Source organism: Falco rusticolus, chromosome 10, assembly GCF_015220075.1.
Source record: "Falco rusticolus isolate bFalRus1 chromosome 10, bFalRus1.pri, whole genome shotgun sequence".
Classification (NCBI taxonomy): domain Eukaryota; kingdom Metazoa; phylum Chordata; class Aves; order Falconiformes; family Falconidae; genus Falco; species Falco rusticolus.
In genome coordinates this window covers 10,080,455-10,330,979 of record NC_051196.1, presented here as the reverse complement: position 1 = coordinate 10,330,979, position 250,525 = coordinate 10,080,455, and the positions used below count along the sequence as shown (strand labels likewise).

General features: G+C 43.0%; 2 protein-coding genes across 18 annotated transcripts; both read right to left on the bottom strand.

Annotated features, from left to right (window-relative positions):
* Window positions 1–33,271: 33,271 nt before the first annotated feature.
* On the bottom strand, window positions 33,272–34,857 carry RASSF10 (Ras association domain family member 10). The gene has a single exon (XM_037403306.1). It carries the CDS (start codon window positions 34,729–34,731, stop codon window positions 33,382–33,384), a length of 1,350 nt encoding a protein of 449 aa, XP_037259203.1. The 5' UTR covers window positions 34,732–34,857; the 3' UTR covers window positions 33,272–33,381.
* A 42,681-nt stretch (window positions 34,858–77,538) lies between these two features.
* Window positions 77,539–238,491, bottom strand: TEAD1 (TEA domain transcription factor 1). Of its 17 annotated transcripts, XM_037401908.1 has the most exons (14): window positions 238,146–238,251; window positions 183,857–184,110; window positions 124,940–125,004; window positions 122,092–122,154; window positions 121,941–122,003; window positions 112,828–112,839; window positions 111,496–111,630; window positions 111,258–111,304; window positions 110,440–110,501; window positions 108,375–108,499; window positions 96,205–96,378; window positions 86,026–86,166; window positions 84,404–84,556; window positions 82,704–83,393 (listed from the first exon to the last, which is right to left on the bottom strand). In XM_037401908.1, the coding sequence occupies exons 2-14, from the start codon at window positions 184,002–184,004 to the stop codon at window positions 83,280–83,282; spliced, it is 1,302 nt and encodes a 433-aa protein (XP_037257805.1). In that variant the 5' UTR covers window positions 184,005–184,110; window positions 238,146–238,251; the 3' UTR covers window positions 82,704–83,279. The 17 variants fall into 17 exon arrangements, with proteins under 17 accessions (XP_037257792.1, XP_037257800.1, XP_037257802.1 ...); XM_037401895.1 differs by lacking the exon at window positions 183,857–184,110 and having other exon boundaries at window positions 77,539–83,393; window positions 238,146–238,444; XM_037401910.1 differs by lacking the exon at window positions 121,941–122,003.
* Window positions 238,492–250,525: the final 12,034 nt, after the last annotated feature.

The window sequence follows — 250,525 nt, the reverse complement described above, 5'->3', positions numbered from 1 at the left end:
GTGATATTTTCACATGACATCTCTAGGGTCAACCAAGGAATTCAAACAAAGATCCTTGTAGAGAATACAAGGAAGGCCAAAATGTGAAAAACTGGTTGGATGATAGCTGAACCGTGTCTCTAGAGCTCTGGTTTGTGCCAGTGAAAGGCAACTGCTGAGAAACTGTTTAATAAGAAGCCAAGAATTCTCTAGTTGTGTGTCAGGTTTTTAGGTGGAGTACATGAACCAGTTTGGGTCTCTACTGTATTCTCCCAACCTCCTCTATAATCCCGGCTATGAATTATAGATTATTTTATTGCCATTGTTTCCAAAGAACTGCTTATCCCCTGAAAATTACCTGCAAGCATGCTGATACATGTCGAGTTCCAACCAAAAAAAAAAAAAAAAAGTGCATAGATATGACCTGAAGAAAGCAGACCTTTGGACTGCTTTCATTCAGGTTACATAAGGTAATACTTTATTGCATTCTGTCAGTTGTTAGGAAGCTTAGGATGACACCATTTCCTAGGATTTAAATGATTAATTAGAAGCTTGGGTTGAGATATAAAATTAAATACTTGTACCAGTATGGTCAGCTTGAATTTTACTAACTGAAACTGTAACGGACTGCTGTGTAAGGCCAGACATTCCCACCTCGAGCAAAAGTAGAAATGCAATTGATATGCAGCTCTTCAGCAAAAGATAAAACAAAACCTAATTGCTTAAATCATGCTTCAGTTCTATTTGCAAAATATTTCTAAACCACTGGACTGTTTCCCTTTTATTTTCATTACATGACTTGAAGATTTTTGAATTTGGTAGTGTGTTGGATCAGTGTTCTGATGGTGCTCGCTTGTTACAGCCTGTAATGGTTCCTGTGATCTCTGGCACATATAAATGGTGATGGTAGGAGGAACAATCATAGCTGTCACCTTCTTCTGCTGCCTGTCTGCAGTCTGTGATCTCATAATAGAAAGGGATGCTTGTGTGGGGCCAGAAATCTAGGCCTGAGAGTGTTCTTGCTTCTGATTGAATTTAGTATGTTCTCCCACGAGATGACAGGGCGCTGTGTGGGGCTGTGGGATCCTGTGGTTATACTTGGCACAGTGCAGTGGTAGCCTCAGGTTCCAGTACAGAAAGCCAAAGAAAAGCCAAGCAGGGGAAAATCAGTGAAGAAACCTTTCATAGTTTATTGAGGCCTATTAAGGAGTGCAAAACACAAGAGCCTTATGTCACTTCCTATGTGGTTAATTTCTAATGGGGAAGAAAACCACTGAAAGTTGACAGATGTGGTATTTATTTGAGCTACTTTTATCTCTTTCTCATTTGGCCGGGAAAAACTTCTAGATCAAGGAATGTAACTTTCAAAGCAAATACTTGTGGATATTTTTTTTATTTATTTTTTTTAAATATTCAAAATGAGATGGTTCTGGTCACGGGTTTTGGACATGACCTATCCAAGCAAAACTTTGGTTGAGTGAATAGGCACATTTTATGATATTTACATAGAGAGCAGCAGTGAGGAGCTGGATAGAAGAAACATTTTTGAGATTAAGCAAGTCTGAGCCACAAGTGTTATAGCTATGCTGGTGAAGTAATAGTTTAACCCCCTGAGTATATTACCTTATACTGAGAGTGTGCTGCTAATGACTGCTGTAAGAGGAACATAAATTATGAGAGGTGGGGCTTGGAAGAGCTCTGAAGCAAATCTCTGATGTTGGGACCTCTGTTATACCATTTGTTCTGCATTTCTGGTGGGTTTCTTTTACCCTGATTAGACCCTGACACTGATAGTGCAATTTGGATGTTGTATGTCCCATTTCTGTGCTTTTGATGTTTGGGCATGAGAACAACATGTTCTGCCCTACAAAAGTGGGCACTGGTGGTGATGTAGAATATTCCAAAATAGTTTTCTATGACACAAAAGTCTCTCTCCTTGCCTAGTATTTTAAGTAAAACACAACAGTAGATGGGTGTAGGCTGGTATTCTTGTCGTACTGAGAAAGGACAGCATGTCAGCTTGAAAAGCACCACCATTCAGTCTCTCCCCTCTCCCCAGCAATGAAGGCACCTAGCCAACGTTGGGGTTTTTTTACAATTGTTAGGTTTTTTTCAGTTGTGAAAGACAACTTGAGATTCCAGGCAAAGGTAATTCAAATACAGTATTAAACCACGCTACAATGTGTGTTTAGAGTGGACTGCTGCATGTTTTAAGTAACCACTTGAGGTAACATACCAGAAAGTCTGCACTGCAGAAATACTGGTGACTTTCCAACTAGTAGTTAATTTGGCTGAATAGTTTTTACCAAACTGCCCCAGAGAAATTATCATTAACAATTAAAATAACAATACCATATGCTAGTAAAGACATTTTCAAATATCAAGAAGCTGCTTAACTATCAATTATGCTTCATTATGTGATTCCTGATGAATTCATCAGCTAAATTAAGCTTCATTAAGTGATTCTTGCAGTATCGTTCAGAAATGTTTTAATTATATCTCTTTTAAATACAGGGAAACTGAGGTAGGCAATTCAGGTGGTTTGCTAATGGCCATGTACAGCATTTACTGGATAACCAAAATTGAAGGCTAGGTTTTAAAACCTCTAGCGCTGATTTGAAACCTGTTTTAAAAAACAAAACAAATCAACACACACACACACCCCTGCCCCCCAAAAGCACAACCACTACAACAGACAAAAAAAATAAAAAACCAAAAACCCTACCCCCATTAAAAAAAAAAAAAAGCCCAAAACAACCACGAAGACAAAACAGCCAAAACCAGAAAAACTTCCATCTTGTTTTACAGAATCTTCCATTTGACTGTACTAGTACCCAGACAATGTCTGATAATGATTACATTTTAGAAAGGGTTTTGATATGGGATAGAAATTAAAACAAACTTTTGTTTTCAGACCAAGTTTTATTAGTCATGGTTTTGCCATTTGTAGGCTCTATGGTGTATGTTTTACAACTGTTTCTCTAGGCCAGAAATGCAACATCTTTTCTGTTGGGAACATTCTCATAAAGTGTGCGTTTTGACCTTTACAATTCATAACAGTAATGCATCCAAGTCATATAAAGATCTTTAAAATCCCACTGTCTAGATAAAAAGCATCCACTACAGAACTCGCCGCCACTTCAGCTGAATGACCTGCAGAACTGGTAGTATAAAATAGCTGAAAAATAGCACCCTAAATTTGATTTTCCCCTACCACCCTCTTTCAGATTTTCAACTCGCTGTAAAAAGTGGCAGGACTGAACTTGTTGCAAACAGGCTGATTGTCTTTGAGTGTGGCTGAGAAGCACAGGGAAAAGGATGAATAAATGTTTCTCTAGCTCTTGCATAACTGCATCAGACACGTTATGTGCTTCCCCCAGTCCCTGAGCAAACCGGGGCAGAGGAGCAAAGCTGTGACTCTCTTACAGCTCAGCCAGTGGTGTTCGTGTTGCCTTCTGTGCATGACTTTCTCTGCCTTCAAGCACAAAGAAATGTACCCCTTGGTGAGGCCATATTATAAAAGTGTAATTTAACCCATAAATGAAGGCTTGATTCTGTCCTAGGGACTAATGTTTCTCTGGAGAGAGGGGAAGAAAGCAGCCTTTCAAAGCAGAGTCATTTTGTCTCAAATTTTATTAAAGTGATTAGGAATCAGATTCTTACTGTCATCTAGTTAGTGTGTCTTAGAGGACACCACAATTGCAAGCAAGTGATGCTAGCTCATGAGATGCTGGTGGGTTTCTTTGCTGCTCTTCAGCTGGACTCCGTGACAGGCTGCTGTGAGTGCAGCCTCAGTATATGTAACACATTGTTATACAATTATTATTTTATTTATAAGACAAATATGAATACTGTTCAGAAAATAATAAACTATAAGATTGTATTGTGGTGCAGAGCAAGCAGATGTCAGAGCTTCCTTACTTTTGACTAAGCAAAGACTAGTGGTGTCCTTGTGTAGACAACACGTAACTGCTAGTCATGACTGTTTTGAAGAGCAGAAAAACAATAGCTGATCATTTACTTAGAGCAAACTTTCAGAAACTATCTATTGCACATCCAGTAATGAACATGTTGGACTAATTCTGCCCTTCTAAATACATAGGTAGGCTAAACACTGCAACTACCTATAGGCTGTGTTCCTTCCTTTCCTGAGATAATCCAGTTCTCTTTGATGGAGTAATGCGTGTCACAAGTTAGTTATAGTTCTCCTTACAAAGAGTCCATCTTTGAGTATTCTTGCTGTGTGTTCCACTGCTGGCGGCGATAGCTTGTGTGCCAGATGCCTCTGAACTGGGGATTCTGAGTAGCCCTTGCAAGGGCCAGCACGTACAGCCCTCTCTGCCCGAAGGGTGGCAGGGCTCCACCCTGACCTTTCTTCTCATGACCAGTGCTGCCAGTTGAAATCTTCCCCATGTTGCCTGAAGCTGAAGTTGTTCTTGCTCCGCTGTTTACATATAAATAACTTACACCAACTCCATTAATGAACAAGTAATATAGTGGGTGTGGGAATGGATATGACAAAACTCGTTTTCTTCCAAGTGGGGAAGGAATTTTATTTTTTCATCGAGCCCTAGGTGTTTTATTTGATACTCTACGGTATTGACACCTCTGAATTTCCAATATTGCCCTGCTTGCATCTGGAAAAGTGTATCACTTCGGAAAAAAGCTCTCTGAGAGAAGATGAAACATTTGCAGGCTTTGAAGGCAGATCGCTGGCTGTGGAAGGTCTTGATTGCTGAGGCCTCCACTGGAAAACATGTGCCCAGGTTTGAAAAATGGGATTTTTATTTGGAGAATCTCATGTGTGTTTACTCTGAGAAGAGGTGTGAATCCCCTTTCTGATGGGGTGCTTAGACTGCTGGGTACTGTAGCCCCTAGGTGACCTTTGAATGAAAGTTGGTAGTTCCTAAGTCTGCTGGCTGGGGGGTGGACAGGAAATCCAAGAAATCAACTTACGCGCTCTCACATGCTGGATCAAAGCTATAGCTTCACACAGCCCCTCAGCTGTCAGCAAACACTAAGTCCTTCAGGTACAGCTGTCAATGGTGGGGTGATCAGTGTTCCAGCAGGACAATGACTGTGGCCACCCCTACAGCCATGCCTCCTCCCGTGTTTGGATCCCAGCGAGCACATATATTCTGTTGTGTGGCTGAGACTTTTATCATCATTATTCATTTCTGTGCTCAAGCAGAATCAGTATGGCTGTAAGTTGAGGACTCGGATCCTAGGTCTAAAGGATGACCTTGGATCCTAGTATGTACCTGCTATGGTCCTAGTGGAGATGCTTCTCCCTCTCACATCTTTGTCAGCACTCGTTTTCAATGAAGGAAGGACAAGCTGAAAGTACGCAGAAATACACAGAAGTTACTGGTAATCTATGTGAAGATGTTCCATATGTAACACCTGATACTTGTATAGGCCCCTTTAAAACCTTGTGAAAAGGCATTTAGCAGGCCTCAGGTCCTCTGACTTGTATAGCTGAGAATGAAAACAGAGAATACTATAGATCTAGGGGTTTCCTTGCATCTGATGTCAAACATCTTAATTACAACTGCAGCAACTAAAAAGCCACGATGGATGCAACCTTCCTATTTGGAAATACAAAAGTGGCAAGGCTTTATACTTCCTTAAGGATTCTGGGATAGTGCTTTATGCTTTAAAAGGCATATTGTCCTCCTAAACAGGCAATGTAAACTTCAGCAACAGAGCCATCAGGACCAAGCCAGAAATACTGAAATCTAGAAGGGATGTCAGAGTTTGGGGGGGTGGGGAGGAGCAAAATGCACTTGTTCAGTCACACTGTTATATTAGTTGCCTGATATTTTGCAGTAGCTTGAAGAACTGCAGATTATTAATTGTCTGTATTTCTTTGTTCACTGTGCTTCCGCAGTGACTGACCCTTGATCTTCAAAGGCTGTTGGATGTCAAGTGCTCTGATGTTAGGTGAAATCGTACTGCTTTCATCTCTTCTATTTCCACCATATGCAGGGATTCCTCTTTCAAGATGGTATGGTTTAAATGACTTGAACACACTTCATCTAGAAGCTGTGGAAGACGTTTCATAAGCTTCAAGAAAGCTGTGCTTTGCCTCCAAGAGACAAAATGGGTTTGGTTTGCTGACCTTTCCTTGTTAACAGAAACTGAACACCTGAATGTTAAAATCAAGTTTCAGTTGGTTTCTCTAGCATCCTTTCCTTGAGTCAGCAGTGTATCAAATCGATGATGTTGAGCTATATCGCTGTGAATGATTAAGCTGCTACAGGACTGTGGAGAAAACTTGGCAGAGGTCCTGGTTTCTGTCCATTCTCTTTCTATTTTAGAAGGAATTAAGCTGGTGTTTTCCATCCAGCTAAACGTAGGCTTTTACACATACATTTACAGCATAATTTTACCTTTTTGAAAAGGGAATAAATTATTGTTGGCGTGGATCTGGTTTTTGCTGTTAAAGCCAGGCTTGCAGGACCAAACGGAATGAAAACAACTTTTCTTTAAAACTTGGAGATGTTGCAAGGGCTGATTCAGATGCCCTTTACATCTGACGGGTTGAGTCTTCTCTGTTGGAGGCCTTGAAGAGCTGTCAGTCCTTTAAGTCTGACTGGATTGACTTGGAAGGCTGTGAAGATCGCCCTTAAAAGAGAAATAAGCAAAAATATATTGTGGTTGAACTCTAAGGATGAATCGCTTCAACAGATGTAGTTGCAAATGTAGGTTCCTTCTTCCTCCATTACTTTTGAAGAGTAGGTCTGATCAAAGCCTGTATTTTTCTCCTGAATGGCTGTGGGCATTTTTATGGCTCACGTATTATAGCTGAGCTGTATTTCTTTCTTGATGATTGGCAAATAAGGTTGGAGGATGATACTTGCACAGAACTGTAACTTACCTAGCCGTCATTGCATGTTTATGGATAGCAATTCCTTTAATGCCTTAATTCCTATGGAGCCGCAAGTAGTAAAGACAAGGTAGTAAATTCTACTTGCTCAAAGTTTACTTGTAGGTGAATGTATATTGAAAGAAGTAAACTGAAGAGGGATGATCGAGTGCTGACTGTTGTGGTCTGAAAACACACTAAAAGCAGAAGTGTGTGACACTTGAAAACCCTGATTCAGGACAGGAAGGCTTTGCAGCTGGTTACACAGTGGGGTGTTGCTCTGTGCCCTCATTTAAGCATTAGGTGGCCACTTAAAAAATAACATCACTAGGCTTTTGCCCTTGTGAGTGTGCAGGCTTTGTTATCTTATAACAGACTTTTAAGGAAACAAAAAGGCAAAAGAAGGTGTGAAAGCATCCAGTGCATCTGGAATGATCTTCTGTAGCTTCACAGCTTCTCAGTGACAGGCAGACAAAGGCGTCCCCCTCCTGCCATTGTGCATGTGCTCATCAGGAAGCGCTGGCTGGCCTGCCACCCTCTGAGAGAGACCTGGAAGCCCCAGCAGTCGAGGGGAATGGAGAGGTAAAACGGGCAGAAAACATCAGTCCAGAAAAACACTCTGCACATAGGTGGACACACGTATGTGTGTGTTGGGATGCTACCTGTTGTAAATTGGCTTTGGAATCACTGAATCTATTTGAATTAACTAAAGGAATCAGACAAAAAAAATTACCTACATGTCTTAAAAGCATATTCTACACCTTAGAATTAAAGGTATTTTGCATATTTTAGGGGTGCTAATTATTTCCCTCCCCCACCCTCACCCTCCAACCTTAACGTTGTAGTAATTTTTCATAAGTTTGTGATGAAGGTAGGAAAAGATTTGGTGTCTGGAAAATATCTCACAGAAGCTAGCACTTTGTAGCTTTGATCTAGATGCAAGCAGGAAAAATGAAATGCTTGTCTCTTGTCCTTCATTCTGTTTAGACAGTAAGTAAGCAATGAGAGTATGGAAAATGGATGAGTCTTTAAGTATTTTCAGTTTGATAAAACCATGTTAATGAGAAAGAAAATATTGAAAATGCTATATACGCTGATGGTTCTGATTGGGGACACTATTCAGAATAACATGGTCTGAGTGAGAAGACGCAAAACATAATTTGCATCGCCTTGTTTGCTTCTGTGTCGTGGAAAATAAGTGCCATTAATTTCAGGAAAGAATTACCAACTTCAATTTGTTCATCCTCACACATAAAAATAAATGTAAGGTTTGTTTTGTGGACTTGTGGAAAATATGTCTCTGGCTAGATTGTGCATTTCCAGTCAAGGTTTCAGAGTCAGTTTTATCTGTGTAAGGACTGTAGAATTTGATCAGTGTTTAAAGCATGGCTATACAAAAAAAAAAAAAAAAAAAAAAAAGATCATGCATCTCTACTTGCAGGCAAGCTTATGGTACTGATTTGTTGTCTTTTCTCCAATTATTCAGCTGTTTTAAATATCTTTCCAGAAACCGAGGTCTTTAGTATATTACTAATTATACTTCTCCAACTGCAAATATTATTTATAGAACTCTTTCATGCAAAAGATAGAAAATACTGCATAGATAGGTAGTCATTGCTTTGATTAAGTGCTTTGAGTCTTCTAGTGAAGTACTATAATCATTTTGGGGTGGTTTGTTAGGCTAAGAATGGAGAAGACAGACCACTGGCCTTAGCTCTAAAGAGGAAGATGTGTATTTCTAACTGCATCTTTGACGTGTATGCATACATGAACAGTAATTTTGGAGTTTATGAAAACTCTGTCTCTTTAATACCTGAGTAGATAAGTCCTCTCCATCCAAAGCATTCCCATTTTTCATGTCTTTGAATTAAGAACAGGAATCCTTTATGCTGTGAGATTTATTTGATTGAGGCCTGATGTGGTGACTTCTGTCACCACGTGGACTTTTTTTTTTAATTACAGTAAAGCAAAACACGGTATGACCTGAAAAGCTTTGTAAATTAGCAAGCCTCTGTTTTCAATCAGATGAAATAAATTAATATATCCTTCACATTCTAAGAGGTATGAGTCATTTTAAACCAGTTCACTTTTTTAAACTTTGGCTGTTACTGTAATTTCAAATCTGGCTTTTTAAAAACTAGGATCAATATCCACTGTAAAGCTTGGCTTGGGACTGCTGCTTATTGCCTGACTGTGTAAGTGCCGTGGTAGCATCAAGACATAAAAAAACATCATCTCAGAAATTGCAACAGTTATAGCACAGCCAGGCAGGACCGAGCAAACAAACATGCCTCCGTTTCTTGTTTTCTCCTTTGTAGAAGGTGCAGTGTGTGTTCACTGGGTGGTGTTCTGGGTGGCGTACCAGGAGCGTCAGATAGAGCCTATGCATATCTTAAAAGCAATCTCTTCAAGCAGGCTGTTAGTCATCACCACCATGTTATTCATGTACTGTTAGAATGATAAAAGCTAACCCATCCTCACTCCTACATACTTGCCTTCAGAGTCTTTTGTCTTGCAGCTTCTTAGAAGTTATTGTAAGTACTTGCAGCTGAGGGGGAGGGGGTCACCAAAGGAAACTCATTTTTGGTCTCCTCCAATTCTTCAGCTTGCTGGTTTCAGTGGTCAGTCTCCTCAGGAGGTAAAGGGATCTGTTCCCTCTGGAGCATCTGCAGTCAGTGCAGCCTGAGATGCTGGGCTAAGGAGCTCAACAAACAATGCTAGGTACTCTCTTCCCGCTGCTTTCATTGACAAAAAAGGGAGGAAGTATCTGACAATGGCAAAATCTGTCTATGTTGTGCTGAGAGGAACTGAGAAGAATCATTAGTCATTATTTTAATTACTTTGGCAGGAATGCATTTGATGTTCATCTGTGAACAGCACCCAAGATGTACTGAGGAGTGTCTTGGAGTAGTATATCCCACGTGACATTATGGGTACTAAGTACCATAATATATTCAGAAATTGAACAATACTGCTGTGAGGTAACTATTATCCTCTCTGTACATGAGCACACAGAGGAGTAAATCGGAAATTACCCCCTTTCATCCAGCTGGCTGTGTGGTGGTGTCAGCTTTGTCCTTCACAAGGTAGGGGAGCAGATGATGCTGTTCTCCCTCCACAAGCAAGCATAGGCAGTGGCAGGGGGTGGCCTTCGGCAGGTTAGCAATGTTGGGCAGAGCAGGCTACAAGTAGATGCACTATGGAGAAATACAGACCTACTACGTTTTCCATTAAAATTCTGCTCCTCTGAAGTGCATTTCCCTAGCTCTTCCTTCAGCGGTAGGACTGCAGGGCCCTTACCTACTGTAAGCCGTAGGTAGTGCGTCGTGTAGCTGCTCTCTGCAGTGTTACCAAGAAAAATTGCTAAAATATAAAGGCTTAAAAGATTTGCATGAAATTGTATCTGGTTATCTTCATTCTGATGTGTCATTTAAAATGACTAGCTTTAACACTGGTATATTAAGCTCCAAGCATTCTCTTCCATAGACTAATAAGGAAAAGAATAATAACACCTATTGGTTTCCATTACTATTATTTCATGGTTTTTCTGTCTGACTTTGAAAAGTTTGTGGCAGAGATTTTTTTCTCTTTTCTGATCCCTGCTGATAAGTTATGAAGGATACTGCCAGTAATCCTTTGTTATAATTGACAGAATCTCTGTGCCAATTCATTATTGATCTGCATGCAAAGATGTGCAACAACTTCCCATCAGGGCTTGATTCCACAGATTATACAACGTGAAACTTGCCACCTAGTAACACACAGAGGTGAAAAGAAGGTATTATTTGCTACAGAAATACTGAATAGTCTGAAGTATGGTGTGGGTTTTTTTAAACTAATGTTTGCTTGCAGATGATCAATTGTGACACATTGTGCCCTTCCTTAGGTAGTCAACATCGCTTCATACTACTGTTTATTAAATCCTCATTGGTCTACAACAAACATGCTATTCACTCTCTTCAGTTAGTCATGGCTAGCCTGACAGAGGAAGGCTTTCACTCCCATTTCTATGACCATCCCTTGTACACAACTGCTAAACAATGGTGCACCAACTGCAGTAAACGATGTGATCAATTTATAGTTTGAGCCACAAAAAAATATATAAATTTTAGCAAATATTAAACTTAAAATGCCATTCATGGTGCTACTGAAATCTTAACCTGTTAGTGAAGTTGATGCAAACACCAGGTTTATCTCTTAGTTTCTCTTACATACATTAAAGAAGGTTCTTTAATGTGTAAAAATGATGCATAAATTATGTAGTTAATATTGTTACTGCCTAAAATTCAGTTTCCTGTTTCATGCTGAGCTTCTGATACGTCTTTGTATTCATGTATGCCACTTAATGCTCTGTTGAGCAATATTAAAATACGAAAATCATCCAATAATACAAAACATTCACAGTAGCATCGAGAGCCCATTCACTGAAACCAGGCATTTCCTGCCTTTTTTGTTTGTTTACCAGTTGTATGTGATGCTTCTGACTTCTGGATTACATCTCTTGCCTTCTGCGTTCAAGTGATACCTAAGAGAACACCAAGTTTAGCAAGAAAAATTTCAAACAATAGTAATGAAAAGTGTCATTCTACCTCGTTTTCAGGTCTTGGGGTGCTTGCACATGTTCCTTGGAGTTCTTGCTTATTGCCTTTTTCCATGCTCCTCTGGATTCATAGGGTTTATCTCACACAGAACCAATAAGATTAAAATATCAAAATCAGCCACTATTTCTGGTTTTATTACTATTTCTCAGGAGTCAATCCATAAACAAATTGAAGCTTTATCAACCTTCTTTATAGCTGCTGAAATTCAAAGAATATGACTATCTGTAGAAAATACTCATTCATTGAGTATTTAAGCAAAATGCTCAGGACAAGTCTTGAAAATATTTCAGCAATTAAAATTAATCATGACCTAATTAAATGACTTCCTACTTCATTTCACACAGTCATGACCCTCATGACATCTCCAACTGTGACATCTCTGTCACTATTTCCATTTAACCTCAGCCAAGAATTTGGGACGTTTGCCATAACGGAATAGCTAAAGCAGACTTTATCTATGTGATTCTTAGCACCATCAAGTCCACTAGTGTCACGTTTGTGGTATGCCTAGAGGCACTCGGTATAAAGTGGATCTTTTATAATAATTAGGGCAGCAGAAGAACAATATACATACTGTGGTCTTACAGTCCAATGAAAGAGGCCTTTGTAATATTGTACATTTAATTATGTCCAAAGGGTTAAAAGTAGCTGTTTTCTACCACGATAATAAATAACAATTTCTTTTTTAACAAGAAACTTCTTATAGAACCCGTTCAGTGTAGAAGTTCTTTAAGGAAAAAAAAAAAAAAACCCAACAAAATCCAACCACCCAACCAACCATACACACACCCCAAAATAAACCCCAAACACTTTGTCAAGCTGTTTTCTTGTGTTACTTTTCAAATAGAATATTTTTATCAGACTTGGCAAAATTAGCAGGATGAATGTTTCAGAATTTGCATTCATGCTTTGCGTATAACAGGCTTTTTGTTTCTTTTGCATGTAACTTGGCATTCTCTCTCTATTTCATTCCTTTTGTTTTTTCCAGTTTCTTTCATTACAGTTGCAGCCATTGGCCACCTGTTTATTTCCAGAATCTGCAGATATTCTAGGCCAAAACGTTATATATCACTTTTTTTCCTAACGACATGTACAAGCATTTATTCCTATGTCCATTTTTCTTACACTCAAGGTGAAAACAAGGTTTTCTGCTTTCTGCTGGATGCTGTAGTGTTAAAATGCTGCAGCTGAAGGGAGTTTTTAGGAGTCTTGTGCTGAAACTTGGGGATGCTCTTGGGGAATGTTTCCCTGGGATCTAGTCAGCTTCCTTTTAATTTTTTTCTTTCTGGTGGCTGACAAGTAGCATTCCTTCCTTAAGAGCAGCAGGCTGGGAGTTTTTTGTCTGAGAGTGTACCATGTGTCTTAATGTTTTTCCTTAAATTAGGAACCTTTCTCTTCACTCTCCCCACATTAAAGTGTTGGGGACTTGTTTGAGTCTTTCCCTCCAATCACACAGTTTGAACACTGTGCTATTGTACCAGACTATCAGCTCACTTGCAGTGTTTTTCTAGAAGAAAATCTAAATCATTCTAGTGGAGCTCATTTTCAGTTTGTAATGATTATTTTTTTTCTTAATATAGAATGCTTTATTGGGAGAACATTGATTTCACATACCTTCTAGTGATGCAGATGTAAACACCTAGAAGAAAGCGCTTTTTTTTTTTTTTTTTTTTTTTTTGAACTGGCCTGGAAATGATTTTGTGGGAAGATATTCAATTCCTGGGTGTGAAAGGGTTCATTCATTACGCAGAAGAAATATCTGTTGTTGTTTTCCTATAACCATAGCAAGACTGCATAATGAGGAAAAAACCTATGGATCCAGTAAGGAATCTGGGACACTGTCTACTGGTCTTAAATTATCTCAGCAGACACTCATCTCTGTTCTTCATTCAGTTCTCCCTATTGGCAGCTCCCTGCTCATTCAAGAAGCTAAATTATGATTGGATTCCATTAACTTCTTGCATCCTCTACTTTGCTTTTTACAAGGTTTGTCTTTTCCCTGCAAGAATCTTAAATAGATGAAAAATACAATAAAATAAGTAGGACATATTGTTTGAAAGTGATCTGATGTGAATGGACTTAAAATACTGCAACATCCGTGTGTTTGTGTCGATGACTTCTGAAGCGTTACAAATGAGCGATTTTGTGACAAAGATGTAAGTGCAAATAAATACATCCTTCAGGTTCAGAGGAGAACTTATATGTAGATGCTTTCATCTTGCCCCTTCAGGATATCCTACACCTTTTCCCCTGACATTCTGGTTACACGTAACACAGCGTTTATATGGCAAGGCTGGCAAAAAGGGGTTGTACAGCGGGGAGCATGGATGTCTGTATGCACACAGGCTGCTGTGCATCTGGATGTGGATGTGAATTCTTGCCCCATTCTGAAAGGGAGCCTAGTGCTTAAGAGTGTTTTGAAAGATTTGCTTTATATTTTGGAAACTCTCCCATACAATTTGCTGTGTTTTGGAAAAGTAGGTACATTAAATCTGGATGTGTAACATCGAAAATGCTTTGTAATTTAATGCTCAATGATATAATTAATCAAAGCAGTTTTAAAGCAAGATAAAATCAAGCACACTATGACAAAACATTGGTTTCTAGATGAGAGTTATTTCATGCTCCTGGTTTCGTAAGCTTTTAAAATGGAGCTGGGGGGGCGGGGAATAAATTGTCAATGCTTCATATCTCTTCTAGAAGCAATTTTTTCAAGCAGGTCTAAACTATTCTGCTTTTGAATGCTAGCTACTGGAAGCTGATCTTTATTATGCTGCTCCTTTATTATACAGACTGTTCTAGGAATTGAATACCAGCTTAGTGTCCTGTGCAAGACATTTTCTGTGTCTCTGTACCTGTTTTATTGTAGCAGTTGAAAGGATGGTTGTCTGTTTAAAATCCTTTCCACTCCTCCTCTATTCAGAATCATCTTGTCCTTCTGCCGTGTCAGATGGTAAGATTACAGTTCCTGGCCATTACCAAATGAAAGGTATTCAGACAAGTTGCGGACAGTCACCACACAGGAACAATGAAATATCTGTTCCCTGGGTGGGAGCTAAGGGATTCATCCTCTTTCTTTTGTCAGTTGGTGGAACGTACTAAGCTCTTGCAGTTCAGTTTTTCTGTTTTCTCCTCTGTTACTAATCTTTTAAGTATAGCAAGAAAGAAGCTTGCTAGAGAGTTCATCTACCGACTGTGTCACTCTAAGACTGACTAATAAATCCTTTGAGCCTGTTAACATATTTGTTTATGGGTATTTTTAAAGTGCTAAAAAGTATAAAAAACCAAACCCCTTCTAAACTTCCAGAATACAAATCCTTGTAAGGAAAAGCACTGAAGCTACTGCAAGAAATTAGGTTATATCGAGAATGAGATTTATCTTATTCAAAATGTGATTATTTTTTTTAATTCTTTTTTTTTGGGGGTGATGGTGTATCTTTTTATATTCTTACGGGCCTGAACCTGTACCCAGTAAAAACAATGAAGTTTTTGCCATTGACTTCAGTGGGAACAGATTAGTACCAGTCAATATTAGAGCAGTTACGCAGATTTCATGGTGTTGCTAAACTAAAAGAAGTTCAGTGAGTGAAATGTATTTCTGAAGTTATCAAAAGCTTAAAAAATTACTATCTCAAAATATGTATATTTTATTATGGCTGTTAAGCAGAGCTAAAGGATGAACACTAAATCCATTAGTGGTACTTAATCCTTCACCAGAATATTTCAAAACAAATTAAAGAAATGCGGTGTATCCAAATGAAAGCTTTTTTGTTTTAAGCAGAACACTTTCTTGTTCTGAGCAGTTTGTGGGCTTCCTTGTTGCAGTCGTATTGCTTAAACAGATGATGGCTAATGTAACACTGAACTTATACTAATTAGCTGTCTTAATTTTACATTCAGCAAAGCTTATTGGCACAGAGAATAATCAGCCTGTGCAATTCAGTGCCCTCAGAGGTGCTCACAGCAGCCTCTAAGTAACCTGAGAGATGCTTTTCTCCCTACAGGACCTATGTAAGACTTAATGCAATTAACTCCATGGGCTCTGGGCCCTCTAAGGATGGGAGTTCAAGGCTTCTCTAGCATGTGGGCAAATCTCTTCTGGGACCTCTGCTCAGAGCCAGCATGGTGTAGAGGTGGCATATGAGGCACTGGAGATGCTTGTGTGTTTCAGTCCATCGGTCTTACAAATATTATTTGTCTTAATGCTCAGAGTGCTTAGTTTTTAAGGTATGTTATCTTCAGAAAACATTGAGTCAGTGAAGCGCGATTTACTTTGATTTTACTAGAGAGGAACTGAGGCACAAAGAAAGGGCTGATGAGGTGAGTTGCAGAATCCTGAGGGCAGCTCCTCGTGGGCAGCGGAGTGTGTGAGGGGACCCGGAGCTTGGTATAAGAAGCCATCCTGCTGATCAGTCAGTGTGCGCAGCACTGGAGAAAGCCATTAGGAAGCACTGCGCCAGGGGTGTGTGTAAAACCACACCTCAGGGCGTGTGAGTGGGAGAGGAGGAGTAGTCCCAGCTTTGAAGTCTCATCCAGAAAGCAGGTTACCCAGGTTTAGGCCCCTCCTTTGCCTAAGGGGATCCAAACCCACTGCTCCCACCTCCTTCTGGAGCTCCTTCATCTTTGTGCTAGGGGCCGCTCTTGGGTGGCAGTTATCTCCGCCCTCTCTGCTGAAGCTGTGCCCACACGAGGTCCTTGCAAAAGCATCCTGACCTTCCCCTTCTTCCATACCTTCAGTGAGCACCAGAAGCTGCCTTGTGCACCCGTTCCTTGTTGTAGGCTGACCATTCCCTGCTGTAATGGACGTGGTTAAAGCTGGCCTGAGCAAGCGGGGTACCAGCCTGGGAGGAGATGTAGCGTGGCAGCTGGGCACATACACACGGGGGAAAAAATACCCAACTTTCTACTAGCAGCACAACATTGGAGGGGGTCCTTCAAGCATATTTTTTGCATTGAGAAGGATGTGAAAAAAAATGGAACTTCTCCACCCCCAAGTTTCAAAAGAATAAACATTTGTTGGGAAGCATCCATGCAAAGCCTTTTGGCATATTTATACTCATATGGATGTGACTTTGATTACTCTGCATTCCTTATTTTTCAAGTGGAACCATACAATCTAAGGCTAATTAATGCCAGTATGAGAAAGAAAAGGCATCTAGGACTTTGCCGTTCTGATCACAAAGTTAACGTAGGACTTCAGTATTGAATGTTTTGGACAGGACACTGAATGAAAAGTTATGCCAGTACAATTTGCTAAGCCATGACATTTAACTCGGCATTTATGCATCATGTTACAGCTGTTCTGGCTGATATTACATACTTAATAAGCTTTTCATCTGGAGATCTAAGAATGTTATACAAACAGTAATTTATTTGAACTTTCCTATGTCCTGAGAAACTTCCAGTTGCAGCTTTATAAGAAATAAAAGCAATAAAGTAGATTTTCTCTAGCAAGTAGCTTTGAACATCCAACTTTAATGATACCCTAGCAAAGTTCTGGTTTTGTTTATATTGAAAGAATTAAATGTACAAAAGACAGACACTTAGGGAAAGGCTTTTCTTCCTTCACAACCATCTTTTTAAAAATCAGGTGTTAGCAGTTAATTGTGGAATACTCTTGTTTGATTTGTATTGGCAAAAGCCACATATTTTTCATACAAGTTGCATCTAATTCTCTACTAAATCTATGAACATGTATCCCAGCCTTTTCCCCAAGGTTGTGGGAGTGCAGAGTAACACAATAAACTGCTTAATAAAACGAGTTGTTTTGACTTCTTGAGCTCTTCTTGCTGTTGCTTCTCTCTGCTCCTAGAAACTACTGTATAAAAAGCTGTGACGCTTTGCATAGTCTTGTAAGCACAGCCTGTTTTCATGACTAGAGCTCATATGTGTATAGCATGGATGCAAATGTTCAAAATGTAAATAGGTTTTGATCCTAAGATCAAAGTGTGTCTGGAGTAGAGCAACTGAAGTAGCTGATATGCAAACTTACTGTCACATACATCTCACCTAGTGGTCAGGGGCTGATTCCCTGCATATGGCCAGAGAAGAGAAAGGCAAGGCTTGTTTCTATAGGAAACCGTGTAGGGGAGGAAGAAGCTGTTGCATCTTCCATAGAGCTGAGTTTATTGATACTCTTAAGCATGAAAAAGGGATAAAAAGATTTCTTGAAGTGAATTGCTAAAAGTGTATCAGGCTGGACTACTGTGAAAATGTTGTAACCAGCGCAACTGACTTGCATGTCTACCTGGCGCTTTTTCAACTCTGCTTTTCATGGGTCACATAGTGTGCCCCAAAGACAGCAATTCAATACCCAGCCACTTGCCGCTTTAAACCTACATAAATATTTAATTTTAAGCTACTCTGAAATCAAACCAACTTAAAATTATAGACTGGTTTTATGCACCATAAATTCTATCTCAGATACATCCTAGAGATTGAGAGTAACAGCACTTTGCTATGGAGTTCTTTTTTTAGGAGAATCTTCATGATTGTTTTAAGAGCTGCCACCTTTGTATCATGTGTTATAGTAAGCCACCATTGTTTATCATATGCAACAAAGGTTCGTAATTCTACAGGGGGAAAAATTTTTTGGTGTTTTGGTTTGGTTTGGTTTCTTTTGCTAATACACTAATTGGAACATCTGGAATCATTAGAATATTCAATAATACTCCAAAGCTTTGCTTTTCCCGAGGAGGTGTATTTGAGAAATGCTCACCGAGGCATAATATATCATCCTTGTAGTTTCCTGTGGTTTCTCTCTCAGCCCTCGTAGGAATGAAGTCATGAGACTAAGTTGCAGGCTACTCCAGGTCTGTAGCTCAGTGAAGTGCCTGGTAAGTTGCTCAGTTACATGGTTCTGTTCCTGGTTTAACAGCAACAAAGTGGAGCTAAAAAGCGTCTGAGTGAATAATTAACATTTTCCCATAAATGTGAGATCTCCTAGAGGGAGAGTCTCTGTTCAGAAGTATTATGGGGCTTGCACTGTGCTGCTCCAAGACCTCGAATTCCTGAGGAAACGTGGTGTTTTGGCCAGAGGAGTCGCCCCTCCTACTGCTTGCCTTCTCCCAGGAGCTGGTTGCCTCCTTTCCCCTGCTCCCAGTCCCCTGAGGTCACTGGCGCCCCGTGGAGCCTGAGCAAGAGGCACACCGAGGGGACTGGTGCCTTGTATTAAGGCCCAAGAAAGCAGGGGGCAAAGGGAGAAGGAGGATTTACGTAGCAGGGAGAGAGGAAGATGCAGCCATGTGAAGACAGCAGATGTTATCGCTGCTGGCGTGGATACTGGATGAGCGGATTGAGTTGTTAAGTATAGATTATATCTTGTAGCAATTCTCACGACTCCTAAAACAAGTCAAAATTGCCTGCAACACAGCAGATGATTTGTATAAAAGATTAATATAGTTTGTTTGCCTAATAAGGCCCCTTTCCAAGACACTGCAGCTCCTCTATGTCTTGCTTTGGCTTCCCTACTGAACCAAGGCGAGAAGGAGGGTGACTGTCACTACGATACTCACGAGGAAATGTTTGGCCTGTTCAGCTGCTCTGTGTGGGGGGGGGGAGGAGGCAAAGTCCTTGGGCAAGCTGTGTTGGATGCAAGTTAGCTGCAGCTCTCCTTAGAAAAGCCAGGACTTTTTTCAAGCACTGGAACAATTAGCTGATGAGGTGTCTAGCAAGGAAGAATTTTTTGAAACATGTTAAAACTGCTGCAAACCCCACTCTGTAATGCTCCTTCCCCACATTTCTTTCCTCGCATGCTGTCATGCAGTTGCATGGGAAGAAGGCAGTGTCACAGTCAGCTCTTGGCTACTTCTTGCTTTGCTGCTACGGAAACCCATTTCTCCTCTCATGGCTTTTCTTCAGAGAAATGGGGCTTCTGCTTGCTTCCCTCAAAAAAAGTTATTCCTACGCTCAGCCTCCATTCTCCTCTCAGCCAGGGGGAATGAAACACAGTCTGGATTCAGGCATGTCTGCAGTATAGTTTCACCTTGAGGTAATTGTTTGCTCTTTAGAAAGGCTAGTCTGGACACTCCCTGAATGTTTGTTTTCAGGCTATAAATGTTTGCTGCTCATGGTGAAGATGAAGATGTATGAATTTTCTGTATATATAAAATTAAATAGATTTTTTTATATGTATGTGTGGTGATACGGCCTTGCATCTTCTAACTTGCTGACATTAACTTTTGGCAGATTTTTTTCTTCCATGAAATATTTACTGGGCTAAGAGGATTTTTTTAATGCTTCTAGCAATGAGTTTTGGCTAGAAGTCCACCCAACAGTAATGATTGGTTCTTTTCTTCCCTTTGCCAAATGATAGGGAGGAAAAAAGGGGGGATTTATATCAATGCCTTACATTTGTGTGTAAGTGGATTTCTTCCCTCTAGATTGCTTTACTAGCACAAGATTAACATTAAAGCTTTCCATAAACATCTGTTTTCATGCAATTTTGCTCCATAAACATCTCAAAACTATCAGCGCAGCACATCTTGGGGACCTGCATGTACCTCTCCTCTTCCTGCTTCTGTGCTGTGTAGTAAAGTCAGGAACAGAATGATGACAGAGGAAAAAATGGCACATTTCATGGCATGATTCTCCGAAGTCAGATTACTGTTCATGTTCACTCTTTGTGTGGACGCATCTTTCCTCACGGGCAGGAATATTAAACCTCCTGAAGTGGATGGAGTTACTGGTTCTAGGCCTTTCACTGGGTAGGCTTATAGGACAAAATAATAAATACATAATAATTATTCACTCCCTTGGCCAGTAGTTGAAGTATGAACCTCAGATATGAGTTTGGTTTAGCCTGTGTTACACGTACTGATGGATTGGTTTTATTCAGTGAAAGCACACTTGGTTAGTTTACACCACTAGGAAGAGACTGGGCCGGACAGCAGAACAGCAACCCATGTTAGCCTGTTGAATGGGAATTCTGGGGTCCCCTGGCAGTGGATCTCTGAGTTAGAGTCAGGAGAATATGAACTTGGGTGGTAGCCCAGCTTGCATGCTCTGCCCCTCCACCTGTCAGCAAAGTGGGGCTCTTGTGGGCACCTCACTTGTTTGAGGTGGATGGATCTGTCGATGCTGCCAAAGCACTTCTGTTATCAGCACTGGCGTCTGTAATATTAATTACAGTAGGTCAAACCTCTGCCAATCCTGAATGCAAGATTGCAGTGCTGAGGTTTTTTCCTTGATCAAAGGTATGGATAGGTTTCCAAAGCCAGGCAACTAGGGATCAAGCATTTGCATACAGCGTTGTTTCTGCCAGCTACCTTTGGATGTCTTGTATTCTTAGTATCCTGGTGGAATAGTAGAGCTAATCTTATGCCTTTAGTAGTGGTAGTTTTTGACTTGGATTTCATTCTGTGAAAGCAAATTGGATGCAGGAGCAATTCTTAGAAAGAATCAGGAGTTGTGACAAATGGGTTTGGTTTTTTTCCTTTTTGCAAATTCAACATCAGCCGAGCATCAGCTAAGTCAGGCAGTTGGATTTGTGGAAATCTAGGCATTCAAAATAAACCTTTGTGATTATGTTGCTCAGTTGCTCTGTGGACCTGCTCAGATGTGGCACTGAGATGTGTGTGCTCAACATCATACTATGGTGTATGAATGTGAGCTTTTAAAAACTAGTTCAGTGGGGCAATGCTGATTTAATTCACTTCCAACCCATATATTACTATGACCTAGAAAAGGTGTGCTTAGGAACGATCCTAAATATTTGCATGTCTGTTGTCAGTCTGTATTTCAATAAGAACAGGACACAATTCTTTGGAATGGCAAAAAGGTCACCAGTAGTAACTGTAGACAGGTTTTAATGTATGAAATTGCAAAAATTCTCACTACAGAAGTTTTCTTCTTGTCTAAACCAGTATGTTTCCCTTCTTATTAATTTACAGCTTTAACTATCAAAGGCATAATGTTTGAATTATGTAGCAGGGCTACAATTTTCAAGAAAAGTAAGTGATTTTGGACTGTTTTCACATGTGATTTTCAAAAGCAACAACCTTTTGGAGGACAGGTCTCACTGGGAGTCAAAGACACTTAAACCTGTACCTCTTCTGAAAGCGGGACTTGGGTTCCAAAGTAGAGAGGTGACTTTTGGTGTCTTATCCACATGCTCTCTCCCTTCAGCAAAGGAAGCCCCTGTGGGCATACTCTGGGGTGGAGATGGTGTTTGATTTGAAGTCAATGACTGTCAGTCCTGCCAGACCGGTTGGCTTGTGCTAATCCTTTTTCAGAAACAGGGCCAAGCTTTGGCATGATGCTCCAAATGGCGTGATGTTTTCTTAGCATCAAGAAAGATGGTTGAATGCAGTTGCTTGGGGACTACTGTTCTAGTATTTTTTGAAATAGTAATTGCTGGGGGCGGGGCGGGGGGGCGCGGAATAGAGGATAATGCTATTTGCTGAAAAGAAAATTACACATGGGTGTGCCCAAGTGACAAGTGAGCAGCAGACTTTTCAAACAGCATGATTTGATGAATGTCTTGTTGTAGGCTTGTATTTGTTTATGGATAGACTGCACTCATGTGAATGTATGACACTCATGAATGCCATGGAAATTTTAACATTTGTACTTTGGGCTGGAATTTGACCCTTATTACTCCTAGCAAAACATGCAGTGGATTGTTCAGCTGCATTTCATACCCTTAAGGATTTAAAAAAACCCAACCAAACCAAAACCACACACCAAACAACAACAACAAAAAAAAAACACCAAAAAAAAAATCAGAGACAAAACTACATTTTTGGCCAATCTTAATATACTAGAAGTTCTTTATATTTGAATACTGAATGTAGCTGAATCTTTTAGCTTTTGCACTTTTAGCTTTTGCACTTGTACATGTTTAGGCTCGATTTGCCAGTGAACATAATAATAGATTATTTAATTAAGAGTCATTTAAACTGAAGACTGATTACACACTGCTTACAAACATTCCATGCTGAAATTAACTTAATTTTTCTCCTTAGTAATTTGAATTTGTACTTGTCCTTCATTGACATACTTTTTATCTAGTGATGTCAAAATGATATTCATACTTTATATAGGGGATCAGGAGGAAAAATTAAATCAACCTTAGTCATCTTGTGTTTAACCAACATGAGTTCTGAATTTTTGTAAACTTTATGCTATTGGAAGAATTCCTTGGGGATTGTGAGGTACTTTTGAAGCCTCTCTCTTCTATTTGAAGTGTATGTTAACATGCACAGAATTTCTTTACTTCTAAAGAAATCTTGACTACCTGTCAACTTTAAAGCAAAGAACAGGAATAAGATCTTTATTAAGTCCTCTCATCGCTCATAATTGAGCAGGATTTTAGTTATTTTGTTCAATAATTGACTATATTATCGTTAATATAACTGTATATAGTAATCATGACGTTCACTTAATCCACATTCAAATGCATTTCTTCTATTTGCAGTTCATTTTTAAGACATATTTTGCAATACTCTAATCTGGTTTGGTTAGTGTCTCTGACTGCCATAAGAGGAGATACAATCCAATCAGAAAACAATAGGAAAAGAGCATATGCATGTCATACACTAAATCAATGTAAAGCCATATGGAATGTTGAAAGCAACTTCCAATTGCATTGTTTTGCCATTACTTCCATTTCTTGCATTTTTTCCATCTAGTAAGTAACTATTCATGGACTGCTGTTATTAAAGCTCATAATTCAATATCTAAAATGCTTGCAGACTTAGACAGTAGGTTTGGTACTTTCCATTCTTGTGTTTGATATTTTGTTCATTAGCAGTTTGAATAAAAATGTAAATTTCTCAGGTTAATTATAAACTATGTATCATGGCTGCCTTCCCACATACAAGCTTTTGGTGAGGAACCAGCCTGTTTGGAACTTGTAGAGCGCTAATCACAGTGGGCTCCTAGACAACAAAGCCAGCCATAATGTTCACTTGTATTATATAATAACGAAGGCTTTCATCTAGACAGATCAAAAGATATATGATAAAATGTTTGGAGTTGTTCCTTTTGAGCCCTAGTGAAAGATGCAATCTTTCTTAGTATTGAATATTTGTGTAATAAAGCCTTTTGTGGCAATACAGATCTCCATAGCAGTGCCTTTCAGTAACTTTAAAATATTCCATTTGTATGTTGAGGGTTTTTTAAGTAAAGATGAGAACCTTGGGACTGAGCTCAGTTCAAATGGCTGCACTGGCCATAGTCCGTCTAAAGGAAATAATCTTGCCTTAGGTGCCGTAGCTACCGATTCTGTTATCCTCTTCACCTGAAATTGCCAGGTATGGGTGATGGAAAAGGAGAAACTTTCATGTTGGAGCCCATCTGAGAGGAGCCCAGGCAGGCTTCGTAGGGATGCCTGGCACTAGGTGAACCACCTTTGTCAGACTCTGCACAAAGGATTTTGCTTTTGCTAGATTGGCATATCACAATACAAAAGCCTTGTCTGAACTTTCCCAACCAACACTGTTCTCCACTGTACATCATGTGAAAACTAATTGGCTTTTCACTAAGGCATGTTTTAGTGCACTGATACTTGGCTGTTTTGATGAACAATGTGAGTGTCCCGATTTCTGGTATCCTGTGATAACTATCGCAAACTTTAGGCCAAACTTCTGTTTTTGTTTCCATGGAGCTACTCAAAATCTTTTGGTGTCATTTGAACTGTTGACAAAGTTTGGACTTTCGTGATCAAGAAATCTGAGAGAACTCTCCAGACTCATGATTTTGAGTAGCGTATAACATAAATATGTAACAGTAGTACCTAGAGAAAAAGATCAATGATAGAGCTGGGTCCCGAAGTGAAACATAAGCAAAACTTATTTTTTATTGAGTCCCAAAGCTATAGGTTTGCTAAGTATATACTGCTAACAATACTGAAAAAATTTAGTTGGAAATTGATACTCCGGGACAGATCTTTACAGTATGTGTGGTTTTTCTTGTTACAGATACAGATATCCGGGAGAAGGAGAATGAAATGTGTTTATAGAAATAGCAGCTATTTATGCCACTAACATGTAAATGAATCAAAAATCTTCCTCAAACCATAAATTCTCAGAGTATAAAAGTATAGGCTTGAGACTATTAAGAGACTGGGTTATGAAATGCAATAGTCTAGTACAATGCTTTCCTCATACTCTTTGACCTCCTGTATTTCTTCAATAGCCTGAATAAGCCTGCACATGTTACCTGGTATACGGCTCCCGTGGCAGTAAGGGGTGGAGATGGATTTATACCTTGCCTGTACCACATCACAGCCTGGAAGCGTGGGTCTAGCAGAGGGGGAAATGGATTGGGAGTTGGGAGAGTTGGCTTCTGATCCCATCCTTGTTACTGACCTGCCGTGCACGCAGTTCAAGTCACTGCAGCTCCTGTGCCTGTCATCTCAATTGTCTGGCTTGTCTGGCTGTACAGTGGTCTCATCGGAGCAAGGGCTGCCTTGTCCTGTGTCTGTTAAAAATACATGGTGTAACAACTTTCTATCCTGTGCAGTCCTATTCCTGTACAAATGCTAATAAGAATGGTATTATTTAGTTGTAGCTGAAAATGTACGAATTAATCATTGGGTTAACTGGATACATCCGTCTTTCAGGGCTTCTAACTTGTCTTCTTCTACAAGCAGATTCCGATATCCTGGGCAAAGCAGTGGACCTTGTGCTCTTTTGCGTAAGCTGGATGTCTGGTTACCCGTCTTTGAACTAGGAAAATGTCTGTTCTTCAGTTTTATAAGTAAAAGAAACCCTAGAATACCGGTGTGAAAGCAACCTGGCTGGAATGCTTGTGACTTAGCAGTTGTAAGCCTTGAGTGGAAAGTGTGTGGCAGATGACTTCTGAGCAGGCAGGTATCTCACACCCCTGTTATTTGCAAAGATGAAGCCCAATTGCTAATGACTGGAGGAAAAGAAAAAGGGTTGGAAATTCTGTGGGGAAAAATATTGGAGGGGAGGGGCAATGAGAGAGAAGTTAATAACTACATATATGTTCTATAAAGGTAAACTATTCCTTTAGGCATACTAAACCCATAGGAGTTGATAATTATGGAGGTGGTTATGAAGGTGAAATGCAGAAAGGAGCATAAGTACAGGTCCAATTAATATTGTCAAAACATGGTAATTGTAGATCACTTAATCTAGTTAATGAACACATGTGAATCACTTCAGTGACACATGACGACAGACTTTAAACAACTGAAATTTAAATCTGGCTCAGTTGGCTTGTTTTACACAAACTAGTTTCCAAAACATACTTAGAAATGCCATTGCTCATGCTTTGCAAGCTGGCTTGTGTAAACTGGAGTAATAGGTCTGGATTTGCTTTTACCTTAAGCTTGCCTATTAAATTAAGCGAAGTACCCCGTTTACTTTGTAGGGTAATGTAGGTAAACACTTAGAGCAACATGACAACATCCCAGATCATAAAACATCAGCTAAGGCTTAATGATCTAGGAGAGGAGTGTGTTGCAGAGAAACTCTGATGATATAAACTGTGTATCATCTAGGGAAATATTTATTCCTCTATATTTACCAAGTATAAGTTAAAAGTGAAGGAAAAAAACAACTTGAGTGTGACACTTCATTTTCAAATTTTCAGCACGCTAGCCTATTGCAAATTCTGCAGTCACTGGCCTGTGTAGGAAAATCACAAGACTGTCGTTGATGGGGTTTTCCTAGAGTTTACCTGGCTGCAGTGTTGATGCATTGTGAAGATGCTGCCACATGGACTCGGGTCCCTCCCAGGCTGCTCTTTGTTAGGTGGTTGTAGTGAAACAGTTGGAAGCACAAGATGCACTGCGGTTGTCACAGGCTCAGAGTTTTGTCCTGTGTTAGAATGCGGGAGTATCTGCCTGCTACTCTCCTACAGTCCAGGCTTCTTGCTGGTTTTTGTCCTTTCTTGTTTGTTGGTCGCCTTCAGCTACCTCCTCTCCAGTTTGGGTTTCCTGGGCTCGGTGCCACACTGTTCTGACACTGTTTCATTCTCCACACTCTTGTCCCTGTCTGTCCCTACTTAGGCAGTGCAGAGGCAGGAAAGTTTTCCTTCCTCACCAGAACAGAAAGCAGCAAGGTCCGTGCTTGTTACTACCCTGCCTCGTTTATAAATCCCTCTGAGCCATTTTCTTACCTAACTGTACACCTGACAGGTAGGGAGCAGGGGATACTCCTTTTAAAAACCCACACCCTGAAATCAGTAAACGTGTGAAAACTAATTCAAAAGAATCAGATTCTTCTGTTTCACATTGGAATCACCTACTGAAGGTCATTAGTCAGCTCTGAGAGGGTTAGGAATAATTTACAATATACTGGCTTCAGACCTGCCTCTTCCTGTATTAGCCTAGGAAAGACTTCTAATCAGCTCCCTTGTGGATGGTGGACAGCTGTATGTACTGTTCTGTGTGTTACAGATGCAGGACACCTGGAGCTGTGCACACTGTATCTTTGAAGGATAGCAAAATTAGAATGCCTGACCCTCTCTTATCTGGTCAGAGTAATTTTTTTTTCTAAGGCCAAGCAGAGAATAGAAACACAGAAAATGTGCAGGGACAGGATTATAAAAGAAGATGACAAGCCTGGCTTTAAGCTTTTAACCTGCTGGTGATTCATGAGTCATCCGGTCACTCTGAAAAGGAAACCTGTAGTAGATTTACAGAGAGACCTTACTGTGAGAAAGTGAGGAGCAACAGTGGAAAAAAAGGGAAATATAAAAAAAGCTAGAAGTTTGCAGCTGAAGGCAAATTGTTTGCTTCTGTGCTAGTGGTAGGAAGAACAAGCACCAATGTTTTCAAAAGGTGATCTGTGTCTCAATTTTCAAAGTCATTTCCCGTCTGTTCTTAAGATATGTCTATCAAGTGGAGATTCAGTGGAAGGCAGGAAAAAAAATTATTAGGTTACACTGATAATTAAATGCATAAACTAATAGCCTGATTACATGTTAAGAAAAATACACTCTAAGAGATTAAAACAAGGGGATTACATTACATTGAAACAGGGATTAAATATTTTTCCTAAAGGCTTTTAACACATTTTCCAAAGACCTGCTTATGAGCACAATTTGACTGCTGAAAAGTATTTCTTTTAGAGATAATAGACGAAATAATCACATAATTAAGCCATGTGCAGTGCTAGTAAGCTGATGATAGTATGTTTCAGATATGTAAGAGCTCTTTTTATGAGTCACAGATATTTTGTGTGTGTGTGTTTTTGGTTGGTTTTGGTTTGTTATTTTTCCCAATAAGCTATAAAATCCCAAGACTGACTTAGCAGGATTGTGTTCTGAGATCACTCTGCAGTGGTTTCACTGGGCTCTTAAATGGGAATGATTTGAAACCATTCAGATAAAGGGAAGCACGTACACTTCAACGTTAGGGGAACTGAGGCACAGAACAGTGAAATTGTTTCTCGTTATAACAGTACCTAGAAGGCCTTGAGTAGATCAGGCCTCCTTCTGCCAGACAGCGTACAATCACACAGTATCTTTATCAAAAGCTTTTGCTTCAAGGGAAATAAGTACCACTCATTTACTCAAGTTATTCTTCGAACCAGGAATAGAAACTGTATCTCTCTACCCCAGTGCTCCACAGTAACATTCCCCCCAAAATACCATCGGAGGAGATGTGCTTCTTCCTGGTGTAAGAAGTACTTGCCTCAAATTAGGAGAAGGGAAAAATTCAGAAAGTTACTTGAAAATATGTTTAAAGAAAAAAAAAAAAAGAAAAAAAGAAAAAAGAAAAAAACAAAGTGGTGGGAGCAGGCAGAGGAGTTGAGCAACAGTGGCATACAACAGCTGGCGAGAGTATGTCCTTAATCCCTCTGACATGTTATTACATAAAGAACTACAAAAATACTGCTGAGATTGCTACGTACTACACAAATAATGAGTTTTTGCCAAGACATAGAAAGAAACTTACTTCAGGTTTCTTACCAAGTAGGATCCTAATACTGAATCCGCGGAGTCCCACCAATTTGAATGAGACTATGTATGGCATTCAGAGCAGATGCTGATGAGTAGAGGAGGAGCAGGTAGGCAGGAAGGAGCAAAAAAAAGTCATTGGGAAGGGAACTGTTTTTCAATGGGTTTCTGGAACACTTTCAAAACTGAGAGAAGGGGATTTAACAAAAATGGCCAAATAAAACCTAACGTGTAAACAAGCTGGTATGTAGGTAGTGTCTAAAGCCTGAAGAAGTTATATTTTAAGGTTATATTCTAATGCCCTGGTAGTTTTAGTACTGTACACTCCTAGAAACTGGTGGTCAACTCAGTAATGTTTTTCAGCACGTGAAAGGGTGTGACAATCCACTCTGCATGGAAGGTTCTGCTCTGATGCATTTACACAAATAATGTATTAAATTATGCAGGCAGTGTTTTTTAAATACTATTTGATAATTCTGCTTGAAGATATTTGGCTAATTGGCATATAGAGCCCATTTTCCCTTTGAGATTATTAATTTTTTCCTTTCTGTTAAGCTTCCAAGTTCATTTAGCAATGTGAGTTTGTATAAAAGAGCTAACATCTGTGTAGACTCCCTGCGCTTTGCAATGCTCATTTCTTTAAACTCTGTATGCTAGCTTAGGAGCAATAATATCAAGTGACTTCAAAGGACAACTGCTTCCAACAATCCGTAATGGCTTGTATTTCAACCCAGTAACCAGCATAGCTCACCAGACCTGTTATTTTATTTCAAGGCCTGTGCTGCTCTTTTCATGTATTGAGCTACAGTCCCAGCTCAATGCAAATGAAAGGGGGGCCAAAAAAATGCCCAAAGTAACATAGAATTGGGATGTGTATGGGGGGTGTGTGTGTGTGTCTGTGTACTTGCCTCATGTCAGAAAAGGATCTGTCACTGTAAATCAACCAGACTGTGATTTGGCTGGCTACATGCTGCTTTAGAATAAGTGGCAATAATTAATAGGTCATTCATTTTGCATGTCAGTGGTGTTCATTACAGTAAATGTATTTGCCTCCCCGCTTCCCTCCCTGTTTAAGGCATCAAATGATATCCCTACAAAGTGCTTATTCAAACTGGCTCTTACATGTGTTAAGGGCTAGAAATATATCAAATTTGACACACAGTTTTCATTCTGATAATATTGCTTAATAGTGGATTTCTGAAACAAGGTCAAGGCTGAAAGCTGGACTTATTTGGGGTTTACTATAGGTGACTAACTGATGTCAACGAAACTTCAGATCCAGCCATAGCCTTCTACCAGAAACCTCTTTAGACTGTGAGGGGTGAGGGGGGTGGGGATATTTAGTCTGAACTGAGCTTTTGCCAACATGCGAGTCAGCATAAGTCAGTGCCCATTGCTGAAAGAATCTGTCCTACCTTTCCAAGTGCCTTCAATTTCTCATTTTTACCACTGTACTTTGTCATCAGCAGAAACGTTTGTGTGACTGTATATTGAGCTACATCAGGCACTCATCTAAATTAAAGCTCATCCATTTTTTTTCTGATCTGGTTCACTATCTGGTCCCACAAACTCTTCTATAGGCACAAAAGAAAACGCCATGTAGGGTCAGAAAAAATGTGGCCAAGGGCAGCAAACAGACAGGACTTGTGTAGTAGTGCTTGATAATGCTTGTTTAAAGGGTGCCTGAAACGAAGGCCTGTTTCTACTCTGATTATGTCTCCCAGGCAAAACTCCCTTTGATTTCTTGTAGGTATTGTGTCTGAGAAAGGCCTGGCAGCCTCAGTCTTTGGCAGTTCCTTTGAGAAGCAGATAGGGTGTGAATAAATAGGGCAATGTGGTACTATACACAGATTTATCTGAAATGGATCATGAGGCTGTTAGGTTTTATACTTAATTCATGGCTATCTGTATCTGCTTGTCTGGTCTTAGGATGAGAAGGATACTACACTGGACTTGACTCTGGAAGATAGGAGAATGGTATTAAAAAACCCAACCAAACACAAAAACCAACCAACAAAAATCCCCTAAACAATAAAAAAACCCAAACAGGTGTTGATTGGAGCTTTTACCTCTCTCTTGGAGGTGTTGGACAGTAGACTTCTGTCATGATGTTGGTTGGGATTCTTTTCTGCTGCTATCTGTGCCTACCATCCTCTCAGAATGGGAAAAGGAGGTAAAAATCCTGCTGTTCTACCTGTGATTCTGAATCAGCTCTCCTAACCCTTGGCTATGTGCCCAGCCAAACCCCAGAGCCAAGTTCCCTGTCAAAGCCAAGCATCCTGTGGCTTGTCTCTATTATGTAAGTGAGGATATACAAGTCCAGGAGAAGATGGGAAAGGAAAAGTACCTGGTCCAATGCAAACAATGATTTCCTCTTGTATACTAATGTTTTAATAATGGTTTGGGAGAGAGAGGGATTTGTGAAGATGTTTGAATTCAGTCTGTGTGCAGGAACTGAAACTGAGCCCATTGCAATTGCATTTGTAACTGTTTCAATATCAAGTAAATATACCCAGTTTCACCTGCACAATATAGGAACACGTTCAAATACATGCTGGTAGGAAGTCACTGCAGCTCACAGAAAAACCTTGGGACTACAGTGCCACCTGCAGTGTTCTCACCCCTGTCCTTGTGGGACAGAGGTCAGCAGCTCAGCAGGGTCATGATCTACCGCATCACATCTGGGGTGCTGAGAGGCCAAGAGCAAGCACTGCACGGTGCCCTGCACATGCTGTCCCTTGGAGACCTAGAGCAAAAGTGTTTGGGGTTTTTCCTAGCTAAGGATGGGTAGGCAGACTCTGCTTTGCAACTTTGCATTTCCTGGCATCCTTCACCTCACACATCACAAAATACCTGACGCCTATATCAATAGTGTAATGATGTACGGCCTGTTGCAGCTTATTTCTACAACATGCTTGCTTTTTATTTGCTTGGTGTGGCTAATGGGAGAACTTACGTAAAGCAATTTCAGGTTTATTGCTTACATCACTCACCAGAGAAGCTATCAACAGATACTTGCATCACCCACCCATTACATCCACATTGGTTAGTATGATGCAGGGCAATGACATCACTCCCCTACCCCCTAACTTACCCTTCAGGTCTACTTCCATGCAAGTATTTTTAATTGCAGAGTGGGGTGAAATTCCTCATTCTGGACATGTGCCAGCACTTCTAAATGCCAATACACTGCCCCTGCAGTGACTAGGTCTGAGGAGTGTGCACTCTTACTTGTACCGGAGGGAATGCCTCGTGCCATCAGGTGAGGGGATAAGCTGTCATGAGACAGACTGCAGAAGTCTGACTTGGTGGATCTTTCCACTCACTCTGCAAGAGCGTAAATGACACCACAAAATAACACAACAAAATCCCAGACCTGGTATATATGTATTTTGGTTTTAATCGCACTCAATTGGGAACACTTATTTAGTCTTATTAAGAGTTTTATTGGCTCTAAAAATAGGTTCTTAAATATTTCCCAACGTTGACTAAAATATGAAAAACAATTATATAATCAGTGTTTAAAATAAACCACAGTTTGTTATAACTGAGACCCATTCAGTGGAATAACATTTATCAAGAACGATAGCATATAGGGAATTGCACAGCCTCAATAAATCCACAGACAGTATTTCTCTGATTGCTTTCAAACTGACCAGCTGCAGAGCGTAGCCTTCTGTTCTCCAACAGAATTCCTACCAGCAAGAACACTGTGAAAGAGTGGAACCTGGTCTTTAGGTGAGGAAGCTGCAAGGGTTTTAGTTGAAAATAAAGAACTGGTCTACTGCTGTACCCCTTCTTTATACTTTCTTATTGTTAAATGAAAACTTTCATAAATAGCCTTACATAAATAATAATCTCAGAAGTTTTAAAAAGTTCACACCATCAGTCGGACCTGACTCAACATTCTCTGGTCTCTCACTGCTTAAGCTGTTTCTGCAATTATTCTGGAATACAAGAATCCTTAACATCTCTTATTGTAAGAGCAGGTTTTTCAGTAAGTTAAGCTGCAGAGGAAGGTTTGGCAGTTAAGTGAAATGCATGTTACAGCTGATGCCATATTTTTTTATTGGAATAACTGAAAAGATCAAGCTGTAGTGCAGGTAGGGCTTGAGTCATGCTTTTATCGTTGCATCTCTTGGCCTGATATGAACTGTGCTATTAAAAACGGTAGCTCAAGCCGATTCTGTACTTTGTTTATCTACAACCAAGCTCAGCCAAATATCAGCTAGCCTAGTGAAAAAGCTGTAGGTGAAGGCTGTGTACATAGAGACACTAATTACTTTCAGTGCCTGTCAAACAAACATGGACACTAATAGATTTCTTAGTATGCCTTTAAACAAAGCACTCTTATCTATGCATAAGAAAAAGCACTACGCAGAGCAAATACATGTTAATCTGTAGTTTTAGTTTGTTCTTTTTTTTTTTCTTTTAAAAAAGTGATTTATCACCCCTTTTCGTTGCCAAAAGGAACTGCAGTACCTGCTGAAAGTTTGCGCCCTGGGCGAGCCCAGTGTCGTTTCAGGGGTACTGTGACCCCTCTTTTCTTCCGTAGCGTTTAAAAGATCAGCAGCTTTAGTCTCAGTAACTTTTTGCCCGTGAAGGCGCCGGGTGTATCTGTAAGTGACAGGCAGTATGACCCGCCACCTGACTTCGCTGAGAAGCTGTGAGGGCGATAACTGCTGGCCCCTGTGCCGGCCGCCCGCTCGCCCGGCGCTGGCCGGGGGGCAGCCTGCGCTGCGGCGGGCAGGTGCTGGGCAGCCCCAAGGATGAACAGGCCCGGCAGGAGAACCGGCGGGCAGCAGGCGGCGGGGTTTGAGGAGCGAGCGGTGCCAGACGTGAATGAAACACAAACATGCTGCGGGTTTCTCTTCCTTAGATAAAAGCACCGGCGAGCCAGCCTAAGCGCTGCCCGCGGAGGGCGAGTCAGAACAAGTTTCAGCTCCCGAGCTGCAAGGCAGACGGCTCCTCCGTGTGCTTGCCTCCCGCGGCGGCCGGGCCGCCCGCCCGCAGCCCCGCACCGGCTCCCGGGGCGCCCGCCCGCCCGCAGCCCGGGCGCTAGACGAGGGACTCGCAGACGGGCAGCGAGTCCGAGTCCTGGCTGTGCATGGAGCTCAGCCCCGTGTCCGAGTCCTCGTCGTTGTCGGCGCGGTCCTTGCGCAGCGCCCGCGCCTGCTCCACCCAGCCGGCCGCGCTGCCCCCCGCCGCCGGCCGTCCCCCGCCCGCCGCCCCCCGCGGCTCCGCCGGCGCCTCGGCCGCCACGTCCAGGGTGCCCAGCGTCTCCAGCAGGCGCTGCAGCTCCCGCTCCTTGTCCTCCCACGCCCGCTGCGTGTAGTCCAGGTCGGTTTTGACGGCCTCCAGGTCCGTGCTCAGCTTGAGGCCGATGTAGAGGCTGGTGCTCAGCTGGGTCTTCACCCGCTCGTGCTCCAAGTGCAGCTCGCCCTCGCCGCCGCCGCTCAGCTCCGTGGTGTCGCAGTCCGTCTCGGCCAGGCCGGGCCCCGCCGCCAGCTCCAGCTCCTCCCGCCGCCGCTTCATCCAGCGCTCGTTGAGCTCCTCCTGGATCTCGGCGGCCAGGTGCTCCAGCAGCTCCTCCTGCTGCGCCCGCTGCTCCTGCAGCTGCAGCACCTCCTCGCACTTCCTGGCGTAGTCCTCCTCGGGGCGGCCGGCGGCGGGCTGTGTCTCCCGGACCGGCTCCGGCTCCCCGCCGCCGGCCGCCCCCACCAGGTAGGTGTCCTGTACGTAGTTGACGCCGTGCCGCTTCATGCGGTCCAGGTGGATCTTGGCCTCGTACCTGTCGATTTCGCGGTCCAGCTCGCGGAGCCGCTGGATCTGCTGCCGGATGGTGTGGTCCTGCGAGAGCACCAGGTGCACCAGCGTCTCCATCCTCTCCGCCGACGAGGCCTCCCGGGCCAGCGGCTGCTGCCGCTTCTTGTTGATCTTGGCCAGCTTGCGGAAGGCTTTCCTCACCACCCGCCGCTGCCGCTCCTGCGTGAGCGCCAGGCTGGCGCGGGCCGCCCCCAGGCCGTGGCCGGGGCGCTCCTTGCTGAGCACCACCCGCGCCTCGGCGCTGCGCGGCCCCGCGTTGGGCAGCGAGGCCTCGCTGCGCACCAGCACGAAGCGCACGTTGTCCTGCTCGTCCCCCCACGCCACCCAGAGCCGCAGGATCTTCGTCTTGTTGGGCAGGATCCGCTCGAAGCCGCGCCACTTCTCCACGATGCAGTAGGAGTGCGGCGGCCCCGACAGCATCCCGCCGCCGGGCTCGGGCAGCGCCGGCCGCTGCCGCCGGTGGTGGCTGTCCTCCAGCAGCACCCGCACCACGTCCGAGCAGGTGGTCCGCCGGGAGAGCCCGGAGATCAGCTTCTCCTCCTGGCAGATCCACACCGAGATCTTCCGCTCCTCGGGCTCCATCGGGGGCGGCTGCGGGCGGCCGGCCGGGGCCGCCGGCTCAGGGCTGGCGGGGCAGCTGCTCCATGGGGAGCGCTCAACGGAGGCGCGGCGCCGCCTGCCCGCCCGGCTTCAGCATGGCCGGGACGCCCGCCCGCGGCACCCCGCCCGTGCGCTCCGCCGGCCGCCCCACCCCTTCCTGCCCGGTGCGCCGGTCCGCCGGGAGGGGCCCGGCCCGCTGCGGCGCCCCGCTCCCCGCCGCCCGCGCTCTGCCGGGCCCCGCCGCCGCCGCCGCCGGGTTTTCCTCTCCCACCACGTGGGCGCCCCCCGCGGCTCACGCCCCGGCGGCCGCCGCCGGCCCCCGGGCAGCTCCGCGCCGCACTCCGCCGGCGCGGAAACTTCAAGGCAGGTCGCCGTCGCCGCGGTGTCCTTCTCCCCGCCCTGCCTCCGCCGTGAAGGAGCGGCGTCGAGGGATCTTCCAAAGTGCCGAGGGACAGGAGCAAATCCTGGAGCTTCAAAGCAAAAGCCAGGACTAGTGAGGAATTTCCAGTTTTAGTCCATCGCCTGCCTGTAATTAGGAAGTTCATGTTTGTAAAGCACTTCGCAGATGAAATATGCAAAGGACGGGAACGTCTAAGTGTTATTAAAATACTAGCTGAGCCAGATTTTAATGGGAGCTTGCCGTGCGCTTTGATGGGAACAGGATTGGTCTCCGAGTGCGGATTAAAACGAGGAGGAGGTGTAAAAAAAAAGGGTAATAAAACGCAGGGTTGCGGCACTGATTTTCACAGGACGATTGCATTGCGGGGTTCACAGACCTCTGCTTTGCTGCGTGGCTAGGAGGTACTACAGTGGGTAAAGGGGGTGCACCCTCTAAAACCTGAGGGCTGAGCTGCACCTTCCAGGGGATTTTTGGAGCCAACAAAACTGGCACACCGTGCAGAGAGGACTTTTGCGTGAATAAGGTTTGTGTTCCAGCCAGTGGAACAGAACGGAGTTGCAGTGTTGTAGCCTGACCGCTGTAATACTGCTGTTCAAAACAACGAAGCTGGGGCATGCACAGTAGCGGGTTGACAATTACGCAGCCCAACACCCCCTTTTCCCCTAAAGTACACGGGCTCGGTGTGGGCAGCTGCTGCGCTAGCTTCTCCCGTATTTACGTGGAAGGACTAGTTCTGGGGAGGGCAGCCTGCCTTCTGCTCTGGCTGCGTAAGGCAGCTAATTGCGACAGTGGTTTCTGCCGTGCGGCCTCCCGGCTGGTGAGGAAGTGGGCTGAGGGACCACCGAACGCCAGCATTCCTGGAGCCGGAGATCACGCGGATCATGTGCCTGCTGTTAATGCCCCTTTCCTGTATTACTGCAGGTTAAATGATTCCAAACTGAGGTGGCCACTGCGTGTTGCAATAAGGGCACACAAGGCAGGGGTGTTGGTAACAGACTGAATTTGGCTTCCTCACCCCAGCTGCCTTCCATTGAAGTTGCCTATTCCTATCCAATGGTAAAGTCTGTCGCTGCCCATTTCAGGGGCAAGCCGTTTTGCTCTCACAATGTATCAGAAGTGCTAGATCGCTCTGCTTTTTTTGGTATAGAGTGAAGCGTTTCCTGATACAAGGTTATTCCCAAGATGCAGTCTTTTTGTTCAGTGCATGGATTATACCTAAAAGCATCGTTCACCCCAGGGCAGAGGCCGGTGGGTCCAGTTGTCGACAGCAGTCCTGTCAGAGAACAAAATGGCCTTAGCAAAGGGCATCGTAAGGACGCTGGGACAAACCCAACAGCTCGCACTGCCCTGGCAGCGTGGTAAGGTGTTGGACAGGAATGGCATGTGAAATGGGACTGTACAGTTCAGCTTTGCCTCTGAAAGGTTCAAGATGAAAAATACCCCGAACACTCCACAAGAGCAGGCAAAGAAAAGTTTCATTGCTCTCATCAGGCTGGCAGAAACTTGGCAAGAAAGACCATTCCTTGTTGTCTTCTGCAGAATCAGGTGCAGCAAAGGGGTTAATGAGGCAGTGAGAAATTGTCTGATTCCTTTACGGTGGTTCCTTGCCTTTCCCATTTAGTTTTGATCTCATTTTACATGTATTTCCTATGGGAATGTCTGTACCTACTTTGTTCTGGCAAAAACAATACAGAAAGAGCAGGGTGTGATGTGAAGAGACATCTTATGCTCCCCACAGGTCAGGCTGCTCCAACTTGTCTGACTGCCTGTATCTATCCAGCATCCCAGCCTGGCTTTGTGCGATGAAATTGGCAGGTGATGGTTCTGTCTTTCCTTGACCACATCTCTGTGTATGGAAAAGTGGCTCTGCCTCCCCAGTGGAGCCCCCAAGGCAGTGTTGCCGGAGAGAGGACAAAGATGTTGGCAATTTGGAGGCAGTAAGATTAAGGAGGCAACCAGGTACCTGACTTTGGTAGGATAAGCCTATCGGATGAGTGTGTATATATAATCCATGGTTAAAAAGCTGGCGTTAGAAATTTACATTGTTAGATCCCAAGTTTAACTCTCAGGAATTTTGTTTCAGGCTGTCTGCAGACTCAGGAAACTGCCACCAAAGCATCAAAAGTTCACAAGCTTAAGCACGTAAACACCTATCTGAAGCAAAGTTTGGGCCCTGCAAGGCTGAATCCCAAAAGGTGACTGAATGTGGGCAATTCTTTGCCTTTCCTCCAAGGATCTTAAAGCATCCTACAGAGGAAGGTGATGTTATTATCTCATTTTTACAGATGAGAATGCTATGACATTAAGGAGTCAAGTGCCTCACCTAAGGTTATATAGCAAGGCCATAGCAGTGTCATGAAGCAAATCAGGTTCCTTCACTCTGGTGCCATTAGTCACTGAACTTGACTGCCTAGTGCTCTGCCTCCTTCCTCTCCTTCTCTCCTTCTTTTAATTATTCCATGAGAAAGGGAGATGAGGAATGCTTTAGTTCAACGACTCCAGGCAGTGATGAAATGAAAGTGCAATCTCAACAGTCAATATATTCTGTATCTCGGGTGAGGCAACAGAAGACGGTGGCATATAGGCTACTTCAGACATCTCCTGCCTGGTGAAGTCAAGTCTCCTACTTCAGTTGACTGTGCCTGCAAACCTGCAAGCCTCAGCAGTGACGTGCAGAAAGGCTGTGTCATTAAAATATCAAATTGGAGGGAAAGACAGCTCTCTTCATTCCCTTCCCCGCAGAACAGTGATATATGAGGTCTGCTGTAATTTCTGAGTCAAGCATGTTGCACGATTTAAAGCTTAAAAATGTAATAAACATGATCTGCTGTAATCCAGAGGCTGTTCCTATACTGCTCTATCAATGCAGAGCTGTCAACAGGCTCTGTTTCTGAAACACGGTACTCCTTGACAGAATGCTGTCTAGAACATCACTTCATGGCATATATTTCTTTGATTTCTTTTATGAGTTGCAAAAATTCAAAGCTGAATATACTCTTTAACAGCCACCTAACTGCCTAAAGGAGATTTATGAGCTTAACATTTCAGGCTGTGTTGAAAAGTCCAAGCCCAGGTATAGAACAGTTTATTTTTACCATTGCAGTAGAATTACAAATGATGGGAAATCAGCTGTGTTCTGGTATTTCCCATGAAGTTCTTTCTCTTCCTTCCTTTTTGTTGAGATGTGCAAGTAAATTACCATATCTTTCATGATAAGAACAGCATTTCCCATTACAGGGTTGGATAGTGTTGCACCTGTTTCTTTTTTTAGTCTGTTTTTATTTTGAGCTGAGCTAACAGGATGAAATTGCAGCCCTGATATTTTTAATAAATAAAATGGTGTAAGACTTTATCTTGAATACTTTGAATCTAAAACAAATAAATAAAAATGTATTTCCTGCTTCCACAATTCCTATAGCAGGAAAGTGGAGGAAATCTTAGAAAACTGTATTTGAGAGACAGAATTAATTTCTTTCAAAGGCATTTAAGTGGAAAAAAGTGTAGGATTCAGATTCAGGATATTTTTCTTTTTTTCCACAGTGAAGTTGCTTTTACTTTTTAGATCATGCTCAGGACAATTTACTTATTTTTCCTGAGGTTACATTTCAAAAGAACACAGTCTAAGTGAGATGAGTGAAGGCAGGCTGCAACTGGTAATCTATTGAGCCATCCCTGTCTGGAGAAGTTATTCTTTGTTGTGATGCAGAACAGCAATGCTGCTTTCCCGGCTTCTCTTCCTGTGTTTCTGTTAACCTTATTTTTGTGAGGTTTGGCTGTTGGTCCCGTAAACTTGTTGCTTTCTAACGTTTTGCCTCGACATTGATGAAATCCTAGAACGTAATTGGACTGGTAATGTTAACAGACTTCTGCAGCGCTAGCCTGCCTTTACAGATATATGAACAGTGGAAGGGGCTACTTGAGCTTACAGGTCTCTCATGGGTTCTTTTGTCTTTTGTACCTAGTTTTTCCTGAAAGTATAAAGCTGAATAAACAAATCATGTTGTGAATAACCAAATCATCCCTAGTTAGCATGCACAGAATGAAGCACTTGAAAAACTACCTCTCTATTAGCAGGAGTATCCAGGCTTTAGTCAAAACAGTTGGTAGGCTTGAGACTTTCATTTGAAAGAAGGTTGTTCAGTTTGTATCTGAACAGCTTTAGACATGAGAGAAAGCTTACTTTCTGGTTTTCTGTTGAAGCCGCTGAAGGAACCAGCACTTTTGATAAAGATGACTTCTAAGAGAAGGGTAATGAACTCTTGATCTACTTGTGTGAGCTATAAGGTCTGCAAACTCTTGATCCGCTTCCTTCAGTATTCTTGCATCTGACATGTACTGTCTTGCTTCTGAATGTCACCTGTGCAACCAGTACAAAATTTGGAGTAATTATTTGCTTCGCATCACTGGTGACACTTACGTGCTAGTGTGATCCATTTGGGAAGACTGTGGTGTGGTCTGCTTGGATAATAGCTGCCAACGCTGTGTTATACTGCTTTGATTACTTTATCCAACTACTTCTTTTTAACGTGCACACACCCAAACTACAAACAGGTATGTCAGGAAGAAACTCTTCCCGTGAAGTCAGTGGGGGCTACATGGGTAAAAACTTCTGCAGTGCTTTGAAAATGCAGGTACACCTATAGACTACCATTAAAGAAAATTATAATGATGTATATTTGTATTACAGTACAGCCTGGAAGTCTTGATGTGCTAGATGTGATGCAAATGCATGGGAAGAGACTGTCCCTGCCTTGAAGGCTTAACCAATGCCATGCAGCAAGTTAGGGGCACAGCAAAGATCAGTACTAAGAATACAGATTTCCAGCTTCTCATCTTTGACCCAAGTCTTTAACAAATTGGTTTTGTTTGTTATGTGCCTACGATTCTTAGGATGGAAAAGAATGCCTCTGCCTCTACACCTTACACCTCAGATTTTCTTTTCTTACTGAATGATGTTTAGTATAAATGAAGGAGAACAAAAATAATTGAGCAGAGTAGAAAACAACTTTTTTCCTTATAATGTGCATAAAAGAGATACAAAGCTTTGATTCTAAGTCAGTCAGTGGAGATGCACTAGCATGCTTTGGGGGAAAATATGAGAAAGATTAGATTCAAATGATGGCTATAACCCTCCTTCTCCAAAAAAAGTTAAATGTATTTTGAAAATGGTTTTGAACTATTCCTAATAGCTTAGTCTTAGCTTGAATACTTAGTCTTCATTGATCAAAAATTATCAAAAAGGGATACAGAGAAGTTGTCCAAGCAGCCAGGGATCAGGTTAGGAAAGCTAAAGCCCTGATAGAATTAAATCTGTCCAGGGACATCAAGGGCAAAAATAAAAGCTTCTATAGGTACATTGGTGATAAAAGGAAGACTAGGGGAAATGTGGGCCCTCTCCAGAAGGAAACAGGAGACCCAGTCACCCAGGAGATGGAGAAGGCTGAGGTATTCAGTGACTTGTTTTGCCTCAGTCTTCACTGAGTGCTCCAGCCACGCCACTCAAGTCACAGAAGGCAAAGGCAGGGACTCAGAGAATGAAGAACCGCCTGCTGTAGGAGAGGATCAGGTTTGAGATCATCTAAGGAACCTGAAGGTGCACAAGTCCATGGGACCTGACAAGGTACATCCACAGGTCCTGAGGGACTGGCGGATGAAGTTGCTAAGCCACTATCCATCATATTTGAGAAGTTGTGGCAGTTCAATGAAGTTCCTACAGACTGGAAAAGGGGAAACATAGATCCCGTTTTTAAAAAGGGAAATAAAGAAGACCTGGAGAACTACAGGGTGGTCAGCCTTAACTCTGCCTCTGTGCCCAGCAAGATCATGGAACAGATCCTCCTGGAAACTATGCTAAAGCACATGGAAAATGAGGAGGTGATTGGTGACAGCCAGCATGGCTTCACTAAGGGCAAATCGTGCCTGACAAATTTGGTGGCCTTCTACAACAGCGTTACAGTGTTGGTGGATGAGGGAGGAGCAGCTGACGTCATCTACCTGGACTTGAGCAAAGCATTTGACCCTGCCTCACATGACATCCTTACCTCTAGACTGGAGACACATGGATTAGACAGGTGGACCACTCAGTGGATAAGGAATTGACTGGATGGTTGCACTCAAAGAGTTGTGGTTAGCTCCTCGATGTACGAGTAGAGAGTGTTGATGAGTGGTGTTCCTCAGGGGTCCATACTGGGGCTGAGGCTGTCTAACATCTCTGTTGCTGACGTGGACACTGGGGTTGAGTGCACCCTCGACAAGTTTGCCAATGACACCAAGCTGTGTGGCACAGTTGATGTGCCAGAGGGAAGGGATGCCATCCACAGGGACATTGACAGGCTGGAGAGGTGGGCCCATACAAACCTCATTGAGTTCAGCAGGGCCAAGTGCAAGGTCCTGTATGTGGGTCAGGGCAATCCCAAGCACAAACACAGGCTGGGCAGAGAATGGATTGAGAGCAGCCCTGAGGAGAAGGACTTGAGGCTGTTGGTGGTTGAGAATCTCAACATGTCCCAGCAATGTGTGATGGCAGCCCCAAAAGCCAGCCCTGTCCTGGGCTGCATCAAAAGAAGTGTGACCAGCAGGTCAAAGGAGATGACTCTCCCCCTCTGCTCTTGTGAGACCCACCCTGGAGTACTGCATTCAGCTCTGGGCTCCCAGCATAAGAATGACATAGACCTGTTGGAGTGAGTCCAGAGGAGGGCCATGAAGATGACCAGAGGGCTGGAGCACCTCTCCTGTGAAGATGGGCTGGGGGAGCTGGCACTGTTCAGCCTGGAGAAGAGAAGGCTCCTTGTAACCCTTATAGCAGCCTTCCAGCACCTAAAGGGCCTTCCAAGAAAGCTGGAGAGGGACTTTTTATGAGGTCATGTAGTAATAGGACAAAGGGGAATGGCTTTGTGCTGAAAGAGGGTAGATTTAGGTATTTGGAAGAAATTCTTCTCTATGGGGGTGGTGAGGCACTAGAGCAGGTTGCCCTGGCAGTGTTCAAGGCCAGGTTGGATGGAGCTTCGAGCAGCCTGGCCTAGTGGAAGGTGTCCCTGCCCATGGCAGCAGCATTTGGAACTAGGTGATCTTTAAGGCCCCTTCAAACCCAAACCATTCTATGATGCTCAATGCAAATATGACACTTAAATATTTAGCACTTGTAGCTTCTTTGCTTTCACATTAAACAGTTATTTTACCCTTGAGAAAATGTTTGAGGCTCTCACAGTAATTATTTCTTCAGTTTTGACCATTAAGCTCAAAGCAGATGTACTGGGTCATTCATTATCTTGTTGAGATTTATCAGGAAGGCTTTTAACTACTTCAGGGCCAAAATATTCCTGCTGGTTTTCCTCCCCTCCTACCAATTTGTGAATATCCATTAGAATATACCTTCCTTCTGAGTAAGTAAGCAGCGTGGTGATATGGTTTCCCATATAGGCACTCAGATGTCCTTTTTCAGATCAGTTTTATAGGTACGGAAGGGACTTGAGCTTTCTGGCCTTAATGGGGGTGATGGTTAGTGAAATGTTCTCCTGCTGTTTGTTCTGTACAGGCCAGGTAGAGGAGCTGCTCTGTCTGCCGGGATTGATGAAAAAACTCCTGACAGGTTTCACTGGGAGCTGGCTCTAGAGTGCCGATAGCTGGAAACATTAGTTAGGCATGAAGCAAACATCTGTTTTCATGCTGGCAATGTGAGTAACATGGTTCCTTAACGTAACTGCCGTGAAGAAAGAGACCAACCCTGGCGTTACGTTTTGGAAAACATGTCTGGCTCACATGTGCTCACAGGTATACTTATGCACTCCACTTCTGTAGGGCAATTCTTGCAGGTACAAAGAGAGGGGTTGAATTTAATGATATATTATTTGAGCTGGAGAACAGTTAGTGACGTACATTCCTGTCTGTGAGTACGAAGTGTCTCATTCTACTGCCTTACAAACACATTCACTCCGAAATTTCTAAGAATCAAAAGATTTGTGTGCAAACATCATTGTCTGTATATTGTGTATGAAACTTTTCTGTGTTTAGATATAGTGACATCCTTTTCTCCAGGGAAATGCATTGCAGGGAGCTTTCTAAAAGTGTCAGAAACCACCCTGAAGTGAAAGATGATAAAATCAGGATGTATTATTGCAGGAAGATGTTTTGGCAGATTAGAATGAGGACAAAGGAATTCTCAGCCTTGGAATCAACAGAACTTTCAGCATTTCCAGTATTACCATGAAATTGTTTGATTTTGAAGTCTGTCCTATAAACGTGCTGAACAGGCAATCCATTTTACCTGTCCTGTTTGTAGGATCAGTAGTTAGTTTCAGCTTTTACAACACAGACGTATTCAGATAAGGGTTTAAATATGTGGCTATGAATCTATATATAAGAAGTGTAATTAACTCTTCAAGTATAATGAAATCCTTACTGAACTGAAGCTGTGAAATTATTATGTTCTCCAGCTTCTTCTGTCCAGTGGAGATCTAACTCTCTGCAGAAAACATTCCCAAAGCTTTACTTCTGAACTTTTGTATTATTACCTTAAGACATTTATTTGTATCTTTAACCCATTTCTAAACATTTTTCTTTTGTATTCTTGGTAGTTCATCATAATATTAGCCTAACTTGAACCAAGCCTTTCTGAGTACCTCAAGTGAGTAAATAAAACTCACAGATGGGTAAATATGGATGCTTTAGAAATGATTTCGACAAAGGATAGTGCAAAAGGACTTAAAGAGAATATGAAGTTGGATATAGACTCTCTATATTCCTGTGGCCCCAAATCCCATTCTGACATCAACAGTGGCAACTGGATTAGGTCCAGAGGCCAGAAGTTTCTTTAGAAAGCAAGATGATTTCAATGATGCTGTTCTTTCCCTAGAGCGGATTATGTCTTGGATGGGTTCCACAGACAGAAAATAAAATGAGATGTAGCTTAAGCTGGTGGAAAAAGTTGAGTGGTGATACGCAATATGAGAAAGGAACCTAGGTTAAAGTAATGTGGAAAAAGCCTTGGAGCTGGGTGTATGCAGCAGGGAAATAAGGTGTGTTATTTGTTGAAGCGTGGCTTTCCTGAGAGTCCCAGGAACATGGTGTGATGTAAGGCAATGGTCAGTTTTCCTCAGGATGGCCCAGCACAGGCCTGACGAGTAATATTGTAGAAAACCTGAATTGTTTAACGCTTGTTATATTGCTATAATAAAAATGGTTTTGCTTTATCCTTTTCCTCAGCTTAATAAGACAGCATGTTCCCTAGCTAAGCTGTAAGTATGATATCATAATGAAAACAATGGAGAGACAACAGCAAGTGCAGTGCAAGGAAAATGAGAAAAGAAAAATTCAGGGGATGTCAAGACAATCAGTTGAATCTGGCAGTTTCTAGAGTTTTGTTCTAAAGGAAGTGACAGCAACATTGATAAAAACAAGAATTGACACAGCACTGTAAAATATAGTGAATGATCCTGGCAGAAATGGGGACCATATCTAGAGGCTGCATCTGTGTAGTGGCAACCAAGTTTTTAGAAGGCCTAAATCCTTGCAAAACAATGCAGGTATTACATGCAACAAGTGGAAAGACTGATTATTAATGTGCCTGCTCTTCTTTATAATGCTGTGACTTTCACACAAGATTTTTCAGGTTAGCTTACAAATTGACAACTGTATTAGAAGTGAGATTGTATCTGCCTCATTTACTTGTTGCTCAGGAAAGAATGGTACTCCATCCATCATCAGTTCCTTGTGCTGCAGTGGGCCACTGCATTGTAATTCTCATTGTAATTGTAAAGAGCATCCAGTCTTACCCTTTACTTCATGAACAATTCTCAGGGAGTCTCACGGGGCTACTGAGGTGGGTGTAGATTCTGCTGGCTGCTGCTGGCAGGATGCCTTGCATGCATTTCTACTGAGCACTTGTAAAGTCAGTTGTCAAAAGCAGACTATTCAGTGAGAAAAACAACACCAGCAGGCCTCATTTAGTGTTTCCTGTTGACTGGCCGTTAATGACTGAAGAGTCATAATTTTTTAATGGTTTAATATTTACCGACTGAAAAGGCTGCTGTTGTAATGGAGCATATGTATTTTGCATCTAGTGAGGGCTTGAGACTTATGTATCACTAATTAGCACATATAATAATAAATAAAGTTAATTTGGGTGGGTTTTATATGCAGAAAACAAGTCTATTACTTCTACTAGGAATATTCAACATAAATCAGATTTTTAGTAGCTTAAAGTAAATTAACTTCTTAAAGCTATGATGACTTATGTCAGCTTAAGGTTTGGTCCAGACTCTTTTTTGAAGCTGTATTTCCTACAGTTTCTTGTTGATGTAATTCGTGGCAACCGTTGAATCCTGTTTACTTTGTTCTAGCAAGGAAACTTACTTAACTTGATTTCATTTACCATGATAAGACGCACTTTTAACTCTAAAACTTTGCCAACTACTTGTTCTTAAGAAGGCGGTGCTGTTTTTAAGAAGTGTAAACTGATACTATTTGAACTGAAAAATATCTTAACTGCAGATTTGAAATCTCACATTGCAAGTCCTCTATTCTTCTCCATTTCGTTTCTATCCTACTTGTACCAGCATCAGTCATTGGTTTTGGCAGTGTTTCTTAACACAGATATGAGGAAGGAAATACAACCTTTGAGCAGGAGAAGTTCAGTGCCTTTTCTCCATCCTGGAGTTTTAGCACTCTTGACAGCTTGAGGTCTGTTTTTCCTAAGGAACTTGTCAATGACAAGGAACTCATAGACATATCCTCAGACTTGTCACGTTGCTTACTGCTTATTGCTCTGTGCTTTGGGTATGCAGCGTTCTAACATGCTTCTTGGCTGCTGCTGTATGTGATCTAGCTCCACTGAACCACTCCGACTCTGGGCTATGAAAGCTGCTATATAAAAACAGCAAAGCAAACCAACCAATTATAAAAAAAACCCACAAGCCCAAACAAAAAAACTCACAACTGAACCCATCACTGTGGTGGTGGTTTTTTTCAAGAAAAAAAAGGAGAAAAAGAGGACGAAAAGGGAAGTTTGACATATTTTGGCAGAAATCCTAACATTAGTAGCGTAGAAGCAGTGTCAGGAGTGAAAAATAGACCTTATTGAAAATCCCAGGAGAATTGCTTTCTGAATGAGTGAAGGCTTGATCCAGAGAGATCTTGGGTTGCTGCCACAGGCTTCAAGGAAAGCTGGAGATGCCCAGAGCTATATGGCACAATCCTCCAATCTTCATAGCCTAGGAGAAGTTCAGGTCTCATCTTTCCCTTATTAGAATACATGCTTACTCATACTGCAGCCCAAATTACGATATGCAGCCTTTTGGCTGAAAGTTGAAAGGAAGCCGAAATCCTGTATCGGGGTGTTTGACAGTGAGGTTCTTAAAATACATCAGACAAAATCCTGAGAACTGGAGCCTACCTGCAGCTTGGTGCCCTGGTATAACACAATGATCGATGTGATAGAAATGCCTAGATAGTCACAAAGCCAGTCACCATCTTGAATGAGAGTGGACTGGTATGAAAACTTTTAGTCCAAGGATTGAAATGAAACCTGAGTGAAGAATTCGTTGAGCAATTTCCCCGAACTTTCTGTTATATACAGTTTTCTGTATTCGTAGGGCTAATTGTGGTTACCAAATGGTGGGTGGAGGCCTTTGGGTAAATAGAGTTCTACAAAGGTCACAGCCAGGGCCAGGGTGCTGTCAGGCTGGTTACTGTATAGGCACATAGGTAAAGGTGTATACTCTCAGGAGTGGGACTAGCTAAAGGTATGCTGGGGGATGAGAGCAGCTAGACTTCTGTTTTAGAGAGAACGAGGATGCAGAAACAGACCAGGCAAGTTTGAAAATGTACTGGCTCTGGATTTCTGAGTCTTACTTTGAAAGCCACCTTGTAAGCGGTGGACTTGCCTGAGTTGGGGGGAGTTGATCTGGCAGCCCCAGCCTAGGGCACAGAGGGTCAGCTTGGTGCCCTGAGGCCAGAGGTGCCATCCTCTGCTCTACTGCTGCCCCCAGTACCGGCCACAGCAAGCTGGTGCAGGCCAGCTCAAGAGGCAGTAGCTCCCACAGCTATTCCTTTGGGGTCTGTTGTCCTTCAGTGGCCTATTCCCACAGCAGTGCAGCATCTCCTATAGCTGATGCGCCGCAGTTGTCCAGCCCGCAGCCAGGTGTGGCTGGCTCTGTTTGAAACCCGAGTTGGTTTGAGGATGAATATGGATGTGTAATGGAATTGACTTTAAATCTCTCTAGTGTTCTTTGGCTCCTGCCTTTCTTTTCAATCAGTACAGTAGAAAATTCTTTTGAAGGGAGATAATTTTACAAAGTGCTGAGTTCAGTGTTCCAGAGCCTCTGGCATTCAGCAGGAGACTTACATTCTTTTAATCTATCTCCTGTGTTCCTATATTAAAGGAAATGTTTTCAAAGTGATTTGAGCAAGTTACTTGTGTGAAACCTGTTAACAAATAATAGGCTATACGCATGTAACTGTTATTTCACTTTCAAAGTTTGCCCTTAGGAGCAGAAAAGATTTCTCATTGCTAGAAATACTTTTTTCCTTTAAAAAAAAAAAAAAAAAAAAAAGGCTCTTGTATGTGATTTTTCATTCCTGTCTCTCTTCTGCTGGCTTTATTCATGCAAACCTCCCACCAAGGTCAAGGGGAGTTCTGGCTGATTTACAGACTACAGGAACTGGGAAGTTGATGCAGATTTAGTGACTCTCCCCATAGGACTGAGGGACATAGTAAAGGCAAGAAGCAGGTCTCAAACACAGGAACCTCTTCAGTCATTTCCCCTTCACCAGTATTTCACTCTCGGAGAGAGAACCCCCCCCATTGTTTGAAGGGAGAATTCTTGAAGAGATCCTGCCTGCATGATTGCAGCATTTTCCTATCGAAGATCTGATCTTGTATCATGTGTTTGGGCTGGTTAACACTCCTGTTTCCCAGTGGGTTGGAGAATGCTGAAAGTGATGAAGTCCCACAGACAGTTTTGGTAGGCTGTAGTCAAGGTGAAAAGTGTGTCATAACTATGCATATATGATGTTGCTTCTTACAATTTCAGTTTTGGTAAGAAATGAGATTTCTTCAACGTTTTATATAAACTAAAAATAGGCAAAATTACAGCTATGACAAACTGTAGGACCAGCTGTGCAGTAGTATCTATCCACATGGTGTGTTGTGGCAAACCCCAGGTTATCCCTCTTCCACAGAAAGGTTAGCCACCTCCTGTTACTGAGGAGCAGCTAACATGCACTGATTTGTTCCTGTGTGAAGCAGCAGTTCACAGCTTCCATGGTCTACAGTGTCCAAGACAATGGTAGGACCTGCATTTCCAGGTGGGAATGCAGGGCATGAGTGCACCAGAGTTATTTGGGAACGAGTGAAATGGGCTGGGAGTAATGTGGGCAGTACAAACTTTTGTATTGGTTTCAAATATTAGGTGAGAAGCACAAGGATCTTGGTGTGTAGCATGAGGTAAGAAGTAAGAATGTGGGAAGGTAGTGCGCAGGGAGCAGCAGTTGTGTAACTGGTAGATAGCAGAGGATATGTGATGGGACAGTCATGGAGCAGCAGCTTTATTTGTATCCATCAAAAGCATGGCCCACCAGCAGACCACTGGAATAAAACATGTCATTATTTGTTTTCATTTATCGTTACTTCCTATCAGGAGTAATTGAGAAAAAAGACTTTTTTTGTGGTGACTCTGCTGTTGTGCTTTCCAGTCTCGAGAGTCTGCGTCTTGAGCTGACATCTGTTGTAGACCAAATAATTGCAGTCTGGTATTTGAAACCCTGGTCTTCTGGCTCATTTGGTGCATTTTTGGGGATCAAGTGCCTGAGAACATTTTAGGCAGTCCCAGCTTTTAGCTAAGACTTTACTGATATTTGGTACTTAGGAAGATCTTATTGGCTCTGTGTAGTATAAATCTGCAGGACTATGGCCAATCTTAAAGCACTGTCATTTTGAGTCCTCCAGAATTTCCTTAAACTGGTGGAAACCTCTCTAGATTACCATAGCAGGGAGCAACAGTGATCAAATGGGGCACAGAACATGTTTGCTATTCTGCCTTAATTTTCTGTTCTGAGAAACTCCCTCTGCTTCCCTTACCTGTCTGTACTTGGCAGCGTGCTCCGCTCTGGGCTTGCTTGGTGCTGCAGCGGGAGAGGCTGAGGTCACAGAGCTGGCTGTATCAAGAGCAATATGACAGAGCTTGGAGGAGTCCTGTGTGTGAAAGAGATGGCTGTGCCGGGAATGAACAATTTGCTGTCTGCTCAGCACAACGTGGTGCTGTTTCTGCGGTTTTGGTATAAGCATAAAAGTGAGTGGTCCACAAAGAAAAAGAAAAGAAAAACAAAAGCCTGGAAAAGAAAGGGATATCACTACTAACACTGCTCCTTGGGCATTCAGACCATGATCTTTTGCTGAGTGGGGTGTGTGCACTGTTGTTTAACTAGTTTTGCATCGTTTATTTGATCTTTCCAGTTGGATTTGCCCAAATACATCTCCAGCGATAAAATGTGGCAATGTAACTTACCAGTCCTCCCTCCTGGAAAGAAAAGCCCACTGCTCATTTGTCTTATTTCACATTCCATCAGTACCTCCACTACCACCCTCTTCTGTGTAGAAGTAATTTTTCTGCGAGTCTTTTTCATCGTTACGAGCTGGTTCTGAAAAACTATGTACATTGTTGGGCTGAGATGTAGGCCCACAGTGAAGTAGTAGGATTTCTTCCCAACAAATACTGGAAACCCTTCCTCCCTGCCACTGGCACCTGGCACCTTCATCCCACCTCACTCTGTTCTGCCAACGCACCTGCTGTTGTCTTACTGATTTTTTTAAATTTTTTTTTTCTTTTTTGCCCCTCATTGCCTTAGCATGGGTTAAAAATAGGCAGCAATCTGCTCCATTTCATGTGTCAAAACAACTTCAGGCAGTGTCTGAGGGAATGATGCCGCTCCATGACTTCTAGGTGGTGTCAGCCTCGCGGGGGGTCCCCCTCCCTGCCGGGATCCCCCTCCCTGCCGGGGGGTGCGGCAGCACCTGGGGGCGCAGGGCCCCGCACAGCTTTAGCTCTGTCACCGCTGGACGCGCCGCCGCCTCCCGGACCCCGGGCTCTGTCCCCAGGGCCCGCAGGGACCCCCCGCAGCGGCCACCAAGGGGACCGCCAGACCTCCCGGCGGCCGCCACAGCGTGGAAGCTGTAATGCGCTGGCTAAGTGGCGGCGTGCGCGCCCGCTGTCCGGCGTCCTGGGTCAGTGTGTGCTCTCCCCCCCGTCAGGGACCCGCCCGTTTCCACGCGGCGCGACAGGGCCCTGTCGCGACCTGCCCCTTCGCTGCCCCGCGCGAGCGCTGCGCGGCATAAAGCGCATTTCTGCCACCGGCTGGGCTGCTGCGGTCGGTCTGTGGCGCCCCCTGGCGGCCTGCGGGGGAGCCGGCGGGCTGGGAGGGAGCGGGCTCGGTGCCGCCTCAGGCTCGGTGGCGGGCGGGCGGGCAGAAGCGTTCTCCGGGCTTTCCCAGCTCTTTCCTGAGGGAAATGTGGCCCTGCCGAAGCGCCCTCCGGGCTTCCCGTGCGCTTTCCTGAGCGAAACACGGCCTTGCTGAAGCAGCCGGCGGGAGCGGTTCTGCGTTGATGGGGTTCGGGCTCCAGCGGGGATGCCCTCGCCGGCCCGAAAGCGCCTTGGCCTTCAGCAGTGCTTCTGCGTGGCTCCCCCCTTCACTCGGACGGAAAGCGGCCGGCCTTCTTCTCAGAAGCAGGCTGCCCGCAGGAGAGCCCCCTGCACAGCTGAAACCCTGCCCGGGCCGCAGTTGTTACCTCAGGGTGGTTTGCGTTAGCTGCGGCCCTGGCAGCCTGGACCTCTGCAACTCCATGTTGTGCAAAAGAAATCAACAAGAAAAGCAGTTTCCTGATGTGATATTTTCCCCTCAGAATAGGGTTTTTTAACAGATCCCCCAAACCTTCTCAGGACGCTGGGTCCTTGGCTTTGTTTTCAGGGGCTGGGAAGGGCAGAGGATCAGCTGATAGCCGAGGAAGGCCTGGCCGGGCAAGAAGGGCTCCTGCTTGTGCTGTGAGGCTGCAGAAGAATTCCAGAGCCATTCCCACCGCCGGGCACCAGCAGGAGTCATGCCTGCTTGGGAAGCTCTTTGTTACTGTACAGTCTTTCTCTGTAACCCAGCCTGGAGAAAGCTAGAGTAGCCAAAAGCTATGCTGGTTTTTTTTCTTCGGTATATCTTCAGATTACTGACAAGAAACCTTTAGCACAAACCACATCATCTTCTGGCGTTGGATAATAGTTTGGTAATCTAGCACGAGCGTTAACTAAAACAGCATAGTCTGCACATTTTGATCTGAATTCTTACCTCTTTATCAAAAAAGTTTATTTTGAGACTTTGTAAAGATGAGTAACTGACTATGAGGCTGCATGTAACAAGGAAAGGTCAAGACAGCCATTACAGCACCGGAGTCCAGCTCTGCCAGGTCTCGGCACCAAGTTCCACCCCCCCACAGCAAATCTGCTGCAGGTTCCCACACCTCCACGATACACGTCACACGCTGGCGGTGGGTAGGTTTGCGTAAATTTTACTGGTAATGAAATGAAATGAAATGGAATGTAAAAAGAGGAAAACTAATTAAGTGTGGTAAATAAGACTGCCAGAGAGATTTCATTCATGAAAGTAGAGAAATGAGGCAAATTCATTTCTCGTTTACAGTAATTTACCTTGCATTTTGCTATGAGGATACTAAGTTCAGTTGCAGACTGTTTTGATGGTAAACTCTCATTTAGCAAGGTGTCACCTTTAAATCAAAGTAGTTTCTTGAAATTAGTGATTTACATATTTAAAATTAAGGATGTGATCAAATATTTTGACAGGAATGTTCAGTATCAGTGGGCATTTTCTGTATGTTGAAACTGAACTCTATGCATCTTGTAGCTTATGATGGTTAAAGGAAGCAATTTTACTCTCCTAATAACATCTCTTAATTCTGAAGGTGGCATGATCATTTTCCTGCATTAGCGATCAAAATAGTTTGTGCCAGGAGCTAGATGATAAGAGTCCTCTTGCAGTCAACACTCATGTTTTGGAAAGGAGTGCCTAAAGAGGTATTCATATGGCGTGGACAAAGGGTTGAGAAAGTGGCTTTCACAGTAGTATTTGCACTTAGTGGGTTTTGTACAAGCAGCCTCCCACTCTTTGGTTTTCTCCCCTCCATCTGCAGCCACACCTTGAATACTGTGTTCAGTTTTGGGCCCCTCACTACAAGAAAGACATTGAGGTGCTGGAGCATGTCCAAAGAAGGGCAATGAATCTGGTGAAGGGTTTGAAGAACAAGTCTTACAAGGAGCTGGGATCGTTTAGTCTTGGACAAAAGGAGGCTGGTGGAGGGGGGGTGGGGGCGGCGTCCACCATTCCTTCCTCCTTCAAATCAAATGCAACTTTCAAAATACCCCTATTTAATGTCTTAACTCGGAAAACTACATATATTGAGACCTGCAAAAATTTATCAAATTACTTATGGTTTGCAATCAAAGACTTGTACTTCGGTACCCCTCCCAAATACTGGCATTTTTCTCTCACATACTTTATCTATAGTGTAGATTATTTCCTTCAGGCACATAGACTTTTCTCTCTCTCTAAATCCATGTAATTTTGTGGCAGTATTTAACACTTAACCAGTGGACTCACAGACAATTAAAATTGACTTCACATATTTCATATGTTGTGAAGAAACACAGAAATGAGCAAATTTTGTGGTAAGTATTTAGGTGTAGTACTCCACGTGCTCAGGGAGCGCACGTTTCTTTAACTGGCCCTCTTACTGCTTTGTACTTCTATTAATTTCATTTAGATTTTCTAAATGAGACAGGCACTAGCAGTCCCTGCCTGCTCCATGAGGCTTTTTCACCTCCCCTAACACTTTGCTGCTGATCGTTATTTGTTTATAGAGCTTCTGCCAATTTTCCATCCTGTGACTGCTTATGTCTGAGACAGCTTGAACCGAGTGTGACAGGGACCTGCTGTAACAAATGCCTTAATAAAATCCTCACAGCAAAAGCCTGTCGTACTCTTTGCATCCGCTAATTTTTCAATCCAATAGCAGTGCAGTTTGTGCAACAAGATTTCTTTGCAAATGCACATTGTTCATTGCTCAGAGCTGCAGTTTTTGCTGGACAATTTGTAAATTTGGGCTCCAGAGACTGTTGATATTTTACAGGTGTCCAAAGTAATTGCAAGCACTACTGGTGCTGTACTTGCTTTATTCCTCTGTGGCACATACTGCAGTGCCGGGAATTTTTAGTGAATATTCCAATGAGATTCACAGTGATGTACTTCAGGGCTGGTAGAGCTTTTAAGGACTGACATTAATGTGAGGTCAGCATTTCATTTCCTGTGGTGCATGAGTGTTTATTTCTGTGTATTTTACAGTGTATTTGACCTGAAAGAGCTTTGTATTTGAGGCAGAACTCCCACGCTGTTGTGCCTAGGGTCTCATCAGCAGTTCTGATTCACTGGTTTTGTTGGTTACTCTGTTGGGTGTTTTTTCATTCTTATGTCACAAATGGTCAGATACAAGCTTAGCAGACACACAGACAACAAGAACACCTGCTGTTATACCATGTTCCCCACCCCCACCCCACCTTGGAGAGTTTCAATTATTTAATAGTATTTAGGCTCCTGTACTGCTTTTCATCTCAAAGCACTTTATAAACATTAACTAATTAATTCCTATTACTTGTAAGCAATCTAATGTTTTTCCTATTCCCAACCCTTCTTCTCTCCACCCACCAAGGAGAGAGATCAGTCTCTAGACCCTTCACTAGAATTAGAGCTGGAGTGACTAAGCAGTCAAAATATTTGCATCACAGATTTACCAATCTGCTCTGCCAAAAAAGCCACCCACCCTTTTTTTGGTATTCAAGGCACAAAGGTTACAAGACTAAGTGTAAGTTACATTGGCTGTCTTTGGAGAGAAGTCTAATAAGCACAGCCCTTGAGGGCAGGTTGTCGCTCTTCAGCCACAAGCAAAAAAATTCAGTGTGAGTTTTGGAAGTTGCAGCTGCCATTTGCGTGTACATATTTTAAAATGGTGAAAAATATATCAGTCAAGAGCGTACACAAGAGGCATCTTGTAAAGGTCTGTTTGTCTTCTGTTAGATTGATTGATTTTATTGATTAGGGTGTTTGTTTTGGGAAGACTTTGATATTCTGAATATATTCTGTCCCCATGTCGATCAAATACACCTGTACAAAATACACATGCATCATGTCTTCAGTTCCCTGTGGCAGGTTATACAAAGGCAGATCTTCCCCTTTCAAAGAAGTCACATCTTTGGTTTCAATTCAGATAATCAGGGGCGGCATTATGACCAGCAGGAGGAGGATCACGAGCTGAGGCTGCAGTTCTGGGTACGCACTGGGCATCCTCCGTCTCAGCGTAGTGCTTGTTTACAGGCTCCCATTAAATACAGGCATTGCACTAGGTAAGAATACCAGCATATAGAACATAGCAGGATACTAGGAACTAAATAGTGCTCTGCAGCGTGTGTGTGTGTATTTTTTACTATGCAACAACATATGATCATACCGAGTAAATCATACTATAGAAAACAGAATTAGATTAAGCTTTATTTTGCATTAAAAAAAAACCAACTAAATGCAATGAAATGTTAACTTGAGAACCAAATTCTGCTTTTGTGCGGGCAATCATAATTCCATGCAGGTGAATGGCTCAGGTTGTGTCTTAAGGCAGATGCAGTTTCATTGTGGCTGAATTCCAACTGCTGCACAACAGTGTAGAATTATTCCCTTTTCTTTTAAAGTAGAAATTCGGCATTGCTAAGTTAAACTTTCATAGCAACAGCTTTTTCTTTCTTCAAACAACCTGTCGGTGTTTGTCACAAAACAAGCTAACTGTCCTAAAGGAAAAATCTTTCCTATGTTTGTTCTGACATTGTATCTTATCAGAGCTGGAATTGGATTCCTGTTTCCTGCTCTCTCTGCTCTCTGTGAGATAACACCAACAACAGTATGTCATAGCTAGGGATGCCTGCAATGCAACTGCTTCTGTGCATTGTGAGCGGGCACCTGGGTGGTGCAGGTTAAGGAAAAGAGTGGGAGCTCCATTGCTGTGAGATGCAATGGAAATGTTTTCTAACTGGAATATTTCAGAATTCTTTTTCTTTTTTCCTCGCCAAGGTCAAACAAACTAACTTTTTCACAGTGCAAACGTTTGCCTTAAAATAGAGCATTCTTAATCAGCTCTGCCTAAACCCCCTTTGAAAATCACAATTTCAAGCCCAATAATGTAGTGATATTTTTGTATGAGGCTCCCTGTATGTGAGGAATCATTTGGATGTCTAAAATGTGAGCAGCTGGCTGCTGTATTATGGTCATCACCTGTACTGTGTGAGACAGAGGCAACTCAGTGTCAAGACTGAAATAGATAAGACAGCCTCCCCCCTCACCTGCCATGCAGTGCCAATATGTTAAGTAAATGTTTGACAGCAGGGTGATTTTGTGTCATTTAAACCTTCTGGACAGCAGTGCACAGTGTTCAACTGGTCTTTGTGCAAGTCTTGTTGCAAAACCCAGCAGTGGCAGGCGTGTGGCTTTTCCCACTAGCAAGGAGTCAAATAGAGCAATGGCAATTGTGCTTTAGCTGTGTCCTGAGGGGCAGCACTCAGCATCTCCATAAGATCCAGAGCAGGGCTAAGGCTGAGAGCCTGCTAGAAGGGAAGAAGGAATTTCAGTTGTTCTTTCAGCTGTTTCCCATATGTACATGTGAAAAGCCATGAAGGACATGATCCTTTCATCCCTTCATTCAAAACCATCCAGCCAGCAAAGTGTTCTGAAGAGGCTGTCCAGGTTTCAGCATCATCTGGCCCCTTCAGAAGTGATTTAGGTAAGCAAGAGCAGCAGAAGTGGGCAGTTACTAAACCAGCTCTGGAGTTCAGAGCTCTGTCTTGCAGCTGCCTTCAAGGTATGGGGTGGGGGCTCCAGAGTGAGGAGGCATCTTTGCCCTTTGCATGAGCAGCCTCTGCTCCACCACCAGCCACCCTACAACCATTCAGCTTCTTACCAGATCTTTCTTTCGCGCCTGCCAGCATTTGCTGCTTAGCTGATAGGACATTGAATTTATCTGGGCAAATCACGTTTTTTCCCTTTCTCTTGAGATACAGACAACCTGATAGATACCCGATCTCCCTGTGGTACAGTCTTCTATCCTGAGGAATCAAACCAGTGGGATCGAACCAGTTGGACAGTCCTGAGTAAATTAGGGAAGAGATTAGCTAGCTGCTAATTATTGAATGAGGCTGACAAGGGGATTAAAGCATATCCTCTCCAGAAGTGAGTACTGTTATTTTTTTGGCAGAGATACCAGTAGTAATCTCTGTGCTATTTTGAAATTTACTTTTCTTCCTTAGGAGGTGAATATTGGCAGAAATTAATGGTTTGTGGGCTTTGTGTTTTGGGGTGGGTTTTTTGGGGGGTGATGGGTTTTTTAAGCAAAATCTCAATGGTTTCAGCTGCAAATCTGGAGATTTGCCTTGTTCACCTCTGGAAAACACAGTAGAATTAGGAACAGAGGGTTCAAAACCAACCCAGTTTACGCAAAAGGCTGTGTTCATTGATCAAACCAGAAAAGACAATTCTAACCATAGATTTCAGTTTTCCATTTCAGCAGATCATCAGAGTTCAGTATCTTAGTTTCTTTGAACTAAAGCACTTATTTTAGAAAATGCAATCAATTTTGAATATAAAATCTGTAATGAAGCAAAATCCATCATTAATCTTTGTATGGTTTTCCAAGGTTTTATACTTCCTTTTGAAAAATGTACTATATTTCTAGTGTGAATATTGTAGGGTTTTGGTTTTCATCATTGCACCTCTTAATATTTTTTGTTATCTTCATATGAGAAACTAAAACATTTTTTCTCAGCCCTTTTAGTCATTCTCACGGCTCTTCACTGTCTTTGCTTCAGTGTATCAGGTGATCTTTCTTCACTTCTTAGCACTGGAACTAGGTACCATACAGTTGCTGTAGTAATACCAAATGTGTTGGTATTAAAAAAACCTAGGCAGGGTTCCACCATTTCAGCATCCAAGCATTGCATTCACTCTTTTGCCCCACTGTAACAGCTTGTATTTAACTAAATGCCCATCACACATCAAGTCATTTTCAATGTCACTGCTTTTCAGAATGAAATCTTCTGTCTGTAACACTTGGACTCAACCAGTAAAAGTCTTGGGTGGTACAGCCATCTTCCAACGCCTAAGGTTAAGGTAGATTTAACTCTGAGTCAAATTTTAGTGTGTAATACCTTGGGCATGCTGACTGTAAAGTTTTTGGAAGCTCTAGGTGCATCGCCTCTACAGTCCCAGGCAAGCAAATCGCTCATGAACAGGTCACCTGTGCAGAGCTGTTCAGATAAGCCAAAAAGCCAAGACAGACATCATCTGACCAGTCCATCTGTGAACTTTTTCCCTGCATAAGTGTGTTTGCAGTGGCCGCTTTGCCAGGTGCCCAGCAAGCCAGGAAACTGAATATTCAGAAAAGCAGGCAGTTGCTATGAATACGAAAGAATGTGTCCTGTTTGACATTTCAGGTCAGATTTAGGATTTCACATTAGAATAAGAAAATGCAATATCATATGAGATGTCTGGCAAACCATAAAGTGGACCGTACAGTCATTTTAAACAGAGGGCCCAGTGTGAGGAGCGTGCATGTTGTGCTCGCTGCTTCTGCTGTTGACTGTCATCGTTACTACCTCAGAAAAAAATAGCACTGCGTCAGTCATTAAGCAAGAACTCCTTCTGACATGTTTTTTTATTATTAATTCCAGGAACAGAGCATGACTAGGTAATACTTTCTTTCAGCGCACCCACTCAACAAGCAGGAATCATTTCCATTTTAGAAACAGAGACACTGAGGTAGATAAACAGGCTGCAGCGTGTCAAAGGATGTCACCCACTGAAAACCTGCAGCATCTCAGGGTTAGAAACCAGGAATGTCCTTTGAACCTTTCTCTTTATGTGCTCCCCCAGACAATTTGCAGAGGGGACAGAGTAATTTACCATGCGGTCCAAATCTGAGGATTTAATTGCACCTGAGCAGACTACAAAATGAATATGCTGACGTGTGTTGCTGGGAGAGGTCTGAGTGAGCAGGAGCAGACTGAGTCACACAGGAATGAACATAGTGTTACGCAGATCTTTGATGGTATTTTAGCGGACTTTCTGTTCCCAACTTGGTTGATTCCTGTGTGCATAAACAGTGGGAGGACAGACGGACCTCAGGCATTTGGCAAGTTTAGTAAAGTAAATTCTTAACTTTTTTGGTTTTGTTATTTTGAACAGTAGGCGTATCTGTATGTGGGTGTTGGGAGCTTTTCATGACAACTTAACTCTGTTGAAGTTTACTGTGTTAGTATGTTTTGGTCAGCAGAGAAAAAGGTGGAAAACTTTTCTCTGAAAAAACATTAAAACACCATCTTGGTCTGGTGCCTTCATCAAGTCCCAAAGTAACCACAGGGTTCATTTGAGTTCCCCTCACTGTCCTCCCCTGTATGGTTCAACGCTTTTCATGGACTCTACTGTATCAGAAATGTTGCTGGAGGGGGGGGGGAGAACTTTCAGTTCCATCGCTTTGACTGAAGAGCCTCCAAAGAGTTTTCAGAGGATGACAGCTAATAAGCCAAACTTTGAACCCAAATGCAGACATTTACCACATGGCTCCTGCTGAGTACAGACTCTGGAATTTGGCGTTGCTGCCTTGGGCTTTCCAGGATTTCAACAGATGTAGTGCATTGATTTAATGTTTAAAAGGGAACCCTGCTGTGGCTTCCACAGCTTGTTTCATCGCTTTAGAAATCAAGCAGTAACATACAAACAATACAAGCAATTTTGTATTATAAACAACATCTAATGTTTAGGGAATCAGGATTAAAATAAAACGTCTTCAAGACTTTTGGCATTCCCCTGTCCTCCATCTGGAGATCATTTTCTTTTTCCAGACTCTTCCCATTTTTGTCTATTTCTGAATTATCAGCGTTTTCCTTCTAACTTGGAAATATCTTCAATTTGCACCTTTTTTTTAACCACACACTTATCTTGACAAAGCTTGTTGTTTGCCCCGAATAATTCAGAGCTAATATGAAGGCTAACTTCACACAGTACAGTGTTTGTGCAATGATCATTCCACAGTGCTTACTGCATTGTACAATACTTATATGCAATAAGACACAGAGCCCACAATAAGATCATTCCTATGTTAACATCCATGCTTTTGCTTATACATTCTTGGGACCCGATTCTTATACTAAGCTCTCTCAGTTAGTATGCAGTATGGGGATGAGGTCATCACGCTTCTGAAAACACTTCTAGAAACATAAAAGCACAGAGATTTACTACATCTTTTGCCATTTGCTTTCAAGGAGTTGCTTTCAGAAGCATTCAAAGGAATTTTCAGTAATAAATCCAGGTTCCTTTACCTTTACTACTGTGTAGTTTTATGATTATACCTCCAAAGAAAAATATTAGAGCTAGAAAAGATAAAGGCAGATTAGAGTAGTAAAAGATATGGACCACCTTCTATGTTGAGCATGATGTGAGGTTTTGTTAAGCATCACATGAGGTTTTTAGCTTAGCAAAAGGCAGCTGAGGGGTAAGGTAGAAAAGTATAAAAATCACGCAGGGAGTAGAGAATGTAACAGCAAAGCATCACTTACCATTTCTCATTGTTCAAGAAGTAGGTGGCAAATCTGAAAGAGATACTTCTTCAAACACAATGTAGGTACACTGTGAGCCTTACTGCCAGAGGTTGTTGTCCATGCCAGGTTTACCTGTATTCAGACTACACCCATTTGCAGAAGTACGCTTCAACAAAAGCTATTAAACACAAATGTTACCATCTCCGGTTCCGGAAACTATTACCCTGTGTATCTCTGAAAGCTAAAAGTGTTTGTCGGGGGAAAAGTGCTATACACTTCCACCATTCTCTTTCTCTTCCACCTGCCATTCAGCACTGTTGAGACAGAATACTGGGCTGTACCCTGCTGTGAAGTCCAGCAGTTCTTATGTTTCTAGTCTAAAGCTTCATTTCCTTCAACTTAGCTTCTTTTCTCTTTGTTTCCTGCCATTTCTATTGCTCTTCAGTTTTTCCATCTATCAAGCCATGTTTTTTCTGCCTTTACTACCTCTGCTATTTTCTGCTTTCTGTAGGTCACCTTCAGAGATTAACTTGTTTGACCTCCAGCAGATCTTTTACCTTGAGATGTAGAAAAGACTTTAGCTGGATGACATCCATCTACATTTTCTAGTTACCAATGATTTGGGGGTCTAAGAATGAAGTATCTCAAAGAGAAGTTGGAGTATTCACTGCCTGAAAAAGTAGGTTTGTTTAAGGAGTCTCTATCCAATTACCAAAGAATTGTAATATGCAAGAATTTTGTTGTTACTACCATTTTACTTGTGCAAGTGCTTGTTAAATTTTTATGCCTTTAGCTGAGGGGTGATTTTTAAAAATTGAGTTTGTGTGACTGTAATATTGGGCACAGTGGGGATCATGGAAAATACCAGATGGAACAAAATTATTCTGATTTTTGATCCACAAAGAGCCTAACTGTCAGTCATGCTGAGCATCCAGCAGCTCCCATTGAAATCAGTGGCCCCAGGCCAATCCTGCTAGAACTGCTTAGTTTAGTTCACTGGATTGACATTACTGCTGAACCTGCCTCACACCACAGCTGAGCTTTAAGAATACAGAAAGAGATGATAGTGTCAATAAAATAAGGAGATGCAAAGAAGCCCTAGGGAAAGGCAAGAGATTGATGCCCTACTTTTCCTTCCTTTTTCTTTTGAAGCTCTTTTGCATTTTCCATTCAAGTGCTGAGTGTCCTTTCCATTTACCACTGCTCTACTCTGTCAGGTCTATTTTGATTTAGTAGGACCTGGCAGGAAACATAACTGATTTGGAAATACAAATTTGCATTCAGGTAGCAGCCTGAAGTCATACTTGCTGAATCCTTTGCCTGTTTTGTAGTACATTCTTTGGAATATGGAGGGAAAAATCCTTGTGATCATGCTTGATCGTGGTACGCTGCTAGGCATGGCTGCAAGCAGCGGAGCAGTTCCTAAAAATACATTTAGGATTGACTTGTGAAGTTTATTCAGGGGATTGCCTAATCTTCTGTTTTGTTTTAGAGCATTTTTCAGCCAGCAGTTCAGTTTTATTCTGAAGCACAACAAAGCTCTAAATCAAACCACACCTGAAATAGAAATATCAAACTTCAGACCCAAAATGTAAGATTATTTGGATGTTTGTATCCATGTCTGCATTTAGCCAGTTTTTGAGGACAATGGAGCTGTGATGCAGATTCAAAGCCCAAACCTAATGGTTTTATTTGAATCTGTCTCTGTTAAAATAGCAAAATAATTACCGATGTGTTTAGAAGAATAAGCATACATACTCTGTGATCTGTTCCTCTGTCTGCATGAAGATAAACTCTTTGCAGAACAGAAGGATCCCCTCAAAAGGTTCACAAGCAATAGAAGATAACATGAACATCAAAGAATGAGGCAGGGATGACAAAGAAGAGGTAGGAAACAAGGAGAATAACAAGGGACCTGAAAACTGGTCACTGCATCTTCTGGATATAATTCTTTTTCTGTTTCACAGATGCACACCAAAGTATTAACAGGTTCAGATCCATGTTAACAGAAGCGTAATCATATGCTGACCTGTAAACAAGGAGGGACCTAAGTCTACAATTCACTTGAAACACATCATGAACAGGATGCTTTCTTTGAAAACCAATCTTTTACCGTAAGCTGGTCTGAATTCTGCCATCTACATGGTAAGACCCTTTCCTGAGATGATACCATAATGTCATGGAAATCTTGCAAAAGCATTAAAGTGGTAGATAGTTGTTGCTTACAAATTTGCTGTTCAATCTTCTAGCAACACCTTTCAGTCTAGACCCCAATACACTTAGGCTTGTGATTTATTAGTCTCCTATTTTGTGTTGCATAGAATGATGATAGCTGGGAGAAAAGAAAAATGATAGAAGTAGGAATGGGAAGCTGGAAGTGAGTGCTAAGAGCATTGCAGGTGTTTTCCCATGTGAAGTTTATCAGTCTGCAGGAGAGGCCACGGCTGTTAATACTGACAGTGGATAGTTGTTATTGTCAAAGACGCACAATTAAGCTGCTTGGACCGCCCAACATCTCAGCCCTGTTACATACACAGTATTGGAGGTCCAAGAAGTTTAATTGCTGCTTCGCACCATATCCACACATGTCAGTTACGTGCCTCCTGCCGTATGGCAGAGCTGCATGGTAGCACACTGCCTGAGGATTCACAAATGTGCTGCCAGCCCAGGTGCGTGTTTTCTCTGTGCTAGAGATGAGGCAGTTGTGGCAGGAGAAGGCTGGCCACTAAAGCCAGCAGATGGGCTTGTCCTTGAAGCAAATCAAGCAATGAAGCCAGGTGGCTGAGAATTCCCAGCTAGCCACCTGTAGCTGGAGATGGCCCATCTGGAGGATCCAAACTTGAAGCTTTATCCCTAAGTTTATGGAGGCTTATATGCAGCTCCACAAGAGACCAAAGGGAAAAGAAATGGGAATTAGCATGATAGCAGGCTAATATTTTGCCAGGCTGCTTGCTTTGATTTTCGATGTCACAGAACATCATGAACAATTTCTCCAGATGGTCAGACCTCCTTCCAGCTGTCATTTGAGGGTGGACTGTAGGAGAATGGGGTCTCCTGGCAAGTAGTTGCAACATAAGAAGCCTATACCAGAAACTCTTAACTGTCATTTGTGGGTTTTAAGTGCCAAACTTGGACAGGCTACTTTTAGTTTGCTTGTACCAATCTGCAGCTTGGTGGCCAAGTTCAGCTTGGTGTGTAGCCAGTGGTTACCCCAGGATAACTGCCTTACCTGGTTGTCAACCTTCTTCCATGCCTGGAAAAGGTAGTCTGTGCAAACTGGTGTTGTCAGAGTGTTGTTAATGAGCTTTTACTCCGTTGCGAGGCACTGAAAGGTGTGTTTTCACCTAGCTTTGGTAAGTGCATCTACAAGATGAAACAGATGAGATCTGTGTGAGAGAATGAGGTGTGGTTGCTTGACCAATTTACAATATTGATAGCTGGCAGCAGATAAAGAGATGTCATGTTCAGGAGGAGTCTTTGTATTATACGAGTTTGAATTTTATTTTTCTACAGCAGACAAGAAATTTATGCTACCAGATAGTTTTTCTTTTTGTGGGAGACATGATGCAGCCTTTTCACTAGGTGTTTTGAACATTCAGAGCAATTACTCAGGCTTTTTTCTGACTCTTAGCTAGCTAAAGGTTTCTATATATAATATCAATCCACCCCTCCAGCCGTGGCTGTTGAAATAGCCAGGCACAAACCCTGAAGAGAGTAAACAAGGAAAAGTAAGCTTTCTATATTGTATGCATATGTGAGTCCTAAACTCTGCACACAGCCGAGTAGATGTACTATCTCCTTTTAAATGCTCTAGCTGTATTGATTGCATTGACATACTATACTGTGACTACTGCTCTGGGCTGATGCTTGCTCTGGCTCTCAGCACTGAGTCTGGAGCTTGGGAGAGGCACTCACCAACAAACTGGCTGCTGTCCAGCAAAGAAAGGGGGTTATTTGTGTCTGCCTGCATGGGGTTATTTGTCTCTGTAAATGCGGGCTCTATTCAGTGCTGACAATTCCCACAGTTTTATGATATATCTCAGTATTTAGTGCTGGCGTAAGAGCCAGACCTGGGGAACTGGGTGAGATGTGTAGAGGTAGGTCTTAGGAATATAAATGTGAAAAGAGATGTTTTCATCGCAAGGTGGATTGGAAACACTAAGAGGTAAAAGCAAAATTTTCCTTGAAATTGGTCTTTTTTAAAATTCTGTCACACAATTTTGGGGTGCATGACATGGTTTCTGGCTGGCTGAAGTCGACAGCGCCACATTCATCTGTTTTCAGTGAAACCGTGGTAAAGTCGGAGCCTGCCTTGGCAGTGCCTGTAGCTCTGCGCTCCATTGTGCTGATGCATCACAGGTTTAGCAGCACAATGTTACTTCATGGTGTTTTCTGCTCGCCAGCTCAGCAAACGGCTTGTGCTAACCTGATCGCTTATCGGCTGTGGCTTATGCTCAACACAGACAATGCTGCTGGCTGCGGCGGCTTGTGGGGCAGAAGAGCACTGACACAGGGAGATCCCTCCTGCCTGTTGACCTGGCTGATGAAGCACAACCAAGCTCCTGGGGAGTTTGTTAACTGCTTCTCAAGCAGTGTAATTTGTACCAGGTGCCAGGCAGATGGGAGCTCGGAAAGGTGGCCAGCGGGTATGGTGTCTTGTGTAATAAAGCTAGCGAGCACTTAAAAACAGGTCTTCCAGCCACGCAGGGAGCTTTTGACTCTCGTGAGGGGAGAGAGAAGCTATTAACCTGCCAGCAGATTCGCAGGTTTAAAGCCTGTAGGACCCGCAGCGATAATCTAATCTGATTTCCTGTATAATACAAATCGTGGAATCTCCCTGGCCTAATTCCTGCTCCGTGCTCACCCTGTGTGTCAATGAGAACATGTACATCGGAGAGGGGTCCGGCTGCGGTTCAAGCACTTCCCGCGGAGGCAGCTCCCGTGCGGGCCCTGCCGGAGGGTGCCACGGCGGGCCGGGGCCGGGCGGGGTGCGCGGCCCCCTTCGTCCCGAGCCCCTGCGGGACGCCCCCGGCAGCCGCAGGGTGTCGCTGCGGGGCCGCGGAGGTGCGGGAGCGGCGCGCTGCGCTGCGGCGGGGCGGGCAGGCTGCCGGGGCCCCGGGGACGCGATCTGCCCCGAGGGCACGCAGGTGGAGCGCCGCAGGGAGTTCGTCTGGCCAGTTTGTTGGGCCAGAGCCTGCTCTCCGTCATCCCAGGAAATCCAGAAATTACCTCTTTGTTTATCGCCTTATCAGAAGCTTTTGATGTGACACTTCATCCAGTGACAGAACTTTGAGTTGAAGGTCCGACTGCTTTTCGGTCTGGGCCACTGGGGTAGTTATCCGCCATCCCTGTGATGCTGGAAAGCCTGAAACAATGATGAGGACGGGGAGTAACAGATTTCCCAGGCTGACTCCATTCATTCCCAGAAGATTTTTCCCGCTGTGAGTAGCAGTTTGTCTAAAAAGATGTGCAGTGTTCCGGGTGCTGAAAATCAGGCTGCAGAGGGAGCTAGTCTCAAGGTAAAACTCTTTCTCCGCGTGCCCTTTCCCTGTCAGTTGATGTTATCCCTTCAGGTTGTTCTCAATGCTGCAGAGGTAGGAGTACTGAAAATCCAGTTTTCCCCGAATGCATCTTGTGGTGTTCCCCAATATGACTGTTTTCCAGGCCAAGTTCGAGGATTGAAACTGTTTGCTTGGGATTTTGTTACAACAGAATGGGTTAAAGGGTAGTTTTGAGTGATGAGCCAGTCAGCCAGAGGTATTGGCCAAGCCCTGCAAATGTGTGCACCAGCACCACAGTACGGGTCAGAGGGTCTGATGCAGCCTTTGATGTGTTGGAAGGTTGCTGCACAGGTGGTCGGTGCTTGCAGAGGTAAACACAATGTAGACAGAACCTAGTCAGATTTACCACACATGCTTGTATTTCTGTACAGAAATACAGTGACTCAGGGATCCATTGAGGACCCCATGACAAATTAGTTTAAGGACTAGAGCCAGCATAGCTCAACCCTCTGGCAGCCTGGGTACGGCTGAGATTTGCAAAGTGCTCTCAACACTCATGGTTGTTACTTTGCCTCCTGTTCTTGCAACACAGTAGTACGTCCCTTGACTTACAACATGGCTACCCCACAGCCCCAGTTTGAAGTGACATGTTTCCTTCTCTAGCTCTTAAAAAAACAAAAGGAGCATAAAGTGAAGAAAAGTGCTTTCAGATGCGCAGCTCTCAAGCTGCTCTATTATGGGAGGTGATGGTGGTTGCCAACTCCATGTCCTAGTCTGGTTCTGCATCTCGTGGTCTAGTCAAGCAGAAATCTGGGGAGGACAGAGTCTGTATCAACTCCTGTACCATGGCAGGAGTTAACACTTAGTTTTTATCTGGCTTTGGTTGCTTGGCCCCTGACTGTGTGTCTGTATACAAAGTGTTTTAAATCTGTGTGGATTTGGATTCCTCTTCACCATGGAAACACAAAAAATGACAAGTGAGCAAAGACAGATCGTGCCAGCAATAGGGAGTAAGATGCAAAGATTTTGAACCCCGTGGATGCTGTTACTGTTTGATGAGTTTTCTGTGGCCCATGTGAAATGATTCAGTGTTGCAGGGTCAGCTCCCACTTTGTCTTCTGCTCTGTAGCCAGCAGGCAATCACAAGGCATGTCTTTATTTCTGAGGCACATTGAGCTGAGGTGATATACCAGTTGTCACAGAGGTGATCAGTGGCAGAGATGGAAGTAGATCTCTGTATCTTAGCCCTGGTCTGGTGCTGTAGTTACCAGACTCTGATTGTCTCATGGATCTGCACATATGAGCACAGCTACAACTCATGCTGGGATTTCAAAATCTTCCTCCATATTATTCCTGTATGAGCAAGCTCATAGAACCTCTTTTTCATTTTGTTTCAGTCCCATGGCCAGGAAAACGTAATTTCACTTTGTCCCTTTTAACCTCCATTTAAACTTTCGCTTAACAGAGTTAGAAGAATAATTTGTCATTATTTATCATAATTAATCATCTGTTTATATCATTAATAGAGAGAAACTATTGAAAAAAAGGTTCTAATGAAAAAGTAAACAGTTTTAGAAACAGTTTGTTTCAGGCCGTGGTATTGTATTTATGTGAATAGAAACCCAAATGCCAATGGCACAAGGAGTTGAAATGGGAGTCCATCTCTGTCATGTTTTTAAATTAAACTTATTTCTCAGTACGTCCCAGGCTTTGGCTGAGGGGTAGGGTTTCAGTAACAGAAAGTCTGCTCAGCACAGCTAGAAGTGCTCACAGCACCAGGAATCCTCGGTGCCTGGAGGTAAGGGAGAGCGCTGCTGGCACTTGGACTGCTCCCCACCAAGCAGGGGAACGCTGTACTGGATCTGCACCACGCACTGTACCGAAACAAAGCCTTTCAGCATCTGTGGCAGGAAAGTCACCAATTGCCATATGTCACTCTGCTGTGCATATGTTAAGTGGGCCCAACCAATCGCATTTGCACATTCTCTGTGTGACTTGTTGTCCCACACAATGAGTGCCCTGTTGTCACCAGTGCTAATGCTATGCAATCTGCTTTGCCATAGTGCAGCAGGCAGCTTGCCTCTTCGTATCGTAGCACATTTTGCCACATAAGCGTGGCCCCGGTATTGCCGGATGCTTTGCAATCTGTTGCTCTGCCGAGTGCAAGCCCTGCTGTCACGTTTGCTGCAGCCTGTTGGGCCACAAAGGAGCAGGCGGGCTGCGGGCAGGGACACGCTCTCTGCTCAGCTGCCGTCTCAGAGCTGCACAGCCCCTGTACGATGTCTGGGCTGCTCAGTAAGAATCAGTCACGTAGCAGGAATGACAGGTGCTGGTAACAAGCTTCACAACTCTATTGTCCATAACTAATCATTCCCATTCCTTAATGATTTTTATTTGTATTTGCTTCATGCATAACAAGCACACCCCAGACTGCAAGTCAGCCTGACTTGCACAAAGGAAAGGAATGGGGTAGTTTCTTACATTACTTGAAGCACTTCTTACACAAACAGCTGATATAGGCAGGGTAGAGTAATGGCCCAATACTTTGCTAAGAAACAGAGCTCGCTGCAAGACTCTTCAGAAACTCTTTGTATATCACCCTTTAATTCAAGTTGAGGAGACATACAAGGCCTTTGCACTATGAACTTCACTGAAACAAACCTTCGAGTGATACAGCCTTGCTGAGGACTGCAGGCTGAACGTCTGCTCAGAGGAACCCCAGGAAAATAAGTACCTGCTTCTGAAGTAGTCCTGTATCATAAAGGTTTTCCCCAGGATACAGTTCATGATGCTAGGGCCACCTGTTGACCAGTGAAGATGTGATAAGTATTGAAAATCTTGTGCTTTCAGATGTACCACTAAACCCACTAGCATCCATTTGGAGTTTGTACTCTGTAGAATAATGTATATATACATGGAACCTAATTTAGGACTGGGAGGACAGTTTTAATTTAGGCGTGCCCTAAGACGAGGTGCTTGGTTCCCAGACTGTAATTCCTTATTACAGCTTTTCTCGATGCAGAACAGTTGGCTGTCCTGCCTGTAGTGTCTTTTGACATCTAATTTGCATAAAGTCAGAAAAAAGCCCTGATTTAGCAATGTAATAACATTCACACATCTGTTTCCACCGAGGACTTTGAACCCCAGTAAAATGGATAAGATAGAAAAGAAACGAAGAGACAAAGAAAAAAAACCCTGCCTGTGGAAATATGACTAATGCCCAGACCTGTCTGTACTTGTTAAACTGTGCTAGAATGACAATGTTAACAGCTTGGCCAAACATCAGAAAATCACTACTTCATCTGATGCTATTAGCTGAGTTATTCAGTGAAGGCAGAGCTGGAAAAATAGCGATGCGTCCCTGGGCCTCGGGGTGGAGCGGCAGAGAGAGCTCACACGCCTGACTAAGAGATGCTAATGAGAGTCTGGCCCCTTAGCCAAGCTGCCCCATGCTGCTGCCACCCTGTCTTGAGTGGCCTCGTACCGCAAAAGCGTTCTGTATTGAACCAGTCAGTAATTTGGAAGGTGTGTAACAGGAGGGGCCCTTCCTGGCCAGCACTTCAGAAAGAGACAAAAATGCTACTTTATATTTTGCTTGTAGGGCTATGTTCAGGCTGTAGAAGAAATGCCCAGCGCAAGTCACCCGCCGCCAAGAATGAACTGTGTGCCTGATAATCACTTCCAAATGTCCCGCTTCCCTGAGGGTGGGGTTTTTGAACAGGAATACAAATCCCCTTCAGCTTTTGTGGTATAACTTGGACAATGATATTTCTACAGCATTGACACCAGCAGTGGGATCTGTCTCTGGTGTTTATCTTTGCCTGTGCAAAGGCACACCTTTGGGAGGTGAAGGAGTTGATCTTTGGATTTGTGCCTCACAGTTCTCCTAAAATGCTGTGCGCTGCCTTCAGGTTACAGGCCCCGTCATGTCTGCCTTCCAGTGAGGCACAATGCTCACCTGGCTGGCTGAGAGAGGGGGAGATCTGCTGGGTTGTGTTTGTGCTAAATCCTGTCTAGCCAAGTGTCATCCCCTGAGCAAAAAGTGACGCAGAAGAAGCCTGTGATAAAGCCAGAGGTGCTTTATACTGCAGCTTCGTGTTTCCTGGAAATGTCTCTAGGAGTAAAGGACAGTGCTTTAAACAGCACTTGCCGTAGGCATGTACTTCATTATGCTCTTCATGCAGGGACACATTGAAATTCAGTTCAAAGAGAGAAGGAAAACCATTTTGCAGTAACCAGAGATCAGATTATTTGGTAAGCACAAAAGCCTTTTGAGTAATACGTTTTCTGTGGAGAGTCAGATGGTTTCTATATGCTTAGTAGCCTTCATTTCTCTTGAACTGTGTAGTTCAATTGAGGTGCTTTACTTGGCTTTTAAACCGTATCATGCCAATGTGTCACAGCGCAGCTGGATGCCTGGAATGGCAAAGCCACAGAGCATCTCTTGCAAGGCCAGGTTCTGCAGTGTTTGGCCTTGATCTTCTCTGGAGGGATACAGCGATACTCTGACTAAAATCCAAGTCGGTCTCTTCCAGTGACCTACCTTCAACAGTAGTTTGAAGGAAGGCTGGAAGTAAATTGCTGCTTTAAATTTCTGTTTGTACTACACTAGAGGTACGTAGAGATCTCCAGGAGATACAGGACCTCTGTTATTTTGTGTGTCTTGTGACATAGTGTGTTACATAGGCCAGGTGATAGAGAATCTGGATCCAAGCCAGGAGAATACCTGGTTTACTGTATTGGAAGTGATGCAAAGAAGTACAGAGGAATAAGCAACTGACCTGAAACAGAACTAAAAATTAGATCTTTTTTTTTTTTTTTTTTTTTTTTATGTTAACTTTGCTGTCTCAGCAGAAGCCGCTTTGTTATGGTAACTGGTACAGTCTTCCTTCTCTTCAGCTGAGCTGAATGTTTAATTGATTTAGCAGCTGAAAGTGACAGGTAGGATGCTGCTGGTGCAGGGAGAGCTTCGGAAGAGAATGGAAAGGACAATGTATTACAGTTGTGTATACACTAGTACTTCCCTAAAAATACATGTAGCTGAGGTAGTAGATACAAGCTATTCCCAAGTACCAAACAGTGTTGCTGAACCAGACCATAGTGAGAAAGGGGAGGAGGATGAACAGGTGTTTTTTGGTAGTAGTTGTTCGCGTGGATTAAATCTTTCCAACCTTGGTGACTAATCTATGTTGATGGATAAATTTCTACATTATGTATTCAGACTGTGTGCTACAGAAGACTGAGAAAACCAAATATCTTACCAAACCCTGCTCACCTTGTGCTGAGAGCCCCATTCAATATTCTGTTAATTAGGCAGGAAGGCATCAGCCCATCTTCCAAGGAGACTCAGAAGGAGTTGCTGCTCAGAGTTATTCATTGTGAATGCTGCAGCTGCCCTTTCTAAATGCAGATCCAGAAAGTAGAAGGGAGACAAACTTCAGGATTTACAGCAGAGCAAAGGAGGGGCAGTGGCTGGCAGGAATATGGGAGGGGGGAAGAAGGGGGAAGGGAAGGAAGTTTCTGTTAAAAAACATGTGACCTCCTCTGCCTGCAGGTCACCAGTGTCTTTAAATTGGTAGTTCTTTTCTCTTTTGCTAATTAGTAGGGGCTACAGTGGAAGCGCATATTCTGTCAGCTTAAATTCAGTTAGTCAAGAAGGTAGACTGTGCCTTTTAGGTATTCTTTTAGGGTAAACTCTTCCTATTAGGCACAGTATATTATCTAGGGATCCATCCTTCACTCACCTGAGAGCGTGGAAAATTTCCTGTGTCCCAGCTGGGATCACAAGTGTGTCCAGAAAGATGAAGAACAGAAAAGCCTATTGCTTTCCAGGATATTCTAGCAGTGAATGTACACATAAGCAGAGCACACTGGACAGATTTGTTAGTACTACCACCTATATGTCCTATATGTCTCTTTCTTATTTGTCTTAATATATATGTATAATTCAAAGACCATTTACAATGATTCCCTTTATTTAAACATCCTCTAGATTCTATCTGCTTGTTTGTGCCTCCAGGAAAATCAATCTGTGTAGCGTACTGAGCGCAACTGTAATAAAGGAGAAAGACATAAAATAGACAGTGAAATACAACGTGCTCTCTCCAGAAGGGAAAGTAGAAGCCTCGAGCCAAAGTCCAAAGGTTACATACCATGGTAATGGTCTTATCTAACCTGGTTATGTCTAGTACTTGCAGGTAAACAGATTGAGACATGCTGCAGTCATGAAATGACTGCAGCAAAGCCTGATGAGACTCACTGCCACCCCATGCTCCACCTTAAAGTGTGTTACAGCAGCAAGCACCAGAATCCTTCAAGATCTGGCTGTTGTCTTAGGGCCATATCCTTGTCTTAGGCATCCCCAAAGATCTGGGTCGCTTTGGTGGAGAGCCTGAGGAGAAAATTTGGAACGTGCATGAGCCTCCTGGGCTCCTGGCTGAGGCACTTTGTCAGATGTTAGATCACAAAGTGGTACTTCGTATAAGCACAAAACCCAACTTCGTTATCATATGGAGCTTTAAATCCAGTTATTGTAGGGATAGATACACTCTTGAAATGAAAGGGAGTAAGCATGAATATTTCTTTTAAAGATGTTTTGGGTTGTATCTTGGTCAGACTTTCAAGCTATTTTGTTCACTTGCTGGCAGAGAAGTTTCTGCTTTTTTGCTTCTTACCACGGTCTCTCTGTATGCCTGGCATTTCTATGTAATGGGGGGCTGTGCACATTCTCAGCATCGAGGCCACTTCCTAGTTTGCAGCAGAGCTGACCAGCACATGCTGTGAGCCCAGAGCCCCAGCTGCTCATCAGCTACTTTTCTAATGGCTGAACAGCATCTTTGAGTTTAACCTTTGAACAGAAAGCTTAAATATTATACAGAATTCCTCTTTTACTGTTCATTAAAGAAACCGGAATCCCCCATTACATGGTTATATGCCTGTTGCTTGGTGAGTATGAGGGTAACAAACCATCCACACTGCACAAATTTCTAAATTATTTTGTGCGGGTATCAGCATCCGTAGATCTCCTCTGTAATCGTGACCATCTCTTGCATATAAATACTTGCCTGTCTTGTCAACAGGCAGCTGAAAACAAGCTCCAGATGACGTGGTACTTTTTCAGCCATGAGTACGTATTTGGAGAGCAGTTAGTCTCACCACTTCCCTGTTCCCCCTGTTTCTCAGATACAAGCACACCATGCTGCCTCCTACCACCACACACTCTTCTAGTAAGGAAGAGCTGGTTGCTGGAGCTGACAGACCGCTTCACAGGTCCACACTGTGCGGCTCTATCTCCATGGCTTTTATCTCCTTGTTCCCCTCGACCTCCCATCTGCCTCCATCACAAGAATCCTGTGGGCAGCCCTGATCTTGAACTCTCCACCCCCTCCCAGATCTTTCTTATCTGTAAATCTGTCTACTGCTGAGTCCACAGCTTTCCCATGCTTCTCACAGGCACACCTAAGAAAGTCTAATTTGCGCGGTACCTTCTGACGCTGACAGCAGTCACTCGCAGCTATCCAGCCACCTGAGCACACTGAGCTCTGCACCCGTTCTTGCAGTGCTTCAGGGACTGCCTGATGTTCTTCTCCCCTTCCACCACCCAGTGGTTCCCTGCCAGGTTACTGGCCATATTCATATTAATTCATATTAATAAGCACCCCGTATACTTTCCTGAGGCTGGTCCTCTGGGTTCATTTCTCTTTCTCTAATACTTTCCCAGCTGCCTCCAGTTGATTACCACCGACTTTTGTCTCTGTTCTTTTATGTGTCTCACCAGAGGTAGTGGAAAAGTCTTCTCCTCTGCAGTTCTCTGAAACAGCCTTTACCCTATCTCCTGCTTCATCTTCTAATCATGGCTAATCCCCATGGCTAATGCTTCCTTTCTGTTAGTATTCAGGAACCTTCAAGCTAACTTTCTCAACTGTGCTTGTACCTATTCTCTTAGCGCTACAGTTTGCAGGGGTAGACAATTCTCTTCCCACCTCCTCCTGAGCTCAGAAACCACGCTGGCCTAGAGCAGGGCACATGGAGAGCACCAGCCTGCCTGCCTGCCCGTGGCTGCCCTGTCTGTCTCCTCTCGGTGGCTCTTGAGCCCTTAGACATGCTCTCTCAGAGTGGCTGTTACCTTTGTACAGCTTCCAGCACTGATGTTCTTAATGGGAAGATGTTTTATTTGCATGGAAAAAAATGCTAAGCTGATGCCATAGTTGTGTCTGAGTGCTCTGCATGCCCTGCGGTGCCTTACCCAGAGTGAAGAGGATTTGTGAGCCTCTCAAGTAATCGCCTTTCAGAGAAGGGAGCAGTTAGAGAAAAACTCTGAAAAAATGGGGAGTGGGGGTGTGTGTGTCAGATCTCGAGAACCCCCCGTTCACGTGTTAGTTCACTGCCCACATGGCATTGTGTCCTTTTGTTGGCCGAGACACGTGTGAAAGTGGGCAGGAAAGCCAAAAGTTTTGGAGTTTGCTTGTTACTGCGCCACATCTACCTGCTCCTTTGCCTTATCCAGAGCCTATCGCTGTAGAGTCTTGGGGCACCTCCCAAACATTACTCACCACCACCTCCCTCAGAACAGGAGATCATTGGAGGAGATAGGGGAGCGTGAACCCTGCTGAGACTAGTGTTCTGTCTCCCACATTATTGCCGTAAACTCTGGAGGTGAACTGCTCCATCGAGTTCCTGCCCATCGTGGTGTTCTGATGATAAAGCTTACATTAAATCCTACTGAAAATACAATATAGTCATAGTAAAACCAGTAAGTATATTTTATAATGAAGCCATCAAACTGTCCGTGCTGTGGAATGGTGTAATATGTGTGCAACGTGGTTGAATCTAGTACTTTGCTGCCTGAGTTTGTCATATGTAGGTTCAGTTTAAAACTAATAGAAAAGCCAAACAACACGAAGACACAAGTATTCCCCCTCTATCCCCTTCCATTAATGCAGAGCTGCATCAAAAAGGAAGTGTTCTCATAGCGTACTGAAGGGAACGGTTATAACCTGCATGCTGATCTTGTACTTTTTGCCAAGTATAATGCTCACTAGGAAGTTCAGCATCACAGGTGAAAGGATAAGAAAAGACAAGTATCTTGGAAAAAAGTAAATTCTCTGATAACACTATAGAGAACATACGATCTTAGCAGAAAGGAATGTTTAAAAGTCTGGAAAAAACCCTTATTCTTTGGGCTCTGCCAACAAAAAAAAAATAATTGAGACGTGTCTTTAAATATAGCTAATAACTTTACATGCTTGGGGCAGGAGAAAAAGAATAATCAGTCTGTAGTTTGTTAATCCACTTGCAAAGGCAGCTGCACATACAGCTCAGTGCTCTGTTCAGACAGAGTAAGTCTGGAAGCTGCTGCCATATTCTGTCTTTGCTGGAGGTCCAGAAAGCAAAGCATTACGGTGCATTGCAAGGTAAGTGAGAGTACTGAACGAATCCCCTCTTCGAGCTGTATAAATAAGAGGAACGAAAACGAAAAGGGACATGTACATATTAATCACGGCTCTGCACCATTTGCTCTGATGGCCCCAACCAGCATCCTTAGTGGGACATTGAATTTACTGGAGTTAGAGAAAAGCTATAATGCCAAAGGCTCCGAGACTGCTCCCTGTCTGTGGACATCTCGCACAGCTGATAAAGATGTTTGAAGCACACTCACAACAAGCTTTTTTTTTTTTTTCTTGGTATTCTGCTCCTATTTAATAACATCGAGGTTACCTGTTCATGCTCTCACCTCTAGGACAGAGTGAGGGGCATGGAAAGAAACGATTTTAAAATTCATCAGTCTAAACCTATAATGGACTCTGACTCTGCACATGCACCCTAACCCACACATCTGTGGAAGGAAAGTGGCTTGAGAAATCACCAGTGCTGGGTAAATTGAGACCAGTCACTTGCAGTCAAGTGTTTTTGCTGGGTAAATTGAGACCAGTCACTTGCAGTCAAGTGTTTTTGCTCAGCTGACTTTCAGGTACTCTCCTGGCTCTCCCTGTACCCCTCCCCGACCCCCCCCCCCCCCCCCCCCCCCCCCCCCCGCAGTTTTCCAACAAAACCAAGCTGACAGCTCTTCACCTATCAAGGAGGCTACAGGGTGCCTTTCTGCTGAGATCTTTTGGGCTTTATTGATACTCCAGGACAGTGAGGCACACAAGAACAGAAGTCTACAGCAGCCCTTTCCTTAAGCTTAGAGAAGGGCATGTCCCCAAACTGGAAAGGGTTATATGAAACAATGCAGTAGGAAAAATACCCCAACACCAAACCATTTTTTTCACTGACTTGAAAGCTGAATGTTTGTTTTGTTGTAGCCTTTTTCTTATTTTACTTCTCCCTCCTTCTACTGGTGGATGTTGTTGTTGGTCTTCAAATGATCCTTTTCCTCCTTTCTTCCTATTTTCTCCTGTCATCAGCTCTTCATTTTCTTTGAAAAGCAACACCCTGCTGCTCATTTTTTTCAGTCACTTGCATTCCAGGTTTCTACAATTTCTTCTTCCCTCCACTCCTAGTACAGCCCCTCTACCTTTACCAAGTTTCTAGTGTCTCCAGCACAGCTCTAGCTCTCACAAAACTGCAGCAATCATGTAACAATTTACAGCCCTTAACCACTTCAGTGTCACACCTCTCTACAAGGTAGGTAACTGTTCATGAACATTGCTAAGCTACTGCTGTTTGGCGTAACAGATCGTTCAGCTGTTTCTGCAGAAAGGGCCCCAGATAACAATAGTAAGGCTGCAAAAGGTCAGGGTTGGGATGAACAGCTACAGCTGCGTGTCAAACTATAGGCATCTGCTAACACACTGCTCAGCTCCGAACCCTCCTTTTACTCTCAGGTTTGCGAGCATTACATGTCTTCTGCATTTGTGTCAGATAGGCTGTATCTTCAAACCAGTATTTTTTGGGGGGAAAAAGTTCACAGAAAAATCCATGGATCACGTAGAGCTCATCATTCCACGCTTCACACAAAATGGCACGGAGTAACTGGTCTGTCTTCTTTGTTCCCTGCCCGTGCTGCTGTGTTCGTGTAAACCAGTGTGCTTAGTCAGGGAGAGGCTGTTGCTTCTGCTGAAGGCAGCTCGTTAATAAACTAATGGTGTGATGTTACATGGGGACTCCCAACCTGAAATGCGGTGTGACGTTTTTCCCCAAAGGTGGAAATTTTATGGTTTTTAACCTGAATTAATCAAGAAGCAGAACCTTAATTAAGAAGCAGGTTGCTTCTGAAACAGCTAACCCACTTCAAAGGGCCAGAGCTGTATACTTAATGGGGAACAAAGAAAAGAAAACGGTCAAAACAGACCATATCTGTGCCTTGTTCTCAACCCATTCATCTTCCACATGGGGGGTGCTCTGCTGGCATTTTAAAAATGGCAGTGGAACATCTGCCACCCAAAAGGAGAATTGGGGGGTGTGAGAGGGCCATGTGGTTTATTCAAAAGCCACTGCTCCCCTTTTGAAGCAGAAGATGAGCCAGATGTACCTTTTTTTTTTTCCTCTGCCAAGTCCTGGTCATGTTTCCATTGATTTCAGTTGATCCAGGATATCGCTCTTATTCTCTTTTTCTTTACTTTCTTTTCCCCGTCCCTGGCTAGGTGGTTTCGCTTAATGAATGCGGCAGGCAAGCTGATCCTGTTTCGTCCTCTCATCATACTAGGTACAGCTGCTAGCTGAGGGGCAAGTGGTTTAAGAAAAACAAGAAATCTCTTGAAAAATGTTACATTTCTTAGGACCTCCGTTCCCGCAGAGCTCAGTTTCCTTCTGGAAGAAACACCTCAGCCTCAGACAACTAACGTGTTCCTCAGTCAGTTCTAGTTGCCAAGTCAGTGATGTATATGATGCCATTTATTAAGTACAGTTTTGATTAGGTCATTCATGCTTCTGGAATAAAGGGGGATGGGTGGCTTTTCCCATTAAAACAGTATGGTTTAAATGATGTTTCAAAAAAAATCCACCACTGTTTCTTTAGGAAGACGCACAAACTAGAGGTAGGCATCTTTCTTGGTGATAGTGCATATGGACTCGCTGTTGAACGTGGTTTCCAGGTGTGCCAGCCTTGAGTGCCAGCCCTAGAGGTTTTCTACGTCCCGCCAGATGTCCACTGCACCTTCAGGTAGGTGCAGGGTATTGCTGCAAGGCCGGCCTTGTGCTACTTTGGAAAATGCTTTTGAAAGTTGCACCCAACATTAAAAAGAGATTGATGGAAGAGATTAAGATAAATGCACAAAACACTTTCATTTTCTTTATTTTCAATCGATACTGTATGAATACAAAGTTTCTAGAAAGCTACAAAAATTCTACCACTTTATCAAGAAGGCATCAAAATGTGTCACTTTGCAAAGACATGAAAACACCTGCAGTAACCGACACAAAAATAGCATTTTTAGAGTGATGAAATAATTGCACTTAACTGTCATGGATATTAAAGTTATCACACATATGTACCGCGAAAGCTAGAATACGTTTTTTTTTTTTTACAAAGCACTTTATAAAAAAATTCTCTGCACACAAAACCTATAATTTTCATATTACTATCATACTAAAGATAAATTCACTTTAAAGCCAACACTTAAAACATTTTAAACAAAAAAAGGTACCAGTACCTACACACAGACAATAACAAATACAAGAATACTGTACTGCCAAGAGGTTTGACTGAAACTCCTTTTGAAAGCTTCTGCAAATATGTTAAGAAAACATTGGAGAACATTCACTTTTTTTCAAAGAGCCTTCCCTCACTGTCTAACCTAGAGGTACTTTATCATCAAAAGGCAAGTTCTACATCAAAAGTTACCAGCAGCAGTACAATATTAAAGTAACCACTGACCATATATGAATATGCTTAAGTCACAAACCCATTTTATACACATTACACAAATAAACATAAAGTGAGAATTCCATTAAGTCATTTACAAATGTGAACAAATGCACATGGCAAAAAAACCCCAAAACAAAACAAAAACCCAACCTGTTTTACATAAAATGTACTGAAGAATTAAAGGCTATTCAGGTTTTCAATGTTATAAAATTCTTTTGTCTTTTTTTTTTTTTTTTTTTTCAGGCACATATTGTATTTTTTGTCTGCAGTCATGAGCCTGAATCAGAGGCCCATAAAACAAAACAAAACGAAAACAAAAACACATATTCTGTAAGGAGGTAACAGGGATCCATCTCCTTTTAGTCAACTGAGTGCATTTAAGATTTAATTTACACACTAAAACTAATTACATGATCTCAGCAAGAATGACCTGAAAAGTTAAAAGGTGAAGATGTCCAAAGTATTTCTTGTACTTTGACTTATCCAGCCTCAGTGTTTTTTAGGGGGCTAAAGATCTCGTTATGAAAGATAAGAGGGGGAAAAAAGAGATCATCCTGAGAAAAGTACAAACCCAGACCCTGTTATACACATCCGCTGTGTGAGCGGGCACGTGTATCCGTACGGGTCGAGTAAAGGGTAGTCGAAAGGTTTCTCAGTATGACTGATTGAGTAATCCAGGAAGAGTGTAAGGGCAACTGCTTGGGAAAGCAAGTGTGCCCTAGGACTTGCAGTGGAAAAATAAATAGCTATGGATTAGTACATCAGATGTTGTTATCTGCCTTGAACTGGCCAGTTACTTACATTCAACATTAATGTACACCCTTCATTATTTCAAATAGCCTATACCGTGGAGGTTTTAACGGAAGAAGCTACTGCCAAACTTAACAAGCTGTAGCTGCGGCAGAAAGGGAAAGTGAGAAACAGGCGTGTTATCTGCAATTCCTTCAAAATAGTGGTGCAGTACCTAAATAAAATCATTTTGGAATTCAAGTAAGTACAACTACATTTGTTAGCAGTAATTTTTAACAGCCCCGGATGGTACCATTATGCTTATTTTAATGAGACAGAAGTGTAGTTGATCACAAATGTTGACTAGTACAGCTGAAACGTTTGGTAATAACTGAAAATATATGCTCTACCTGTGGGGCGAAAGTGTCTTTGCCCTACCTCAGTCTCATTGAGTTCAACAGGATTACTTGTCTTAGAGAGGTAAGTGAGATTTAGACCTCGAAGGAATAACAAAAATAATATTTTAGAGACGGGGAACTTGAATTATCACAATATTTACCACACAGTGTCACAATATTTCTATATATAAAAAGTTCATCTTAGTTTTCATCAAATACTTTAAAAATCAAGTTAAAATTGTATTCACAACTATATAATCCCTCTGACAGCTTTTGGTTTTGCTGATATTTGTTCTAACATTGTTTTCTTAAAATCTTGCTCCTCTTCCCATCAATTTTAGTTATCGTGTACAGTATGGCCCCCGTTCACAGAAGGTATCAAATACAGATGCATTATCAAGAGGAGCTTTTTTTATTTTTTCCAAGAAATCATCTGGGAGAAAACCAAAACAAAACAACCCTGTGTTTTGAATCGTGCTGGCCAGAGTTTCTCTAACAGCACCTTCATCCACAACCCTCACACTCAACATTTCAATGCTTAATAACACACAATTGCATTTACCCTAGCTATTCTCTGTTCCCCATGTTTTAGGCATCTGACTTTCAGCACGCACAGCTTTGTAAACAAAATCTTCTGTCTAAATAAAAAATCTTCGCAGATACCAAAATATTATTGAGGAGAACAATAAAGTCACATTTGTCCACTGTCTGAAATTCTGCAGTATATGGTTCTCTCATTATGCAGATGCACAACTGGATGAAGAGAATATAAATGTGAATAATTTTCATTTTTGTATCACAGACTAATCAGTTGCTGGTTTGCAATGCTGTCAGAAATGGCAAAACAGTAGATTATTCTTCAGCAGGTTGATCATTAGCAAAATTACTTTGCTATAAATGGTGCTCTTTTGTGAATGGAGGCCTGTAGATTCAACTTATTCCAATAAACCAAAGGCATTACGGTGATAACTAAATATTTTTGGTCTCTCTACAAATTGTCATTATTATGGCAGCACTTTTCTAAGCTGGAATTTCAAACCAAAGGCACTTTCATGCTAGAGTGCAGAAGAGTCACAATTAATTATTTGGTCATGAAATTTAAAAAGGCAGCATTTAGTAATACAATTCACTTTTCACGGAGAGCTAAGAATCTGTAACCTTTCCTTTTGGTATAGGCATTTAACTGCGCACTCGTGGGACTGACTTGTACGGAAGGTTGGTTTAGATCAAGCAGTCAAAAACGGGTTCTGTGGGAGAAAATACAGGTATTTTTAAAAATGGAACCAATTAATAAAACAATATATAAAATTTATGTTAAGAGGCTAAAGGTACTTCTAATGTAATGCTAAGGCACTGCATATTGTAATGCTTTGGCAGCTCTCAATTAAAAGGTTCCTACAAAAAAGTAACAGTAACAAGATAAGTACTTCCAGCTTACAAAAGAGCTCACAGTTTACAGGCAGCCTGTTGGACTACACACCCCACACCGAACAGTTGAAGGATTAAGGCTTTTAAGAATTAACATATACAGGGTATGGATTCATTTACAGAAGTGTAAAGAAAAGACGATGGAAGTAGTTTCCCTAATATTACATATGTGAACACCAATAAACATTGTGACTTTTTATACCCTATAGTTATGGCATATGTAGTGTGCCAGATTCTATTAAAAAAAACTGTACCTGGTCTTGCAAATTGACTTACATACTTTATATGCCTCAAAGAGTTTGCTTGTTATTTAAAAAAAAAAAAAAAATAATCACCAAAACCACAATTCAAACCCTAAATAAAAGACAACTTTAGAACAAAAAAAGTAGTTTTTGACTTGTAACACCAAGTGCTTAGAACAAAGGGCTACCATTAGGCTGTTACAATGCAGTGCTTTTCCTGATGTGATTGTTAGTGTTAAAAATGAGTGTTAAAAGAGACCTTACCATGGACATATTTCTCAGTTCAGTTCAACGGAATATAAACCAAAAGATCATCAGCCCTAACATCCACGAGCCGGTAACAGCTAGACATCACAGCAATTATCCGCCTACTAGGGTTAGATCAGAGGCAAACTAAGGAGTTTAAGCAGCCACCCTTCACCTGGGTGATGTTGGTATTGTCCCCTAACCCGGGTCCTCACCAGTGCTAAGTGTGACCGCGGTCTGACGCAGGTGTACAGCGACCCGCTACCTCACCTAGGCGAATTCTGTTCTAGATAACTCCGCAATGGGCAATTCTAACAAAGTGTTACGCAGATACAGAATATAAAAAAATAAGACTGGCTTTTTTGAAGACTAGAGCGCTGTGCCTGGGAGTAAATTCTAGACTTAAATTGTGCATGGGCGCTTCCGGGTCAAGGGCCGGGAGGAGGGACCTGCTAACTGTTAACTTTGACTCAGGACTGCCAAAGACCTTCCCAAGAACGCTCTCTGCTCATACCTCGTGGCTGATCCTTAAGGTGGCTTGTGCTTGGCCGGGCAGCCCTCAGCCTTTCAGACAAGCGTTTTGCATGAGAACCCGCTGCTGGCCCAGCAATTGCTGAAACAACTGCTGCTCGGGCAACTGAGGGGCAGTGCTGGGGTGCAGCAGAAGGAAAGAAACTGAGCGACACTCTCTGGTGTAGCCAGGAGGAATGAGACTATTTCTCTCACATGTGCGTACCTCAGTCGCTCACACCCACATCCATGGTTCGAATCCTTACGGCATTAAAATGTCTCCAGCTGTACTTCACTTCCTGGAGTCGTCCCTGAATATATTAGAAGGATGAATATACTACCACATCCAGATGCAAAACGACATCAGACCCCACGTGGTACGTACGTGTCTGTTTCGTGTAAGGTCTTTGCCAGTCAGAACTGGAGAGACAACTGGGAGAGGTGTAAGAGCACCATGATAAAGAGGAAAAGGAGAAAAAAAATATCTCCACTTTCCAATCTTCTTTGCCTGATGGTGGTTCTGATTTTCTAGCGTCTCATAGATATTAAAGCTGCTGATCCTTTCAGGTGTGTACGTGTTCTTCTTTCAACCACATTAGTGTTTTGCTTTCAGTTTACGAATTACTCGATGCTGTCGCAATGTCAGTTGTTTCCATTCATCTGTTAATTTCAGAGTTGCAAGTTTTTCGCTCAACTTACTAGAAAACATAGTTGTCCATATAAAATATAACTGCACACACAAGACTACATATAATGCAAGTCTAAATCTTCAGTATTTACCTACTTATTGCAAAATGAGCCATCTTTTTCATTAAATAATCAAATTTTCATATTAGTACAATACAACTTTATACTCTTTTAAAATACACTAGATATGTTAGGGATAAGGGATGATGTTTTCTTTCTCTGCAATACCTGTTTGAAAGTTTAATGGATTAGAAGATTAGTTTTAGCGTTGAGAAAAAAATACAAAATTTGCCTAATTTTAGGACCTGTCTGTTTCTATCAGGCATTTCTTAAGGCTATATTTTTCATTTGGTTTCAAACAGAAAAACGTTTCATTTTAAAAAATAATTTAGTGAATTACATTCGTCCATATCTTCCACCCTAATTAGTTACAAAGATAATTCTATAAAGATTATTAACTTTGTGTACTCATTTACAGTTATAGCTAAAGATTCATTTCAATTTCACTTGCATTGTAAAACAAGTATTTCATGTTGGAAAAAAACCCAAAATAAATTCTTATAAATGCTGTCAGTTTTTCCCCATGGCAAATGCTCTGTCATACATTTTTCTATCAGAATTAAAAATAGGCCTCCACAGACAGAGGCGTTAGGTTCTTAAATACAGTCTTCCCAAAGAACTGTGGTTTACAAATTTGAAGAACACTTAGTTTTAGAAATAATTTTTACAACTGTACCAGAATTTCACAGCTACAATTATATATGAACACATTAAAAATGACTTCACTAAAACAGGATTTAGAAAAATGTGGGTGAAAGTTGGGCCAGAGGCACTGCCACTTAGTGTTGAGGTTTACAGTCTGTGTTTTGATAAAGAAGTGAAATGAAGTGTATATATAAATAACTGCTCAGTCCTTTACAAGCCTGTAGATATGATGCTGTGCTCCATGTTCGCTGTTCGACACTTCAAATACACAAGCCATGCAGAGCAGGGTTTCTTGCGTATCCCTGTTTGTTACAACCTGTTTCAGGGGAAGGAAGAGTTAAACAATATATTACAAACGTGGAAACACCAGGGCCAAAGCAAGAAATAACTGGCTTAATTTGGACAACCTTTAGAAGTGGCCATTTGGGATGCGTGTCTGCGTGCCCTCTCGTTGGCAATGTAAATGCTCTCCGCGACCACCACGCTCACACGCTGCGCTCTGGGGCTGAGCTGCGGGCGCAGGCTCCCCGCGGAGGGCACCAGGATGCAGCCCGCCGCCCACCGCGGCTGCTCGGCCAGGAGCCTCCATCGCGTGGTCCGGGCTCAGCCTTCCCCAGCCTGAGCCCGCTGCCGCAGAGAGAAACCGGCGCGCCCCTGTCACCTTGTGCTGGCTGGCCGAGCGGCAGCTGAGCAGGGAGCGCGTGGCTCTGTGCTGGTGGCCCTGCCTCTTCCCCACGCCACCACCCCTTGGGCCTGCCCGAATCCTACGGCGGCAGCAGCGCACGGCTCCACAGGCTTGGCTGAGGTGTCACCGCAAAGCCCCAGTGAAAACAAGTTGGGCAACTGGATGAAACTGGCTTAAAGGCCACCATGTGCACCATTCTTCATGCTTTATATCACCTGTGGGGCGTCACCATTACAGCATGCTTTCCTGGCCCAAGAACTAATTAACACCACTGACATCTGCAGTATTGTAACTGACATCTCAGTAAGAACACATTAGATGAATGGGATGGTTCAAAGTTACTGCCTCAGGCTCTCGACAAACACCAAATAGAGACTTGTATGAAAAAAAGAGAGAAGTAAGCTGAATTGCTGGAGAGTAACAAAGACGTTTGTTCATGTTCTCAGCCAGCTTAGCCTTTTCATCCTTAGCGCCTGTAGTGCACAATTCCAAGAGTATTACTCTGAAGTCAGTGAGGTGATTTATTTAGTAAGCAACGTGACTAAAGGACTCTGAAACTGCTTCTAAATATTGCAAGTTAAGCAAGCCATACAAAGCCTGAGAGTATTTTAGAAATGCAAAAATAAAAAGTGAGTCCATACCAATAAAATTGTAAAATTTTCCAACACGCTGTTCATCATGTATTTCTCTGGTAAATGCTTCAGCTTGTGTATGAAGTTGATCATATATTCACACATTGGAGAGCGATTTATTCTGTACACGAATCGGCCGTTCTCAAACCTTGCATATTCAGTCTAATAAAAAAAAAAAAAAAAGAGCATTTACAATTCAAAAATAGCAAAAAAGTGAATAATAAATCTGGGGTTTTTTTTCTTTCTTTGTGTAGACAGAAAAAAGAGAAAGTGGCTCTCAGACACACAGGCAGGCCTACTTGCTAACTCCCTGCCTGAGCTATGCAGTGCCTTGCTAAATATTCAAGGATCCTTAATTATTAAGTTATAGTATCATTACTTGTTCACTAACTTATGAATTAAAAAAACTGAACAAATGAGGATTACATAAAGGTAAGTCCAAGTCAAGTAAAAGTGACTTAAGCTGAAAGCTTTGTGGTAAGATGATTGTACATCATTTCAGGGCAACTGTCTGCAAAGGAAACAGCAAAAATAAGCTTGTATGTTTATGCATAAATACACACGTAAACATAGCTACATTATTGCATGATTTAACAGGCAATTTATGAATTACAGAAAGATGCAAGACTGCAGCTGGAAGAAACCCGGCCTGATTTAGATTGCAGGGTCTCAGAGGGGCTGAAGGAGGGTAAGGCTGTGACTTTGGACTCCTGCTGCCCAGCTACCAATTGCTCAGATGAGCTTCTCAGCAGCTTGTGGGGTTTTTTTTTTTAGCTTTCTCTCAGCTTGAAAAAATGGAAATTATGGAAAAAAATTTTATGGTCACTATGCACAGAAAACATATTTAGTATAAGAAGAACACAAACAGTGAGCAGGACATCCATAAAGGGCTCAGCCTGCAGCTCTAGGCTAAAATTCCCATACAGAAACTGTACTGCAGGTAAAAGATGTGGGCGTAGGGCTTAGGACACCGAAGACAAGTTAAATAGCTGCCATACCATTGTACAAAAGGCCAACCAGCTACCTGAGCATGCCATACAACCCTGTGCTTTGAAAAGAAAAGGTGAAAAATAAGTCACAGCCCTTGTGTGTTAAAACAATACACAACTTTGTATCCAAAAGCTGCTGGTGACTGGAGAAAGCATGCTGGCCTTTGCGTAAAGATAAAATAAGCATGGGGATAGATGAAGCGTAGCACACCATCCATTGCTATAAAATGTTTAAAAATCTGGATGACAGAGAGTAGCTTGGCACTGTAGTGTGGTTCCAAACAGGCTACATGGCTGGCCAGGTGGTTGGAAATGGGAGCCAAAGCATTTTTTGCTTCAGCTCTTTTCTGCCAGGTGATGGAGGAGGCGGCACCAGCGTCAGCTGTAGGCTCCCCACCAAAGGGTGCCACAGGTGGGGTAGCGGGGGGTCTGCAAAGAGCAGGGAACTGTAGTGTCACCATGCACACCGTGATTTAAAATGGACCCAAACACTGCTGGGAGGGAAAATACTCTTTCAGGAAGGCTTAGAGGAAGGACGGAAAAGCCAGACAAGAGCAAAGTAAAGACGAGAGGGAGAGAAAAGCCTAAGTAACATGAAAGAGAACCAGAGCATCATCCCACACATCCTATCACAACACCCACCTCTACTTTTTCTACTACTTGCTTTCCAAATGAGCAGACTTTGGTGGAACAGGTGATTGTCATGTTTTCTGAGCTCTCGTACTGACTAGTGACTCCATAAAATGCTCCTGTATCATCTTGAATGTTGCAGTTTAAGTCAGCCTGTTGGGAAAAAGTAATAGATGCTGAAGATTTTATTTTTCATTTGACAATGTCAGTAGCACAAGCTATAATTAGCTCACCGTTCTTTTCAGCGACAGTGGAAAAAGCCTGTCAGGAAAGTACCTGCCTAATTGTTGCAGTAAAAACCTTAGGGAAGTGGCAATTCCTTCAAACTTTACAAAACAGAAGACAACCCAGTATTTCCCTGGGCTACAGGTGACGTTCTTGTCTGGCAGATAGCTGACGATGTCCCTGGAGCAAGGGGAGTGAGCACCTGCGAGAAGCCTTGCTCCAGAGCCGGCTCCTCTGGAGGGAACCTGCCCTGTGGCCTCAAATCCTGCTCCCGAGGGACCATAGTTCACTTTCTCCTTTTCATTTCTTACAGCAATGAAATCCTCACGGGACAGGGTGACAGCTGAGCAACACGGGAATCGATCACCAACAAGATTCTGACAAGCCGTATGGTCCTGGTTCAGCAAAATACTTGACTTCAGGAGCTGTATGATGCAACTCAGCGGCCTCCCCTGGGCTGCGCGCGGAGCCCTGCCTGCCGCACCAATAAAATCCTACTGGCGGTATGTGATTTCTTTCAGTGTTTCTCTGCAGCCTGAACCACGATCCAGCTGCCTTTGATATCTAGCAACAGAGACTGAGACTTGCAGGATCAAGTGAGGAACGGTGCTACCTTTAATTATTTATATCCCAAGCCAAGTCCTGCGCACAGCAGGATTAATTTGTCTACAAAGCAACAGCACAGGTCACATGCTGAATGCGGCCTCCCCAGGGCTGCCGCGGCACCGAAGCTGTTCTGCCACTGTGCTCTTTGTCATCATGAATCCATTTTCAAAAGCCCTCAACTTAAAAGAGCACCAATATGGATATGGGCAGAGTCTAGGGATAGCCACAGCTGGATTTGTTGATTCAGGCATTAGCTCTGCTGACATCTTCGGTGCCCAAGAAGAAAGTGGGCAGGGTTTTCTTTTTATGTGGAAATAGCTGATCAGCTACTGCAGTGTAACGTCTAAGAATTGCCTGAATTTTTAACTTGCTCCGAGACAAGCATTTTAGCTGGGAAATGCACTTTTGCAGCTGTTGCACTTGCAAGTCTAGCTCTGCTTGCTTTTAGTGCTGATACAGAAATGTAACACAAAAATTTTGACAGATACCTTTGTGCCTACCTTGAGACTTTTAAAAAAAGCCAGTTTACAGGTACGTTTATTTACTAGTTAGCGTGGAACGTTTATAATCCTGCCTTCGCTATAGTTCAGGCCATTTGTAACTGCTATTTAATTTTTAACTAGGCAACAACTCATTAATTCTACTTGGTGTCTACAGTCCTTATTTGCGGTACAACATTCTGAGGCAATATGCTGATAATAGCACATACTGAGCTAGTCTGTGGTATGGAGAAGACACAGGTCTAAGATTACTTCGGGTTGGCTTTGGTAAATTAATCAGCGGAGAAGTCTCCTGAGGTTTACACACAGTAACACAAACAGCCCTATAGTCACGTATTTTGCATAACAGAAAGAAATCCTATCGCTATTACACCTTGTTTCTTGCACGTGTTTTGCATGAAGTCAGCAGTTAATGTTTAATGTACATCTAAAGCAGTGTGTTCACAGTGAGCTAAAAGAAATTGTTCCAAGCTAATAGTAAATAAGCAATTTGCCACCGCAGCTGGCTTGCAATCAAAACATGACAAATGGCGAAACATGGCAAACTGTAGCAGCCATCAGCCGTGCTACAGCTGCTTCACCGGAATTTCTCAAGAATACGGACTTCTGATAAAACAATTCCATTGCTGTAAATAACAGTAACAATAATAGTAGTAGTAACCTCTTAAAAAGTGCTTGTTCCTGCTGCTACTACAACTACAGTTTGACTGTCAAAACATTTTCTTTTTTTCCTTTCAGTTACGAGCAAAGTATTTTAGAAATCATAACTAAAACTCTCCTCACACTTTCATGTTTTCAAGAGTCAATCGCATAGACCTTACATTTCAAGCTGCAACTCTAAACAACTGTTTATAGAGTTAAAACCCCCAACTTTTTATTTGCTGCCTTCTGATTTTGAAGCCTGCTGAAAAAAACCTATCAAATTGTTGTATTTACATGCTGACATTTAACCTGGAAAAGTAACACATGTGGCCATCTGGCGCCCTGTTGATCACTCCCACAGCTCTTCCAGCTCTTGCTGAAAACACCAGGAGTCCTGTGTACACACAAAATACGGGCTGGGGCCCTGACGTCTGAATGAGGAACAACTGAAATTATCACTCAAATGTCAGATTATTATATTGCTAATATACTTGCTAATTATTTTGTTAAAGCTTACATAGTAAGAGGTTTGCCTAATCACATACACCCGAAAGCAAAATTATATTTCTTGAACTGACCAAAGCAGGCCACAATTAAAATTCAGGTGGTCCCCCCCCAAAAAAGAAAGGTTTTGAGACTACCAAGAAAACCCCAAAAGGCTGTGCTAGCGATGGGCACTGCTGCGGCTGTGAGAGCTGTTAGCTGTAGCTCTGAGCAGGACTCAGGTGATGTGTTACCCCAGCACTCAGTTTTAGCAGGCTCCTTACTACAGTATTGATTCCAGTTTTTGTGTCTACAGTTTAGAAAGGATGTTGGAAAATTGGAAAGCGTTCAGAAAAGAGTTACAAGAATGATTTCAGGTCTGGAAAACATCCTTTGTAGTGAATGACTAATGAAACTCCATCTACTTACTTTTTCCAAGGGAAGTTTTTCCACGACTTTGTCATAGCCTACAAGTTGCTACATGGGGAAGAGTCTTCTGATAGATTAAATCTTGCAGAAACGGACATTAAAAGACAGAAAGCTAAAGCTACACAAAAGCTAAATGGCAAGATTAAATGCTACAAGGCAGAGGCCGGTAATCCTGATGGCAATGAAACGCCGGCATAACTTTCAGATGTGGTAGAATCACCATTACTCGGGGTCTTTTTTAACCACGCTAGCTAGCTAACCAACAGGGATGCTTCCAGTCAAGTAGGCTTATTGTCCGGAGGCAGACATCACTTAGTAAGGTTCACTGCCTACATTACAGAAGAGGCAGGACTAGATAAATATAGTAATAACAAAATTGAAATATAGGAATGTATCTTATTAACCTTCATTAACCTCTTCCTTATAATTTCCCTTTTCAATGATCCCTGTGAAAAGCATGACAATAGTCAGGCTTCTGGAGCGCTGTGCTCACAGCCTCTCGCACTGCAGCCAGCTTTGTCTCATTATTTCCTCGGTTCTCTGTCTCTGGCTCTTCTCTTGCGCTTCAGACGGAGCCTGCAAGCCCTCCTGGGCTGTAAACCAGCTTTCCCTCCTGTACAGCTTCCCATGTGACTACGCTCTGACCCGTGGCTCCAGGAATTAGGGATGGTGAGCGCAATTGTAGCATGTGCAGACAAATAACCTTCTGAATGATGATTTCAAACATATTGGCATGATTTCAAATACTATGGCATTTCAAATATTATGGTATGCTCACATGTGATGAACAGGCGTCCATTTACTCACTGAATTTGAAAATACAAGATCAATGCAATTTAGGAAAAAGAACCTCAACAACTTAAAACCACAAGTGGAATATATATATATATATTACTTTCAAGAGTAAAACTCTAATTTGGCTTTATTTCTAAAAGCTGAGATTTATATTAGCTGAATGCATTTGAGGGCGGGAGAGGCACTCAGCTTTCTGGCACCCTGTCTACAGTGGTTGTGTAACAGCCTGATTAATTCATTAATAAAGCATAGCTTGTTAATGGGTAGCACTGAAAAATTACATATTAAAAGCACCAAGCGTTCAACATGCTGCATGGAGAAGCCTCTGCCGGTGTGCCAGAGCAAGCACCAAAACAGAGCTGGCTGCAACCAAAATGAAGAGTAAAAAACCAAATAAAAATATCTCCACATTCACTTCAGCAGAGCTCTCAGGCTCTGTGTTAAAGGCAGGGGGCAGAGGGTAAAGCGCTTGTGTAATAATAACAGCTTTGGCTAACAAAAAAGCAACTCCAGCAAAAATTGCTGAGAAGAGTCTAAATTCTTCCTGCTGAGTAGAAGGAAAACAGCACCTACTGGAAACAGTGGGATTTGGGGAGGGCCGGAACAATTTACACTGGCATTCAGTAGTTAACATTAAGCACATAAGGTCACTTATTAACGACATATAGGTTTTAACAACTGCTGACTGCAGGGAGGTGTGTTACTCATATGACCGCATCGTGCCTCCCCTCCTCCTCTCCAAAGAGCGATCAAAGAGCAGAGATTCCAAATTGTGAAGCAATTTTTTCCAACAGGAGCATCTGGGTTGCTGGCACGTTTCGCCGCGCGTTACAGTGCAGCTCAGGAATTGCGCCCAGGTCTGCCACATGGTTGGGCTTGTGATGGACAGGCCAAGCTGCTCCGGCTGCCCAGCTGCTCGGCCCCTTCCACTCATTAGCCTGCCTCCAGCGCTAATGCCCTCGCATCAGTTTGCGAAGGGGTCCTCCACGGGCACCACGTGAGCTCCCAGTGCCAAGAGGGTTGTGATGGGGAAAAGAAAATGGATGTCTGCTTTCTTCCATATCTAATTTGTTTTGCATGCATTTGCATGCTGGCCATAGACCCATTCACACTACAGATCCCGTTTGTGAGCTGCAGATGATTTGCCAGTCAGAGCTGGCAAGTGTGCGTGTGTGTGTGTGGAGGGAAATCCAAGATTCCAGATTATGCAATATAAATGACACGTAAAAATAGAAAGGAAAAAAAAAAAAAAAAAAGGCAGTAGCCACAATTGTGCGTGTGTGAGTGAAGGGCACAAAGAATCTCTGGACCTTTTAAGATGGTTGGAGGCACTTGGGGATAAATTCAGGAGGGGGTGGGAGGAGACCACAGGCGCAAGCCATTTCTGAACACTGATTACATGGGTAAATTGTTTGTTCCAGTGTATCACAAAGAGAAGGAGCATTATTTTTCATGCCACAGCTGTTTTGAATAAGAATAGGAATAAACTTAACTATCCTCCTCATGTTACTTACCACTAATTATGGCATATATTTACATCTATAAAACAGTGAAATTTTGGGGGACATAATTTAATGCCCCTTTATTGTGTAGATTCCTTTATTTCCATCCCACATTTGAATTTCAAAAATGTTTAGGACTTCAAAGCATCTTTAAAAGCTTGCCCTAATTATAATATGCATTACTTTCTAAAACTCCTAGTTTGCATTGCAGATTCCTGCAAATAGAGGCATTCATTTTAAACATCAATTAATATCGTCCATGCATCTTCAGATGAGTTTGGGTCTTTATTTCAGAGTTACACTGGGCTGTGACTAAGCTTTCCTCAGTTTGAAGGGTAGTTCAAGCTACTGCAGACATTAAAAATTAAGCCAATGGATCAGACCAGTAGAAAGCCCAACAGCCCAATGTTGAGTTATATCAGCTGGTTTTTTTTCCTGTGTCACTAATTAGAAAACAGCCCTCCTCCTTTCAGATGTATTTGCTCCCTGTATCTGTTCCTGTATCTGCATTGGCAGTGTCAGAGACACAAGACCCGTGGCCACGTTACCCAAGGTGTGCTCACCCCAGCACAAAGGATCCCGACGCAGGCACGCACCCACTGCACAAGACTGTAGGTTACTGAGGTCCTTTCTCAAGTCACAAAACCAGCTGAAGTACAAACTAACCGACAGGTATGCTGACGTCGCTCAGAATAAGATTAGATGGCGTGGGTCATACCTCATTGTTTTACATAGGTGGGGGTTATCCTGCTAGTGACTGAGGTAACGCAGGCAGGATTGTGCACTCAACCTGCATCCAGGGAAAGGGTTCATCTGCTGATATTCTGCAGCCTTGTCTGAACTCCGCATCACTGTTCTAGGAAATGATTTTTACAATTATTTAAGAAAATTTATTTTTGTTTTCATTTTATGTCCCTGTAATCTCTGGTTTCCTATCACTGTCACACATCACTAGTACGTTGTTCCTCACTTGCTCGTTGCACTGAGCACACAACGTAGCAAGTAAAGTTCCTTCCATGTATTACTGTACAAGCCTGTCCCTGGGGTGACTCCCCTGAACTCTCTGGTTCCCAGTGACTACCTGGGATAAACAGAAGAAAAGTGACCGTGTTCAAGGTGCAAGACAAGGATCAGGAAACTGCTTTGCAGGGCGGGAAGGCTGGGTGGTTGAGGTGGTGGAAAAGGAGAGGCCTTTTCCTTTTACACCTCCTGCGCTGTTAGGTAGGAAGAGGCCCAAACGTGTGACATCCAGATGTGTCACCAGGACTGAGGCCAGAACTCATCTGTTCCCAGCATCAGGTTGTCTCTCGCAGGAGATACAATCTATATGAACCAATAAACCTCTGCAGAGCAAAACAACGCGTTGCTTTGTACTCTGTACCTGTCATGCTTTGCAAAGTCTACGCCACAACTGCCAAATGTCTTCTTGCAAGATCCCAGACCTTTCCCTCCCACTTCTTTGTATTCCAGCCTTATTACCTTGAGCACAGGGAAAACCATGCTGCTGAGAAGCCTGAAGCAGAACTAAATGGGAAAGAGAAGAGGAGTACTTTTTCCGGTTACCAGAGCTAAGCCACTTTCTGCCTTAGTCATCCTCAACGCGAGTGCTCCTCTCTGATCTTCCTGCTTCCCGTCTTTCCTTTCCACACTAGATTTAATGTCTGAACAAAATACTCTTTGTGCTTCCTCCAGCAACCTGCTGACTTCTCTTTAAATCCGTTTACAGGCTCACCATCCCTTCTGGCATCAAATCCTTACCTTCGCTTTCAAGCTTCGACATGCCATGACACCCGCCTGCTTTCCTTCTCTGGTTCCCCTTGACTTCTTTCATTCATAGTCTCTCATTTTCTTTTGTTGACTCTCCTGACAGTGCTTTCTCACCTGTACCTACTTTCACTACACAAATTCATGTTCCTCTTTTACTCATGTTACAATCAAATTCCACCAAATGCAGATTGTGCCTGGACACCGATGCTAGGATCCACCAGCTTACAGCGCCGAGCAAACTATCGATGGTTTAATGATAATGAAGGGAGAAGAGAACAGGAAGGATGGGAAAGGGGAAATGGTTAAATAAAGAGCGAGAGAGAGCACTGTGAGTCAGCAGTAACCACACAACATGAACAGAACCTGGGAGAAGTTAAACTTTCAGAGTAGGAAGAGCTAGCGCATGATAAGGAGAGAGTGGATGCTGATTCAGAAGTGAATCTTAATTCACAAGAAAAGGATGAGAACATAAAAATCTATTTTCATATTAATAAACCTGAAGTTACTAATAGGGTCAAAAAACGTTGTCAGCAACCTTTGCCAGCGTTACACTGGTAATATATGACTGTTCAGAACAGTTTCTCAGCACTCCCCATAAAAATGGGAACAGCGTCCTTTTTTCTGAAGAAATGCCCTACTGGGGTGAAAGAAATGAAGGACAGTGAGCTGACTGTTTAGGATCTAATTCTCATGACTAATTACACAGAGATCTTCTGGTTTTCCTCGACATATTTCTAGATGGGGAGCACCGGTGTGAAGTTTATTCCTAGAAAGTTTATTCCATCGTGACTCTCGCTGCACCCAAACACTGCCCCTGACACCTTCCCTCTGCCTCAATCAGAGAGAAAATCCACTGGCCTGTTTTAAGGTCACGGCTCAGAAAGGCATTCTCACCACATTTTAATGTATAACTCAGAAGGATGTTAGCACTGTACGGTTTTTAATCTCTTACGTTAATACAACACAAAATTGTATTAAAAGACCATTATGTTGGAAGGCACAGTGAGGTTAGGAGATGTTGGATTGAAGTTGCCTGCACATCCTGACTGCTGAACTGCATCATGATACAGCCTCTAGCTACACGAGTGCATGCTCGCCCTCTCAGCATCTATACAATATTTCCTTGTCTTCATTATTCAGTGTGGCCCAGTCCCTATTTCCTGCACATTACTCAAAACCTGTGCTGAACACAGAATTATTAATTTTATAAAGGTTTTCTTCACGGCATTATCTTGAGTCTTTATAAGCAGCTGTGAGTTTGACTTCTCAGTGACCATCTGACCTGAAGGGACGTTATCACCCCCAAATTACAGATGGGGAACTGAGGCAAGAGCGTTAAAGGTGTGCACTGCCTGTAGGAGATCAAGCAGAGAAGGCTGGCACCTGAATTTTCGATGCCATGAGTACAACACAGACCTCAATGATTCAAAGAAGATCTCTAATGGCTTTAGATATATCTCTGAGCATTCAGCATGCCTGAAAATCAGTTTCCACATTGAGAAAAAGCAGAACATACAATACATCAATGACTCTTATCACAAAACCTCTGCTGCTGCCACGCCTAATATAAAGTCTGAGGCTTGTCATGCTCTCTGGGAACTGAGAACAGGCAAGTGAGGTGACCGGCATTTTTGCCAGTGGGTTTCGCAAGTGTTTGTTATGCAAAGTGGCCTGGTGAGCTGATGGTCCTTAGTTTAAGCCCAGGTTTTGCAAGGAAATGTATTTAGTGGTAACAGACCCTTAACCTCCAAGCTCTATTCCTCTGCAGCCAGATTTCTTCTGCCCTTCTCCTTGGCCTGTTCCCAACCTTTCACATACCTGTTTCTGCCATATGCCTTCATCCCTATGTTTCCCTGCAGGCTCCTTATCTCAAATGCTCGCTCTTCCCACTGCCTCCCTCTTTTTGACCCGACATTCTCACCTGCCTTTTCCAAGCTCCTTGTCCCTGCTGTGTTTCAGCTTTCAGTTCTCTGCTGCCTCCTGTTCCCGGCCTCGTCGCTCAGCCAGCCCTCAAATGCTTGGTCTACAGCTCCCATGCCCAGTTTTTAAGCCCCGTGAGTTCCTCAATGGATTTCTTTTGAAGTTCAGAACAGGTTCTGCTCAGTGGTTTATCCCTTCTACACCCAGATTTGAGAAAAGACAGTCTCCCTCATTCCTAGTTTCTGGTTCCAAATCTGGTGCCACAGAAACCCTTGGCAAGGTACGAAGTCTGGGGCATGTACAAGGTGGAGTGTGTTTCAGGTCACACAGAAAGCACTAAACACCAGGAAATCTCATCATAAGCAGTGATTCCGGATCAACCTTTTCTGGTTTCAGCCTAAACCTGTCCACCCTGTAATTAAAACCTAAATATGCCCCTTTCACTGAGGTTTTAAAAGACAAATTCAAATGTTTAGGTGGTAACTGTTGCTATGGAAAGGAGTATACCACAAAAAAATACCCCAAAAAGTTGAAGAGTAGAAAAAGCTTTAGTATAAGCAATAAGCTCCAACCTGGAGATTTGACAATCCTTTTGGACAAACCTTTAGCATCACTAACATGAAATTTTGTGAATACAGTAAGAAAAATCTGATCTACCACTGAAATTTATCATAACTAGATCAATACACAACATCTCAGCCTTCCATTCAAATTCTTTTTTCACTCTTGCTCACCACTGGTATAAACAGATACAACTTCTGGAGCAGAGTCCCATGGCTGACTAACAGAAAGGCAAGGGGAAAGCACATGTGCTCTAGCAACCAAAAAACGTTTAGGAAAACCCCTGGCACCCTCCCAGGCTCACAGTCGTCCTGCTGCACACTCAGTTCAAACCCTGCTTGGCCCTATCTGCGTGTGGACCGATGGCAGGACTGCTACTCTGACTTTTGCATTCGGCAAGAGTTAACATAGGAAACGCTGAAGCGCGGTCCCCATCCCTGCAGCTTCCCCTGCAGCTTCTCGGACCACTAGATGGCAGTTCCCCACGTCCGAACCAGGGCTCCGTTACCTGTGCGCTCCTGCCCAGCAGCTGTGTCAAGCACAGTTGAGGCACGCATCTGCCTTTGCATCTCGTCTGCAACACAGACTTCTGGTGGGGCTGTCAACAAGAGTGGCTCTGGGCCAGCGTCCTACCTGAAGGATATACAGCTTTGCACTTTCACATGACAACAGAAGACATTTCCACAAGCGCCCCGAAGGGTGCTAAATACTAAACACAAGCCTTATTGCAAGAGAGGTTCTCCACATCATGTCTTACTCACCCAGAATTTTACGAGGAAGAAAGCATTTTGGGGCCCCTTCCCAAACAGTTCCTTTAGACCGCCCTTCTTTTCAGGAAATTTGTCATAAATCTGACGAATGTCCACCGATTCAAGCAACGGGTCACTGTAAGAATGGTTAGCGTGTCCAATGTGTACGAAGAGGTGTTTATTGTACTGCAAGAAAGAAACAGGAAAATCAGTGCTGTACAAAACAAACAGAGCTTTATCGCGGCATGGGTCTGCGTGTGCTCCTGCAGAGGGTAGCGCGCTTTGATGGATTAAATGACTTGCACATTACTCCTGGGACTATGATTTTCTGCAGCATGATTTCCATGAACAACTTCAGTGATTATGTCGTAGCCCCCTGTGAACAAGGGTCAACATCAAAAAAACCTGTGTCCCTACTGCAAACACAAAACGTGGTCATCTTCAAGGGAGTAATTTATACTGGAAGACCCAGCGGCAGCAGTGATAGAGCCCTTTGCAGAGCATAGTAAGATGAATACACTCACGAGGAAAGCCTCCTTCTGCCTCTTTAAACCATGCATTTTAATGTCCATGTCCTCCGAGCCTGCACTTCTACTAGTGCCACAGAGCCCACACATACACACCTCCTGCCTGTCTATTCAAAAAACCCCAAACCTCTGTCTACAGCACATGCTAATGCCACTCAACCAAAAGAGACGGAAGGGATGTTCTTCTAACTCCAGAAAGACAACAAGAAGGCCAGTTACTCTGTGCTGCTGTTACTATAGAAGTGGTCCTCCTTGTATGTCCTCCAGTATTTTGACCCATTTAATATTAAAGGACCAAACTTTTCCCACTTCCCTCGAGAACTAGCTCTATAGATGACCATCTCTGCCAAAACACATTCAGCTTCAATTTCCTGTTTCTTAACTTCCTCCCATTGCACCTCATTATAATCATGGGAACCCCCTTCCTGCCTGGGGGAAATCCTTGGCCCAGAGAAGTCCCCTACTGAGGCCAACACAGCCTTTTAGGGGCTGCCATTTCTCCCAGATGACAGCACCTTTCAGCACCTGAAATGAAAGCAGGAGGATGAACCCCAAAGACCTTCCGCCAGTCAGCCAGCAGCTCAGTGTCACGCAGGCAGAGTGAAGGAGCTTGAGAGCGGCAGGATTAAACATTAGGGGGTTTAACCATGCAGATCACAAAACATTTTTCTAACTCTACTGAAGGAAAGCTGATACGCAGTCAACAAACACTAGGAACCCCTGTCATATTGAACAGATGCTGTATATAAGGGGCAATTCCCAAAAGCTAAGCACAAATAAAATATTTAAAAGCCCAAAGCAGACCTCATTTAAGCTATTTTGTTTACAATATACCTGCCGAATGAACAAATTGAAATGACAAATCTAAATTAATTGGACAGCCACTCAGAGCCTTCCTTTGGTGTAAGCAGAGTCTTCCCTAGCAGATGTCCAAAACTCTGGGGAAAAGGAAATGGACTGGCTAGATTTCTGCACTTACGAAATTAAATTGAAATCTATTTAAAAATCATCTAGCACAGTGAAATCTGAATTTAGAATCAGAGAACACTCATCTGTGTATGGGGCCAAAAATGAGATACCGTCTGTGCTTTTCACAGGGTTGTATTACTTTTTTATTTTTGCGGAAGGAAAAAGGAAAGTGTAACACTTATTAAGGTGTTTGCACAAACAAGTCCAAGCCTGAGAGCACCGGTTTCACAGATTTTCCTTGCAGCTCTCTTTCAAAACAATGCTATCCCAGCTTTTCCCGTGCACGCGTGGAAATCTTGGCCAGACTTTAGTTAGTGCATGTGGAGTCCAAAAGGGGCAGAGCTGATCCAAAGAAATTGCTTCTACCTTGAAGATGAAAACAGGCATGGCAGAGAAATAAATGGGCGACGGAGAGCTGAATGCATGCATGCAGGAGTGAGTGTGCCCAGGAACGTGTGCCAGCTAGCCCTCGCCCAGCACTGGTTTAGCTTGCACACTGGTCATTCACGCATGATACAGGAAATCTGTACTGGTTGGCAACCAGGAGTGCCTACCATAACACCGTCCACGGTCAGATTTAGCAAGTTACTCAGCAGTGGCACAAGTGGACTAAGGAGACGTTTCAATGTGACAAACGAAACGAAACCAAAAAATGTCAAGAAACACGAGAAAGTACCATGGCTCTGACTTCTGTTTTTTTGACATCATCACATATTTGTCTTGTAGCACTAAGCAAATAACTAAAAGTCATGCTGAACATTTCTGATGTATCTTGCTGCCTACTGAAAAACTTCGATCTCAGTACAACGTATCAGTGCCCCATATACCTGGGAACTGCCAGGTTCTCCTGCACCCAGGAAAGCGACCTCCCCAAAAGGGTGTCTCTCTCCCAGGCTCAAAAGTGGCTATGGAGGGAAGGAGGAAGGGAGAGCTGTATTTTACGGTTTGGCCACTGCAAATTCCCAAGGCAATTCAAACACTGTGCCTTGTTCTGCAAACCAGGAAAAAATACAAAATGCTCAGTATCCAAACATTAGTAAAATCAAAGACATTTATAGGACCACAGAGCATCAAGTCTCAATACTGTTTAAATATAAAAGCAAAGTTAAAGGCAGCTGTAAAGCTACCACAGTTGTCTGCAGAGCTTGCCAAAGTACCAGATGCTGCTGCAGCAAAATTTCCGAGGGGGTACAGTAGGACAGATGGTATGACATCACCTGACAACATTCTTAGGACCGAAATGTTTATTTTGATATTGCAATATGTGATTATTTTCTCCTTATGTTGCTGCAATTCCTATGCTAAGTACAATCATTACTAAGCTAATTAGATATGGCATATTTCTACAAACTAACAAACAATATAATACTCGGAGCAGCAGGGTAAATGGATACTGAACTGATCCCTATCATTTTTATACAAACATACTGCATGACAGGAATTTATGTGTAGATGAAAGCAAAGAACCTAAATTTTATGCCTGTATTTTTGAGCCCATTAGTGTCTGAACAGCTTACAAACATGCTCATTATATTGAGAATTCACTGTTATTTTAGACTAAGTATTCCAGAGCCATTGAAGTATATTAGATGCTGAGGAATTTACCCATGTGACAACATTTAAAGGATTTTCATCTGGCATTGGGGTAATAATGTGCTTTAGATGCTGTAACCATCATAGGTCAAATCCTGTATTTTCTGAGAATAAAAACTATATGAAAATACAAAGAACATCTTCGGCTATGTCTGAAGCATCTGCATTACATGACATGCCCTGGAGATGGCCGCCTCTTACTGAGTTCGTTTTCTTAAGAAAATTTTAACTATCCAAAGAATGCAGTAAAGCCATGAAATATGACTGTTGTCAAATAATACCACGAGAAAAATTATAATCCACTTAGGAATTTAGAAGAACCAAGACAAATTGCCAATGGCAGGGGATGCAAGCATTTAAGCTAGTGCAGAACAAAGACAAACCACCTACATTTGTTTTATCAGCCAGCATATATATTTGTAACCTCTCCTCACCAATTTTGCACTTGTACTCTAAGGCAAAGCCTTTCTGGTCCATGAAACGCATGTTTGCAAGTTGCTACAGCTCTCTCTGTCACATCCCCATGCTTTCCCATACCTGTGGAGCTAAAGCCAAGCCTTGACAAGCCTGTATAGGACCAAGTTTTTAATTAAACAGTAGCGTCCAAGATACAGATGGCAGCGAAGCTAACCCTCTCAAGCTCCCAGTGCAGGTGAGCTGGGCATGCCGATCTGCTGGGGTACCTGCTCCGTCACTGCTCCTGTCCACCGGGGCTGCACGACCCTACAACACCATGCTGAGCAGCACGTGGGGGCGAGCAGCTCCCCAGGCCCTGCCAAGGCTGGGTGACAGGGATGCGGAGCAAAATGGAAGGCAAGCGGCCTGAGAGAGGGCCCTTGGCAGGTGCTTCTCTGGGGATACAATCAGAGGATCATAGAATCATAGAATCATTTAGGTTGGAAAAGACGTTTCAGTTCATCAGGTCCAGCTGTTAAATGACCTCGCTCATGGGCACAGCACCCTGACTGCAAGGGCGCTGCACCCTCCCGTTGCACCCAGAGGCACAGCTGTGACTGAACTCCCCTCAAACCACGCTCACACGCCTGGGAGTCTCTGCAGACACCCCTGGCCTGCAGTGGCACAGCGAGCTGGTGCCTTGCTGACCTCGCACACCCACAGGAGGGTTGAGCAGGATACAGGTGGCAGCACTCTGCTGCCTCGTCTGCCCTGCACAGCCTAATGACAGCCCCTCACCAGCTGGGCTGCTCCGTCACAGCTGTAGGTTCCTGCAAATTTCAAGCGTAACAACCACGAGGGTGACGCCATCTATATTATCACTTGCAGCAACAAGCCCCTGTGAGAAAATACCATGGGGAGAGGCTGGCAACTTGAACAGATCATGTGCCCAAAGAGACTCCACCACCCAAAGAAGGACATTAAAAAGGCTCATGTTGCAGGTCTTCCCTCTTCCCGACAGAGGGACAGACCCTCGGCTCTCTTTGCACTGAATATATTCTGCACTGGAGGTTACAAGGACTCCTGCCGCAGCTCAGAGGGACAGGTGAGTGGAAGGCAGGTGGGACTGTCACCAAAAAGAGAGAAACCAGCACTGCTCAAGTGCCTGGCAACTCCACAGACTGGTCCAAGCTGCACTTCTGGAGGAAAAAGGAGCCAGGTGGGGTAGACTGATGGAAAAACAATCACTAGTATATCAGCAGTCTGTGTGTGGCTCTAACCTGTGCCCTGCCCAGCCTCAGCTCTGCTGTCTTGCTGAATCTTGTAAATCTGACACTCTTTAATTTCCTGCCGATGCAAGAAAATCACTTGGTCTGCCAACAGTTTTTCTTATTTCTACCAAAACACCAGTAACTGAGTATTTCATTCCTGTTGCTGTTGTCCTCCACTGAAGCAGATTGGGAGTTATATTTATAACATTTTAATGCTATAATTGGAGTCTGTACCAACTCCTGTTACTAAGGTTTTTAACACTTTCATGTGAAATGTTAATTGAACTTTTTTTGTTTGTATGCTATGATACAACTGCACGGTCAACCTAGTCTTTCAGGGACCTCCACGCATTCACACCTGCCTGGATCCACTCAGGCATTGAATCTGGAATGTGAAGTAAAAGGAGATCTTCGGCTACTTTATGGTTGCAGAAATAGAGAGGTAGGTGACGAATGAGAGTGGTTCCCAGCCCTGACACATCAGTGCTGCCCAGCGCTTCCCAGCTACTGCCACAGGAGTCCCAGTGTGAAACTGGGACTTGCTGGCTGGGCAAGGTGCTCACACATTTTCATCAGCTTTCCTGTGGCAGTGAAGACACATCCTGCAGTTCTGGCCTGTCTGATTTGAGACCCTGAGGTCCCAATTCCAGAAGTGCTGAGTGCTCAGATGGGAAAATTATGCCTGAAAATCGGAAGCTCTCAATAATGCTAAGTATTCTGCAAAATCAGGCTCATGACAAATCAAAGGGGACCCTCAAAATCAGTGGCCCATTCATTCTTTTGCACCTGAACTTCTTGCGTTTGTCAAATGTAATAATGCTCCTTCATCTAAAAAATGACTGCACTAATACATCTGTGAAATGCAAATGAGGGAATTATTAATTCTGTTTGAAGGAGAGGTTAGACAGCACGCAGCAAGCAGGGCACAGGGCCACGCATTTCAACAACAGAAGAAAACAAACTACTGAATAGTTGCTTATCAAAAGAAGGGCCATCTACATCTACACTGAATGAAGCAGGAACAAATAAACATGTGAGCATGTAATTAACTGCTGCATTGTAGAGCAGACATACGAGGACATTTCCCAACTTCTGAGAGCCTGACTTTGCAGCCCAGCTAGGCAGTTTTGGGGTGGGTGTAGGGGTGTGGGAAGCTGCAGTGGAACGAGACGGGAGACCTCGGGGCAGAGGCACAGCCAGGTGCAAAGTCCCTCGGGGCGAGCACGAGCACTTCTAACTACAGGCGCTTGAATATGAATATTTTACAGAGCATGACACTCGCTTCCCAGGGCTAACATGTAGCTCTCCAGCACCGTAAAAGAAATGACCCTTGCGTTTCATTAAACTTTGATTTCAGATTAAAATGATCCCAGATCCTGAGTCTGCTACTCCAAGAGATTTATCCTAATGTGGGTTTGCTCCCTTGTCCTTTCACATCACTTGGAGTTCAGCACGCAGGCAGGGCAGGCACCGCGAGGGAGACGCACAGCCACAACCCACCACGCTGCCAACGCCAGCCCAGCTCACGCGTCCCCCCACTCCTCCTCCCCGTGAGAACAGTGCAGCGCTGTGCAAGGCTGTGGGAGGCAGAGGGCCCCCCACTGCGATGACCCCCCTGATTTTACGGCTCTCCTGGGCTCATCGCAGGAGCTGTGTGCCCGGGCTCCACTCCAGCTACCCCACAGCCCCACTCGCTCGCTCCTTCCCTCCTCGCCGATCTCACATTTCCCTGGGCAGAGCCGGTGCCCTGTGCGATGCCCGGCAGCGATTTCCAGCGCCGGGGCTTTGTGCGATGGCAGGGCTGGGGCACGGCCGCGGTGCGGGCCCGGCAGAGGGAGCTGCCATGGCTGCCGCAGCGCTCCGACCCAGCTACGCGAAAGCAGCGCTTTTAAATTTGCTGGGAAATTTCCGGCAGCAGCAGTGGGCTTTGAGAAACGGGAGAGCGCGTGTGAAGGCAGCGGCGAGAGCGCGCTCCGGCCCCCGCAGTCTTCCCACCCGTCCTCAGCGCCTAGTGCGGGCTGACTGCGAGGAACAGACTGCGCTCGGTCCCTCTACCCGCGCCACCGTGTTTTCACGCCAGGCCCCTCCCTTGAAGAGCCCATGTCCTGACGCTACAGCTGGGCTGGGGGAGCTGGCCCAGGCCTCCTGCCGCATCTCCGCGGGGTCCCCCGGGAATGCCGCCAGCCAGGCCTGCTGCGATGCCGCGGTTTCAAGATTGGAGCCTGCGCCAATACTGGACCCCCTTAAAGTGGTTTCTTGGCACTTCTAACTACAGACACCTGAATATGAACATTTTACAGAGCATGACATTCGCTTCCCAGGGCCAACACGTAGCTCTCCAGCACTGCAAAAGAAATGACCCTTGCGTTTTGTTAAACTTTGTCTGATTTCAGATTAAAACGACCCCAAATCCTGAGTCTGCTACTCCAAGACATTTATCCTAATGTGGTTTGCTCCCATCCTTTCATATCACAAAAACGCTACACCGAGAACTTCGTTATGACTGAAACGCTGAACTGCTTTTTATACGCTTTACAGGGAATACAGAAAGGATAAACAATGCCTGTGGCAATGGATATTGTTCAAAGATGGAGGGCTTCTTTTGAAAAGACCTCATTTATTTTTCATCACTTAGGTGGTTTGATTAACTTTGCTGAATTTTACTGCATTTGGCTAATGATGGCAGGCTGTTTTTATGGCCCTTGAGCAATTGCTTTCACTTTCTCGTTCTCAGGCACAATTCTCCCTGGGCTTACAAAGCCCTTTTACAACAATAATAAAACTTGAATTAAAACATAAAGAATATTTTATTTCTTCACCACACTTTAAAATACATTTTGAAATTTGGACCTAACACAATCTGACAGTTTGGATAGGTGGATTAATACTGAAAACACCCATCACCCATGTTCTTTACAGCCCTATATAGGTATTTTAGATGTAAAGCTGTCTGAAGCTCTCACAGTCGAAACAAATGTGGCAGCAAGAGTGAGAAACCTCAAAGAGGAAGAGAAGAAAGGGGAGTTTTTGTTGGGTGGCGGCAGGCTTTTTTTCCTGATTGGAAAGCAAGCTTGAATATATATATGTATATGTATATATATAAAAAAAATCAGAATTATTATAATTTCAGTGTTACAGTCTTACAATTTTATAGCCCCTGTGTAACAGTCAGTTGCTTAGATCTCTTCTAATCTGCTCGCATACTGAGTTTATATTTGTTAGGGAACATGGGATTACTTGGTTTAAGCATTTGTCCTGAACTTTCACAGAACCACTGCAGTAAAAATGGAAAGTCCCCATTAAGGAAAACCTGTCATGAAAGCAGCAGATGGGTATATAAACTTGTTAATCTGTTGAGAATACAGTTACATAGGGTAGGCAATAATTAAAGGTAACTAAAAGGCTGGTGCTTGGACCCACAAGGGCAGCTTCTATGCACCATTTAGGAATTATACTTGAGCACAAAATACCACAAAAGGAAAGTACAGCCTGACGTTTGGAAACCTAATTGATTTTCGTGTAAAAGGAGGAGTAATTTTACCCATCTAACTGCAGAGTCAGTATTCCAAGATTTTGTAACTGTGCCATCTTATTTCCCACAGACTTATCTTCTGCCATGCAGAGTTACAGCGAGGGTTGCTTATTGTTTCTATATTTTTTTCTTTTGTAAATGGAACAATTTTGTGGCTAGGGAAGGGAAAAAAAGTCAACAGCCCTCCACAAGTGACAGGACTCCACAGAGCACATTTCCGACCCACCAGAATGCCCACTCTAAATTAACACAACTGCCTGACATTGCAGGGCTTTTGTACTTTTAAACACCAATTGCCATTGGAAGAACCCCAGCAATGTTTAAGGCCCCACTCCTACAATGAGCTCCCTGTGGGTGGACCTTTGTGGCCACACACAGCCCCACTGAAGCTGCTGGGTGTCACCTCGGGCAGACAGACCTACATTTCTAATTGCTGTACAGGAATACAGACTGCAAGGGGCTCCAGGTGCCACGTCAAATAAACTTTTTTCAATAACCTTCCAGGTTACATTTTAAGGTGGAATTGGTCTGTCTGCCCCCACTACTATAAGGCTTTCTCACCTGCTTTTGGGATGGGGGAGAGAAGGAGGAAGGGTCATCTTGTTTTAATAAAATGTTGGAAATGCATCTAATCAAAATAATGTATTATGTCATTTTCTGTAAAAAGTCAGAAGTGTAATGAACACGTAACTATCTTTTTTTCGGAAGATACATGAGAACTCTCACACAGTTCTCACGTAGCAGCATATACATATATTCATTTCTGAGGTCAGCAAAGGCACAAAGGCATACAGGAGATGCAGCAACCACAGCACATGCCTAAACGACTTCATATGCACGTTGTGCAAAACACACATCTTGCCTTGCTTGCTGATTTTGTTATTAAAAAGTAATAAAACCCCATTCTTGCTATGCTATGCAAACCATATCTGCAATAAAATGTAGCACCAACACAAAGAAAGATGTACAAAACCACAGGCAGAATTCACATTTTCTTCAATGAAGCTGGGGGTTGGCTCTCGCCTCCTCCAAAAATGACTTTTGAGGCTTGCTGGAAAAGCCTGTGCATTGGAGACGGGGAGGGCTGGTAGGAGGCAGCGCCCCTCAGTGCTATCCCTGCAGACAGGCATGCACGACTGCCTCTGCAGCAAATGTCCTTCTGCATTTGCCCTGGAAACTAGTCACACTGTCTTGGGTTTTTTTTGTTTTTCTATGCTCTTGTTTAAGATTCAAATAATCAAATTTATTTAATTTGATCTAAACAATGCCTCCCCTTCTCCTGACTCCCCTTTCCTGGGCAGTGGTGGTGACATGCTGCCCATGGAAGCTTATCCCTTGGCCCCCACACTCCAGGTTGTCCCCACGCAGCCCTTGCACAACACTGTCCCACTGCTCTTGCAGTGTAGGCGTAAAGAATCATCTAAATTGGGATTAATGCATGACTAGGAATTGACTTTTCTTCGTGTCTCATTTTTGCACTGTTACAGCACAGGAGTAGCTGTTTTTTAAAAACAAGTCTGGGTAGTTTGACGCTCTTGCTTGTCTAGCAAACCTCCTGCATAAATGCTCTGCATTTAAAAGGTGGGTTTCTCAGCAGTATGCTCGCAAGCTGGGACAAGCTCCAGTCGGCCTCACTGCACCCTCAGGAATTCCAAATAATATCAGTTTACTCCAAAAAAGGCTTTACAGTATTTACGGGGCCATCCTGGGTAACCATATTTCCACTCAGGCCTCCACTCTTTCTCTGCAGTGCCAGTGGATGTGCTGCATTCCCCAGAGCCTGCACCTGCCTGGAAAGTGAGAGCCCCAACGTGTCCCCAGGCCGCCCGCCCACCCCCCCACTGTGAGCACAGCCGCCTCCGAGCCGTGCCACCGGGGCAGCGCAGGACCCACGGCTCCTTCCCTGCCAAAGCAGCACCTTCTCATTGTTGGTCTGTCAATCACGTTGTGAATATATTCATGTCACTCAGCTGGTTTCACGGCGCAGACACCAGTGGTGTGACGGGCAACCACGTGTTATCTGTTAAGAGTACACTTGGCTGGAGGGAGATATTTCTTAGAGGGAAAGACATAAAAGTTACTTAGTTGTGATCTCTCATTCACTCCCTTTTATGTGAAGCCACACAAATACACAGAGGTGTCTACACCTTTTAAGCCCATGGGTTTGCAAATAGTTTTGCATTATGAACACCAATAGCAAAAGGATAATTAGGTAGTATACTAGCAAAATAGTAAATCATAATACACTGAAATGCCAGTTCATTCACATACAGCACCATAATGCTGAGCATTACATGGCTGCATCCTGTTTTCCCGATAAACTCGAGGCACACACCTAACACCCTGGTACGCGGCAATCTGGGCATGGCAGAGCCCATGGATCAGCGGGATACGTTACACGGGTTCAGCGAGCCAAGGACTCCAAAAGCTGCCTATCAAAAAGGCTACCTGACGAGAAAACCTGGATGTTGTGTTTCTGCATCAGAAATACACACCGCTGTCTGGATTGAGTCAGGGCTGGGGATGGAAAAGGCATTCCAGCTGTGAATTAGTCTGGAGGACACTACGGTGAAGCTTTAGCCCACCAGAGGCAGGATTGCCGGGAAAGCGTGGGAATCAGGGCCGTGGGAAGACAGAGGGATTGCAGGGAAACCATGCGGCATCTAACAGTCAGGTAAGCACAGAGATAACCGTACCTGCTGCCAAACACTTCCTCCCTCAAAGTTAATTTAACCTGGCAAAAGGTGACATTTAGCAAACCAACACGCTGCCACATATTTAGTGTATGAATAGCTGAGATACGGTGTATTTTCATAGGGATGTTTCTTCGCCAGGAGCATTCCTCTGTTGTAAGGTTTCTGGGCTATGTCTCCCATCTCCATTATGCAGGGTAAACACTCCCTGGATAACACCCCTGGCCAAAGCCCATAAATGCTATGGTTTCCAGTGCTGCATTATAAGGAGCAAGTGATAGCTTCTCTCTGCCTCAAGCTGCTGTATTTTACCAGGAATCTGAACAAGAATGGCCCATCTGTATCACCCATTCATGACAGTATTTGCTTTTCAGAAATTCTCTCATTAAAAATTCTCAGGTTCAAGCGGAAAGAAGCTCTTTTTATTTATTTGTGATGCAGTAGAAAGAGTGCTAGGCTACTAACAAATGTTCTTGGTAAATATATGATGATTAATATCAAGGTTCAAGGCTTATTGGACTAAATGAAATATTAAAGCCAACTTCATAAACTACCCTTGCAGGTATAGAATGCAGACTAAAATGCAAAACAAAAACAAATGCTTCCTAAAAAAAAAAATCCCTAAAAAATCCAAACCTTGGATTGGACCCCAAGACACAATTAAAGATCAAGGAAGACTGAATGATTGGACATCTAGATACATAACCTCAATCAAAAATAAAAATAATGTTGATACACTTAAATGGTACATGCTTGGGAAGATGGAACCAAAAGGGATAATCCTGATACTCAGAGGCTATCCCAAATGTCAGGTACTGAAAATAATGTGCACAGTTTCTATGCACGTCTTTAATTTTGCTTCTGCTAGGAAACAGATTAGGCTTTAATTTAAATGTAAAGTACTGAATTACTGCCAAAAAGACGATGTGATTTGGTACAACTGCTAAACTAGGTCAACAGTGAGACAGGTGCCATATCAAAGCACGCCTGCTTTCAGAGAGGCCTCTCACTTCTGCAAATGGGCAAAAAGAGGGCAAGAAAGGAAAACACAGTACTACAGTAAAAGGAGTATTACACTGAGCAGTAGCGAATGCAGAAATACCATGTGTATTCCATCAGGCTTAACCCTGGAAAGCATCCTCAGAATGTAGGGAGCAACAAAGAAAAGCTGAAGATTAGCGGACACGAGGGCAACACTTACTGATTCGGGATCCCTCTGCTGTTCAAGGAAAGCTGAAAACTCCACCAGCCTGAGCTTGGTCGTACCAATCGATCGGCCCTGCCACGCAGGCACTGAGGGAGCTGGAGCTGACGTAGGCTCAAATCCTAAAAGAAAGGAACCATTTTCATGCAGAAGTTGACAATTCCTCAGTTTATGTTCTCCGAGTTAAATATAATCGGGAATTATGCATGCAGCCCTTGGATGTTTGTATTAATTTTAGCAAATAATGAATTCAGAATGAGTTAAAATTGGAAAACCACAGAACAATATGTAGAAAAAGAGGTCGCAACCCAGCAAGCTAATAATGGTGCAAATAAAAGACTGACTTCTTTGTTTCCTTGGGGCTGTAACTCACTGTAGAATTTTTGTTTAAATTATATACTAGATTATAGAGATTTATAGAGAGTTCACATAGACTTATACCTGACCCTTCCTCAGAAACTGGCAGCAAGACTCACACAAGATATTACTGCCTTGGGAGTCAAGAACTGGCCCCTATTTCTGGCTCCTAATGTGCCACATGTTACAAGTAAATCACCTCTTCTTGCCTATTTTTCCTGCTACTCTCAATTCCCCTCTCCTATTTAGAGTATAAGGCTTCCAAGGCAGGGACTGTCTCTTACTATCTATTTGCACATTGAGTCTTTGACTTCTTCTGGAGCTTTTAGGCAGCATTATATTACAGATAATAAAAAATAATTATTGTAGAGAGCCAAATCATACCCTGAAAAGAAAAATAAGGTTTTAAATTGATAATAAAGAGGGAATGACATGATCTAGAGAGAGAAGGGATGTTAACCACCATCTCTAATTCACCTCAAGAGAAGAAATAAATGCTATCTCTTGCTCCTCATCATGGGAAATTAGACGAGAAGGAAACAAGACTGTAAAGGAAGAAGGGAGAGGCAGCAGCAGCTCGAAGGCAAAACTGATCAGGGGAGAGACACAGGCACAAGGAAGGCAGGGGAGAAGCACCAAAGGTTAGAAAACAAAGGTAATCCTAAACTAGGTTGAGAAGGAGGGAGAGGTCACAGGTAGCATGTGTCCATATCCCGTAATGGGAGTATGGTACCTGTCTCCAACCCTCAAATTTAGGCAATGAAGGTGTAAGGCTTGCATGAAATAGGAAATTACAAACGTGACTGGTTAGACATGAACAGCAATTCTAATGAAGCAAAAACTCATGCATGAGTTTTGACTGATTTAGAAATGCTAATAATCCTATTCTGAGAGAAAACATGGAAGAATAAAAAAAGGCTATTCAAAATGTCTGCCTTAGAAAACAATGTTATCAGTTAGGGATATCACGAAAAAGGAAATAATCAGGGATGCAGAAAGACAGTCTTAGTTTTAAGCATTAAATAGCAGCAAGTTAGGAAATCATGAAAAATGGGTAAGAGTCAGAAAACTCCAGTTCAGAGTCAGAAGCATGGTGTCATTTGGTAAGGGAGATGTAAAATTATTTACCATCTATAAAGAAATCATGATCTTTCCTGAAACTAGCCAGGAAACAAACTTGGGAAAAGGAGTAGGGAAGTAGCCATGGGAAGGGCTTGATCAATTTGAGCAAGTGAAGTCAGAATAAACATTAGGTACTTATCAAAGTGGTACCAGGCAGAGCAGGACCTTCAGGAGAGGGAAGAGTTATCAATAACCAGATAAACAGAGATGTTTTATACTTAAGGCTAAGCATATACGGTTTTGGAAGAGTTTTTAGTCTCAGTTTAAAGTAAGTTAAGGCTTATTCTCATTACAGCAATTTGGAATGCTGACTGGAGATCACATTACAATTTCTTGCATATGTATTGGTGCTTCCTACCTAAAATGCAAAAAAAAAACCCCAACCAAAAAACAACCAACAAAAAAACCCCAAACCCAATGATTTTCCCTCAGGTATAATCAGAAAATAGGACACTGAGACTGGCGTTTGGTTTAGCTACAGGAAGCGTTAGACATGGAGTAGTGGCTCTGTCCATCTCAGGAATTAATACATCACATTCAATACACAATTCAAGTCTTTCCAAAGTATGAATGTAAGAATTACCTGAAATGGGAGCTGTGACTGATGGCTGTATGGGATAGGCCTGCTGAACAAATGGCTTTACGCTGGAATAAAGAGTTACACAAAAATCATACACCATGCCATTCACAGTAAATTCCATTAGAGCCACACAGTATAAGAAAAGACACGGTTAATGACCTTTACCCACACACACCTCTCTTCCTTGCATAGCATATTTAACAGACAGACAGTAAAGAAGTAATAAAGAAAGGGTGAGATGAGAATTACACCCATCATCTTAAAGGCAGAAGCTCATCTGTGCTGTCATGCAGCAAGAAACCTGACCCACCCGTTGCAACTGTCGCAGCAAACAGGGATGGTGACTGCTTTGATTCCCAATAAATCCAGAGGACACTGCACTACAGGGGTACAAAGACTCCCGTGGACCTTTGACCAGAGGGGCAAAGGCTTCCTTAAATACCTTAAATAAATTCCCCTTGCCTCCAAATACATTGCTCACGTATCTAAAAGAGGATGGAAGTATTTGTACTGGAAACTTATTCACAAGCAAAACCTCCCCAGCTGTTTCCCTGGCATTATCATTGCATCTCACCATGCAATGAGAGAAAAAAGGAGTGTACCCATTAGGTACTCAGCCTCAGCTTTGAGGTTTGGAATCCCTTACAGCTTTTTGAATGTGAGTTCACATCCCTGTAAAGGCTCTTCCTTTCCCTACAACTGTCTTTTCCTCCTTCTTGGAAAAATGTGCAAGTTCTTGCCTCATTGATAGCTTCTGGCAGCAAAGTGCACAAGCCAGCCCCACACTGCATATAGAAGCACACTTTAATTTTCAGACTTACTCTTGTGAGGATCCAGGCTGCCCCGTTTGAATCATGCCCGGCCAAAACTGCAAGAGGAAAAGCAAACAAACAGACCGACAATTGTTTTCTTTGTTGAAAGATTTTGGATATTTCTGAACAAGCATGATTCCTTTTGCAAACACAAGTGAAAGCATTAATCCATTCATTCAGCCTTAGTTTTCTACTGAACGCTGTTAGAGAATACAGGGGTTTTTTTGGGACTCGGCTAACAACTTACCCCAGGTGCCCCAGGAAATGTAGGACGGGGAATTCCTGGCAGGCCCAGCTTGTTGTGAATAGCAGTAGCTGAGACTATCTGAGCTGATGACATTGCTGCCATGTGCTGGAGTGCTTTGTCCTTTGCTGTCTGATCCTTTAATATGACAATTACACGGAGTCTTAAAACATTTGGCACAACAAATGATGTTAAATAACTGCAGCTACAAGCACATAACTAAAAACTTAAAAAGCCACACAGAAAATGCAAAAATAGCAAACCATGCAGGGAAAAAAAAAAAATACAGCACGGAGTCTAACACTCAAGCTACCTCAAGGCAAAACCTCCTCTCAGACATACATGGTAGACCTGAATTCTCACAGTCTGCTCTGCCAACACGCAGGAAGCTCTGGGAGAGCAAACTACTGCCCACTTGTTTATCTGGGCAAATTCTGCTGATTTTAAATCAGGCTGGACTAAACACAGTGTGCTGCTAAGGCTCTGCCGGCAAGACAGGGAGCACTGAGATTTGAGCTCTATCATTTAGATCCAAGAGAAGTTTGCCTTTCGTATTATGCTGTAAGATGAGAACACGGAACTGCGACTGACTCACAAACAATGACAGATTTTTCTTCATGCTTACAGGTTTAGAAACAATTTGGATTCTGTTTTACGATAAGTATTTTAGAAGTTAAATCACAAAAATATAAATAACATTTTAAACTTCCAATTCTGGTATTTTACTGATTTACAGTGTTCCCAAAGAAAACAATCAGCCATAAAATTTCTGCTGTTTTCAAGCATACAGGAACAAGTTTAAGAAAAGACGGGTTGTTATCGATTACTTGTATTAGAGCAGCGCTGGGAGTCCTAGTCACTGCCAATCACGTATGATCACAGAATAGAAAAGGAAAGCCTCTTAATGCAACAGTGTTAACTAAGTGGGTATCTTAGGTCAGGTAAAAGTAACAACGGACCGTTACTATCTGGTAAAGTGGGGTTCCTCATCCAGAAGTACTGTATTAATAAGTGCTAATATTTAGGTATGTGACTTAGAATGAAGGAACACAAGCAGTATTAGGCAAGGAGTTTGGGGGATTTTTTTTCTGGTTTTATTTTTACAAGCAAAGTAGCAAGCATGCTGGCAAGAGATGCATGCTCTTATATACGATATATGCCTTTGCACATATGCTCCCTCTAAAGCTTGTATGTAGTAGTACTATAGGTGAGCACTTTCTTCCTTTGAATAGCTCCTTTAGAAACAGCACAGGCTGAAAGTACAGGAAAAGCTAGCCAAAATCTCTGCCAAGCACAGCTAAGGTACATAATACTTGGTTTAGTTAAAATACTTACCATGCTTGTTACCTGGATACAACAACAAACAGTTTATTAAAATACTTGTGTAGAATAGCAGATTCTTAGCAAAATATGAACAAAATAGTAAGAGACAAAGGAAGAGCAGTTTGCTCAGCATTAATATCAGCTTTAAACGAATGCATTATTTTCACCTAGGGACTGATTCATTAAAAGGAAGGCGGGGGCGGGGGGGGAGGCTAACAACAAAACACAGGGGAGGGATAGAGGGATAACCCTCACCTCCCTGAGTGAAAGCTGCAGATACTGAATGAAGGGGATTGTCTCTGAGCTTGTTTCCCTGAGCCACGCGAGGAGCCCCTGCGGGATGCAGCCCGGGAGGGCAGCAGGTGGAGCAGGGGAGTAGCTGCTCCAGCAGCATCCCTGCTCCGCACCTCGCAGGGTGCCAGCCTGAAGCGCAATGGCTGTGGCGCTGCCTGCAGCAGCACCGACACCTGCGGGCTCAGTGCGCTGCCTCCTGCGCAGTGGCACTGGACACTGCTTTCTGAGCGGCCCGAGCGTCGGGGACTGCTGACCGTGCACCCACAGAGCAGCTTCTGTGCAGTGGGTGGGAGGACACGGCACCCATCGGTGTGTGAACAAACCTCGGCCGTTTCTCCGACTTGTAGCTTTCCCATAGAACCACAACCAATTCACCGGGTAAGAGCTGGATGTCACCTCTCACTCACCTCTGCCTGCCCCAGGGGTAGGAGGGTGCGCACAGCAGGTTTGCTCATGGCATGTTTTACTGGCAGCCTTTGGATATCTGCAGACCACGGGGCTAAAAACCGCTTTGGTGGGTGTTAAAGAGGTGGCAGTGCCCCATGATTCACGCAGTTCTCCAGAAAGCTGACCTGCTGCACAGTAAGGACACTCGCTCTTACCATGAAAACGAGGAAATGTCCTTAAGCAATATGGAGATGTTAGTCCCACCGAACTTTTCTGTTCTTCGCCCCTTTTTTTGTTAGGTGAGCGGGCTTGGAAATGCCAAACCGTGTGAGTCTTACCCGCGGTCTGCTGAATCGTAACAAAACCGAATGTACAGGGGATTGATACCCCCCTGTGTGTGAAATGCATGATTTGAGAAACGTGTCTGGGTCCTACTAACCTCCAAACTACACAAGCACTGCTTTCGTGACTATCTTGCTATTCCCCAGAACTGCTGTGGCACTACAGCCTCCTCTCCTGCAACGCCTCACAGCTGCAGGCAGCTACGCTGTGCCACCACGTGAAGGTGCAGCCGGTGCCTGTGCTCCTGCCAGGTTCCCAAACTCATACCGTTCTGCTGCTATAATGCCCTTACCATTAGGAGGAACTGAACTGAAGTAGAATTTAAAAGCAAAAGCTTTGTTAGAGATATACAAGTCCATAGCTGGGAGTTGCCTGAGCCCAGGGGTAAATTATTTATCTGTGCCATAGTTCACCATGCCTCACTTCAGCCACCTGAAGTCTCCAGTCTAAGGCAGCTGGCTAACCCCCTGCTATTGTCAGTGCAGTAAGCACCTACAGGGGACAATGTATTTCATCCTCACCAGGCATTGAAACCATCGGGAGTGCATTACTTTCTGTAATTATTGCTGTCCAAGGACTAGAAGAGGAAGGAGCCTGGACACCCAGCTTCTACATGGCACCAGCTAGGGCAGGTAAATCCCACCATAATAGATGAACCAAGAAAAATTTTCAAAGATTTACACTTCATTTAAGACCTTCTGTTCACAAAAGGAAGGACACTTAGACTGTCCTGTGGAGCTCTTAGCTGCCATTAGCAGTGAGCCTGATGATCCTGAATATTAGGAACAGCAACAGTAATTTTTGGAGGGAGAAAACATCTTTTGTTTCACAATGTGAGAAGAGATGTGCCCTCCTTCTTGTCAGTTGCTGCTTTTCACCCTAGAATGTTCCGCATTTTGTGGTGGCAATTCATCTCATCCTCTTTGACCGATTATATTTTCAGGAGGATGGAGAGAAAGCAAAAATGTTTAGCATGACAGCCAGAAATACAGCCCTTGCAACAGGGCTAGTCTTGAGGAGTTTCAATGACTCCTACAAAGTTTCCCAATGGTGACAGATCTGTCAGCTCCACTGGAAATCAGCAGACTCAAGCCAACACACATCAATGGGAAGTTTCACCTTTTGTAGGCTTAGGAACCCCTGCATAGTTGGAGGATCAGTTTTTCTCAAAGTAACTGTTACTTCACATTCAAACATCAAAGAAATCAAACCCAAAGTCAAATAAAAATACATAAGTGAATCTGACTTCCATTGGCAAAAGGGTACCTTCAGCTCCAGGAATGTTTTGGAGAGCTGCAATGTGGTGGCCTATGCTTGTATAATCAGGCACACTTCATAATCTTCAAAAACAAATAGGAAATCCACATTTTAAAGCTGTTTATTTAAACTGAAATATTAGCTTGTCTGCCACTTAAACAAACAAGTATATGTTAGGGGGGTTTTATGCCGTAATGGAGAGCACTCGTAACAAGGAGGGAATAACTCTTTCTTCCTATCATTGCACTGTGGTTGCTTCTGGGATGAAACTTGGTAACTGATTAATAACACACAATAGTATTACATCACAGTTTAGGCAGCAAGAGAAGTAATATATCCAATTAAAACGGCAGGGGTAATTTAAACAGGCAGATTACGGTAATCACCCAGGTTGGAATTTGGCCAGGACAAATGGGTTAACACCCCTACTCTAAACAGGAACATTGTGGGATTTTTAATGACCTCAAATAGTTAAGACTTTGATTTCCTATCTTGTCTGAGACAGAAGGGCTTTGCTTTTGCTCTCACTTGTGCTGCTGTGTAAAGCCGGAATAAATCCTTTCGGGTCAATGAGGTTTACACTGACGTATGTAAAATAAAAGTTTGGGCCAGCGTGCTGCAGAGTCCCGTGCTGAGGTTCAGCAGAGGCTTGGAGGGACAGTATCTCCTACCGAATCATTAAATCCTGCCAGAGCTTAAGGTATTCCTTGGATAGTCCCAGCTGGCCCTGACCTGGCTTGACCCTACTTAATTTATGAGCTCTGATGGGACTGCTGCTGCCCAGGAATGACACTGTACTAAGTAACAGACTGCACTCTTAGATCGCTGCCTTCCCCTCCCCATATAAAAGTCCTCTCTGCTGTGGTACGTAATTAGTAGCGACTGTTACCAACGTGAATTTACAGTACAGTGAAAATCTGGTCTAGTTCCACTAAACCCCTAAAATATCGTCACTGTAATGGAGATCAGGATCTGCCTCCTGTTTTAGCTGACTGCTTCTGGCTGCAGTTGCTAACACTTTGGTTTTGGAAGGTGTAAGTGCTAAGAATCTAATGCAAGGAGACTACGTAACTTTTAATGAATCAGGCCCTTGAGGTTTACTTTTCACCCATTATTTTTGGAATGCAAAATACATAGTTAAATTAGATAATAACAATTCCCCAGTATCATCCAATTATGAATCTTAATATCCATAAAAGCCCCACATGAAACAAGAGTTCTACATGACAAGCACAGAAGGATATGTGCTTGACTTTCTTTTAATCCAACATAAACAGAAGAATAATTCAATCAATCAGTTCAAATGAGTTCTACAGCAAAAAATAAAAACTGTTAGCCTAGAATGTAGAATGATAAATGGGGCTTTGAATACCATGTTATCTATGACTCTGGGAAAAAAATCAAGACAGTATGAGGAAAAGTAAGCACAACAGAACACAGTATTAACTCAAGAAGACTTAAAACCCGTACCAATATTTAAAATACAAAACTTTTCTTGTAAGGGAAAAAAAAAAGACATAAGAGAAGAAACAACAATTTGCTCACAAAATGGGTATTACAGTAACACTAACATAAAATAGATTCCTAATAAGCAATTTTGCAGATGTTATTTCTGCTCAGATCTTGCATTGATTCAAATAACCTTTGCAATAATTAGCTGTAGCTCAAAAAAGATAAACAAATCATGACAATATACAATTGTTCTGGACAAAAGATAGAGAGCACTTCAGTGTTTCTAGCCCTGATCTCCAATTTGCTTATTATTAGAGAAGACAGGAGTAAATACAAAAGCTGGCTATTTCAGCCAGGCAATAGCTAATGCCAAGAAGAGAATGCGCATTCAAAGCTGTCCCAACTTGCTGCCTAATGAGTAGCAATTAATTCATCTTATTGTATTTCAAAATGCTGAAGACTCCATTCACATCAAAGGGAATTTTTCAAGGCTTTTATCATTGTTCATTTAAAAAGTATAGAGCTATCTTTAGCATTTTATAATTGACAACAATATTTTCTTTTTATCCTTCAATGTGGTATGTAGAATAATGGATTTTAAAACATGTAATACATGTGAACTATAGGCATTTTCATGTTTCTTTTTGTCTCTGTCTAATTAATCTTGCACTATGAAAAAATATGTGAAATGAAAGTCTAAGACAGATGTATATCCTGCTGTGAAGACCTTTACTCTCTATTTTATGCACATCTTCAAATCCAACTTTTCCCCCGAATGGACAGAGGTGACTTGGGTAACCTATCAGTGCAAAGGTGGGAAATGCTGCAGCGTAACACTATGGGCTGGTGTATTTGACACGGAAATACAACATTAGTCTTAAAAATTCTGCTTTGCCTCCTCCGGCCCCCGCATGAGAGGAGATGTCATGAAGAGGAGCTGCCTTTCAGATCTGTCTCCAAGGACAGCTTTATCTCAATCACTTTTTCCACTTTCATGAGAAGAAATGTCTCTAACTTCAGGAAGATTTTAATTACCTCAAGAAATCATGATTAACATGTCTAACATAGGAGTATTTTCCTGCTCTAAAAAGAATTAAAATGCACAACCCTGGAAAGGCTCAAGCGCCATACCGTCCTAGTTTCAGCTGGGATAGAGTTAATTTTCTTCTTAATAGCTGGTGCAGTGCTGTTTTGGATTTGGTATAAGAACAATGTTGATAGGACACTGATGTTTTTGGTTGTTGTTGGGTGATGTTTATACTGAATCAAGGACTTTTCAGTTCCTTGGGCCCTGCCAGTGAGGGGGCTGGACGGGCACGGGACATTGGGAGGGGACACAGCCAGGGCAGGTGTATTCCATACCACGGGACGTCATGCTAAGTATATAGACTAGGGGAAAAAGAAGGAAGGGCGGGACACATTTGGCATTATGGCGTTTGTCTTCCCAAGTAACCATTATGCGTGATGGAGCCCTGCTGTCCTGGGGATGGCTGAACACCTGCCTGCCCATGGGGAGTGGTGAAGGAATTCCTTGTTTTGCTTTGCTTGCATGCGTGGCTTTTGCTTTACCTATTAAATTGTTCTTGTCTGAATCCTCCAGTTTTACACTCCTTTCTGATTCTCCTCCCCATCCCTCTAGATGAGGGGGGAGTGAGCGGGCGGCTGCGTGGCTGGGGTTAAACCACCACACATTCTCTACTGGTGGTGAAATGCAGCAACAGCATTTACACTCAAAACTTCTTTTTCTTGCAGGCTAAGTATCCATCCATCCAGAGTGACTGTAGGCACTTATCATCAAAGCAAAGGGACTTTGCTGGACTAAGCAGACTTTATGGCACACAGGTGAGGTTTCAATCTACTATGTAAGCTTCAATAATACTCTATCCAATGCTGTGGGTGCAGATAGCTCTGAAACCCTTCCATCCATTTTGATTTTTGCAGAAGATAAACACAGAAGGATTCGGCTGAGTCCTCTCCTCACCATAAGCAGGATTCAGACCAAGGTGAGACAGAAACATGTCTCAGTATAAAATAAACTCAGCAGGTACTTGGGGAACAAGAGTTATTTGTTATACCCTTCCTTCATCAAAGGAAGAGACCAGCAACTGAGGTCAACAGGACAGATTGGCCACATCCTGAAAGACTGATAGGAAATTATGAAGAAAACTGTTAGCAATGGGTGTCAGCTAGGGGAAAGAGCCTCTGTCCCATGCCCCTGCAATCCTCAAGAGCCTGCCCGTGACTTATTTCAGCTAAAGCAGCACTGGCACACAGGGAACGACCAGTATCTCTGCAACACTCTGCCTCATGCATGCATGGGAGGTGCTCAAAGAGGATGTCTGGTGGCAAAGAGGAAGAAACATGGGAGACAGAGATGGCCTCGGGTCAGAGCTGACTGAGCTCATAGCTATGGACTGGCATGAAGGACCTCTGCATCAGTCCACAGAGTGCTTTTCCCTCATGCTGTAGGTGGGAAACTTGACATCAGATGCATGTGGTTCTTTTAAGTAGTGACTGCTCCCCTAGATGCCACCAATCACAGGTTGAACAGGGTAATTGCAGATGGCTGCTCATTGTTAAAAGGGCAAGATCAGCCCAGGTCAGCAGCAGTGCTTCCCTTGGCCATTTTCTTCTTGGTCACCCCTTCACCAGCAAACACAGGCAGCACTTGCTCCAGGAGAATGAGAGTCCATCATCTTCCTGAGGGGGTTGATGGGGTGGTCCAGGCTGCTGGCAGAATGGCCCCCGTCGAAACAATGAGCACTTCTAGATGCCAAAATGTAGAATCTTGTCTTCCTTTCACATCAGTGATGTCCTTCTCAGGCAGTTTTCAAAGGACACTGGACCATACAGGTGGTTCAACACAGAAATCAAAATGGGCGGTAGCACTACTGACTCGTCTGGAGGAAAGAGGTTTTATCTGAGATCCAAAACTGGCATCTTGTCCTGCTTCCAGAGGGTAATTGCAGCTCCCTGGAGAAACAAGGAGGGCTCTCTTTCTCATAAAGGCATCTTCCTTACAGCACCTTCTTCAATCAAAGTTTCATCTCTTCCTTGCAGGGAAAAAGGGGTCTGTGGGAGGCTGCCACTTCCCTGGAAGGGGCTTGTGCAAGAGGGCAGATGCTGTGCCATGGCACCTAGTTCACTGAGACCAAAAATGGCAAGAAAAAGAGGAGGGAGATGGGGAGAGCCTGGCTCCTCTGCCCTTTCTGGGTACTCCTCAGGCTGGGGGCCATGCAGGAGTCACCAGAGCTGTGCCAGGGCTCCTGGGGAGCTAAATCCTGGGGCAGCATGAGTGCCCAGGAGAGGGGCTGGAGGAGCAGCCTGGGACCCACTGGCCAGCAAGACCCACTGGGGAAGGGCTAGGGCAGCTTTTGCTGACAGTGACACCTGGAGGGCAGCAAGGCCAGGGGCCAGCACATCTTCGTCACCACTGTGCACCCTGTCCTCGCCACGTAGTCATAGAGAGTTGAAGCAAATGCCCCTGCAGAATGTTGGGAACATGGAGGTGGGGGACTTCCTGAAGCAATTAATTCCTTGCACTGAAATGGCAGCTCCCCCACTTTCTACTCAGCGCTGGGGGAGCTGCAGCCCCCTGAGAGGTGGGAAGGGGCAGCAAGGTCTGAAGCCCTTACAAAATATTTTGTTGCCCTAACAGATCTTCCCTTCTTCAGGCAACTCCTTGAAACGGAGAATTCTATTTACTGCAAACAGCATCTAGACTAGAGGTCTCAAATATTATAAGGGTTTAGCTAGCTTCTGCCTTCTTTGGAAGGCTTTAATAAAAACCAGACAGCAGGTGCAGTACCTAAAAATATGTTTTGCTTTATAAGTGTCCTCATATTTTAAACTATTTTGGACATTCAGAAAGCGAAATATTTTAGAACAGTAAATCCAATATTTTTGTTAGGCTCCTAGGCCTGTATTTTGGTATCTAAGTGGGCTTCCTGATTCTTGTAGCCCTGAATGCTCACCAGCCCCCTGCAAAACTCCCTGGGAACCGCTGGTGCCAAGCGCCTCTGAAAGTAAGGCCACCTATTTAAGTACTTAATTTTAGGCATCAAGGATTGACATTTTAAGCTTAAAATGCTACATATCTCTGTATTATTGCACCCTCGGTTAAAAAGCAGTACGTTTAAGTTGTCTTAGTTGTTCTTTATGAACCCCAACTGCTCAGCCAGTGCAGCTAAAAAGCCAGCCACCAACAGCCATACAAGCTTGCCAGCATGCTGCCCACTGTGGACGAAAAACCCAGTGCTTCTGTCAAGGGGGCCTGTTACAAAGCCAGGCTGTTATTCTTACGCTGCAGTTTCAGGATTGTGGTAAGCATCTGCAGTGCTCACCCCCTAGTATTGTGAAATTACTTTCTGAAACATTTTGCTTTTCAGCTAGAACAAAAACATGATTTGTTCTCATCTGGTGGTGGGGGGGGGGGCGGCGGGGGGGGGATCGACAAAAAGAAAAAAAGGAGGGAAGTAAAAGATTTACAAGTTCCTTCACTTTTTATTAAAAAGAAAAAATCAACTGCAAAAACTGCCAACCCCCCTCTTCCACTTTTAAGTAATGTGAAAAAACCACAAAAAAAAGGGTCCCAAGATCTCCACTGGAAAACTTGAAAAAAACAAGCAATCCAAGAAACCCCTATTAAGCATTTCCAAGAGTTTCTTTTTAGCCTTAGAATATATTTTATGGAAAGCAGGGAAAATGGGGACATATACAATTCATCACATCAGATTAAGCAAACATACTTAATATTCCCTGAACAGGACTCTGACTGAGGCTCTCCAAAGATTAAAAGTCAATATTTTACTTAAAAAAATGAAATTTCAGGGAATCTTGTAAATAGTATGTAACTTGAGGTGATGCTAGATTGTACTCTAGAAACACCTTATATAGTTAGAGAAATCTTAATAAGCTGTGCTCTCTGGCACTTGGAATAAACAATGTATTTTAAGTATTCTTGATAGCATTTCAAAAGCACAGACAAAAAACATTTGGGAATGGAAAACAATTACCCCAATTACCCCTCTAGAAAAAGCAAAAAAGAAAAAGCGTCTACACAAGTGCATAAAACCCCTGTGTATTTAAATACACTTCTAGCACTTAAATATTAAAAAAAAAAAAAAAAAAAGGCTAACGGGTTAAAAATCAGGTTTAGGTGCTGAGCTGTTACAAAGAGTAGTTCACTTTGCATTTGGACAGTGTTAAAACAACGTTTTTAATGTGGATGCTAGTGCAGAAACTAGAGATTAAACACAAAGAGACGCAGACAGCTACCACATGCAGGAAAACGAGGTTACAGGCACGGCAGCACCAGGCGCTCGCCCATCACCGCGGGGAGGAGGAAGGGACAGGCATAGCAACCACAAGCCCAAAAGCAGAAAAGCGCATACCTTCAGCTTGGAATGAAAATCACGAGATTTCCTTCTGGCAAGAACCTGAATGTGACTAGACACCTGCAGGGTAGGGGAAGGGAGGAAACAAAGGAAAAGCCTGTAACCATGGAGATGAAAAGCCCCCTACAACTGGGCAAGCCAAACGTACCTTAATGGCGGCTTGAATTTCTCGAACTTTCTTTCTTGCTAAGACCTGTATGTGACTAGAGACCTACATTGTTCAGGTTTATAGGGAAAAAAAAACAACAAACAAACAAAAGAAAAACAAAAAGCAAATCAAATTTAAAATGTCTATTTTTTTCTTTTTTAAAAAAATAACTTTTCTGAGGGGAGGAAGTTATTTGCATCTTCAGTAAGCTCTGCTGTTAAAGATACCACATTCCCAGCCAGATACCAAGCTCTTAGCTTAACAATACAGGTCATCACTGCAGTGACTTGATTAAGGGGGGGGGAAAAAAAGAAAAAAAAAAAAAAAAGTGTAACCCACCAGGTTGTGCATTCAGCTATAAGATAGAAGACAGAGTTCGCAGTTGGACGCAGCCCACGTGCTTTGGTACTGATCCCATCCATGGCCAGGCCCTGCGCTCTTGTGCGGGGAGCCAGCAGGATTTCTACCCCATTTGCCAGGGATGCAGACGCCCACTCGGACCATTTGCCACTAGGCTCGAGACATAGCTTGGCACTGATAAGTTTTATCCATTATTTATTGTGTTCTGCAGCTCTGCTGAGGAGCCTGAGGCTGCATTTTGACCTCACTGAAACGCTTTAAATTCTGGCACGAATGATAAAATACTGGCACAACATAGGTCCCTGAACCTGTGCTGGCTTCCTCGACAATCTCAGCATCCAGTCCACAAAGCACTGATGTAAGTGGGGACCGGTAACTTGACATCAGCATGACTGATGTCCAGGTTTGGCTCATCGTCATTATATTTTAGTAAGATGTGTAAACCCAGTCCCACACCAGACCAGTTACTGGTCTGAAGTTGTTGCCTGTGCAGTAAAGGGCCTGGGCCCACATTCACATTCCTGTTTGTTCAGGCATGTACTGAAATCCATGCTATTGATGATGAGGATTTAATGATGCTGCCCAGCATCACTCGGTAGTGCTCAGCATCCTACAGCCCTCTGTGAGAAGGTTTAAAACTTGCAACGCTGGTAAAAACCACTACAGAGAAATATCTCACGCTTGTTTGACCCAGGGCATACTGTATCAGGTGTTGCACATTTTTCCTAAGTTAGTTACAATTCCTGTCTGGGAAAGAACAAAGCAAATGAAAAGGAGAAACAAAGCTGGATTTCCTGCCTCTATAGGACTACTCCATGACGACAGTACCAAAAAGCCTGTATTTTTAGTAGGGAAGCAAACAGTAATACATAAATGTGCACAGCCCCTGAAGGCCACCTTCAGAGACTTGTCCAGGAAGCCACTCAGGAACCAGTTTGCAGTAATTTAGTTACACTATTGCTTACTAAGCAATTTTGTAGTCAAACACGTAGACCAAGTTTTCACACGTGTTCATTTGTTTTGCTTTCAGTGGGATATTAGTACTGTTAAAGGTTATACAAGAAGCATAATCGTAACGTTTAATTGCTCAGTTGAAACTCAAAAGTAACGCAAATCAAACTTTTCTGAACACTGAATCTAAAGTGATTTATGAATCACTATAGAGGGATGTACAAGTACAGAGGCAGAACATGGCCATATGTCAGCCATCACAGCCTTCTTGGTTTCACTGCAGCTCTGTCAGCACATGCTAGCCAAGGATCTAGCCCCAAGGTCTGCATTTTGACTCCTGATGCAACTTTAAGATCCCAGCATATCCCCTGACTCTTGGAGCTTGCGTGGGCATAGCAGGGCAGAACTTGGGACTTGGACTTTTGTTTTAGATTTCTTTGCCCATCTTTTGTTTGCTCCTTCTCCACGCACTGTGGCTTTTCTCCGTCTCGTGTCTTTTTTCATCCCTCGTACATACATTTTCTTCCTAACTGACAAAGGACACCACCCAGGGAAAAAAAAAAAATAAATCACCCAGTTCAAAGTGCTTTAAACCCAAGTGCTGGCAGCAGGCCATCTTTGTGTGCTGACTGAGCGTCACCTTACCCTGCGCTACGAAACACGCCTAGCATGCAAGTGTATGAGCCTCTGCCTCCCCCTCTGTCACGCACGTGGGTGGGGAGAAGGGGAATCTCGCACTTGGTGTTAGAGAAAGCAAGGGGACTCTGCGATTTGCGAAGCATTTTGAAACAGTGCAAGGGTTTAGTAACCACTGCATAAACTACACAGAGCATGTGCCTTCTATGAGGCTGCTGATCACCGTGGATACTATACATTAAAGGATTTAGTCATATGAGATAAGTTAGTGGTTATGTGATAATCATCTGAAAAAGACTTAAGACTGGTTGGATGTTTATTCTGACTCTTTTGATGAATGAAATCTTACTGTGGTCACAGACCCGGAGCCTAAAGGCTCTTCGGGAAATCTTTTAATTATTTTTTTCATCCTGTAGCAAGTACTGCCCATGAGCTGAAGCTGTGATTATAATCAGTCCTGCTAGATTGTTTTTATTTATTTACTGCTCATATCCAAGGTTCATAAACTATGTTACATAGGCAAATGGTCTGGACTTTTAGAAGTTCCATTATCCACCATCTCAAAATAATTATTATATTCTGTAACTGTCCTGATAGAGAAATAAGGCACAATGTTTTATGGTTCTGCTTCAACTTCTGAATTTTTTTTCCCCGAATACAGGGGATAATGGCTTCATGTACACATAGGTTAATAAAAAAATGCATCCTCAAACCGCAACTGAAATGATGCACAACATAAAAACCTGGAGTTTAAAATATTTTCTAAACAGCATGTATTTAATCTGAAGAGTGAAGTCAATATATCATCTCATCAGAGCTCAAGCACAGACAGCCACTGCAGCCAAAAATGCTATATTTTGTCATTCACTGACATGCATACTTCCCCACTGGGTTATTTTACCTGCTTCCTGGTCCGTGTCTTCCCTGTTCTAAGTTTGATGTATCTGGCTATCAATTCATTCCTACCTGAAACAAAGAAAAATTCATGATAAGGGACAAGCAGCATCACATCCATAAACACCATTAAAATACCATACTTAAACACATGAGCTCCACGCAGATGAGGCTTATGTTTTCTTACACCTACTCCCCTTTGCAAAATATTTATCACTATTTCTTCTTGTTCATCAGCATTTCTCTTCCCTCTCCTTAACAGACATTTTATGTGCTACGCGAAATACAGAGGGCTATGCGGTTCAGCATCTTCCCACCAAAGTCCTGCATCTGTTTGCAGGCAGAGGCACACCTTGGCCAGCAGTGGTGCCCAGGATGATCTCTAACTGGAGAATCCCCCATATTGGGGGCTGACACAAGGTGCAGGCTCCTCTGGTTTTGCTTCCGACTGTGCTGGGTGATGTTTGCCCCTCAACCCACCTAGAGACCTGCTGGGAGGAGCAGCTGCTCTTGAGAAGGTCATGTGCCACCCAAACCAAAGCACCAATCACCCAGATGTCACAGTTTTGCATCAGCTTTTCCCCAAGTTTTCATGCTACAGGGAGGACAGCAAAATCCATCCTCCCTGCCAGGAAGCACTCTGCCTCCTGGACTGACCGTTCAGCAGGTTGTCAATCACACCCTTAATTCAACGCACCAGAGTTGTCACCCTGCGGTGCCTACGTTCCTGCTGCAGCGGAGCCGATCAACATGGTGGTTTGTTATTCACAGCTCTGTTTCTCTCAGAAATAGTATTTCCAAGTTTCTAAAATGGCTATTTGACTCTTCTTCAGTCACACATTATGCTACCTAATACAAACTAATGTTTTCTTTCCAAATAATTTCCTTCCTAAATATTGCTGACACAGAAGATAACACAGTTTTATGTGGTGCCCTGTTTATTTTCACTGCTTACTATGTTACTTCTCCACAAGTTGTAAGAACTTAAATACACTTGTTCAACAAGTCCTAAGTTATGGAGTTATTTGCATTCAGCACAGGGGATAAGCAGCCCATGTGTAGAAAATGAGAAAAATTATTTAGCAGCAAGCTGAAAATGGGGAGGTTAAGAACATAACTTGTCACCCACAAAGTTATTTTAAAGTGGATGAGTACATAGCTGGGGAATGCAGAAAGTTATTATATCAACCAGGCTCAAACTCTTTCAGTTTGATGTTGTGGGGTAGAGACAGGGAAGTTTCAAAGTAGCCTGCCTATATCTGAAGGGCATTTTGTTGACTGGAAGACTGAAGACAATTAGTCAAACTAGACCTTCATTTTCCTTCTTATTTCTGTCTCTCCCTCTGAGCCTTATTTTACACCCTTTGTATCAAATGCCTCATGGTTCCTGTCTCTTCCGTGGTTTGTTTGCTAAATGGGTACTAGAATATGAAATATCAACATGCTTCAGAGTAGAGCTTTGTTTCCTTTTTTGTTTTGGTCCGGACTGTGTGCCAGGTTTCCTGCAATGCACCACTGTAATGGTGACGAGAGGTTTGTAATTCTTCAGCAGGTCTCTTCAGGACAAACTTCCAAGAGGTAAATTTTGCGTGAGCAAACAGTTGCACAGACAAGCAGCACTTCTTGCACACAAATGAGGGATTTCCATATGCAAACAGAGGAGCAGTTTAGTTAACTAATTTCATGCAAAGCCACTGTCTTTTGGCTGGACAGAAGTTCTGCAGCCTGTCGTGCCCACAAGGTACCTGCCATTTGCAGTGAACAGGAGCCTTTGTGTTCATGGGGTGAAACTAAGGAACGCTTGATCTCTGTATCTCTCTGTTCTCATGTGTTTTCTCATGTTCTTCCTGAAGTGAACAGTTCACTTCAAATTTGGAGAATAAGTTTTCATACTGGTGCTCTTCCCCTATGTCCTTGTGCTGTAACAGCAGCTACCTCACAGTGACAGAACTGCAAATTCACTTGCAGGTGCTGGGCATGGACCGAAACGAAGCTGCTCTACTCTTCGTTAATATTAGATGGAAAAGTTATACAATGGAAAAATATCATATGGTTTGGGAAAACAAACTGACAGAGGTCAAGAGCCTGAGGCCACGGCAATGAGAAGGGAGCAGAAAAGGTATACAGCGATGGCACATCCTACTAAACGTGCTTTGGACAAGAGTTTTCAAAAACCTTCTTGCTTGGTACTTCTTATACCTCTGAAGTGTCCCTTTAGTGAGTACTAGGCTAGCAGACAGCAAAGAGGTGCACAAAAATTAAAAGAAAACCAGGAAGAAGCACTTCACCGCCTGCAACAGAGAGCCCAAAGGGTCGGTAGCCTGCAAGAGCAGCCCCCTGCAATCTGGTGAGTTTAGAAATCACCGCATTCCTGCAATCACCAGTAAGATAGGTGGTATAAACACTTCCATATCTCTAAACGCACATTTTCATTTAATTGGGGAATGCCCCCCTTCCAGAAACTACCTCCTTTGCACATCTTCAGGTACGTGCATACATTAAGCACACAGACTAGTTTTTTTGGTGCAAAAAGCGTTGTCAGATTGTCCTTATCAGCAACTGGCAATTCTGCAAGGTCAGCGACTCTAAAAGGGGGGTTAAAGGATGTGTTGTCATCTCTGGTCCCTCAGCCTGTACTGAAGATGCTTCAGATACATGGTCACTGCACGAGTTACAGCACAGCCACCCCTTGCCCGTTAGTGCAGTCCTGCGCAGCCCTCAGCCGTAGCTGAGGAAGGAAGAGTTAAACCTTCTCACAGTTTCACAGTTTTCTTCCCAGGCAAGAGCATTAAAAACCTATTTTTAAAGGAAAGCTCAGATTCCCAGGCAGCCACTTGACAGGAAAAGCAGCTTCATAAAAAACACCAAGTACTGAAAGTCTAGACTGTATTATTCAAAATACCAGTCAAGTGCTGCCTCCAGTTGAGCCCCAGTCCCTCAACGAAGTGGCCTGAACCAAGGAGGGGTTTCTCTAGCCACCACCTTAGCACAGCAGGGTTATGACTAACAAGACTGTGGTTTTGTAAAGTGGTCGCTTCCCCTTAAGGTGAAGTCTAACAGGAGCCTAGCTTGAGAAGAGTCAACAGGGTGAAATAATTTGCTTAACTTAGATGGAGGAAGAACTCTACAAGGAAGCATGCAAAGTGTCTGAGGAAACAGCCTTAGGTTTTCCTTACAGCCATATTTTCCACACAGCAAATAAATATGCATCAGATTTAGCCAGAGCAGGAGATACTGTAGCCTCATGAGGCTCACTAAATACCTTCTGCCCAGGCAAAATGATCTGAGAAAAGTCATAAATTCTTTTTTGGACTATCAAAAAGCCACAAACACAAATACAAGCACTGCCTGACATATACAGACAGACATCCCCAACTAAAAGTTTACAGCCATTATGTTATCTACCAAACACTGGTGACTCTTCTTTACCAACTCTGACAGATATTAACAGCAAAGATCTTATCTCCTGGTCAGCTAAGGCCCAGAGAGGATTTTTAAACTAAGGAAGGCTTAATAATCCTAAAAACACCCTTTCCTGTTCTTGGGAATGAGAAGACTCTGAAACCAAAGAAAGCTCAAGGAACTTCTTTAATTGGCCATTAGAAAACTTAGGGTGAAAAATACTCATTAATAAATAGAACTGTTTTTCTCTAAGAAGAGCTCAGCTGTGGAAATACTTTCCATACACGCCTTCCCTCTCTCTCCCTGTCATATATAACTAGGAAATTGCCTGGCAGTTGAGAAGAGGTCAGGTTTATGAACTGTAAATGTTCAGCTCCTTCTTCTTGTCATCTGCTGTGACAGTCTCCTCCTCTGAATGCTTTAGTTCAGGTATAAAAAAGAGGTGTGGGGAGGTGCCCGGTCAGATAAAACATCTTCATAGCACAGAAATATTTTCCAAGGATCTTGAAAGGATCAGGAAAGGACCACAACCAACATTTTATTTAGGCTTCTTCTTGTGGTTTGGTTTTTTTTTTTCCCCTTTTAAATTCAGGCTTTATCTGTCATGCCCTTCTGTACTGTCAGTACAATTGCAAACTATAATTCTCCCTGGACTTCCTCTGAGGAAGAGGCATTTTACACAACAGAACATCTTTTTTAGCCATGGCAGAAAGTATAAAGGAGGTTCAGCTAGAAAACAGCGCAGATGCTAGAAAACCTGCGAGGCTTTGCGGGGTGCCAAAGCCTCACCGTGGCCCCCAGGGCAGCCCCATTCCTGCCAGCAGGCATGGGCTCCCTCCACCTTCCCAAGTATTGCCCCGTCCCTGAGGAGCAGCACCCCAAACCAGGGAGCGTGCGGCGATCCCAGACACCTCACAGGCAGCATGGAGGACTGACATTTCTGCTCTTCTTGTTCAAAATAAGTAGAAGCAGCTGCAAAGTGGGGAGGCTCCCACCCGCCTCTCCCTGTGGGAGGCAGTTGTTGCTCTAACAGAGGGCCCTTGTGCAGGGAAGCCTCCCCCACTAACGTGATTTCAAAACCAGCCTAAAGCAGCCAAGCATCAGCCCCCACAAAGGTCTCCGTGAGGCTCCCAGGTGCCACCCTTGGTGCTGAGGGGGGGTTCGGCCCCACTCGCCCAGCATGGGCAAGGCCCCCAATGGTGAAAATCACCCCCTGGGTGAGGAGGGTGTAAGTGGCAACCCCTTTATTGCCCAAAATCAGCATCACCACCTCTGTACAGGGGTCACCACAGGCTGTACCAGGACCTACGTGAGCAGCTGACATGCCCCCAGCCATGCTGTGTCCCTTTCCCCAGTCCCGGCCACAGGCATCACTGCTCAAAGCCAGTTCCCGCCAGCAATAGGGCAGCAAGCCGGTGCATCACATCCCTGCAGAGCTGCCGGCCACAAGGCAGGCAGGCATCTTTATTTAGAACATTAATGACACAAATTAAACCTTCTCCCTCCCAGTAACTGGCACCATCCGAATGTGATAAAAATAGGCAAGTGTGGGAAATCAAGTGGGTTAGCAATTTGAAAATGAACAGCTAATTTTAAAAAGTTTTCATACTCAGCAAAACAATTCAAGAAATGACCAAATGGCCTGTTCTTTTCAGATAAGGACATACTATGAATTTCTCCAAATTCTGTGAGACTGTGGCTCAAAACAGCCACTTCACATCCTGAGTGCAAAGTCTGGGGACAGACCTGCACAAACATTTCATCTCCTAAGTCACGCTCATGGCCGTATTTTCACCATGGCAAAGCTTTTCAGCTGGTTTTGGTAACCTCTATTTCTGGTCACCTCTCCTCCAAGCTGCTATGCAGCCTGATGATCTCAAAAGTGATGCGCTTGTGCCCAGGGGTCAAATCTGGAGAGTTACCAGGGTTTTGCTCGATGAGGAGCCTGCTGCCCAGCTCACGGCTCCTCAGGCAAGCGTCCTCCTGGGACAGCCTCTGCGAGCAGCACCGAGCCCTTTGTCTGGCTGCTGAGCGTGGGCCAGATCCTGATACCACCCGACATGGCAGGGGTCCGTGCGTGGACATCATCAGCAGGGACAGGCTGGTTTGAAGGCTTTCCTCCATCAGAAGGTGGCCACAGGGACATTGGGCGGCCAGGCTGGTAGCCCATGGAGAAAGAGCTGCCCTGCCACGTGCTGCGGTGCCCAGCCTCGTTGCTTTTCTGCTCCGTTTCGCCGGCAGAATATCTGGCTTTGGGAGAGCTTACCTAAAATTTGCCAGTGCCGCTTTCTGAAGACGCTTTAAAGCTAAATTGGCTAACAAAAAGCCTCTTGTAGATAAAAGAGCTCTGCAAGTCAACAACTGGCTAAGCAGTTTAAACCCCTAAGTAAGGCATCCTCTATTTAAACGTTATAGGCAAATCTAATTTAAGCTTTTAAAAATATTATGGGCAGGTGTTTAAGTCGTCCGCACACTGGGTTTTGCGAGGGCTTCGGAGGGGGCTGGGCGGCGCTTCCCAGGCAGGCAGCATTTTGTTCAGACAAGCTTTCTGCAGAAGGCCACGTGACATAGGCCAAATAAACAGCATCTGGGGATTTTCAATTACAGACCTTCACCCAGCATGCCTGCACTGTAATCTCTACCAGATGAGGCTCAGGCCTCACTATTTTCAATAATTCACACACTGTGTACACATAACATGACAATAAGGGCATTCATGCAACCGCCTGATTCGCACATCAAAGCTCCCAAATGGCCAGCTGTAAGCATGCTTACTGCTGAATAATTCATTCTTTTCAGAGGCTTGAAAAAACGCTCAGCGGGAGTTGGCAAGCTTGTGTTCTTTCCTGTGTGGTATGCTAAACTCAAATTTTGAAAGAGGTACGGCCCCACTAAAAAGAGTCAGAGATCCAACTATTTAAATATGCGTTTGCGAGCTTTCGGATGGCTGCTCACAAGAAAAAAAAAAAAAAAGAAAGAAAGAAAAAAAAAAAAAGGTACTATGTTTCCAAGTGGGTAGCGGAGATCAGATGAAATAGCCTACATGTTTTCTGGGGCAGGTGCTTAATAGAAATAAGATGATAAAACTGTTTTCTGGATGGTAAAATATTTTTTTACATCTATTATTCCTTGCGAAGTATCGCAGATATACCAGAGGCATAACAGTTATCAAGTTCAGCAAACTTGAAATTTCCACATACTTAGCATAAATTTGCTACTATATGGCAAACAAGGTTTTAGTTCAGACTAACACATATGAAAAAGGCAAACACAGAAGCATCAGAGCTAATTCTGTAACTCCTATTTACTGTTCTCACAAATATGGGTTGAATACTCATTTCTAGCTGATATTTTAACAACTCCAGATTTGCAGCTGTGTCTCTGGACATTTAGCTTGCAACCAGTGAGTGTTCCAGATTTTGAAAATACTTTGGCTTTACACAACAGAAGCATCATTTCTTTAAGGAAAAAAAAAAAAAGGGCAGGGAGGGAGAAAAAAGAAGGCTCTGCTTCATAATATCAAGTTTTCTTGGCTGTCAATCAATGCCAGAACCAGCAGGATCAACTAGTTGTGACCTCTCCTTATAGCAAACACATGCTGCTTACCAGCTGTGGACTGTGTTTTTTACACCCTTTTCTCTATCATTCAGAATGGCTTCCTCCTAATCACAATAATCCCAAAAGTGCTAAAACATATCAATCGTCCTCTAAGCCCTGCCTACAAAAGGCCAGCCGTCCGGCCTTTATGGGCTTGTCCAACAGCAGCTGATACTTCATTCAACTACAAATCCAATTTAGCAGTTACAAGAGGTTTAGCATCACTGGAAAAATATTGGTGTTGATCCTGCACTCTTAAGTCAGCAAATATTCCTTTGCCATATTGTTTAGCTTTTTCTGCCGTATTTACACTTCTGCTGGATTTCCCTGAATGACTTCAACAACAGCATTTAACCTCTGAACTGGTAATATTTACAGTTGATCAAACAGCGATTTTTAAAATATGTTTACCGCAATTAGAAAAACATGAGACTATTTGTATTCCAACTGTTACAATTCTGAAAAAAAAACCCCAACCAACAACCCTAAAAACAAACACAATCATTTCATTCAAAACAATAGAGCACACTTTATGTACTAGTTATACAGGATGTTACTTATTATAGCCCTTTGGGCAAGTTCGTGGCAATTCTTTCACTTACGTATTTTTAATTGCCAAGTGAGCCAATGCAAACGCTCCCTTGATCCCCCTCCACATTTTTTTTTCTTTTTCTTTTTTTTGTCTTTAAAGCAGCAGTATATGTAATGCCTTAAAGTACAGATGGGAGACCCTACCTAGGGAATTTACTATTCCCTAGCCCAAATCTGCAGATCTGTGGGACCTCTCAGTTGAGGCACCCTCTAATAATGGGCATGTAAAGCAGGAGGTAACTCTTCCAGCCCTGTGAAAGAGAATGGGAGCTATTTTTCACTCGCTTTGTAGCGAAAATAATCAGCCTCAAACCTGCATCAAGCACAGGACCTCCATCTCTCTGCACCGGCACTTGTCTGGGTGCTGGGGTTGCCAGCAGCCAAGGACATGGGCAGGTCCCCACAGTTCTCCAGGCAATGGGGGGGGGGGGCGGGCAAAAAAAATAACCGAGAGTCTTAAACCTGCTGGAGCTTGTTACTCAACTCTGCACCGAGTCCTTCAAAAGCCAAAGCTCTGGCTCTGGCTCTACGTAGGGACCATGCACAAAAGCAGCCATCCCAGGGCAGGACCGGGAGGAGACAAAGACCGCAGCGTTCCTAAAATGGGTTATAGGGGCTGCCCGAGTGGGGTGTGTGTATGCAGACACACACACACACACAAGATTACAATAAGCCACTTAAGTATTATTATACACAAATGAACTGCCTGAAAAGTGTACGGTAACTGGGTTGCCCAAGAAGACAGGGAAAAGATTCAAGAAACAAAATAACTGAAATAATCCCTACGGATGCTAATGAGCAAACAATTACAATGACTCATTGAAGTTATATCACAATGATACTTCCAAAGAAAAGAAATTTTTTCGTGTATTGCATTAAAACCACCAACAATAAAATAATCCCAGATTGAAGCAATAGCACAATTTGATTTATACAGCAAAAGGGAAATGACCTAATAGTAGCATGGAAAGATATTCTCCTCGTATCAAGTCTTAACCTTTTGGTTTTTATCCTGGCTTCAGTTTTAAAGAAAAGAATGAAAAAGACCCATAGACACATCTGGTTCAAAAGTCTTCATTGACACTAAAGCAATGCATTGGATTCTGTTTGGCAGGTCTTAATACTGGGAAATATTCCACATAAGCCGTGTTTATTAATTTTCTTCTTTTGAGTTTTTAAAAACACAGACAGAACATATTTCAAAGAGGAGAGATCCAGAGATGTCTCTGAATATTCATTAATTAGTATTTTGTCAGTGTCAGTTGTCTCAACAAAAGAAGGTTTTATGACTTACTCTAAACCCCATTTAATTAAAATTGAAATATTACAAAAATACATGGATTTTTTTTGCTCTCTTGTAATTATATTATTTTCTGCTTACTCTAAACTGTATTTTACTGTAACCAAAAATGCATTTCAAAACAAACAGCAATTTTTAGGCTTCAGAATATACAAAGAAATCCCCATAGGAAAAAAAAAATTCCTCAAACTTGACCTTTGCCATTTCTCTGGATCAGCTACAGATGTTTAGTAGATTATACAAAAACCTAGATGTCCTTAATCTGACATCCTTTTTTTTTTGCCCCTGCTATGATAGGAACTCCTAGTAACATATTTTGTGAAGACCCCATGCGACTTTCATGTACATATGTAATTGCTGTGTTATTTTCCAAGGTAGCTGCAATTTTTCAGTGACATGAGCAGATCAGAAAGGAGAAGACTCCTGCCCAGTGCTACTGACAGAAAGTCTGATTTGGACAGGAATCCTTCAAATACACAGACAATGGGCTGGCTGACCTGTCATGCATGATGGATGAGTTAAGGGGATTAAAACAACGATTTGCATTAGAATAGATAAAAATTAGCAAAATAGAATTTCTCAGTAGGTGGCTTCAGTTCTGTTTGTTCTCTTAGGCAAAATGAAGTTCATTTTTAAAGGAATTATGATTGTTTAAGTAACGCTCATTTGCAGAGGAGAAATTTTGGATGCTGGTTTGCTTTCTGTTGTTTATTCTTCAAGAAATCCATTTTAACTATCACTACAACAGTATCTTTTTTCCCCCATGTTTAATATTAAAGCATTACACAACTACAATCTTCTAATCACCTCAAACTGTATGTGTATCTTAACGCTTACATGTTTCTAAGCTGCATATACCCAAAAAAGTGTTTTGAGTTCAGAGAGATGATAAAAAAGACCAAAAAATTACTTTAAATTGTGTATCGATGCTTCGCTGAGGTTCTGAGCACGAGCTTGTGACTCAAGAACTGTTAGAGACAGATGCTTGAAATACTGCATGTTTCTTTTGGCTAGATTCACGTTGCACACGATGATGGTACTTAAAAGACTCGGAAATGGCTGCACAAAGTAACATCATGAAAGACTTGCCTTACAGAATAGCATTATATTGTTTACACATTATAGATTTGAAAGAAAGCTATATGAACAAGTCAGTGTACCCAAGTAGGCAAACAGATAGAGAAACTGCGGAAACATCCATGGGCCATCTCCCCTCACTCTTACAGACAGCAACCAAGATTGTCTGTCAAACAAAAGTTGTAAAATTAACAGAGGTCCCCTTCTTTGCAAGGCACACACAAATCCAATCTGCAAACATAAAGTCCATACATTTTTTAAAAAAAAAACCACTTTTGTGTACTGCCAAATACGTTTCTGAACTCCTCACCCATTTTAACGGTGCGCTGTGGTCAGACGGGTGATATATTCCACTATGCCCTATAGCAGCATTAACAGAAAGCAAAGCTGAGGCACTAAGGAGGTAAACTTCTGCCACTGATGACATTACAAACGGGAAAAGCTGTGACATGATTTCTCAACTCAGCATTAGCTGTAATGAGATTTTAAGAGAGCAGGTCACTTCTCTTGCTCAGTGCTGGGGGATCTGGCCAGATCCAGAGGCTGTCTGAAACACGTCAATGCCAGAGCCCACGGTCAGGGCTGGGGTCCCACCATACGGCTCCCGGGGAGGGGGCATTCATCTGCAGGCGAGGGAGGACCCTGAAAGCTGCCTTCATTTTCAGCTCCACAGACCCTGCACTGGCATTTCATGCAGCTCTTTGCAAAACCTGTTTATTTAGCTTATGAATTATTTGGTGTCTGCGTTCCATGCAGTTAAGATGCTTTATTTTCACAGCAGGTGCAAAGAGGTATTTAAATTTGCATTATGTCCAGGGCATTTAGACCCAGTTTGTGTTAGATGACAGCTTCTGACAGCAGATGGGCCAAGTGGAGAAACATTTGACCGGCATATGAAAGAGCTTGGGATACATCCAACACTAACCTTGGTTTCCAAGTTATTTCACAAGCACGAAGTAACATTTTGTGGAGATTTTATAGCTAACATTGTCGTTCTAGCTACAGTACAATAAATATTTTGCTCCAATTATGAACCCACAAGAGAGACCCACAACATACTTGAGCTACAGAGTAAGTAATTTCTTGCAAACCCAGTCTCAAAACATGCTTAAAATTGGGACTCCTTTAACACTTTTTTTTTTTTTTTTTTTTTTTTTTAGTCTAAAGAAAGACCTGTCCATGCTTCCAGATGTGATATGAACCTGTCCAGATCAGTCACCCATTCCTGCCTTCCTGCTGATCCCATCTGGGTCACTGATGCTCAAGCGAAGGTGGAGGAGAACAATACACCTGCACATCTCAAGGATTCCAATGACACCAGTCCAAGTGGAGAAAAAGAAACCTAATATCAGCCTGAACTCGGGTATGAGAACACAACAGGCTGCTCAAGAACAGAAGATACCACTGCTTATTTTGAATTTTAGCTACAAGAGACAGCAATGAAGAGCTGAGTAATCAAAGAATACCGCACCATAATGTATTTTGTTTAAATTTGGAAGCGTTCCCCGTAACCTACTTATTCATCAGAGTGAAAAATGCCTACCTGACTCTTCCTGCCCCTCGTCCCAGGCTCCATGGCCTCTAGTGACTCTAGCAGTCTACAGTACATCCCAAGCATGTAAATACTGTGTTGCTGATTTCATTGTCATTGAAAACACCCACATGCGCCTTTCAAAATCTGCAGGATTACCTTGGAGAATCATAAGTTTGCTTTGTGTATCTGCCAAATGCATGAGTCCTAACATTTCTAGTTTTTGTTATAAATTATTTTACTTAAAATGATTGTTTTGGATGTCGAGAGGGCTTTTTTAAAAATAATTTTTAAGGGGTAGGACATGCCAGAGAACCCCAAGAAAATTACAGTTATTTGTAAACTTCTTACCACTTAGTTGTTTCTATAGTAAATCATTGCTTTTGCTTCCCAGCTCATGCCTTTACTTAGCATTTATCCAAAAAGCATACATTTGGAAACCTTTTCTTTGTTTTGGATGAGTAATGAAGCGCAGACACAGTTTTACGCGTAATTCTTAACCCCACTTTCTTTAGGCCTGATGCAGTAGGAGAGAAACTTTACAGTCAGGTAGTTTTCTAGCTGAGTACTGTTGACGTTGGACTGGCAGAAGAAACTGGGCTTCCAGCTGCAGCTCTGCCGAGTTTCCTTGTTCAGTCCCTATACTCTCTTCACAGTTTTTGCCTGTTATATAGGTTAGCTCTCTCTAAATCATCGTGAAAAAGGTGCGTGAAAGCTCAACAATCCCACTTTCTAACCGATACGCCTCCCCTCTACCCATGTCCATGCCAGCACAGCTATCATACTGAACAGCCTCAGCTGCCAGTGGCTTCTAATTCTGACAGCAGCACGGACATTTCACAAGGAGCAGAAAGACTTTGCTTCTCAGCTCCAACATGCCTTGCTGGGGGCTGCTGGCCCACGGCTGGCGTTAGGACAAGGACATGGGGGACATGTCCCAGAGCAGTCCTTCACAGCTAACATCACTAGACCCATGACGGGTGCACAGGCAGGAGCTGTGAGCATGGCAGCCTCATGCAGCAAAGAAGGAAAGTTTAAATACACACAGATCTGGAACTGCACTCAATATTTATTAATGTCACTTAGTGATTTCTACCACTACCAAGCTCTCAGTTTGCAAATGTGACTTTATCATCTGTTTAGTCTAACTTGCTGATCTGGTAATCTGTAGTCTCCGGTGCATAAAAGGATTTAATTTTTCTTTTGAATGATGGCTCTTCATGAAGTTTTCTCTCCCTTCTCTCAATGCCCTCTCTCCCCCGCCTCCCCACCCCACTCCCCCTCCTCTCTTCTTAAACCATAAGGACAAGTAATACCAATCCTTCCCCTTCCTCAGTTGTTTCCAGGATAACCCTCCATCCCATAATGGTTCAGCTTTAAAGATCACTGCCCGTCTACCCAGCCCATACCATACAGACTCCAACCTCACGAATGCACAGGCTGTTACACACCACGGGAAGGCTATTTTGCAGGCATCACTTCCTAATGGGCAAAGCCCTGAACAAGACTCCTGCATCTTACTTCTGACTTGGCCAGTGGCCAGGTGGATGCATCTTGACACATGGAGAACTGCAGTATGGCGTGAGAGAGTGGTCTTGAGCTTCACTAGTGTGCAGCTAAGACCGCCAAATGAAAAAGGGTTTTAAAGTATTAAATACTGTACAGTTGGTTTCAACCTTCTGACGCTGATATGAATTCAGGTAAGTCCCTTGGCAAAAGGGTATTTCAGATCAGTGGCAATGCGACCGGCATCCCCGTTCCTAATGCACAAATTTCTGCCTATGCAAGCACAGGAATAGTCATCCCATGCTTTGCTAAAACACAAGCAGCGCATAGAGCACTCTACTGTACCTAAACTTCTGCCAAGTCCACCTGGCACCATATTTCTTAGCTTTACAAACCTCCAAGCACTCCACTATATTTTAATCATTTTACAGTATATGTATTGGTCATGAAGGCATTTTCACTGAGGCAACTGGCAAATCCATCCTGAACCTGGCAATCACACCAGTATCAACATTTTGGCACACTCCAGGTTTTTCCTATTAAAAGACATGAAGAAATGGTCATTGGATCAGCCACAGAAATTCCACCTGACATCAGGCACAGCTATAATATGTGCAGGAAGAGATTAAATTGGTGCTGCAGAGACTTATCAAGAGTGCTTGCAAGAGTAACATCCCTTTCATCTTTTGTGAGATGTATATGAGTACATCAGCACTCGCCCCTCCAGACAGTGAATTGAGCCATAGGCTGATTTTCCGTGAGAACTGGTGGCCTTGGTAGTATTAGGTTAACGGTTGGACTCGAGGATCTTAAGGATCTTTTCCAACTTAAATGACTCTATGATTCTATGACATAAGAACAAGAAGTAAAAATATACTTACTTACCTCAGAGACTCACAAATGTTTATATGAAGCTATTAAAAAGCTGAGATTTAAAACAACACATTCATTTAAAAGAAAATGAAAGGTTGTTTCTGGTATGGCTGATGCAGTTATGTGTTTTCTGTTGGGGGAAATTTATAGCAACATTATTGCTGTCAAGGAGGGTAGTGAGCCACAAGGATTTCCAGATGCCATGTGTGAAGTTTCTCATTTCCCCTGCTATACTAAAGTACATTATCACCCAAACGCAAACAAGCTTTAAAATGTATCTGTCATTAAAACATGTGTGGCCCCCTTGCCTGGACTTAAAGAGATCTGGGTTTTTTCTTTTCCTCTCTTTTTAAGGGAGACTGTACTGCAGCCATCCTCAGGGGCCTAATACCGATCATGCTGATATCGATAGTAATACTTGGGGCTGCATCCCTATTGCACATTGCACCCTGTCAGTGAGAAAACCTGGCTCTCCCAAACAGAAACATTTTGCTTGTAGAAAGTCAAAGGAGTGGAAGAATTGCTGCCATGACATTTCTCAGGACAGCTGTGAGATTTAAAAGAACGCGGGAGATAAAAAGAAGAACATGTTCAAGTCGCACCTGTACCTGTAAATACAGGCTGCTGCACCAGCAGACAGCTGAGGGACCTGTCCTGCTGTACAGACACCAGTGAGCAGCAGGGACAGCCTCCTGCGCAGGAGACCACCCTCACATCTAGCAGCGTGTTCACAGAGATGGCAACCCAGTGCCAAAAGGACATTCAAAGGCAAAGATCCCCTCCAGGACAGCTTCTGCAAGCCTGAAGTAGGAACAATCTCTCTGTGGCTGTCTGGGATTGCTGTACGCTCAGGCGTGAGGCTTTCAGGTGGGAATGGGTGCAAAAGAATGCCTTGCAACTATTGACCGTTCTGACTCTAGGAGAATAGTAGAATTAAAAGCTAGAAAATATTATGGGTGAACTTTTGTTCCCAACCGGATTTGTTTCAAAAAAAGGAAACACAGAATTTATGCAAACATTCAACACAATGGTGCTGAAAAGAAGATAGAGATGAACTATCAGAAGGCTGATGCTGTACAGTCCCCACTGATTTATTTTTTTTATTTACAGTGAAAGCCGCCACCTCAAAGCAGGTGTTTTGTTAAATGATGCTGAGTTGAATCTTTTGCTGAGGCTAAAAACTAAATGGGAGATTTCTGAGTCTAAAGCAGGGCTGTCCCTTCTGGAAGCACACCAGCAACAAGATCCTGAATGGGAGCAAGAAAAACAAGTTTTGCTCAAAATCCAGAATGAAACAAAGTCGGTTAAGGAAAGAGGGACTCAGCACCCCTCAGTCCAGCTGGAGATCTTCCCCACTTCTACGGGGCCACAGGCACAGAGTGGCATCCATTTCTGAGGTACGCTTAGCAGAATGAAGGCTGAGGACAGCATCGTGCCAACGCCAGCCTAAATGATTGTATGCCAGTTTTATCTCATAAGCTTTTGTCCATTATCTCAAAAACTGTTTCCTTGTATTCAAATCTTTCTTATGGTACTCCCAAAGACAGTATATACAATGTAAGCCTCAGATATCAAAAGGACACTCTTAGAAGCACTAAAGCAAATCCCTGAAACTGTTTTCTTAATCACATCAGACACTTGGCTTGCCGTTATGCTATAGCATTTTCTAAAAGAAACTCAGATCTAAGTAACAAAAATAGTTCCTCAGAAACTCTCATGCTTCACATTAATACTTCAGAAGATAATTGAATCTGTGCCACAGCAACTGCTGCAAATAGCTGAAGACTCAAGTGCAGAACGTGCATGTTTGACGAAACAGAAAACAGCCGATGCAATTATTGCCATAAACTTAAGACAAGTAATTATAGACAAACCCCTCTTCAAATCTATACAGGGAAAAATCATTACCTTGCCGTAGCATCACGATTGAAGCTGAACCCCCTGAGTCTTCACAGTCCTCACTTCTGGCTACATAAACTCATCCAGAGTGCCGACTGCACCTGTCAGTGCTTGATACTCCAGTATTGTTAAAAACCCAAGTTAATACATTGAAAACAAAAGTGTCATTACAGTGCTTTTAAAACGATCACTCTGGCTTCTCCTTCATCTTTTCATTTCCACTAGATTAATTACAGACTTCAATTAAAATGTAAGCCAATTTACAAAAGTTTTTAAAATTCAGTGAATCAGATCTTTCCATCCTAGTACTTATTTTCTACTGTAACATCTGCCATTATGGCAGGCTTTTGTTTGCAGCTTCTCCTGTTCTTACCTGGCCGAAAGGCTCTCTTTTATTCTCCAGATAAAAGAAAAGTGAAGATGTCAGACATTTCTATGTGCATAAGTAAGGTCTTTCAAGGGTGAATATGAGCTGAACAGCCTCAGCAGCTCTCAAAATTGATTCACAAACTTTTATGGCTGAATTATTTGTTGATTCTCTGAACACTGGAAATACTTTGACTTGCGCATCTGAGAAAGTGAATCTCCACAGAAATCAGATCTCAGTCCATCTTATTTCTGTTCCTTCCCAAGCAAGACCCCCAAAGGCTCCTCCCTGCCTGTCAAGAGAGAGGTGTAAATATTCAGGTGTTTGTACAAGAGAGCATGCAGTCAGACTCATGTACGTCTACCAGGCAGGCGCTTGGTGGTGTACATACCCATGCTGCACAGGGGAGGCACAGGATCGTGTGGTGACAGGATCAAGGTCTCTCACTTGAAAACGCCTTTTCTTTGTCCCTGCCTTTGCTGAAGAGCTGCCAATTGTTACTCTGCCCACAGTCCACCCTGCCGGCGTTATCACTTAAATTAAAAGTTGTCCTTGTGTTGCTGCCAACAAGTAGGTCTGAACAAGTACTTCTGCGGGCAGCAGAACCAAGAAGGCCTGGTTTCCTATGGCTCTGGGTGCCGACACCAAGGTTTTGCATGGATCCTGCTGCCTCACCTCCAAAGGGCTATGTTCAGCCCTTCCCCAGCAAGGCATTCATAGGATCTCTCTCCCATCTACCCACCTTCCAGTTTTCAAGAAGCTTCAAAAGACGTTTCCTAAAGAGCATCACCTCTCCAATTCAGTTAACATTGAGCAAAGGATTTGCAGAAGTGACTGGGGAGAACTGACAGGCAGACATTTGTGGGCTCCTTTGGAGCCGGGAACAAAAGGTTCGAGAGAGAGTCCTGTTTCACTGTTGTATTCAAATCTGCATGTAAAGCTCAGCTGCTCCGGACATTTAAACATGATTGCAAACTGTGGGCGAAGAAAACTCATGTGAGCCATCTAGATCCTCTATCCTTGTAGCAAGCACTAAAGAGCACAGGAAAAGAACAACAGAGACCAAACCAGACCAAGTGGTTTTCCTCTTCAAAAAGATTTTTCTCTTCTAAACTTGTAGTTTCATGGCTGTGCTTGAGCAGAGATGGTAACAGAAAACTGGGATAAAGCTCTTTATGCTGGAGACATCAGTGGGCAAAATAACAAATTCAATCTCAGTTCCTGCATCTGGTCTTTTGTATAGCTGATGGTTCACTTACTCAACACAAATCTCTTACTAAACATGGGTTTAAAATAGTTTAGGATTAAGTAGAAGTTATTTATATTTTACAATGCCAAAAGGTTTATGGATGAAGAGATTGAGACAGTAAAACTGTTGACCTTATAATGTTAAATAAATGTTTATTTGGCTTTAGGAATGAGTAAACTGCACTAAGTTACATTAACTGTTATAATTTATTCTAATTTGAGAAGCTTAAAACTAGAGCAAATTATATAAATTAGGCAAACTTAATCCCTGTGCTTAAGACCCCTTAAGGTCAGTCGTGTTCGTTGGAATTTGAAAGGTTTCATTGAACCTTCATGTCAGTGGCATCTTAAGGTGTGTATATAATGAAAAGCTTGGTTTTAAATTAAATACAGCGTATTTTAATTGCTGTCATAAAATAAAACGCACTAGAAAAATTCTCTTTTCTTTCATGTAATGTCTTCCCTTTTTCCTAAAATGTGGGAAGTAAAACCATCTAGCATTCAGTACTGTGCTCTGTAGAAATAATTGGCCCAAAAGTTCAACGTTCCTTTCTTCAACCTAAAATCCAATACATCCAATAACAGATTACATTAAATTTGACCTAACCAGTCGGCAGGGTTCTTTATCCAGAAATAATATCTATTTTCACAAAATTGGTATTTTGAAGGATCACAATCTTAAAGTGACCTATGGAAATATAACACCTCTTGTATCCCCAAGAAGAGTACACTAAACCAAAGGATGGTACACGCTTACATCCAGCAAGGCAGAAATACCTACTGAGCCATGTAGGAACAAGCCTCAAATATAAACACCTCACACTTTTTTCAGGAGCAAAGAAACTATGCCGCTTTGTCTAGGAGAGTCTCATCCGAATGTAGTTCAGTCTGTAAGAACAGAGAAACGGACCCATTTCACAACAAGTGGACACATTGCCAGAAGACTTTCTTTGGTCAAGATTTTCCCATTTTCCCTTTATCATGCCACTCAACCTGCAACACAAATGCAGGTTTCAGTTCCAAAAAAACATACCAGCACGCTGAAGGCATCTGGGAGAGCAGTAAATTACTAGTAGATTGGAAAGATTGATTTGTGAGGAACTTACAACAAAGTGGAGACATTGCAATCAGCATGTACATGGTGTAAAGGCCAAGTCTCCCAGCAATCTCTGAATGCCCTCAATTCCCACTAGCAGACTGAAATCAGTGGGAGCTCAGGACATTCAACAATTCATAAAAATTAAAGCAGGGCAACAACCGTTTTTATTGTTTGTTCTTGGCAGTACCCTCTAAGAGCTAGACGCTGGAGGAATGCATGATCTATGTTGTGACAACTCTGCAATTTAGAAAGATCTAAGCAAAAGGGATAGAGTAGTGAAAAGGGGTGTAACAAGTGAATAAAGTGATCAAAGCTGATGATGGCTGGCATTCTCTATTAATACAGCAATCTCTGTGTTATGGGTAGAGACTATTCCCAAAGCAGCTCAACCTACCTGTTATTGACATACTCATTTCCTACAAATACGGTAAAAGGGCTTCTCGCGTGCTTCAGAAGGCTGTAATCCAGAGGGCAGTGGGTATTGTATGTGGAGAGATTTGTGGGTCAGCTCCAGCACTGCACGGCACTCACGGGGGGAATGCACAGCAGGATGCATGCACTGCAGGTGCGAGTGAAAGGGGTTGATAAACGGAGATGGGGAGACCAGGACAGGGGGCCAGGGGCTGCTTTGTGGGCACAAGCAAGAGCACTGCAGTCTGAAGCATGGAGGAAGACACATGAGCTGCATAAAGACACGAGAGAAGCAGAAAGAGATTTCTTTTGACTTGGTATGTGAGAATATACACAGAGGGATGATCTTAACAAAGCGAAGTTTAAATATTAAGTGAGAAAATACCTTCCAGATCTAGAACAGGCTCCAAAGAATGTCCCATGTTAAGGCACTAAAAACTAAATTAGGCAATGCACTAGAAAATATACTGAGAGGAGGAACCTCCCACCGTTTTCCCCCCCAATAGATATATATTTAATATTTTCTTTCTGTATGACCTAAAAACCTATACCTATGACAGAACACCAGGTCATAGGCACACCATAAACCATGCAATAGGCTTGCAACACAAATGTCCCTGACCCAGCCCAAACTCAAAAACCCTGTGGTACCAGTACTGTTATTTAGTTCGACTCATCTAGTTTAGTTTTAGGTAGTCCTGTGAGAAGTAGGGAGCTGGACTCGATGATCCTTATGGGTCCCTTCCAATCCAAGATATTCTATGACTCTTCTCAGTTACATTCCTCTAAACTTGAGAGTTTAATAGCCACACACACTCCTTGCTTACTTTTCTGGTTTTCTTACACCAAACAGAGTAAGAAAAGTAGGAGGTGATAAATCACTGGATGATTCCTCTTCAAGAATGGCTGCGGCAACTTACGTATTGACATAATTTATCTTGTTTATCTCACTTTTTCTAACAAATCGCACTTTTTATTTAAGCACAGACTCTGCATTTCTTGCACACACAGAATATGCCAAAATACTTCCACAGGTCATCTCTTTTTATATGAGGGGAAAATGAAATAACATAAAATAGAATAAATATAAAATAAAATAAAATAAAATAAAATAAAATAAAATAAAATAAAATAAGGACCTGCTGTAAACGCAATGAACTGTCCCCACCTTTGACTTCCTTTTAACACTTAACACCAGTTAAAATTGTACCATATAAACACACAGAAGCTGAAACACCACAAGCAGCCCTTCCATCTACTTTGCTTTACACATTAAACGATGATACAAACACAGTCCATTAAGGCATCTAAATGTGACTTACCACATGAGTTAATTGGGTGGGAATAAAAAAAAAAAAGAAAATACAACCCTTGAATGTGGACATTTATGTATTCCCATTATTCAGACCCTCTTGATGCCACAATCTCCCACTTCTATAGTTTATAAATGTTTGATTTAAAATATAGCCATTTTATCATTTGTACCACATTTACCTCATCTTACCACTGTTCTGACTGGATGAGAAGCTAATGTAGCCTACACTGTCTGGTCAATTATTGCATGGACACCAGGGACCAATTAATGCCATCCATAAAAGCCTGAATCATTCTGTCAATTAACTAGAACTAACTATGTCATCAGATATATTACTGGTGAGCAAGTCTATTTGGTTGCAATATGTCTTGAAGGAGAGCAGTATCAAATGAATCACAATTGACTTGGACAACTGCTAGCATAATTTCAGAAGATGAAAAGACAAATGTGGTAGTTATTAGTGGTCCCCTGAGGAATTACGGCCAAGCAATTGTAATGTGCTAAGACTGTACTAGCAGGTGCCCACAGCACAAATCAGGCAGAGGGTTAAATCAATATTTTCAATTTCTTAGGATCAATCCAGTGTTTGAACAAGATGGAAACTTGTTAGCAATTGGCAGAATGTGTAAATGAAAAGTCAAACTTCTTATTATTTGTTAAAAAGGAATCAGCGCTCTGCATCATGCCCTTGGCACAAGGTAATGCTTTCATGATCCAGTTGCTTGGGCATTCACTAAAAGTCTAGCAGTTCTTAAATTTTAATAGAGTGCAAAAGGTTACTTTAATACATGCCACACATTCAAGATCTTTAAAAATGATTGAAGTGTCAATAGGAAAGTTTTCGAGCTGTGACAACAGCATAGTTATTAATGATTAGTGCAAGAAGCATAAGAAACCTTGATCGCTTTAGGGAAGTTCACCAGGAATGGAGCTTGACATCTTTGGTACAACTTCACATTTATTCTGTTTTATGGAAGAACCTTAGGAACATTAAGTGATCCTTTACCAATTAAATAAGAAAGAAAAAAAGTGACCTTACCAATTGATTGCACTTATAGCTGCTGGGTTTAAAGATGCCTATAGGAGGACCTAAAGCACTGGCTTCATATCCTTTAGTTTTAACACAAAGGTATCAAATGCACCCTTATTATTGTTTTACAAAAACAAGTCTCCAGCTAACCTGACAATCAGGGTTTGGATAATACACTTAAAATTGAGTTAGAGAAACATACCCTTACAATGACACCTTAGGGCACAGCCAAATCTCTGGGACTTGGAAGCAGAAAACTGGCAAGCAACACTATTGTACCTGGGAAAAAACAGGTGATGACAGGAAAAGCTATTTCCATGACGCACACCCAACTCTTTAAGCCCATTATTTCAAACAGACCAAAACCTTGAGCCATTTTTCATGTTATAGAACTAAGGCAATTTTTATTAGGAAAACAAAAAGAAAGCCCTGATGTGTTAACTAAAAAGAAGAAAAACTACAAAACACAGTTTTGAAACACATCTGCTTAAAAGAAGCGCCTATGCTTCAAACATGAATACATTTCTTTGTATGTTTGGCTGGTGTAGGAATTCTTTGTATCGTCTTCAGTGTTTGGACTTCAACTCGTGGGCACAGACAAGTGAAGAGGTAGGTGAAGCTCCTCTTCCATAATTGCCAGGGACAGAAATACTGTTTTAAATGGGTTTTTTTGGCTGTTCTTTAATTGTGCAGATAACAATAATTACAGTATTGAAAAAATGGTTCATCTGACTGGAGTGCCTTTCATCCAAAGGATCTCTGAACACTCTCAGCACCAGAGCAGGGAAATGATCTCTCACTCAGCATATGGTCAACCTGTGATTTCACTGCTACAGTAAGTTATTAGCAACACCTCTCTAGCTGCTGTTTTTAAATAATAGTTGCAGCTTTCACTGATACAGGCCAAAAGAATAAAGAGCACTTGAATGCCAAGAAACTGCAAACCCTTTTAAAGCTTTACATTAGGTGCTGCAGATGAAGTAGGAGATATTTCCTCTTTCTCAGGCTTTTCATGGGAAAACCAGGGTGCTGAGCCAAATGAAATAACAACAAAATCATCAGATTTCCCTATTTCAGGGTTGGCCCAGCTAATCCACTATCAATATCTACCTTGCTGCAGCTTTGTCTGATTTGCACAACATTTCTCAAGAAGATCTTTTTCTCCATGTACATTTAACACCATATGGAGGGTGCTCCACACCACGGAGCATCGGGTCCAAAGCACGCAGATACGCTATCAGCGTGAGACAAGTACGATAGAACTATGGGAATGCAAAACGTCGCAGAACTTCCTACTAGATCAGCCCTTATTAATTAGAAAAATAAGAGAAAGAACTCATTATAGTAATGATATAGTTATTCTTTGAAGAATAATGCAGGGAAGATAAGCCCTTTAATCCAACGCACACAGCCAATAGATATTTTTTTCTTGCCTAACCCCTCTGTCTGTGCACCGTGTATCAGTAACAACGTGTTTCTGGCATCCTGTATGCACCCTCAGGCGAAAACCATTAGCTGGCTTTATGGAGGATACAGCATACATGCACTTCCTTGTGTGGGACTGGGGGAGCTTGGGAGAACCTACACCTTTAAGAAGCACAGTGCACCAGCGCAATCATTTGAAACCAAGGTTCAGCAAATAGGAGACAATAAAATACGGAGTAACTTGAAACCAGCCCACGCACTGCCCAAGAGAAATCTCCAGCTTGTCTCACTCTCAGACACACCCTTGCAGCTCTTCTGGAAAGCTGTGCCCAGCTCGCCAGACAAGGAGCTAATTGATTCAATCGTCTTCTGTATGCGCAACTATAAAATAAAGTGCATGGAGAACAGTGCGGACATACAGCTCAGCTGACTGCATTAAAAGACTCTGCTGTCTAACGCCGTGCCCATCACAGAACAAGTGCCGCAATTGTTCCAGCCAGACGCCGCAGGACCAAGAATGCACAATTTCAGTACTTGTGTGTCCAACAGTAGGATATGTTGGCAGCAGAATGGCCAACCAGCTGTAAGTTCAGCTATTGTTAACATTTTTCTCTACCATCTATGGAGTTACCAAGACAGTATAGAAGCGGGGCTGGTCCACCCTCCATCACCAGCTCACACACCTGCCAGAATGCCACCTCTCCCCATGCACAGCAACAGATTTTCATCTTCAAAAAGTGGCCGTTTTGTTCCATCTAGAATTTATATTCTTTAACTTTCTCTGTAACAACCTTTGAGTTGGAGTTACTGCAGTCGGTCAGAAACCAGAGAAAACAAAACCAATCTTTTCAGACTGAAACTGATATACCAATCAGTAACTCCATTTGATTTCTTTTACAGCATGTATTATTTCACAGACTTTCTGGTTCTGACCCAGTAAAACTCACCAGGCTGGAGGGAACCTCTGACAATGGATCTATATCAAAGTTCCCAGCGATGCAAGGGCAGGGTTGTCTGCCACAGAAACATAAGGAGAATACCTCAGCTGTACTGGGCCCAAGGTGATGGACATAAAGGCTCTACCATTTCAATTCTTCTGAACTATATGCTTAAAAGCAAAATGGCATGACATACATTTCAAGCAGAGTAAGAAATGTGCTATCTTTGTATTCATGTGGCAATATTTCTGCTAAGCAAAGGCATCAATCAATTCCACTAATGACGAAAGGGAGAAATTTTATGCCAGAGCCCATTCTGCAAACTTGAATTCAAACACTGCTCTTGGATCTCAAACATAACAGAACTCTCTATTAATTAAGAACAAGCTGTATAAATCTTGATATTAAATAGGTCTAAAAGGCTCATGATATATTTAAAATGTTATTTTTTCTCTGGAAATCATGATATGAAAACATATTTAAAATATATACTTTCTGTATGAAAAAACGTATTGAAAGTTCTGAATATCTAGGAAAAACCATACAGCAGAAAAATAATTCTAAGAAAGTTTCCACACAGTCACTGAGCTTCTCGTATCAGTTCTTCTGGTTTAAATACAGAGTAATTTCACCAAACAGGGCAACAAAGTCAAACTGGTGTAAAAGTGGGGTCTGTCTGAGGAGAATCAGCTCTGAAGTATTTATCAGATTCCACAGATTTTAGATACACAACTTATAGTCCCCACGAATGCAAGTTAGTGGAGAACCAGCAGTTCTCCACCAGGTAAACAGGGGCTACGATTTTGGTCAAGGTAGAAATTGATTTCCAGGTCTTGTCTAGATAAACTGAGCAAAGCAGAAAGATGATAACAAATTAGCGAGCCCATGAACGTCATGCCCTCAGCTTTCTGACAAAACCAACAAGAAGCAGCATCTGCCAGGTGTCCCCATGGACTTCATGACAGGATTTTACCTCAGGGTTTCGGTTGTCCCTTCCCCGCAAACGAGTGACTTCTGCTGAAGTTGCCAGCAATGCCACAATTCAATTCAGTCAAATTCTTGCACATGATTAAATTCAGACAAATTCTTTCTGGAATAAAGGCAGGGTTTGAGGATCACATCACAGGAGGAAGTATTCACATGTTGCATCTCATTTCACATGGGTTTGAGTTCACCGAATTCAAAGGACTTGGGGACAATTTGCTCACAAAAAAAGTGAACCTGTGTTTTTCCTTTCCTTACCTCCTTGCTCAAGCCCCAATCCCTACGCTAATGAAAAACAATGACCCATAGTCAGCCATACTCAATACAAGAACCTGAATCTGATCTGCTATCAATGCTCTTGTCCTTTATTTGTCTGTAGTGTTTGCTGATTTTCAACATACCTGAGTCTGACTCTCCCCTCACCCCCCATTTTACGACTCCATAACTCTTGTGATGAGTCAGAACACCTGTAATGATTCCTCCTTGTCAACCAGCCGTGCAGACTGACTTCTTTCAGCTCCTCTGACACCAATATGATCCACCTTGACCTTGCTACACCACCTTAGTAGGGTGTTTACGGAATAAGGAGCCCAGGGGACAGAGAGGGCAGGAAGCAGGGTTTCCCGCCAAAAGAGGACGAGGTGAGCGCCCCTCTCCCCTCAGGTGAGCTGAGGGGCAGCTCCCCTCATCACCACAACCAGCAAATAGGTCTCCACGTTAACACCCCAAATAACATCTACAGGGAAAATAAAGGCAAGATTCTCAAGTCTGTTGCTACACATCTATTATTTCCCGTATTTATTATGATTCCCGTTGTTTCCATTGTGTTACCAGCATATTTCTGCCACATAAAAAGTATTCTCAACAAGATACCCATCTTTTCTTTCCAGAATTATGTGCTTTGAAAAGCAGAATCACAACTCCGTACATTCTTTTTTCGACTAGAATTTCTCTCCCATAATGCTGTGAAGAGGAGAACAGCATTTTACCACAACCTGTTAGTATTTTGCTGGGATGCAGTGCTGTGACTAGCGAAAATGGAGGGCCGCAATAACCCTGACTGATCTTCACTCCAGGAAAGACACCAGAACCAGGAAAACCATTGCAACTAAATAACACTACCAAGCCAAATGCCGTGTGTCACTTTGTGACCAATTTTATGTTATACATTTAATTACAAGAATCACAAAAATGTACCTGATTATTTACAATTCAAATCTAGCGTGCAAGGGCAAAACGGAACCTCGTGCATCCTAAACTCTGCTTAAAGAAAGAAAAGGAGCCTCTGTAGTTTTGAAATTAGTTGAGTTGTTACTCATGCTCCTGCATAACTGATTCTGAACCCTGCATAGTTTTGTTCGAGCAGATATACTGAACACAGGCACTCAGTATACAAATGCTAGTGAATACTTATTTTATTCACAACACAGTGTCAGATTTTAAAAAATAAGTTGCAAATTATTCCATGATGCTGATGAAGGTGTTGAATTGCTCTATCATGTTGATGATGTTCTGCAGAATAGATGTGTATAGCCTGCATGATTTTGGCTTAGCATATTAAATATATTTTTATGTTAGATCTGAGTAAACTGGTGAAATCTATTCTAAGTCTAAGGCAATGAAGTTGTCTTCCTAGACTTATTCACATAAATATGTCCAATCACTTTTGGATTCACACAGATCTTATGCTTATACAGAAGAGGTGACTTCTTGCTTAAACTGAACTTTGCATAAGTTAAATCCCTAGGGAAAAAAACCCCATCCATAATTATAGGTGCAATATCATTCACTGAAGAACACAGCTTTTCAAATTTAATTATAAACTCTAAACGTACTTAGCTAATCGGATCAATTGCAAGTCACAGCAAAGCACATTCTAATTTTCAAGACAGATGAAATTTTGTCACCTCTCAGCTGCTGTGAGAGCCAACATCAGGTGAAAAGTAAGATAAACCAGACAAGCATGTTTTCCAAGCACCACATTACAGCAAATTTTATGACTGTGTGTGCAGAGATGTTCCCTGCAGATCTTTGATTTGCTAAGGCTGGTTTTATCTTGCTGAGCCTCTGCTAAGCAGCAGCCACCCTTTCGAGGAAGCAGCAATACCATCGTCCTTTCTTGCCCCAGAAATGCAGCAGGCCAGTTCTCAAAAGCCTCTTCATGAATTTATGGGGGCAAAACTGAACTTCCACTTATAGAAACATAGGTGAAATCCCAAAATAGCTCCTAAGAGGTCCTGCTCCAGACCATAATTGCTGTGCTTACTCTAACAGACCAGCAGCAGAGACTGAAGTAAAGTCTTTCTTCAGGCACTCACTCCAGCAACATAACTTTGCCACCGTTCCCCTTCCGCTGCTGAGCTGGGGAGGCTGTAGTGTCAGTCCAGCTCTGCAGGATCTCTGCTGAATAACCAGCCCCTCAGAACAGGAAGGCGGCTGCTGTGCTGCGATTCTGGATCATCAAACCCTTCTGGAGTCCTTTATCTTTTCTGTAATATCAACCCCGTTCCCTTTTCTACAACAGTGAGTTCTTTCAGGTGGAGACCACCTCCTCACTGTGACCATGCAGTGGCTAGTATAACGAAAAATAAAGCTTAGAGTACTGCAGGACAATCATGTTTTCAGTGCTTCAGCTAGGTAACAAGCCATCAGACCATGCAACATACAGCATCTCTCTTCACAGGCCCCTGGTGTAATTCTGCTTTGGTTGCATATACCGTCATTCATATGCATGGTCTTGAGGGTACTCTGGGCAAAAAAAGGAAAACTGAGCCCAAAACAAATGGTTTGCAAATGCTAAGATCAATACTGCAGTCAGTCTACTGTAAATAGAAGGCAAAAATTAGCATATACAATAATTGCCAGTTTGTTTCACAGTTCTGTTTCCTTTTATTGTAAACATCTTAAAAGCTCTTGATGACACAGCAGTTGCAGAATTAACTGCTCTAATCACAGCACACTCTCAGGTTGACACAAAGGCACTCTTAAAAGGAATTAGTATTGCATTATAATTACATAGCTATAACATTATTTATTATTTGCAGTATTTGCAGTTACTGTGAGGTCTCAGTTCCATGGTCCTGGCTGTTTAAAAGCAGTTTCTCAAACAGCTTGCTTAGCACAGAAAATCAGAGACAACAGGTAGATGTAATGGGTAGGCGAAAGGCACAGCAGAGGGGTAAGAATAGCCTGATAGCTGTGCCAGATAAAGTCACCAGTATTTTCCTCTCTTCAAATAAATTTTGGCACACGTAAGGGCAGGCAAATCAAAGCAATTCAAACGCTGCCAGAGCCCTATTGACGCCTATACAGTGTGCTTCTCTACAAAAAAATGAATTTCCTCTAAAACACCGCACAACCTCCAAGGACAGGGAACGTGCCCCAGCATCACCCTCCCTAATCTGTAAAAAACAGAGGAAGTCTGGGCTGGGAGAAAAGCTCCAAGATGCACGAGGATCCTGAGGAAAGACAAACAGGTGGGCGATCAGGAGCCCAACAGCAAGGAGACCACTGGTTGTACAAGAAAAAACACTGAAGAGCAGTATGGTCTCAGATGCATGAGACTGGGGTGGCACCCCTGGCCAAAGCCCAGTAAGGCTAGTGTCCCACCCCTGAGTAAAGGAGAGTGAATGTGGGGACAGCTCAAGAGAGTTCTCCCAAATTCAAATAACTTGCAGCTAAAGTGCCCTGAGCCAGAAGCAGTGAGTGCTTCTGGATATAATATGGGATTTTTCTCTTCTCCATTTGCTTTCTGACCCTACATACGCATTTAGCTTCCACTGTATCTTCCAAAGAGTTTCATGGCTGACCCAGATCTTGTATCAAGAGTTTATCACCTTTTGGGTTTTTTTGACCCTCTCACCTAAACTTTAAATTGCTGCAGAAGAAGCAGTGAGCAGCTGCTACTCACTCACCTTCTCTATGCAACTGGATTTTACAGACTTCAACGCTATCCCCCATGACTCACTGCTTCTGGACTGCAGAGGTACAGTCCACTGAGTCACTGCTTGTGTTGAAGCTGTTCACAGGGAAATTCTTTAATCCTCCTCGTTACCCACTTTGAATCTTATCCAGATCTGGTGTTCTCCTTCCTGAGAGGAGGAACCAAAGTGCACCGAGTATGCAAGGCTGCCCTGGCTTCCAGAATACAGCAAATTTTCTCAATCCTGCAGCACCAAGGAAAAGCCAGACTTCTCAAAAAAAAAATCCTGAAGCGCTTTGTGCAGTGCTGCCACAAAGATTCTCGCTTATAGCACCTAATAAAATCTAAGGCTAAAAATCAAATAATCACTTGCCACTTTTATTTCCTTGCATTTTTTTGCTTACTTGCAAGTATGGGACCATTAGCATGAACTGGATTTTTTCAGTTTTTGAAATGTGTACTCCGCTCACAAGATCTTTTGATGTTTTATGGACATCCAGACATCCACAGACCACATGCTGAGTAACACTGCTGTTCAGTGCTTTAGCAAACAGCCAAACGGGAGTTAAGGGGACAAAACAAGTTTGACTCAAACTGCCCTCTATGGTACAACTAACTGCTCAGGAATTTTCTGTATATATTCAAAACCACTTACACATAATCTGACGCTCATTTCCCATGCTATAAATTCACACGTGTACACTTGAGTGTGGTTCACTGTTTTGGACCTGAGGCACAAGAGATTAACGCTTGCTTGTGAGGATGCGTCTTAATATGGAGGTAAACCCAAGAACCACAGGGGTTCATAGCTGAACTAGCTATGAACCCCCAGACACAGTATGAAGAATATGGTCAAAACCCTGTGAAAGAGATTGTGCCTGTGTTTTTAGGGCAAATACTAACAAACATTAACCATTTTCTCACAGTAGCTTACCTAAGCACAAATTTTTATGACTCATTGAAAACTTGGAGCAGCTGTAAGAAACAGTCAGTAAATTTAAGCAAGACCAGAGTGGATCAGCAATTGTACTGAAACAAAAAGTTAGAAATCCGAGTGATAAATTGCATGAGATGCCCATAATGGAAGGCTTGAGGCTGCTGTTGCAAAGGATCACCCATGAAGACAGACTCACTATACGAGAGACAAAGTCAACATATTCCCATGGATATAACCATTTTATTGCTTCTAACTACCCCTGCCTAACTTTGTAGATCATAAACTGGAAAAATTCTGATTGAAAGAATGAAAACTTCACATCTGCTTGAATTTATTATTAACCGGCATCACAATTCCAGCAATTCGTAAATTTCCACGCTGGTCAACAAGCTATGACCTACAGGGAAAATGTTATGCTGATCTTACTGCAAGAGCAATACTAAAACCTAGAAAACACAGGGTTATCAGTACTTTAGCAATGGCATATAGATGGATTCAACTAGCTGAAAAACTGGTATGATACTCAAACGTAAATGTTGGGAGTTGTGGAAAAGAAAATTATTGAGTCCATATGTTGTGGAAAAATACAGGGGGTAACAGCTCCTTGGGAGAAAGGTTGCAGAGACTAAATATGATACCTACAATCTACATATCCAAAGATTATAAATATTTATTCTATATTATTTAGGCTTGTGGGTAGATCTAAGGAAGCCACAAAGAGTAAGTTTATACCGAGAGAAAGTCTGGTGAAAGAAAAAAATCCAAACAAAATCCCCAAAATTCTACAGCGGAGGAACATGGCAACATTTTTAGCATTTGATATCATGTAGTCCACTGGAAACATAAGAACTCCTATTATCCCTCAATCAGCAGCTCACCTAGTTTAATATCCTGTTTCTGCCAGTTACAAGCTTTAGATGTTCCAAAAAAGGTTCAAAACCATGACAGAATAACTTGGCCCACAGCTTATTCCCAGTTTGTAACATGAAGAATAGAAGTTTATATTCCTTACAAAACGTTTATTTCCTCTAACATAATTGCACGTTCTTACTGTCCACGTAAATAGCTGATCTTCCCTTGCATCTCACATGCTACAGAGTCATAGTACTGAAGGACCTGCATTTCCCAGGTTTACCACTGGATCCTTTTTAAAGAAAATCTGCTTCCTTCCAGCTCCACAGTTCAGCAGCTAAGTCATTCCCCCTCCCCAATATTTATGTACACATGTGACTTGTTTTCATTAATGACCCAGGCACTCCATTCTACAGTTCCATTTTGCACCTACAAATCCAGTTTTACTGACCTGGTGGCAATTAAAAGCAATTCCTGCTTCTTTCCCCCCACACTCCCTTTACGTAACTTCACACATTAAATTCCCTGGGGTTGCTCCGAGCTATTCTGTTCTGTCTGTCACAGAGGCACAAGAAGAGAAAATGGGTGAAGGTGCTCAGTGGTGCCTGAACACCCTTTAGTCCATCTCCAGAGCACTGCAGGGGGTGGCAAGGACACTATCGAGACTTCCTACCCCAGAAAGCCAGACAGCATCACCACTGCAGGTGCTTTATTCTGAAAGCACACCAACAACCATCAAGCTGTAAATAGGGATGATATTTCAAATCAATGAGAACACAGACGCATCCAGGAAGAAAAGTAGCCATCCCAAATGACAATTATTTAAACACTAGCATCAGAATTGTCTCTGGGGGCTGGGGGATAGAACCATTCTCATGAGCTCCGCGACGTATGCAGAGGAGGGTGAAAAGGGAACCGTGGCCCACTTGTTCCCAGCAAGCCAAATCCTGGAGGTGCAGAAAGCAGGAGTACCCAGCCTATGCTCCAGTAGCGGTAGAGGTCTCCACCAGCATACCTGACACCAGCCTCCACTGGAGGACTGAGCACCACACCACTCCCCCTTTCAGGAAGGTTTATGCATTTTTAATTACAGACATGAACCAGGAGAGAACTCGGCATTGAGTTTCCCCCTCTCTTGCCTTGTTATAGTTGCAATATTTAGTGTTCCATAATTGATTACATGCAATCTGTACCAGCTGTAGCTACAAGGTACTGCAGATTCACTTTGGAGGTAGGGGCAGTAAAATTAGAAACACTCAGGCCACCAGTGCAATTCAGTGAATACATTTGGCAAGACAGAAACAAGGGATTAGTGCACTGGAGACTAACCTTTCAGGAACAAGACAGGTTTACTCTGAGCATTAATTCTGAAAGGAATGAGGTTGTGGTTTCAGTTCAGTCTTTAATAGTCTTCATCATAAAAGCACTACAGATAATACCCCATAATCAGTGATTTCTGATCAGGAGAGTCCAATAAGCAATTTTCCAGCACATACTGGAACTAAGCTATTGCTGTAATCTGAAAAAAACCCCAAACAAAACAATGTTCCAGTCTACATATATCAACAGGCAAAACAATTTAAGTATTTTGGATGTTGAGCCATTTGAGGGTCTGGCCACATCCTCCATTAAAATTAGCAGCCAAAAACTGGAGAGTGCTTTGGAGCCCTCACATTTAGATTTTTCTTAGTGTATATAAAACATCATCTTTTATTGTTGCTTAGCAGTGGTGACTCCCCCACTACCAGTCTTGGTCTAGAAAAGTAAAAGCATTCCAATTTAATGCAAATTAGCTTTTTATCTGTTTTGTTAGAAAAACTTGGAAAAATCAGTTTGAATTAAAATCAGTTCAGAAGGAAAGTTCAATTTTACATCCCCTCTAAAATCAGTGTACATAGTTATTATTAATTTCTGAATCACACCATGTGCTCTTTCCTACAATAATTGCTAACTGAAGTCAACAGCAGTACTGTCATCCATTTTAATGGGCTGGGATCACGCCACAAGACACAAAATAAAGACACTTCTTGTTTCAAAATGCTTAGGATCAAAACAAGAAAAACACAAGAGACACACTGGGAAACCCAGAGGGATGAATGACTAGGAATTTAATTTCTCATTTATTGCTAATATTATTGTTGACTTGCTTGTTAATGTAATGTAGCACTTACATTAAGGGATCTGTGTCAGAGTGACCCACTAATGATGATTTGTATCTGCTGCCAGGATAGGCAGACATAGAAGAGACTATTTCGGTGGTGTTCAGGGGCTATTTCCCTGTCATTTAGGGGATTTAAAGCTCTTAGGCAGTTACAGGCTTGTTTATTTTTTAATAATTAGAGCTGGCTGAATTGTAAGTCAAAGAAGACAGAGGCAGGATGAGGGGCCTCTGCTATCTATAGTGCAATTGCAGCACAACAGAGAAAGCAGGAGCTACAGGGCTGGCTTTCCTCCCCTACTCACCAAGTGGGGAGGGTGGATGATCCTCCTAATTTTCTTGCGCAATGCTGCAGCCAGCACACCTATGTCCCTCTGCAGGTAAAGGCGGCTCCTTATCACCAAAGCAAAAGGAAGAACAGGATTTCCTAAGGCACAGCTCTCTCTGAGCGTGTGTGGCTGGCGTTCATTCCTCACACAGGACTGACCAGACCTCGCTGCTGCACTTTTTCTGTACGGTTGCATTAGGCACCGACACTAGCTGTGCACTTGGCCTCATGCTCACAAGGCAACCCAAACAGCCTGCTGGAACTGAGCTGCCACAGGAGCACAGACTGGAGCAAGGAGCTCCCTGCTTATAAATATTATAATTTTTGTGCCATGCTGATGCATCATCTTGATTTCCAGGTTTGCATGGCCAGCGCTGTGAAGCCCCAGCTGTGGCTGGGGAAGGGGCCACGGCAGGAGAGGAGGGAGAAACCTCAGCATTGCATAACTAAATTGGACCCAAGATTGGATCTAGTGAAGCCATAACTATCTAGCAAAGAAAGCTCTACAGCAGATAAATCTTGTCTAAAGAACAGATGTGGCAAATGCTTTTTTTTGCCAGACCAACCTGCAGTCTCCCGTGGAGGGCTCATCACCACAGCTGTTCTAGCAAACCTCTCCTAGGGTACACAAGCCCGAAAGTCACAGGGATACACCTCCAGCCCAAGCTTTTCAAAACACCTTCCACCAAATTTATTCTTTATTAGGGGTCACTGATTGTGACTGCTTAACAGAAAGAACACGGGCAATACACACTCAGAAACATCAATTTGTAAGACAAGGAAAAACCAGCTGCTTGTAATGGCAGGCATGGACAGATGCACAGGGAAGACTGCCCTAACACCAGCTGGATTTGGTTTTGTCTGGTTGCTTTTCAAAACACTATACTTACTATTCCACCTAGGAAACTGGTATCACTTACTGATGATATGTGTAACCCTTTACTACAGGGAGCATTCATGGACAAAAGCGTCCAAGCAGAGTAGGCTGATTAAAATAGGCAGAACACAATTAAAAATACTTAAGTGGCAACTAAACAACTGCTGCTTTTAATCATGGGTGATGTTTATATCTGTGCAAGTGGGTGTAAAATTCTTCTGTTATTAAGGCAAAGCAGTGGGGAACCAAGCCTGTGGCTCACGCTGCAATGGCAATCACGTTAACCCGTCTCCCATCCTTGGCCTCCACTACGTCTATGAGAGCCAATACCAGCAAGAAATCAGTAACTACTCTTCACATCTGCATGTTTGTTTGTTTTTAAATCGGGATCATACAGAAGCCCTCACATATCTATAGCAAACACTGGAAGGAAGACCGGGCAACAAATACCATCCACGCCCTTGCACAGCAGATGCAAACCAACTGTGTTTCTCGCCGTTCTTTCCTTAACTGGGCTGGTGCTTTACCCACTCCATCTACAACTATTTAGACTGCAGGCTTTTCAGGCTGAGGACCACCTACTGTGTGCGTGTTCCTACAGTGTCCGGAACAAGGCTTCCATTTTTGCTGGTTCTCCCTAGGCTAGACCATAATAAATATGATTATTTTAACAATAACACACATTAATAATCGTTAGTGCATTGCTTGAATTTTCCTTTGAAATGCAATCTGTGCTCTCCTCCCTCTCAGCAGTTTAATCGCTGGCTGCACCTTTCTCAGTTAACTGAAAGTGCCATAGGTAAGACTTGTTCCATTATCAGCGCTTTTAATCTTTGAGCAATTTAAAGCAAATACATCTTTCTCTGTGATTGCAAATGAGCCCAACTGTTGGGGGTTTTCTTTGTGGTTTTTTATTTTTGTTTTGGGTTTTACTTTTCTAAACTTCTAAGTTACTTTCTAACAGCAACCTGTCCTGGAAGCAGTAGCGCAGACATGACATAATGCTGGCTCTTAATGGCTTCCTAACGCCAGCTGTCAGCTCTCCCCATTTCAACGAGAGCTCTCAGAACCTCTGGAACCTCACGGTGCTCCCGGGCTGGGCCAAAGTCACAACTCTGCATATGACAGCCAGCTCCCTTCAACGCCCCTGTCTTCGTGGACTCAGAAACAGGGCTCTACCTCATTTAAGTGTGGCTGCTTTTTCATAGGCATCTTCAAGTTCCTGGGGCTGTGGGAGGTCACACCATTCTCAGCTTTCCAGCACGTCGCTGCGGGAGCGGGTCTGCGCTGGCAGCACTGAAACACGTGCGGGGGCGCAGGGGAACAGCTGCCTGGGCAGAGCGATCGATCACCCTCCCAGGCGGGCGGGCGTCCGCCAGCCAGAGAAATCTGCGTAAATGCTATGAACTTTGCTGGTATGGCGTGCTGAGGAAGGGAGTCAACCAATGCCACTCTGGCCCTGAAAATCACCCCGCTGCCAGGGCTGCCGGCTGGTGCCCGGCTCCCCGTGCCTGCTGAGGAGCAGTGATCGCACAGGGCTGGCCACACTCACAGCACATGGGGCTCTGCCCTGTCCCTCTGTGCCAGCTGTATGCTGCCGGGAGAAAAGTTCGGTCCCCTCAGGGAGAAAAAATTCCAGCATTTCAGCTGGCTGTTTAGGTTTTAAAGAACTATCTTCCCAACACAAAGAACCCCTCTCATCTTACTCCACATCAAACACGGTTATTTATAGGAGTGGTACGTATGACAGGGAGACCAAGGGGCCCCATCGTGGACCAAAACCCCACTGTGCTAAGCACTGTACAAATACAGAGCAAAGAGCTGATCCTTTCCCCAAAGAGCTTACATCTAAGCATAAAATGGAAAAATCTCATTATTGACAGATTAATGACCATCTGTCAGAGCAGCCATTCCTATTAGGAGTTCCTTGTGCAGAAAAGTAGTACAGGGCCCTTATAATTAGCTAAGGATAGCTAATCTGATGCAAAAATTGAACAGTTAAAAAATTAAGGACTCACCTCCATGGTGATACTACATTGAAAATGGTGAGTGTGATATGAGTACGTGGAAACATTTTAAACAGAACATGCAGAACGGTGACTCCCAGGGAAGTGGCCAATGAATGGACTTCTTTTGTGAACGTCATGAAAACATGCAACATATAAATCCTTAGAACGGGTGTTTTTAACTATCATCTGCAGTTTTTCCTCTTTCAGCCCAGTTTACTGAGTTTTTTGTTGGGTTTTTTTTCATATTAGTGCTACCTTACATATATTTGTGAAAAGGTTTTCCTCAAATTTGTGTTTCTTTTGCTTGATCATCTATAATTCAGTTATTAAATACTGGCCAAACACAGTGCTAAACTTCCTGAATCACACAGCTTTCAAAATTATAAGAAGTTGGTACAGGAAAGGTCATAAGTATTTGTTCTGCATGTACAAATTGCATCCACACACAGGGCTTTCAACAGCCTAAGGACAATTTCACACTACTCTCGTTCAGTCTCACAGTTGCCATCTGAGATGGAGGAGCCTTTTGATATTCAATACAATATTTGACAGTGTCGGCACTTAGATGATATCTAAGTATATGTCAAGAAACACAACTAGAAGGAGCTTGAGGAAAAAAAGATCTTACATCCTCGTGTGGCATAGATGAGCACGCACTCATGCATGCCAGTGAAAATCACGCTGATTTACATGATGCGAGCATCTGGCTCTTTTCCAAGGGTAAGGACTTGCCGCCCAAGGGCAAGAAACAGCCCATGACGTTATTTCACATGGGCACATGATTTTCCCTGCATTATTACTGGGTAACTCCCACGTGGCTTCTCCAATCCTTGAGAAGGAAAGATTCTGACCTCGACTTCAAATGAAATTATCCAGACTGAAATTACCTTGGCCATGAAATGTTCAGGCCCCCGGCTAGGGCCCAGAGCACTATTTTTGTACCATCAGTGTCTAACTTTCAGCATTGGGACTTCTGAATTTTCACACATGTATTGAGACCAGTCTTGCTATTTACCCCGGTTACACTATCACCAGGATACACACACTGTTTAGGTCTAATCCTGCAGCCTTGACATTAAAAAAAAACCCAACCACCCAAAATTCAGTTGCAACACTGCATTAAGCCCTTCGTTACAGACTTATAAAAGGTGTTTAAAACCAAACATCATAGCAGCAAGCAAACTCTTTTGTACTGAAAAGCAAAATGTACACATTTTCAGTAGTTTAATAAAAACAAGACAATTGTTCAAAAGTGCTTGCTGATCAACAGGATGAAAGGAGTGTGCTAAATATGAGAAGAGGGAGTTTGGCATTAACTGAAAGCATATGACAGAACACAAACAGGGCAATTCTACTTCTCTAAAAATTAAGATCTGTCAAATTTTGAAATGACAGCCACTGATACTTAAAGAAATCCATTTATGGTTTATGCACTGCTTTAAGAAACTTCCAAAGATGGAAGAAACTGTTCCAGATTTCATACAGTTAATGTATTATACCATAAAATGCCTATTTTTGATGTTTTTCATTGTCGCACACTGATATACATTATGTCATTTGAAAAAATGGCAGCTTTGTCTGTACTTAATAACTACAAGGCGTGGGTAAGAAATAGCTAAAGCATAAAACCCTAAGGACAAGGCTTCATTGTGAGCATTAAATAATTATTACAATGTAAAATTAGTCAGAGTAATATCTCTGTTTTACTTCAAGCGATGTGAGGTCTGATCCAGAGCTGAATTTACTGTCAGCTCTAGTTACGATGGCATTTACCACTGTGTTTTTTTGCTTATAATTAAAGGGGCAAAATCTATTTTATTTTTAAGCAACCAGTTTCATTTAATAAATGCAGTTTCTGATAATAATTAGTTTTAGACTTTAAGCTTGCCCTAGTGTTATTTCTAAGTGTATCTGAATTTGTTTCTTCTTATGTAAAAAGCTCTTTGCCATAAGAAATAGACTACACAGGGGAGAAACAGTGGGGTTTCTGTCTGTCTTCCCTGAAAGTGATAAATAGATATTATTAGGAATTTTGAAATTAATAATTTTGAGAGGAAAATAATGTTCTTTTAACTACCATTATACTTTTTACACAGGAGTAGATGCAACACAGGGTCTAGCAGCTGGCACTATACTTTCAAGCAATGTCCATATTTAAATTCAGTCACTTTTATATTTATCAAAAGAAACCTGGTGCATTCATTCTCCTAGGGAGAGGAGCTGTAGCAATAATTCGTAAAAAATGCTGCATTAAACTGAATGTTAGCATTAAGAAACCTGTTACATATCTATCTGACTACTATTCACAGAGTAGCACCCTCCCTTTCAAATCCAAGAGCAGAACCTCACTGCGCTAGATAAAAAAAATGAATAAATAAATTAATAAATACACTGCAGCAGGTCCAATTGGCAGGGGCAACAGGGCTAATTGTCTCCTACTTCTGCCACAGCTACAGAACAAAAAAGCCCACACCTAAAAACAAGGAGAAAAAACCCTGTCGAGGTGTGTTGTGGCCCACCACCCAAAGCCTGTACTGAAGGGTCTTTTCCCCCTGCCCCAGCACAGGTCTTTTCCTTGAGGAAACACTTTTTTCCTGGAGCATATGCAGATCCAAACCAATGACAGCTGAAATATATGTCATTCTAATGGGTCCTGTCATACCTGGGCAAAACACAGCAATGTTAGAAAGCATTTATCAAAGATATGACAGGGCTTTCAAATTAATGCTGCCTTTCAACCCACTGCTTAATAAAAATGTGTGAAGTGATAGAACACTTTACCTCGTCAACATCGCTAGCAGCAGTAGACTTATTTTCTTTGAGAGCAGCTATTCAAAAGTAACTTGACTGAACTTCAGAGTTGTAATTATAGAAACTACAGCTGAGGGTTTTGAAAAGAAAAAAAAAAAAAACACCTGTGCAACAAAGTAATTATATAAACCTATTATCTTCAGAACAAACATTTCAGCTCTAACAAAGCTGCTTGCTTTCCTTTCCCAAGATGAGCAAAAATTCCCTTGTTCACGTGAGTCCCCGTGCAGCTCCCATGGAAGGGAAGCCTGGCCTGAGCACGGCTCCCCACGCCTCCGCCACACCGCTGCCATCCAACAGACAATTCAGCTGAAGAGACTTGCATGGCAAATTCTCTCAAGCTTCCTACTCTACTCTGTGTTTCTTACATGCTACCTTAACGCAAATAAGAGTGAAGAGTATATTACCCTAAATTTTCCCAAGCTTGCTATGAGGCCCACCATTTACACCTTCAGAAGTCACGAGAAGTTTTTGCATTGATTCAGGTGGGGTCCAGAGGGGCCAGAGAAGCTCACGTCCTGCTGAAGACGCTGATGAGTTTCCACTGCTCTCAGCTACAAAAGCAAGCCCCCATCTCGCGTCACCCTTCAAGCACACACCAAACCATCACTCAGTTTTCACACACACACAAGAAACCTCCTTCAAAGTCCACAGACTTCAATGAAACCAGAAGCTCACCAACACCGTTTAATTTTGATAGACTGCAGTGCAGCCAAGTATGCAAGAACATGTCTAGTATTAGTCGCTTGGAAGTTTTCTGGCTGGCTTTTGGGATGGGAAGTGTCCTCAGTTACAACCTAGTATGCAACAATTATTTGTAAAGCTCTGGTTGCTGAGATGGCACAGCAACTCACTGTGAGCATCTCTGACAGGCAGGTCCTGTTTATGAATTTAGAGGTCTAGATTTAAGCAAGCAGTTTTGTATATTTTGCCTTCCAGGTCTGAATCTGGCTGTTATCACAAATACTCACTGTGACAAAGCGTTACGAAATATAGCACATAAAAGATCTGATTATATCTTAGGTTTTGTGTATGAAGGGCTCTACTGCTTACAAATATACTTCTGTTTCCCTACCTAGTAACGTTGTGCATTATGGACATCTTTCCCTCTGTCTGTTTAGTACCAACCTAGAGTCAAGAACCTTAACACCAAATTTCCATTGCTTAAGCCTCAAACGCTTTACATTTCTCTTATGGCCATTTCACTCCCTGTCTTCTACTTAGGGCACAGAAACAAAGCCAAAATCCAAATTCACCTCAGTTTCTGGAATTTCCCCCTCTGGTTCCCCATTTCTTTATTTCTGCAGTGGATGTTTTGAGCTTGTTCCACACCTGACAAATCAGCCATTCTTGTTTAACCCGCCCCGACTACTTCTGTTAAAGCCCTGCCATCCAAACTTTGCAAGCCTTTGCTCTCACTGCTCCTCACTGGTTGCAAGTGAGAGATGTGAGCAGTCAGCTGTCATGGGGCTTTCTGCAGGCACCTGTGTTATCTTGCTGGACCAAGCTGCCCAGAAGGGATGTCCCGCCATGGAAAGAAATGACCTGCCTGCTGCTACGTGTACGCCAGGAAGTTGAGGAAGACCACGTTGTTGCAAAGGGGCAAAATCTTCCCTTCGAACACCCTTTCAGAAAACCATCACAAAGCCTAAAAACCCACTGATGACCCAGGAATCTGCGAAGCTGCCCACGCCATGGAGAACTCGGGTACTTCAACAGATAGGAATATTACAAGTGTTAACTGGACCTGTACTAAATGATAGACAGCCTTGCTCTGTTCCTACACATAACTTGCATTTCCCTCTGAGGCACCAGTGCAGGAAACGCAGACACAAAACCTACGTCTCTCCCTAGGCTTTCATTTCTCCTGCCGGGCACCAGCCCCTCCTGTCCCAGCCTCCATGCTCACAGACCTGTGGATTCGCTTTTTGTCTCACCACATCACTGCACTTCAGCCACTGCCAGTGTCTTGTGTCTTACATTAGGAATCAAGAGGGCAATGCTGTAAAATAAACTTGCCGGTCACATGCCTCTTCCTTGCCGATTTCTCCCAGAGCCCCTAATAAACGCCATTATGTTAAAATACACACAAAGTAGTCGGGCACATACAGACACACATGCATGCACACTCCTATTTATTAGGCATAGTGGCTTTATATTTAAGGTTGTATATCAGAGCCCCAAACAGAATTTTTAACTCATATATTAAACAATTACTCCTTTGGCAAGAAATTAATTTAAGCCTCCATTTTCAACGAGTTACTGTTTTTGTATGGGTTCTCCAGGGGTATTCAAACTAAACCATGCATGGCACAGGTGTTCAGCCCCAGCTGCCTGAAGGGACCTCCAGCACAGCAGCAGCTACCCAGACAATGCGATCACTGGGCAAACTGTGCAGAGCGGGCTGGTTTCTCATGCATGCAGCACCTTCATATCCATAACCCTAATTTGGAGGAAATGCCATTAAAAATAACCCATGAACTCAGTTCAACCTTCCATTGCCACACACTTTTGCCTGAGAGCGGTCTTTTACTTGTATTCCGTATGTGAAATAAAATAACCACCCTGCCAATTTTCACAAGGTGAAATCCTGGCTTGTGACATCCCAAAATGAAACATTAAGAATATATGCAAAAACATCCTCGTAAGCACTCTCCCGACTGTCGTGGCTATGGGCCAGATTTTTCATGATGCAATTTCCCAGAGGAGCTGGTTTTCAGGCCAGAATCTTGCCTCATCTGTGCTGAAGAAACTCCAGTGGAACTGCATGGGTGAATCTGGCTTTTTATGTGTAACCTGCTATCACATTTTTGTCCAGAGAATTTTGTTCTGTATTTTAGCATCATTCCTCTTAACAACCTGCAAGACAATTTTCTTCAAAGAAAGCTCTTATTAGGCTTTATGTCTATGACCTTAGGTTATCTTTTATAGTTTAATCTACACAAGCTTAGAAATCAAGTTTTGCCTGTGGTAGCCAGCCCATCAATTCATTCGATTGTCCAGTACAACTTCCAATTCTCACAAGCAATTTGACAATTGCGAGTATTTCGCACTGCATGTTATGAAGTCTAGTGCTGCAAAAATAATGAGACCTGGAATTACACACAGCATTGCAAGTCTCCTCATTTAACCATGAATTTTCAGGTAATTTAGATGTTTCAATAACAGGCATACTACAGGCCAACTTGTCATATTACTCTTATCACAAAAATGTCACATGCCTGTCTCCCGGCTTGCACACATGCCGACTCTCAGGCTGTCATCCAAGCCTCCCTAATTCACAGGATGCATAAGCAAAATACATTATTTTTAATGGATGGCTTTATAAATAGCAGAGCCCTCCAGCCACTGAACAGTGCTCTCAGGTCATTTACTAAGCTTTGTAATTTATTAATAGGGGATATATGAATATCCCTTGAAGGGAAAGACAGAAGAAACCTGGGTCAGCTTGGCCCACCGGAGGCACAGAGCTGCACTCTGCTCCTGGTGACTTCTGTCACAGGCAGGTGAGGAGAGGGGTGTCCTCCCTTTCCCCCTCAGTCCCACATGAGAAAGGACCCTTGCCCAGCTATCCTGGAGTCAAATGCCGGCACAGGCTAGAAAGCTGCCACCCACGGCCACCCACTCTGACCCTGTGCCAGGGTTAGGACACTTGTCAGCAGGTCCTGACGAGCAGACTGGCCACAGCACACCTCGCACGTGTCTGCTGCTTAGAAAATAACTTCTGGAGCACAAATTTGGTCCACATGGCAGGACGGGGCAGTGACTGCAGGAATGGCTGGGGCATGAGTCATCGTGGCAGGGCAGCAAGCCCCTGATCCCGCCAGAAACTGGGAGGGGGCACCTCACCCCATCTGCCGGGACAGGGTGCCCAGGTGCCCCTGGCAGCAACGATGCTGCAGGTGGCGGCATCATAAATAACAAAAATCATAACAGATCATAAATCACATGATTTATGGAATGCAAAGAATTTATGAAACGTCATGTAATTCTATGAAATCATAAATAAATCATAAAAGTAAAAAGGCAGCCACACAGCTCCGCCAGACCACAGAGCGATCTGGCCTGGCCGTACCCACGCAGTGATGGCTGGCTGTCTCCCATCACCAGAGAGAATTTCTCTCCCACTTTCTCCTCCCTCACCTACTGGCTAAATCACTGCGTGCCCCGGTGGGTGGGAGCGGAGGCAGGCAGTCCGTGCATAGCTCAGCACCTGCCCTAGAAATGTGACTTCACAACTGTTTGCACGGCCCAAGTTTAGCAATCTGTAACAATATCTCAAATCCCTCTTACTGCTGTATTTAAAGTTAGCTTTACTTCTTACTGCTTTTATTTCTGCAGTCAATCTGCAGCTTGGAGCAAATGAATTCTGAAGCGTTACAAGACGCTACAGTATGGGGTTAACCTGCAGTATCTCCTTAAATTACACATGTGGTTTAATTCAAAGAAAAATGAGCAGGTACAGAAAAGCCAGACTGAAAGCAGATTGTAAACACTGTGTTGCTTTCAGTAAGTTCAATTCACTTCCAATTCTGATCTAATATTTTTATAGATTTAATGAATCTATCAGCTTGATACCATTGCAATGGGATAAGTGAGCAGTCAGCTTTGTTGTTCAGGCTTTGTATTCATGTTTCCAATTAAACACAAAAAACCCCAAGCAATTAATGGGAAACATTAAAACGTAAGAATGCAACAGCTTTTAAACATATGGAAGGTTTCATCTGAGCAAGAATTTCCCCTGGAAAAGATTGAGGTGAGCTCACAACTTTCAATCAAGGATCTCTCTATTTCTAAAAAACCTAGTTGAGGTTGGTTAAGGTTATCACATAATAGGTGAATTTACACAAGTTTAGAGACTAGCTTCACTAAAATGAATTATTGATGTCTTACTTTCATAAGTGAATGACTTGCAAAAACCAGCGTACAGCACGTTTCACTGCTGCAAGCTCTGCAGACTTAATGCAGCTCTGGGAAAGCAAGCCAAATTCTTTCTTGAAATTGCACATCAATGAAAACAAGACTGTAAAGGATACAGTTACTTTGGAAACGGATCAGTCTTTCAAATGTTAAAAACAATTTCTCTACCTGAACCCCACCAATAATTTATGTGGCCTTGTAACTGTTTTTCCTGTTTTCAGAAGTTTTCCTCTTCCCCACTGATAGAACATCTATTTCAGTGGAGCTCTGCCAGTTCATACAACCTGAGGATGTGGCCCATATTTTTAAAAAGGGAGGTCCTTTCCACTGTTTAGCCATCTGCCAAGCTCTACTTTAAACTAATTAAATAACGTCAAGTCCTAGCAGGCATTTTCAGGCCATTAGAGTTTTCCACTTCTGGAACCCTAAAGGTACCTAGCAAGTCTGGCTTCAGGAGAACCGAGCCATAGATTCAAAGGCGCTAACAATGCTGAACACCTTCTTAAAAGCCAGAAAATGTCCTGGCTGTTTGGACACTCTCTGTGGTTTCCATCCAAAGTGAGTTTGTGTAAGATCTGTGAACATCAGCAAACAATCTTACACACTTGGAGTTACTGAGGGATCGCCTTCAACCATCTGTTGTTTCAACTGTGTCATCCGTCACTAAAGTCAGATAGTATGAGAAACAAACCTCCGTAATGCCCTGCAATAGACTGAAGGGTGCAGACAGCTTGCTCCGGATAAAGAGTGAGGCTATTTATCACGTTGAATTGTTCCCCTGCTTCAACAGACCTCACGTTGCCAACCTTGCCTATCCCTTGGTCCAGCGCCTCCATGAGCTGCCCTACCCACAAGCCTCTTCCCACCCCACGCTCTCCAGCTTCCTCGCAGCACCCTACAGCCGCGGCGCCGGCTGCAGAGATGAGCATCATCAGCTGCCTGCTGGCAAAAAGAAAAGCATTGTATTTACCTTCTACTCTATAGTTACAACTGTAATAAAAATCGAATGTCTTGGAGATAACTAAATGAGCAGTTACTCCATGTAACCATGGATTTCCTATCATTTGTAGCATTTTCTTTCCCTCTCTGCTATTCATATGATAAACCCACTTACGCTACTGGTCTTAAAACAGACTGTAAACAGCCAGAGCAGAGATTGTCTCATCTTGTGTGCACAAGACCTACTACAATGGAGCCTTTATCCTGCCTGCAGACTTTCAGCACTGCTATAATTCAAATACTACTAATAATGATAGCGAATGTAGAATAGTACAAGCAAGACATTAACATGAGCAGAGAATAACCCTCTATCAACCAGCAGCTCTATAGGAATAATGGAGTACACCAGCAATGCTGGCAGGGTTTGCACGCATCCTGCTTTTTATCCTGAAAGGGCCCCAAACACCTTCTCAAATCTAATGGAAAGACTGTTTCAAACCATCATATTGAGTGAAGCCTTTTTAACAAGATGCAGCAGCCCCACGTCCCATTTGGGGCTAAAAAGGAGAATGACCTTTGCCAGTTGAAACCGTCAATGCAAAAGGGGAGGGAGGCCAGTGTGCATTGGCATGGCTGAACGACAAGCTCTGGATTCTGATCTGCCTAGGACAGAATGAGAATTACTCCAGTCAAATCAGTCTCCCATCCATTGTAGTGCCCACCAAGAAAACAAACAAACAAAACAAAACCCCCACAATCCAAGCATTAATAAGCAAAATGTCCAGAAAACAAGAAAATGGTACTTGCACATAGCCTCTCATGCCAGGAGCATCTTGGTTTCAGGCCAGACATAAGTGTCAGATCAAGACACCAGTAAGATTTCACTGTCATTTCAATGACACATTCACACCTTCAAGTAAGCCTCTGTAGAGATGGGTGTATATGTGGATACACCTCTGTATAGAATTCAAACATGATTTAAGTACATCAACGTATTAGTACAAATCCATGCCTATTGTAATTTTCTGAGTCATATGAGTACACGGCAAGTATTTTAACACCACTTTAATGGCTAATATAAATAAGCCTAAATCTCCAGCGTACTTTGATGCATAAGACCACAACAGCTAATTAATTTGTCATATGGAACCAGATTTCCCTTGAAACAATGCTGATATAAAGAAAAACCAACAGGACTACAACGTTCAACACAGTTGACCAACGTACAGCAACGTCCTCCTAATGAACAAGCTGGAGCTGTCTGAAACAGCCTGGATTTGCAGGGAGGTAAGATTCCTCATGGATTTAGACAAAGGTCTGTGCCTGTGAGGCTCATGGGCTCAAAACGTGTTACAGGCAAGGGAACACCACGTGGGGTAGGCTGCAAGGCACTGTAAAAAAGGCCCAGAAGTAACGCGGTATTTTAAAATGCACAGTATTCCTGGCAAGTCACATGCTTTAAAACTGGATGTAAATCATTGCAAACTTCAACTTTTGTTTCCACAGAACTTTTTAAATGTTTTTGCTTTCACACACAGGGCCCTGTTCAGCATCTTGCTGCCATGGTGTTTTTCTATCTTGACAATTCACTTCCGTGAGCAGGCATGCAGCCAACTCAAATGAGACTCAACGCAGTGAAAAGCCCTTCAGGTAAACAGTGTGATAAGCTAAACTGCAAAAACGAGACAATGTTTTTGGACTATGAGGCAGTTGCTATGGAGACGGTTGCTAATTAACTGCATTCAGCCAAGAGAACAAAGGGTTTAAGGGCAGACAGGACTCTGTATCTTAGAGTGAGCAATGCATAACGTCTTATGCAATCTGGACATCTATCATATCTGGAATACCTGAGTCTTTGCTTAGGTTGCAAAATAGCTCAGGAAATGACAACAGGGTGGTTTGTTCCTTTAAATTTGAACTAAATTTTAGGTAATTAATGATTTATCAGTATTTAAAAAAATATTTTAAAAATCCATACTTAGAAGTCACAGGTATCACAAATCAATGCATCGAACCCATACTGTATTAAACAATGAAATTATTTATGTTCGTTCAGAGTTACTACTTTCACAATGTACTAGGTTTGTGTGGCAAGGTTTTGGTAGCAGGGGGTACTACAGGGGTGGCTTCTGTGAGAAGCTGCCAGAAGCTGTCCCCATGCCAGACAGAGCCAATATCAGCCCACTCCAAGATGGACCCACCGCTGGCCAAGGCAGAGCCCATTAGCAATGGTGGCAGCACTGCCGGGATAGCATATTTCAGAAGGAGGCAGGGGGAAACAGCCCAACAGCAACTGCAGGCAGAGAGAAGAGTGAGAATATGTGAGAAACACAACCCTGCAGCCCCCCAGCTCAGTGCAGAAGGAGGGGCAGGAGGGGCTCCAGGCACCGGAGCAGAGATTCCCCGGCAGCCCATGGTGAAGCCCACAGTGAGGCAGGCTGTGCCCTCAGCCCACGGAGGTTAATGTGGGGCAGATCCCCACCTGCAGCTCATGGAGACCCCCCGCTGGAGCAGGTGGGTGCCCAAAGGAGGCTGTGACCCCGTGGGCAGCCTGTGCTGGAGCAGCTCCAGGCAGGACCTGTGGCCCCATGGGGAGAGGAGCCCAAGCTGGAGCAGGATAAGAGTGTAATGAGTCCTCCCCCTGAGGAGGAAGGAGCAGCAGAGATGTGTGATGGACTGACTGCAACCCCCATTCCCCATCACCTTGCACTGCTCGGGGGGTGGGGTGGGGGGTGGGGGAGGAGGCAGAGAAATAATGACTGAAGTTAAGCCCAGAAAGGAGGGAAGGGTGAAGGGAAGGTGTTTTAAGATTTGATTTTATTTCTCATTATCCTACTCTGATTTCATTGGTAATAAATTCATTTCCCCAAGTCAAGTCTATTTTGCCCATGATGGTAATTGGTGAGTGATCTCTCCCTGTCCCTATCTCGCCCCACAAGCCTTTCGTTGTATCTTCTCTGCCTTGTCCAGCTGAGGAGGGCAGCGATAGAGCAGCCTGGTGGGCACCTGGTGCCCTGCCAAGGTCAACCTACCACACAGATAATAAAAATGCCATTGAAATAAAATCCACTTCTAAGAGAATATAATGTACCTTGTCTATTATTCTCTCTTACATCTTAAAAATTACAGTGCTTGGAAAGCTTAAAATGATCAATTCTTCAATTCCTTCCTAAATGAAGTTCTTTGAAATAGACCTTGGACCTAAAATACTGTTATTTACATTAAAACGGGCTATTCTGAACAGACAGTGAGTTACATTACTTTAAAGGACTTATATTTTGGGATAGCTACATATTATGATTCTTCACTATTTCCACAATGCACTGTAGGCCTACAGGACTTCTAAACATAAACTTGTCAGAGGTGACATAAATCCCAGAACAGCACAGTTCCAGCTTATGGAGTCCCCAGTGCCACTGGGGAAACCACCCACATGCACAGCCCCCCTGCAAACCCCAGCGCCAGGCACCTCCCGGACCCAATGAGCCTCGCACAGGCTGTGCTCGGGCCAGACCAGGCACCTCCGCGCAGAGCTATACGGGCAGATACTAACTCACTTTTCAGACGAAGACTTCAAAAGTTGACCTCTTTTCCCAAGTGAAAGCTGAGAAAACCAGTAAAGAGCCAGCTGCTTATTAGAAAGCCCCTTCTGCTAGAGACGAAAAGCCAACGGATAAAATACATATGTGCTAGCACAAGATTTCTTTAAGTCTGTATAAATAAGGCAACATTTTTCCTTTTTAAGTCATTACATATATGATTTAAATAAAAACAAAGTAGGGATACTTTTTTTAAAAATTATTTATATACAGTTACGATTTAAAGGGTCACACTCAATTTTGAACTTAAGTCCTTAGTAAGGAGAACAGGATGAGTTCACACCTCATGTGACGGTATTACTTCAGCAAAGCTTGCTGTACACTGAACAAGCAGCATATTAATTTACTACACGAAGGCCTTAGGTTTGGGGCTTTTTGACATTTTAAATTATGAGGCATCTGCAAACAGATCCTAAATCTGAATTGCACATGGATTTTCCACACCAGCCAATTCAGATTGCCCCTAGACATCCCCTCCAGCATTAATCACTCACCCACACTACTGTAGTTCATATTTCTTTTACAGAAACAGAGGTCTACAAGATTCTTAAACTCTTGCCTAGAAAACAGAAATTATTACTTATGTGGCAAACTGAGTTTTAAACATAAGGGACCCAATTCTGCCTTCAGTTACACTGCCATAAATCTTTAACAACTCCATTAGATTTATAACAGTGCAACTGAGGAGGAAATTGAGCCCAAGATATTTTCTAAATCGGTAATTAAATAGCAGAATTTCAGCTTGGAACAGAGTAAAGACATCTTAAATTATGTCTTTGGATAAGACTACATACATTTTTGTCCCTTGAATAATGATGTTATGAACAAATTATATCATCTTATTTTCACCAGCCTCTGTATTACTCTGTGGAAGGACCACATCATCTCATGGAGCATCAACATGGGGCTAAATATTGCCTCATTTTCCCATCCACTTTCTCTCTCTCTTCTCCATTTAAATGTTAGACTCTTTATAGCTGTCCATTATTTGTACACAGTATAGAGCACCTCAATGACCTTTTCTTGTTTGGTTTCAAGGAACTACTATATTAAGCAAATGTCTAATAATAAGGGAGCTGGCTAAATGCCGCTTTATTATTAGAGGTGCAAGGCATCCTGTGGTCACATTACGCAGAGATTGTACTTTTCAGAAGATGCAGCCTGCTCTCCCAGCGCACAGGATGTGGTACAGGAAATATGGTTTTGCCACAGTAGCCCTAAGCTCCCCAGGGGTCACTGGATAAACTGTGAAAGGGGCCCCTTCAGCATTAAAACAGAGATGGCACTGCGGGGAAGAGGGCTCAATTCCCAGCTCTGCTATAAAGCTCTTGATGACATCAGAAAAGTTACTTCATCTTTCTAGGTGGCTTCTCTTCACTGGGGTAAAGGCAGCCTGTAAAACTTCCTGTCCCATAATTTTAATAGAAGTGGGTTTTTCATGGTTATTTTGCCTCATTTTTATCTTTGCTCAGTATTACCAGTTCTAGTGCATCTTTCCTATTCTTCCCACTTTGCTAACCTCACATGCCAGAGTCCACACCGCCCTCACCAGCTCTGCATGTCACACTCGCAGAGGTCAGTGGGAGGCTGTAACTTGGGACAACTGCTGAAAATGGGGACTGAGAGAGATCAATAGCCTTTGGGGCAGCCAGGACAGGCCAAAGGGTTTTTTGAACTGTCCCACCTGCTAATGACACTCCCCTGGCAACCCAGCTATATAGGTCCAATAGTCTTTTTTCACTGCCCTGCGGAATGGAAAATTCTGGAGGTGGCTCCTCCATACGCCATCCCTTACAGTAATTCTCCTCAGCACTTTCACAGGCCCTGGTGATTAGACCTCCTACAGCTAAAAATACAGATGCAATCTAAATATGTAACAGACAATATATGCCTGCATACCTCAGCTATCTAAATATATGCCTAAATACCTATCTAGTAACTACTGCAAATATGAATCATAATCTTTCTTTGCAAATAGCTCTCACAGTAGGTTGCATTCAGTCACCAAAGCAAGAAGGAAGGTCCCCACCAAGAGGTAGCCAATTCATTGTGTGTAGACCTCATTATTGAGGTCTCTTAAATTCATTTTAATTGGCTGGAAGGGAACGCATTATATTCACACACACACACCCCTGCACATATATGTGTGCATATATGTATGTGGCTATTAGTAAGTACTTACTTCACCATTAATTGTACTAGGCGGTTTATTGCTGACAGGCTATCCAAGGAAGAACTAAACAAACGAAAATGCAATTCTTGTTCAAATAATTCAATGCTGAAGTTATCAGATCACATAAAAGGACCTCTTAAAATGATTCAACGAGTACTTTCACTCTGGAAAATTATTTTAGTACTTATCTACAGCTGTCAACAATACCCACAAACAACAGTAAGCCTGCTGTTCCCAACCACCTGCAGCTGAAACCTCTGGGTTAACATTTTCTTCTTCCCAATATCTAAGACAGTAGTATTACCTGTTAGTTTAGGGGTAAGACTGATGTTGAATCCAAGTGACTGAAGATGCTTTTTTCATCTGTGTTGCCTACTCACTTGCATTGCTAATATGACATAAAAGGCAATTTAAACTACGATTTCTCTTTAAGTAATGCTTTTATTTTTCAGGCTAACCAGTTGATGTTAAGGTATAAGTAAGCAAAAGTGAAGCAGCTTTAGGCAAATAAACTTGGAATGTTTTAGCTTTGCTGCAATGATTAGGCATGCTGAAAAAGCATTTCGCCCCTTATCTGCAAGCATAGTATGGTCTACCTCACCTACTTCCACACAGATCACTGGAATACGCTCCCTATCACTCCCAGGCATGTATTTTGTGTTGCTGCCCCCAAAAGTATCAGACATCAAGTCTGATACTGTTTCCTACAGACACACAAAGATTCAGTCCAAGCCGAATCCATTGTTGCCTGTCAGGTCCCCTGTCTATCCCCTCTCCAAGGAGGACAACCCAACAGGGAATTGCATTGACGATCTGATCTTTTTTGATGGGTCATACACACAGTAACCTCTGCCAACCTTACTGCCCCCTTACAAAGGCAGGCCAGATTTTGTGCTAACTAATTCTGTGCAAAGCTGCTAAATGCTATCAGATTGTGTGGGTGCAAGACAGTCTGATATCTGGATACCTCTCTCTCCACCTCCCCCCCGCCTCTTTTTTAAAAAAAGAACAAAAACAAAGAAAACCACCCCAACAAGACAAAAAGGAGCTCTCAATAAAAGGACAAAATCTGCCTACATCCAGGAAAATCCTCAGGCAACTTGACCTAGTTGGAGATGGCTGTTGTAGGAAGGCTGTAATTAAGCAGTTGCGATAGTGACGCTGACTTCTCACACCAGAGAACGCGCATGTTGACCACAGTTTCTATTAACAGTGCTTATTTGAGTCCTCTGTAGGTAAAATTGTAATGGTGTTTGACTGACATCCCAGCAACTCCCACGGTGTGCAGTACTTTCTCAGGGTTTCAATTTCCTTGTGAATTTGGGATGCATTGTTGTCCCTTTCACAATAGGCCTAACAAGCCATGCTACTTCCCGATGTTTAAAAGAGCATTCATGAGATGGAATTAGCACATTTATGTTCATCTTTCTTCCCCTTCCCCAATTCATATTATTTTTGCTTACAAAAATACATCCTTTAGTCATCCAATGTAGAAATTGTAGCATGCCTAGAACAAAACCAGAAAAGCTTCAGAGGAATCTTTTTCTATCAGCTAAATCATTACTTCTACTGAAAGTCTGTAAACTGTTAATCCATTAGTGTCTAATTCCTTAAACTATACAGCCAGGCTAAAATCATCTGGAAGCCCAGACTCTGAAGTGTTTCCCTCTGATGTTCCAGACCAAGTGTCCCACATTAAACTGTTTGTAGGATAGGAAAATATTCATACAATGGTATGACTACCATTTCTCAAGGGCATCACAAAAGAAAGAAAGAAAAAAAAAAAAGATATTCTGCATGCATCTGTGAGGAAATCCCTGTAAGACACAGCTACGATACATACTAATTTTGAATAGCATGACCCTCAGGGAATTGTGTAAGACTCCTGTCACAACAACCACAGCATTTACTCTCCCAACAGTCATCCCAGGCTCGCTCCTGTGAGGTGTGGGGTGGTATATAAACCTACTTCTTGGGAAAATGCATGGCCCCAGAAAACCAAAGGTGTTGCCACTGCTCCTTGTTCCCTGTAGTGTTATTTGTGATCACTCCCACACAGAACAAACCCACTAGGGGAGAGGGGGAACATTAGGATGAAGTTTCGCTCCCAGCATGGTTCAGATGCCTGGCTTTCACCACCCGTCTCACTGGCCCCAACTCCACCTGGCTTGAACAGCTGGCTGGGAGTCTCCGGTTCCAGCAGCTCTTGAATGCTGGTGCGAGCCATGGCAATGGTGCTGACTGTGGCGGTGCTGTTGCTGCTGGCAGTTAAAGAGTTAGGTTTTGGTCAATTCTTTTCTGTTACTGGTTATGTAAGTCATGCTCTGCACTGTCCCAGTCTCTTCCTTTATAAAACAACAGTTTCTACATTTTCTTACCTCTTCTGCTTCCAGGAGGATGCTCAGAAAGGGTTGCCTGGGTTGTCTAACGTGAATATAACCCACCTTCCACATTGCCACATAAGCCCTTTAATGGTCATGTGGGTCCACAGGCTGCTGCTATGATCGTGTGAGATAATTCAGCTGGTTATTTGAAGCTGGTAAGAAAACAAGGCAACTTCTACCATAATCTCATACTGGGCTCATGAAAAGGAATCCAAACTTGACAGCCCATCATAAACCCCAAGAGCATGTGGGCCTTACTTGTCAAACCGAAGTTGTCCCCAGGTTGTTTGAACCAAAAGGTGTTCACCCTAACATGCTTTTAGGAGGAAACCCAGTTCTACAAGGAATGAGACCAAACAAATGGGTACATGATTTTCAGTTACCTTGAACTCTCATTACTGTGCAACCAACTAACCCACTACATCAGCCTGATCAAGGCTGTTTTAACTACCTCCTAGTGCGACAACCCTATTTCTTAAGGCTGCAAAACGATGCCTTCTGCAATTACAAGATCACAAGTTCAGCTTGTGAAATCACTGCTGGAAGGAAAATGAGCTAATATAAATCATACTAGACAACCACCTAAATGTATCCTGGATGTTCTAGTGAGGTTGCATCACGTCAGTGCTCTCATGCTAACATGTGCCATTTCTAAACAAGGGTTTTACTAAAGGAGCAACGTAATAAAGGAAAATCATCCTCTTACTCGGTTTAGTATAGCCATTTGAATAGGACTAGCCATTAAATGACTCTTAAGTGGTCAAATGCCTAACCTGAACCTGCCCTTGTAGCTTCCACTTAGTTCCAGGCAAGAACTAACGTTGCTAGTAGCTCCTCTAATACAAGGGTACCTGCTAAACACTGGAAGACTTGGGCAACAGCCCTGCAGTTTGACACCGTTTCCCACAAACAGGCTATAGACAACTTTCTGCGAGGAGTTCTTTACACGGATGACTAAAGAGAATATACTTAGCAGACAGAGGACAAAACCCAAAGTGCTAAAAAGCACTTCCAAAGAACGTCCTGATCTTTCTGATGCACAACTTTTCAGCAAAACTTCCCGTTTCCTTTGGAATACATCATTCTCCTGACCCAACACAGCCAAAAGAACATGCACAACTCTTACAGTCCCACTTAGATTTTCTCTTGAGGATAGAAGCTTATGGCAGAGAGGAAAAAGAAAAGATTCTCTATCTCATGAAGACTCTCTGTCTCATGAAGACTCTGCCACTTTATCCCGAACCATTACTTTTGAAAGCCCAGATCGAAAGATTAAACCCTGTTCCCCCACATTGCAGAAATCCTCGACAACAAGTAAGCCCAACATCCTTCATTTCTAATGACGGCAGCGCCTATTGCTCACTGACAAAACCAGATTGCCTTCTCGCAAGCAAGCATGCTGATGTTGCAAGAACATCACCAGATTGCAAAAACGTTTATAAACAGATTGTTTATAATATGAGTAATTTAAGTAGTAACTTTTCAAACAGACACTGTATCTTCGGACCTTCATTTTCTTCACTTTTAACTGATTGCTCAGCACAGGTTTGCAGCCTGCCTTAATGCATGCACTGTGCCATGACGTAATACAGCCAGCAATCACAGGATTGCAAGAATGTTTCTAGACAGATTTGTTTACAATCTAAGAAACCCAAACATTAACTTTCATAATAGCAGTCCTACCTCCAGTGCATTTTGTGTATATTGCTGAGACAAAAAAAAACACCCCAACAAACAAAACCAACAAAAAACCAACAAAAACAAACAAAAACCCTAAAAACCCCCACAACCAACAACCCAACAAGAGTGTATCTTTGTACAATGATTGCAATAACAGATGAATAAACATGCAACCTGATACTTCACATCTGGTATTTCATCACTCCAAGTACCTTATTCACATTCAAATATACTTAATACTGTGGAAACTTTATAAGGTAGTGATGTCTTTATAGAGGCAGTAACTTGCATGGAACTTTTAAAATTAAAAGCAACAGTAAAAATAATTTGTAACATGTTACTGTATTCTTCATAAAGCTAGTTAGCTCGCAGTTTCCTAATAGGAACCCAGAAAGACACCTAACAATAGCAACTAGCTACAGAATCACACAAGCGTACAGAATAGGATTTCTTTTGCCAACGTACTGGTTCAAAGTTCAATTTTAATATTGCATTTATACAAGGTGCTTTGGAAATGAAGACTATTATTACTCATCGTGCAAAAATTCTATCATCTGAGCAGAAATTTTTATGAAAAGTATCATTTTCCCTTTTACTGTCATGGTAATGCAGGCAAAGAGATTTTATGCATGACCTAATAAACATATACAACAGTCTTGAAAGGCTGCTATGCACCTTCTCACATTAATTAGTGCTCATTCTTCTCTGTAAAACAAATAAACATGCTACAAAACTTCCTTGTAAAATAATCATTAATACACTTTTAAGTAGTTTTGTTGCAGAGATGAATACCTCCAGTTCAAATCAAAACTGATTCCATTCATAATTGAAGAGCTGTTTACAGGTCCCAAAAAATAAGTGCAAACTATTTTCTTGTCTTAAAGGCAAAAGCCGCTTTTGTTAGCAACGCTGATAGTAACGTGACTGCAGGCGTTATTACACTTGCTAGCAACTTATGTTCCTTTGGCATTGACCCTAGAGCTGCACTAAAGCTATGTCTCTCTATACCTAAATTTCAAGAAAAAGATGAAAACACGCACACAGGGCCAAATCCATTCCCGTGGTAACTCCAGTGACTTCAGTGTTACAGAGGGGATAAAAGTAGGGCTGCATTTCACAGCAGCTTTCATTCCTGTAATCTTTTCCAAAACATTCTCCCAGGAGCAAAGACAAGCACAGGCAAATATCCTGCCAATAAGTGAGTTCACAGGCATTGCTACAAGTAACTAAACTGTCAGCAGTAAAAGACCAACAATCCGAACAAAGTACAAACACAGGACAGCCAATGCCCTCTAACGGGCTGGAGTTTTACTATGCGCTGCATAAAAGGGCACAGAAACTCATCGGCACTGATCTCTGGGAGACGAGGCAAATCAGGGTATCCCGCTTTGCACTAGTGGATGATATTTGTGTTTTATCAATGCTTCTTTTAAAACAGTACGGGTGAAATCAAATTCTTACCAGCACCTTGCAAGACAAACAAAAATGGGTCTAATGGATGAGTTCTGCATGGGCTACACTCAAGTGCTTTCACAAAGAGTGTGAGCATCAGTTTATAGATGTGCTCTTCTATTCCTCCTTCAAGTTTTCGTATTTATCCCCTCCTCACCTTGTTATTTTATTTACTGCTACTAGTCAATACTCTACTAGGAGCAACCCCATAACTGTAAGACCATCACAACCACACAAGCACACACACACAGGGAGGAGGAAAAGGAGTGACCAGTGTTTTCCTGCAGAAACGTTATCACTGGTCCCTTGACCTTAGAGCACACTCCCTTTCTCTCAAGAATTTCCAAACTACGGTTCCTGGAATCTGCCCCTCTGAACCAAAACAAGCGTCTTTGCTTCTTACCCAATCATTTTCTATAAATTTAAAAACAAGAGTTTCATTAAGTTTTTATTTGGTTTTCTAAGGGTTTCTTCAAGGAGCCGTAACCCTGTACTGGTGGCAGGGTCAGCGGCAGCCAGAAAAAAGCTCTCAGTTTTGCACAGGTCATGACTTCATCCTTACAGCCCAAGGATGCCTCAGGGCCAAAAAAAAAACCACCCCAAGACATCCCCTTCCCCTTCCCAGCCACGAGGCCCTGCAACCCTTTTTTGTGGGGGTAGGATCAGAAGTCTTTTGGTCTCGTGGTCCTCTGGTGCCTAAGTTACTTTTTTGGGAAGGCAAGGGGAGAGGAAAACACCCTCCCCTCCCCTTCTTGTCCAAGACCACAGCTGTAGAGGAACAGCTGAAGCGGTTCAGGCTGCCCGGAGAGGTCACAGATGTCCCTCGGTACCACTGGGGCTGCTCTGCCAGCACAAGCCACGCTGCTGCTGCTCAGGTGGCACCGCAGGCAGGCACTCCTCAGCCACCCCCCCCACACCACCCAGTCCTGCCCGAGCAATCGGCCAGCTCCCCCTGAGCCAGCTGACCAGGAGCCTGTACGAAGCCCTCTTAGAAACGCCACTTTGAAGGACAATTTTAGACCACCATAAAGGAACAGTGATGAAACTGGCTTCTGATTACATGCATGTCGTGAAGCTCCCATTAAATCAAAGGCAGAGACTCAAAATATTTCTTCAAGCAAAATCTCTGCTCTTCTCAAAGTCTCTCTCCAAAGATAAAAAATGACAACTGCTTAACTTAATCCACACAGAATGATCATTGTATTTGCCTCCGTAAAGATCATATTTGTTCTAGTGCCTATATCTAAAGGTAATTCCAGTTAGAAAATGAAATTGTGCTCTCTCGACCTTTTGTCTTACATGGTTCATGAATTACTGACACATTACAATATCCCCCAACACTATGGAAGCTTAGAGATACTGCAACGTCTCTCTTGTAAGTGAAATAAACTTGGTATGCCACTAAAAGGCATTAAATTATTTTCATTATGCCACACTGAATCTGTAACACTTATACTGTTTTGATTTCAAAATCCTTGGAGAACAATTATGCTCTCAGGGCCATAAGACTCTATTAGAAAGTCCTCAGAAACCTAGCATGGTTTCAATAAATCCTCAAACACTACAAAGCAGTTACTCAGCTTGAAGAATGAAAACATGAGTTCATCCACTGCAAAGTCAGGATGCAAACTCTGCTCACACAGGACCCAGCGCTTCCTAACACAGTTTTTCCTTCCCAATCTGGGCAACACTTTTAAGTCAGGTTTGCGGCATCGAACACGCATACCTTCTTTTTTTGATTGAAAATAAACAGTGTTTGATTTAGGATGAGCATAAATATATGAAATGTGCATATGGTATTACAAGCTAGCAGTAATAATCAGCAGTTAGAGATGCGTAAATAGTTTTATATGTATATAATCTAACAAATGTTAACATTCAGGATTAGAGAACCATTAAATTAAACCAGCGATCGCCGCCAAGAATGGATAAATATGTTAATTTCTTTAATTTATACAACGGCACAAAGAATGCTTCAAAACGCCAAACCCCAGATTTCAGGGGTGATTACTGCGGTTGTAGGGATCCCGATATAAAAAAAACGCAGACACCCTTCTGCTGGCGGACGATTCAAGCCTCAGTGGAGCTTTTGAGCGCACAGACACAATGCGCTTGTTTGTACATACGTTCTTGTGTCCGCCTAGAATGCGCCCAACCTTCTAATTAAGCAAATCATCTCCCCTTTCCAAGGGAAAATAACAACACCGAAATGCAATCCAAACAGGCGGAGACGGAGACGGGCGAGGAGTGGGCGAGGGAAGCGACACTGCTGTGGGGGGGACACTGCCCTACGGGGGACACAGTGCTGCCGGGGGGGGACACACTGCTGCGCGGGGGGACGACGACGACACAGTCCTGCGGGGGGGACACAGTGCTGTCGGGGGGCGGCACCTCGGCGCCCGGGCCAGCCGCGATGCTGCAGGGCGGCCCGGCCCGGCTCACACGGCAGCTGCGGCAGGGGCCAGGTCCGGCCGGGGGGGCCGGGTCCTGCCCCCGCCGCCCGTGACCCCGGGCGGGGCAGCGGGGGCACAGCTGGTGGCAGCTGCAGCACCATCTGCTCGGGCCTGCGCCCCCGCCCCTGCCGCGGGGCGGCCCGGCCAGGTAGGGGCAAGGCCGGGGGGGCGCAGCAACAGCGGGGGGGTCCCGGGGCGGCGGAGAGAAGGCTGCCCAGCCCCGCGCAGGCCATGCAGACGTCGGTACCCCTCCGCGGAGCCTGTACTTATGGAATGCTGTCAGCGCGGCACCTGATCGACAGCAGTTTGTGCAGAGGGAAGGGGAAAGGGCGGGAAAAAGGAAAAAAAAGAAAGGCACAAAAGCACCCCTAACTTGCCTCTTTAATCGAGAGGCTTCTGAACACAACAAGGACTTTACCGCTTTGCAATTTAGTATTGCATATGCTGCCACGTGATCACACAGACTGTATTTCTCATTTCCCTTCCTTCATAATTTCTTGAAAAATAGTAATGAAAAAAAAATGCTTACTTTTGTTTACGCTCAAGGAATGACACATTTAAAAACTTCTTTTGAACAGCCCCGCTCAGCCGCAGCATAGCATTCATTCAAGACAATTCCGCATCAGCATCGCTTCCCAGTGCCAGCGGCAGAGGCAGGGGTTGGGGCAGCCCTGCACCACGCATCAGCCCAGCTGAGCCCCCTCAACTTCACACAGCTCTTCCAGATTCACTCCAAAAGTACTCAAAGCAGAGCCAGGGATTTTGTGTACAAAAAAGGCGCGCTTTGCAGTCCCCATCAGGATAATTATTTCCAAAGACTAAATGTGTACCACTTACCATACATTTTGCCTTCATCTGATAAGATGATTTTCCTCCTCCCACATGGTGGATAGATAGCTAGAGCCTCCTGAAAGCTCTGTTCAATGTCAGGGCTCCAGACACCTTCTGCATCATTGTCAATAGGTTTATCTGCAGAATCACTCATTCTTTCAATATCTTCGGCAGGACTCTCGCTGCCGCTCCAGCTGCTGGGCTCAATGATGATGGCTGGGGTCTCCAAGCCTAAGCCTGGAGTCTTAAAGGAAATAAACCTACAAAACAAACAAACAAACAACCCCAAAAGGCATTAAAGACATGGAACTCCAGGCAAACATTTCTGTCTACTTCTGACACTAAGTTAACAGCAGCTGAGCAGTAATGGCAGTAAAACAGGCATGGGAAGCACCCAGGAAGAGTGAGAAATTAACAGCTCTTCTATCTCAAATCAGCAGAGGTGAAGTGATAAGGCTGCCAGAAGGAGAACTCTTTACCACATTTCTGTGTGCAATTACGTGAAGGCATAGAGCATCAGGTTATTTTTCACAGATAGTCAAAGTGGGTCTTAATACTGGGGAAAACTCTGCAGCACATGACACATCTCATCTGGCTGAAGACTGGCACCCTTAAAATATTAAGCCAGATCCTCAGGCGGGTGTAAATCAGCATACTTCCACTGGCTGGAAGGGAAACACACCAATTTATGCCACAGCAACCACCAGAGCCTAAAACCACTTAAACCTAAAAACAAAAGCAAAAACTATTGTTCACATTCATCTGGATGTCAGTGGAGTAAATGGAATTACACTAGCGATGACACAGCTCAATGTGATTAACTGGAAAAGGCTGTAATTTTCAGATCTTACCCAAATAAATGATACAATCAGAATCCGAGCTACATACAAACAGAAATCTTTACAATGATCATACCAGAGAAAGGAATGACAAGAAATGGTATATGCTTTGCCTATTTTAAAAGGTCTCTGTCACAGAACCATAGCAGAACAAAAATTACAAGCTTCAAGTTGCTGAATCAATTTAATAAGAAATAATTTAATATAGCTGCACCTGCTCACACCACCAGAGCTGCAGATCTGTCAGTGTTCCTTTTATATTTTTGAGAGAAATACAACTCTTCTGTAAAGACTTGCTCCAGGCAAAAAAGCTGCTCCACCAGACCAAATTCACCTCTGGTGTAATTCTTTGAGAAGTCAGTGAAACAACACCAGGAACAGATTTGGCTCAACATGTCTAGGCATAATGCAGTTTTATTTTGAAAAACGAAGAAGTTTGGTGACTCTAACTGATCTAAGTGGATGGGAGTGTTCAAACATGCATGCATGAGCTGCACACGCACTTAAAAATCCAGTTAGTTGGCTAAACACTCAAAAAACCCTAAACGACAACATTTTTATTCTGCTGGGGGAGATGCAAGCACGATCTCTCCGCACACAGAAGAGAGGGGCTTCCCCTCCTGCACCCCTCCATCCTCACACTGATAGCCTCCTGCCCAGCAGGGTCTCGGCGCATCGTAAAATAACAGGTGAAAAGCGGCAGAAGGGCATTCACCCCCCAGAGAAAGAAGGGGAGGCTGTACGTCAGTGGCCGTGACAGCTCTGACCAAACGCCTCTGGGCTGGAGAACTCCCTGAAAGAAGGAATATTCACAGCAGCCCTCACCCAAACCAGGCTATCAACCAGCTGCTGGAGATAACCCAAACCTGACAGTCTGGTGCCTTGCAAAAAACCAGAGCTGGAACTGGGGAAACAGGGAGTGGTCTCAGTCTTGCTAACCAACATTACCAGTCTGACATCCAACGTATGGGGTATTTCCAATTCTCCAGGCTCTAACTGGGAGGAATCAGTACATGCCAAATGGACTCCCAGGAATGTTCTTTTCCTTACTTGCATGCCTGTTTCTACAAAGAGGCATTTCTTAACTTCACATTGGTTTGAACATTTCAGCACAGTTTATGAAAATGTTAGTGTCCACCCACCAGCCACCTCAAGTGTCTCAAACGCCTTTTAATAACTGATAATGAGGGAACAGATGGATTCACAGGGAACCACACACAAATGGTAAGTGAGTGGGAAGCCTGGCCAAACATACCACTTATTGTCTGGGAAATCCAAAACGTACAAAATGAAGTTTGTACATTTTGAAGAATGACACAGAAGGAGATGTAAACCTTTGTAAAATAGTGAAACAGCATCCTTCAGAATTCTTAGAGGCTGAAGGATAGATTCAACCTCTGCAAGATTTGAACCTCATATGCAAGATTTAGCCTAAGCATAAACATAGCAATACTGGGAAATAACTGACAAAAATAATCATGTCCACTTAAGCCTTCACATACAGGGGGAATTTTAGGTAAATAAGAGATAACTGGATGTTGACTGGGATAATTAGGGGGGTTTCAGTTTTACTGCCATAGTGCAGGGGAAAATGGCTACTGGAGATTTTATTGGCCTCACATCATCAAGACCATGGTTTAGCATTTCGCCAGAAGACAGCACCGGTGGGACTGGTTACTGGGTCAGTTCCCCAAAGGTGACTCAGGGAAGGAAATCCTTCCCCTCCCCGATCCCAGGCACGACAGCATGCAACGCACAGCCACCGGCACCTTTCACTCAGCCCAACCACCCTCTGCTTACAAATCTGCCACAGTCATAGCCTCAAGTCTTATTATCGTCCTATAAACCAGCTCTTGTTATTACATTATGCTGAAATAATAATTAAAATGCACACGAGGAAAACAGAGAGGCTCTAAAGTAATTAATGTTACTTGATATTCAAGTCAGATCTTGCATTGTGTTTACCGGTGAATTTTCACTAACGTGCTATCTCCCTTCCCATTCCATTTTACCTACTTGGATATCATTTTGAGGCATTAGCAGCTACTATTCCAGCCCCGAAAATGTAAGACAACCAAGTATTTTTTCCAGAACATCTGTACAATAGCAGTGGGGAGCAACCTGCTGGAAAAAAATCCCTCTCATGCTAAAGGTTGCTTTTAGTGATTTCCATTTTGGTGAATGCTGACATTGCAGATCAAGTTTAGAGGACCAAGGAGCAAAAAAACCTTGTATTACAACCACTAAACAGCTCCTTCTTATTCCAGGAAAATAATGAGCCACTCAGTTAATCACTTCCAGCTCAGCTCTACGTATCAAAAGGCAATTCCACCTCCTTCTTAGCTTGAATTGTAAGGACCCAACTGTGATGAAGAATTTCAGACCTGTTATGCTGGAGTTCAATGTGATTACCAAAAATAATACAAGCCATCAATAGGCAAGCTTTGTTGCACATTTCTAACGAGTGATAAATCTCTTGTGAAAAATGTGGATTTACAGTCCAGTTTAAAGTTATAAAAATTTATAAAAAGTAAGCTTTCCTTATATTAGCAAACTCCAAATCTTAAAATACAAACTTTTGGTGAAGGAAGAGTTAATCTCCTGGAGGCAACTGACCCCACCCCTCCCCTCCCCAAAAGCAGAGCTTGCACACATGACAGATTAAGTTGAAGAGTTCTGTATTTGCTTTTTATCACGTTAACTTTTAGAGAACCCGTTTTGTACTTGTACTTTAACAAAATTAAACACCTTGACACTACCCAGAAAACCAACCAAAAAAGCCCAAACCCGGTTTTGGGTAACCTTTTTGTACTTTCTAAGATTGCTTAAAGCAAGCTGCAGGTCAGGAGGTCTCTCTTCAGAGTTTCCCTTTTAACACCAGTCTCTCTCTTGTACATTATTTCAAGACAGCTTTCCCTGCACATAAAGCTCTTTCAGTTGCAAACCTAAATGCATCTTTCTTGCAATCGCTTTCTGATCTTTCCAGTTAAGGCAATTCTAAGTATATCTGGGGTTTGCACTTCCTCTATGCATGATGGAGGTATGTTGCCCTCTCAAACAAGGTAATGCTACACTTAGCAATGGAGAAACTCTTAGAGTTAATACTGGATTTTATAAATAGGTTTTACAGACAATCCATTCAATACAACTTCAGAAGGTACAAGATATAACTTATTATGCTCACTCGTTAGAATAACTAGAAAAGTTATTTTAAAAACTCAGAGAAACAAGGATAGCTAGTGTCAGAACTGATCAAGCCAACGGATTTAACTAAAACCAAACGATGATCTACAATATCTTACCTAGGGAACGACTTCTTTGCTTGCATAAAACATTCTCTTATGCCTTCAATTTATTAGCAATGCAAACCTGGACTTGCCCAGAGAGCTGCTGCTTGCAGACCCATAACTGAGATCAATAGCTCTTCACAGAAGTGTAGGACAAGTGCAGATTTAAGGCCTTGATAAGTTTCACATCCTTCAATACTTGCACAATGAAACACGGAAACACTGTCTTTCAAAGGCCACTGGAGCTGAATCGTACTTTACAACATCTTGCAAAAGTTAAGCCATTTTGTCTGTCTATTCAATTAATTTACTTTCTTGAATTTCAGCGTACAGGTGCCAAATGGTGCCTTCACTGAGGTATTGCATAACCACTGGAAAAGGATTAGCATTCTGCAGGTATTGGTGCAGGAACATGAAAAGACTGAAAACATGCCTTGATTCTGAGAGATTCTGAGAAAAAATCATTCCGTCTCCCCGATCTTCTAAATTGTCTGTGCTTGAAGGGGATCAAGTGCAGTTATTTTTGAGATAATCTGCAATGGCACCTGCAAGAATATGCAGCTGAGAAAGCACCAGTGTTGTTATCCACACCAATCTTCTGGCTATAAATGGCTGCAGAAGGCTACCAAATAATTCTTACAACCAGCCTAATATTTCTAAAACAGTTCTTCCAGAAAGAAAATCTTAATTCTCGAGATAAAGATTTCAAACGCTGAAGTGGTAAACTGCACTTTTAAGAAAACATTTTATTTTTAGATCATGAAGAACTTCATCTTAGCTTCAGTTACATAAAAACAATGGGACCAGGAATCCAACAAGCTTTTGACAAACATCAAGATGATAATGAGCAGATGGGCAAAACCCAACTAATTCTAAATTTGCAGATGGCAAATTTTCTCTCAAAGCTTTAAAAGTTACAGCCCCATGGGATTTTCCTTCTGCTTTGTTCAGCAGTACAAATCCACAGCTGGAGTGCTAAGGCTCTGGAGAGAATCCAGAGGAAGAAAGTTATCAGATCTAGAAAACATGACCTACCAGGAAAGGAATTAGGTTTGTTTAAATTTAGAGAAGACTGATGTGAGAAGATAACCACTTTCAAATAAGGAAAAGGTAACAGCAAAGCAGAGAAGCGGCTCTTGGTCATTTCTACCAAGGGTAGGACAGGAAGCAAAGAACTTAAGCTGCAGCAAGACAACCATAAGTTAGGCATCTGGAAGACTGTTCTGATTCTACCAAGTCACCCACCAGAAGCTATCAGCCTGGGGTACTGGGATACTGCTGAGGGGACAAAGGTTGCTAAGAACAGATGACACAAATGTTTCTCAGGAATGATGCAGCCATGCTTTAGCCCTGTCTGAGGTAGAAGAATGAACTAGATGATGCCATGAGACTCAGCAGCCAAGACAATGTAAAACACACCAACAGAAGGAAACCTGCAGTGGGAGCACATCCTTGACTAGGCATGAGGGAACCCAGATGATTCACAGATGAGACTTCATAGATGTCCTAGTAACCTGACAGGACAGAAACCCAGGGGAAACCAAGCTTCCCACCACTGATGCCTGTGGAGCTACATGCTCCTTCACACTTCACCATTGTCCTTGCACGGCTGCTGGGCAGAACATCACTGGCAAAAGCCACCTGTGAAGTAGCTTATCAAGACAGGCAGGACGGGGAGGGAGAGTAAACCACCAGGCTGGGGAGAAGAGGGCTCCTTCTGCTGGTGCTCTTCATGGAAGTTTTGGGAGATGAGGTTGCCTCATCCACAGCTGCCCCATTCTCCTTCTAGGTATCTGTCGAACTAGCCAGTCTCCCATATCACATCTGGATTTCTCAAGCTCTTTCTGCACTGATTAAAGTAAATGTGGAATTGGTGGCAAGTTTGAAATCTGCTAGGAGTTTGTGATTCTACTTTACCAGTAGAAGTACCTTTGCACTGTTTATGCAAGTCAAGCAATATGCTCAAGCCTTAAAAAAAATATAACTTTTTTTATTTAAAAACAAACTCATATCCTGGATTTTGTAGCTGCGACGCGTAAGTATGTATGGATCTTTCAGATTCTTGGAGGCGTTCAAATGTCATCGCTTTCAGGAAAACACTAGATATATATACATATATTCAAGCCATTTTATGTATGATTTAGTTTTATGAGGAAAGGCTATAACACAGTAGAAAGAAAAAAATGTAAATCTTAAATCATTTACAGAGCATCCAATGGTGAAGTCATTAGCTTAAAATGACTTTATATTGTATTTTTGTTATTACAAGGTCTATCTACTTATCAGCAATTACTCCCTCTAAGAAGAAAGAGCATCAGGAGAGAGAAGCAGCCCGTTTCTAGGATAAAGTACTGCTTTAAAACTCAGCCAGACTAATTCAGCCATTCACTTTTACCATTGAAACGAAATAAAAAAGTTTTTCCTCTGACTGCATGAACACTTTGGGGAGAAATTCCGATGCTGCGCTTTTTTGGCGATCAAATAGTTGCATGTAATGATGCTTCCATGTACTTCCTATCATTCATATAAAACAGTTCTGTTGTCACATGACTGAAGTTGGCATTTCTCACTTGGGATTCAACCTGTTTGCTAACTGCAAGCTACCTACTTCAGATTTGTCTTTGGGATCTGTGGAGGAATAACACAGAGTACCTGTGAAAAGCAGCACCATATTTTTTCTGGAGTGAGTGAATTGTGCAGTGAGCGAATTCAGGCATTACTTTCTTCCCCTCAACTACTGCACTCAGGGTATGTATAAAAGTAGCAGGAAGACAGACAGTACCATGCCAGCGTGTAAAATACAAAAACATGTAACTTAACATCTGTAAAGTGATAGTTTCCTTCAACTGTAACTCTGTGTCCCACTCATCTGAGAAGATTTACATGTGTATTTTCACAAACTGAGGAAATGTACAGAACAAAGAATGACTTAGATCCCCGAGAGTAGGCAGCATATAGGCCTAAATGTGAAATTAGGCTTATATGAACTATTTCTAAAAAGAAACAATGCATTCTCCTTGAATTGCTCATTTTTTTGCTTATAGAAACCGATTACTCAGCAAAGAGTGGGCTGATGATAATATATGGGAATTCTTCCCTTTGCAAAACGGCTTTCGTCTCTCTGCACTCTTCATGCAACTGAAAAGAGTATTTCATACCCCTTTTAGGGCCTAATTTTTTTTTTTTCCCAAAAGCTGCTTTTGTTGATATATAATTATTGTTGTAAGGATGCTGAGTCATTGACTCCAGCCCAATTTTCTTTTCCATTAGTTTTAATTTCATACAATTAATAAAAAGGTTCATCCTCTCAGTCGGGAAACAACTGGATTCTGCCTATAACTACACCACATTTGCGGGCTCTGTCAGCTTTGTACTGGCTCACCAGGACACCTTCTGCAAGCAGCTACAGCTTCAAACCATCCAGAACATTTAGCTAGTGCCCAGCAATCCAGCGTGCAAAGGCACTTTGTAAGGGGCTATGTATTACTCGTGGTCTATGGTCTGCACTGATTACCAAGTTATTACCGGGTAGGTGAATCTTAACATGCCCGTTGTGAATCCCTATCTCATTACGGTCACAGCTGTTTGAGAAACAATTCCTTCCTCATGTGATACTGAAGCAGCCACATTCATCCTAGGTGCTTGCGCTCATTTACGCCCAGCTGGTTTCAATTATAAGGGTGTTCCTGGGATTTAACCCAGCTCAAATACTGCATTGTGGTGGTAACCAACAAAGATTATTCTAAATATGACTTGGCACCCAGCAGAATGAAGAATAGCGAGAATCATGTCTCACTTGCTTTTGCTAATTACCAACATGAAGCAAGGGAAAGGATAAAATATTTACCAGCTCTCAGAAGGAGAAGCCATTCTTCCTGCAACTGCAGGAGGCGACTGTGCAACAACCCAGCTGCTGTGCTCTGCAGCGGGAGCTGATGGTGCACCTACCGTCACCCATCAGGGATGGCTTGTGAACGGCAACATCTATTACCAGTGTAACACCGTGGCGTGCTTACCCCAGCTGTGACTTTTTTCTATGGCAAGAGCTGCTATATTGTGAGGTGGAGATTATTAATAATTTCACCCATTTGCCAATTATTCAGCTTTTCGAAGAATGCTCTGTGACCAAGGTGGGTCTGTTCATACCGGGGGGGGGGGGCGGGCTCCGCTCCTAGGGCATGTGAAACAGCTTGGGCTGGCTGGAGGACAATTCTCTGGCACTGAAAATACCGGTCTCCAAACTACCACACTGCGGCCTGGAAGAAATGCTCCCCAGCCCTAAGACCCATAAGTAGAGGCCATAGTATAGTCCCTCAGGGCAAGGTCTGCAACCACTGCTTTGCTTGGGGCATGTTTATGGAGCATGTGTTTGGCAGCTCGCTGTAATTCACTCTGCTGCCAACACAAGTAAACAGAAAATAAAAACTAGTATATGTAGCCATCAGGAAAATGCGCTCCTTTTTTTTTCTTTTCTTTTCTTTTTTACATACAAGACTGGAAAAAGGGAAACAAAAATTGACACAGTTCCTTGCTTACATGCAACAACTGTCCATTCTTTCAACGGCTTTTCAGTCACCCAGTTGAGGCTAAGGCAGGGGTTCAGTCTGCACAGAGGCTCTGGGCCTTCCCAGCGACTCCACAAATTAAGAATTACAGTATTAAAAGTTAGAAGAAAACAAGACACTGGCTCTCCTTCAGCTCCAGTGGTCACCTCTCCCTACCCCTCCACACGCATAACTTTGGCAGCCTGACCTGGCTACTGACACAAACACCCTGAATACCATCAGAGCAAGCCACCTCGTGCACCTAATGGTGGTTTTGCCGCTATTTCAGTCCCATCTGCCTGGGAGTATGTGAATGATGTAAACACAGTCAATGGTTTTCACGTGTGCAAACAGGCAATCTCGTCTTTTGTAGTAACTAGCTTGTTGCAGCTGCCTTCCCACAGCATCACTGAGCGTGACTGGTTAATTGGTACCCCAAAAGCCAAACTAGAACTATTAATACCACATACCAAGTATTATAAATATTGGAATTAAGTACATCCTTGGTCTCTGGTTTGTTACTAGCTTCCTGCTGGGACCAGATATGATCCACTGCTCACACATATGACAGACCTGGCAGCAAGTCGTTCTCTCTAGATGTAGCCCTGAAACAGTTTGTTCCCCTGATTCCCTAAGCCTCCTTGGTTCTATTGGAGTTCCCATGTCACAGAAACATTTGCAAAACCAGAATCAAACCTTCACATTCATAGGTCTCTCATTCTAGTCCTAGTGTATGACTAACTAGTGTTCTACTTCAACATTAGAATTCTCTCATTTTTCTTTAATTTTAAATAACTTGTTTTCAGGATGAAAGGGTTTTTTCCACAATGCCTGCAAAAACATGAGTGTTCACTTTAACAGCTCTTGAGTGAGGTGGGGAAAGGGACAGAAAACCACCTGCTTGAACAACTTTATGTAAGTTTGGTCAGGAAAGGGAAAACCAATGCTATTTGAAGGGTGGTCCAATGTCTGACTGGTTCGTATGTAACATAAAACTTTCATCTATATAAAAAATATTTTATATAATGATTTAAGTATTCTGTTAAAAAGGTACAAAAAAGGCACAGTAAAGTAAAAGGTTCATTCATTTACTCAGGTGCATTTGTTTAAATAAGAAATAGCCACAAGATTAACCCTTTCCCTACTCCAAGCTGAAGAAGGACCCTTCTTTTATGAAGGGGGAGAAAGGCAAGTTTTGGGATAACAGCAGCAACATCCATTTGGCCAAAGCCACCCCAGAATCCAGCACTGGCACCTTTTATCCTTCAAGCCCACTTGTCCTCCGCTTTGCAGATGTTATACAAACACTCCTTTGCGTTAAGTGCAAACACATACACACACACACTTTCTCAAGCATTTGTTGAAAGAGCTAAATTTTAGCTAAAATTCGTTTTACAAGTTAACAAACTCTGCCAACCCCCATCTACAAGCTCTGTCCCTCTAAAGCTGCTACAGGAGGTTGCGAATGCCTCACGCTGACCTGAATGTGCTGATTTTTTAGCATGCAAAACCAGGAGAACACAGTTTTATTCTGCTTTGGTGTTACTACTTGAGCTGGTGCCCCGGGCTCTGATTCTGCCAACACAGAGCCATTTTATACATATGAATAATCACTCCAAGTTTAATGAAGCTCCTCACATCTCCATTAGCAATTGTTTTGGCTGGAAAAAGGCCCGGCCTATCAGCCCTGGAGGAGCCTGGAAACGGAGGAGTGATAATACTGGGAGGCTCACTTTGGGAAAGGCTGTGGTTTTCTGGTGATAGGACACAGAATCGCAAAGAAAAAAAAAAAAAAAAAAAAGGAAGGGGTGAAATCACAGCATCACGGCCCTCAGCAGAGCTGGGATTTAATCCCAGGTTTCTGGCCTTGTTCTCACCGACTCTAAACAGAAAGATTCCAGAAACCAGCATGTGAGATCAGATAGGACTTGGGGTCCATGTCAAGTAGTCACAACACGTCTAGCGGCTTGTCTTCATCACAAGCCAACAGTGGAAACTCCACCTTGTGTTTTTGTGTATAGAGAAAAATCAAAGCAACAATTTTGTTTGCGAGTGCAGTAGCTGTCAAATAAAAACATCTAAACTCATTTTGTTTTCCAACTGCTAGCAGTAGTGTTATGGACAAATTACCTGCCAAATTAAATTTTAAGCCTGAGTTATTTATCTATGTAGTAGAAAGGAAGCCTCCTATGTAAGGAAATGAGCTTTACTAATACAGCCCTTGGACACTCCAACTGCCTTCTTCCATCTCACACTTGCCAATGCACTCACCACCTGTGGAAGGATAGGTGTTGGAGGCATCAGCTTTACTTTGTCAGTATGACTGTCTCATCTAGGTAATGACAGATCTATAGATCACATTTTGTCCATAATGGAAAATTTACTTCTGACATCTCAAGTAAGATTCTCCTGAGAAGGAAGGATGCTTTTATGCAGCAGGACTTACATCTTCTACAAAGGAGTAGAAAACACTCCCCTGCTGAGATACTGAAACAATCACAAACTGTAGCAATCTTTAATTGCTAAACATAAGTAAAACCTACAATGACTAGCTATAACATTTTGAAAATTCAGCATAATAGTTATGTAGTTATTCTGCACTTCTCTTGTAGTTATCACCTGTTGTGGAAGCAATTTCTGTCTTAAGCTCCGACTTATGTTTCCAGTCTATTTCAGCTCCTTGTTTGCCGCCGTTTAATCCTGCTTCAGGAGCTGTCGATTTTCTGCAAAAATAACTTTGCTGGCAACCATGAGAATTGTGAATTCACTGGACGCCAGCAGAGTTAAAAAAGAGATGGCATGGTCCAGCCAGCAGAAAATAAAAAGTATATAAAAAAACCAAACAAAAAGTACAAGCCTAGGAACTAATCCTCATCATTCTACTGGACTTTAAAAAATCTTGAATTTAACAGAAATACCAATTTCATGGCGCACTGTCATCACTGCCACAGCACCCCTTCCGCCCCTGCGCTCAACATTCAGTTTCAGGGCCATCACCACCTGCCTCTCACTCTGCCTGAAGCACGGCTTGCCTGTCCAAGACCTGGCTTCTTATTTCCAGCCTCTCACAAGCCACCCTGCCAAAGGTAAAGGCACGTGTATGCCTTCTGGTGAGGCAGAGACCATAACACCAGCATGTCCCTGAGCTAGCAGGCTGTATGGAAGCAGGTCCATGCTTCAGCTTAGCAGACCCCTGACATTTTCCCCCACCTGAGTCACCCTTCTGCCACACTGCAGCTGGAGCTGTTTCTTGGAAAGGGAATGTTGGACTCATCCAACCCCACACGGAGGTCTGTGCTGGGGATTTTCACTGCTGTCTGCTCCCTCATGCCTGGCACTGACGTCTGTCCCTGCCACATGTGGGAGAGAGGGGTGGGAAACGAGCACAAACAGAGAGCCTTGCAGAAGGGAGGCTGTCCAAAGAAATGAAACTCACAGAGCGTATTAGAGAAATAGAAAGGAAATGCATGGACATGTGCTGTCCCTTAGTGCTCTTCACTTGGGACCTTCCATCTCTCTCTGTCTGTCGACCCTCCGTTTGGCAGGAGGGACACAAAAGGGATGCGTTCCCTTGCAAGGCTCATTTTAGCACTCTCCACATGGGCAATCACCCCAATAGTTTTCTGTTTCAACAACACATTTTCTCCTTTTTCCAGAGCCAGAGCTGCTGCTGTGCCACTCACTTGTGATGGCCACATGCCTAGTCAGGCTCCCATGGCCACAGCACACCCAGCTCGTCCCCTCGACACCCGCTCCTGCACCTGCCAGGTGCTCACGGAGGATCCACGGGCACACATAAGCTAGAGGATGACACCCAGTGCTGTCACCAGGGTGATGTAAACGGCCTACTGTAACTAATTTTACTGTACGTTTTCTCCAAAAGGCTGTGATTGGGTTCAAGAAGACCCGAAGTGGTTGCATTGGCTCCACGTTGCACATGCTGCTCCCGAAACGGCACAAGCACTGCAGCATCCAGCTTGGTTCTCTGGCCAACGAGGGTAGAAAAACCTTCCCAGAACAATGCTGTTACTCTGACTGCAAGGTCTCTGAAGGAGATAGAAGGTGGTTTCCCAATGTTTTGGATATAGTTTTACCGTCCTAATTGGGGTCTTCAGGAGATAGTTTTGTAGTAGTATGAAAAGATATTAAATTCTACAGATTCCCCAGGGGGAAAGAAGTACGTAATAAAGTGCCAATAACATCTTCAATGACAAAAGAATAGTGTCGCCGACACACTGGTCAAGAATATCTTGCTAAAACCAGATGACAGTTGTATTGTCTAGCATAAACACAACGCCCCTAACACAAGCATTATTTAGTATCTATCTGCAGGTTAGACAGTATCAAAATCTGTTTATGAAGAACAGTTAATGCTCATGCATGCACATAGTTCTATACCAAAATGTTTTGCCAAGCTGAGAAAAAGACAAATAGACTCAATCATTTATACTTCTAAATTACGTTAAAACATACTCACTCTTCAAAATTACCTCTGTTTTTCATAATGTTGTCTATACACAAAAATTCCTTTAACTCAGTGGATGCTTTTCTTGTAGGGAAAACAGAACACTTGTAGCGTGGCTTCTCCGGCATCTTTCAAATTAGAGGCTAAGGGTGGTTTCACGTTGATGATAGCTGAGACATCAAATTTCACAATTTTAATTCACCACCACAAAACATCATTAGAGCCCTGCACGTTTTTTCTTTTTAAACTCAAGTTGCAGACTTTCCAGTCCTTGAAGAGCTGACCTCTCTTTAAGCTACAACAACTTCTGGACTTGCAGGGTAAGCAGATGTCAAAATGGCAGGTCTCTGGGAGATCCTGAACTATCTAGTGGTGTTTCTAGCAAATCTAACACTTCAAGAAAAGGATTAGAGTGCCCATGATTCTTCTCCTACTTAGCCACTGACTTGCTATATGATTCTTTAAACCTTCCTGTGCTTTACCACTTGCCATATCCTCTTTGCTGAGAAGCTCGGTCAGGCTGCGATCCAGTGCTTTCAAAACCAAGTAAGCCTTTTTCTACTTACTGCCAGTTAAATCCTTGGAAATCCTAGGCAAAAGTATTTCATTTGAGTATTTTTGTTATTATTAAATGAATATGAAGAAGGAGAGAGTGACCCAGGAAAAAAAGAATGACTCAGAAAGGGAATGAGCCAGGAAATGACCCAGAGAAAAGAAGGTATTTTGGCTTTCTTCCTCAGACTAGCAGTTGGTTTCCTCAAATGACATTGGCTTAAGTTTATTTGAAAGTATTAAAAAAAAAATGTTGATGAACATTACAATAGAAGTAAGCTTGGCTCTTGGTAGAGAAACATGACTTAGAGCCAAGGACATTTATTTTTCACATTTGAATTATTTTTTTAACAGCATTTTCTGGCTCAATGTCACTGCACCACAGATAGATGTGATAGCAGATAAGTGTACAAGGTTTACATCAACAAGAATGTTACTTTTACAATGAATATATTTGTAGTCAGAGCTCAAAAGTGGTTTTATTTCTGCCTATGCATGGAAGATGTTGTATTACACGCTGTTTTACTAAGACACTTTTCTTTTTAAAACGGAACGTAATTCAGATTTTCTGACACTGCAGCTGCAATTCAATAGTTGGACTTACTAACCATGTGGATTTACAGTAACAAACTCAACAATTTTCTTTCCCTCTCTAGCTCACCTTTCTGCCATCTTGATTTATTTCTCTTTCACAGCTGCGCCTACAAAATGATTCTTACTCTCCACACTTTTCCACCTCTTCCTGCAGCTGATCCAAACTAAAACACAATTTTTCTGGGAAGGTGAAATTAAAGAACTCTCACAGCAAGAATACAATGCCCAGAACTGAAGGGAACAATTTACTGGGGAAGGGGGATGACAATGACACATGGACAGACAGACAAGAAAAAAATACACAAAACCTGAAGGCCAGAGGATCAAATTTAGAAGATTAAAAATTCTCAGTTTAGATTCCACCATCAGTAGTCACTACAGCACACCAATAACTCTCCCATCTCCCACAGATGCTATGGAATTTATTCATCTCCACTATTTACAGCACTAACCACCGTCAGTAGTAATTGCTTGAGTTACATCAATATAGTCAGAAGCCCCAAATATCCCGCTCTCAAAATCAGTATTGCTGCTGTTAAAACTGGCACCAGAAAACCTTAGTAGCACAAATGTGATCCAAAATACAAACTGATCCAAATAAATAACAAAAACCAGATCACAACAGAAGCAGAGAACAAGCAAACACCGAGGGCTGACAAAATGAAATTGGTAGGTAAAGTAACGAAGAAAACCGAGGGAGCCTGCTCTCGGCTCCTTTCCCTGTAAGACCTCTCCACGGAGCACAGATGCAAGGGACATCTGGGTGCAAGGCATAGGGCACACTGGAACCCTGCGGCTTGCTCAGCCCTGTGCCCCAGCCAGCAGAGCTTCCCCTCTATAGTTACAGGGATTCAAAAAGGCACAGCCCAGGATGAAACTGTAGCCCTGTGTTTAGGTATTAATTACTGAAAAGTTACTTAACCTTGAGCCATATCCTAATGTAATGAGCTTGGGCGTTCTTAAGTCTCTCGGAAAGGGAGCTGAAGGCAAACCGTCTGGCTTGTCTTTACTTCCAAGTAGCCCTGCCCCTGGGTCTTTGTAAGTACTCTAGACACTGCCCATCAAAGGCAGGCTCTGACAGCCCAGTAAAACGTGCAAATTTCAATTACAGGGATTCTGCACTTCTAGTGCAGCCCAGCTGCCAACCATGCAGAGATCTGCAGTGATAACAATTATACTTAAAAGTGTTGCTACACGTTTGAATGCATTTACACATTCTCCTTTTACTCTCTATTTATTATTAATAGCAACTCAACTAATATCAAGACCCCAGTGTGTTTGGCACTGTAGGTGTACAGAAGGACAGCAAGTTCTTGCTCTGAGGAGTTTACAGTCTAATTATAAATGACAGCAGATGGAGGGTAAACATTATGAGCTGTTCTGCTTTTCAACAGGAAATTCAACTCAGGTAACAATTTTTAACCTGAAAGAAACAATTACACATTAAATCATGTACCACAGGCTAGGCTGCAGGCATACCCTAGTCAATCGCACACACTGTGGTGGCAGCGGCCACTTCCAAAACAGACAATCAGGTCCCAGAAGATCGAGATGACCACCTGTACGGAGATTTTGCGAAAAAGGAATTTAGCTTTGTTCAAGTCGCACTCACACTTACATGTAAGTGTGTATTTAAACTCATGTCTATTCACCAGAGGGCTTAATAAGTAAGCCCAGCATGAGTGTCTGACGGCATTTTGCACTTCCTCACATTTCTAGGTGTCGTTCCAAAGTCCACCATAAATTAGCTGCCTCTGTAACTTCATATTAATCCTGCTGGGAGGTCACAGAAGTCACAGGTGACTGTCACAGATCTCCAAAAAAAAAGGATTTTGAAGACATAACTGATAAAGCTTGCCCACCCGAGGACCATACTGGTCATTCACTGGGAAACTGGCTGTACCTGTTTTACATGCGTTGAAAACTGGCACCCACCCCTGCCGTGGTGGCACAGCCTGCAGACTGTACGAGAGGCACCAGGCTCTGTGCAGCTGGGTACGAGCTGCACGCTGCCACGTGCAGACCCCTACAGCCATCACGGAGGAAAGCACTGGGGGCTGAGGGGCTGAGCTGGATAGCAGCCGCTCGTGGGGGAACGGCTCCCACGGGAAGCCCAAAGGTGGGAATGGAGAGAGGCTTCTGCAGCAATCTCTCTACAGTACAGAGAGGCCCTTGTGGCTGTAGCTGAGAGGTGGGCTCAAGTGAAAAAGGACCCTTGTGCCTCCCAGGCTGCAGCTGATCTTGCTTCCTAGGTGGCAAACACAGAGCTCACCTCACTGGGGTGACCGGAGCAGGATGGCTGCGCTCAGCCCTCTCGGTGGCTGGACCTCAGCACCAAAGAGCACCAGGGACTTACAAGCTGTGCTTTAGGTATAGAAGATCAACGTCATGCTGAGATTTCATCTGCTGCATTTCCTACTGCTTTACAAGATCTGGGCTCTGACTCGCAGGTGCCCTGCAGGACCAGAGGCTGGCTGCGCCCTTCCTGGGGCCCTGGGAGAGCCGCTTGCGCAGAACCTCGCGCTCACCCTTGTTGCAAACAGCCGCCCCACCAGCGCGGGAGCTGCCAAGCACCACATGATCCACTGAAGCCAACTAGTGTCACAGGGGACTCGCCACCCCACAAGGACAAGAACGGAATTGGCTAATGTGGGGTACAGAACCACAGGCACTGCTTCCCGGATTTGACAGAAAATGGGCACGTGAAGTTCGTAATTCCCGCAAGCACACGCAGCTGGTTTAGGAAGCCAGGAGTACCTAGCAAGCTACTGACCACCAGCCACGTCCATGTAGAAGAAGGGTTATCTATTGCACCACGCTGTGGGGATGACTGCATCAGCTGAGTCCTGGGCTTAAGATTCATTATGTTCCCACTAGTTAAATGCACAAACAACTCATAGAACAGGAGCAAAGGTTTTTACGGTTCCCTTATTTCCAAGGCATTCCCCAGGCTACCTTTGCCCACTTGCCACAGCTAAGACACCTCAGGCTACTCCAACCCTTCGCTATGCAATGACAGCACTGTATGTGGCACCTTGCCGGGAGAGAACTCTTTCTCCAGCTCAGACACAGCTACCACACACCTATGCCAGCTATGGATCCCACAAGGACCAGATTCTTTCTGTGTTTCACTCCGTAATGCTCTCAGACAGACAAAAGGTTCACACAGGAAGCTGTGCGCTGGCTCCCGAAGTCCCTGCCCACCCGATCCCTGCCTCCCACCCGCACATCCCGGGCTCCCGTGGGCAGGGGGGGCTGGCCCTCATGCGCAGGCTTGTAGCCATGAAGTCCAGACAGGGCATCGAGCTATTGTTCTGGAGTAACAGTACAAACAGGGGACACGCTTCACAGCACAAAGAGGTCAGAAAACCATTTTGCCACTGAAAAAAAAATAATAAAAGATTGACTTACAGCAGAATTGAACAATTAATCTTTTAGGATTCAGTTTAGCCAAAAAATAGCCTCTGTCTCTGACAGACATTCTGCAACCTTCTTTACTCTAGAGCCACAAAAAATGATAACTCAGAGAAAAATGCACTGCATTTCAGGCTTCCCCTTCCTCAAAAAAAAATGTCCTTGACAGAAGGACTTCTGTCCCAGTCAGGCTCACCAGAATGGCACACAGGGACTGCAGAAACTCCAAACGTCTGAGTATCCTGGTGATTCCCCCCTCAAAGTAACCACCATGGATCAGCTGAAGAAGAAATCTGAGGAGGAGACAGCTGAATGTCTGGATTACACGCCTTCCCAGATCCAATGCAGAGAATAAGAGTTCATACCCTTCAAAGACAGAATAATAATTTGAAAATTATAGGTCCCTCCTCCCCAGCAACATCAGGGTTAGACAACTGATGCAGAAAACAGAAGCAGAAGATCTGAGAATGGCTTGAGGTTTTACTACAGTAAATTCATGTCAAATTTTGAAAAAATCCTCGAGCCACCCATAAATCGTCTACTCCTTTCTTCAAATGATTTCAGATACACTGGTAGGCCAAGGGAGAGGGCAGTGAGTACGTGGGCGCTGGTGACACCAGACAGAGTTGGCTGCACAGCAAATCAGCACCAGAAACAGAGGGTGACATCTTGAAGACAAGAAGGGTGTTTTCTATCACCCGCGCTGTATTTATAAACTCGACTTTCTGGGCGGCAGTGGCAGCCCAGCTCATCGCCAGGACGATGCAGAGGCAGCGTAACTTCGCTTCAGCAGCTGTGAGCTAAGAGGGACTTCTCACCGAAAGCATAAAGCAGAGCTGCACAGTGGGACCTGGTGATGTAGATGAAGGAAGCCACATCTCGTTGCCCTGCACCCTCCGCTACATCAGTGAGGAGCTGGCAAAAAACCTTCCCCTCCGGCTTTCTCGGGCTTTCAGCACACTCCAAGTAGGGGAAGGGCACCTTGGCTTGCAGTATCACATGCCTGGCCACATCTCTCTTCTCACTCAGGTAATGGAGCTTCTGGAGGACTATACACAGTGAGCCAGGGCTAACAGCAGAAGAATTTGGACATGAGATGCCCGTTACCAGGCACCGTGGGTCAGAGAGTGTCGATCCTGAATGAACCCTGCCAGTTTCAGTGTGAATTCTACAGCTGGTACACCGGCCCAAGAGACACGCAATCCCCCTCCAAACAGCCCTAGTGTCGGACACACCACAGCTCTACTCAGCCCACGAGACAGCTATCGAGGCACACGGCGCTGGCAACGCGTAAAGGTCTTCCTTAATATGTGGACTGATTTCACAGGAATATTAAGGAACAAAGGAAAAAACAAATACATACACACATTCATGCACAGCTGGAAAAAATTATGATTTTAATCCTGCAAAGTGAAGAAAGTGTCAGATCTTGTTAGTTACTTCATACTTACTGTGGAGCACAGGATATTTAATGTCTACATCCAATTCCAACAAAGTTGCTCTGATTTTCAGGGAGTTTGGCTTTTACAATTGGACGGACATGATCATGAATGATTTGCATGAGGGACTTTCCCAGGCATGCTTTATAAGCTCACCAAGACTGCTGAAATTGTGTCAGTCTTTTCTGTCTCACAGTAAAACTTTAGGATTTCTTTCCCAGGGATTTGGAACTGTGTGCACAGTATTTTGCTATTAAGTGAAAACCTTTTCTACAAAAAAAATGCCCAAATAAGAGTATCTGTATCCCTGTATCTTCTCCCTTCTCATCTTTCCAGTGTCTTTCTCCCACAGTTTTAATGTTGTAAGTTTTGCAAACAACTATTCCTTGGGCAAAAATTAGGAAATGTTCTTTCCAGGCATTTAGCACTGAATCTTTATCTGTGTCTATGAGCCCACTGAGAGTTTCACATGAATTCCAATTGCTTTTCCACTCCACTTTTTTTTCCATTCTTGAAGATGGTTGTTTCATAAAGGACTGTAGGATTTATTTTATTTTATGTTTATTTTTCTGCTATATAAATTATCTATTTCTATCTGGTACTCTTTTTCCTTTCAATGATTTACTTTCCTGTGAAGGAGGAAAGCAAGTTTTACACGTCAGTAAATAACTAGATAACTGCAGGAATAGTCCAGTAACAATGCCCCACAACATAGAAATCATAAATAAAAAGAACAGTATGCAGATAACAAACTATCTCTTGTTAGACATATCATGAGGCTGCTGTGACCTCCAGACCTGTGGTCACAGAAGCCAAAATCGGTTAAAACCTGCAAAGAACATTGTAGATTCTATTTAAGATTTGCACCGAGATCTCCACATTAGAAAACTGTGCTATTATTTTCATTCTCGATGGATGATTATTTAACTTAATTTTGGCTTTTGCTTTTTTTTTTTTTTTTAAATGAACACTAACTAATGGTTTCATTACAGTCTTAAGGAGGGCTTTGTTTCATGTGCAAAGCAAACATTTAGTGAAGGGTGCGATTAAAGCCAAACACGTAAATGTTTTACAGAGACAGCTTAGAAGCTACAGCACAACAAAACAGGTAGTTATTTAAATGCTGAAAACCTGACCTGTGTGCACAGATGCCCATCTTGTCTCGACTCCCCCCATCTCTTTTTTGTTCTATTCTTTTGCTTGCAATTTATTCAAAACCACCAAGACATACATTGGGAGCAAAGCAATGTTTTCAGCCCCAAAACAAGTTCAGGTGCCTCAAGTTTTTCAAGAGGATGTTGCTAGTAGCAAGCAGGCTAAGCACAGCTTACTCAAACTGCCTTCAGCAAGTACGGCAGAGTGTAAAAAAAGGGGTAAGGGGAAAAATCCATATTTTGGACTCTTAGCAACTGCTGAAACAGCAGAACATACTTTCACCTCAAGTGTTTACCCAATAATTCATCAGGAATTAAACAGAAATTATGACCTCTCATGTGGATATTTCTGTTCAGACATCAAGCTATCAGAGGGAGGGGAGATTTCTAATCTGTTTCATAGAGAAGCAGGCAGTCATTGTTCAAGGCTGAAAGCCACAGAGCCAAAAGACGGAGAGACGCAGCAGATCCGGACTCTTTTCTGGCTACTTTGGTCTGCCCCAAAGCGGGGGGGACGTTCTGCCAGTGCAGCACATCCCACAGCACCGGGTACACCTCCAGCACCTGGCACGCAGCCCCAGGGAGGGGGCGAGAGGCTGGCAGGGGTTTGCTGTGGGACCGCTCCAGGCACCAGGTGGTGGCTGAGCCCAGGCCAGGTACCAACCCGAGCCCAGCCATCTGTGCAGCGAAGATACGCCCGTTGTATCCCAGCAGCGACCCAGGCGCGATCTTTCTCTGCAGGAAAACTACCCTCCAGATAAAGGGTGGCTTTCTGCTAAACAGGGAAAGTAATCACTGGGAGCAAATCTGTACAAAGCTATTCACCGCGCTTTTCCACCAAGGGGGTTTTCCTCTCTCCTCAAAAAAGTTTCCAAAAAATCCTCACTGTTCCTATCTGTAAGTGATAGTTTATGGAGAGGAGGGAAAACACAGGACAGGCAGTAAATCAGCCTACTAACTGATCCAGAGTCCATTACCAAATGTTTTTCATTACAAGTATGGCTTCACTAATTTATGCAATGCATTGTAGGCTATTTCTGGAAGCTTTAAAAATGCGTGATGTTTCTGCATTTTAATACTTAACAGTATAGTTATTTCAGTTTATTAAGCAAAAAAAAAAAGGGGGGGGGGGCAATCTGCTTAACTGCAACTGGCTTTCATGTCACAAAAGGACTAAGCCAATGCAAAAGCAGCCAAGCAGGAACCCTATTTAAGTCCAGCATGAAGAAAACCTTTCCAACCTCTTACACCAATTAGGATAAGCTGGGTCTTTTGATGTTAAAATCCCCAAGAATCATATGGAAATCATAAAAAAGCACAGTATTTAAAACAGATTCAGAATGCAGATAAAATCATTTTTCCTTCCTAGCATATCCACCAGAGCTGGGGGCACCATCAGCTAACAAATTCTTTGTAAAGCTTATGTCACTTGTACTGCAGTGTTTGCCTTCAGCCAGGGGAGAGGACAGAGGCCGTCTCTAAACGTAGCCACTCATAACCACCAGAGCACCTGGGAGGTGAAGCTGGGACACAGCTGGAGCTGGGCTGGGCAGGCACCACGGTGGGCAAGCAGCAAGGCCAGCCCCAGGTCCCACTGCGGGGGAAGGAGACCGAACAGCTACACGGCATGAACCACCGGCCAGCTTCTGGAGTCTCAGCCCTTGGACACTTTGGTGGGCTGTGTAGAGACTTTCCTAAATGAATGGCATCCTGTACGAACATAAACAGAAGCTACAGACACTGAAATAATGTGATTGAATCTGTGCAATGAGTTGTCTTTAGCTGAGAAGCACTTAAGCCTTGCATTTCTTCTTTATATTGGACTATTGTTGAAGCATTCAAATTTCTCCAAGTCTCCTACTTCCAAGGAAACTCGGGCAAGAATTCTGTTTGTCTTAACGATTCAAAAAAACCCACCATGGGCAGGCAAGCGAGGGATGTTTTGCTGGATGTAGAATTGCAGAGCTAGAGGGATGTTTCATTTTCTTTAAATAAAATTCTGATCAAAAGTATTTTGCTGCGAAATCTGATACAGCAACAAACCTTTGCCAAAGTGTACGTCTATACAGAGAGACAGAGAAGGTAATTTTACAATGTTTTTCCAGACCATAACATAGGATTTACTGTAATGGGAGAGGTTAAAAACACCTTGTGCAATACGAATCATCAATATAGCCTCCCTATGGAACCAGTTGCACACTCCCTACCACATGCGTGTAAGATGTTGTACAACATAGTTCCCTAGAGGCAAGGAGCCGAAGAGGTGAAAAGACTCTGGGGTGGGGAGGCACACACACAGCTCAAGAACCTTACATTGGCATTTGAATAAACTGAAAAGTAAGCAAAACTGTTCCGTGTTTATACAAGCAACTTGACTGTACTCTAACAGAGGACAAGGGTATGAAACTATGTCCTTATAAAGTAACGCTCATCTTTTACTTATCTAACAAAAAGAAACACAGGAGAGGGTCAGAGGCTGCTGAAGGAAAAATACCCAAGTGTTAAGGCTGGAGAAATGGAAAACAAAGTTTAACAAAGATAGGCGTATTTGCAGATGGAGCACACAAAAAAACCTTAAATACCTGCTTATTTTTCTATTAAAATAAACACCGAATATTGTTGTCAATGGTATCCACACCTCTGTGAGAACCTGATACTTAAATTGTCAGCCTGACAACCAATAAAAATGGTATTAAATAAAGATTAGCATTACAGTTCTAATAAAATCAGTAGTAGTGTTACATATGAATGTGAAATCAGTCCTTTTAACTAATCATCCAATCTTCAGTTAAGTGTATGAAATTCTCATACAGATTCTGAATTTCCTTTTATGTCTTACGGTAATACTAGAGCTATAATTAATATTAATTACAACTTCCATAATTTCACGGTGCCTGAATTGCTTGCTGTTCCTAGTATTCGTAGGAAACAAGCCCGGCAGTTCCTGACACAAATATTATTCCTTATTAGTTTTGCAGCTGAATAATATTCAGCCTGTAACAGAATCCTCCTAGGACCAAAAAGTACTCTTGAGCACACGGATACACGCACAAAAACAACAACTAAAAGCTAAAAGCAAACTTGCCGAGAACTTCTGGGTCAGCTTTTGACATCACCCATAGGAATGAAATCAGACACCAACCCATGAGGCACCATGAGCCTGGCAGCACAAAATAAACAAAAGCTGGGCCCAGGGCTCCAGGATGAGGGAGGGAAGTGGAAGAGACTATTGTTCCAAAAACTTTTAAATGATGTTGCTTTATTTATTTCTTTTGACAATGCTTGAACTGATCTTTAAAAAGGGAAAGGTCCCTCCTCCCGCAGGATCTGTTAAAACAGAGTTGGGAGGGGGGGTTCTTTTCCCTGTTGCTATTTGTTCTCTTTAACAATGTTCCGCGAGCCCTGTAAAGCCAACAGCACCGTCCCGGCGCGGCGTGTGGGAAGGCAGCGTTCTTCCCAGCATCTCACAGAGCCTCAGCACCAACACTCGTGCCAAATTTTCTGAAAAGCTGGGCAGGCTGGGTGCTAAGCTCCTTTCAAACTCCGACCCTTATTTAGGTGCCTTCCAGGAAGCTGAAGTCTTTAGAAATCTGGCGAGGAGCACAGATACTGGGCATTTCGGGAAGCCAGGGCAAGGACTGCATGCTGGAACCACCTATCTGCGTGCTGTCCCCGGCAGAAAAGCATCCGCTTGTCTCGTCTTTTTGCACCGTGCGTGGCTGAGCCTGCCCGAGCCCAAGCTCCTGCCTGGGACTGGAGTGACCGATTCACACCAGCAGGCCAGGGAGGACGATGCCCCACACAGCGTCATAGCTGCGGCGAGCGTACAGCCGATGATTCACTTCTTGGACACTCTAACCTGTCACTGAACTCAAAGATTTAGGATTAGGCCCAGAGTTCACTAAAAGCACACATGGTGTGGGGTTTTTTTCAAAGTTCAGCTCAGCTGAACAAAGCTAGCTGAATGACTTCAATCCTCTCAGTGCTTCCCCAAGGAAAAAAAAAAAACAGAAAACCAACCAACCTATGTCTACAGTTCAGACTGGACTTGCTGCCCCTTTCCCACTTCCAACCATGCCACATAGTCAAGTGTATAGGGACAAGTAAATGCATTCCAGAATTAAAAGATAAACTCATGGGTTCTGGAGCTGTACAGGTAAAGAATATCAGTCATTCTAACATCTTTAATAAAACAGACCTTTTTCTACTCTTGCCAAGAAAATTAGTCCTAAGGTGCACACAAATAATTACATACTGTGGAACAGTAAATTATTACAAACGCCATAGAATTCAAGCAGCCCCAAGTCCGCGCCAGATTTTCAAATGTTTTACAGATGTTTATGCTTTGCTGCAAAACTTTTGTCAAGTTACCCACACAACACAGCATTTACTGAATGATTTTGGCACATGGCAATTCATTTTCTTTGTGCAGGTGTTGCATTCCAGAAATATTTTGTCTTCTTATAGAAGACTGCTGGAATTCTACTTAAAAAAATCATCATGAAAGAAACCAGATCCTCCCATCTGGGACAGAAAATAACCAACCCCCAAACTCAGTTCCTTTGCCTTTTCTTTCTTTTCAAATAAAAGAAAAGCCCCTTACAGGTAAAAATCTATTCAAAATATGTTACAGGTGTCTGGTATTTCTGCAAAACTGACAAATGCATGGTTCACTACACAGTGAAGCCCTAGGTTGCCTCTGATAAAGATGCTGGAGTATCAAGTCCCAGATAGTATTTCAGTGGTTAAATTTACTTACTGGAAGCTCACAGTTGGTGGGGCTACTAAGGCCTAGCCCTTGACTGCAGCAGAGAGTCACGTAAGGAGACTTTGTCCAGCACACCCCAGGCAGAGCCACAGCGGGGACCTTGCGCAGGCAGCGTCAGCATCCCCACGTGCATCCCTCGCCACCCCCCTCAGCCTCACGACAAAGGCACCACATGCACCACAACGCTCTCTTTTGTCATGAGCTTTTATTCCACACTGCGTGGGGCAGGAAGCAAAACACAAAACGGGGCTGTGCAGCACTTTGGACCCTTCCTTGACTGATATGTTGCCTGGAGGCAAAGCAAAATGAAACCCTTGGGATTTAGCAACTTTCCCTTTTAAGCATATGGAAATTAAACATTAAGCCTAAAAAATTTTCCAAGAGCAGATATGAATCCAGATATAATATCACTTTGTAGATATGGAAAAATACAACCAGCTATCTTCGACTTCCTAGACATGCAAGCCACTAAGTTTTCCTTCGGGGTAAGAAAGCAAAGATGAAAATGCCAAAGGACTGTTAACCTTTAGAGACACATTTTAAGAGATAACATGACTGAACCCAGATAAATCAGAATTAAATTTAATCAGCCTCCCACTCCCTAGCTACGCTATCAGAGGAGCAAAATCTACAATTAGGAACGAAACAGAAGGAAATTCAAGCATCTTAAACTGACCAAGCTCCCATCTCTGCTCTGCAGCTTCCCTGATGACACTAAATACTGCAACTCCCACCTGCAGTATTACAGACTTGCTGCCTTAACAGTCCTCTTAAAAGGAATCAGTGGAAGCGAACATTTAAATAATCTTTTGGAGAGCATATTATCTAGATTTGGCTGTTGTTCTCTCATGTGGAGCAAAATGAATCTAAATTTACAATTTAAATACTTTGCTTCAAACCCTTAAATCACCCTTTTTACTCAGTGAATGGAGGTGTTAGCATCTATGTGGTAGCTATGACCCACTAATTCATGTGCTCCAATATAGTGGCTAAAAATATATAATCACTTAATCTTTTGTTCTGTGACTCCACCTACAACTCCCTGGCACTAATTTAAGAATACAGACCATGATGCTTCTAATGAGCAGAACATTAAAGCAAGATTGACTGTCACAGTCAGCAATCCGTTGCCAAAAGTGTTATGAAAGTTGGAGAGGTGTGAAGGTACGTACAACAGGAATCGTTAATTTTTCAGTGACAGATGAGGACTGTTCCAGCATGAATACAAAAGCCCGTATTAAAAAGAAGCTTAAATATATATTATTAAAATACAGATCCTTCTAGTGAGTGCATTTTTTGTCTTTTTAAATAAAACCATTAAGTTATGATACCCTATATTATGTTTTACCTTATTCTAAATTTTCTTTTAAAATGTTCACATGATTTTATTTTATATTGAAGCTGTATGTGTGTCACTATTCAGCCTGTTAATTTTCATTTTTCTGGAGAAAGCTAAACCATTGAATGCATAGCTTTCACTGCCTAGGCATCTAAAACAGTATGCTGAAGCTTTACCCTGGTTGGGTTTTTTTCCCCAACAGTGGTTTTCTTCTGCAAGTTACAGCAACAGTTTTCTTCATTATAATTAGTTCATTGCAAATTAGGAAAACACTTAGGAATTCAGAAAGCAGGAAATTCTGCTTTCCTCTTTCCATTCAAGAATAAAATTGAGATGTGCAATGATGAGACTACTTAAGTAGTTCAAAAAACTTGAACTATTTGGTGTCCAGATACAATCACACAACGCAGGAGCTGTAGATACTAGTGTAGCAGATCAGTTTTAAAAGCACAGCATGTTCCAATATAAATTTCTGCCTTGTGTGCCAGAACATCAAGCATAGTTAAACCACTAAAGCAGTCTTGAAATATCACTTTTGCGTATTCTAATTGAATTCAAACTACAATATTTTGCTAAACATGAATCACATACGATTAAAAAGATCTATTCTTTCTATTAAGAAATGTGATTCACTATTTTCTAGCATAAGAAGAACATAAAAATTCAGCATATGAGTAAATGTATGTAAGCAGTACACGTGTATTTAGAGAAACCCAATTGTGTACAACAAATAGCTCTGGTTAGCAAATTATATTGACCAATAAAACTGAGCCTTTGTTTAGGAAAGTAACTGGAAAGCAAAAATGCAAAACAAGATTACACTTAATTATTTAAATCAAAGTGCTCTGCTTGTTGATTTAAATTGTGATTAAAATCAGGGATTTAAATTAATCCACTCTGGATTGCATAAACATCACCTTATTAAGAGGCAGCAGTAGCTTCATCACCCAAGAAGTCATTCAGGAAAAGCATTGTGACAGAGCGCAAAGGACCGAGGAAGTTCATTAATGGATATCCCTCTGCTGCCCAAACTCTCCGGTTTCTCCCACAGACGGAGAAAGCAAACGCATGAGTGGGAGGAAGTGTTTACAGCAGTGTGCATGCATAAAAGCATGCACAGGTACGAGGTAAAAAAAGGATGATAATTTTGCATTAAAAGCAGGACTTCTCAAACTGAAATAAAGTAGATTGCTCATGCATTCCAGCTATTCTTCCTTTTACTACTAGCGTCCCTAGAATAGTCCGTGTTCATACTTCTCCCCCATTAGCAGGAACAAGGAGCGTACTCCCCGTGTACCTGATACTGGTATTAACTAATGTGTCATTTAAACAGAAAGCAATGCTAAATATTATATTGAAGTGTATCTAGCTCTGCACTCAAATACTCACACCCAGCTCCTGTTCCAGCTTCTACCAAATCCCAGAATCTACATTTCTTCCTAGATAGCGGGGAGGTAAATAGCACAAACCCAAACAGTACATCTTACTGTTGAAGGAGATCTACTCCAACTTAGCTAAAAGTCTAATGCATTGCCAAGATGATCAAAATACCAGTATAATGACAATGAAGCATAAACTAAGGTACTTGACAATGCAACCTACGGCATATTTACTCCAAGGGGACTTTAATACCTTATATGAGAACATCCTCTCAAATAATTGATGTGTTTTTCAGCGGAGGTCCAAACACAATTAAAATAAATGAAAGGAGGTAAGTCTTCTTTCTGTTTCGCAGCTTGATTGTGAAGGACAAGCTACTCTGGTTGAGCCCACTTCTAATAGGTACTACTTTTCTTTTTTGATTTTACAAGAAGTGTTTTACAATCCAGAGAGGATGAGTCATCAGAAAATCCTTGTCTAGTTGCCAAAAACCTGCCCCTCTTCATTATGAACATAAAGATAAAAGCTCTTACAGTACATTAGCTGGCATACGCCTACACAGACAGTACAAATAAATTAATTGTGCCTAGCCTCAAACATCCAAAGAGGTGTAGTAGGAGCTCAGTCCATCTTGTTTCATTAACAAATTAAACTGTAATAGAGCATCAACAGTTCTCTTATGTACATAAAACTTGGCGGTTATTCAGAAAGGTTTTGCAGGTATCACGCTTTCTGACGCGCATACACTGTAATTCTTCTAATATTTGAATTACTTTGCATACACTACATAAATACCAACAAAAATGGTATATTGCTGGTGAAAAAATTGCAAGTGTTGGAGTAAGCCTGTTGGCCACCCTACAAAACAATTCAGAAACTGCACAGGTTTTTTGGAAGTCAAGACTGGGGCGGTGATGTTTACTAAAAGGGTATTTTGGGTATGACACTTTCACACATGCAAAATTGACAAATTCTTCTGCATCTGGCAAGAAAGGCAAGTATATTTGGAAGTGTGAGTGGACGGCATCTGGTCTGGTATATTCAGGTTCATTTGAAAACTTCACTACTTGCAAACATCAAGGCTATTCCATAAAAATACATACACGCATGTATTTTACAACTCAGCCAGTGAGGATACTGTTTAAAAGGAAAGTCACTGTATGAAGTACTGCACATAGACTTGGGGCCAGAATTACTGGAAATAATCAACATTTGCCATCAAACCTCTGCTACGAACTGTTTTCCTTCTGGAATGCTCACAATCTTTAGCATGAGAAAGTTATACACAACCAACTTGAAAAACAAGTTTAACTCTACTTAGCCACAAGCTAAGATTACACCCTCAAACACACCTTTCTAAGATTTCTTATGAGAGGTTTGTTTGTGCAATCCAGTTAAGGGCAATTTGTTAAAATTGCTCTGTGATTTTCTTTATCCTTTAACTGCATAATTTAAGCAACCTGCATTTTATAAGTTCAAAGATTTAATTTTTTTTTTATAATTACATATTTCTCTCTGGTTTTTACCTCCTGAAAAATGAAAAGTTGTAAAGAAAGAAGACAGAAGAAAGAATGGCAGAGAGAGATTGTGATTGATCTATCACAGAAAGCAACTTCTTAATGAGAACGGAGAGCGAGTTAACATAAAATACAAGGGTTCAAAACTATCTTCAGCCTGTGTTACTGCTGTTCTACCTTTTTGGCCTCTAACCCCAGGGCTGGGAAAAGCCAGAAAGAAAAGCAAGGCACCGACTCCTCTGGAGGCCAGGTACTGCTGATCCCCAAAGGCCAGCAGCTCCCACCTGCCCGAAGCCTCAGTGATACCCGTAGAGAATTTTGCCCTCTGTGTTTTGGTCAGGCAGTTGTTAAGGTCCTTTCCCAGGTGCAGCAAGGGCTTCACCAGGGCTGCGATGTTCTGGCTAGCTCTCAGGCAGGGCTTCCTTCCAGCTTCGTCCCTCCTTAAGTTTCATTTTGTATCTTCAACCAGAGACAATATTTTTCTTCTCTTCCTACCTCAGGAAAGCACACTGCTGCTCTCTGAAGTTAGCAGCTGTTAGGCGGTATTATTACACATGCGGACACAGCCCCAGCAGCTCCCAAACAAGCTCCAGACCACCTCTGTGAGGCCAGCACTGCTCCGGAGGGGTGACACGGCACGCCCAAAGACACGGATGCGCACCTTACAGCGCCGTGCCTCACTGCTCCCACTGCACATGCTGTTGGTATTTTTCCAGAGATCGGTTTTGACAAGCACCCAGGCCAGTGCAGACACACTGGCCCGGACTCGTGACATCACCTGATTAATAAATCCAAGGAAGGTTTGGCAGCTCTGGCTACAGGCAGCCAGCCTGCAGGAGGACGGCAACAGAGCAGCGCGAACTCACCGCTCCATACTGCGTCTCCTTCAATAAACAACTTCCTCGCCAGCCCGCTGTGCTACCCATCGGTTTATGTGGTGTGTCCTCATCAGCAAGCCCCAGAGGCCCCCCAGCTCTGCCCCCACCCCTAGCAGTGCCAGCGTGCTAGGGATGCTGCTCACGGAGCCAAGCCCCTACTCTGCCCCAGATGTGCGGAGCCTCACCAAGCCCCACCGGAGCTGTAGAGCCCACGAGGCTGCTATAAGTCCTTTTTTTATTTTTTATTTCCTTCCTTTATGAACGGTGCCTCGTTATTACAGAATTATGCGAGTGCTTAATTAACGCTACGAGTTAATCACTCTGCCTGAAGTTTCCCTCTCTTTCATGAATAAAGGACGCCAGCCCAGCTTCCCGTTATCCAGCTACCAGCACCGGCTCTAATAAAGCACCATCTTCGGCCAAAGCCAACCGCAGCCATCGCACAGATACGTCACGTCTGATGTGTAGCTGTAGATATCCTTTCTTCTGTGGGGTTAATACTTGCCCTTGGGGATAATTGTGCAGGACTTTAGATGAGAGATCTCCATAAAAGGCAGTTAAGAGTCACCCAGCTAAAACCACACATAACTCAAGCTAGTTTACCCCTTTGCATTATTTAAATGTCTCCCTTTAATGTGAATGCATCAATTTAAAGGCACAGTGCTGCCAGCGCTCCAGGCAGGCGGCTCTTCTCTGGCGACCAAATGGGTCTCTTCAGAATTTAAATTTGCATGCATTTCAAAAATGCGCCTATTCCCTGGGCCTCCCGGCTGCCAGAAAAAACAAAGACCTGCTCCTGCCTTTCCCATGGCTGCCACGGAACCCGCGGTCCTGCACCCCTCACCTGGGTGCCAGGCAGGTAGGGGCTGGCCGGCTCTCCCAGCCGCATGTGGAGAGGGAGACCCAGCACACGGGCATTTCAGCCCCTCGCTGCTGGGGACCCTCCGGACTCCGAACGAGCTCCCGGCCACCCTGTGAGCGGACCCGCAGGAGGAGGAACCGCCACCGGCTGCTCTAGCCCTTCCGCTCCGCTTCCCTGTTCCCGGAGCACGGACTGTAGCTCATGCCTTTCTTGCAAGCACTTCTGCTAAATCAAAATTTACACCAGTATGTGCAGGTAACCAGAGACTTTCTGAAATGACTTGGCTTTCCATTTTTAAGATTACAATATTTTTTTTTCAGATTTATTTCTATGTATATTTATACAAAGATCACCAGCAAGGTTCAAGTTACAGCAATTAATGAAATTTAACTCTATTAATAGGGAGAGAGCCTTTTTGAAAACAATTCTTGTTTTAACATTAAAAAAATGCAAACAGTAATAAGAGTGAGGTAGAAATATTTTCATTTGATTGCATGATTCTTTCTCTGACTACACGCATGAACTTGTTTCCTGGTCAAAGAGAATTTTTGCGGGTAGGAAAAAATAATTCTGCCATCCACTAGTCCCTGAGTATCTTGTTTTTCTAAGGCACAAAGGTTTTGTCGGTCTGGTTACCTAGGAGTGAAAGTTATGTCTCATAATCCGTAATTCTATTGCCCATTACACACCATCTGTTGACAAAGGCAAAGATAATCTGATTTTTGTCTTTTAAAAACATCGCATAGCTATATCATATGGTACATGCAATATGATAAATAACTTATTTAAATGTGGTGCTTCTGTATAGCTTACAAATCCATGGTCACTCTCCGTTAACCTGAAAGCAGTTTTGAGCAGGGTGTTTTTTCGTCTGTTATTTCAAATGTCCACGTCCCTAGCTAAGGTTTTTTGTCTATTTACAGTCACACCTCAAACTGTACGATTAAACAGCTAGCATCTAATCTAACCAACCTTTAAGAACCTGTTACTGGAATTCAAAGCTTTGCATCTACAGTGGAACAAATACAATGGCAAAGCTGTTTCATGTCCCAAAACCAGCCACGTCTTATTGCAGTGTCTTTAGCCGGAACAGCCTGATGTAATTTAATTACAGGCTACTTGTTCAATGGGATGCAGGAGTTCTCAAGTATTTCAAGTAGATTCTGGGAGTCTACCCACAAAGAGCTACTTGCAAGATAATGGTCCATCAATATATCTGCAGGTTTGCAGCAGATTTGCTTTTGTCACTTTATTTTCAGTCTCCAAATGTAATCAAAATAGATAGTGAGTTGCCAAAAGTTGTCTCCTCACGAAATAAATCAAAACAAGAATCAATCACGCCGGGCAAAAGAAAGCTCTTACACAATTAACCTGGTGAAGGGAAATAGGCCGTTTGCTGTTGCTCAATTCCTTTACCAAACTGTTTCAGGGGCCCTGACATTCTCTGAGGCCAAACCTTCAAAAAACAATCTCATCCCCTTCTAATGTACAAGACACACCCGAAACATTTTCAAGAGGAGTGGAAAGTAGTAAAAGAAGATTTCTGTGATTTGCAGTCAGGTTATTCTGGGAAGATTACATATTTCTAGGAGACTATAACGCACATGTACATCTGTACCTCTGATACAATCACATAATCACCATTCAAATCTAGATAGCTATTTTTCCATGCAGATTTTTGTTATTTTCTCTTCCTAGAAAATTAACCACTTCCAGGACTCAAGAACTGAAGACTTAATCTTCACCTGACTCTTCAATTAGAATTCTGAATAATTCCCATTTTTCTTGCAGGCCAGCTTTAAATCAGTCTATCGGGCTGCTGCGTCCTTTTGCACTGGCAGGTTTCATTCCCACCAGAGCCTCTGGGCAAGCCAAAGCCAAGACACATTCCTACAATAATCTCCTTTAGTGATACACCTGCATCACTCACCAGAAGTTTCCACGGTCTCAGGCTTCATTCGGGGAGAGGGAGGCAGCAGTGCTCTGATGAAAGACAATTCCTCGCAGAGTTTCATGTTAGGCAACGGCTCACCAGCAGCCCAGCCACACACCAGAACATTTCTGCAGCCTGGCAAGCACAGAAGATGGCACACGAGCCCCAGGTCCAAAGTCACAGGTGTTCCATTATGTTGCTCCTCTCTCACATGCACCTGTGGAGTCCTAAACGCACCAGACTTCATCCACAACATGTGGAAAGTTTGCTCCATTTCCTCTACCCTCTAAATTCTAGTGTCCCATGCTTGCTCCCTCTGACCAGGCTGTCCAGCTGCCTATGCCTATCAGGTATGTTCTGCTACTACAGGGATTTGAATAAAGCATTTAAGTGTCTGGCAAGCATTTTCTTCAATGAAGACACACTATGAACTAGGCAATCTTATTTTCAACTGTGCTGCCTGCCAGAAAAGTGCACAAACTTCCAATAGCAAAGAAATTAGGTCATTTTGGTCAACTGCCAAAATCAGCACATTTCCTCTTTTGGTTCTGGATGCTGCACCTCCACACTCCACGATGTGTGACAAGTTGTGAGAGGGAGATAGATGCAGCCTCTCGGAAAAGGAAATAAAAATTAAACCAGTGGATGTTATTGAAAAAACAAAGAGTGGTTGAAAAAAAATTATGAAGCATGTTGATGTCCCATTACCTCCTCCTGAAGATCTACGCAATTGGGGGCCAGTGTAACCTTCCTAAGAGAGGTGTAAATGCCTTATCTTGATATTGCAGAAATTTAAAGTCTCATCCTGTTAGAGGAAATCAAAAGGCTGACATGAGGGGTGCAGTTTTTGGTTAGAAGGGTGGACTGGAATTTAGCAGATCAGGATTAAACCCCAGGCTTGCTACAAGCCCCTGTAGGGCTAGAGCAAGACTCCTAACTTCGCTCGCCTGAGACCCTATCTTGTGCCTGGCCTCGTGCATTTAAAACTAAGTTTTCCTGAGCTGTGAATATGTCTTTACAGTAGAGCAGAGTCCGGAACAGTGGATTTTGGATGCTCATTTGGGCCTCTTAATGCTAATGCAGCACAAACCAAAATGACAGTAGTAGTAGTAATAAGAATAATAATAGTAATTATCTCTCAGTCTTTATTTTCAAGTTAATGTCTGCCAAAAAGTGTTAGAGAAGTTTCTCATTGTAGCAACTACTACATTAATGTGTGTAATTTATAAGCAGCTCATCTAAATAATTTGAATTTTTTATTAAGATTATTTTCTCATTTTCCATTGAGAAGCCTTCTTAGATACTGACTCACATTCAGCCTTGTAGGGAAAAGTGCCAAGCATTTGTTTTTCTTATGTCTCCAGTAGTCGACTCCTGCATTAAACTCAGCAAAGCCAAAACTGAATAGGAACAATCTTAATTTAATTATTAAATATATTTCAGACTTCACTGTGATTTTAAAAAGATCTTTCACGAGGGGTAGTGGAAATGTGCCAGGGAAATCTAAAAAACTGTATGTAATCCTCTCTCCCCACCCCTTCTTTTTTTCAGCCTCTCTTAAAAGGAGGTTAGGCGAACTCAAATCTAGTGGAGTTAGGGTGAGCTAGTTTCACGTCAGGCTTGCTAGAAAAAAAAGTTACCAGGGCATCATGCCAAGCCTGCCACTTTTGAGATATATAAATATGACTTTCTTTCAGGGCAGTTTTACAAGGGGCACAGCAAGAGGCTCGTATACCACGGCAATTCAATTGCAGATTTAGCTACGCAGCAGCTGCCACTGGTTCATTACAAACAACAGTGCGCTCCGAAGTTCTCTTAAGAAGTTTACAAAAGGGACAGTGTCTTTATCTGACGCCTGTTACAGTGGTGTGGAGATACACAGATGGCCTTCGACTCTCACCTTCTGCATCACCCAGAGCCAAACCCAGTTCTGTAGAAAGGGTTAGACCTTAAAATTTTCCTGCTCTTTTCCTGATGACACTCCCCTCATCTATCTGATGATCAGAGACAGCTTACTTTCCTTGGGAGGGTCAGATTGGCAGATGAACCATAGTGAGGAAAGGAAGCATGTTAAGTACGAAAACATTCTCATAAGCTTTCACAGGAAAAGGATGTAGCTAACAATAAAAGAGAATACTGCATTTTTCTGCCAAACTTTTATCATACAAGATTATGCGTTTCCAAAACTTACGTTTATACTGCTTAAATACTGGTAGTCTTACAGCTACAGGAGGCGTGTCCCAAAATACCTTGCCTGTACTCCCCGTTGTCAGTCAGTTCTGGAGGCTTCTTTTAGAGGTTAGTAACAGGCAATCGTGTCGCCACCTGACTTGACTCAGGACACCAGCAGAGTGCCGGGAGCTACAAAGAGAACCGCTTCACCATCTGAGCAGTCCCATGAGCAACCTGTCAGTGAACACCTCCAAGAGCCACTCGGCAGGGCTGTCACAGCCTGCTCAAAGCAAGCTTCGTTCACCAGACCCTCACCCCTAGTATTGATGGCCTGGCCTCCTGCCAGGCACAAATACTGTTTGCTGTGCCGTTGGAAGGCTAATTACTTAAGGTTTGTCCTTCCTCCTCTGGGGTCATTCCTCGCACTTCTTCAGCTTTGCAAAGCTGGTACAGTAAAGCCAAAGAGTTGATAAAACTACGGTCTGGGCATGGCTTTGAACTGCTTGCCTTTTCTTGGCTTAGCAGCCATATCATTTGCGGTTGCACTGAAAAGCTTCAGCTCTGACTGTTCTGGCCAAGTTTCACGGCTTTCGGTACCTTTCTAGGGAGCAATCAGAATGCGCTTTTTGATGGCCCATCCCTAGTCCAAACATTATTCCCAGAAATGCACCAGCCAGCGGAGACCCACTGATGTTTGCTTGCTGCCCTCCGTGCCACCAGGGCAGCTGGGTTTGACTCATTCCTCATTTTGTTCACCTGTGGACACGTCTGCCAAAGAGGCAGCCCAGGTGATTTGTCCCCCACACAGGTGGCTGGACAGACATTCATTCGCACGCCGCCCTCAGTTCACGTTTGGTGTCTCACTGGGGGGATGAATGCCCGAGTCAACACCTGCGCTTAATTTTACAAATGCTTACGAAGAAAGAAAAGCCGCTGGAAGGACATTCTCAGAAGGGGATCCAGCGGGCTCTGCAACTTGCCTTATCCTTATGGATCTGGAACTGCTGCACGCGATGAAAGCAGTCTATTAACAGTTCATCATAAAACATGCTTGGAGATTTTACGTCCTAAATTATGTATATGATTGTTTTGCCTGTTTGGTGACTCTTGGCGTAGTGGGAAGTCCAAATCACTGTTACTACACCTCTAACCAAGGCTACACCTGGCACCTTTAACTATCATTTAAATTAAAAAGGGAAAAAGAAAAAAAGACAAGTCCTCAGCAAGAATATTTCAAAGAGCTGTGATCATTGCGTGCAAAAAGCTGTGATCATTCTGAGAGCAGCCTTAAATACTGACTTGATGTTTCTTCTGGTCCTGGGATACACCAGTTTCATCATGTTACTTCAGAGGAGAATCAGCTTTTCTGCAAGGACTGAGGCCTATGCACCAGTTTCACCGCTTAAAAACGGTTCTTTACATACATTTTCATAATAAAGCACTTTATAGCTATTACCCAATTATTGCTTGCAGCATTAAGTAACAAGGTATTATTACTCTAATTTTACAGAAGGGAGCAAATCATGAAATCTGAAATACTTATTCTGCTTTTGTGTAGGCTTTCTCATATTAATTAATTATGAGACTTAATTACACTCAATCTCACCACTCCAAGTCAATTACAGAAAATTGTGTAAAGCAAAGAAGTAGGGAAATCTCTATATCAGAGACAATCACTTACACTCACAGCACTTTCCACATAGGTATAGAAAAAGTCTTTGCAAATATTAACTCACGCACCCAATGCAAAGGGATGGATTTTTCTGGTTTTTCCCCAGCTGCGCCTACACGACTGGTCTGAGCAATGAACACTTCTCCCAGCTTCCTCACTCAACTCTGCCCCAGAAACCAAATGCAAATCTCTGCCCCCTGACTTGTGCCTTAATCACATGATCACCTTTCTTCCCAGAAGCAGTAAAAAAATCCCCAGGCATGTTAAAAACACCAGATTAAAAAAGCTGTAATCCAATGACTTGAAACATGAGTCAGTAATAAATGGCACATGAGATAGATATAGATATAGATATAGATATAGATGTGTTGCAAAATATTTTTAAACTTTCTATTTATTTTGAATCTACGGCAATTAACATTGCTTTACAAGTTTTTGTTCTGCTCAAGTATCTACGAACGCTTCCGCACCCTATGTTGAAACACTAATTCATGATTTCCTACAGCACTTAAGACACCGGGATTCACAGCACGTTTCAATGCCTTCAGCAGCAGCAGAATTCCTCAGGGAACCATTCTCCTATTTCCAAATCATGGCTCTTACAAAGATGGACTAAGCCAAGGCAAACTGGCCTTTTTTTATTAATACCAACTGGTCCTCCCATAAAATGCACAGATTTAAAATCAGGGGAGAAACAAGAGCAATTACCATCTTTGGCAGTTTGTCTAAAGAGGGTATGAGTTCAAGTAAATCTGCTTGATTAAAATTGGGGAAAGACACTGAACTGAAAAATAATCCGAATTTTCCTTAATCTCTTTACTCTGCCAGCAAATGAATGCTGCTTTAAAAGACTCCTTGTGAATAAAGCTGTAAATGTAAGTGGAGGAGACTCCATTCGCTCATGACTTTGACTTCTTTGGAGCAGAGATTTCCCCCCAGTCTTCACAGTTATGACATTTTGTGTTCGATCTGGCCTATTCCAGCAGAATATCCAGTCTGCACGTCTCGCAATTATGCCTTGTTTGCATCACACCATAACAAGTGCGCTACGAGATTTCATGCGCTGGAATCTACCACGCAGTATATTTTAAATGAGCTCCAGTTGTCTAAGTCAGCCTCATGGCACGGCAGAAGAATTAAACACAATGGGATCTGGCAGGCTGCATTCACAGGACTGCATCGTAAAAAGGGGAAAAATAAACACTCGCATTTTGACTGTTTCTTAGCATTTTTCTGAATACTCTTAAGTAAAACAGAAATACTTTGCTGAGACTGAAAAGCCAGAGTTTGCAGGTGCAGTTAAATTAGGCACCTATCAAACGCATTCTTCCTTATTCTGCAAAGCTTTCCTTTCTTTGCCCAGTGGTACTTCCATGTTTCCATTAATCCAGGAAAAGGCAGCTACAGTCTAAAACAGGGAGAGATAACCTAGGCATTCAAAGGAGTGAGATGCTCAAATCTATGCCTGAGTTTCCATACCTAATGACAGCTTCACCCCGACCCGGGTAATTCCCCTATTCAGACAAGGGGGATGCCATCCACCTCCATTTAGGCACAGAGGGTGCATGGCCAGCATCTCCCTCTGGAAGCCTTCAAAGGCACACAGCTCTCTCCTCTGAATAGACAGAGAACTAGGAACTTTCTAAGAGTGGCTTACCAAGCATCAAAAATTTAGCAACAAAGCTTCAGAACAGACACTTTCCTTGAAGATGCAGACTATAAATGGCAAGCGTAACATAAAAGCATCAGCCTACATCTACCATAGTATCATTAAAACTAGTATCAGCGTAAGTTCTGTGTTAATAACTGTCATGTATTTTCCATGCTTTTAATACTAACCCCTGAGCTTAATTATTATATTTAATGTCTACGGCAGCAACACTTCCTACCCAGCACCCATCATCAGTCCAGCAATTAATTACATACCACTGACCTTCACAGAACACCATGGCAATTTTATTACTGTACAACTCAATTGCATTTCGTACAACACTGCCCCATAACTATGTCTTATTGTAAAAAAATAATGTGCATACAAAAGGGATAGTTGAGCCAACTCAACTACTTATAATTTGCAAGAATAAAGAGTATTTCACAAGGTTTGCAACATACATACAAAAAACTTTGCAGCCTTAATACAAGACAAATGTTACTAAGATTTACATTATAGACAAAAGCGGAATGGAAAATATTCCCTGAAGTCACAATGGCAGGGCTATGCAGTATGCTATTTAAAAGCTATTCACCAACGTCCTTTCCCTTTTAGCCAGTACCCTATGGTAAAAATTCAACTGAAGAAAGTCAGTTAATTGAAATTGTGGTTCTACAGCTGAGGAATTGGATGCGTAAGATGGAACAGCTGAAGGACAGGACTACACTTCGATACACTATCCGGCACTAAAAGAGAGGACTAGCTTGCATGCCCTGCGTCTTCTGCCTTGGATGTACCTCTGCAAGTTTGCCACTTTGAGGGGGCTCCATCCTGCTCATGCCCTGCCTCACTCTCTCCTCTTGTTTTTAGGATAATGCTACCACTCAGCACGTTTCAAGTCTCCCTTCTTCTTTCCAAACCAAATGGTTCACAAAATAAATAATTATTGTATGACTACTCTAATTACAAATTGGCATGCTAACATAAAAGCTAATGTAAGTAAGGGCAAGAAGACTTTCTCCCTGGGTCCAAGGGCTGTGTCCAGAATGAAATAACTTGTCACGCCCAGGATTTCCATGCTACCTTCCAAGTTCCCAGACTCAAGCGACCCAACAGGACACAGCCACAAACCTCCACACTAACACATCTGCACAGCCACAGACTCCTAGAAGGAAAGGGACTGGTGCGGCAGGCAGCATAGACCTTTTGGAAGGTGCACATTGCACTGAGGAGTCCCAAGAGCTGCTGTTTTGATAGTCTGCACTGTCCTTGCGCACTTTTAAGTCACCCAAATTTCTTACTGGAGCCATTAGTAGGCAGTGGGCTGGCAACATGCATGGTGAGGCGAATCACCCACCTCTCAAAGTTGTAAGAATATCAAGGGATAACTATGGAGTAAACTGGAGGTCACCACCAAGCTTTCTTGCAAATCAAATGAGCAAGGTATTATACTTATTTTAAAATACTGCATCTCCCAAACACCTTGTTCAGTTTTTCACAAGCAAGGAAAAAGCTTTCTGCCATGGCAAATACCACACATCTCAGGCAACACATTTAATTTCACCAAAACCCAGTTACAACTGGGTCTACCATGTCAATCCGGTTTCAAACTTTTTTTGGTTAAATATTTGAAACCTATAGTGCCAACAACAGCAAGATATCTAACAAACAAAACTCAGCAGCAGCACTTGGCTTTGAAGACTTGCCTGCACATTGAATGGATGATGTGTCCAAGGCAATTCAGAGCTATATGACTGTAGTGGTTTTGTTTTGTGGGTTTGGGTTGGGTTTAGTTTTTGGTTTTTGTTTGTTTGTGTTTTTTTTTTAAGTTCATAAAAATTTTTCCGTCAATATCAACATTTTATTACTGCCTGTTTTCACAGATCCTTCCATTTCTACAATACAGCAGAGGAAGTGCGAAGTAAAACTGGGTTCATTGTAATGAAAAAGGGATCTCATAATTAAATTCACTTTGCTCCCTAATCACAAATGCACAGAGAGCACAAACCAAGGAAGAAGTATGTAAAGTGATGCTACAACGTAGCATGCACAATTGAAAATCTCGTTTCCTGTAGAAGCGTGAGTTACAAATCAGAATGGAGAGTACACACATTATTGAGATTACTGAGTACACACATTATTGAGATTACGGAAAAGTTGTGGGCAAGGCTGTGATTTGGAGGAAACAACCCTGCTCTGTTTGAAACTAAACACAAAATTCCCTTTGATTTTGCTGACACCTTGGCTTAGATATTCTTGAGGTCTGATCACAGGGCATAATAACGTGTGTACATAAATGCCTGGAGTGACTTGCTATACATCTTGATGTAAAAAGAAGTTACGAAGCGAATGCAAAGATGACAGATGAGCCTCCCCTCTCCCAGCCAGGAAAGCTTTTATTGCCATCTCTTCAACACTTTCACTTCTGCCAGAACTCCCCTCTACCCGCTTGGCCCCTCCAGCTGTCCAAAGTGTCTCTTCCAGACAGCACTGCTGAGCAGGCGGGGCGTGGATTAAACAGTATTAGATGTTCTTTCTGTCATTTTGTTTTCGGTAATTTAGAAAATTATTTTTCTTGTTGTAGATATTTTTAACTGGGGTGGTGAGGGAGATGTTACAGAAAAAGTAAGAATCTCCAAGATCAGAATATATCAGAAGCTCAACAATGCTTAACGTGTCTCTGTGACCATGAATATGTACACAAGCACACACACGTGCATGCACACACACATTAAGATTAAAGCCAAGTCTTCTGGAGAAGGCTCACAAAAAAACCCAAAAAACAAACAAACAAAAAACATGTTCAACAGGAAGAGTCTGTTTAATGTAGGATTTAAGCAAGGCTCTCTCATTTGCATAGATCACTTACAGCAACAGCAATTCATTAAATTCTCCCATAAAAATCGTGCTGTATTTTGTCTAAAGCGACACATTCCTTGCAGATCACAGTGCCTTTCTCATGTTGTTAATAAGATAATCTGTTACATGAGGCTTACAAATCCATTTAAATTGATTTTAATTAATGAATCAATCACTAGCCGCTGATGACTTGGTCTACAGACAGCAAGCAATCCAAAGCCCCAGGCCTCTAATCCCAAACCAAAATCCACATTAGAGCAACAGGACATCTCTCTGATCGATAGTAACACAAAGATGTTCAGTTCATACACATTTGAAGGGTATGAACTCAATCAAAATGTATCTCCAGATCTTATGCATTACAATTCCCATATTCAGGACTGTTCAACTAGGAAAACAATATTAAATCATTTACATTTCTTTGCAAGTGAAATAAATGAAATCAAGCAGAACTATAACCAGCTTCTAAACTTTTAGATGCTTATTCCACTTGAAAGTTTTTTTCTTTGTTCTTAAACAATCAGTCGTTTAACATTAATTAATAGAAAATTGCACTTCATATGGTCACAAACATGAAAAATGCCTTTTACGTATGCTTTGATCCTGTGAAAATTCACTGCTGTTCTCTGCTGCTAAAGTGCTTAAATTTTCCCTTAAACAGAAAATAAGCAAAATTTCTATCCAAAAGCAGCATGCAGAAGCAGCGTGAAGAACATCCTTGTTATTTCAGTAAGTTAATTAATATAATTATTGTTATTACAAGAAGTTAATTACAATGCAGTAAGTTAAATCCACAGTAGGTGGTGTGATGCTGAACATGGCAATCCTTAAAGCATCACCTCCCCATAGCAGAGGGGACACACCTGAGTGAGGCTGCTTCTCCTATGTACACAACCAGCTGGTGTTCTAGCCCAGCACCTGTGGATAAAGCACCAATTAAAACAACCAACAGAAAGGAAGAAATGATCCATGCCTCCCCAGGAGCCTCATTCCTGGATGTAAGCATCTAGCCCTTCTTTCAAAGCCCACTCCTTTTTCTTAAAACATGACGGAGAAGGAAGGGTGAGACAAGCCAGCTTGCCTCCATAACAGTCCAGCTGTTTATACACGGTGCTAAGCCCAAGGCACTCTGCTCACATGATGTTCTGCACTGCACAAGCTCCACGGCACAGATTTCTGCTTGTCTGGGACACGACTCTGTACTGAGCTCCCCCACCTGATAAGGACTTGCCACCAGAAGCAGAGCAGCAGGTACTTGGAGAAATTTAGTACCAAGAAATGAGATCTCTACAAACTTCTTGTACCAGAGGAGTTGGTGCTTTGAGAATTGCAGTTATGGACCAGTTACCTGTTCGCATTTTTTTCAATACTATCTGCACCTTCATGGTTCAATAGCATCCCATTAAATATTCTAAGAGAAATGCAGATTTCCCCCCCACCAGCTGAAAAAGCCGCTTGCTTGGGTGCCCTCTGCTGCGCTGAGAGTCCCAGCAACCCACCTCAGGCCCAGCTCCATCATAACTGAACACATCCAGTGGCCTGTCCCTGGATGGGTGCTACCAGCTCCACTGTGGGGAAGAAGAGCAGTTGTCATGGGCCACTGGAAAAGCGCCCACAAAAACTGTGCTGACGCAAACCTGTCCATTGGGAGAGAAGAGTCTCTTCCTCTCCCTCAAGGGCAACCTCACCCACAACTCAAAACAGTCCCTCAAAGGCTCCAGTGTCCTTGTCTGAGCAAGGGATCGACCTTCTCCAAGCCTTTCTCATGGACACGGAGTTGTGCGGACAGAGGGAAGAGGTGGGAAAAGTCTCTGTTACAGATCAGGTCTCCACATGAAAAGGCTCTCGGGTCCCAGCTGCCTTCAAGCTGGTCTGCGTTCCCTCCTCCTCCCCCAGCCCAATCCTCCTCTGTACCGTACCGCCTGACACACACAAGGCTCGAGAAGCACCACCCTGGACACCAGTATGGGATCACTTGTGTCAGCCACCTGGCCGCTACACTGAGGTCCACCTACCAACACTGAACTGCACCAGCTAAGAAAGAATCCAACTTGTAAATTGCTTTATTAAAACAATTTCACATATTATCCAACACAACAGATGTTGTTGCCTGACGTGCAATAACCATTCTGCCTGTTTAAACGAAGAGCTCAGTATTTGTTTTTAATCAATACTGCATATACAGTTTAACCAATGCTGTCAAAAGTAGCTTTATATGCAGTGTCTCACTAGTTTATTGCTCTCAATGCTTGTGTTCTTCCCAGTTTCTCATGAACAAATGATTTTCTGGAGGGAAGAACAAAAAGAATAATTACAGAAGGTAGGTCTGGCTTTTATGTGCTGCTAATTAATTAGTTAAATTAACCAAATAATAAGTACAAGATACCAAACTATCTTTCATAATATTTACGAAAAACCTGAAGGGTTGAATACTTTCCAGGTGTAAACACATTAAGACCAACCTTGTACCAAAGCTGAATCTGTCCCAGTTAGCTCAAAAAGGTAAAGAGCGCATCCTCTTGCAGACGGGCCGTAGCGTACAGGCACCCCACATTTAAAGAAACAGATTCTGCAGCCACCAGCGCTTCATTGACATAGAGATAATCAATGTGTCCCCGATTATGAGGCGACAAACAGTTTTCACTACAAAAAAGGAGACTGAAAAACAAATCATGTGTTTTTATTTTACAAGATCCAAGTTTGGGTTGGTTTTTTTTTTTTCCCAAGCCCTTTTGGAGCACTGAATCAGAGTAAAAATAGTTTGTTGCACAAGAATAAAACAAAGTAACTGCTAAATAAACATTTTAGATTTACTCCTGTGTGTTAAGTTCTCATTCCCATTACTCTTCAGGAGTTGGATGATAACACTAAAATATCTCCCTGTTGTCTGGTAAACTGATTACATGGGTTTTGTCCAAGAACTGTGCCATAACGTGTTCCCTCTATTTCATGTTCTGAATATCGCTGCTGGAAAATGTACTGCAGCACAGAATGTAGTATATGCCAATATATCCTGACATTCAAATCAAGACCACAAATTATAAACAGTTTCAGCAAATTGACTTGAGTGCCTTTGTTCCTCAGACATACATCTTCCTATTGCTTACAAAAGCAGCATATACTAACCACTAACGCTGCTATAGCCAGTACTGGGAAAGGAAGTTATTGAAGCCTGGATTTCCTGCTTTCAGTCGTAGCCAAGAACTGTGAGGCTTGTAGTGGTTTCAGGAACTGACTCATCTAATGATTCATGGATATGATACTGGTTTTAATATATTTCTGATCATAAGACTCAAACTTCAGAAACAGTGATGCTTAATTTTTATTTTAAAGTAAAAAAAAGTACATAAATCAAGTAAACAAATCTTGTCATGGGACAAACGGGCTAATAATTCTAGATGTGTTTCACAGTGCACTCTTTTTAAAAAAATAGTATGTTAAACTTCCTAGGAAATCATTTCAAGAGAATGTTGACAATGAATTTAAAATCCACTGTCAATAACCCGAGTGCTTTTGTTGCTGAAATTCAAGTGGAGGACAGGTAGGATATCAATTGCATTTTTAGATATACCCTCAGGTACACATCTATCTACTGCCACATATTAATCAATGAATCCTAGAGCTACTACTGTTAATGCAGGTGGTTTCTTTAGCTGTGTATAAAAGAGTATCATCAAAAGATCAGCTGGTAACAACACATTCGGGTGTTTGAAACAACAGGAAAGTTTTGTTTCAGGAGACTGGAGCTGTAGAGGTCAATATTAAAAGCAATGACTAACACTGGATCTTAAGCACTCACAAACACATGCACTTTGTGCTAATTCAGAATTCAAACCCAGCCATTTTTACGCATTTGGTTCTCCCAGAGAGAAGCATGCCCTCCAGCGCATCAAAATGCTTTTTGCCCACAACACAAATCTCATCAGTATGCTGTAACTTGAACTGCCAGGCTCTTGCACCTAAAAAAATAGCTTGTGATGGAAGCTTAATTCTGCTAGGCTCATGTATGGAAAAGTACTGGTTTACTTTTTAATTTTTGAACTGCCAGGCTGCAGCTACTCACATGCTATGTACAGTGTCGTGGGGAGGGAGAGGGGGATGTTAGCATTTCTATATTTCACCATGTGCACAACTAGCACAAAAAAAAATAATGCATGTTGCTTGGAGGGGGAGAGGGAAAAAAAAAAACAAAAAACAACACAAACCAGCAGTTAAAACAGTTGACAAGAAAAGGCCAAAGTGCGCTCAGTGGCTGGCAGTCATTTTATGGCTATAGTCCTACAGCAGATTTACTTAGATGACGTCAGTGGCTCCAATCCAGCTTTTCTTTGGTAGCATTTACCACTTGCCTCTTGAAGCCTCCACTATGCTACAGAGCAGTAGACCATAATCAAAATTCCCTTTGTGAAATAGAGTTTACCTCAGGGCACAGAGGCATTGCTAGCTGAATTGCAGGCTCTTCACCCTGTACTGCATGCCCAGAAATAAATAACCTACAATACTGTACTTTCCTTAATACAGAAGAACCATTAAAAGCAGCCTGCTACCTAAAAAAGGGTTCTTTAATTTGTTTCTGAAATCTCAGAGGCCAGAATATTAGTTAATTTTCCGAGCAACCAAGAACTATGATAATTCTACTACCCTTTGGACTTCTTTGTATGTTTTTTAGAGACTTTGGAAGATAAAAGTTATTTATGGGTCATTGTTTCACTGACAAAAAAAATATTACTGACGCGAGAGGCTAAAGTGAATCGGTATAGGAAGCTGCATATTTAAAATTCTTTCAAATGTGCCTCTAACTTTTCAGCAAGCATATATATTGTAAATACACCAAGAAGCAGAGCAAGAAATTACTATGCATAAATACTAGTCAATTTAAAAGGCAAAATACACATTAACTGGAGCTATAGACTCCCTATCACAAAACAATGACTGGAAGCAATGAAACACTAGTAAACCCATGACAAGCAGATACCAAATCAACTAAAAGTTCACAGGCTCTAAAGTTTAACAAAAAAACCCCAACAAACAACACAAACCCTGCAACCATATGAGAGAAGCATGTTATTGCACTAAATAAATACAGATTTGTTATATTTTGATGGACTCATCAGTCCAAAGACAACGATACTCATTAGAGGTAGTAACTAGATACACTAGTGGACTGAAAATTGCCTCTCGCAGTTAAGCACTTAGAAATTACTTATAGGGGAGATGCACACATGCCTCACAGAACTGGAAGTCTCAATACCTCTCCTTTCTCAGCCTCTTCACTTATCTTCCCCCAAATCACATTAGAACAAGAGATCACCGGTCTCATCTACAAGGAGCCAGAAGACAAAAAATGCCATTATCACCCAACCACATGAGTCACACCACAGACCTGAACTCTGAATATAAAACAGATTTAAAATTTGAAGTGACACCCCCAAAACCAGCTCTGTGTAAACAGATGCTAGCATTTCATGGCCCCGCAGAGAAACTACAAGCCTCTGTTAGCAGCCTTCGGTGCCAAGCCGAGGGCAGGAATCCTTTCTCATTTTCTGCACGTGTCTACGTTGAGAGGGAGCATTCCCTCTCGCTTCGCTGCCCACCTCGTTGGCCTCCAGGTGCTCTCTGACAGCTCCTGCATTTTTCCATGCAGTTCATCTGGGTGGACTTCAGTGGGGCATTAAAGAATGGCCACTGTTCCAGACTGTCACAGAAAAGTTTTCTTCTCTTTGACTTTCTTTCATTACTAAAAAAGTGGCATCAGCAAACAGATTTAGAACATCACTGTAAATTTCTTTGAGAAAGAATCTGGTCCTTTTATCAGTCATTAAGGATCCTGGACACGAAAGGCATTGTATAAGCACAAGCAGTCCTTTCTTTCCAATAGCCTGGACAAGGAAGGAGTAGAAGCACCACAGCAACTGGGATGGGCAAAAGGACTCAACAACGAGAAACCACATCTGTGAGCAGCAGCAGAAGAGGTAGGGTAAGGAGGACCTGGCAAGATGGATAGCAAAAGGCAGGGGGGAAGCCACCAAGATCCAAAGCAAGGACAACCTGATTGATCCCTGCCCAAGACAAGTGCAAACCCAAGGAAAAAGGAGGGTCCAGGCAAACACAGACCGATGCGGTGCCCTGTACGGAACAGCGAGACGGAGCCTGTAGGGCAGAAGACACAGAGGAATGTGCTGCAAGGTCAGAGAGCAACGCGGACAGATCCAACCCTAAGGACATCACGGCGGCACTGAATGGAAGACTCTATTTATGGTTGGAGACTTTTCCTGCAACAAAATAATTACAGCCAAAAAAAGGCAGGGGGTAGGGGGAAGATGAAGGAACTTTCATTGAATCATCAAGCCTTCTACAAGGCTTTCTGTTGATTGTGGAAAAAAGGAGAAATACAAAAAATCTTCAAAGATCAGCTGACAGCAGATATAGGAACACTATTGTTTTTAAATGTTAATTTTCTTCAAAGAACAAAGGTAAAATCAGGAATGGAGAAATGAAGCTGTTTACAGAGTTCTCCCTTTTACTTTAAACAAGCTTTAGGACAAAAAGTGAGCATGCATGGTGGTGGTAGATTAAATATGAATAAAATTTCCTTTCTCCCATTAATTAATGTCTCAAAAAATATTTTTTTTAATTGAGATACACAAAACAGAGGCTTTAATCCACTAAACCTCTATGAATTTACCTTTTCTTCCAAAGTCTGTACTGACATTTTCTCCCCTCAAAACCGAAATGTCATTCCTGAATTATAATCTTCCAACAGAAACAGCCACGTAAAAAAATATGCCAGCTAATTCCAAAAATAAGCACCATTGTTCACGGCACCATGAGGTGAATGAATGGCAAGAGATTCCACCAAGGGAATAACTGTGATGTCTATAATGTTAAGGAATAATTTGGCACCAAAAATACCCAAGGCCATACTGGCTGGTGATTCAAACATGAAGCATATCAAAACGCTACTGATAAACTAAATTAACAGATAGCTTATCTGAAGCATATACTAGCCATATGGTGCCACAACTTCTGTTGCGGGCATAACAATAGGCTACTGCAGTCTTAGACTGGAAGCACTATTTGACAAACTGTCAACAGCATTTTTATTTTTTTACAGAGCTCTAGGGCAATGGCACACTCGCCTATTTGCATTTTTTTTAAACAGGTGAACAAAGAGTAAACCAGATGTCAACTTTAGAAATCGAGCTGTCTGGATCAGGAGATTTAACAGAGGCAGGCATACTGCTACAGCTCAAATCTAGACAATGAGCTTTTCTAAAAACACTCTGGCCTAGGGGAGTGGCTATTTAAAACACTTGGCTTCTTTTATTTCAGCACTATGGAAGTGAATTCTGCTCTTAAGTGCCAGCTCAAATGAAGTCATTTTGTTTCACTGGGGCTTTCTTTGCATTTTAGAAATGTAGCATGTACTGTAGTAAAGGAAAAGACAAGTATGAAAAAGAAAAAAAATCTGATTCTTTTTCAACTAGAAGCTAGGGGGTGGAAACTAACAATTTGATCACATACCAATTAAAAAAAAAAGTGAGAGGATAATTTGAGTGCAAGTTAAATGAAATTTATTTTCCCCTTATTAAAAGAAAAAAAAAAACCCAACCAAAAAAAAAGCCCCAACACTTTTGAAAGCTTTAGAAAGACCTGGTATTTACAACCCCCTCAAGCTCCAGGAAGATGAAGTGTGAATACTGACCGATAAGCAAGACTTACAATGGGACTTTAATACGTTACAGAAACACTATCAGTTAATACCAAAAATCATGAAAGTTGTCTTCTTGCTTTATTTAAGAAAATAAAATATTTGTTATTAACATACTATTTGAGGGGAAAAAAAAAATCTTTTAATAACAACCCAGTAATCCACTCAATCGTTTCAAAAACTGGCAAAATAAAAACTACTGTCAATCAATATATAGTCGATCTGTCTATGGTATTCAGTTATGAAAATGTGCTTTTAGTTCTGTTCTGTAGGAATGTGAAAGACATAATGAGAAAAATAGATAACTTTCTGTTCTAATAATCTGTTCTGCTTTGATAGGCAGTTATGGGAACATTTATTTTCTGACTTATATGCAGCTAAGTATGTAGCATTTTTAGATTATCTTTTCAAATTGTTCTTGAACATTCTCGGTTTAAAGAAGAAAAAAAAAAAAAACCAAAAAAAACAACTCCTTTCATGTTAAGTTGAGATTGCACTTGAACTCTTTCCAAAAGCCAGAGCTGTACTGAATTATGATAATTAGAAAGCTGTGCGCATAAAAGGCAGCACAGTTGATGCATTTAAAAAAGTTCATGCCAGAGAATATAAGTTCAATATGTTCTCACATAATTAACATTTCCCATCATTAGCAGCAGTTTTCAGTTCATGTATCTGTAAAAACAACAGCACTCGTCATTGTTTTAGATTCCCAGTCAATAGTGTTTTAATAGTTTTACACATAATCCTAAACTCTCCTTCCCTTCCCCCTCCCAGCACACAGATTTCACGTTCTACCTTCTGACCTGCTAACAAATACACTTCTATTTTGTGCTCATGTGCTTCTGCCGCTGCACGGGTGCCTGCGATTCCAAAGTTTAGTGAAGAGCTAATAAGAGCTAGAAATCCAAGAAGGCCATTTGGAGAGGCACGACAGGATGCAGAGGGAATAATCACGTTGTTCCAGTCAACAATGACTAGAAGACAAAGAACAAAAAGTTGTAGGTGATACCTCCGACTGGACAGGAGCCAAACTAAAAAGGGGTTGGCATCCTTTTGTTGCTCTGAGGCAGGAGCTGGGGGGACCAGGAAACGGGGTTGCAGCCCCGCACCAACCGGCCCAGCGTCTATAAACCCCCAGCACACTCTGCGGATTTTCATCGCGTTCCTGACATATGTACAAAAATTCATCTAACAAATGAGGGCATGTAGCACATGACGGGTTACTCTTTGAGACATTTGTTGACTTCCTGTGTAGAGTATCTCAAATTAGTTGTTAAGCGCCAGGTTTTGACACAGACTCATTGCCTTTTTTTCTCTTCCCCCCACTTCTTCAATCCCTGTTATTTTAAAATTCATATAGTCCTGGTGGAACTTTAATAACTTGATACAGTCTAGAAGTTTTGGAAACTGGATCAGAGAGAAATTTTGGCTTTACCAACAACAAGATAAAACTCACAGTGACTGCAGCGGGATCAGGATTTCATACAAAACCCAAGAGGGGTACGGGGTATTAAATTACAAAACTCCTAGTTTAATTTTATGTGACACATCCAAGGAGCAGATTTTAAGTTGGTGCCTCAAAAGATTGAAGGCTGCAACTTTTCACTCTCTTATGTTTTGGAAATGAGCAATCATTAAAACCAAACACAAAATTATTCCAGGAAATATTATTCCATCCTTGTTCCACTTGCAGAAGTCAAAAGGAGTTTTGTGCAAGAACAGAGACCAAGATACGGTCATAAAATGGGAATTTATTGCAGAGATTTTTCTTCTAAAAATGTGTCTTCGGTGTGGCTTAGAGTTGGTTGGCTTTACAATAAATAATGCCATTAATCTGTTCATGTATCACAGGATACAATTTAAATTATACGGTACTTGCATAAACTGCCACAGAACCTCTAACAGCCATTTCTTTCAGGGAGATTATTTACCTCTTGAAGGTTCTAAAATTTTGTTGAGTCTCACTTAAGTTGTTTTTTTTTTTTTAATAGTAAATGACTGTAGTTTAGGGATATAAAACATTCCTGCCATTAGTGCTTGCCTCAAGTAGACTGCAGCATGGTGACAAAACAGTAATTAAATCTCAAATCCCAGAAATAAGTAACTACTATTTCACTCATGCAGAAGCAGGTCCCACTGATGAACTGGGGATTTCAAAATAATTTTTAAAGAGCCAATTTGCACCCTCATTACAGCCAATGTAAAGCAGCAACAGGCCAGATGAAGCTGATGGAATTAACCTGAACTTAGACCAGCTTTTTAAAAAGTCAGCCCTCGCCTCATATTTGCAGGTGCTATGAATAAGAGCACAAATGGAATGAGCAATCAACTTTTAACAGACATTTGCCTGCAAGTTTTAAACAGATTACAAGCAAAGCAGAACACAAGCCCCGTACAAAAATTTGAAAAAGCATCTGTGTCAAATCTGATATTCTTTTTAATTGAAGAAACAGAATAGCACCATGTCCTTCTTTAGACATCAAGTATCATACTAACCATGTACATACAGCATATGCTGTAAATATCTTAGTATTTGATCCAGCAAATGTTTATTCCTATGAGTCATCCCAGTCACTTTAACCTGAGTAAGGATTGGATCTAGCAAACCTTTCCTCTTAAATAAATGGAATCACTTCAGAAAGACAGTTTTTAAACCATCTCTGGAAAGATTACAGCATTAATATTAACGTCACAATGAAATACCAGATAAAAGGAGTGATGTGTGCGTGCGTGTATATACAGTCAGAAACCATGTGTTCAAAACGTAACGGTTGAAGGCAATCTTCTCCCAAACACACACATTCAGAACTGTACACAAAATCTTCCCGTTTGGGAAACAGTCTTAGGCACCTTCCAGTAAGATTACTTCTAGTGAAGTTGTTCCAACAGTGTAACTGTCCTACTTTACAGACTGAAAACTGACAGCTATATCAAAATACAATTACATATTTTTATCTTTCACTTTTTTTTTTTTAAGTGAAAGACACCAGAACTTCTTTGCAGCTCCATGAGTCTTCATTACACTTTTGCCTGCACTGCAGCTTTAAAGTTTGCTTACAAAGCGATGTACAAAGGTAGCTAAAAAGAAAGGAGGAAGAAATCCTTTTTCCTCTGCATGTGACTTAGCCGAGCTTAACTTTTCCAGGCATGGACAAACAAAGCCTAAAAACCACTTTAACGATATCTAAAACCACTACACTGTCCAGCAACAACAACAACAAAAAAAACACTAGTTACAAATTATACCAAACATGTTATACACATGCTCCCACATCTCCACGTATCACAATACGTTATCATTTCTCAGCTGGAAACTCACGGCAGGTCTAGCTCATAATTAAGTTTCTGTTGTTCTTTTTTTGGCTTTTTAATTAAAACTCCTTTAAGCAGAGGCTGTCTTTACCCAGACTCCTGTCAAATCAAAATTTTTCCTCTGCTTCACTGCTCGCATACATCCCACTCAGCACTGACTAAGAAACTGTACAGAATATAAAACCGTAATTTGAACCTCAAGAGCTGTTGTTACACTCTCCTGGGTGCAAAGGCTAATAATATTTACTTCACCAAAGCAGCGTATGTAAAATTGATGCTCGAAATGCACGTAACATGTTCAGGAATAAAGCACTTTCCAAAGGTATTTCTAGATCACTAGAAGAAAGACGGAAATAAATCCTTTGCATCCAAAATTTCTGCTTGGTCAGCTGATAAACCTGCAGCAGGCAAAATGCAGAATTACCCCTACTGGTACAGAAAAAGCCTTATGACCTAATTAAAAACCAGTGCAGTGTGAAAAGCCAAGTTTTACCATGAAGGTGAAAAAAAAAAAATGCACCTCAAGAAAGTTCACCCTTAATGAAAATAATTTCAAAAAGTTGATTTTAAAAACTTGCAAGTTCAAGACGTGACCCAAATATAAAATCTTCATTTTTGTGTTTTAAGAACATGCACTATGTTAATTCCTGTATTTCTATTCCCAAATAAAGTATGCATATGTGTGTGTATCTATAAATATATATATATACACATACACACACAAACATGCAAGCTTCCCTCCCACTCCTAGAAGTAATTTAATATACAGGTCTGTGTCATTTTTAATAGCACCATCTTACCATCAGTACAATCTAATATCCCTGTAATGGTATTCCCCAACTATTTATAGAGACAAAATACATTATACATTACAGACACACATTCCCAATCTAGGGTTATAAGAAGAATCCTACATAATTTTAAATTAAGTCCTAATGTAATTATAATAATTTTTGTTTTCATATTCAATTGCAGGTAGCACTTAGTTATTTGCATGGATTTTCCTGTAACAGGAATTCCCACAGAGATTTCCACACCAGACGTACTGCACAATAACTGAACATTCAGCTAGAGAAAACAGGGGTTTGTCCATGCGGCTCCAAACTTTGCCATTGTCTAGGTCAGATATTTCCATAAAACCGCTAACTGGCAATACTGTGTTTCTAAACTTTATCAGCACTGAGGGAAAGCAAATACGCTTCTGTTAGACAGGAATACAGCTGTATTGGTACTTTTTTTTTTTTTTCTTTCCCCCTGAGGCTCTGCCATTTCAGCTTACATTTCTCATATATACTATTTTACGTCAGAAAGCGCCAGTACGAGCTGACGTTTCTTGGCCTTTCTTTCCCAGATGGTGTTCAACAACGAACAGTTAAAAAATACCGGGAGCCATTTACATTCAGCAAGCTAGAAGAGAGCTGCTCCCTAACTTTCCAACACTTCTAGAGGTCACTTTTCATTTCTTCCTATCAAAGGCCGGCACTTGTTTCTAATAAGTTAACAACTCTCCCGAGAAACGTGGGTGGCTGGTATTTCATTGTTTCATAAATATTTTTATACTGTAACACCGTTCAACTTAAAACAGATTTCAAGAGGAGAAAAATCACGACTAAGATTACGTTCCACCCAGGCAGGAGCGCAAACTTTTTCACTTGGTTAAAAACAAGAGCTGGGGAGTTTTTTGCCCCTCTGGCTTCATTTCTCCTCCTCGGTTTTGTTCAGCTGTTCGGAGGGCACAGCTTTGTCTTAATTTTGTGACAAAAGCCGTACTGTATAACTTTTTCCCTCCCCCTCAGAAGTGTACTTCCTTTGAAACGCTCCTTCTGCGAACAAAGGCTGCCACTGGCCCTCCGCATCAGTGGACATCTGTGGAATAGATCTCTGTAAAACCTTACGGATAAATAAATAAAAAAATATTTTAAAAAAAAACACAAAACAACCTATGGTTCCTACCGAAAGGAAGTTTTCCAGGGACAAGCTCCTCGGTGGTGGTGTAACTGCGACTTTGTCTTTTTTGGATACAACGTTTTTGCTGACTCCCGAAAATTTTCCACTTGAATGTGCAATTAACCAGCAGCAGCGGCAGCAGCAGCTCTGGAGAAGGAGAAGAAGCAGCGAAAAAGGACATTCCTTCTTGCATCTTTCGGAGGGCAGCCGGCGGGGAAGGCAGCCCGGCGCGGCGGGCAGACCGGGGCCGTGCCGCTCGCAGCCCGCACGGCCGGGGCTGGGGCTGAGGGCTGCGAGCGGCTGCGGCCGGCCCGGGGCTGCTCCCAACTTCTTGCTTCCCCGTGGAAAAAAATGTGAAAAATGCCGAGGATCGGTGCGCGCCGCGTGTGTGAGGGGGGATGGGGGGAGCGACTGAGAGCGCGTGTGTGTGTGTGTGTGTGTGCGTGTGTGTGTGTGTGTGTGCGCGCACGGGGTGCGCGCCCGGCTGCCGAGCGGTGACTCAGGCAACTAAGTGCGGCGGCGGCGGCGGCGCGGGGAGCGGGGCGGGCGGGCGGGCAGCGGCCGCCTGTTGCAGCTCCGGCCGCGGCCCCGCCGCGCCGCCAACTCCGCGGGAAACAACTTCTCCCCCCGCCGCGGCCCCTCTCCCGCCGGCCCCGGCACCTGCGGGGGGCGCCTGGCCCCCCCGGGCCGCCCCCGGCCGGGACCGACCCCCCGCCCCGCCGCACAAAGCGCCGGCGGCGCGGCCGTGCGCGCCCGCGGGCCCCTCTTACCTCCGCGCCGCGGCCCCCCTCCGCGCACCGCCAGCGCGCCGCGCTCCGACGGCAAACTTCGCCCGCCGCCCCCGGGCCGCCCCGGCTATTTATGGCCCCGCGCCTATTTTTAATCCGCCGCTTGGCTATTTATACCGCGGCGGTAGGTTGCCGCGGGCCGGCGGCCGGAGCCCTCGGAGGATGAGTTGCTGCCCGGCCGGCGGCGGGGCGGGCCGGGCTCCCGGCCGGGCTGCGCGGCGCCAGCGATGCGAGGAATGCGCGGAATGAGGGGAGGAATGAAATGAACGCGGGAGCGGGGCGGCCGCGGGGCGGAGCGCGGCCCGCCGCCCCCTGCGGCCGCGGGCGGGCGGGCGGGCGGGGCGGCGGGCGGGGCCTCCGCGCCGCGCTGACCTCATAGGGGAGCCCGCGGGAGGGGGCCCGCCGGGGGGAGCCCGGGGCACGGCGGCCACTCGGCCGGTGGCTGCGGCGCGCCACAGCGGGGTCCCGCGGCGGGGGCGGCAGCCCGTGGCGGCGCAGCGGAGTTGCAAAGTACGGGGTTGCACGGAGGGTCTGCAACAGGGGGCTGCGGTCTGCACGGAGGGTCTGCTGGGCGGGCGGGCAGGCTCCCCTGGCAAGCCCAGGGGTCTGCAAGGAGGCTCTGCCGGGGCGCACCGCGCAGCCCTGTGCAAAGCAAGCCCCGCCGGTGCCCAGGCCCTGCAGCGGGGGCGGGAAGGCCGGTGCGCGTCGCACCCGAGCCGAGGCGGGCGCGCAGGGCCCGGGGCTCGCAGGGCCCGGGGCTCGCAGCCATCGCCCTCCATCCAGGTCACCACCCCTCACGCCAAACTGGCCCCAGCTTCAGCTTTCACCATGCGAGTTTTGCGCCACCGCCAGCGCCATCTTCACCCGTGTTGCACTGGCCCTAAGCCCTCCCCCAGAAATGCCCCCAAGCATCATGGTGAGGCAGGTCTCCCTGCCGGCTACGTATCTGCCACCTCATGGCAGAAACCGCAGGGCAGGCACAGCTGTTGCACGGGTGAAAATTTGTATTTGCATCAGGAAAATGGATAACTGGACACCTTGGTGCTTGTTTGTGAAATAAATTGCCTATTTTGATGTGCAAGCATACATTTCTATCCACCTTTGAAAGTCTGCCCAGCAGGGCTACCACTTTTGGAGATGCCACAGAGGAACCCCATGCTGGTGTCAGCAGACAGCACTAACATCCTCCTGTCGCATGTAAGTTCATGACATGCTGGTGGAATTCACAATAAATGCTCTGTATATCACTTGTGTGTGACATTAAGAAAAGATCTCTCTGCAAATACCAGAAACACACTTGATCTGGTGCTTTCCCAGTACCAACCCTGTAAGACAGCCATGCTGACAGCCGCCGGTGTAGCAGGTGACTGACCCAGGAGCCTCCTGAAAACGAGTCACTTAATGCTCACGTTGCAGTTTACACAGAGGCTGTGACTGCTTTTCACCTCTGCGGACCACGCACAGAGCATGTATGATAGGCAGCGCAAGCAGAAGGTGCAACGTTCCCACAGATCACACAATTGATACTGACTGAAATCTGCTAAAACCTAGCCCTACAGAAACGGCACGCAACGAGCAGCAATATCAAATGAAGCCGAAGTTTGAGCAGGTATTGGTCAAAGGAGTAGGCAAATGCAATAATGAACACATTTTAGGATATTTTTTTCCCCACACCATGCTGGCTGAAAAATTTCTTCCCCAAAGTAGGCTACAAAGAACTCCCTCACAAACACACAGAATTTCTTTTCTTTTCCCTTCCTCCTTTCCAAATAGTCATACTTATTAGTCATACTGTCTAATAAGTGCCTGAGAGCCTGCACGATTTGTAAAATTCACTTTGCAGATGTCTGTACAAAAGCCATAGTCTCTTGAGGGTACCCAAAGTTTACCGACTCTTTTCCAAAGCTGGAACGGGAAAATGGGAAAAAAACGTTGCCCCCTAACACCTGTAGCGTAGATTTTTTTAGTCACTAGGCTAAAGCTCAGTCCACTGTGTTCACTGCATGCACAGAAATGTGAAATGTCTTTACATTAATGTCTTTTTTTTTTTCCCCCATAAAACTTGCAGAGAAAGTACCAAGAACTGCAGAGAAAATACTCTTTAACTTCTCCAGCTTTGTGAAGGGCCCCCAAAAGATCCCATATCTCTGTACACATGGAGGGGAAACAGCACATTTTCAGACAATCAATAAATAGAGTTTGAAAACTTTTTACCTACAGCAGTTCTTACAAACAATAGTGATGAAAAATTTGCAGGATTATGGTCTCCTAGTGGAAAAGTAAAAAAGTGGGTTGTTTCCACACCCGTGGTTGTGGATGAACACAAATCAAACACAGACCGGGTTGTAACTGTTTGCCTGTATCTGCAGACACTGTTCAGTAGCTCTTCTGCCATTCAGAACTCTTCCAACAAGAATTTACCTGATGCCTGTGCACTTTGCTGTTAACCGAGACCAGCAGGGAAAGATCACAGAACTCTGATTATTTCTCAGGTTCTGAAAATTTGTACATTAGCGTTCGTCACAGGCACTGAGGTCTCGAAAACACATGCACTGGCACAGGCTACCCAGAGAGGCTGTGGAGTCTCCTTCTCTGGAGACATTCAAACCCCACCTGGACACGATCCTGTGCAACCTGCTGTAGGGGAGCCTGCTTTAGCAGGGGGATTGGATGATCTGCAAAGGTCCCCACCAACCCTGACCATTCTGTGATTCTCTGACGAGGTCTTCCATTAGCACAATGGAAAAGTTCATTCACAATCCACAGTTTCCAGCTCACGGCTGAGTCCTGACAATATCTTGCTCACAGGCAACGATACCAATTAAACTGCCAAAACCGAGGCCAAGATGAACAGCAAACTAGTACGGTGACTAAATCATGGCACTTGCTGAGCACAGGTCTATGGGCCGGCGAGCTCCAGACAAAACCAACAGCCTCTAACCACCAAGGTAGGGAAACTGTCAAGTTATTGATCTTTCTTGCCTCTTGGGTCATATATCCTGTAGGCTGTCATGTCACGCCATGGCGTGGCACGGCATACCATACCATATTGGCAGTCACTTCACAAAGTACATACCTGGAATCCGATGAATTTCTGACAAAAAAAAAAATTGTGCACTGGGGTGACAGAGGTCTGTGTGCTTTGACAGAAGGTGAGGATGAGGAAAGAGAGCATCAGTATCACCCAGCCTGATGGTCCTGCCACTGCCTTCACGTGAGGGTAGGCTTCTTTGGAGTCCCTGTGGATGAAGAGGGAAGGTGTGCTGGAGGCACATTCATACACACGGAACTTTCTCTGATGAACAGCCTCCCCTGCGTTCACTGATGAACAGCTTCTTCAAGCACACAGGTGTGCTGAGAATTACAAAAGCTGAAGAAAACAAAGGGACATTGGGACAAGCCCAGACAGGGGCGTTTCCTGGGGACAAATGCTTATCTCAGCTAGAAAGGAGACAAACAAGTGGGGAATATGGGAGAATATATTAAGAAAGAATGAGGTTCAAGAGATGGACACCATTTAAAAGACTTTGGGGAGAGAGACTGGCAAAAGAGAAGAGACACAGGAAAGAGGAGAGAAGGGAAAGTGAAGAAAATATTTGTGACTATAGAAAGAGGGCAGGAATAATAAAAAGAATGTTTAAAAAGGGGGACAAAAATGGAGAAAGGGAAACCTGATAAAGAAAACGAATCAATGGGACAGAAAGAACACTTGAGGGAAAACCAGCTGGGAAAGCCAGGGAGACTGTAGTTGAGGAGAAGAAAAATAAGAAGCAGTAGCAACAGGAGATGGCAGCGAGGAAAGGGAATGAGCTTAACAATGAAAGGGATAAGGGAAGGAAGGCTAGAAAGAACAAGCGAAAGAACATATGATTAGAGAATAAATGTCTGTAGTACTATCAAGCCTTGCATTTGTCAGTGAAATACTGTTTTGAGTTCAAGCCCTATTGAAGCTTGGGCAGGGGCAAGTGGGAACACACTTAGGGGTAAGATGGAGCCTGGATTGTGGTTTACATATAGGAACCTCTTTTATCTTCATTAATGAGACCACTGATAGCAGGGGACATTAGGCAGCCTAACAGAAGAGCTGTAGTTCCCTTCCCTTTCACCATTAGCTATTCCAGGTACAGGGCACACAATTTACATGTTTCACCCCAGCCACCCAAAAACAGATGATGCCTTTAAGTCTCCAAGAGATGAAACAGTACCCAGACACAGGGTTAACAGAATGCCTAGTTTACTCCAGGAATAAGTAAAGTCTCATCTGCCTAGAGAGAATTGGCAGATGAAAACAAGATGGACTTCGCAAATTCTAGATGCAGAGCCCATTTTTGGACTTGAACCTCAAAGCTCAACAATGCTTGGACACAGCATTTTCGTTACAAAGACTGAAAGAATTTTAAAACTTTGTATTTGGATTGCAGTTCAGATTAGGAAAACCACTAATCTAAGGAAATGCTTAAAAGCAGTATGTAGATTAGGGTTAATCTATAGTGTGCAAAGAATTAAATACCCAAATCAACGCGCTGTTGAACATGTCAATGAAAAAAACTACAGGGAAGCTGTAATGTAATGGAACAGAGCTCTCGACATTATAAATCTAGCTGCTGAGCTTTGCAAAGCAGCAGACAGTGTAAAGAATGAAAACAAATAACAGTTTAATAATGAATTACAATAATTGAGTCGAGAGGAAGCCAGGACATGAACCATGGCCTCAGAGCTCAACTGAGTTAAAATAGTACACAGAGTGGAAATATATAATTTCAGACAATTCTGGTTGCTTATTTCTAAAGGTGAACCGAGAGCTTTTTAAAATTACACGACCGGAGTCCAAGGCTGTGTATTTCTCCCATTGATGAAATCACTGACATCAGAATGGTGTGGCTCTTGTCCTGCTTTAGAGCAAACAATATAAGCACAGCAGCCTATTCCCTCTACTGATAGCAATAATTCTTAGCACCGCTGATTGAAACAAATTGCTGTGAAAACCACTTGGGTGGCTGAGCTTTTAAAAAACATTTTGCACTACAAATTTTGTTTATATTAGCATCATTTCCTGTTGGGGGGGGAGCAGGGCGGGGGGTCGGGAAGGAGAAAAAAAATCCCTATACAAATTCCCAAAGAATCTCTTTTCTTTGATTCATAAAAATTTCAGGTTTCTGAGCACTTCTCTGCCTGCTTAGTATGCAAATGGCATGTTTTGTTCCCTCCCTTCACGTTGCCCCAGATTTCCAATGGTATTTAGATACTTGGAGTTAGGTGTAGGTATTTTTAATCCTTTTCGGTACCTAAGTGCCTAATTCCTTTGATTTCAATGGGTTTTAGGTAGGTACCTATTCTAGAAAATCTCAATACTTATCTAGACACCTGAATAATAATAGTAATAGCAATAGAAATAACAATAAAGACACCTTAATGTTTATCTTAATCACCTAAGTATGGTTAGAGGCTTGCTTTGGATCACACTCAAAATCTACACCCAAGAAATATTGTAAAGCGCTTAGAAGCACCACCTGCAGTGAGATCTGTCGTACAAGGTCATTCACAAGCGTTCATTTATCTCACCAAAATGACTCCACAGGTGACCTCTACAGGGAGAGGCAGCGGCCAGACTTTCTCCTTTCCGAAGTGATTCATTTTTGAGCAGGCCTTTTCAGGTGAGAAGGACACACAAACACCATTCCTGGTGCCAGTCCGTCCCAGCACGCTGCTGGGCAGCCCAGCTGGCTCTCCGCCGTCTGCCTCTGCCTTGCAGGCTGCAGTGTGTCCCTCCACGGGCAGGCCTTGCCTGTTTCCCCTGTAATGATGCTGCTTCCTAATTAGCCTGTGGCCACCTCGCCACCACCACAAAGGCAGTGGGTCCCACAGAGCCGGCTCCCTGCTAGGCCTGGACCCGGGCATCCATCCGCACCATTTGGATAGAGAGAAGCATGTTGTGGGATGGTAAGGTCATTCACCAAGTAAATTCCAAAAAGCAGCAGCAAACCCAGGAGTCATTATACCATCTCAACACAAGAAATGGAAGATACTTCGCTAGAGAAAGTGCCAGGCAGCCTCCTGAGAGAGAGCGACTCCTGCAATAAGACAAATCCCACTTCCACAATTGACTTTGCTGAGACTGCAGAAGGTGTAAATCAGGGCAGCGCTTGGACCTATCTATTTATAGACAACTTTGGGCACAAGCTGGCACCCGGGTGACACGGAGCAGCTGGCAAACATCTGGATTGCCCCTCCTGCTGAGGCTCCTCACCCCAGGGTAGGAGCAGAACGGCCGCTTCCCCCGTCACACCAAGGGCACACACAGGCTCCCCTGGCTGCTGCTTCACCAAATCCCTACAAAGCTGCATGCTAAGGGAGAAATTGTTGGATATTGGGAAAGGCTACCAAAATCAGTGAATCATGAGTGACAGTGTCTAAACTGAAAACAACTGTCCCCTCCGAGGAAGAATTGTTTGACGTTCCATATCCATACAGTGTCATTGGAAGTTCTGATAAATACAAACCCAGACTTCACCTGCAGCAGGCAGGATACCCGATATATGACTGAGGCAGGGAGGACAGATTGCACCCTGAAGGCCCAAGTAGAATCTCGTTACCCTTATTTTACACTGATTTTTCCATTTCTCCGTTCATAATGCAGGTTGAATCACACATGGTAAATAAAATTGGGAGAAAAACAAAGTAGGAAAGTCTGAGCTCTGCAGAGGTGTAAAGGGTGATGTTGCAAAGGAAGAAAAAAGTCAGAAGAGATACGTCCTCTTGTCACACTCTCTTCTATGTCATCTGCATAATGAGACCTGCAAAAGTACCCAAGTTCCTCTTGCCTCATTATTTTCTCAGTGCATGCTCTTCTGGTATAATATAAAAAATAGTTCCAGCCACCTGCAAAGCTCAGGGTTTGTTCAGGACAGGACTGGGGAGCTGAGAGAGCGCAGCACTATTTCTGAGGCAATTCAAACTCAACAGGATTCTTCCTTTCTACTTTTGAAGGGGGGGAGTGGGAGAGGAGAGGCAAAGGAAAGGGACTCGTAGAAGAATGTATTGCTCTTTCCTGTTAAACTTGACTATTTGGATGTTCAAATGAGTATAAGAGGAAATCTAGGGAGAGGTAACGCATTCCTTACCACAACTAATCCTTGAGGGCCAGGCTTACGTGGCTTTTTGGTAGGAAAATTACAAAGAGTAATTTCCAGTTGGTTGGGTAATGAAAGAAGAAAAAATTAGCTAAAGCTGCTGGGAAATCATAATGGTGTATGAGCGTACGTAGTTAGATGGACTTAGTTCACGGGGATGAGAACTACTGACTCAAGTTTCTGTAATGGCCATTACAGAATTTGTAGTAGTAAATATCACTATGTAAATCCCGACCTTTTCTTATCCTTCCCAGGGGGAACCACAAATACTTTTCATCTAGCCTGCATTTAGGAAGATAATTTTGGAAACAGGAGAAAGCAAAGTCATCTGAAGATGTAGGAGCCACTGAGGCTAGCTGGTGCGCTAGTCTATCAGAATAGGATCCCCACCTTTACTTTTAATATTGGACTGTCTCTCCTCTCACTGCTTTTTCTCTGTCATGTTCCAGTAATGACAAACAGTAACCAAATTGATGGTGTTACTTACTTGAAATCAAAACAACTGTTTAATGCTCTTAAAATTCAGAGGTTTGCAGCTTTACAAGCTCCGGTGGATGGACTGGCTGCTGTGAAGCTTAATCCTGGTTGCAAATGCTCTCTTTGTTCTGGCTTTTCTGCTTATATGCCCATGATGTGTTCCATCCCGTAGACAGCCAGTCAGGACACACAGTGTTTGAAGCGGTCCGCAGAAACGAGTATCCTGCAAACGAGTATCTCCCAAAGGTGGCAGAATAGCTGTACAGTCTTAATGAACAGTTTTGGCAGTAGGAAGACAGGGATGACTGCAAGTCATGCTTGACTAAGTCAGCGTTCATGGCTCGGGGCTGTGAGCCACACAGCACACGGGGCAAAGTGCTCTGCCCACAGCGGGTATCACAGGTAAGTGGGACACATAAGGAGCTGTGAATCACAGGTCCTGTAAATGGTCATTAAATAGTTGGGTAGAAGTGTGTCAAACAATGAGATGATGTAATGGACAAATGCTTATCATAAACATAGAGAATCCTGACCTCATTTCACATATGATTTCATCTTAGGTGACCTCACAAGTGCAGTTACTCTACCACCTGCACAGCCTTGTATGTTTTATGTGCTGCTTTTACCCTCTAGATCCTGAAGAAATTAGTTAATTTGTTATTTTTCACATTCAGTCCCAGATGGATGATGTCTGTCAGCATTTCCTTTACATAACATTTATCATTTTCAAAGCACTTTATAAACACTAAGCAGTTGATCCTCACACCACCCCTGTGCTCTAAGCATTAGTACTTCCTTTTTACCAACTGGAAATTGTTACGGAAAGTCAATGCAATCCTCACAGTAGCTAAGGTAGCAGTATAACTCGGTACCATCCAATTTTTTACCTGCTCTTTACGCATCTAGTACATCACACTTCCCTAATGCAAATACATCTACAACACTGCCCTCCGGTAGTTCTTTTTTCTTTCTTATTTACATATAAAAAATCCTCTCCCCAGCTCTGCTAGTTCTTGCAACTTTTTGGTCTCTGGTATAGTTGAAGAGCCAAGCTCCCAACTTGTCCACAAGTCAACTTCCAAAACACTCAAAAAACAAATGAGTACAACTTTTGTGCCTTAAGATATTGTATCCCAAATGTCTGTTGGGTACAATCAATAGCTTTAAAAAGTCATCTTTTTAATTTATTCACTTAATATGAGGTCACAGAGTCATCTAAATTCTTTGTGGGTACAGAACTGAGGTTCACTGAAAATTGGGCCCCAGCTGAGCTTTGGTGAATTTTTTAAGTAAGCAATTAAATGGCTTGTAAAACAGAGCTATTTCAGAACTGACAACAGTAACTGCTGGAAAGAACTGAAACTCAGAACGGCTGTGTTCTTAGCTGCAGTAGAGCATTCAGCAATGTTAAACTCCTTCCAAGCAACTACAAAGAGAAGTAGTTTGATTTATTAATAATAATGGCCTTACATACATGGTTATAGGCAGGTGAAGGCTTTTGAGTCACTTTGAAGCACTGAAGGCAAGTAAAGAAGAAACACTGGGTAGCAGTTAAACAAAATTAGAAGCCTCCAAGCCCTTCCTTGGGCAGTGTTTCTTCATCTAATCTTGTCCGTACTAGCAAAGAGTGGTGGTACATGGCTGAACTCTGCTAGTACACCCCACGTGCTAGCCCCTCAGCACAGAAAGGCTCTGTGAGCCCTCCACTCATTTGAGTCATACCATTCGCACAAAAAATTATCTGAACAGAAACACAGCACAAGAGCTTTTGTTTAATGTTGTCTTTTCCTTCCTTCCTTCCTTTTTAAAATGTTTTCCCCATATTGCCATAGGTGACCTCAGACCTGATGCTCTTAAGGATAAACCTCCCCAACATTCGGTGTTGCAATTCATGACTTACAGGTTTGCTTTCGCGTTAGATGCAGTGGACAATGCATGGGAAAAGCCAGGTGCCTGAGAAAAAGGTTCACCACAGGTAAGTTAGTTAGAGGTACCTAGAACTAGCTAAAAGGGAAATCCTTAGGAAAGCAGTTAGAGGCCTGGCCTCTGTCAGCATAAAGACACTTCGCCTGGCGTAGCAGAAGGTGTTCTCTGCTTGCAACGCAGACCCTAGCTGCCTCTGCTGAGGGTGGGTGTCTCTGCTCTTGCTTTTGAAACTGGCAGCTGTCCTCTGTGCTTTGCAGCAATGAGAGGAGGGTGGCAACATTACTACCACTCTTTGTCCTTCCCTGGCAGCAAAGTAGGTAAGCTTTGGTCCACTCAGGACTGAAGGAAACTTAAGGTTAATGTCCTTCTCCACCTGAGATAAATACATTCCTCCAAGCCCACGCAGAAAGCGCTGTCTAGCAGGAGGCAGCTCTCCTGCAGAACGGTAGGTTCTCCTTCACAACTATTCATGGCATTTTACTGTGCTCCTTGCAGAAGAACGTGGGTCTGATCCAGATTTTCTGGGCAATCCATCAGTGGATGTAGCCCTCCAAACTGGCACATGGCCCTTTCCAGGAGACCAGGAGCATGGCCACCAGTACACCTTCTCAAACAGGTAAGTGGGCTTCACTGGTTTTGTGGCCTTGGTGTAGCCTGGGCAAAATTTACTTGTTGGCTGCATCTGGGCTGAAATTAGGCATTAAGGTATCTCTGCTGTATAACTCACTCTCACTCTGCTCCCTTTTGCAGTAAAAGAATTGAAGGTTGAAAATGGGCCAGAGGAAATCGGAAATCTAAAGCCAGTTGGAAGGGCCAACTGCTCGGAAGGAGCATTCATTGACTTTACATTTTGTATCAGTAGGCTCAGCGTGCATGCTCCTTCTGATTGTGCATTATAGCAAAACAACGGGGAAAATGAACTTGGTGGAATCCAGTTGGTTTAGTAACGTGTCAGTATTAACATCCTACATGTACAAAACGTTGTCCATACCTTTTTCGTTCAGTTTTCTTTTCTCTAGGTGTCTCATGAATTCAGGCCAGCAGAAAATAGTAAGTAAAAACTGTTTTGGACAGGGGTTTGTTCAGCTGCCCAGGTTTGAAGGGGGTGAGATATTTACCTACATTCCATTTCAGCATTGGCTCAGACACACAAGCCCGTTACAATGGCTTAGCCAGGCAATGCGTATCAGCTGAACTATGGCTGCTCAGTTATGTCAGAGCTCTTCTTGGCATGTATGTGAATCCTACATACAGAATGTGAATTAGGCATCCAGGCTGCAGCACTGGGAAGCAACTTTTACTCCTGCCTACGTAGTTTTCAATCTCCAAAACCATGAACGGAGCCATGACAGTGTGGCAAATGAATGACTGGGTGACACATGTTGTGCTTCTTCTATGGCACCACTATTAACGACTGATGGCTTATGTTATTGGTGAGGAGGAGAGTTAAACTATTAAAAAACCTAATTTATGTCTCTTTCTTCACTGTGTGACTCAAACCAGTTTTGCAATCTGTTACAGGTTAACTAGCCAGGCTTAGGTAGGGTGGGGCCTGTAGCAGATTGCAGAACTGGTTTATTCAATTCACAAAGCGAGAAAACATCCTTAAAAATAGGCATTCTCAAAGACAACCAGATACCTTGCTGTCAATTATGGCACACCATGCAACAAAACAGATTTTCAGGCCCCTCAGCTTTTGCTGCTGCCTGGAGTGAGACACTGCGCGCAGGTCACGTGCAAGCAGAAGCCACCCACTATTGTGCTGCAGCTGAAGAGCATGCCTGTCTTTCTGCTCCGGGCTACACCCTCACCTGCAGCCTCCCTCCTTTCCTCCCTAACTCTGTGTGCCAAGCGCAGCTGGTTAATAGATCACAGATCAGACCGACCAGCTGCTTCCAGCATATGGGGTCACGGAGGAGGGGAAGCTGCAGGGCTGCTCTGCAAATGTGTGACATGCAGGTCTGGAGATCAACAGGTGATTTCAAGTAGGGAAAGAAATGGAAAAGAGCTGTACTGTTTTTGGCAACAGAGAGAGGGAATGCAATCTGTTGCCTCCTGCAGAGCT

Coding starts and splice junctions, on each gene's coding strand:
- RASSF10 (XM_037403306.1), bottom strand. CDS start 34,731: ATGGAGCCCGAGGAGCGGAAGATCTCGGTGTGGATCTGCCAGGAGGAG.
- TEAD1 (XM_037401895.1), bottom strand. CDS start 238,332: ATGCAAGAAGGAATGTCCTTTTTCGCTGCTTCTTCTCCTTCTCCAGAG. Junction 125,005..238,145: donor CCCTGGAAAACTTCCTTTCG/GTAGGAACCATA, acceptor TCTTTGTTTCAG/GTAGGAATGAATTGATAGCC. Junction 108,500..110,439: donor AGTCACAGCTCCCATTTCAG/GTAATTCTTACA, acceptor CCTTTCTTTTAG/GATTTGAGCCTACGTCAGCT.